At 37.0% G+C, this 288,358-nt stretch overlaps 1 protein-coding gene across 2 annotated transcripts; it reads left to right on the forward strand.

Moving 5' to 3' along the window:
- Window positions 1-79,628: 79,628 nt before the first annotated feature.
- On the forward strand, window positions 79,629-213,195 carry HNF4G (hepatocyte nuclear factor 4 gamma). Of its 2 annotated transcripts, XM_069600332.1 has the most exons (11): window positions 79,629-80,234; window positions 133,399-133,452; window positions 189,859-190,030; window positions 193,570-193,664; window positions 197,073-197,179; window positions 198,734-198,889; window positions 202,242-202,329; window positions 204,747-204,899; window positions 205,665-205,901; window positions 206,861-206,983; window positions 211,790-213,195. In XM_069600332.1, exons 3-11 carry the CDS (start codon window positions 189,885-189,887, stop codon window positions 211,909-211,911), a joined length of 1,227 nt encoding a protein of 408 aa, XP_069456433.1. In that variant the 5' UTR covers window positions 79,629-80,234; window positions 133,399-133,452; window positions 189,859-189,884; the 3' UTR covers window positions 211,912-213,195. The 2 variants fall into 2 exon arrangements, with proteins under 2 accessions (XP_069456433.1, XP_069456432.1); XM_069600331.1 differs by lacking the exons at window positions 79,629-80,234; window positions 133,399-133,452 and adding an exon at window positions 186,038-186,239.
- Window positions 213,196-288,358: the final 75,163 nt, after the last annotated feature.

The following is a 288,358-nucleotide window of genomic DNA, read 5'->3' on the forward strand; positions in this document are numbered from 1 at the left end:
AATCCTTATACACATCTTATCTCTCTCCTCAAGACTCTCAGATAAAGTCAGTTGCTTTAAAAAAAAAAATCCCATCAGTACTTTCTTTACCGTAATCTTTCACACCTTTATTCTATCACATTGACTCATTTTCCTCCTGTACCATTACTGTTGGGCTTCCCAGGTGGTGCAGTTGGTAAAGAATTTGCCTGCCAGTGCAGGAGATGCAGAAGACCCAGGTTTGATCCCTGGGTCAGGAGGATGCCCTGGAGGAGGAAATGGCAACCCAGTATTCTTGCCTGGAAGATTCCATGGACAGAGGAGTATGGCGGGCTCCAGTCCATGGGATTGCAGAGTCGAACATGACTGAGCACAGCACAGCACTGTAGCTATTACATACTCTTCCTGTAGTGCATTCTATGTCTTTTTCTTTCAATTAATCTTCTACATTGCACTCAGCAAAATGAAAAAGTACTGCTTTGCTTACTTTATGTACCTAATTCAACTAAATAAGATATAAATCCCAAACTTGACTTTCCAGACCATCTATGTTAAACTTTTAGTGTACTGTTTTAAATTCTAACCTCTACAAAATCTTCATGTACATTATACTCCAGAAAATTCAACTAATTGCTTTTCCACAAATACACCATGACATTTCCTAGCTCTGTGCATTTTTTAGGCTCTTCCTTCCACTAAGAATGCACTTTAACCTCCTTTCTTCTATTTATTATGGCTTCGCAGGTGACATAGTATTAAAGAATCTGCCTGCCAATGAAAGAAACTCAAGAGACTCAGGTTCAGTCCCTGAGTTGGGAAGATCCCCAAGAGGAATAAATGGCCACCCTCTCCAATATTCTTGCCTGGAAAATTCCATCAACAGAGGAGCCTGACAGGCTACAGTCCATGGGATTGCAAAGAGTCAGACACGACTAAGCACGCATTTCTATTTAAGTCTACTACCTGAAATTTTCTTCTCTTTCATGGCTTTCCTTGTGGCAATAGTTAATTATGGTTGTGCTCCAAACTTTGGCGGTTTAAAATAACTAACATTTATTATCTCATAATTTCTTTGCTTCAGGTGTCTGAGTATAATTTGGCTAGATGCCTCCATCTCACTCTTTCCATAAGTTTCAATCAAGTGTCAGTCAGGGCTGCAGTTATCTTAAGGCTTGACCAGGAAGAGAGTCTACTTCTAAACTCATCTCTGTGGCTTCTGGCAGGATCCAGCCCACTGTAGATTACTGGCTGAAGTGGTTCCTGGCTTTTGATTACAGGCTGCCCTCAATTCGTTGCCACTGCATAGTGCAGCTCCCAGTATGGGGATTTGCTTCACCTGAGTGAGGAAGAGAACACAGAGACCAAGACAGATGGAAACCAGTAGAGCTTTGTAATGTCACCTCAGAAGTGACATCTGGTCACCTTTGTAGTATTCTCTCCATGAATTTAGTCTCTCAAAGGATGACATAAGGATGTGAATGTATTGGGAGTCAGGGATCTTTGGGAGCCAACTTAGATACTGTCTACCAACCACACTCTTCAATTGCCATTCCTTCCTTGGTTTGCACAGGAAATATAAATCTCTGTTGAATCCTAGACTAGTTGATTGGCTTTGTTTTTTTTTTACCTCTAATCACTTTTCTCTTTTTCTTAGAATACTTCATACATACTAGCTATTGACTCTAATAAATTGAATTCTAAGTATATTTCTGTCTGTTCTTGTTGTTCAGTCTTTTAAGTTGTGTCTAACTCTTTTGCAACCCCTTGGACTGCAGCCAACCAGGCTCCTTTGTAGCCAACCTGGCTCCTCCAGGTAACCTAGCTGTCCACCATTAAATCGATGCTTTGACCATCGTAGTGCATTCCATAGGCTTCCCCAGTGGCTCAGTGGTAAAGAATCGCCTGCCAGCACTATTTACAATAGCTAGGAAATGGACACAACCTAGATGTCCATCGATGGATGATACAACTCAGTCATAAAAAGGAACACTGTTGAGTCAATTCTAATGAGGTAGATGTTACACAGAGTGAAGTAGGTCAGAAAGAGAAAAACAAATAGCATATATTAAAGCATATATCTGGAATCTAGAAAGATGGTACTGATGAACCTATTCGCATGCAGCAGTGGAGACACAGACATAGAGTACAGACTTGTGGACACAGTGTGGGGGGAAGGAGAGGGTGGGACAAATGGAGAGAGTAGCGTGGAGACTTATACACCACCACATGTAAAATAGCTTGCCAATGGAAGTTTGCTGTATGACTCAGGGGACTCAAACCAGGGCTCTGTGACAAGCTAGAGGAGTGGGATGGGGTGGGAGGGTTCAAGAGGGAGGGGACATATATGTATACATATGGCTGATTCATGTTGATGTTTGGCAGAAACCAACACAGTATTGTAAAGCAATTATTCTTCATTTAAAAATAAATAAATAAATAAAAAAGAAAAGAATCTCTTGCCAGTGCAGGAGACATGGGTTTGATCCTTGGGTTGAGAAGATCCCCTGGAGGAGGAAATGGTAACCCACTCCAGTATTCTTCCCTGGGAAACCCCATGGACAGAGGAGCCTGGTGGGCTAAAGTCCATGGAGTTGCAAAGAGTTGGACACGACTTAGAGACTAAACAACAGCAACATATTTCTATCTACCACATTATGCATGTAGTATTTTGTGACTAAATATTGCTGAATGGTTTCCATTTCTCTCACAATGTCTCCTAACTGGAGAATCAGTTTCTTGGTACCTTCCTATACAAACCCTTACCTCTAATTTCGTGAACACTCCAACCAGAAAGACCAACATAAACTTGCAAAATACCCAGTGGAATAAACTTGTAAAATGGTCCAACTTTTATTTTCCCTTTCTGGACTCAACAAGGCACAAGGCCATTGTGGTTTTTAACGGTGCAATATTTTTGAACAAATGTTTGCTATAACAAAATATTTTTCAGATCAAAAAACAATTCTAACTGCCACATTACTTTGAACATGGTGATATATAAATATGTGAATATATGAAAGACTAAGATAAAGTAGCCTGACTAGACGGACCTTAGTCGGCAAAGTAATGTCTCCGCTTTTCAATATGCTATCTAGGTTGGTCATAACTTTTCTTCCAAGGAGTAAGCGTCTTTTAATCTCATGGCTGTAGTCACCATCTGCAGTGATTTTGGAGCCCCCAAAAATAAAGTCTGACACTGTTTCCATTGTTTCCCCATCTATTTCCCATGAAGTGATGGGACCAGATGACATGATCTTCGTTTTCTGAATGTTGAGCTTTAAGCCAACTTTTTCACTCTCCACTTTCACTTTCATCAGGAGGCTTTTTAGTTCCTCTTCACTCTCTGCCATAAGGGTGGTGTCATCTGCATATCTGAGGTTATTGATATTTCTCCTGGGAATCTTGATTCCAGCTTGTGCTTCTTCCAGTCCAGCGTTTCTCATGATGTACTCTTCATATAAGTTAAACAAGCAGGGTGACAATATACAGATTTGATGTACACCTTTTCCTATCTGGAACCAGTCTGTTGTTCCATGTCCAGTTCTAACTGTTGCTTCCTGACCTGCATACAGATTTCTCAAGAGGCAGTTCAGGTGGTCTGGTATTCCCATCTCTCAGAATTTTCCACAGTTTGTTATGATCCACACAGTCAAAGGCTTTGGCATAGTCAATAAAGCAGAAATAGATGTTTTTCTGGAACTCTCTTGCTTTTTCCATGATCCAGCAGATGTTGGCAATTTGATCTCTGGTTCCTCTGCCTTTTCAAAAACCAGCTTGAACATCAGGGAGTTCACGGTTCACATATTGCTGAAGCCTGGCTTGGAGAATTTTGAGCATTACTTTACTAGTATGTGAGATGCGTGCAATTGTGCGGTAGTTTGAGCATTCTTTGGCATTGCCTTTCTTTGGGATTGGAATGAAAACTGACCTTTTCCAGTCCTGTGGCCACTGCTGAGTTTTCCAAATTTTCTGGCATATTGAGTGCAGCACTTTCACAGCATCATCTTTCAGGATTTGAAATAGCTCAACTGGAATTCCATCACCTCCACTAGCTTTGTTTGTAGTGATGCTTTCTAAGCTCCACTTGACTTCACATTTTGGAAGGAATGATGCTAAAGCTGAAACTCCAGTACTCTGGTCACCTCATGCAAAGAGTTGACTCATTGGAAAAGACTCTGATGCTGGGAGGGATTGGGGGCAGGAGGAGAAGGGGACGACAGAGGATGAGATGGCTGGATGGCATCACTGACTCGAAGGATGTGAGTCTGAGTGAACTCCGGGAGTTGGTGATAGACAGGGAGGCCTGGCATGCTGCAATTCATGGGGTTGCAAAGAGTCGGACACGATTGAGTGACTGAACTGAACTGAACTGAAGATAAAGTAAGAATCATTCAGAGATTATAAAACTGCAAATTTAATGCATGAAGCAAGGCACCCAAAGCTTCTGTTCTGGGACAACCAAGAGGGACAGGATAGGGAGGGATTTGGGAGGGTTGTTCAAGATGGTGGGGCACATGTATATACATGGCTGATTCATGTCAATGTATGGCAAAACCCACCACAATATTGTAAAGTGATTTGTCTCCAATTAAAATAAATTAATTTAAGAAAGAAATCTATTAAAAAAATCAACAGTCTTGATGGCATTTAATCTGTATTCATATCATTTTCTACAAAAAGCATTTAGAAATTGCTGATTAACCCATCACCTACACAGAATTTCTGTCTTCTGCCATATATTGTTCAAGATTTGTATGCTGAAAAATTAATCTGAAACTCAAACTAAAGAGGATTGATTTATAAGTTATATCCAATCCATCTTATTGAAATATAAATCTAGACAATAATCTCATAAAATATAGTGTAATAATTTCATAAAAAATAGCCAAATAATGAACTGATATTAGTATCCTCACCTCATAAAATATGGGGAAAGTGGGTAATCATTATTTTTCACACATTAGTCAACTAACACTATACATTATTTATTCCTATAAATTCTGCTGTAAATTTTAATGTCTTTTTTAAATATTTTCCAGATACATTTTCTACATAAGTCATATTCTCTTACCAGAAATGCTTGACTTGCTTTAAGAGAATTCAATACTGGCCAGTCAAAACTGAATGCCTATCATAAGCCTATTAAATGACAGTGATTATTATTTTCTTCTTACAACACTGTGCTTTATTCATTTCTTCTAAAAATAATGAAGTGCATTTAAATAGTTATGCATACTAGTTATTAATATATTATTTCTATAATTTTTACTACTAGCATCAAAGTGAAGCACCATTGTTGTTGATTTTAACCATTGATGACTTTCCCTCAAGGACATGGTCAATTGCAAGGCCAAAGGAATTGTTGGTGATGCTACAGAAATATTTCAAAAACAGTATTGCCCCACACAATACACAGAACTGTCATAAATTAAATGCACCATCTGCTGCTGTTTAAATAAAATAATGGTTTAAAAGCTCCACAAAGCATATAGAAGCTTCAGGAAACAAAGTTTTGCTGCAAATAAAGGTATAAAACTTGATTCCAGAAGAAAAGGGAGGAAACCACAAAGTCCTGAATTCCCTCTGAGGTTAAGTTAGAAGAATCCAGGTCTTCCTGAACTCAGTTCATTTTGCGTCAGATCTTTAGTTGATCTGGTTTCCCAAAAGATATAAGTTTAGCTTTCATAATTCATTCCCAGTTTGGCCTGGAATAAGATAGCTTACCTCCACATTCCTGGCAGGCAACAATTCTTTGCTGGAAGAAAAGTTCACCTCTTAACTGAATGTTTGGCTAGAGATCAGGAAAAAATAAGATCTGATTTCTTTTACACTTGACTTCCTTTTTCATATGACCCTCACACAGAATTGTCTTTATTCTTCACTCTGTCAGCTGGAATGAAATAAATTATGCCAGTTCCTGTTCATCTGGCACCCTTAGGAATTCTTAAACATACTCCACAAATAATGTATCTTTCAGCTCATTGAAATCTAGCAGCTTGAGAATACATCTCAAACAAAGGATGTGAAATGGTCTTTACATCCTAAGAGGCCTAATGTACCAACTGCCTTTAAACTGGTATTTGATTTTCCAGGCTTCTCACTAGTGTCAGCGTTCCTTCTTTACAGTGTTGCTGACTCCTCAGTTTTAGCCTTTTCTCTTTTTCCCTTCTGGTCATGCACATTTCCCTCCTACAGTTTTTAAACTGCTATTGCTTTGTTTACACAAGGTAACAATCCCCTACCAGCTCTCCTTTCTTTCTCCCCTCCTGTTTCTCTGAACAGCCTGATCAACAGGGAAAGGCATGGAAGAAGGAAGCAGAGAAACGTATGGGTTCTAAAGTCCATTTGCAGGAAGAGAATGGCTGTAAATCATCCAGTTTAATGTTTATTAAGTGTTTTCTGTGCCAGTTTATGAATGAGAGAGTTGAACTATCCTCATATAATGAGTAAAAAGATTATGTCAGTCTTACAATGAAATAAGATAAACATACCAACAAGAATGGTGTTTAATAAAATTTACCAATTGTTGAAATCATATAAATATTTTCTTGTTTGACAAAGTAGAATGCTATCGTCCAGTCGCTTAGTTGTGTCTGACTTTGCGACCCCATGGACTACAGCACGCCAGGCTTCCCTGTCCTTCACTATCTCTCAGGGTTTACTCAGAAAGTAGAATACAGGAGCTTGTATTACATGGAGGTCTTCTATTATTACTTAGCTCGATATTTCTCTGTCTATGTCTATACTGTATGTATGTATCTATAGCTATCTTTCTATTTATCTATCTGATCAATCTAGGTATTTATCTATCTGTGTGTGCATGCCCAGTCACTCTGCCATCCAACTCTTTGCAACCCCATGACCTGTAGCCCACCAGGTTCCTTTGTCTATGGAGTTTTCCAAGCAAGAATTCTGGAGCAAGTTGCCATTTCCTCCTCCAGGGGACCTTCCCAACTCAGGGATGGAACCCATATCTCCTGCATCTCCTGAATTGGCAGGTGGATTCTTTACCCCGGGAAGCCCCCATTTACCTATCCAGTTACATATCTATCTATCAAAAAAGAACACTATTGCTCCATCACTAACATTATATACTGTTCAGAGTTTCTAGTACAGGGTCTTGAACATTGCAAGCTCTCAGATCCTTGTTTAGTTTGTTTGAAGTGAGTTTTTGAGTATAAAATGTGTGTGTGTGTGTGTGTGTACATATACATATACACACAGAAGAATCTACTAAAGATTCAATAGGAACAAAAGTCTAAGAAGTATTTCCCGCTGAATGTTCACAGTGAGAAAGAAAATAAGGAAATATATTCATCAGGGTTCATTCAGGAAGACAGTGATTATGCCAGCTATTTTAATGAAGAGAGTTTAATACAGGAAATTAAACCAATACTGAAAGACTACAAAAGCAAAAAACAAACAAACTGTGGTGACACAGAAATAGTGATTTCAAGCGACAGCCTTCATCTTTAGGGCAAGTGAAACAGAAGGGAACAACTGGTCATTAGACGTTTGAAGTTTGGAAAGGCGTTTCATGAGGCTGAGACCCAAAACTCGTAAGGAAAGCTGCTATCAGTGATGCTGGGACCTCAGAAACTCTGAAGAGGAACTCTGAACCCACACCTCTGAGGAACTGGGCACCAGTTGGCTGGTGCTAATATCTCTGATATGGCTAGTTAGGATGTAAAAGAAACCAACAAAAAGAGAAGGTGGAAATTGTTACCAGTTACCCCTGACATGAATGTTCCACACCCAATGAATGATCTAGCCTGCTCTAATTTGTGGCTGACCTCTTGTTAGGCTTCCCTCTCTCTCGCTCACTCAGCATCAGTCACACTTGCCTCTATGTTCTTGCCTCAGGATTTGACACTGGCTTTTGCCCTCATTGGAAACCTCTTTCTCCAGATTCCCTTATGGCTCACCCCTCAGTTCCTTTAAACATTTGGTCAAATGGCATCTTCCCAGTGAGGTTTTCCTAACCATGGTTAAGAGGATTCTCTATTGCAAATTCATCTGTCCCTCACTCTGTATCTCTTTCCTTGCTTTATTTGTTGACCTAGTCCTTCAGTTCAGTTCAGTCCCTCAGTTGTGTCCGACTCTTTGCGACCCCATGAATCGCAGCACGCCAGGTCTCCCTGTCCATCATCGACTCCCGGAGTTCACTCAGACTCACATCCATCAAGTCAGTGATGCCATCCAGCCATCTCATCCTCTGTCATCCCCTTCTCCTCCCGCCCCCAATCCCTCCCAGCATCTGAGTCTTTTCCAATGAATCAGCTCTTCGCATGAGGTGGCCAAAGTACTGGAGTTTCAGCTTCAGCATCATTCCTTCCAAAGAACACTCAGAACTGATCTCCTTTAGAATGGACTGGTTGGATCTCCTTGCACTCTAATATACTATATAACTTATATTGTCTGCTCCACAAAGGCAGGTTTTTGGTCTGTTTTGTTTATGTCCATAGCACCTGGTTAGCCACATGCTAGATCTCAGAAAATATTGTTGAACGAATGAACTGGGACAAAATAAGAAACTGCAAAACACTGGGGTGCTGAAAAATGTTAGCTGCTAAAGAAAGGTAATGAAGCATGAAAGCAATAAAGAGGCTGGTGGATTTAGTGAGTTTGTGATCACTGATGGCTATCAAAAGGTAGTTTTAACAGGAAATAGAAATCATATTTTAAAAGCCTGAGGAGAGAGTGGGCGTTAAGGCAATGAATGTGGTCTTTTTCCTTTCAAAGATGTTATTCCTTGAATGTACAGAAAGACATGGAAAAAAGCTATTAATTTTTGAAGATGAGAATGTGGGACTATTTTTAGGTTGAGGAGTAACACAAAACAAGAATTTGATAGTTTTTAAAACACATTTTTGAAGGAAAATAAGGCAATTGATTGTGAGCCTAAATAGCACGGTTAGGCTTCAAAAATAAAAACCCATGGAGTGGGGGAGGCTCAAGAGGGAGGTGTATATATATATATATGTATAAAAGTATGGCTGATTTACGTTGTTACATGACAGAAAGCAATATAACATCGTAAAGCAATTATCCTCCAATTAAAAAAAAATCTCATTGTCCTCTGAAACTGGAAGAAAAGCAGGAAAGTGACGGTGAAAATTTTTGTTTTGAGGCTGAGGAGAGTATCAGAATGCCTCTGAATGACTTAGAAAGTTAGGTCATCTAGTTATACCACCTGATCAGAACGAGAAAGAACGAATGTTCTGTAGCAGCAGCAGGATCAGCATGAGGGCCCCGGCAAGTGAGAACCATGAGTGCCCAGTACTCCTGTCCTGTCCTCTGAGGTGGTGGGGGGGGAACATTCACATGGTTCTTCAACTTTTTCCTGCATCAGCATTTCCCAGGGTGAGTACAGGATTACAGGAAGGATATTTGCATTTGTCAACATTGCTTCAGATCTGAACAGACGGCAATGATCTGAGAGCAACTGGTAGACACAAGGCCAGTGTTGATTTGAGCTTCTCTCTAGGACTTGGCAAGTAGAAGTGAGAAGGAAGGAAAGAGAATACCTAACATTTGCTTAGGTTTTTGAGGAATGCAGGATGTGTGGTGGGGAAGATCTAGCTTTCATTTAACATAAGTGGTAGAAAGGACCTTTGCAACAACATTAATAATGTACGAGAGGTGCCTTCAGCTGAAGCCAACTCATACCACCAAAGCATACAGTGGAAAGAGATAGATGGCCAGCCAGCAGAGAGAATTGGAAATAGAAAGTGGCATTAAGGAAAATTAATGAGTGTAGTGTATTTGAAGTCGGCCTCCTGGGATGGTAAGTGAGGTATCACATAAAGAAAGCAAGTCTTTCATGAGTAGTCTTCAGAGAATTTAGGGAAAAATTGACCTCAAAGTGGTGCATTCAGATGATATGTTTGTTCAGTGTGGCGATTCTCATGTTTTACCTTAGTAGTCCCTACATTCCCTCCAGAGTTGAGCTTGTGAGACAACCAGGTGATTCTATAAAACTCAAGGAACACTGCCAAGACACCAGTCTATTACTGTCTCTCTTTTTTTGTGTGTGTAAGAAATGCATTAATTAAAGTACATGATTTATGTGATCATATATCTATTGATTGCTTTCAAACACAGATTTAAAATTCTTTACAAACATTATTGCAGTACTTGGGCTCCTGAGATTTGTGGTATATATAATATGTAAGGAGATTAAAGCAATGTTGGTATACCAAAAATGGAATAGAGAAATTAGTTTGTGTCTATAAAAATCCCCTGGTTCTTTATCAGACATCCTTTCTGTTTTTCTTTTTGCATTGAATTCTGAGTACTTCAGGGCGCTAAATTTCCTAGTATTTTAAACATGTTACTAATATAAACTAATAATATTGCAACACCGATGCAATGGGCATGAACCTGGACAAACTTCGTAGACCAAGAGTATACAACTTTTAAGATGAGTATAATTAAGAACTGTTGATAGGAAGCAGTTTTAAAAAAATTATTATAAAAACTGAATTTTTGAAGTCACTGTATGCTTATACTAGTTGTTCTCCGTAGTTTTGCATTACCCAGGTTTGGTTAACTCTCACATCTTTAATATTTTAGTCATGCTATTTATTTGACTGATAACATTGGATTATGCCTAGCATTATGGTATCTCTCTTTCTTTTGATCTAACTAAGTTCACAGAAAGTGAAAATTCTAGAAATACAGCCTTCAAATGGGTACTAAGTACAAAACACTTTTAACCAACCAATGATTGGGGTGTTGTGTCATCTTTGAATAGCTCATACCTTAAAAATTAGACATGCCCAGAAGGCTTTTAGTTTTGAATAGGTATAAATTATGCACACCATCCTTCCTTATCATGGTAATTAACTACAAATTTAATAATGCATAATTGAGAAACTGGGCTTCTCTGGTGACTCAGTGGGAAAGAATGCCCCTGCCAGTGCAGGAGATGTGGGTTAGATCCCTGGGTTGGGAAGTTCACCTGGACAAGAAAATGGCAACCCACTACTTTATTCTGGCTGGGAAAATTCCGTGAACAAAGGAGCATGGTGGGCTTCAGTCCTCAGAGTTGCAAATAGTTGAACATGACTTAGTAACTAAACAACAGCAACAATTGCAAATCTAATTAATTTTTATATTTTTAGTTTTTAAAATGATCTCCTTATTGTAATTCATTCAGATTTTGGAATTGAATGGGAAATGTCAAAAGGATTTTAAAATCTTCATAAGCATTAATAGAGTACAAAAGTCCCTACTCTTCATTTGACAGCAAAAATATTCATATTTGCTACATCTACTGGACTTAATGGGCTTCTCTCATAGCTCAGCTGGTAAAGAATTTGCCTCCAATGCTGAAGACCCTGGTTCGATTCCTGGGTTGGGAAGATCCTCTGGATATGGGATAGGCTACCCACTCCAGGATTCTTGGCCTTCCCTGGTGGCTCAGACAGTAAAGAATCTGCCTGCAGTGCAGGAGACCTGCTTTCAATCCCTACGTTGGGAAGATCCCCTAGAGGAGGGTATGGCAACCCACTTCAGTATTCTTGTCTGAAGAATCCCCATGGACAGAGGAGCATGGCAGGTGACCATCCATGGGGTCACAAAGAGTCAAACACAACTGAAGACTAAGCACAGCACAGCACTGGACATAAGTTGAAATATACATATAAAACACCTCTTGGTTCAGGCACATGTCCTCCTATAGACTGTTCTAGATTCAAACATTTCTAAAATAGCAAATTTATTCTATCAGTCCATCAACCACAGCTTTCTAATAATAGAATTTTATACATGAAAACACACCCTTTTCAAAAATATACTCAACTTGCAAACCAGCCCCACAATGCTTTTATTTTTAAAAATTAACTTATATTGGAGTATAGTTGCTTTACAAATGTGTTAGATTCTACTCTATAGCAAAGTGAATCAACTATATGTATATGTATTCCCTCTTTTTTGGATTTCCTTCCCATTTAGGACAAATCACTGAGTAGGGTTCCCTGAATTATACAGTGGGTTCTCATTCAGTCAGTTTAGTTGCTCAGTCGTGTCTGACTCTTTGCAACCCCATGGACTGCATCACACCAGGCCTCCCTGGTCAACACCAACTCCCAGAGTTAACTCAAACTCATGTCCATGGAGTAGGTGGTGCCATCCAACCATCTCATCCTCTGTCATCCCCTTCTCCTCCCGCCCTCGATCTTTCCCAGCATCAGAGTCTTTTCAAATGAGTCAGTTCTTTGCATTAGGTGGTCAAAGTATTGGAGTTTCAGCTTCAGCATTAGTCCTTCCAATGAATATTCAGGACTGATTTCCTTTAGGATGGACTGGTTGGATCTCCTTGCAGTCCAAGGGACTCTCAAGAGTCTTCTCCAACACCACAGTTCAAAAGCATCAATTCTTTGGCTTTCAGCTTTCTTTATAGACCAAATCTCACATCCATATCTGACTACTAGAAAAACCATAGCTTTGACTAGATGCACCTTTGTTGACAAAGTAAGGTCTCTGCTTTTTAGTAAGCTGTCTAGGCTGGTCATAACTTTTCTTCCAAGGAGCAAGCGTCTTTTAATTTCATGAATGCAGTCACCATCTGCAGTGATTTTGGAGCCCAAAAAGATAAAGTCTGTCACTGTTTTCATTGTTTCCCCATCTATTTGCCATGAAGTGATGGGACTGGATGCCATGATCTTAGTTTTCTGAATGTTGAGTTTTAAACCAACTTTTTCACTCTCCTCTTTCACTTTCACCAAGGTATTCTTTGCTTTCTGCCATAAGGGTGGTGTCATCTGCATATGTGAGGATATTGATATTTCTCCTGGCAATCTTGATTCCAGCTTGTGCTTCATCCAGTCCAGAATTTCTCATGATGTACTCTGCATATAAGTTAAATAAGCAGGGTGACAATATACAGCCTTGACATATTCCTTTCCTTAATTGGAACCAGTCTGTTGTCCCATGTCCAGTTCTAACTGTTGGTTCTTGACTTGCATATAGATTTCTCAAGAGACAGGTCAGGTGGTCTGGTATTCCCATCTTTTTAAGAATTGTCCAGAGTTTGTTGTGGTCCACACAGTCTAAGGCTTTGGTATAGTCAATAAAGCAGAAGTAGATGTTTTTTTGGAACTCTCTTGCTTTTTTGATGATCCAGCAGATGTTGGCAATTTGATCTTTGGTTCCTCTGCCTTTTCTAAATCCAAGTTGAACATCTGGAAGTTCACATATTGCTGAAGCCTGGCTTGGAGAATTTGAACATTATTTTACTAGTGTGTGAGATGAGTGCAATTGTGCAGTAGTTTGAGCATTCTTTGGCATTGTCTTTCTTTGGGATTGGAATGAAAACTGACCTTTTCCAGTCCTGCGGCCACTGCTGATTTTTCCATGCTGTTACTATATAGACATTTGTCAGCAATATGATGTCTCTGCTTTCTAATATACTGTCTAGGTTTGTCATAGCTTTCCTTCCAAGGAGCAAGTGTCTTTTAATTTCATGGCTGCAGTTACTGGCCACAGTGATTTTGGAGCCCAGGAAAAGAAAATCTGTCATTACTTCCACTTTTCCCCCTTCTCTTTGACATAAAGTGATGGGATCATATGCCATGATCTTAGTTTTTGAATGTTAAGTTTCAAGCCAGCTTTTTCACTTTCCTCGTCCACCCTCATCAGGAGGCTTTTTAGTTCCTCTTCACTGTCTGCTGTTAGAGTGGTCTCATCTGCATATCTGAGGTTATTGATATTTCTCCTGACAGTCTTGATTCCAACTTATGATTCATCCAGCCCAGCATTTGGCATGATTCACTCTTCATTTAAATTAAATAAGAAGGGTGACAATATAAAGCTTTGCCATACTTCTTTCCCAGTTTGGAACCAGTCAGTTGCTTCACGTAAGGTTCTAACTGTTGCTTCTTGAGCTTCATACAGGTTTTTTAGGAGGCAGGTAAGGTGGTCTGGTATTCCCAGCTCTTTACGAATTTTCCAGTTTGTTGTGATCCAAAGGCTTTAGTGTGGTCAATGAAGCAGAAGGAGATGTTTTTCTGGAATTCTCTTGCTTTCTCCATGAGCCAAAGAATGTTGACAATTTGATCTCTGGTTCCTCTGCCTCTTCAAAACTCAGCTTGTACATCTGAAAGTTCTTGATTCAAGTGCTGCTGAAGCCTAACTTGAAGGATTTTGAGCATAACTTTGTTAGAATGTGAATGAGTGCTAGGCTAGGCTGTGATAAAACTCCAACAGTTTAGTCTATGGTAAGATAGGTTCTCCAGAGTGTAAGTCTTTTTAAAATCCTCTTAGCCATTATGCTAAGTGATATAAGCCGGAACAGAAAGATACGTACTGCATGATGGCAGTATTATATGTAGAATCTGAAACGTAAGATTAGTTACAGAGAGTAGGAGGGTGACTACTAGAAGCTGACAATTGGGGAAATGCAGAGATGTTGGTCAGAGGGGACAGAATTTCAGTTATAGGATGAATAAATTCTGGAGACCTAATGTACAGTTTGTTGACTATAAGCAATACACAGCAGATTATATACTATACTTTGTTCAATATATAATATTCAACAATGTATGCCTAAGAATAGATCTCTTGTTCTCACCACACACACAAAATAAAATATATGTTATACTATATATAGTATACCTTATACAATAATAATAATGTTTTCCAGTAGTCATGTACAGTTGTCAGAGCTGAACAGTAAAAAAGGCTGAGGGCCAAAGAATTGATGCCTTCAAACTGTGGTGCTGGAGAAGACTCTTCAGAACCTCTTGGATAGTAAGGAGATCAAAGCAGTCAACCCTAAAGGAAATAAACCCAAAATATTCATTGGAAGGACTAATGCTGAAGCTGAAGCTCTAATACTTTGGCCACCTGGTGTGAATAGAAGGATGGAAAGCATCAGGAGAAGAGGATGAGAGAGGATGAGATGGTGGGATGACATCACTGACTCAATGGACATGAGGCTGAGCAAGCTCCAGGAGATAGTGAAGGACAGGGAAGCCTGGCATGCTGCAGTCCATGGGGTCGCAAAGAGCCTGACCCAACTGAGTGACTGAACAACAACAACATGCCTGAAATTTGCGAAGAGAGTAAATCTCAACTGTTCTGAACAAACAAACCAAAAAAAAAGGTCAATGGAGAATTTCTTGACAACCCAGTGGTTAGGATTCCAGCATTTTCAGTGCCAAGGGCCTGGATTCAACCCCGGGTTGTGGAGTTAAAATCCAGCAAGCCATATAGCACAACCAAAAAAAAAAAAAAAATGATGACCATATAAGGTGATGGATATATTAATTAGCCTGATTTTAGTAATCATTTTACAATGTACACATATATGAAAACATCATGTTATACATCCTAAATTGATACAATTTTTGTTTGCCATTTATACCTTAATAGAACTGAGGGGAAAAGGAATGAATGTGTATTCTCCCTGCTCAGTTGGGATACAGATATGATGGTGGGAGCTGGAGCATCCTCTTTGGTAGCAGACACGGAAGCCAAGGGTGATGGTGTCAACTCTGGGACACTGATTTTGGGGTTGTTTTGTGAACAACAGGAAATACATTTTTGTCATTTTTAAAAATCCGAAGTGCTATGGCATATTTCAGAGCAGTTCCTTTCCCCAGAAGCAGAAGGGGATTAGCCTCTAATATTTAACTTGGAGAATCTGGTTAAACTCCTGGAATCAAATCCACGTAAGTGTGGGAACCCCCTATGGCTCACCCCACCTCACACACACACGCACCCCTGGGGTTTTTAACTCTCAGGCTTGTCCACTTTGAGCCCCTAGCAGTTTGTCAGTTATGATACATGTTGTCCTACCCTGGCACCAGTACCTGTGGAAGTTCTTGCTCAGAGCGTTTGTGCTTTGGAAAGTTGTTATAACTATGTAATTTCCTGTGTGTCTTTCTAATTATGAGGGCAGCACTTTTCGAATAGATTTAAGAAGAGTTGTTTTTTCAGTTTATTTTCAGCTTTCTATTTGTTGTTAGGATGGAATGACAACTTGCAGTCTCCTTACACGTTGGACCAGAAATAGGAAATCACCCTGATCATGCTTTTAATTTCACTTGATCTGTCTATACTACTCCAGGATCACTAACCAAGTTGCAGTTTTTCTAGTGTTCTCTGCTCTCTTACATGGTTACATTAGAGATGAGAAAACTCTTCAAGAAAATTAGCATTTAAAAGGAAAAGAGTTATAGCTAGTGGAGAAATAGTGATGAGACAAGAGTCATGATTTTGTAAACTGACTGAAGAGCAAAGAGGGATGTTGATGTTCCTGGGTTTAAAAAGTAACTGATGCAACAAGGCTTAGGAATAAAAAATGAATTTGACAAACTCTCTTCTAAGGATGATGCAGGCTTAAATATCTCATTTCCCTTAGGCAGAGATTACTGTTTATGATTAGGAAAAAACAAACAAACAAACAAACAAAAAAAAAAGGGAAATCAGAGGCTCAGAGAGGTTAAGTGACTTACACAAAATTACAATGTCCAATTAGTGTAAGAAGTTTCTATGTATCAGATATACAAGTGACCATCAGAATTCCATTTTAAATAGCTTACCGTGCCACAGAAACATTATGCCTAAAAGCTCCATTCACTATGAGGTCTGTACCTTAGAACCACTGCTGTTTTTTTTCAGAAATGAAGTTAGTCTTACAGGGTTGTTTTTAACAAAATTGACTCTGTCAGAAATATTTTTAAGAAAGCCATTAGGCCATCACATGCCTAGTGCTATGGTTTCAGTTTGGGCCTTCATTCTACAAAACCATTTCTTCTGAACATAAAAGGACTTTTATACTAAGCTCCACTTCATCTTGATTATTTTAGACATAATATAAATATACATTTAACACACAGGAAAGTAAGGAATGGCATTTTATTTCAAAATTATCATGGTATAAAGTGAAATAGATATGAATCATGAGAAAACTACTCTGTAAAACTAAAGGAGTAGTTGAAACCGTAGTGCTTATTCAGTACAGTTGCTTTGTGTGTACTGTACAATGATGAGGTTGTGCAGACACACAATGCAATCAATTAAATAATATATCAACCAGGTACCAGTAAATCACCTTTAAATATCCTATTCTTGATGGCTAGAAGGAAGCTCAGAGGGTACACCACAGAAATCAAGTTGTTTTTGACTAGCTATATGGCTATATGGTCCTAAATAAATTGTGCCTTGCTAATGCATTTTCTTTTGCACAGAAATTTGTTCTAGACCAAAGAAAATTCTAATATAGGCATACCATATTTTGTGTGTGTGTGTTTTGCTTTATTGTGCTTTATAGATACTGCTTTTTTGTTTAACTGAAGGTTTGTGGCAACTCTGTGTGGAGCAAGTCTATTGGCATCATTTTTCCAATAGCATTTGCTCAGTTCATGTCTCTGTGTCACATTTTGGTAATTCTTACAATATTTCCAACTTTTAAATTATTTTTATGTTTGTTATGGTGATCTGTGATCAGTGTTCTATGATGTTACTTTTGCAAAAAGATTACTACTCACTGAAAGCTCGGATGATGGTTAGCATTTTTCACCAATCAGGTATTTAAAAATTAAGGCATATAGTTTTTTTAGACATCATTCTATGCTATTGCACACTTTAATATACTACAACATAGTGTAAACATAACTTTTATATGCACTGTGAAACCAAAAAATTTGTATGACTCACTTTATTGTGACATTGGTTTTATTGTGGTGGTCTAGAACCAAACTGGCACTGTCTCTAAGGTGTGCCTCTGTAAATCCCCCAAATAAAATAAGACTACCAAATTTTCTCTTATCATAATGAGAAGTGTAGCTGTTCTCCACATCAAAAATCTAGTCTTGGAAGTATTCTTAATAAATATGGCATTATTATACGGTAAAAAAGGCATTCAATTTTTTAAAAGAAGTGAATTATACAGCAGTCTTTATGTCTTATTGTATTAATATATACAACTTTAGGATTGTCATCTGGCTTTGCCAGGCCACTCAGTTTCCTGACTGGAAAAAGAGAATTACATATACTAACTCTCAGATTTCTGAGTCTAATATTAAGTACTATGAAAGAGCTTACCATGTGCTAAACAATTTTTATACCTTTTAATTTTTGTTCATAATCTGTAAAAGAGGTATTACTATCATTTTATAGGTTAAAAGCAGAAAATTCAGGGAGGTTAAGTACAGTAGTCCTTCTCTTACTGAGTTGGGAAGATCCCCTGGTGGAGGAAATGGCAACCCACTCCAGTAGTCTTGCCTGGAAAATTCCATGGACAGAGGAGCCTGGCGGGTTACCAGTTCAGTTCAGTTCAGTCGCTCAGTCATGTGTCCAACTCTTTGAGACCCCGTGGACTGCATGGCGGGCTATAGTCTAGAGTATTGCAAAGAGTTGGACACGACTGAGCATTCACACACTCTTATCAATAGTTATGCTGTTCAAGCTTTCAATTACTGGCTGTCAACTGCCAGTAATAAATATATTATATGGGAAATTCCAGATGTAATTCATAAGTTTTGAGTTGTGCGCCATTCTGAGTAACGTGGTGTGTCTCACAATGTCTGACTAGGTCCTGCCCGGGACCTGAACCATTCTTTTGTCCAGCATGTCCTGCCTGTTAGATGGCCTGTTAGTGGCCATCTCCTTATTAGATGGACCCTTGAGGTATTTCAGTGCTTGTGTTCAAGTCAGCCTATTTCACTTAATAAGGGCCCCAAAATGCAAGAGCAGTGATGCCGGCAATTTGGATATGCCAAAGAGAGCATAAAGCATTTTATTTAAATGAAACCATGAAAGTTCCTAACTTAATAAGAAAACTATCATATGCTGAGGTCGCTAAGATAGACAGTAAGAATGAATCTTCTATCTGTGAAACTGTGAAGAAGGAAAAAGAAATCTCTGATAGTTTTCCTCTCACAACTGAAACTGCAGAAGTTAGGGCCATAAGGTGAAATAAGTGCTTAGTTAAGATAGAAAGAACATTAAATTTGTACCAGAAGATATTTTGAGAGAGAGTGAAAGTGACCAAATTCACACAACTTTAATTACAATATGTAATTGTTCTATTTTATTATTATTATTGTTCATATCTTATTGTGCCTAATTTATAAATTAAACTTTATTATAGATATATGTGAATAAGAAAAAGCAGGGTATATATAGTGTTCAGTACTGTCTGCAACTTCAGGCATCTGCTAAGGGTCTTGGAATGAAACCCCTCCCCACCCAATGGACAAGGGAGAACTTGAAGCTTCCCTGGTGGCTCAGACAGCAAAGAATCTGCCTGCAATGCAGAAGACCCAGGTTCCATCCCTGAGTCAGGAAGACCCCCTAGAGAAAGAAATGGCTACCCACTCCAGTATTCTTGCCAGGATAATTCCAGGGACAGAGGAACCTGGCGGACTACAGTCCACAGAGCTGCAGAGTTAAGCGACTGAGTGACTAACACTTTCACTTTCAAAAACCTACTCAGTCAAGATGGCTAGTTAGTTGCAGAATTAGGATTTGAATCTGCCTCTCAGTCTCAAAGACTCATTTTATTCCCTTCTTTATGTTTATTACTTTTGACTAGTGCTGTCTCCTGTCCATCTTTGAGCTGACACTTTATTAATCCTTGTAAAAGGAATAAGAAACAAGTGCATTCATCCTTATTGTCTTCCCTGAGGAAAAAAACAAAACAAAATTCTGCAATAGACGATAGAAGAAAACCATTACTGAAGGTTGCCATTTGACCTAGCTGCAAACAAGTAGTCTCCCTCGGCCTCTAAAAGGGTGTACCAACGTTGCTGAAATTCAGAAAATTACTACCCCTGCCATTGGCACACTTAAATAAATCCACTCTGAGTGGCACGTGCCCGCAGTTGTTTTCAGATGGTATATTATGTTTGCAGATAATTGCTTACTCCTTGTAATAATGATGGAGGGAGAGGGGAACTGAATTTGCAGTAACAGTACTCTGTGCGGTCATCACAGAGGTGATGCAGAACTGTCCCATGAGGAAGGTGATGGTGAAAGGGAGTGGAGATGTCCCCACTCCTTGCCCTTCAGATGAACACTATTGCTGACAAGTCATAAATAGATAACTTTATATCTCTTTTGGAGTTTTGCATCTAATTTAAAATTAGAGAAAATTTTTATGAATAGAATCCTCATGTTGTTGTTCAGTTGCTCTGTCATGTCCAACTCTGCATCCCATGGACTGCAGCACACCAGGCTTCCCTGTCCTTCACTGTCTCCCAGAGTTTGCTCAAACTCATGTCCATTGAGTCAGTGATGCTGTCTAACCATCTCATCCTCTGCCGCCCTCTTCTCCTCCTTTCCTGTATCTTTCCAAGCACCAGGGAAATGAGCTGGTTTTTCACATCAGGTGGCCAAAGTATTGGAGTTTCAGCTTCAGCATCAGTCCTTCAATGAATATTCAGGATTGATTTCCTTTAGGACTGTCTGGTTTGATCTCCTTGCAGTCCAAGAGATCTCGAAAATCTTCTCCAGCACACAGAATCTTCATAGAGTAAACTTTAGTTGAGTAATTTCTTTGATTCATATGTACATTCTTAGAGACTTTCTGGGCCCAACTGGGTGGTGGACCCTTTCCTCTTCAAGGTCATCTGTTGTCCAGTCAGCCAGCCCCTGTCACCACGTCTAGACCAGAAGCAAACACTACACCACCACAGGTCACGAGATCTAGCTTACAAAAAGCATCCAGAGAAGCCAGATATCTCAGCCCAGAAGTGAGCGAAGGTGTTCACTCCTGTGGGTTGAATTTTGACCAATGGGAAAGGAGGAATTGGAGGCGACATAGTGAAAAATTACTTCTTTATCTGACCTCCCATGATGATTTACTCCAGTGTAGTGCATGTCTGTAAAGCCCATACAGAGAAGCCCTGCGTGCTGGAGCAGCACAGAGACTCCTCACAGCCGTCATCAACCAGCAGCCAGCACAAGGATGCGCCTCACCCGCCTTCTCATCTTTCCTCTCCTCATTTCCTTTTCACTCACTCTTGCTCTTCTGGTTTTATGCTTGCTCCCTCCAATGAAACATCACCACTTGCATCCTTGCCTCTGATTCTGTTCCCTAGGAAGCTTCACTTCTGACAGTAGGTCTGCTGAGCTATAAGAGATGATGGAGTAATTTGTGAGAACTGAGTTGTGGAATCTGGGGAGTTAAGAAAACCATAAAGAGTAACCTGCGTTCTCTTAGTGGGAAGTGAGAAGCTGAAGGAGAGATGGAAACTAGCCTTTATTCATGGTATGCTGGATACATTTCATTTAATCATATTATTCTCCTTATAAAGATTAAAAAAAAAAATTAGGTTCTGTGTCCTGCCTAAGCCACGAGTTTTATAGAAGAGTGCCAGGATTCAGAAATAGATTTATGTTTTGATTTGTTTTGCTTTACTCCAAACTGTAAATTGTCTCCAGCTAATAAATGGAGGAGGCTTCCCCGGTGGCTCACATGGTAGAGTCTGCCTGCAATGCTGGAGACCTGGGTTCAATCCCTGGGTTGGGAAGATCCCCTGGAGGAGGGCATGGCAACCCACTCCAATATTCTTGCTTGGAGAATCCCCATGGACAGAGGAGCCTGGTGGAATACAGTCCATGGGATTGCAAAGAGTCAGACATGACTGAATGACTCAACACACACACATACACACCCTAATTAAAATTTCAGTACAATTGTTCAGACATAAACAGCTAAATTAAAATTTCATCCTGAGGAATAAAAGGAGATATGAAATAAAATATTATAACCATCCTAACACTGAATTCCTACTGAGTTGCATCCAGTAAAGTAATTTCAATTTGGGAAAAGAGTGCAGAGTCTTAAAAACAATATAACCAATGTATGAAAAAAAAAATCACTTCAATAAAAGAGAAAGAAAAATCCAAAGGCCCATTGTACTTTTGGCATATTGTTGGCAGATATTTTTAAATCCAAACTCCAGAACAGAGTGTTCGAGCTGCTTAAGGGAAATGCCCAGGGGCAATTGACCTGGGCCTGGACCACCACTCGGGCCTCTACACTGGCACAGAGTAGTCAGCACTGAAATTGTCAGCACAGTTGAAGGTATTTACGGGAAAGCCAAGATTGAAGGTGAAGGGAAATGAGATGGAGGAAATGAAACGGCTGTATTATTCAAATGCACTACAGACAAATTGGAAAAATGCACTCTGTATTCCAGGTAAATGTATTAGGTTAACTGATTCCAGGTGTTCTTGAGGATAACTGATTCAGCAAACACTTTTTAAGTACCTACTATGTGAAAAAGCAACGCTATGAAAAAGAAAACATGAACAGCCTTTATTTATTTTTGGAATTCTTCCCAATTTACATCCTCAGTTTTTAAAATTTTTATTCATTTACAAAATCAGAATTTTCTCCATTGTAATTATTGGTTAAGAATCTAGGAGGTGGATATCCAATTTTCTGTCTGTTTACTATCTGACACTTTGTGCTGTGCTTAGTCACTCAGTCCTGTCCGACTCTTTTTGTGACCCCATGGACTGTAGCCTGCCAGGCTCCTGTGCCCATGGGATTCTCCAGGCAAGAATACTGGAGTGGGTTACCATGCCCTCCTCCATGGGATCTTCCCAACCAAGGGATTGAACCCAAGTCTCAGGCATTGCAGGTGGATTCTTTACCATCTGAGCCACCAGGGAAGCCCATTTACACTTTACCTCAGAGGTTTTCTCCCCTATTCTTCAGTAAATTTACTCTGATATTGTTTGTGGATAAGTTAATACGTTTAAAATGGTTTGAGCTTTACTTTTTTTCTACAGAGAATTTTCCAGATTTTACCTAGAGAAATTATAAGATAAATCATAATACAATTACTAAGAGCAAATTTCATTTCAATACATTGTTTGTGGAAGGAGACAAGCCCACAATCTGGAAAATAAGTAAACCCAAGAACATAGTATTATGCTTTATCCTCGGTGTCTTGTGACTACAGGGAAATAATTAACATAGCTAAAACAGAGTACTTTTGAAGCTGAAAGAACTAAAGATATTTTTTTATTATTGCTAACTTGTTGCTTAAATTTATTGTACTAAAAGAAATTCTTAGAACAGACGGCATTTAACTTTTAGAACTTGTTTCATTTCAGTGTGTTGGAAGTGAAACATAGTGTAGTAGCTGCATAATTGTAATATGTATGATATAGGTTCCTGACAAAGATATTTGTTTGACCAAACTTTTATCAAGCACCTGAACCATTTTCTGGGCACATTTGTGCAGGTACTTATAAGACCCAGTTTTAGCAAGAACCCTGCTAAGTCAGTGTAGTTAGAACCTCCATCCTTGCCCAGCTAGCTCATTTGGTAGAGCATGAGATTACCAGAGTCATGGGTTCTTGCCCCACACTGGGCGAAGTTTTGGGCTTCCCAGGTGGTGCTAGTAGTAAAGAGCTCACCTGCCAATGCAGGAGACATAAGAGACATGGATTTGATCCCTATGTTGGGAAAAACCCCTTGAACGAGGGCATGGTAACCCACTCCAGTATTCTTGCCTGGAGAGTCCCATGGACAGAGGAGCCTGGTGAGCTATGGTCGATAGGGTTGCAAAGAGTTGGAGACGACTGAAAAGACTTAGTACAGCACATAGCACCCTTGGTATCTCATCACCCTTGACCACCACCTTGGGTTTCTCATTCTCCATCATCCCCCTGGTGATGTCTGATCACTGTGGCCTGTCTTATGAGAAAAGGCAGAATCTTATATCCACTCATAGCAATTTCCCATTTTCTGACTCCTTGTTGAACTCCTTGGCTTTAAATTTCCAGTTGCCTGTGTGGTATTCAGAGTAGAACTCAATCTCTCTCCTCTACTGCAAAATTATTTTGTAGTGGTCCATATACCTCCTTTGTGGAACACCCATCCCCTTTAATTAAGTCTTCCTTACAGACATCATTGAATTTTCTTTGACTCTCCTCAACTTTATAAGCATATAAAGTAGATTGGGTAAAAACTTAGCTCACAGAAATATGCAGGAAGCTAATGAAATACATTTCATCTATTCTCTAAGAAATGGGGCTTAGTCTTATTTAGTCTCTAAGTGTCACAGGGCTTTCTTCCCCACACAAGCAGGGGGAAAAAAGGCTAATGTAATCCAAATCCTACTCTGATCTGATCATTAAAATAGTCCTGGGAAGAATTCACTCTCCTCCATGAAGTGATCAAATCAGCTTCTCAGCCTATTGACATGCTAAGACAGGATCTCTGTGTTCACAGTGTCCCTCATTTCTAGCTTCTTGTTGGGATTCCTACAAAAGGGCCATATTTCAGCCTTCTTCAGGTACACATCAATGGGCTGAGGAGCTGATCACCTCATGGAGGAGAGTGAATTCTCCTTTCTTGCCATTCTTTTTTTTTTTTTTCTACTTTACAATATTGTATTGGTTTTGCCATACATCAACATGAATCCACCACAGGTGTACATGTTTCCCATTCTGAACCCCCCTCCCACCTCCCTCCCCATACCATCCCTCTGGGTCACCCCGGTGCACCAGCCCCAAGCATCCTGTATCATGCATCAAACCTGGACTGGCGATTCATTTCTTATATGATATACATGTTTCAATGCCATTCTCCCAAATCATCCCACCCTCTACCTCTCCCACAGAGTCCAAAAGACTGTTCTATACATCTGTGTCTCTTTTGCTGCCTCACATACAGGGTTATCATTACCATCTTTCTAAATTCCATATATATGTGTTAGTATACTGTATTGGTGTTTTTCTTTCTGGCTTACTTCACTCTGTATAATAGGCTCCAGATTCATCCACCTCATTAGAACTGATTCAAATGTATTCTTTTTAATGGCTGAGTAATACTCCATTGTGTATATGTACCACAGCTTTCTTATCCATTCATCTGCTGATGGACATCTAGGTTGCTCCCATGTCCTGGCTATTATAAACAGTGCTGTGATGAACATTGGGCTACACGTGTCTCTTTCAATTCTGGTTTCCTTGGTGTGTATGCCCAGCACTGGGATTGCTGGGTCATAAGGCAGTTCTATTTCCAGTTGTTTAAGGAATCTCCACACTGTTCTCCGTAGTGGCTGTACTAGTTTGCATTCCCACCAACAGTGTAAGAGGGTTCCCTTTTCTCCACACCCTCTCCAGCATTTATTGCTTGTAGACTTGGATCTCAGCCATTCTGACTGGCATGAAATGGTACCTCATTATAGTTTTGCTTTACATTTCTCTGATAATGAGTGATGTTGAGCATCTTCTCATGTGTTTGTTAGCCATCTGTATGTCTTCTTTGGAGAAATGTCTGTTTAGTTCTTCAGCCCATTTTTTGATTGGGTCATTTATTTTTCTGGAATTGAGCTGCAGGAGTTGCGTGTATATTTTTGAGATTAGTTGTTTGTCACTTGCTTCATTTGATATTATTTTCTCCCATTCTGAAGTCTGTCTTTTCACCTTGCTTATAGTTTCCTTTGTTGTGCAGAAGCTTTTAATTTTGATTAGGTCCCATTTGTTTATTTTTGCTGTTATTTCCAGTATTCTGGCATGTGGGTCATAGAGGATCCTGCTGTGATTTATGTCGGAGAGAGTTTTACCTATGTTCTCTTCTAGGAGTTTTATAGTTTCTGGTCTTACGTTTAGATCTTTAATCCACTTTGAGTTTATTTTTGTGTATGGTGTTAGAAAGTGTTCTAGTTTCATTCTTTTACAAGTGGTTGACCAGTTTTCCCAGCACCACTTGTTAAAGAGATTGTCTTTACTCCATTGTATATTCTTGCCTCCTTTGTCAAAGATAAGGTGTCCGTAGGTGTGTGGATTTATCTCTGGGCTTTCTATTTTGTTCCATTGATCTATATGTCTGTCTTTGTGCCAGTACCATACTGTCTTGATGACTGTGGCTTTGTAGTAGAGCCTGAAGTCAGGCAAGTTGATTCCTCCAGTTCCATTCTTCTTTCTCAAGATTGCTTTGACTATTCAAGGTTTTTTTGTATTTCCATACAAATTGTGAAATTATTTGTTCTAGCTCTGTTGAAAAATACTGTTGGTAACTTGGTAGGGGAATTAGGAATGCAAGGGATTTTTGTGTGTTGATTTCATATCCTGCAACTTTACTATATTCATTGATTAGTTCTAGTAATTTTCTGGTGGAGTCTTCAGGGTTTTCTATATAGAGGATCATGTCATGAAACTGTAATCAGAAATCTTACAGCAAACAAAAGCCCAGGTCCAGATGGCTTCACAGCTGAATTCTACCAAAAATTTCGAGAAGAGCTAACACCTATCCTACTCAAACTTTTCCAGAAAATTGCAGAGGAAGGTAAACTTCCAAACTCATTCTATGAGGCCACCATCACCCTAATACCAAAACCTGACAAAGATGCCACAAAAAAATGAAAACTACAGGCCAATATCACTGATGAACATAGATGCAAAAATCCTTAACAAAATTCTAGCAGTCAGAATCCAACAACACATTAAAAAGATCATACACCATGACCAAGTGGGCTTTATCCCAGGGATGCAAGGATTCTTCAATATCCACAAATCAATCAATGTCATACACCACAGTAACAAATTGAAAAATAAAAGCCATATGCAGAGAAGGCCTTTGACAAAATTCAACATCCATTTATGATAAAAACTCTCCAGAAAGCAGGAATAGAAGGAACATACCTCAACATAATAAAAGCTATATATGACAAACCCACAGCAAACATTATCCTCAATGGTGAAAAATTGAAAGCATTTCCCCTAAAGTCAGGAACAAGACAAGGGTGCCCACTTTCACCACTACTATTCAACATAGTTTTGGAAGTTTTGGCCACAGCAATCAGAGCAGAGAAAGAAATAAAAGGAATCCAAATTGGAAAAGAAGAACTAAAACTCTTGCCATTCTTAAGACCAAACATGCAGGTGAGATTTTCTTTCTCTTCCTTTCTGTCAAGCCCTCTTGAGTCTTTTGGAACAAACCCAGCTACCATGGACAGAAGATCCATCTTCTTCACCCTGTGGGGCAGCTCTAAGTGGTGCTTCCTCTGGTTCCCTACCAATAAGCTAAATGAAGGAGGAGAGAAAAAAAGAAGCACGAGAAATTTTCTTTCTAGGCTGTATTCTTACTAGATATTTCTATTTTGCATATTAAAAGCTGAATATAACTTCATTCCTTCTGTTACAGACTATAGCTCTCCTCCGTCTCTTACCTCCAACTCACCTCTACAGGATAGTTTGACAAACGTCTCAACTTGCCAGGATAAAAGTGACCTCAAGGGAAAAAGAGAAATAGGCAGTAATGTTTTTTCAAAATATTACCTTATTACAATGGAATGCATGGAAATGCAACACATTGTATTAGTGTTCGAAAGTCTGCACGTGGTATCTTCAAACTATTTTACTCTTCACATATTTCTACCTTTAACACCACATCATTTATAGTACCAAATCATTTAAAAAATGTTTAACTTTTACTTTTTCCTGCTTTCATTGTCCATGCCTTCTTTTGTGTAATGTCACCATTTTAAGCAAAAATTTTCCATGGGTTCACTGAATGCTTCTTTGAAAGTATTAATTTCCCTTTACCATTTAGTTTTAGCTGTGTTTAACCACTTGGAGCTTAAGTATTTTGTTTCTCATTGTTACAGTCTGTTTGACTTGTGCAAAGTAAAACTAAAAAGGGCTGAAGGTAGGAGGGTGTACGATGGAAAACTAGATCCTCTGTGACTCATCCATTTGGACTTTCTTAACATGTTATCAAAAGCCCTTAACTCTCTGGGGGCACCTCACCCATTCTGCTGGCTGCTCCACTTGCAATAACAAAGGCTTCTGCTTTTTGCTGTACTTCACTGACTCGTGCCACTGTTTTTGTACTTCTAAAAGTACATTTACTATTCACAGTTTTTGAAAACACTTGGTTGCCCTCTCTGCCATTCTGAAACCAAGTCTTAAGACCAAGCCTAAATTCATATCTTCATAAAGTAGGGTTTATGAAAGCTGGTCTTGCCCTTCCCTTTGACTTACTTGAAGTGCTTTATACATGGGCTTCTCAGGTGGTGCTAGTAGTAAAGAAGCCACCTGCCAATGCAGGAGGCACAGGAAATGTGGGTTCAGTCCCTGTGTTGGGAAGATCCCCTGGAGAAGAGAATGACAACCCATTCCAGTATTCTTGTCTGGAGAATCCCTTGGACAGAGGAGCCTGGAGGGCTACAGTCTATAAGGTCTCAAAGAGTCTGACACCACTGAAGTGACTTAGCATGCACACACAAAGAATCTTATAAAATCACAATATAACAAGAATGAACCTGTATATGGTGTTACTTTGAGTCAGACATTAAAACTAGTTCTTAACATATACTAATTCATTTAATCTTTGTAACAATCCCAAAACATATAGATGGTAAATTTAATTTATCAAAAGTCATACAGCTAGCCCAAGATGACTTTTGTAGGATTCTATAATCAGAACATGCCTCAAATTTTCTATGACCCCCATGGCAGAAATCAAAGAAGAAATAAAGAGCCTCTTGATGAAAGTGAAAAAGGAGAGTGAAAAAGTTGGCTTAAAGCTCAACATTCAGAAAACTAAGACCATGGCATCCAGTCACATCACTTCATGGCAAATAGATGGGGAAACAGTGGAAACAGTGGCTGACTTTATTTTTTGAGTCTCTAAAATCACTGTAGATGGTGATTGCAGCCATGAAATTAAAAGACGCTTACTCCTTTGAAAGAGAGTTATGACCAACCTAGACAGCATATTAAAAAGCAGAGACATTACTTTGTCAACAAAGGTCTGTCTAGGCAAGGCTATGGTTTTTCCAGTAGTCATGTATGGATGTGAGAGTTGGACTATAAAGAAAGCTGAATACCAAAGAATTGATGCTTTTGAACTGTGGTGTTGGAGAAGATTCTTGAGAGTCCCTTGGACTGCAAGGAGATCCAACCAGTCTATCCTAAAGGAGATCAGTCCTGGGTGTTCGTTGGAAGGACTGATGTTGGAGCTGAAACTCCAGTACTTTGGCCACCTGATGCGAAGAGCTGACTCATTTGAAAGACCCTGATTTGGGGAAAGAGGAGAAGGGGACGACAGAGGATGAGATGGTTGGATGGTATCACCAACTCAATGGACATGAGTCTGAGTAAACTCTGGGAGTTGGTGATGGACAGGGAGGCCTGGCATGCTGCGGTTCATGGTGTTACAAAGAGTTGGACACGACTGAGTGACTGAACTGAACTGAGTTGATGACCCCCATAAAATTCCATGAAAAAACATTGGTTAAATATTCAAATATTTGTCTAGAGAGTTACTCTCTATTTTTATACCAGATTTTAAAAGTAGTCTGTGTTCCAAAAAAAAGTTACGAGCTATGCTAAGGAGAATGCGATCTTCTCTGTGTGCATGCTCAGTCACTTCAGTCGTGTCCGACTCTTTGCGACCTCATGGACTGTAGCCTGCCAGGTCCTCTGTCCATGGGATTCTGCTGGGAAGAATACTGGAGTGGGTTCCCATGCCTCCTCCATGGGATCTTCCTGACCCAGGGATTGAACCCATGTCTCCCGCATTGCAGGTGGATTCTTTACCATTGAGCCACCAGGGAAGCCTGATGTTGTTCTCTACTTAATCTAAAAGTTTACTTTTTCAGATTTCTTCATGGTGTTTATTAGAAGTCCAAGAAATATTTTTGATTTGACAAAACATTTGTCTTAAGTGAGGAGAAGCATTTGAGTCGGTGATAAGAGAGAGAGAGTAAATTAACCAAGTGGAAATAAATGAAATCATCATTCATTTATTAATTGTCCCCACTAACTTGTAATAATAAATAGAATATTGAAATGTATAGGTGTAAAGGAGTTATCTCAGTATGATATTAAAATTATACTTCTCAAAGGACTTACCAAAACAAAATATGTATTATTAGATCGAGGTGAATCCTTTTAGCCAAACATCATAACAATAGGTTTACTAAGATCACCCTTTACCTTGTTAAAATTGAAGATTTTTCTACAATTCCTATCAAATACATATGGTAATTGTACATATATATTTGTTTTGAATTAAAAATATATTTGGGTCTCTCATGTGGGGTTATTTTAGCTCCTTTTAATTTGGCCTTATGTTGGCATGTCAGCAAATATAATTTAGGCACTTGAGGTCTTAAAAGCTCTAATTATGCCACAGACAGAAGCATGCACACACACATACACACACACATTTCTTAATTTTTAAAAAGTAGATTTAATAATGTCTTCTTTAGAATGTGTTTATCTATATATGCATCAAAAAGGGAACTCAAAAGTGATGCTGTTAACAAGATCACTTAAATTCTTTTCAAGTTGCCTGAATGTTTCATAAATATTCAAATCTAGCATTATATGTTGATATAATTTGCTTCAATAGACTAGGCAAGAATAATATTCATTTATTTTAGAAATGGTTGGATCTGATAACTAGTCTGGTCAAGAAGATCTAGAAATATGAAGTGAGTAATTTAAAACAACTGGGGCCCAGGTGTGACATCTTTGGAGGACAAGATTACAGTCTTGAAATGGCAGTGAGGATGGTTTATGTTCACAATTCTTCATGATATTGCAGGCTTGTCATGAAAATAAATTGCCTATAGTCCTCTGCCATTTTCTATTCTTGTCTCATCATGATAATAAGGCCTCAGGTTTTTAACATTCAATATATTCTGAAAAGCAATTTCATATAAAGATGTGGAGGATACTAAAACACTTGCTACCTGTGTTTACTTGTAGATTTCACTTACACGCATATTTCTGAAGATACTGCCTGCTCTGTTTAGTAATATATGAAAATTAAACTATGGTTCTGAAACATGGATGACTCCTTTGAAATAAGATAGTAACCCCTAATCTCATTTTAATCCCTTAGAGGTGAAAATTTTTCTCTAAATTTGAAATGCCCCAAAGTGTATACTGTAACCACAGGCAATTCAAGCAGTAGAATGAGGAAAGGCATTATGTTGTCATACTATTTATTCAAAGGACATAAACTTTTAGGGCTTTTTTGACATTTATTTTTAATTGGAGGATAATTGCTTTACAATGTTGTGTTGGTTTCTGCCCATGATTACCAGGCCCAGTTCCTGATATATAAGATGATTTTCCAGTCAGCCTGAGCCAGACTATATCTCATATGTACTGAAATTATTACCCTGTTAAGAGCACCCAGTTGAAATACAGCATACTGCTATTTCTTAAACAACAAAAAGGAATTGTTATGTTCAAAATCTTAAGAAACATCATAAAAATATAAAAGATAGATTTACCTTTCAATATAAGATATGGTTACGTATTTTGGAACTAAAAAAGTGTCAAAATGAGTTTAAAATTGGAAAATCGTGAAGATTTTAAAAGATTTGAGGAGTAATAGATAGGTGATAAATGTTAGGAAAAATAATCTTATGAAGTTTGAGTAAGGACAAAATCCTGCGTAATTTCTCTATTATAATCCTTCTCAGAATCTAATCATTTAGTTAATCATCTTCTATACTATGTCATTAGCTTCATGAGAACAGAAAGCTCATGGCTACATATGAAGTCTTTGGATACTCCATGTGAATCAGCACATGGTGGATGCTCAATGAACACTTAACTAAATTAATGAATACTTGTCTTTAATAAAGAAGACTGAGTGGAGACTCCAGCAATATTGACAGGTTCTAAAAGAAATAATACCAACATTGTTGCAACAAATATTAAGGCAATGAAAGAAAAAAAATGGGTGTATTAACAGTATAAAAAAATATATAAAAAGTAAAAATTCTTAATGTGATATTTTGGATCCCTACTTACTTTGTTGTTATTTTTGTTCAGTCACTAAGGCATGTCCGACTGTTTGCAGTCCCATGGAGTGCAGCATGCCAGGCTATTATGTCTTCTGCTGTCTTCCAGAGTTTGCTCAAATTCATGTCCGTTGAGTTGATGATGCCATCCAAATATCTCATCCTCTGTAACCACCCCCCTCACCCCGCCTTCTCCTTTTGCCCTCAGTCTTTCTCAGCATCAGAATCTTTTCCATGAGTTGGCTCTTCCCATCAGATAGCCAAAGTATTGAAGCTTCAGCATCAGCCCTTCTAATGAATATTCAGGGCTGATTTCCTATAGGATTAACTGCTTTCATCTCCTTGCTGCCCCAGGGACTTTCAAGTCTTCTCCAGCACCAAAATTCTAAGACATCAATTCTTTGGCGCTCAGTCTTCTTTATGGTCCAACTTTCACATCCATACATGACTACTGGAAAAACCATAGCTTTGCCTAGACAGATCTTTGTCGGCAAAGTGATGTCTCTGCTTTTTGATATGCTGTCTAGGTTTGTCATAGCTTTTCTTTCAAGGAGGAAGCATCTTTTAATTTCATGGCTGCAGTCACCATCTGAATGATTTTGGAGCCCAAGGAAATAAAGTCTCTCACTGTTTCCATTTTTTCCCCCATCTATTTTCTGTGAAGTGGTGGGACCAGATGCCATGATCTTTGTTTTCTGAATGTTGAGTTTTAAGCCAGCTTTTTCACTCTCCTCTTTCACCTTCATCAAGAGACACTTTAGTTCCACTTTGTTTTCTGCCATAAGGGTGGCATCATCTGCATGTTTGAGGTTATTGATATTTCTCCTAGTAATCTTGATTCCAGCTTGAGCTTCACCCAGCTTAGCATTTCATTTAGTGGTGGGCATCTGGTCCCACCACTTCACAGAAAATAGATGGGGGAAAAAATGGAAACAGTGAGAGACTTTATTTCCTTGGGCTCCAAAATCATTCAGATGGTGACTGCAGCCATGAAATTAAAAGATGCTTCCTCCTTGAAAGAAAAGCTATGACAAACCTAGATGATGATGTACTCTGCATACAAGTTAAATAAGCAGGATGACAATATACAGCCTTGCCATACTCCTTCCCTGATTTTGAACCAGTCCGTTGTTCCATGTCTGATTCTAACTGTTGCTTCTTGACCTGCATACAACTTTCAGGAGGCAGGTGGTCTGGTATTCCCAGCTTTTGAACAATTTTCCACAGTTTATTGTGATCTGCACAGTCAAAGGCTTTAGCATAGTCGATGAAGTGGAAGTAGATGTTTTTCTGGAATTCTCTAGCTTTTTCTATGATCCAACAGATGTTGGCAATTTGATCTCTGATTCCTCTGCCTTTTGCAAATCCAACTTGTACATCTGGAATTTCTCAGTTCACATACTGTTACAATTCAAAAGCATAAATTCTTCAGAATTCAGTCTTCTTTATGATCCAACTCTCACTTCCATACATGACTACTAGAAAAACTATAGCTTTTACCATATGGAACTTTCTTGGCAAAGTGATGTCTTTTCTTTTTAATATGCTTTCTAGATTTATGCAGAAGATATACACATAAGCATACATAATCAAAGCAATTGTTGCCATTATTATTTTGAATAAACTCTTAGCTAGGTCAAATAAGAATAAGAAAAATAAAAGTTTTTGTTTTATCTTCAGTTATTCCCTCTCTGATGCTCTTCCTTTCTTAACATAGATTGGAGTTTCTGATCTTTACTATTGATTTTCTCTTTAAAGAACTTTTAACATTTCTTGCAAGATAAGTTACTTGCAACAATTTTTCTCAATTTTTGTTTGCCTGAAAAAGTCTTTAATCTCCTTCAGTTTTGAAGGATAATTACAGAGTTACAAGGCTTGGTTGGTGGGGTTTTTCTCTCAACACTTTAAATATTTCACTGTACTGTCTTCTTGCTTGAATGATTTCTGAGAAGCTGGATGTCATTCTTATCTACATTCCTCAATAGGTAAGAAAATTTTTTCATCTGACTCTTTTCAGGATTTTTTCCCCTATCTTTGATCTTCTGTAGCTTGAAAATGATCTGCCTGGGTTTATTTTCTTGGCATTAATCCTGCTTGGTTTTCTTTGAGCTTCCTGGATCTATGGTTTGGTGTCTGAGATTAATTTGGAGAAATTCTCACTTATTATTATTTCAAATATCTTGTCTATCTCTTTCTTTTTCTCCTCCTTCTGGTATTCCCATTAAGTGTGTGCTTCATCTTTTATGATTTTCCCACAGTTCTTGAATATTCTATTTTTTTTCCAGTTTTTCTTCTCTTTGAATTTCAGCTTTGGGGTTTCTGTTGAGATAGCCTCAATCTCAGAGATTTTTTTTCTCAGACATGTCCAGCCTACTAGTAAGCCTATCAAAGACATTCTTCATTTCTGTTACAATGTTTTTGATTGCTAACATTTATTTTTGATACTTTTTTAAAATTTCCATCAACTTACAATCCCTATCTATTCTTGAATGCTGTCTACTTTATCAGTTAGGGCCCTTAACATATAAATCATAATTGTTTTATATCCCTGTTATGATAATTCCAACATTCATCATATGTCTGGTTGTGTTGCTTGCTCTGCCTTTTCAATTGTGTTTTTTGCCTTTTAATATGCCTTGCAATTTTTTAATTGACTGACACACATAAGGAACTCTTGTAAGTAGATCTCTAGTAATGTGTATGGTGTCAGGGGAAGAAAGTGTTCTACAGGTTTAAGTCCAGAGGGACTGTGAACTTCACAAGTGCTTCTCAGGTTTTTTCTCCACTTAGAGTAGGATGGACAGAGTAGGCTGGAGTTGGATATTTCCCTTCATCCAGGTCAGTTAGGCTCTGATAATACCTGGACAGGTTAGACTCTGTTTCTGCTGAAGAAAGGCCTTGATGAAATCAAAATGCTTTGGCAGATATCAAAATGATTCCTTTTCCCTTCCTCTTACTTGCAGCATGAGGGGATTTTTCTCTGATAATTACTGTGAGAACCTCATCAGGCTCCTGGAACTAAAACTCACAAATGACTGAGTCCTCTGGAGTTTTTACCTGTCAACGTTGTCTGCATTGAGCCTCTAGCAATTTATCAATTATAGTTTGGATTTTCATACCTTTGTACTGGTAAAATCAGCAATTTCTGTCCATCTCTACTCTGGTACGCTGTGATTTCCTCTATTCACTTGTCTCCAATGTCAGGAGCAGTGATTTGTCCTATGTCCTCTGGTATCTTATATATCAAGAAGAGTTACAGATGTTTTTTTCAGTTTGCTGAGTTTTGATTTATTGTTAGGATGAAGTGGTGATTTCCAAGTTCCTTACATCTGAAACAAAACCCAGAAATCTTCCAGATACATTTCCTATCTTCTAGAGGTTGCTCTCTATAGCTAGAGACATCTTTTATGAGACAACTAATAGGAGATTAATGAGAATGGTTAAGAGCCAAGAAGAAGTACATTAAAACAACTAATCCATCAAATTGATGTGATATCATGTTGTTGTAAATATTGCAGAAGAAGAAATAACACATGTTTATAAGTAAATGTTTACACCAAAGAGAAAATTAAGTATTTGCAAAGAATTTTAAATCAGAAATCCCACGTTTCAGTGTGTTCTGGTTCTTTCATTGTTTAGTTACATAAATTTTTTCAATACTTAATTCTCAGAATTTACTTCTGTACATAAGACTAAATATAAAATTTTAAAAGGCTACCCAGACTGCAACAATTATAAGAAGGCCAAATAATCAAAATGAATAAAGAACCTGAGAAAACAAATAAGTATCTGCACCATTTTGCTGTACACCAGAAACTAACACAACATTTAAAACAACTATACTTCAATTAAAAAAATACTGAAAGGATTTTGCAAACTATATAGGGCATGGGGTTATTATATGACATTATTAAACAAAGTACTTTATGAAGAACTGCTTAAGCTCTTGAACTTAATCTGTAAACACTAACTGGGGATGGTTTATTTGAAGTGTTTGTTGTGACAAGAAGTACAGCTATAAATCACCCATCTTTTTGGCATTTAATTATCACAATAAAGTGATATAGTGTTTAAAGGAGGTTAAAAGATTAGAGCCTGCACTTTTAGAACTGATTTTTTCTTTTTGGTAATCCTGAAATTCCTTTTATCTGTTAACTTGTTACCGAGGGTTTTTTAAAACTGCCTAGTTTGAAATTCCTCCCCAAACAAATGTACCTTTAATATAGTTTCAGTTCCATACATTAAGTTATGGAGATGAACTCAGGTTTCCCAAAAAACTTCCTTAATGAAAGCATAAATACTCTGGCTTTCCAACTTTTATAAACTGGGTCAAAATTAAATTTCAAGAGTGAGATCTTTCCTTAATGTTTCCTTAAATGAACTGTTGACAACTCTTTGGAACATTTCAGTATTAAATTTGGCTTCCCTCACAATAAGGCTTCTTCTGTACAGATTGTTAAAATCTAGTCACCACACATCCATAGATCCAGAATTTTCATTTTTGTTCCAAAATGTCACTGGAAAGGATTTTGTCCTTGCAAACTGCATAAAATTTACAGTAGAATATTTGTAAAAGCAGAAAGCTGAAATAGATCTGCTTTGATTCCTTGGTAAAGAGAGAAGAAGGGCAAGAAGCTTCAGCTTCTATTTACCCTGGCATTAGCTCAAGATAAGCCTTAAAATTACTTTTTGGTGTACAAACAGTGTGGTTTCTCCATCAAAAGGTTATTTGTTATAAAAGGGCTTTATTCTGTAAAACATTGGGTACATTCACTTTTAATTAGAGCTGCCAAACTCAAGGCCAGGGTGAGGTCAAAATCATGTCTTTTTATGATGCTCTTTTTCCTGATTATAAAAGTAATAGCAATGCGACAGAACCAGTGCTCCCCCAGAGCATTCTCTCAAGTTAACTGCACCACGAAAAAAAAACAAACCCATAAATTAATGCCCTGCTTTGGCCCTGAGAGAAGTCTTGAAGACTTCTTTAAACACTACAGTGGTACAGACAGACTATCTTTGGGCTAAGAGTGGGATTGTGTTGTTATTGTTATTTCTGTTTGTAGTCCTTTTTCATATTCATCTGGTACTCGATGAATGAATGAATGTTCATGTGAATGAATAAGTGAATGAGCTTTTAAGTGAGACAGGCTTTTATTTTCTCCTGGCCTGCCAGATGGGTGGGCAACAAAAAAACAGTGGCAGTCAGATACAAAGTTTGTGCCACATCTGTGCTTTCTGCTGAGAATTATGGACCAACATCAGGAGCACAGTGACTAAGTATGAGAATTTTTACTAGTCTTAATGATGAAACAGTGGAAGTTAATTTGAGATGTTAAATCTGTGGGTTTTTTCCTTTAAGATTCTGATTTTCCATGTTTTTCTAGCTACTTCATTCTTTAATTCCTTGTTTCACAGAGGGAAGGTAAACAGAGCCTAAAACGAGGTAGTTATTCCTCAATTTTGAGTCTTAAACTTTTCTAATATACTTTCATAGAGAAATGAGGGTTTTGAACACTAGGTTTTATTGAAAGAAAGTTTTTTAAAATAAATACTTTGTCAGTTCCCAAACTTTCCCAATATAAAGGCAGAGCAAAGCTTGAGAGTCTGAGCTTAGGGGTTTTCCTATAAAAGCCATAGAAGAGAAGATGGAAGGATATACGAAAAGTCTCTGCAATTCAGATGGAAAGGATAATCCTTCAAAGTTGGATCAAGTTTGGAAAGATCTGAAGATGACATCATGATGCAGAAGCAACTTTTCCTTAACTCAACCCCGCAAATCAACCCTGAAAGAGGAGATTGGATGCACTGATGGGATAAAAAACAAGGAAGGTGATGGGGAAACTGAAAACAAAGATTCTTTTTGTGTCTGTCTGGCTTCCTGTTTGAAAGATAAGAGGAGATTATCTATACTTAGGGCACATTATAACATCATGGTTCAGCCAAACCATTGCGTAACCAGTTTCCCATTGTCTAAGTGACGCACAGTGGCAGTTCTTGAGGACCTTGAGAGGGGATGCCAAGAATATGAGATTTTTAGAATGACACCATTGCAGGACATACAGTGACGTGAAGGCTGCAAGGACATCGCCATGGAGACAGCATGAACTGAAAAAACAATAGCCAGCCAGATAATCTCCTCCCCAGCCACAAGGATAGGTATTCCTTATCCTCATCATATCACATCATCTAAGTAAGGAAAAGGGGAGGAGAAAGTCCTGCCAGATGGGAAAAAGATTGGAAATGACCATCTGAAAGACACTAATACCAGGAATAAATATTGGCATACCAAGATTTAAGGTTTGACTTTGTTTTGTTTTGTTTTGTTTTCTGTTTTCCTCTCCTTAATCAGGGAGAAAGGAAACTTAAATGCAAGATGAAATCCAATATACAAAATACATCACGCCACATTTTAACATGTCTAAGATATAATATGTAAATCCTGACCCCACGAAAGTGACATCACCCAGACATTCCTCAGCACTCCCCAAGCTCTGCTTTCACTTACTGTGGGACTGTAGCAAAGCAGTACTAAAATTCCAGGCTAATAGTCACATTTGTGGAGGAGCAAGATACTTCATTCCGAGTAAAATCTGGTAACGAACAAGCACAACATTTCTCTCCCTCCAAAAAGGAGAATAAAGGCCAATTTTGCTAAATCAGTTGTGTATCATTGGTTACAACTTTGTTGTTGGGTTGCTAAGTCGTGTCTGACTTTGCAACCCCATGGACTGCAGTGCGCCAGGCTTCCCTGTCCTTCACTATTTCCTGGAGCTTGCTCAAGCTCACGTCCATTGAGTCAGTGATGTCATGCAATCATCTAATCGTCCGTTGCCCAATTCTCCTCCTGCTTTATAAACCTGCAAAGATATATTCAAAACCATAAAGAAAGAAAACTAATAAAAATGATTTGAAGTAGTTCAGAAAAATTATATCAAAGTGAATTTTATTTTTAGAAAATAAAAATGTGCAAAATTAATGTGCATTGTGCAAAGCTTTCTAAAATTGGTTACATTACACACTAATACTTGAGAGAGTTGCAGTCCTCTTATTTACTTATTATTCTGATGCATGCATGGTAAGTCACTTCAGTCATGTCTGACTCTTTGTGACTCTATGGACTGTAGCCCGCCAGGCTCTTCTCTCCCTGGGACTCTCCAGGCAAGAATACTGGAGTGGGTTGCCAGGCCCTCCTCTACGGGGTCTTCCTGACCCAGGGATCGAACCTATGTCTCTTACATCTTGCATTGGCAGTCAGGTTCTTGACCACTAATGCCACCTAAAGCTAATTATTTTTAAGACAAATATATCCAGAACATATATACAGATAAGATGTAATCATAAAAAATGTTTTAGGCTTCCCTCTATTATACCTAGTTAGTTAGTTATTTCAGTCGCTCTGCCGACTCTTTGCAACCCCATGAATCGCAGCACGCCAGGCCTCCCTGTCCATCACCAGCTCCCGGAGTTCACTCAGACTCACATCCATTGAGTCAGTGATGCCATCCAGCCATCTCATCCTCTGTCGTCCCCTTCTCCTCCTGCCCCCAATCCCTCCCAGCATCAGAGTCTTTTCTAATGAGTCAACTCTCATGAGTCTATCTTCCCTATTTTCCCCTATAAATACACTGACAGAATGAAGGCAAAGTAAAAATTTCAGCATTAGATAAATACTATTTCTTAAATAATTAAAGAAATAAATCTATTTTTTCTTTGTAGTTTTACAGGTAGCTTTTTTAAAAATATAATTTTGTTTATTTACTTACGTATTTTTGGCTATGCTGGGTTCCACTGCTGCACGGACTTTTCTGTAGTTGAGAAGAGCAGGGGCTGCTCTCTAGCGGCAGTGCACCGGCTCTAGGGCATGAGAGCTTTAGGAGCTGTGGCATGTGGGCGCACTTGTTGTGATGCGCGGGCTTAGTTGCTCCGTGACATGCGGGATCTTCCTGGGCCAGGGATCAAACCGTTGTCTTCTGCATTGCAGGAGGATTCTTTACCACTGAGCCACCAGGGAAGCCCTCTAGGTAGTTCTGATGTCCTTTCCCCAATCCTGCATTTGAATTATCTGGTTAATGCATGTAGATTTTACTTTGCCAGTGAAAATAAAGCCTGAAAGATAAAGAGATGCAGATCTTTTACATATCAGAATCTTAATCTGTAAAATTAAAAGTTTGGACTAAAAGAGAGCTAAATATTTAAAGTTCCATGATCAAAGGCTTCTTTTAATTGATATCTATAGGACATTTCACCCCAAAACAACGAATTTCACCTTTTTTTCAAGTGCTCATGGAACCTTCTCCAGGATAGATCACATCCTGGGCCATAAATCTAAACTTGATAAATTCAAGAAAATCGAAATCATTCCAAGCATCTTTTCTGACCATAATGCATTAAGATTAGATCTCAATTACAGGAGAAAAACTATTAAAAATTCCAACATATGGAGGTTGAACAACACACTTCTGAATAACCAACAAATCACAGAAGAAATCAAAAAAGAAATCAAAATATGCATAGAAACTAATGAAAATGAAAACACAACAACCCAAAACCTGTGGGACACTATAAAAGCAGTGCTAAGAGGAAAGTTCATAGCAATACAGGCATACCTCAAGAAACAAGAAAAAAGTCAAATAAATAACCTAACTCTACAACTAAAGCAACTAGAAAAGGAAGAGTTGGAGAACCCCAGAGTTAGTAGAAGGAAAGAAATCTTAAAAATTAGGGCAGAAATAAATGCAAAAGAAACAAAAGAGACCATACCAAAAATCAACAAAGCCAAAAGCTGGTTCTTTGAAAGGATAAATAAAATTGACAAACCATTAGCCAGACTCATCAAGAAGCAAAGAGAGAAAAATCAAATCAATAAAATTAGAAATGAAAATGGAGAGATCACAACAGACAACACAGAAATACAAAGGATCATAAGAGACTACTATCAGCAGTTGTATGCCAATAAAATGGACAACGTGGAAGAAATGGACAAATTCTTAGAAAAGTACAATTTTCCAAAACTGAACCAGGAAGAAATAGAAAATCTTAACAGACCCATCACAAGCACGGAAATTGATACTGTAATCAGAAATCTTCCAGCAAACAAAAGCCCAGGTCCAGATGGCTTCACAGCTGAATTCTACCAAAAATTTCGAGAAGAGCTAACACCTATCCTCCTCAAACTCTTCCAGAAAATTGCAGAGGAAGGTAAACTTCCAAACTCATTCTATGAGGCCACCATCACCCTAATACCAAAACCTGACAAAGATGTCACAAAAAGAGAAAACTACAGGCCAATATCTCTGATGAACATAGATGCAAAAATCCTCAACAAAATTCTAGCAATCAGAATCCAACAACACATTAAAAAGATCATACACCATGACCAAGTGGGCTTTATCCCAGGGAAGCAAGGATTCTTCAATATCCGCAAATCAATCAATGTAATTCACCACATTAACAAATTGAAAAATAAAAACCATATGATTATCTCAATAGATGCAGAGAAGGCCTTTGACAAAATTCAACATCCATTTATGATAAAAACTCTCCAGAAAGCAGGAATAGAAGGAACATACCTCAACATAATAAAAGCTATCTATGACAAACCCACAGCAAACATTATCCTCAATGGTGAAAAATTGAAAGCATTTCCCCTAAAGTCAGGAACAAGACAAGGGTGTCCACTTCACCGCTACTATTCAACATAGTTCTGGAAGTTTTGGCCACAGCAATCAGAGCAGAAAAATAAATAAAAGGAATCCAAATTGGAAAAGAAGAAGTAAAACTCTCACTGTTTGCAGATGACATGATCCTCTACATGGAAAACCCTAAAGACTCCACCAGAAAATTACTAGAGCTCATCAATGAATATAGTAAAGTTGCAGGATATAAAATCAACACACAGAAATCCCTTGCATTCCTATACACTAATAATGAGAAAGTAGAAAAAGAAATTAAGGAAACAATTCCATTCACCATTGCAACGAAAAGAATAAAATACTTAGGAATATATCTTCCTAAAGAAACTAAAGACCTATATATAGAAAACTATAAAACACTGATGAAAGAAATCAAAGAGGACACTAATAGATGGAGAAATATACCATGTTCATGGATTGGAAGAATCAATATAGTGAAAATGAGTATACTACCCAAAGCAATTTACAAATTCAATGCAATCCCTATCAAGCTACCAGCCACATTTTTCACAGAACTAGAACAAATAATTTCAAGATTTGTATGGAAATACAAAAAACCTCGAATAGCCAAAGCAATCTTGAGAAAGAAGAATGGAACTGGAGGAATCAGCTTGCCTGACTTCAGGCTCTACTACAAAGCCACAGTCATCAAGACAGTATGGTACTGGCACAAAGACAGATATATAGATCAATGGAACAAAATAGAAAGCCCAGAGATAAATCCACACACATATGGACACCTTATCTTTGACAAAGGAGGCAAGAATATACAATGGAGTAAAGACAATCTCTTTAACAAGTGGTGCTGGGAAAACTGGTCAACCACTTGTAAAAGAATGAAACTAGATCACTTTCTAACACCGCACACAAAAATAAACTCAAAATGGATTAAAGATCTAAATGTAAGATCAGAAACTATAAAACTCCTAGAGGAGAACATAGGCAAAACACTCTCAGACATAAATCACAGCAGGATCCTCTATGATCCACCTCCCAGAATTCTGGAAATAAAAGCAAAAATAAACAAATGGGATCTAATTAAAATTAAAAGCTTCTGCACAATAAAGGAAAATATAAGCAAGGTGAAAAGACAGCCTTCTGAATGGGAGAAAATAATAGCAAATGAAGCAACGGACAAACAACTAATCTCAAAAATATACAAGCAACTTATGCAGCTCAACTCCAGAAAAATAAACGACCCAATCAAAAAATGGGCCAAAGAACTAAATAGACATTTCTCCAAAGAAGACATACGGATGGCTAACAAACACATGAAAAGATGCTCAACATCACTCATTATTAGAGAAATGCAAATCAAAACCACAATGAGGTACCACTTCACACCAGTCAGAATGGCTGCGATCCAAAAATCTGCAAGCAATAAATGCTGGAGAGGGTGTGGAGAAAAGGGAACCCTCCTACACTGTTGGTGGGAATGCAAACTAGTACAGCCACTATGGAGAACAGTGTGGAGATTCCTTAAAAAATTGCAAATAGAACTACCTTATGACCCAGCAATCCCACTTCTGGGCATACACACCGAGGAAACCAGAATGGAAAGAGACACATGTACCCCAATGTTCATCGCAGCACTGTTTATAATAGCCAGGACATGGAAACAACCTAGATGTCCATCAGCAGATGAATGGATAAGCAAGCTGTGGTACATATACACAATGGAGTATTACTCAGCCGTTAAAAAGAATTCATTTGAATCAGTTCTGTTGAGATGGATGAAACTGGAGCCGATTATACAGAGTGAAGTAAGCCAGAAAGAAAAACACCAATACAGTATACTAACACATATATATGGAATTTAGGAAGATGGCAATGACGACCCTGTATGCAAGACAGGGAAAGAGACACAGATGTGTATAACGGACTTTTGGACTCAGAGGGAGAGGGAGAGGGTGGGATGATTTGGGAGAATGCCATTCTAACATGTATACTATCATGTGAATTGAATCGCCAGTCTATGTCTGACGCAGGATGCAGCATGCTTGGGGCTGGTGCATGGGGATGACCCAGAAAGATGTTATGGGGAGGGAGGTGGGAGGGGGGTTCATGTTTGGGAATGCATGTAAGAATTAAAGATTTTAAAATTTAAAAAAATAAATAAATAAAATAAAATGTTAATACTCATAAAAAAAAATAAAATTCACCATATAAGTCTTCAATATTTAAATAAAATCAGAAAAAGTAATTACTCTCACACTCATGTCATTACATTCATATCTTTTATATCATCACACTTCAGTCATTTCAAAACTCCAAAAAAATTATGTAAAGAATTGCTTAAATCTTTAGTTTGGTAAGTAAAAAATGAAAACTGAACTTCAAGATCAAGAAAGAGCCCATATAGCCATCTGGTGGTTACTTAAGGAAATACATCTGAATCTTCCCATCACTGTTATTTGTTAATATTATATTAAAAAATAGAAATCATTCTTATAAAATAAGTCAATGTTTATATAATTCTAAAAAGCATCTAAAACATTTTAATTCCTTATGAGTTTATACTTTCTTTTATATTCTTCTTTAAAGCATAAATCTTTTCCCATTCTGATGCTAGTAAATGTATTGTTGCCTTCGGCTATTTATTGTAAATTATGTCATTGTCAATTTGCAAAGTAATAGTTGTTCTTAAATATTAGCCCTACATAGACTAAGCACTTAGAGCTGAATAATCATTAAGTATCTTATTATAAATATCCATATATTTACTCATATTTATATAGAAAATCTTTCAACCAATATTACATATATAATTAAATGCTGGGCTTCATAATAATATGAAAAGCATAGCCCAAGTTTTATAAATAACATGGAAAAGAACCCAAGTAATAATGCATAAGTGTATGCTCACATTGTTGAACTTCATTAAAGTATTAAGAAATCAGAGAAAGGTCATATGTAGCTCTAACAATAGATATTTGCAGAAAAAAAAATCTGCCTATGTATTGTATTACTTTTATATGCATACCCATTTCCCTGGTGGCTCAGATGGTAAAGAATCTGCCTGCAATGCAGGAGACCCAGGTTTGGATCCCTGGATTGGGACGATCCCCTGGAAAAGGAAATGGCAACCCACTCGTGTTCCTGCCTAGAGAATCCCATAGACAGAGGAGCCTGGTGGGCGATAGTCCATGGGGTCGAAAAGAGTCTGACACAGCTGAGCAACTAACCCTTTCACATTTTACTTTCACTATATGCATATCATTTACATAATTTTGTAAAAATTCTGAATATTTATTTTAGAAAAAGAGACTTTCTTTTCAATGTAGCTCTTCCTAAGCAGTGAAATAAAAGCAATCTTATAATTTAATATGGCCTTGATGAAATGGAAAAAATATTATATTCTTAGATTTTGTAGGCAGAGACAAAACAAATGTATACATTTACCAGATGAATTTTTATATGTCTGTATGAAAAAGAAAAAAGGAAAAACAAATTAAAAGTTATGAAAAATAGCGCATGTGGTGTATTTTCCCCAAAAGACAACCATATTCTCAATATATTAAAAGGTAACATTTGTTCAAAAAGCAAATATATTGAGTGTATTTGCATAACACAGTAATTGTATTGCAGTTATTTACATAATTTTGTAAATAGCACACTTAAAGCATTTTACTAGACTTTCATGGCTTCATAGTGTATGAGATTTAATGTAATGTTCACTTAAATACAGAGGCTCATCTGCACACATTGCCAAGGTGAAAATCCTGCTTAGAATTGATTTTCAAAGGTGTAATGTTTTTATCCTGAGTGCTTTCATTGCTAATTTTATGAATAAAGCCTTACCTAACTTTATTGTGCTTTACTTTATTTTTTTTTCCCTACAAATTGAAGGTTTGTGGCAACCCTGCATTAAGTAAGCCTTTTGATACCATTTTTTCCAACAGCATTTGCTCCCTTCATGTCTGTGTCACACCCAAAATAGTTCTTGCAGTATTTCAGACCTTTTTATTATTATTTTATTTGTGATGTAATCTGTGATTAGTAATCTTTGATGTTACTATTGTCATTGTTTTGGCATTTTTTAGCAATAAAATATTTTTAAATTAAGGTATATATGTTTTATTTTTTTAGACATAATGCTCTTTCACCTTTCAGTTCAGTTCAGTTCAGTTCAGTCGCTCAGTCATGTCCGACTCTTTGCGACCCCATGACTTGCAGCATGCCAGGCCTCCCTGTCCATCACCATCTCCCAAGTTCACTCAAATTTATGTCCTTCGAATTGGTGATGCCATCCAACCACCTCATCCTCTGTTGTCCCCTTCTCCTCCTGCCCCCAATCCCTCCCAGCATCAGAGTCTTTTCCAGTGAGTCAGCTCTTCACATGAGGTGGCCAAAGTACTGGAGTTTCAGCTTCAGCATCAGTCATTCCAGTGAACACGTAGGGCTGATCTCTAGAATGGACTGGTTGGATCTCCTCGCAGTCCAAGGGACTCTCAAGAGTCTTCTCCAACACCACAGTTCAAAAGCATCAATTCTTCAGCGCTCAGCTTTCTTGACAGTCCAACTCTTGCGTCTTTAGTAGACTACAATACAGTTTAAACATAACTTTTATATGCATTTGGAAACCAAAAATTTTGTGTGACTCACTTTTTTGTGATATTCATTTCATTGTGGTGGTGTGGAACCCAACCCACAATGTCTCCAAGGTAAGCCTGTAGTTAATTTTTCAGTAAATAAAGCTTTTAAGAAGAAATATACAATGTTTTAGTCAGGAGAAGAGTCAAGTTTAGGAGACAGTTGATCTGAAAACCAAGGAAAACTTTAAAACAAATCAACAGTTGCTTTTCAATGCCAACATTTTATTTAGTAATATTAATGCGAATAATAAGTCCTTATTAAAACTTGCAAGTTTTAAAGTCATTCAGGTGAAAGTAATGCATAGCTAAGATGATTAAGCCTAGTTTCCTCAATTCCTGACTTAAGTGCGATTTTGTTCTCCTCAAACCAAGAAAAAAAATATGAAAATAGAAATGTTTTAAAATACTTATTTTTTAAGTTTTTAAAACTTTTTAATTGGAGGATAATTGCTTTACAATGTTGTGTTGGTTTCTGTCATACAATGTGAATCAACCATGAGTTGGTGAGTGAGTGAGTCATTCAGTTGCGTCTGACTCTTTGTGATCCCATGTACTGTAACCCGCCAGGCTCCTCTGTCCATGGGGATTCTCCAGGCAAGAATCCTGAAGTAGGTTGCCATTTCCTTCTCCAATAAGTATACATATATCCCCTCACTCCTGAACCTCTCTCCCACCCACTCCCTATCCTACCCTTGTAGATTATCACAGAGCACTGGGAGTTTTAGGTTCACAGAAAAATTGAGAGGAAGGTACTGTGATTTCTCATATACACTCTGACTCCTCACCGGCATCGCCTCCATTATCAGCATCCTCCCCCAAAGTGGAACAACTGGTGAAGGGCCTGCCCTGACACATCATAATCATCCAGCGTCCTGTTTACATTAGGCTTCATTCTTGGTGTTGCAGTCTGTGGTTCCAAAAAATTTATAATGACATGTATCTATTGTTATAATATCATACTGAGTATTTCCACTGCCCTAAAAATTCTCTGGGCTGCACCTTTTCATCCCCCTACCCCTTTCCCTCAACCACCGATCTTTTGATTGTCTCCACAGTTTTGTCTTTCCTGAAATGTCATATAGTATGTAGCCTTTTCAGACTGGCTTCTTTCAGGTAGTAATATGCATTTAAATTTCCTCCGTGTCTTTCATGACTTGACTGTTCATTGTTTTTAAGAGCTCAATAGCTCCATTGTCTGGATGTAGCACATGCATGCTCAGTCATGTCTCACTCTTTGTAACCCCATGGACTGTAGCCCGCCAGGCTCCTCTGTCTATGGGATTTTCCAAGCAAGAATACTGGAGTGCATTGCCATTTCCTTCTCCAGGGAATTTTTCCCAACCCAGGGTTTGAACATGTGCATTGAACATGTCTCCTGCATTGGCAGGCATTCTTTACCACCTGGGAAGCCCATAAGTGGGTTGTACCACAGTTTATTAATTAATTCACCTACTGAAAGGCTGGACTTTCCTGGTGGCTCAAACAGTAAAGAATCCGCCTGCAATGTGGGAGACCTGGGTTTGATCCCTGGGTTGGGAAGATCCCCTGGAGGAGGGCATGGCAGCCCACTCCAGTATTCTTGCCTGGAGAATACCCATGGATAGAGGGGCCTGGCAGGCCAAAGTGCATGGACTCACAAAGAGTCAGACTCAACTGAGCGACTAAGCACACAGCACACACTGAAAGGCATGTTGGTTATTTTCGAGCTAAGTAATTATGAATAAAACTGCTGTAAACTTCTCTGTGCAGGTTTTTGTAGGAACATAACTTTTTACTTCCTTTGGGTTGATATTAACACTAAGGAGTTTGATTGATGCATCGTATGTAAGGGTTCGGTTGATTTTTGTGAAAAACTGCCAACTCTCTTCCAAAGTAGTTATACCATTTTTCATTCCCGTTATAATGAATGAGAGTTCCTGTTGCAAACACGTTTTGGCCGTTCTAACGAGTAGGTAGTGATATCACATTGTTGTTTTAATTTTCATTTCCCTGAAAACTATGATGTGGAATATCTTTTCATATGCTTATATACTATTTGTATGTCTTCCTTGGTAATGTCTGTTGAAGTCTTTGGTCCATTTTTTGATTGTTTGTTTTATTATTGTTAAACTTTAAGAATATTTTGTATATTTAGATATTATTAGTTCTTTATCAGACATGCCTTTTGCAAATATTTTCTTCCATATGGGACTTACCTTTTCATTCTCTTGTCAGTGTCTTTTAGATAGCCTTCAGAATACGAGAAAATGATAGCAAATGAAGCAACTGACAAAGAATTAATCTCAAAAAAATGCAAGCAGCTCATGCAGCTCAATATCAGAAAAATAAATGACCCAATCAAAAAATGGGCTGAAGAACTAAACAGACATTTCTCCAAAGAAGACACAGATGGCTAACAAACACATGAAAAGATGCTCTACATCACTTATTATCAGAGAAATGCAAATCAAAACCATCAGAATGGCTGCTATCAAAAAGTCTACAAATAATAAATGCTGGAGAGGGCACAGAGAAAAGGGAACTGTCTTCCACTGTTGGTGGGAATGCAAACTAGTACAGCCACTATGGAGAGTAGTGTGGAGATTCCTTAAAAAACTGGAAATAGAACTGCCATACAACCCAGCAATCCCACTGCTGGGCATATACACTGAGGAAGCCAGAATTGAAAGAGACACGTGTACCTCAGTGTTCATCGCAGAACTGTTTACAATAGCTAGGACATGGAAACAGCCTAGATGTCCATCAGCAGAAGAATGAGTGAGAAAGCTGTGGTACACATACACAATGGAATATTACTCGGCTATTAAAAAGAACACATTTGAATCAGTTCTAATGAGGTGGATGAAACTGGAGCCTATTATAGAGTGAAGTAAGTCAGAAAGAAAAGCACAAACATAGTATATTAATACATATATGGAATTTAGAAAGATGGTAACAATGACCCTATATGCAAGACAGCAAAAGAGACACAGATGTAAAGAATAGAGTTTTGGACTCTGTGGGAGAAGGCGAGGGTGAGATGCTTTGAAGGAATAGCATTGAAACATGTATATTGTCATATGTGAAACAGATCACCAGTCCAGGTTCAGTGCATGAGATAGGGTGCTCAGGGCCAGTGCACTGGGGTGACCTTGAGGGATGGGATGGGGAGGGAGGTGGGAGAGAGTTCAGAATGGGGGACATATGCACATCCATGGCTGATTCATGTCAATGTATGGCAAAAACTACCACAATATTGTAAAGTAATTAGCTTCAATTAAAATAAATAAATTAACTTTAAAAAAAGAGCAGAAGTTTTTTATTTCAATGAAGTGAAGATTATCATTTATTTCTTTCATCAATCATGCTTTTGATATTGTAAAAAGTCACTGTCATACTCAAGGTCATCTAGGTCTTCTCTTTTATTAAAAAACCATTTTCTAGGGGTTTTATGGTTTTACATTTTGCAACTAGGTCTATAATCCATTTTGAGTTAATTTTGTGAAGAGTGTTAGGTCTGTATCTGGATTCATAATTCTTTTTTCCTTTGCATGTGGAAATACAGTTGTTCTAATACCATTTGTTGGAAAGACTATCATTTCTCCATTAAATTGCCTTTGTTTCTTTGTTAAAGATCAGTTGCCTGTGTTTGTGTGGGTCAGTTTCTAGGATCTTTATTGTGTTCCATCAGTCTTTATGTCTGCTCTTTCACTAATACCACACTGTCTTGAGACTGTAGCTTTTTAATAAGTCTTGAAGTTGGGTAGTGTCTATCTTCCAACTTTAGTCTTCTTCAATATTCTGTTGATTTTTTTTTTTTTTGCCTCACCGTATAAACTTTAGACTCAAGTTTGTTGATATCCTCAAAATAATTGGCTAGGATTTTGACTGGAATTTCATTGAATCTATAGATTAAGGTAGGAAGAACTGACATCTTGACAGTATTGAATTTTTCTATCCATGAACATGGAATATCTCTCCATTTATTTAGTTCCTTGATTCCTTCTATCAGAGTTTTACACCTTTTCTCATATAATCTTGTATATATTTCTCATATAATCTTGTATATATTTCTCATATAATCTTATATATATTCTCATATAATCTTATATATATATTGTCAGATTTATTTCAAAGTATTTCATTCTTTAGGGGCTAATATAAATGATAGTGTGTTTTATTTCAAATTCCACTTGTTCTTTGCTGAAATAAATGAAAGTAACTGACTTCTGTTTATTAGTCTTATTATCCGCAGTGTTGCTATACTTGCTGATCAGTTGCAGGAGTTTTTTGGTTAATTCTTTTATCATTTTCTGCATTAATGATCATATCCTCTTAAATGAAAATTTTTATGTCTTTCTTCTCAATCTTTATACTTTTTATTTTCTTTCTTGTCATAGTGCATTAGCTAGAACTTACAGTACAGTGTTGAAAAGGAGTGGCTCAAGAGGACATCCTCGCCTTGTTCCTGGTTTTAATAGGAAAATTCCATTTTCTCATCACAAAGTATTATGTTATCTGTATAAATTTTGTAGATATTCTTTATCAAGTTGAGGGCTTTCCTTTCTACTTCCAGTTTTCTGAGATTATTTATTGTGAATGGATATTGGGTTGTCAGATGCTTTTTCTTCATCTATCAATTTGATCAAGGGATGTTTTTCTTCTTTATCTTTTTGATGTGATGGATTACATTAATTGATTTTTTAATGTTGAAACAACCTTCTTGCATGCCTGGGATACATCTTACTTGGTAGTGGTGTATAATTCAATTGATAATGTTTCTTTGAGGATTTTTGCATCTATGCTCCTGATAGGCATTAGTTTTTAATTTTCTTTTCTGATCTCTTTGTCTGATTTTAGTAATAGGATAATACTTGCCTCAAAGAATGAGTTAGGAAGTATTCCTTCTGCTACTATCTTCTAAAAGAGATTTTTAGGGCATTGGTAGAATGACTTCTTTAAATGTTTGAACACATCTGAGCTTGATGGTTTCTGTCTTGGAAGGTTATTAATTATTAATGATTGATTGAATTTCTTTGACAGATATAGTCCTGTTAGAACATCTATTGTGTTGTGTGGGTTTTGCTCATCTTCAACTTCACTGTAAGGCTGGACCAAATACCAAAGTAGTTATTCCAATATGTAGTAATTGGAGAATTCCCTTTGCTGCATACACATCCTTTCCAAAATATATTATAGTCAGAATGTTCAGTTTTGGGCTATATACAGGTAATATGGTAACATAACACTGTGGGTTAAAGTTTACATTTCCTTGCTCACAAACAGGATTCCTGTTGTTGTTCAGTCACTGTTATATCCAACTCTTTGCAACCCACTGGACTGCAGCACACCAGCTCCCTTGTCCTCCACTCTCTCCCAGAGTTTGCTCAGATTCATGTCCATTGAGCCAGTGATGCTATCTGTCTAACCATCTCATCCCTCTGGCTCCTTTGGTCTTCAGTCTTTCCCAGCATCAGAGTCTTTTCCAATGAGTCGGCTCTTTGCAGCGGGTGGTAAAAGTATTGGAGCTTCAGCTTCAGCATCAGTCCTTCCAATGAATGTTCAGGACTGATTTCCTTTAGGATTGACTGGTTTAGTTTTCTGGCAGTCAAAGGGACTCTCAGGAGTCTTATCCAACACCACAATTGAAAAACATCAATTCTTCAGCACTCAACCTTCTTTACGATCCAACTTTCACTTCCATACATTATTATGGGAAAAACCATAGCTTCGACTATACAGACCTTTGTCAGCAAAATGATGTCTCTGCTTTTTAATATGCTGTCTAGGTTTGTCTAGGTTTACTTTCCTTCCAAGCAGGAAGCATCATTTAATTTCATGGCTGCAGTCACTGTCCACAGTGATTTGAGAGGCTAAGAAAATAAAATCTGTCACTGCTTACACTCTTTCCCCTTCTTTTGCCTTGAAGTGATGGGACCAGATGCCATGGTCTTAGTTTTTTGAATGTTGAGTTTTAAGCCAGCTTCTTCCCTCTCCTCTTTCACGCTCATCAAGAGGCTCTTCAGTTCCTCTTTCTGCCATTAGAGTGGTATCATCTGTACATCCGAGGTTATTGATATTTCTCCTGGCAATCTTGATTCCAGCTTGTGATTCATCCAGCCCAGTATTTTGAATGAAATAAGCAGGGTGACAGTATACATCCTTGTCATACTCCTTTCCCAATTACTTGCTTGTCGACTATTTACATTTCTTCTTTTGCATATTGTCTTTTTAATTCTTATTGATTTATGCAGATTACATATATATTTTGGATACTATTTTCACTTTATTTTTTTCTTTTTTTTTTTCTTTTTTTTTCTTTTTTAAATTTTAAAATCTTTAATTCTTACATGCGTTCCCAAACATGAACCCCCCTCCCACCTCCCTCCCCACAACATCTCTCTGGGTCATCCCCATGCACCAGCCCCAAGCATGCTGCACCCTGCGTCAGACATAGACTGGCGATTCAATTCTTACATGATAGTATACATGTTAGAATGCCATTCTCCCAAATCATCCCACCCTCTCCCTCTCCCTCTGAGTCCAAAAGTCCGTTATACACACCTGTGTCTTTTTTCCTGTCTTGCATGCAGGGTCGTCATTGCCATCCTTTATTTTTTAATATTTGCTGAATATTATCAACTCAACACTGATAGTTCATTTCCTTTAAAAATTTTAAAGAAACCACATAATTGTCTTCTGGCTTGTAAAAAATATGCAGTATTTCTTTTCCCTTTCTCTGTGTTTTTAATATTTTAAAAATATTTTTACTTAGTCTTTAGTAACTTGACAATGATATAGTCTGGTGTGATTTTCTTTGTATTTATCTTGTTTAGATTCATTGAGATTCTTGGATCTGTATAAATAACATTTTCCATAAAAACAATAAAATAGCTGACAAATTTTAAATTGATTTTCATCTCATTTTTCTCTCTTTTCTCTGGAATTTCAATTAAACATATTGGCCACTTGATGAACTCTCACAGGTCACTGATGCTCTGCTCATTTATTCAGTTTTTCTCTTAGTTTCAATTTGGATAATTTGTACTATCCTATTTCAGTTTCTTTTGTCATTTAGTAGTGTTCAGTCTCTTATTAAACTATTGAATGAATTTTTATTTTATAATATATATATTCTAAGTGTGTGTGTTAGACTCCCAGTCATGTCCAACTCTTTGTGACCCCATGGACTTCACCCTACCAGGCTCCTCTGCGCATAGGATTCTCCAGGCAAGAATATTGGAGTGGGTTGCCATTTCCTTCTCCAAAGGATCTTCCCAACCCAGGGATCAAACCCAGGTGTCCCACATTGCAGGCAGATTCTTTACCATCTAAGCCACCAGGGAAGCCCTATATTTGAAGTATTTCCACTTTCAAATTTACATTTGTTGTTCTCTTACTATTTTCATTTCTTGGAATGCCTCATCTTTTCATTCACTATATTCATCTTTTCCTCTAAATTTCTTAACATATTTAAAGTAGTTGATTTAATTACGTGTGCTAAGTTGCTTCCGTCATGTTCAGCTCTTTGTGACCCCATGGACTCTAGCCTACTGACTCCTCTGTCCATGGTTTTTCCCAGGCAAGATATTGGAGTGGGTTGCCATTTCCCCCTCCAGGGGATCTTCCTGACCCAGGGATCAAACCTGCATCTCTTATGTCTCCTGCATTGGCATTGATAAATACCTCTTCTGCTATTTCTAATTATATCATCAAGAAATTCTATTGCACTGACTTTTTTTCCTTTTTTTATGAGTCACATTTTCCTGCTTATTTACTACCTAATTATTTTTAATTGTGTACTAGATACTCTGTATAAAAGAATGGTGAATATTTAGATATAATTTTCTTTGATTTACTTTTGTTTATTTCTAAAAAGTTCAAGCCTCTTTTTCTGCCTGGCATTTAGGGTGAAGGGCTAATTATTTAAATATCTTCTAAAGTTGATTTGAACTGGGATTGGGTTATAGCTTTAAATTCAACTGAATTTGCCTATGATCAGGAGAACTTCCAGCATTCCAAGTTGCTACCATTTTGATCATATCAATATTTGAAATGAAGATAGTTAAATTGAAGATATTTTTGATATTTCAGATATTTTTGAACCAAAGCTTGATATACATGTGACAACCCATGATTAAATATAGTTTTCTCTGATATCTTTCCATTTTTCTCCAAAGCCACTTTTTTTTTTTTTTTCTGGTAAGGGGTAAAAGTTTACCTTTCATCCAGAAAGAGTTGTCATGCGGAGCAATTGGTTTTGTATTTTGGGTTCTTTTAGATTCTATGTCATCTCTCCAGCATACCTTCTCTCCTATGCCTTTTCTGTTTCTACCGTGGGCATTTTTCTGTCTTCACCCCTATCTAGATTCACAGTGCCGGTAATGGAAGCTGACACCATGGTTCTCTGCTCACATATAAAAGACTTATTCTATCTGGAATTCAATTCATTTAGCCTTCCTTGTATTCACTATTTGCTAGTAGTGTAGAATGTTATGGTTTTTATTTTGTCTGAGTCTACCTTGCTGTTGCCATGGAAGCAAACATTTCCCATATAGCTCTATAATAAAAATTTAGAAAATTCCACTCATCAATAGTTTAATAATGCTTAACTCAATGGAGAATACCAAGTGTATGTGTCTGGTTTTCTATTGCTGGAGGAATACTTCACTATTTCAATTACTGAAGCTTTAGGGTAAGTATTAATAATTCTTAGAGCAATGTTCCCTTCTTTTTCTTCCTCAAGAGTGCCACAGTTTCTCTTGGCTTATTGGCTCTTTATCAAAGCACCCATTCCTTCAATTTGGTTGATATCAGTCATATCTTAAATTGAAATAACAGCATTAATTTATGCCATAGTGAAATGACTAATAGCCTTCTAAAGAAAGCCTTAATATTTTTTAGAAAACTTATTATTCCAAGTTAAATTCAGATCCATGAGTTTTCAGAATATTTGACAAAATTAACTAATACTTCTCAAAGAGCATGTGTAGAGTTGAAATCTGTATGTATATTTCAGATTGTCTTTCTTCTTGCACATCTTTGCTTAGGCACCTGCATAAGCAAAGAGAACCTTTTATTCCCCTCTCTGACAGTAAAATCATATCTCTCCTTCAAAATCTTGATCAAGATTTATTACTCCACAATTCTTTTTTTTTTATTATTCTGTGCCACATATAACCTTCATTTCCATGAACTTTATTGAATTTAATTGAATAATTTTATTATGTATGGTATCATATTCTATAACTCTTTCACACATCTTCAATCTTGTATTATGAAACTTTCAGATGCAAGTGATAGAAATCCAATTTAAAATAATTAAATAGAAAAAAAATGTATCTTGACCATCTTCATGTCTTCTTTGGAGAAATGTCTATTTAGATCTCTGCCCTTTTTTGATTGGGTTGTTTGCTTCTTTGATATTGAGTTTTGTGAGCTGTTTGTATATTTTGGAGATTAATCCCTTGTCAGTTGTTTCATTGGCATATGCTTTCTCTCATTTGGAGGCTTAGGGTTTGCAGGGCAGGAATGGAGATGCAGACATGGAGAACGGACAGGTGGACATGAAGTGGGGGAGAGAGGTGAACTGGAAGATGGGGACTGATGTATTCGCACTGCCATATGTAGAACGGATAGCTAGTGGGAAGCTGCTGTATAGCCCAGGGAGCTCAGCTCCGTGCTCTGTGATGACCTTAGAGGGGTGGGACGGCAGGTGGGAGCGAGGTCTAAGGACATAGACTTTAGAGGGGATATATGTATACGTGTAGCTGATTCACTTCATTGTACAGCAGAAATTACCACTATATTGTAAAACAACATACCCCATTTTATTTTTTAAAAAAGTAAATGTATCAGCTTGTATAATTAAACCATAAAAGGACAGAAGTGAGTGTGGGTACACTTCAGTAACACGCTGGAGTTTGGAATTCAAACAGCAACAGCACTCTCTATTTTTCTATCTTTCTCTCTTCACTCACCACAGCCGTCACTAGTCTAGACTTCTATTTTTGTGTGTCTGACTCAGGTACCTCTGTGTAGTGAGGAACTCATCTGTGTTTATGTCTTAACAGCTTATGATTTGAGAGAAAAAGCTATTTTTACACCAATATAGAAATTCAAGGAAGGACTCTGATTGTCCCGGTTTGGATCACATATCCATCTTTTGGATACTATGACCAAGAGGATGTAGAACTATCTTTAGCCCAGCCTGACATATCTTCTTCTCTGGCTACAGAATGAGATAGGCTCAAGCAGAGTATTTTGATATGTAACCTGTCATAACCTATCAGAACCCCAAGGATCTGGAAACAACCTCCTGGAAATCAGGAATTGTAATGTATCCTTTAGTGTCTTTTCCCCCCTATATTCTCCTCTGAATGGAAAAGGCGGTTTCAGAGGGCCTCTCATGATAGGAAATGTCTTTTGGCTTAAATTTAATGGTTAAGGCTATAGTTTTAAAGTATATTTTGTTTTGTTTTGTAGTTATGTTTGGGCTGAATTGAAATGATATTGTTTTCCTTTTTTAAAAAACAGTGGTGAAATAGATATGGTATTAAATAATCAGAGAAAGATAGGATGTTTGAAGTGTGATGTAAAGATATTAAATTGAACCGGTTAAAGATTTATATCAGTTGGTGACAAAGAATTAGAAAATATGCTAGTGATGAATTGAAATGACCCCTTTTATCTGTCTCCCCAAATCTTTTGCATAAATCCAGGCGTAACTTATGCTCTTTGCTTTCAGCCTTGGTAATCTGCGAAGTTTCAGTCTTCATCAACCTCTCCTTTCACTGACCCTACTCTGCCTACTTGTTTTTGTACTGCCACAAAGTGGAAATTTGATCATTCCTTTGAAATCACAGAATATTGGGATGTTTATTTCCTTACTCTTTTCTTATAAATATGTCTTGGCTGTCTCACATAAGTTCTAGATTTTTCTACAGAAAGTGACATGCCTTCTGATTCTCTTTAAATCTAAATAATACTGATCACAGTTCTGAACAGTTTTTCAGCTAAAGTTTGTGGACAGTAAAAAATCAGAATGGAATGTTAAGAACTTCCAGCAGGATATATCTTATTACTGCTTTGAAACCACTTTAAGAAAACAGTATAATGTCTACTAAATATGCATTCTTGTATTTATTGCCAAGTCTTTACAATCTTCGTTGAGATCGGAAAAAGAAGAGGATTAATGTTACGGCCCTGAGTCTTCAGTAGATGGTGAATTTTTGCCACAAGGGGGTGTATAATCAGGAGAGAGGAATGGATAGAAACTGCTAACTTCCATCAGTGTATCTTTAAGATAACAAAGGGACCAGATAAATCTCTTCTTCCCCATTCAGACTGGAACAACAATGTAAAATCTGTGGCGAAAATGACAGGATACAAATAATAGGAAATAAAAGGATTCTTTCAAAATACAGTGAAAATCTACTTTGCCAATATAGCTGAAATTGGAAAAAGAATCTGTATCAGTTCGGTTCAGTCACTCAGTGTGTCCGACTCTTTGCAACCCCATGAATTGCAGAATCTGTATATTTCCTTGAAAAAGCACTTTTGTTACAGTTTTTTCCTCAATTAAATTTAGGCTCAGGGTTCATGAAAGTTATGGGGTCAGGAGCTGCTGCCTTTTTTTCAGTTCAGTTCAGTTCAGTTCATTCGCTCAGTCTTGTCCGACTCTTTGCGACCCCATGAACTGCAGCACGCCAGGCCTCCCTGTTCATCACCAATTCCCAGAGTCCACCCAAACCCATGTCCATTGAGTCGGTGATGCCATCCAACCATCTTGTCCTCTGTCGTCCCCTTCTTCTCCTGCCCTCAATCTTTCCCAGCATCAGGGTCTTTTCCAGTGAGTCAGCTCTTCGCGTCAAATGGCCAAAGTATTGGAGTTTCAGCTTCAGTATCAAGTCCTTCTAATGAATATTCAGGACTGATTTCCTTTAGGATGGACTGGTTGGATATCCTTGCAGTCCAAGGGACTCTGAAGAGTCTTCTCCAAAACCACAGTTCAAAAGCATCAATTCTTCGGCACTCAGCTTTCCTTATAGTCCAGCTCTCACATCCATACATGACCACTGGAAAAACCATAGCCTTGACTAGAGGGACCTTTGTTGACGAAGTAATGTCTCTGCTTTTCAATATGCTATCTAGGTTGGTTATAACTTTTCTTCCAAGGAGTAAGTGTCTTTTAATTTCATGGCTGCAATCACCATTTGCAGTGATTTTAGAGCCCAGAAAAATAAAGTCTGTCACTGTTTCTACTGTTTCCCCATCTATTTCCCATGAAATGATAGGACCGGATGCCATGATCTTAGTTTTCTGAATGTTGAGCCTTAAGCCAACTTTTTGACTCTCCTCTTTCTCTTTCATCAAGAGTCTTTTTAGTTCCTCTTCACTTTCTGCCATAAGGGTGGTGTCATCTTCACATCTGCATATCTGCAGTTATTGATATTTCTCCCGGCAATCTTGATTCCAGCTTGTGCTTCCTCCAGTCTAGCGTTTCTCATGATGTACTCTGCATATAAGTTAAATAAGCAGGGTGACAATATACAGCCTTGACATACTCCTTTTCCTATTTAGAACCAGTCTGTTGTTCCATGTCCAGTTCTAACTGTTACTTCCTGACCTGCATATAGGTTTCTCAAGAGGCAGGTCAGGTGGTCTTGTGTTCCCATCTCTTTCAGAATTTTTTACAGTTTATTGTGATCCACACAGTCAAAGGCTTTGACATAGTCAATAAAGCAGAAATAGATGTTTTTCTGGAACTCTCTTGCTTTTTCAATGATCCATCGGATGTTGGCAATTTGATCTCTATTTCCTCTGCCTTTTCTGCTTCTGTTTAGTCTCTAGATTTGCAACCCCATGGACTGTAGTCTGCCAGGCTCCTCTGTCCATGGTATTTCAATGGCAAAAATATGGAGTGGGTTGCTATTTCCTTCTCCAGGGGATCTTTCTGACCCTCAGGAGAGCTGGTTCCAATCACTGGGGTGGCAGTGCCTGGTGAAGATGGAAGCCAAATATCAGCCCTGTGTAAAGAAGTTTTAGGTGGTCTGCCCTTATTAAGGTAACAATGGGGCATAAGTTTTTTTCACAAGGGCTCTACTCTACTTTTGTGGCTTTTGCTAATATGCTGGATAAATTTATAACATTGTGCAACCAAACTGAGGAAGTGAATTTCTCACTAACTATCATGCATCTCTTTCTTTGACATTTTATCATACTTTCAAATTCAGATCACATAACTTTTCTGTCTATAAAACACTTTTTTTTCCCCATAGTGAAAGGATTCTTTTTTTTTAATCCAAACATATACACACATATAACAATATATCAACATTAAAAAGGAGTGTTTTCAATACAATGAACAGAATTCTGAACAAAAGATACTTAATTCTCAATTAGAGAGGAACTTCATGGCAAACGACAAACATGAGTAATTCAAGTGTAAATCATGTTGAAATCGTAATATGCTCAAATGAATAAAATGCATATAAGAAAACTGCACTAAAATATATGTTTTTTAAAAACTTTATCCTCATTTACACCTACATTATATTTAGTCTTTTTTCTTTTCTTTTCTTTTTTTTTTTTTTGAAACAAATTGCCAGTCTAGGTTCGATACAGGATACAGGATGCTTGGGACTGGTGCACTGGGATGACCCAGAGAGATGATATGGGGAGGGAGGGGGAAGGGGGTTCAGGATTGGGAACTCATGTACACCCGTGGTGGATTCATGTCAATGTATGGCAAAACCAATACAGTATTGTAAAGTAAAATATAAAACACTTTTGAAAAAATCAAATAAACCAAGTAACAAAAATGCAACATCTCTGATTCCAAATATAGAGAACCAAGAATGCAGTGACAAGAGAGAAAAATTGGCTTTAACTGAAATTCCAACAGAGAACATGTTTACTAACAATAGACTCATGTAGATATTTAATGGCTCTTTTATTGTAATGCAGTATAGAGACGGGAAAACCAGACCAAATGATCTGCCTCTTGAGAAACCTATATGCAGGTCAGGAAGCAACAGTTAGAACTGGACATGGAACAACAGACTGGTTCCAAATAGGAAAAGGAGTACATCAAGGCTGTATATTGTCACCCTGCTTTTTTAACTTCTATGCAGAGTACATCATGAGAAACGCTGGGCTGGAGGAAGCACAAGCTGGAATCAAGATTGTTGAGAGAAATATCAATAACCACAGATATGCAGATATGAAGATGATATCACCCTTATGGCAGAAAGTGAAGAGGAACTAAAAAGAATCTTGATGAAAGAGAAAGAGGAGAGTGAAAAAGTTGGCTCACGGCTCAACATTCAGAAAACTAAGATCATGGCATCTGGTCTCATCACTTCATGGGAAATAGATGGGAAAACAGTGGAAACAGCATCAGACTTTATTTTGGGGGGCTCCAAAATCACTGCAGATGGTGATTACAGTCATGAAATTAAAAGACGCTTACTCTTTGGAAGGAAAGTTATGACCAACCTAGACAGCGTATTAAAAAGCAGAGACATTACTTTGCCAGTAAAGGTCCCTCTAGTCAAGGCTATGGTTTTTCCAGTGCTCATGTGTGGATGTGAGAGTTGGACTGTGAAGAAAGCTGAGCGCCAAAGAATTGATGGTTTTGAACTGTCATTTTGGAGAAGACTCTTGAGTCCCTTGGACTGCAAGAAGATCCAACCAGTATATCCCAAAGGAGATCAGTCCTGGGTATTCATTGGAAGGACTGATGCTGGAGCAGAAACTCCAATACTTTGGCCACCTCATGTGAAGAGTTGACTCATTGGAAAAGGCTTTGATGCTGGGAGGGATTGGGGGCAGGAGGAAAAGGGGATGACAGAGGATGAGATGGCTGGATAGCATCACTGACTCAATGGACATGAGTTTGGGTAAACTCTGGGATTTGATGATGGACAGGAAAGCCTAGCGTGCCGCGATTCATGGGGTTGCAGAGTTGGACATGACCGAGCGACTGAACTGAACTGAAAGTTTAGCCTGATGATGACTTAAAAGTATGGTTCTTTTTGAGTTTCAAGTGTGGCTCTGTCATTTCCCTTTGCACAACTTTGACCGCAAAGTATTGATTGGACATATCTGATTATTACTATAATTGTGTCAAAACTCCCACTCCCCATGGCCAGTAGGGAGCAGAGATGGAAGGAAAGATCTAGTGTGTCTACAATAAGGACCTGTGGCAACCTCACAGAGTGGCACAGGGTAACTGTCAGATAGACCCTGTGCCCAGAGAGAAATGTGGAAATAACTGAGGGAGTGAATTAGAGCAGACCTGGGGGCAGGATCAGGAAAAAGTGGAGCAAATCCTGGCTGGACAAGGACCAAGATTCTTCCAGCACCAAGTGCATGTTGGGAGAAGCCAACAGGGATGGTGGAGCACCTCAGACCTTTTATTGCTGAGTGTTTGGCATTAAGAAAGCCACTGAGAACTTTGATCAGTTGAGGAGAGAGGAATGAGGAGGCATCCTGAATTAACTAAGATTACTTGGAATTGATTAAGGTTAACTTTCTGTCGAGAGATCAGTGACTCAAAATTGACATTCATGGAATTCCTTGACAGTCAAGTGGTTGGGACTCTGCGCTCTCACTCCTGAGGGCCTAAGTTCAATTCCTGGTCATGGAACTAAAATCTCACAAGCTAAGAGTGCTAGCTAAAACAAACAGAACAAAAAATTAAAAACAAAATAGACATTCAGTTCACTATCAAATAAAAGGATCCATTTCAGGTACAACTGGTTTTATGGGCTGTTACCTTTGGTGTTAATATACATCAGAAAAGCACATTTATTTCAAGAGAACAAATAATCATGGACATTTATCCAAATATTGAATGTCTCTAAACTTGGGAAGTTTCTATTATTCTGGAAAATGACTTAAGAACGCAGAGAGTTGAGGAAAAGCAAGATGGCAGGGGTTCTAAGCACTCAAATGGTGAAAAACAGACATGCCCAGGCTTGTATGGACTCTTGTCAAGGGGGCACAGTTTTAGGGTTAGAAATGCTTTCTGGGAGGAAATAAGTACTGATGAAGAGGTGTGCCCAGCTCATTTTTGTAACAAAATTCCTAAGTTTGAAAGAGGACAAAAGGACAAAGGGACAAAGGACAAAAGCTCCTTAGATATTCATCCTAAAGAAAATAACCACACAACTTTATCAAAGGACAGGCCCAGGGAAATTTTGAGTATAAAGTCCACACAACTCATAGATGGGCGAAAGTGGCTGGGGACAGCTAATTCCTTCTTATCTTAGTGATGGTGGGGGTCTGTTTGATACCTGGTCTCCCTGATGACCAGTTGGTGTTCCAGCCAGTTGTTTTATAGGACTCTGGTCATTGGAGCCAGCGGGCAACAAGGGGATTTTTAGGTTATACCTATATGAAATGTGCAATAGAATATGTCATGAAATACACTTCTTTTAAGCATTTTTTGGCAAAAAAAAAAAGCAGGAATAAAGATTCTTTTTGTAAAAAGTTAATTCTAAAGTTCATTTCTTAAGAAAATTAATAATGAATATGTAACTGGTTTAACATGTGTGATGACCCTGCCATCTACTATGGGGCTATAATTATACCACTGACAAAATGAACAGACAAGCAAAAAACAGAAATAGATCTGATAGCGAAGCATCAACAACTGCTTCAAAAAAGAATCATCAGTTTTAAAACACTGTGCTTACAAACTAAGACTGAACAAGTGTGGCTACAGAAGGTACATTTACATATCACATTTGATGTTTAACTGTTCACATAGATCAAATAACTGCCCTTATGAATTAAATTTACTCCTTCAGTGTCATGATTTCTTGTAGCCTTAAGGTTGCTGTTAGTATATTGGCTTCATTAGCAAAAGAAGACATTGATAGACTTAAATGATGCCAATTTTATATCAGAACTAAAAGGAATAATCATATAAGCTAATTTTAATAATACATTAATTTCTTGAAACAATTTATGGAATCAATGCAGAGCCTTGAAAGTTTATTTTTTCTGAAGTGAAACATTTGATGTTATTTGAAATGCTACTATGAATTCAATTAAGAAGATCAGAGTTGAAGATCATTTTTCATATTGCCAATTCAAAATGCTATATTTTCAGGAGATTAATTTCATCATGATTTAACAACATAATTCCTAAATTAGAAACCTATGGACCAGAAATATATCTGGAATTAGTTGTAGTACAAATATAATTCAACAATGCATCTTTATTAATTTTCTATTCCCGCTGTAACAAATTACCATAAACACTGGCTTAAAATAACACAGGTTTATTTTCTTATGGGCTAAAATCAAGGTGCAGCAAGGCTGAATTCTCTTCTGCAGACTGTAGGGAAAAATCAGTTTTCTTGTCTTCTCCAGACCCTAGGGGCTGCCTGCATAGGCTTGTGTCCCTCTTCCCCCATCAGCAAGGTAGCATCTCTGACCCCTCTTCTGTTACCACATCTCTTTCTCTGACCATAGCTGGAAAAGTTTATCCACTTCTAGAACTGGTGAGATTTGACAGGAATACTTGGATAATTATCCAGGATTATCTTCCCATCCCATAGTCCTTGTCTTATTCAAATCTACAAAGTCCCTTTTGCCATGCAAAATAAAATAACGTATGATTAGATAGGCCTTTTGTATTGTTAACTCTTCATATTGTTAACTCTTTCAAAAAAAAAAATTTGAAGTGCAGTGAGAAGTCATTTAAAGGTATCAGCAGGAAAAGTGTCATAATCAAATTTCGTGTTCTGTAAGATGTCTCCAGGCTCACTGTGGAAAACGAATAGGTGAGGACAAAGGTGAATACAAGTTACTATAAAAGTATGTAAAAGACACTGTGCTAAGTTGCCAAGAGTCATGTTAGACTCTTTCCAATCCCATGGACTGTAGTCCACCAGACTCCTCTGTCCATGGAATTCTCCAGGCAAAGACTGTAACCCACCAGGATCCTCTGTCCATGGAATTTCCCAGGCAAGAATACTGGAGTGGGTTGCCATTTCCTTCTCTCCATGGGATCTTCCTGACCCAGGGCTGGAACCCGTGTCTCTTATGTCTCTTGCACTGGCAGGCAGTTCTTTACTGCTAGCACCACCTGGGAAGACACTATGTCATGATCTACTCAGAGATCTCAAGCTCACCTTGACAAATCTCAGGTCTTCTCACACAAATCTGGTATATTGCAATGTCCCCCACGTGAGTAAAGAACCATCTGGTCCCATAAGCTAAAACCTGAGAATCACTCATGATCTTCCCTCTTTTCACTTCCCAACATCCAAGGCACATCAGTTTTTCCTCTGAACTATTAAAAACTCTTGAATCTGTGCCCATCTTTCCGTCTTCACTGCCAGCACCCTAATAAAGACCGCCGGTATCTCTTGCCTAAAATCTTGCAATAGCATTTAAATTGACCCCATCACATAGATTCTTGTCCTGTTATCTATGCTGTGTAATCAGTGTAACCGTTCAAAAGTGCGAATTTTATTAAAATCTTCTACTACACCTTTCATTTCCCACTTATTCCTTCATATTCACATACATGCACACACATACATACATAACACACACAGTTAGAACCCATGGGAATGCTGGGCTCTCTCTCATAAGAGAGCTTTTCACATACCAGTTTCTTAGTTTCTTTGCCTAGAATGTTCTTTGTGCCTAGATCTCTTTCATGCCCAATTCTCTTCTGTCACAGATTAAATAAAAGCATTTTCTCAGGGAGGCATTTCTTAATACCTCAGCATTTTCATATGCTTTCAATGAAGACTGAAGTTGACAACCCAATCCAAATACAGGTGAATCTGATTCCCAAACTCGTGCTTTTAATTAGTAGGATACCCACCACCCTCAAACTTAAGTTTCCTTCTCCTATGCCTCATGCTTCAAGAAAGGCTACCCTATTGAATATATACTAATCTGTTGTCAATTTAATTTTCAGCAAGAACAGGAACCTTAAGATAAAAAAACCTGTCCAATGGTTAATGTAAAAATGAATTTTCTGTAAAAGCGATTTAACTTTTGATAGGCTTTTATACCCCAAGTACACATTTAACAAATGAGAATCAGTGATAAGGATTTCCAAAGTTGTGCTTTAAGAATGTATATACCGCATGTAGTTGTTCACCCGAGTCTTGTCTGAGTGGGGCAAATGAAACCGATGACTCTAGCAGAGCTCTCACAGCCATCATTCTTCATGGGAAAGATCATGAACGCTACAGGTAACTCCACAAGTAAAAGAATAAGTAAGAAACATTCTGTTCTTAGAGAAAAGAGGTGAGATGTACTAATGAGGCTACTTAGACAGGCTTGCATTTTCACTATTTGTGCCATGTGATAAATAAAAAGGGCTCCAGTCTCTAAGGCTGTCTGTCACTCCATCACCCTTCACAACACTAAACTCACTTAAGGGTTTTTTTTTTTCCACTTTAACAGCTAAGGATGTTATCACTTTTGCTGAGGTCACTGAGAGGGTAATACTACTCTTGGTGATGCTAATGAAAAGGTACAGTGATGACATGAGTTAATTGCCTAGTTACCACACAATTACCAATTTATGCTCTACTGATGTTAACAGAGAATGAAAGAGTGCTAACATTGTGTGTACTGAATGCTGGCTGATAGAAGAACAGTAATTGGTAGTATGTGACATTTTCATGAACAGGTTTACTCACATAAAGATTAAGAAATGTATGCTTTCCTTATCTATTGGTCTGCTGCAGCTTTAAAATGGACCTAATGACAATGACCTTTCATTAAATCCTTCCCCCTTAATCAGTCAGGTTTCAAATACCTGGTTGCTAGATTAAAAATAATAATAACGCTCAATGACAAAAATCACTGAACCCCAAAGAGTTCAGGGTGGTTACAGAGCCAACATTCTGAAGGTCATGCATCTTGCTCTCCCATGTGTACCAAGTATCGTGTGCACCGTGGTTCAGGATTGCACATTACCCCGACTAGTGTCCTGACTTCTGTGTAGCAGACCTGCCATGACTAAGCAGTCAGATATCTCTGCAGTCCTATAATTTTAGCAGGTCTTCAGGCCTCCCAAAACTGTATCTGCCCTTCCACTACAGGTGATAAGGGCCTTTTCATAAGCTAAGACAGAGGCTCTTTGGTACTAACTGCTGGTTATCAGCTCTCAGGGCCTCATCACTCTTCTGCAGGATATGGATACAGCTTAACAGAAGGAAGTAACCTCAGCTGTCCTTGCAAACATTGCCCCTCCCCTCCTTATTTTTACAAATACCTGTATCATTATCATATCTTCCATAACATTTCCTTCCACTGGGACCTTTCCCTAGTCACTGCTGGTGAAAGTGAAAGGAAAGTGAAGTCTCTCAGTCGTGTCCGACTCGTTGCAACCCCATGGACTGTAGCATACCAGGCTCCTCCATCCATGGGATTTTCTAGGCAAGAATACTGGAGTGGGTTGCCATTTCCTTCTTCAGGGGGTCTTCCCGACCCGGGGATCAAACCCGGATCTCCCGTGTTGCGGGCAGACGCTTTACCATCTGAGCCACCAGGGAATCCTCCAGTCACTACTGGTGAAATCGTGAGCAATTCTTCTCCTGCTTTGTGCCAAGCATTACCTAAACTGCATCTACCAGCTTCCCAGGTGGCACAGTGTTAAAGAATCCACCTGCCAAAGCAGGAGATACAAGAGACGCAAGTTTGATCCCTCGGTTGGGAAGATCCCCTGGAGTAGGAAATGGCAACCTACTCTTCTGTTCTTGCCTGGAAAATCCCATGGATAGAGGAGCCAGTGGGCTGCAGTCCATGGGGTCACAAAGAGTCAGACACGGCTGGGCACACATGTGCGTGCACACACACACATCTACCAGCCAGTCTGATGTCCTCACCTGACAGACGCCAGGTGAACTAGTTTTATTTTTCACTCATTGGAGTTAAGAAGTATCTGAATTTTCCGACACTACAAGTCCCCTAAATATTTTTCCTTTCACTTTTGCAATCAGCAAAATCATTTTTCTTATCTTTTTCTTGCAATAGCTTGTCAAACATAGCCAATGGCAACAAACATTGTTTCTAGCATCTACTTTCTGATTGTGCTTCTTGGCAATCAAATTAACTTCCTAGTTAATGGAATCAGCAGTTCACCACATGTATCATGGACGCAGTTCATGGATTTCAGTTTTTGGAACCTTACTGAGTATGAATGCCCTGCCCTCTAACTTTTCCACAGGCTTTACCTGTAAGGTAGCATCCCGGGCTTCCCAGGTGACTCAATGGTAAAGAATCTGCCTGCCAATGCAGGAGATGTGGGTTCAATCCCTGGGTTGGGAAGATGCCCTGGAGAAGGAAATGGCAACCCACTCTAGTATTCTTGCCTGGAAAATCCCATGGACAGGGGAGCCTGGAGGGCTGCAGTCCATGGGGTCGCATAGAGTCAGACAGGACTTGACAACTAAACAACAGCAACACAGTAGCATCTCACTTCCGTTACCAATTTGTCTCAGTTCAAATTGGCTAGATTAGACTATGTTAACAAAGTCACAGATTTCCACTTAAACACAAAGGTTTTATTTCCCTCATTTATATAAAAATCTCTGGTAGAGCAGCTAGAGACTATATTCCATACTTTTACAACCAAAGCTGATGGAGCATCCACTCTCTAGATCACACCTAATGAACTAAAGTAGAAAGAGAGCCCTTAAGGGTTTCATAGCATCAATTAAATGCTTCAGCCCACAAGTGACACCACTTCTGCTCACAGCTAGTCACATAGCCTTATCTACCTAAAGACATAGGAAGCACAGAAAACAGAGAATTAGAAATAGTCAGAGAATATCATCAATAACTAGCATAGCACAGAAAGAATGGCAGAGAAAAAAATTCTATAAAATTTGAATTTCTATAAAAATTTGAGGAAAATAGCAAGCTCTCCAAGTTGCATTGGTCAGAGTAGTAACCCACTCCAGTATTCTGACCTGGAGAATTACATGGACTGTATAGTCCATGGGGTCGCAAAGAGTTGGACCAGACTGAGCGACTTTCACTTCACTTCACTTCAACAGGTTCAGCCCACCCTAATTTATATAGGGCGAAAAGCTGTAGAAATAGGTTGGGGCCAAATGTGGACATTCGTGTATGTTTCTTCTTATGTATTATAATATTTGTCTTGAGTCATTAAAATTCTGGATGTCATTTAAAATACTGAGGCCACAAAGTGAAACAAAGTATATTTTTGTTTTAGGACAAAGGAGAAGGTGATGGCACCCCACTCCAGTACTCTTGCCTGGAAAATCCCATGGATAGAGGAGCCTGGTAGGCTGCAGGCCATGGGGTCTCGAAGAGTCGGACATGACTGAGCGACTTCACTTTCACTTTTCACTTTCATACACTGGAGAAGGAAATGGCAACCCACTCCAGTGTTCTTGCCTGGAGAATCCCAGGGACAGGGGAGCCTGGTGGGCTGCCGTCTATGGGGTCGCACAGAGTCGGACACGACTGAAGTGACTTAGCAGCAGCAAACTAGCCATATATTGGTTGGTTTGGGAAAGGAAGAAACAGAGCAAAGAATCCAGTCCATGCGTGCTGAGTGCTAAGTTGCTTCAGCCGTGTCCACCTCTTTGCAACCCTATTAACCATACCCTGCCAGGCTCCTCTTGCCATGGGTTTCTCCAGGCAAGAATAGAGTGGGTTGCCATGGCCTCCATTGATTTAATGGAAAGGATAAACCAGATGCAAGAGCTTTTGTATAGAAAAACACTGAAAGTTTGTGGTTTAGTGGCCATGAAAAGCCAGGAATAGGGAAATATTTAAGATTATTCTGAGGTTTCAGTGATAAAGAATCTGCTGCCAATGCAGGAGATGCTGGTTCAATCCCTGGGTCAGGAAGATCCCTTGGAGAAGGAAACGGCAACCCACTCCTGTATCCTTGCCTGGGAAATCCCATAGATAGAGGAGCTTGGTGGGCTACAGTCCATGGGGTTGAAAAAAGAGTCAGCCACAACTTGGGACTAAACAACAACAACAACCATCATGAGATTTCACGCAAGAATGATAAGGAGAACAATGGTAACTTTCTTAGAAGTAGGAATTTTGTGGAGAGACACTATTTCAGAGTTCCACTTAGGTGATGCTAGAGAGCAATCAGATGAAGATGTTCCCCAGTAGACAGCAATATAAAGTTGGAATTCAGGACAGTCACGTTGAGGACTTCCCTGGTGGTCCAATGGTTAAGAATCTGCCTTGCAAGGCAGAGAGTCAGTTCCTGGTCAGGGAATTAAGATACCACATGTTGTGGAGCAACTAAGCCTGAATGCCACAGCTCCTGATGCCTGCATGCTCTGGAGCCTTCAAGCCACAACTAGAGAACACAAATGCTGCAACTACGGAGCCCAAAGGCCACAACTGGAGTTTCCACGTGCCACAACTCTCTGTTAAGCCACAACAAAAGATCCTGCATGATGCAGCAAAGATCCTGCATGCCACAACTAAGACCCAACGCAGCCAAATAAAATAAATATAAAATAAATATTAACTTTTTTTTTTTTTACAAAGAAAGTCAGGCCAAAGAAATTTGGGACATGGTTCAAGGTGACTGAGGCACAAATGATAAATAAAAATGTTTGTATGAATGAATCACTGTGTCAGAGGTTGAGGTTGTACATTTCAATAGGTTGGTGGGGACCTGGAGTGACCAGAAAGGAAGAAGACAGAAATGCACACCTTCAGAGGCTCTGTTGAATCCTCCATTTATGGTGTGGAAGTGAAGCTTGCTTTTGTGAAAGAACCTTTAATTCTGAGGCCAGGAAGGAAATGTACAAGAGTAGAAGAGACTAAACTGGTATAAATGTCAGTACCAAAGGCCAAGAAGTAAGAAGATTAAGGTTCTGGTGAGAACGATCCTCAGAAGACTCACTGTGGAGTCAAATGTAGCAGAATAGCATGGCTAATAAATTGGGAGAGAAGCGAGCATCAGGAATCTAAAGCCACAGTGGAAGTGAAAAGACACTTCTATCAGCTTGAAGATTCTTCTGAACTACATAAAATGTTGGTCAAGCATGATGAGGGCCAGAGAGCATTGTCTCCACTGATGTAGCCAGGGGTTGGAGAGAAGCTGATCTGTTTTATCATGTCCTGCATGGTCAGATCCAATCTTTACAGGAACAAGTCACATTAACAACGCTGTTTACAAGAAACGAAGTGTGATTGCTGGGTTCAAACCTTGACTATATCCATGTGTGCCTGTTGCTTAATCCTTGATAGTTCTGCTTTTACATCTTTAATACAACCTCATAGTGCTCTTATGAGGATTAAATGAAATAATATATAAGGTGCTTAATCAGTGTCTGGAACATAAACATTTTTGATTGATAGTTATTAACATTGTGAAATTGTGGAGATGTAGTAGTAGCAGGAATACTATTTCTGGGGTACCACAAATGCATCTGTAAGAACTGACAGTTAGCCCTGTGAATATTCACTGGTCCCTTAAGTTTTTTTTTAAATCTACCATGTCAGCAGTGTATAAATAGGACTATTGATAACTTTGGCGAGAGAAGAAAGAGTGAGACACAAAGGTAGTCTCATCATTGCCCTCACTCTTGATGATACCTGTATTTCCACCGTTCAAGATTTATTTGCTCCATTTAACATCTTTTCCTAACCCTATTAAAATGCAGATATCCTTGGAAGAAATGAAGCATTAAAAGATTAGTAATTATAAGTGAATTCCTCCTATTCTATCAACAGTTTATCTATGAACTAAGGTAAACAAATAAATATGAGAGCACGAGGTACTTTCTGAAAGAAAGGCTTTAGCAGTCAAAAGGCGAACAACCTCTACTACATATCATAAAATTCTGTTGAAAAGAAATGTAAAAAAAACTTCAAGTATATCTTCTAATTATGGAAGAATAAAATATTCTGATAATGAAAGCCAAATTTATTAATTTGTAGTCACAAAATGTATTATCGAGGATTACATACATATCAACAATTAGTTTCAAGTGACATAGAAATAAGACAAGTATATATATATATATAAGAAGACTGAGGTAGCATAGAAGGAAAAACTGATAAACTCTGTTGGAAGGAGCTTAATAAAAGGACTACAGGGAAAGATTCATTGTTTACAGAAAGCAATATTTAAAAAATGAGTAAATGTTCACCAGAAAGATAAGAAAGGAGGAGATATTCCAGATGCCCTTCAAACTCAGTATTTCCAAAACACTCCTAAGATATATTCTTCCCAAACCTGCTTTTCTTTTTGCATTAATTAATGAAACCATTATTCCCCCAGTTGCCTAAGCCAGTGACATAAAGCCCATTAGTGATTCCACTTTTCCATTACCTTGAGTTAGTATTTCAGTTAATCTGCTCCGGTGAGTTAAAATAAGGGTTTTGCTTTCACATGTAATGAGAAGTCTGGAGGTGAGTAGTCTCCAGTTGGGAAGGCAGCCAGACAGCGTCTTCAGGGCTCCAGCTCTCTGTGTGTTCCCATCCCACCATCCTCAGGGTGGGACTCATCCTCCTGGTTGCAGTATGCTTCCTTCATGTTATCTGCATTCCAGAGTCTACTTCCTCATGAAAGCATGGTGCAGTCCCAGTGCTTACAGGAATGGGAGGAACTTATGTCCATTTTGTGTGTATGTATATTCAAAAAAAAAAAAGTGGGGGAGATAAGAAAGTTTTGGAAATACTGAGTTTGAAATGCATGTGAGAAATCTAATAGTTACTGTTTAGGTGGTGTTTGGAACACCCGAAGCTGCTATTGTCCTGTTACTTAGGAGAAAGATTTGAGTTTGAATATAATTTAAAGAACCAATAGCCAGTTTTGTGATAGGGAAGACTGTTAGAGTGCCTGGCATTGCCCAGGAGTGGTATACAGAGTAAGAAGATAAGAACGCTAAAGGGAAAGTCTTGGGAAATTAGTTACAGGGTGATAGGAGTAAAGTGGTAAGAAATACAGATAAAAGAATGTTCAAGAAGGTTAAGCATATACTCTGGTGAGCTTAATGTAAGGATTGAACATGTTTAATCCTTATTGGATTATCAGCCAGAAGTCATAAGGCCTTTCCAAAGAACAGTCTATAGAACGGAACCAGTGAAAGCCAGGTTATAGTGGGCAGAGGAGTAAGTGGAAGGTGTTGATAAAGAGATTGTCAATTGTCTTGGCTAGTGATTCTTGGCTGCAAAGGACAAAAAATAGGGCAACACCTGAAGGGAACACAATAGAGAACAAATTTGGCTTCTTTAATTTTTTTTTTTTTATGTTATTAGTAAGATTTGAACATGTGTATAGCCTGCAGGGAAGAAGCCATTGGTGAGAGAGAATTTAAAGATATAAGGAAAGAAATAATTGATAGAGCAAGGCCAGGCATAGGCAGGAAGGGATGGGATCAAGAACACAGGTGGAGGGATTAACCTTAAACAGGAGTTGAATCTCTTCTTCCTGTGATAGCATCAAGGGGAAGGTGCACTTAGATCTATGTGGATACACAAGAGAGAAACAAAGGGTCTGACTACTGTCCTCTCCAGCTTTTATTTGCTATCTGGTCTTGATTGGAGGTATGTAAGAGATCAGGAAGGCAGAACTGGTGACTTCACTTGTGAGTATGAAACCATGGCAGGAATCCTGAGCACCTGCTGTCAGATTTTGAAAGCATTCACTACTTTTTTTTAAAAAAAGAAATTAATTTGTTTTACTTTTGGTTGTGCTGGACCTTTGTTTTTCTCCAGTTGTGGTGAGTGAGGCCTACTCTCTATTTTCGGTGCTCAGGCTTCTCATTGCTGTGGCTTTTCTTGTTGGGGAGCGTGGGCTTCAATAGTTCAGGTTCCCAGGCTCCAGAGCAAAGGCTCAACAGTTGTGGCACACGGGCTTAGTTGCTCCGAGTTTTCTGGAATCTTCCTGGATCAGGGATCCAAACCGTGTCTCCTGCACTGGCAGGCAGATTCTTTACTCCTGAGCCACCAGGGAAGCCTGAAAACATTTACTGATCTTAAAGTCATACCTACATGATAGAACGCTTCTTAGTATTTCAAATGTCGTGGATTGAAAAAAACCAGCAGAAGGCCCGGTAGGTCAGACAGATCATTCACTTACAGTTTCTGAAATGATCAATATGCTTCCAGAAGAGAAAGCTTGATCTCATGATATAGAGTTGTTATGGAGAGAATCGGAATACATTTAATTGTGATGATTTAAGGTTCTTGACTCTTGAACTAGTTCATTTGTAAAATGGCTGTTCTGAAAAGAGGAGAATATATTGAAAATTATAGGAGAGGAAAATATACGTTTAGAAAGTACATACATTTTTGTTTAGGAAATGGAACTTGAAATTATAATGAGACAAGGAGTAAATATAATTGGACTGACAGAGCCAGTTAAATTCAGGGCTATATCTTTGGTAGTACGCTTGGAGGGCTTTGCGAGGACTGTTTGACTTCATTACTTAGAGTACAAGTAGCCATGGACTGTAGGACAAAGCTGCAATAACGGTTTGCAGGATATCTGTCACAAATTATGCGAAATTATACTAAACGGATGAGGTAAATGAACATGTTATTTACTTATAAGTATATATTATTCTTAGTACTTGAGTTTTATGAGTGGTAATTAAGTTTTTTTTTCTCATTTGGATGTCTGATATTTTGCATACCAAATTTAAATAGTCAAACAAATGTATATCTATTTTATATCAGATATATATATATACACACATATAAGGGCTTCCCTCATATATGTATGTTATATCTATTTTATCTCATAATGTGAATTGCAGTGGTCTCTTTTTGCTTCTTTTCTCTGTGAGAGTTAGGATGACAAGGAAAATGCCAGCCTTGACTTTGGAACCAGGTTAGCTCTGAATTTACCAGCTTCATAATTCTGTTCTTCATCTTCCTCACCTATAGTGATATTAATAATACAAATCTTTTAGAGTTTTTGTAAGTACTCAATGTGTAAACTGACTAAAAGCCCATAAAACAATGCATAGCATAGTGCAAACATTCTCCCAAAAGTCAGCTATCATGAAAACATGGTGATGATATTAATATTTAATGAACATTTCATACAGCAAACCTCCTACATAAGCTCAATATTTTATAATGTTAACCTCAAGGAAATGTAAGTTGCCATAAAGCAACTCGATTTTAACCTACTTATTTTTTGATATTGGATAAAGTTAAGTTTTGAAGGAGTATAATACGTATCACAGTGTCAAAAGCAAGTGTACAATTAACTCAATCTTTTTTCTCTCTCTTTTTTCTTCCCTCTTTTGTCCCTTTCTTTTCTCTCTCTCTTTCACTGTGTCTTACAAAATGGAGAATCCTTTTTGTGGATATTCTAAGAGTCCAGATAGAAATGGAATATTATTAAGTTCTTTTTGAATTTTAAAAAATTTGAATATCAACTAGGTGAAAAACTGATAATGAGTTTAATTGAAAAGACAAACAGCATAAAATCTATGTGCAGAGGATATGCAGAAGAAAAGTGAGTATAGTAATAAATTGATCATCTCAGCAAAGATTGATAACCCCACTGATTATTAAAAGCAGAAGGAAATGGAACGCAATTGAGTGGTTATTTTACATAACACAATTGTTTGCTTTATTTCCTTTAAGTTTTAAAGTTATATTTTCTTTTTCACTTCTTAGACTTGTTTTGGTTTATAAATAAGAAAACAGCTAAAGACCCGTAAAACTTTTAAAGATGTCTAGAATCAGCATTTTATCTTATGTCCACTAGATGGCAGGTAGAGGATTCAGAATGCCTTTCAGAAACTATGTGTAAGCTGTTCTCATTTGCAACACTAGAAGAGAAAACCGATTTGGTTCAAAGTAGGACATTTTGGAAATGAGTCTCTTTTTCTTTCACCTTCCTCAATCTCCCACACATAGCCTTAAAAAAAAAAAAAGGACTGGTAAAACTGGTAAAAGGGTGTAGAGTTTCTAATAAGGCTTTTATGTCTTTATCTACAGTTACAGGGTAGAACAACAGAACGCTTGCAAATTTATTTTCTTTATTGAAAACTGTATAACTAAAATCCAGCAACAAATCTGTATTTGACTAGCTATGTATTTTTGCAAAAACATTTACAATTTTTTTCTCTTTTGGGCACCTACAATCTAAAATGGTGTGTTTTCTCTGAATAATCTAAATCCTTTTATTTTTCTCAACAAGGAAGTTCCTGTGGATCTCTGTTATGGAAGGGGCAGTTGGAGATTACATTATAACTTGGCAATCAATTTTCTTTCTTTCTTTTTTTTCCTCCCTATCTTCTTTATGATAAGAGAGAGTAGGGAAGTAGAGAACTTTAAGATTCTTTTTCTTTTTTTTCCCCCAGTTTTTATTGGAATCTTTTTTTTTTTTCCTGGTTTGAAATGAGTTAGAAAGAATCAAAATTTCTGGTTTGAACACATGCCTTTCCATGCAGGGGCCAATGCCCTGGAAATGTAAAGGGCCAATCTTTGTTACAGAGGGGTTCATTTCAGAGAAGGGTGTGTTCTGCAAAGACAAATAGGTCCCACAGATAGTTGCCAAGGGCACGGAATATATCTTTGCATTACACCTTGAACTAGCGTGTTCATATCACCTCTTTTTTATTGCATGTACCATAAATGACTGTAAAAGTTTGCAAATCATGCAGAGACCTTGGCAGTCAATACTTCGCAGGAAATCTACAAAGAGAAGAGCTGGGGAAGAGATCCAGCCTAGCAGTTTTACTTTTTTTTTTGGCACAGGAACCCTAGGTTGACATTGAGAATTAATGAATGTTCGATTTTTGACAGTGTCTCAGCCAGAGGTGTCCGCAGAGTCACTTAATCTGAAATGTTGGTTTTTTCATTTAGATTAACAGGTAATGGAAACAGTCCTGTGGCCTTATTTACACGGGTTTACTCTAGGTGCTCATTAGTGATGAGGCCATAAAAGAAAGTCTAATTTTTATGTGGGCCAATGTGTGGGCAAGTAGGGTGCCTAGCTATGGAGGCCTTGCCTGCAGCTTTTCCGAAGTCTGTTTTTTAAGAGCCTAGCTCTCCAAAGAGCCAGGCAAGGGTCTGGAGGTTGCTTTTTAGGACCTACACTGTGTTGGTGATGCTGTGGCTGGGGGGAACACTAATCAGCCCCCCTCCTCCGTGTTTAATCTGCCCATTCTGCAGATTTAGGGAAGGGGAGAGTGTTTTTCCACTTTAAATTCAAGGCATTAAAGACGGGTGCCCGGTGAAAAGTCTGACAAAGCAAATACAGACGAGGATACCAAAGCCCGGGATTCGGAGACAAACTCTGCTACTGCTCCAGGCGGGAGGGGCAGACCTCACTGAAGCTACTAGGCAGGGTCGGCGGCGATGAAATGGCTTAGCATCCCCTTTCCCACAGTCGGGGGCCTCGCAGCTTTAAAGCTTCGGCAGTGCCTCGCTTAGGACTGCGCTAGGGACCAAAGGGCTGTGCTTTTCCGGAGAGAGACTGGGTTACTGGGCAGTGAGCGGCGGCGGGAGAAAAAGCCCCGGGCCCTACACTCCAAGATAGGATGGCTTTAGAATGTTCCTCTCATACACACACACCCCACCTCCACCTGCGGCGCCCTCCTCTCCCCAACCCCCGACCCCCACGCCAGTCCTACTGACTGGAATCCTTTACTTCTGATGCAAAAAACATTCAGTGGAGTCCAGGGAGTTTTTGAAATTCTGGCGGAAGCTGCTTTATCCGTTGATTCGCCCCCAGGGTCAAACGTAGCCCCGAAGGTTGAGTTGGGGGATGCGCTGAGCTCAGCTTCAGCCTTAGAATTGCCCCTGAAAACCCCGTGGCCACATCCCGCCTGCGGTTCTTTACATCTGAGTGGCTTAGAAGGGGTCTCTGAGCTTTGCCCAATCCAGAAAGGGCCGGCAGGTGGAGAACTGTGCGAGTTTTTTAGTTTTCCTTTTTAATTTTAACCCCGGGCAGGGAAGCGTGCGTGCGGGTGGGCGGTCATCGCCGCTAACTGCGCCCTCCCAGGCGGTGGCCGGCTCCAATATGGGTGCGACGGCTGTGACACCGGGTCAACAGAGGTGGAGCACCTGGGCAGGAAGTGGACACCTCCCGTCTGGGGAAGGTTTCTGTTTAGGCGGAGGGCGTGGAGCTGCCCTCGGAGACAGGGCCTCTAGGAGCTGAGATCTGCAAGACCTTTTCCCCGCAGGTTTCGCCCGCCCGCGCGCGCCCTCCCCACCGCTCTGCCAGAGGCCACAGCTTTCCATTCATAGTATCAGAAGCGCTCCTGGGAAAACCCGGAATTTTTATCCAGACGGTCTGGTGGCATTGGGAAGGGGGAAAAAATCGTGTAAAAAAGTTGATCAAAGCAAAAAGGAAAAGCCCAGGTTAAACGAGACATTTAACAGGAAAGCCAGGCAAAGAATTTTATGAGGCCACTTTGCGGTGTTTAATTTCAGATTAAAAGCAGATATGACATAAACACATATGTGTGTGATTTCTCCCTAAATACTAACTATTGAAACAGAACTTTGTATTTTCGGAAAACCTTGCCCTAAAAAATTATTCCGATCTCTTCCTTCTCTTGTTGTTCCGCCCACCCCTACCCCTGCCATGTGTCAGGTCAGGAGAGACTACTCTCCATAGAGCACATTTTTCATTCTCAGCATCATAAACCCATGCCATGGAGAATCGTAATAAATTAGTTTCAGGAACAATATAAGTGATGCTCTAAAGCTGGGTCAGTTGACATTGGTCGATTTAGTAAAAACTGCCAAAGCTGTAGCTGAGTCAACCTCTCATACTTTCCTTTAGTTCACAGAGTCGCTTATTTGTCTGTTTAATTACCTGAAACCACTCCCTACTTGCTGCGAGTGAGAGAGGACTGGCAGTGTTACACTCGTACAGATTTTTCTAAGTTGAACAGACGCAGTGCTTCCTCTGTGCGTGTTCAGTCGCCTCCGATTCTGTGACTCGACTGTAGCCTGCCAGGCTCCTCTGTCCACAGGATTCTCCAGGCAAGAATACTAGAGTGGGTTGTCATTTCCTCCTCCAGGAGATCTTCCCCACCCAGGGATGGAACCCTCCTCTCCTGCTTGGTAGGCGGATTCTTTACCGCTAAGCCATCTGGGAAGCCCCAATACTTCCCTTAGATAATAACTGTCTTAAGAGTTTATATACTTCCTTGAATGTACTGTTATTTCCCTTATTAGTCAAAATCCTTGTGACAATAAAATTCTCTGGCAGAGGTTTTACATATTGTGTAAAAATAATTGTTGATACAGAATATATGATGGTCATTTCCTGGTAGATTAGCGATTCTACCACACATGGATGAGAAATTGATCATCCCAAATCGAACCCACTGACATTAGGGATTGTTAAAAGCGAAATAAACGGAGACTCTGGTTTCTCTGCAGGGAAATACAGATGTCAAATGGCATCAAAGTTTCTGAGAACAGGCATGGACAGTTTCTAACTCAGACTTTTCAGCCTTTTATGGGAACTGAATATTTCTATTTTGGCAAGAGTAAGACAACCTACACTCATTATCCAAGTATGTGGAAATATTTTTTGAGAATGACCATTGGTGATCTTTAAACAACACATCCTTGAAAGATTTGCATAATAAATACAGCCGGTTAATAGTTATTCTTATGCTTGGGCTGTCTCCGGAGGGTTTCCTGGAGCGGATTTGGACAGAAGGAGGCCGCTTTGGAGACCTGGTTTGCAGACCACGTGGGCAATGAGACCAAAAGAATGTGTTTTGCGCAAGTAGGTAGACCTAAAGAAAATAGTATATGATCTCTCTTCTTTGTTCTGATTTGTGAAACACCAACTACTTGTTTTTAAAGGAGCTTTTCAGCAAGAGATTCAGAAGGAGGAAACCGAGAAAGTTTAGTAAACCTGATCTAAAAAGAAAAAGAAAAAAGACCTAGCCCTTTGATCTCCCTGGCATTGTTATTACAGGCTTAAAATAACCGCCACCCCCCGGTCGGAAAAGAAAAACCTTAGGGATTAAGTAACTATTTATCTCATGAAGATAATTACTTGTTTGACCCGAAGTCATTCATTCCTGAAACCACGAAGTTAAATTGCTGAGATGTTTTTAAGAGCCACTGCTTCTGGCTATATCGCTTGGTTAACAAAAACCTGATCCGGATGACCATCGCATCTCTGGGCATCACTACTCCAAGTCTCAAGTTTGTGACGGTTCCTAGTGTGTGGGAGGAAGACAGGAAGTTTTCTATCAGATACATCTGTAAAGAGGTACTAAGTGACCGAAGCCACAGGTGGCGAGGTTAACCGGGAATGGAAAACCGGGCTCCCTCTACTTCCCAGAACTCTGGCCGAGCAAGGTGGTCACAAGCCGCAGGGCTGAAGTTAACCCCAGTGGCCCAAGGTGCAGTTTAACGAGATCGATGCGGCTTCCCCTAGTGGTGCGGCCACAGTGCTCTCCCTAGGAACCTACTTAATTCCCTTTAATAATACTTCCGGCCCTTTTCTGGACCTCATTGGCTAGGGATGAGAGGAGCATTCTCGGGTCAGCAGGCTTCTCCGCGCTACCGCCGGTGCCGAGGCACTGGCCCAGGGCTGACACCGCCCTGGGCGAGGCGTGACCTGGGGCTGGGAGGGGGACTGTGCCGGCGGCCCCGCGGGCCGCGCTTGGCCTCAGGCCGGGGGGATCCTCAGGAGGCGGGAGGCGGAGAGAGGGAACCCGGCTCCGATGGTCCAGCCGCCGTGCGCCTTGCGCGATGGAGGCCTCCGGGAGGCCCGGGGAGAGCCGCTCGGGTCCACGCAGGCAGAGCTCCGGCACTCGCCAGCCCGCCCGCCGCTCGCCCCGGGGCCTTGGGAACCGGGAAACCAGCGCGCCGAGGCGGTGACGGCCTCGCCGCTTTCAGTTTTCATTGAGGCAGCTGGTTACTGTTTAACATCCCCACCCACGTTTCAGTTTGTTTAGTAAATCGATCGGACGGTGAGAGTCAGGCCGCTGTTCTGTCGCCATTGAGCCGAGCTAATACTCTCCCAGCATATGGTCTAAAGTCTCTGCTAGCGATCCGGAAAAACAAACAAACAAACAAAACAGCAACAAAACAACATCCTTACGCCTCGTCTCCCCGATCACTCCGCCCCACCCCCACCTTCCACCTCGGCGCCCGCAATCCTCCTTCCCAGGCTGGGAAAAGTGCGGCCCGGGACCCCCGCAGCCGGGGCGGGTGGGGGGGACCTGCCGTCGGGAGATGCGGCGGCGGCCGCGCGGCTACGGCGACGCGGGAGCTCCGGGAGCCGCTCCGCGCAGGTGAGTTTCCCCGCCGCGCCCCCGAGCCCAGCGGCTGAGCCCCAGCCTGCCGACCCCGGCCGGGGTCGGACCGGAGGACGCTCGGTTCCCCTCCCGCGGCTGCATCAGGGACGCCCGCCCGGGAGACGCTGAGCCTTAGGACCCCCTAGGCCAGTCGAGCTTGAAAGCAGATACCCCGAGGCCTCCCACAGCCCGAAGTGCGGGAAAGAAGAAAGGGCCGGAGGTGAGGCAGCGGGGGCATGCGCCAGCCGGTCACTCAGGAAAAGGAGAAAATAAAGTTGGATGTGTTTGGTAGAGGAATTTTCGGTGTCGGCGAGTCACGTGGTTGCCAGGTCTCTGGGGGCTTTGGTGGAGTTGGTGTGTTTTTTTTGTTTTTTTTTTTTTTTGTGGCCTGGGGCCAGGCCAGGGCTTTGGGATATTCTATGGACCTCGGAGGTTTGTAGGAAGGTGTTTGGCCCTAGAGCATCACCATAGGCCTTTGCTCCCGTCTCAGCCTCTGCCAGTTCTCTCTTAGACACATTTTGAGAGTGGGTATCTTCAGGTGATGCCTCTGGGGCGATTATATGAAGAATGTAGGTGTATGTCTTTATGTCTGTCTATACATGTATGTGCATATATATATATATATATATAAAATCGTTATATAGAATTATATAATACATAATTCAGTTTAAATCACCTTAGCTTCCTTAGGGAAGAAATGTTCTTTGGAAGCTTGTTTAAACAATGTACAGGTTAAGCAATAATCACTCCATGTCTAACGGGAATAGCCCAGCACGTGATAAGATCTTCGAATTGAATGTAATGGGCTTCATACCTGATGTGCTGCTCTTCTAAGACTTGCTCTAAACAATTACAGGACCCCTCTCCAACAAGCAATCTGCCTTCAGTCAGCTTTCCTGCGAGGGCAGCCCTAGAGAATGCAGACTGCAGCGCTGTCCACTTCATGGGATGTCCTGAAAAGGAAACACTTCATAAATAGGAACATTTTCTGCTTGTGTTTTGTTACTTTCTCCTGCTCTCCGTTCATTTCATATGTATATTCTCTTCATTGGTACAATATTCTTCCCTTCCAGCTAGCACCAGTTTTTTCATAATAACCTTGTTGTCCCCACCCTCTCAGCACACTTCCCTCTGGTTTCATCTGTTGTGCTCAGTACTATCAGTCAAGTCACCTGATCTATTTATTTATTGTGAGTTTGAAGTCAGTGGCCTAGAAGGGTTGGTCTCCTCTCTGGTACCATTTGGGTGAGAAGGTGGAGAAAGAAGGTGACCAGTGGTGGTAAACTACTTATTTTTCACTTTTCAAAAGTGTAGGTGGAGGGCTGTTCTCTTCTTCCCATTCCTCCTCAGCTCCATTTATAGGCCTACAAATAGGGAATGTTTCTCATCATGCTTTGTGAAGGTATGTGTATGTTAGTCACTTAGTCATGTCTGACTCTTTGTGACCCCATGCATTAATTGACCAGGCTCCTCTGTCCATGGAATTCTCCAGGCAAGAATACTGGAGTGGTTTGCCATTCCCTTCTCTAGAATCAAACCCTGGATTCCTGCATTACCAGCAGATTCTTTACTGTCTGAGCTACCTTTTTAACTAGAGTGTGTCTATTAAGATCTCATAAGCATTTTATTCAGTTGTCATTTTAAGCATATGTGACAGCAGAAATTAATTTGGGGGATGACTAAGTTTTTTTTTACACTTGCAAATAATAATGCAAATAATAACTTTTCATTCCCTGTATCTTTTGAAAATTCTTGTTATTTTCTTTGAATTCTAAAAGTACTACTTGCTCAAAAAGCAACAAGAAAACTATAGTAAAATGTAAAGTGAACCCCCTTTCCTATTCCATTCCGTATGTGTAACTGCTGTTGAATTGGACTTGTGTTCCTTTATGTGTATGATAGTGGTGGTCGCAAAGTTGTGTCCGACTCTTGCGACCCTGCGGACTGTAGCCTGCAGTCTCCTCTGTCCATGGGATTTCCCAGGCAAGACTACTGGAGTAGGTTGCCATTTCCTTCTCCCGAAGCTCTTCCTGACCCAGAAATCGAGCCCTGGTCTCCTGCATTGACAGGTGGATTTTTTACCGCTGAGCCATCAGGGATTCCCTCCCATGTATAACCACAGGAATCTTTCATTATTTCAAAAAATTGGATAATGGTTCACTTATCAGTGTTCTGAAATTTGCTTTCTTGTAATATTTCTCAAATATTTCTCTGTCAATATATGAAGATTTCTTTTTAAACGTATCTACCTAATGTAACCAGCCAACCAATATCCCCCAGAATATTCACTTGGATTTTTCAGTTTCTTATTATTACAAAGAGTGATGCAGTGGTTATCTGTGTACATTGTCTCTGCAAGAATACTACACAAGATTTATTCTGAGAAGAGATTTACCGGTTCCAGGGGGATGTTCACTTTAAATTTGATGGATATTGTAAAGACCCTTCCTAAGTACCCACAGTGTCATTACCTTACTCTTGCCCACACTGGATAGTAATGATTTGTTTAAAATGTTGCCAGTCTGATTGTTGAAAAGTGGATTTCTCATTGACAGAGTTGGATATTTGGAAATTATATAACCAGCCCTGTAACATCTAACTTGGAGAGCTTGAGAATTTTGCTTTGAGAATATAGTAATAAAGTGGAAAAGGAATTAAATACATTTTAAAATATCACTCTTATTTTGAGCTTGTAAAAGACTGTATTTGACTCTATTAATCACTGTCCATTTACTGAATGGCTAGAGATACTGGTGCATGCTAAGTGAGAATTTCGATGTTACAAACATGTGACTCTGGTGAGCCTAATAGTTGCTGTTGTGATTGTGTGGCTCTTGACTTAAGTGTTTGCTACCTTTGTAAGAGGATTCACATCCCTAGAAATGAAACCTAATTTTAAGTGAGATATTGTCGTTTGGAATCCTTAGGCAACTATACATGCAAACAGAACAGCTGAGTGTACAGTGATACGTCATTGTTGGTACATGCATACATCCTTGCCGAGTTGCTCTGTCTACTCTCCCCACAGAAAATTTCCCCTATTGGTATTAATCAGCTTATACATAGACTCATAATGTGCTTCAAATATGGCTTCCTCTTACATTTGGGAGAGCTATTTAGGAATCTTAATAATACATATGTGTTTTGCTGAAACTTATTGAATCCTTAATACATGTTACATATTGTTCTAAGCCATTCTTATGAATTTTTTCTCTTACATTCTTTAAACAAATCTATGCAGCTAATACTAATATTCTCCCCATTTTCAGATGGGAAAAATGAGGCAGAGAAATATAAAAACTTGACTAAGGTCACACACATCTATAGAGGATCAAACTGGGGATTCAAGTCCAGGCACTGTGAATCTCAGCCATGGGAATAACCTTGGCACCTTCAAGAAGTTCTTGATTGTTCACTGTACAGGACTGCCCAGCTGAAGCGGACATGAGGAATGATACCTTGATTAGACCCCACAGGCCTTGCCATATCTGCTTATTCTTGACTAAGTATTCCTGGGGGAAAGCACTTCTAGGTCACAAAAGTCTGTAAGGAACAGCAACAACCCTGCTCCATGTATGCATAGTTGCATGTTTATATAAGGAACTTTGAAACTCAGTACTATCTTACCCATTCATCATGGATAACCTTAAAGAAAAACTTTCTCTTTACAATATGGCCTTCTGTTGTTGTTGTTTAGTGGCTAAGTTGTGCTTGATTCTTTGAGACCCCATAGACTGCAGCGTGCCAGGCTTCCCTGTCCTTCACTATCTCCCAGTTTGCTCAAATTCATGTCCGCTGAGTCAGTGATGCCATCCAACCATCTTATCCTGTGCTATACTTGTACTTCCTACCTTGTATTTGATACATAAGGAGACAGAATGCTCTCTCTATGGGAGAATTAGCTCATAGCTTCTGATATTGTGTTGCTATGAAAACCTTTGGTTTGTATCAAGATGACCTTATGGAAAATGCATAGGGAATTAATTTTTGTCTTTTTTTGTGTGTGTGATTCTCTTAACATTTTGGGGGACCTGCAGGTCTTTGAGGATGACCACCTCATGGGATGTAAGCCCAGAGAGACTGCTTTGTTGTCACATAGGGATGCTTCTATTCCTGCCCAGCTGTTTACTAAAAGAGGGACAAAAGCTGGGGCACTCAGGCAAGTTAACCTCTTTGAAGCCTAGTTTCCTCATTTTTGAAGTATATGTGACTATACCATCTGTCTCATAGAATTCATATAATGATTATATATGTTAATAATACATGTAAACATTTAGACCAATGCCTGGCATATACTAGGTACCTGACATGTATTCTGTGTTGCTGTTATTGTTGTGATAGAATGCGATAATTCATCTATAATGCTACTTGATTGTTGTGAATAAGTTAACAAGTGTCATCCTCTTTTATTGACCCTCTCTCTAAAGGAATTATACATAGGGGCTTCCAAGGTAGCTCAGCAATAAAGAATCTACCTGTCAATGCAAGAGCCTCAGGAAATGTGGGTTCAATCCCTGGGCTGGGAAGAGCCCATGGAGGAGGAAATGGCAACGCACTCCAGTATTCCTGCTGGGAAAATTTCATGGACAGAGAAGCCTGTCAGGCTACGGTCCATGGAGTCGCAATGGGTCGGACACAACATCAGTGATGGAGCACACACACAAATTGCATAAGACTTCAAGAGTTTTATGGTGGCCCTTGCACCCCTGGCCACCCCCTCTAATAGGCCTCAGAGATCAGTGATGAGTAAGAGACACAGTCCCTGAATTCATGAAGTGCTTAGGTGAACAGTGTAGACAAGGAACATCCCGAGTATCTAGTTCAGTGGCTAGAACATGGGCTGAGGAATTATCAAAACTTTGATTCAAATCTCAGTTTTGCCCTCTGCCAGCTGTGTATCCCTGTGTGCCGCTTAACATTTCTGTGCCTCAGTTTAAATAGTTTTAAAGTAAAAATAACAGTCTTTATTCTTAAAGTATATGTGGATTAATTCTTGTATTACTTAAGTCAAGCATTTTATTTGTTGAACATTTGACCCTTTCTCTGCACTCTATTTCAGTATAGAAAAATCACATTTTAGATGATAGTGAAAAATTGTTATAGACATCTAGATAGTGAATTCCCATCTCATTTAAAAGTATCTACTGATACCACTATCTAGGTCTGGTAATTTAGTATTTTTTAAAATATGTTTAATCTTTTTCTATTGTCTCTCTTGGCTTGCCTAGTGTGTTGTACTTTGTGTGTGTGCTTGGTCAGATTATGGAGTCTGTCCCAGTATTTTTTTTTTTTTTCCCTTTTGCTTTTCTTGTTTCTGACATTATGGCTATAGTTTGCAAAGAAAGTTTGTATTTTAATTTAAGTGGAATGGAATTATATGCACTGTACTAGATACCTGGAATGTTGCTGCTAAGTTGCTTCAGTCGTGTCCGACTCTGTGTGACCCCATAGACGGCAGCCCACCAAGGTCCCCCGTCCCTGGGATTCTCCAGGCAAGAACACCTGGAATAGGGGCATAAGTAAATCAGTGTCTCCACTCTCAAACATAGATAATCTACTTGGAAGACAAACACATATAACCATCTATAACATAGAGTGATAACTCTTATATTAGTGCAGTAAATAGAAATACCATGGAAAAGGGAAACACAAACGATAACATTTAGCTTGAATGTCCTAGAGAGATTTCATGGAAGAATAAGTGGTTTTCCGATTAGCTCTTGCTGAATAGAGAATAATCAGAAGGGGTTTGGGGCAGAGGAGATTACATTTGAAATAAGTGGAACGGCAAGAAATGAACTGGGGAAGGAGCACTGAGCCATTCTGACAATCCTGAACGTGGATAACAAAAGTTTGAGCTACGTCCTGTAGGTAATGGGGAGCATCAAAAGTCTATAAGTAGGTTGAGTTAGGAAAGCTTTCTGTCTCCTTTTTCTTTTTTAAAATTGATTGGCAACATTTTGGAGGCTGGATCACAGAGGCACAGATAAGAGACAGGAGACTTGTAGGAAGCTTTCTCAATTGCCCAATGGAAAGGAGATATGAAGAGGATAACGTAGACTTGAGAGATCTTTTGAAGCTCCTTCAGTTGACTTTAAGAACTGTAGAATAAGGACGATGAGACAGTATGAAGGATTGAAGCAGACCTTAAATCTTTAGGGTTGTACAGGAAGCTTTGATTTGATCATGGTCATTATAGATCTGTAGTTTTTCAACTATTATAGTCCTAAAAATTGTCCATATTTTAAAACCTAGCTTGTATGGCAAAACTAAACCTCATTTGGCCATTTGAGCCAGATTGTCAAGTACTTAGGAAGAAGATTGTTTCCCTAGTTTGTTCTCTTGTCTAGAAGATTTGTTTCTCTAGCGAAGGCATTACTATTTTTAATGTGAATTTTTGCAGTAACCAACTGTTCTTCCTTCCTGGTTAGTCTTAACTCCAGTTATTTCTCATGATAGTGGTTAGAATGATATAGAGAAAACAGGTCTGACATTGTCTTTTTTCTTCTACTTAAAACCATTCATTCACTTCCTAATACCCTTATCATGAACTCCAAGTGTGTTTACATCAGTAGACCCTGTGTGACTTGGTCTGGATTTCCACTCCAAGCTTCATCTCTCTTTTCTTGACATCTCTGTAGTTTTTAGTGGAAATCTCTTCTGTTTCCTCAAAGGCACCATGCTCTGTACCTTCAAAAGTGCTGTATCTATTGTTTGGAAAACTCTCTGCTGTTGTCATCATCATTTCCCTCCCTGCCTTCTAGTCACCTTCCACCTTTCTTGTGGGTCTTTGCTTAAATACCACCTCTCCTGACCTCCTGCCCCAATATACCAATTTAGTTCTATCTTGTTCTTTCCCTGTCATATTTACCACCTTCATCACACACTGTGGTTGCATGTTTGATGATGATTCTCTTAGGCTCGAGTGTTAGACCTCTGAGAATAAGAAATATGTTATTCTTGCTCACTTCTTTATTTGGGCATTTAGTTGAGGTTCAATGAGCTTGTGTTCACTGAATGAATCAGTAGCTTTAATGGAGATTATTGTTCAGTTGCTAAGTCATGTCTGACTCTTTGTGACCCCATGAATGCAGCATGCCAGTCTTCCCTGTCCTTCAATATCTCCTGGAGTTTGCTTAAATTCATGGCCATTGAGTCAGTGATGCTATCTAACCATCTCATTCTCTACTGCCCCCTTCTCCTTTTGCCTTCAATCTTTCCCAGCATCAGGGTCTTTTCCAGTGAGTTGACTCTTCACATCAGGTGGCCAAAATATTAGTTCTTCATCTTCAGCATCAGTTCTTCCAATGAGTACTCAGGGTTGATTTCCTTCAGGATTGACTGGCTTATCTCCTTGTAGTCCAAGAGACTCTTAAGAGTCTTCTGTAGCACCACAATTCAGAAGCATCAGTTCTTCAGCCCTCAGCCTTCTTTATGGTCCAACTCTCACATCTGTACATGACCATGGGAAAAACCATAGCTTTGACTATACAGACCTTTGTTGGCAAAGTGATGTCTCTGCTTTTTAAATACATTGCCTTGGTTTGTCATAGCTTTTCTTCCACGGAGCAAGTGTCTTTTAATTTCACAGCTGCAGTCACTGTCGACAGTGATTTTGGAGCCCAAGAAAATAAAATTTGCACTGTTTTCATTTTTTTGTCATTTATTTGCTATTAACTGATGAGACTGGATGCCATGATCTTTGTTTTTTGAATGTTGAGTTTCAAACCAGCTTCTTCACCCTCCTCTTTCACCCTCATCAACAGGCTCTTTAGCTCCTCTTCACTTTCTCCCATTAAAGTTGTGTCATCTGCGTATATCAGGTTGTTGATATTTCTCCCAGCAGTCTTGATTCCAGTTTGTGATTCATCCAGTCTAGCATTTTGCATGATGTACTCTGCAAGTTAAATAAGCTGGGTGGCAATATACAGCCTTGAAGTACTCCTTTCCCAATTTTCAACCAGTCAGTTTTTCCATGTTCAGTCTAGCTGTTGCTTCTTGACCTGCATATAGGTTTCTCAGGAGGCAGGTAAGGTGGTCTGGTATTCCTCTTTAAGAAGGAATGTGAAATATCAATAGTAGAATTAAAACATTTGTTGAGAACCTAATTTTCAAGCTAGATTCTATTTTGGGTATTAAGCAATGACTGGAAATTCTCTGCTAACGTTTTCATGTCTGGTTAGGGATATGCCTTAAAGAATAACTGCCCATTATTATAAGGGTAAGTTTTGAGTGCTGGAGAAGTATTGTAGTAACGTAGCAGAAGGCCCACTAATTTTTCCTGGATTAGGTTATGCAGGATGTATGAATTCTTTATTTTTAAGTCAAGGGATATAATTTATTGATATTGAGGTATAATTACATTGAGATAAGTATACTACTGTAGGCAGGAATCCCTTAGAAGAAATAGAGTAGCCATCATGGTCAACAAAAGAGTCTGAAATGCAGTATTTAGATGCAATCTCAAAAACAACAGAATGATCTCTGTTCGTTTCCAAGGCAAACCATTCAATATCACAGTAATCCAAGTGTATGCCCCAACCAGTAATGCTGAAGAAGCTGAAGTTGAACGGTTCTGTGAATACCTACAAGACCTTTTAGAACTAACCCCCCAAAAAGATGTCCTTTTCATTATAGGGGACTGGAATGAAAAAGTAGAAAGTCAAGAAACACCTGGAGTAACAGGCAAATTTGGCCTTGGAATACGGAATGAAGCAGGGCAAAGACTAATAGAGTTTTGCCAAGAAAATGCACTGGTCATAGCAAACACTCTCTTCCAACAACACAAGAGAAGACTCTACACCTGGACATCACCAGATGGTCAACACCGAAACTGGAAATAGAACTGCCTTATGACACAGCAATCCCACTGCTGGACATACACACTGAGGAAACCAGAATTGAAGGAGACATGTGTACCCCAATGTTCATCGCAGCACTGTTTACAATAGCTAGGACATGGAAGCAACCTAGATGTCCATCAGCAGATGAATGGATAAGAAAGCTGTGGTACATATACACAATGGAGTATTACTCAGCCATTAAAAAGAATACATTTGAATCAGTTCTAATGAGGTGGATGAAACTGGAGCCTATTATACAGAGTGAAGTAAGCCAGAAAGAAAAAAATATATTTTTAACTGAATAGCATAATATTGTATGGCTATGCCGCAATTTGTTTATTCATTCACCTATTGATAAACATCTGAACTGTTTCTAGTTTTTGGTTCTTACAAATAGAGCTGCTCTGAACCTTCTTTTAAAAAGAGTCAGTGGGGATAAATGCTTTCATTTGTTTTATGTAATTACCTAGCAGTATAATGGCTAAATCTTATGGAAAAAACAGGTTTCCACAGTAGTTGTACCATTTTATGTTCCCGTCAGTAATGCTTGAGTTCCAGTGTCCTCACATCCTTAAGAACACCTGGTATGATCAGTCTTTTAATTTTAGGTATTCTGAACAGTATCTGATGAGATTTCACTGTGATTTCAATTTACATTTCCCTGATGGCTAATGATGCTGAGCATCTTTTCATGAGCTTAGGTACCATTAAGCTGCTTTCTTTGGTGGTTCAAACCTATGCATCTGTGCCCCCCCACCCACCCATCTTTTTGTCATTTTATTTATTTATTTTGACAGTGCTGCATGACTTGTGTGATATTAAGTCCCCTACCAGGAAACAACCCTGACTCTTGGGAGTAAAAGCATGGAGTCCCAACCACTGGACTGCCAGGGAATTTCTCCCCCATCCATCTTTTTAAAATTGAGCAGTTTGTCTTATTATTATTGAGTTGTAAGAGTTCTATGTATATTATAAGTTCTTTTTCAGATATGAGATTTTAAAATATTATCTCCCTAAATGAACTTACTTTTATACAAGGGGTAGGATTTGACTGAAAGAAGAATAAAGGATATTTTAGTCTTAAATAGGAATAGCATTGATTTTGTAGTTTCATGAGGCTACAGTGTAAAACAGAAAAAGATGATAGAAAGTGAGTTCACGAAAGTAAGAAGAAACCTGAAAATAGAGGCTTTTTGATGTCATACTATGGAATTTAGATTCTGTGTGTGTGTGTGTGTGTGTGTGTGTGAGATAGCACTAACATTAATAAATATCTGTACAATAACAATGTTGATGATACTTGAACTTCACAGTTTATAAAATTCGTTCATATGCAGAATTTGTAATGTTTCCCTCTACATTATTTGTCTTGTGACAAACATGAAAAGATACTGAGAATGGAAGATAAGTGTGCTGCTAAGTCACTTCAGTCGTGTCCGACTCTGTGCGACCCCATAGACGGCAGCCCACCAGACTCCCCTGTCCCTGGGATTCTCCAGGCAAGAACACTGAAGTGGGTTGCCATTTCCTTCTCCAATGCATGAAAGTGAAAAGTGAAAGTGAAGTTGCTCAGTCGTGTCTGACTCTTAGTGACCCCACGGACTGCAGCCTACCAGGCTCCTCCGTCCGTGGGATTTTCCAGGCAAGAGTACCGGAGTGGGGTGCCACTGCCTTCTCCAGGGAGATAAGTGTACACAATGTTAAATATGGGTTTTGGGGTTTTGAGCAAATGTTTTTTTGGCTTGTGTGTGTGTGTACATTTAATGTGTGAAAGTGATAGCTGGGTTGATCTGCAGGGACAGGCGAATGAACACTTAACAGTGTTCAGTGTTCAGATAGGGAGGGACAGGGTCCTCCTGAGCTCCCTTAGATGGTACAGTAGACCCTGATAGAGGTTGGGGATTGTATAATTGTAGTGTTAATACTTTGAAAATGACCTTTCACAGTTACCATAGAGTGATTTGACAAAATTGCCAAAATCTCAGATGATTTTCTAGATTCTGTAAACATTCTACTGAATAAGGAATTGCGGTTGTCTTACATGTGTATAAGTTAATCTGCCAAGGTAGAAAAAAAACAGTATAATCAAGTTGTTCATTTTTGAATTTTAATTTTTTAGTTCCTCATGAGAAGTTCAAAGATAATGGAAAGCTCTCAAACATAATCCCCTCATTCCGTATATTCTCTTCCCATTGTCCTGCTCCTGGCTTTGCCTGCTTCCCTCTGCCTCTCAGGTTTGGTTCTTCTGCCTTGTAGACGTCCATCTTCTCATTGTATCGTCACATGTTCTTCCCTTCCCGAGTGATGGTATCTCAATCTCTTCTCATAAGGACACCAATCATATTGGATTAATGGAGGATGCACCCATGGGGACTCATTTTATCTTAACTACTCTTTAAAGGGCCTTCCTTGGTGGCTCAGACAGTAAAGAATCTGCCTGTAATGAGGGAGGCCCAGGTTCCATGCCTGGGTCAGGAAGATCCCCTGGAGAGGGGAATGGGAACCCACTCTAGTATTCTTTCCTGAAGAATTCCATGGACAGAGGAACCTGGCAGGCAACAGTCCATGGGGTCACAAAGAGTTGAACAGGACTGAGTGACTGACACTTTCACTTTCACTCTTTAAAGCTCCATCCCCAAATACAGTTATATTCTGAGGTACTAGAAGTTGGGACTTATAAAGTTTGAGGGTTGGGGAGATACAATTCAGTTCAAAGCAGCAGGGTAACAAAGTATTTAGTTTTATTATAATCTTAGATATTCAGATCTTCCTTAAGGCTCACGTATATTTTTGTTTTAGTCTCTAAATTAAATCAACTGAGTCCAAAACCCAAATCATTTATGTTGATCTCTAAAAAGCCTTCCTCTCTCTACACTTCCTCTCATCTATGTTCTGGTCCCTTAATGTTTCCTCCCTTTTGAGCAGTCCCTCTGGCCAGGACAAATGGCACATATTATGGGAGTAACTTGAGGTGGTATCTCAGTTCAGTTCAGTTCAGTCGCTCAGTTGTGTCTGACTATTTGCGACCCCATGAATTGCAGCATGCCAGGCCTCCCTGTCCATCACCAACTCCCGGAGTTCACTCAGACTCACGTCCATCGAGTCCGTGATGCCATCCAGCCATCTCATCCTCGGTCGTCCCCTTCTTCTCCTGCCCCCAATCCCTCCCAGCATCAGAGTCTTTTCCAATGAGTCAATTCTTTGCATGAGGTGGCCAAAGTACTGGAGCTTCAGCTTTAGCATCATTCCTTCCAAAGAAATCCCAGGGTTGATCTCCTTCAGAATGGACTGGTTGGATCTCCTTGCAGTCCAAGGGATCCTCAAGAGTCTTCTCCAGCACCACAGTTCAAAAGCATCAATTCTTCAGTGCTCAGCCTCTTCACAGTCCAACTCTCACATCCATACATGACCACTGGAAAAACCATAGCCTTGACTAGATGAACCTTAGTCAGCAAAGTAATGTCTCTGCTTTTGAATATACTATCTAGGTTGGTCATAACTTTTCTTCCAAAGAGTAAGCGTCTTTTAATTTCTTGGCTGCAGTCACCATCTGCAGTGATTTTGGAGCGCAAAAAAATAAAGTCTGACACTGTTTCCACTGTTTCCCCATCTATTTCCCATGAAGTGATGGGATGAGATGCCATAATCTTCGTTTTCTGAATGTTGAGCTTTAAGGTCACTTTTTCACTCTCCTGTTTCACTTTCATCAAGAGGCTTTTTAGTTTCTCTTCACTTTCTGCCATAAGGGTGGTGTCATCTGCATATCTGAGGTTATTGATATTTCTCCCAGCAATCTTGATTCCAGCTGTGCTTCTTCCAGTCCAGCATTTCTCATGATGTACTCTGCATAGAAGTTAAATAAGCAGGGGGACAATATACAGCCTTGACGTAGTCCTTTTCCTATTTGGAACCAGTCTGTTGTTCCATGTCCAGTTCTAACTGTTGCTTCCTGACCTGCGTACAGATTTCTCAAGAGGCAGGTTAGGTGGTCTGGTATTCCCATCTCTTTCAGAATTGTCCACAGTTTATTGTGATCCACACAGTCAGTGAATAATATATAGAAAGAAAATCTTCTCTGAATAATCTAGAGATATGTTTGATATTAAAAAATATATATTCCTATATCTGTTTCATATGTTTATACTATTTCCACATCTTGGCCTTTGAATAATGGGTATGTTTGGGTTAAGTAGCCATAGAAGGAAGTCCTCCGGGTGTGCATGTCTGTGTCACTGAGACTATCAGAAGTCAAAGAACAAAGCCAAATTAAGCTGAATTCCAAAGAAGGGCAGAGAACATGTTTGCAGTTTTGGAAAAATATTTTAATGTGTCTTTCATTCAGACTTATTACTCCCTACTGGGTCTAGGACATTGTGTAGACATTTATGCCTCACTTTAATTTGGTTATATAAAAGCATGAAAATAATAGAGAAGTATATACAATAATTCAGAGACTGCTAAACTGTGTATCTCTTGAGTTAATGGAAAAGAGACATACAGCAAAGCACCATTCATGCTGATAGCAAAAGTGCCAAAATGTCAAACTAATTTTGAGGGATGCTCTCAATGGTCCAGTCTCCTCTCCCCTGGTTGAAAGAGATAAACACATTCAGCCTTTTAGGTTCAAAGGGGCAGTTTCTGCATTTGAAGTTATGCATTAAACAGATTGTTTCAGAATTTCTCAGATAGAGTCCGAACAACTCAGATTGCAGTAAAAGCCCTATGATTCACTCTTGCAAAACTTTAATTTCACTGACAGTATAACTGCAAATCATGGGCGTTTAGAACAGTGTATTCACTATGGTGAGTCTATTTTAAAATTGTGAAAGATTAGTTGTACTATGTCTTTAGCTGTCTTGCAATAAATATCTTAGGGATAGTCAGTTCATTGATTTACAGAAAATTATCTGTCCTGGCATGGTATGATGTGTATAAAGCACTTCGGTCAGAAGGAGTTAGATAGCAGACTGAGCTACTGAGTAACACTTGACAAGTTAAACTTTTTGTGCTTTATTTTGCCCATTTCTAATCTGGGATAATAGCTCAACTATCTTCAGGTTCCTGAGAATCTTAAATCAGACAACATATATAAGATATCACCCAGCACCATTTTCTGGTATTTGTGAGTGACTTAATAAATGGACATGTGTGGGTGCTAGGTTGCTTCAGTCATGTCTAACTCTTTGTGAGTGAACTACATAGGTAATCTTCTTAAAATGTAAATGATAACATATCATCTCCCTGCTTAAACCCATCCAGTTGGTTTTCCATTGTACCAGAAATAATGTGCACGCTCTTTTTTGTCCCTTTGAGGCTTTTGAAGTTCTGGGCTCCTCCTGTCTCTCTCATTCTTAACTCTTGCAGCTCTCTCTTACTCCTTGGGTTCTAGCCATATCCAGATTTTCTCAGTTTTCAAAAAATGTCAAGTTATTTTTCATCTCAGGGCCTTTGCCTTTTGCATTCAATACTCCTTCGAAACTCACATCCACTTCCCACACATTAACATCACATGACTGTCTTCATTCTTTACTTTTCAGTTTAAATTTTGCCTCCACAGTGAGGTTTCTTAGAGTTTCCTCTGATTTGTAAACGTGCCTTCTTTCATATTTATTGTTGATTGGGGATAATCAATCAGTTCAGCTGGATGGGAGGTCTGAGCAGCAGAAGCCTGAGTGGACGTTGAAATAAAGGGTAAAACAAAAGGCTAGGAGAGCAAGAGAAGAAAGGCAGTCTGGGTACTAAGTATTAAATGAGGTTAAAAAAGAAGTCTGACATTATTCTATATATAACTTGAAAACATATTTCATGACATAATTTTTTTATTTGTATTAAGATATAATTATTACTAACTACTAGAGTTTAGAACTCTAAACAACACTCTGTGTAGAAAGATAATGCAACCCCATGTGTACTATTAAAAGTTTCGCCTTCCACATTACAAGTAAATAGAAATAAGGGAGAGTAATTTTAATAACCTCTTTTATTAAACCCAATTTCCCAGGTTGCCCAGTGGGTAAAGAATCTGCCTGCAATAAAAGAGACACAGGCAACAAGGGATGCATCCCTGGGTTGGAAAGATCCCCTGGAGGAGGGCGTGGCAACCCACACCAGTATTCTTGCCTGGAGAATGCCATGGACAGAGGAGCCTGGTGGGCTACAGTCCATGGGTTCACAAAGAGTCGGACATGACTGAAACGACAGAGCACGCATACATGCAGCCAAAGCATAATAATTTCAATATATAATCAATATAAATGTAAAAGTTAGGTATAGTTTGCATCATTTTTCATAGTAAGGCATTGATTTCTGGTGTATTCTTTAAGCTTTTGGCACATCTCAGTTCCCACTAGTCACAGCTCAAGTGCTCAGTGGCCACATGCTCCGTGGATGCTCAGTGTGTATTTAAAGGTTATTCAAAAGAGATTACCATCCATACTCCTCTTTCATCATGTGGGAGGATTTTTTAATTTAATTTTGTGACAATCTAACTGAATTGTTGGTTTTTTTTTTGTTGTTGTTGTTGTTTTTGTTTTTAGATTAGGTACATCAGCTTTCTGTTTTCAAAGACTTCTTAATAAACTTATGAGAAAAATATTTTCTCACCTTTCTGGAAACACAAAACCTATCACTTCTCTCTTGATTGTATTTTAAGAGAAGTACAGTTGACGGGGGTTAGTTTGCTCTGGAGAGCTGATGATGCTGCCAGACGCTCTGCTACTTGTAAGATTTAATTGTGGAGGAGTTGGCATGAGAATGGCACATGCCAGGGGTTGTCCAAGTGGAGGAGGCGTTGTTTTCACTTAAGAGCCAGTGGTCAACAGAGTACTGGGCTGCGACGCAGAGACTGTGGCTCAGTAGGTCTGGGCTGGGGTGGAGAATCTCCATCTCTGCTGCAGCTGGTGGAGGCTGTTACTGGCAGACATCACCTTCCCCTCCCCCCATCCTCTCCCCCTACCCATCCCATCCCACCATTGTCCCGAGCAACACTTTTCATTTCTTCCTAGGCTGGTGATGCCAACCCTGAAAACTTTGTTTCTGTTTGTGTGGAGGTGGTGGGGAAGGTCCTGGGGTGATGGTGGATGGAGGAGGTCACCTATCCATTCATAATAATGCTGTATTCCACTTGAAGAAACAAGGGGCAAAAAGAGTCCTAGAGGGGAGGCAGAAGAGAACCAAAGACAGGTTTCAAAAAGGAAACGCTTTTTTAAAAAATATATAAATTTATTTATTTTAATTGGAGGTTAATTACTTTACAATATTGTATTGGTTTTGCCATACATCAACATGAATCTGCCACGGGTGTGCATGTGTTCCCCATCCTGAACCCCCCTCCCACCTTCCTCCCCATACCATGCCTCTGGGTCATCCCAGTGCACCAGCCGCAAGCATCCTGTATCCTGCATCGAACCTGGACTGGCGATTCGTTTCTTATATGATATTATACATGTTTCAGGAGAAGACAATGGCACCCCACTCCAGTACTCTTGCCTAGAAAATCCCATGGGCGGAGGAGCCTGGTAGGCTGCAGTCCATGGTATCCCTAAGAGTTGGACATGACTGAGTGACTTCACTTTCACTTTTCACTTTCCTGAATTGGAGAAGGAAATGGCAACCCACTCCAGTGTTCTTGCCTGGAGAATCCCAGGGACGGGGGAGCCTGGTGGGCTGCCATCTATGGGGTCGCGCAGAGTTGGACACGACTGAAGTGACTTAGCAGCAGCAGCAGCATACATGTTTCAGTGCCATTCTCCCAAATCATCCCACCCTCTCCCTCTCCCTCAGAGTCCAAAAGACTGTTCTATATATCTATGTCTCTTTTGCTGTCTCGCACACGGGGTTATCGTTACCATCTTTCTAAATTCCATATATATGCGTTAGTATACTGTATTGGTGTTTTTCTTTCTGGCTTACTTCACTCTGTATAATAGGCTCCAGTTTCATCCACCTCATTAGAACTAATTCAAATGTATTCTTTTTAATGGCTGAGTAATACTCCATTGTGTATATGTACCACAGCTTTCTTATCCATTCATCTGCTGATGGACATCTAGGTTGCTTCCATGTCCTGACTATTATAAACAGTGCTTCGATAAACATTGGGGTACACATGTCTCTTTCAATTCTGGTTTCCTCAGTGTGTATGCCCAGTAATGGGATTGCTGGGTCATAGGGCAGTTCTATTTCCAGTTTTTTAAGGAATCTCCACACTGAAAACTCTTAATGAAACAGCACTAAGATCAGTGAGCAGCACATTCTATCTGTGACTATTGTTTGTATTTACCTCTTTTGCTTTGAGAGGTAGGGAACAATATCTGTCTTCTATGTTGAGATGATAGACTTTTACTGAAGCAATAATAATTCTGTTAAATTAATACTTAACCCAAAGTCAAATATTTTCCCCGTTGTTTTTTTAGTCATTCTAAGTTCTAAATCCTAAATTAGCTTTGAGGCTCACATGGAAGTAGTACCACTGTTTATATGAAAAGAATAATGCTCATACTGTGTTATGTTGAATTTCTACAAAGCTGCAATTGTGTGAATCAGACTTCGGTGAATTCCAGATAAAATTAGTGTGAGATTTCTGCGTGATGAGAAAAATTATTATCAAACTAAATATAACCTTAATAAAGCTATTAATTTGAAAAAGAATTTAAAGGCTAAATCTATTTAAAAAATGAAGTGAAATTAATCTTGTCTCTTTATTCTCTGCAAAGTTAAATTTTTCTGTTGCATTATTTAATCCTTACTGAGCTCTTTCTATTGGCATGCATTGATCTAAATGCTTTGCCTTTATTAACTCAGTTATTGTAACGACCTAATGATTCCGTTATTATTGGTCTTATTATACAGATAGATGTTACACAGTCAGTTAGCAGGGACGATATTCTGAAATTCTTAACTGATGTATTACATCCTCTTCTCTTTTGAGATTCAGCTGCCTTACTTTGTTCTTTTGAGACATGGTCCTCTGTTGATCTTCCTCCATTCTGTTTATATTCAACTACACATCCAAATTGATATCCAACTACACATCCATTTGAATTTTTTTCCTGGCATTTTTTCTCTTTCACATCATTCAGTACGTTTACTTCCCTTTGTGTCTCCTCTGTGCCATTCAGCTTTTCTGAAAGTATAATTCCTCTTCTTTTCCTTTATATCTGTCCTTTAGTAACATTTTACCTTAATTAGTTCTGGAAACTCTTCAATATTTTTCTGCTGCTGCTGCTGCTAAGTCGCTTCAGTCGTGTCTGACTCTACTTGCTCTTAATTATCAAAACAGAATAATAACGACATTCAAGGAATTTTAAAAATGAAATTCAAATCACCCACCCACTATTCAATGCATGCACATTACTTTTTTGCATGTTAGTGTCCAGCCTCCTGTACGTATTTTTTTGTGGGGACACATACATTTTGTATTTACCCACCATGAGTGATTTGTGTTTGGATTTTTTCACTGATTAGTGGATTAAATTTTTTCTTCTTTTTAGAGCTGTCCTTAGAATTACCTTTGTAGTATCTCATAAAAATTCTGTTACTTGAAATAACACAATCTACCTAGCCATTTTCCTGCTGTTGAAAGGTTGACTTTAATCATTTCCTGTTTGAAATTTTGTAATGAATGTTTGTGCATGAACAGAGCTTTTTAAACAAATGATTTATTCTTGTACTATTAATTTATATAAGTTAATTTAAGTCAACGAGTCAGCCTTTTTCTAGTTTTTGATACATACTGTTAAATTGCTTTTGCTTTTAACTGGCAAGATTTTTTTATTGAGTTGTAGCAAATCTTAAGAAGAAGGCAATGGCAACCTACTCCAGTGCTCTTGCCAGGAAAATCCCATGGATGGAGGAGCCTGGAAGGCTGCAGTCCATGCGGTCACTGAGGGTTGGACACGACTGAGCGAGTTCACTTTCACTTTTCACTTTCATGCATTGGGAAAGGAAATGGCAACCCACTCCAGTATTCTTGCCTGGAGAATCCCAGGGACAGAGAAGGCTGGTGTGCTGCCATCTATGGGGTCGCACAGAGTCGGACACTACTGAAGTGACTTAGCAGCAGCAGCAAATCTTAAAGTGTGTGCTCAATTTTTTTTACATATGTCAACTGTAACCATTACCGTCTAAAATAGGATTTTTCCAGTTTTCAAAAACTGTCATTAGGCTTCTCCTCAGGCATAGAGTAATTGTGCCTATTTTACTGGGTACTGTGTATGTTGCTTCTTCTTTGCTTTTCTGTTGTATGCCTTTGGGTGAATATAGAACAGTTTACTAAGTCTGTTATTGATGGGCATTTGGGTTCTTTTCAAATGTTTCTGGGTTACTACAATAAAGCTGCCTTAAAACACACTTTATATGCCTTTTGTTGGACCTGAGCCTTCATTTCCGAAGGGTATATTCCCAAGAGTGAAATTACTGATCATCAAGGATATTACCTTCTTAAAGTTTAAAATTTATTTAAAATACTAGTAAACTATTTCTAGATTATAAATTGATCGGAATATTATAGTGTCATACAAAAGGAAAGAGAATTATTTAGGAAAGCAGTAACAGAACTGAGTCTAGATGGTTTGCCACCATCTTTCATTGGTGGCAAAACTTAGCGAGTTTCACTTACCTTTGCTGATTCCTTTTCTTCCTGTATTAATTTAATCATACATGAAACTGTATATCTGTTAGCTCATGAAACGAATTTCTAAACAGTTATTATTATTATTATTTTTTCCTGCTGTGCAGCATGTGAGATCTTAGTTCTCTGACCAGGGATAAAATCTATGTCCCCTGCCGTGGAAAGGTTGAGTCTTACTACTGGACTACCAGGGAAGTCCTTAAAATGTTAGACTTTTATTTTTGTTTCTATTTTTATTGAGATGTAATTGATGTATAACTATCATTACTATATTGGCTGTAAATACCCGTTTCTTCTGTTCTTCTTGGATTTTGCTCATGCCATTTTGTCTACCCAGAATCACACCATCAGTATTCTGTTTGTTTCTCCATTGTGCTCTGTGTATCACTTCACACTTAGTAAGTACTGACTGCACAGCAGCAGTTGACAGGTAAGTATTTGTCTATGTTAATGAACCCAGTGAAACCATACCCATGCTCCTTGTCTAATGTAGAGTTCACGAGAACTGTTCAGGCAGACACAGTGTACATGGAGACTGCCACACACAAATCCTGAGTTTTATTGGGTATTAGTGAGCACGATTTTGAAAACATACTTTTTATTTAAGTAGGGTTATGAGAACAATAAGTTTTAAAGAACTTAAGCTATTCTTACAAATTTTATGTTCTGCTCATCTTATAGTCAAATTTTCTCGAAATGATTCTGGTGATTCTTTTATATCGTCTCTTAAACCTCTGAATCAGGAAGTCAGCGCAAAAAAATTCCTTCAACACAGGCCTTATGCATTGTTATTAAGCAGCTTTTATTTGTTAGGGTGTGTCAGCCATGAATATCTTCTCTCTGTGACACCCAAATTATAGTGACGGTTTGAAACTTAATAATATCGTTGAGGTGCAGGCCACACAATGTTTCCATTATTGCAGTTCTTATTTATTGGAAGGTAAAAGAATGTAAAGAAAAAACAGTAGATGGGAAGTGATAAAGATTAAGTGCTGTGGAACACTCTGACACTGATCAAACTGTGTTAATGTTTATTTTAGTACTCGGGAGTATTACAGTCTCTTGTTCAAACTCTGTCATGTAAAGCTATTTCCAGGCTTGTGGGGAGGGGGAGGGTCATCTTTAGGGGAAGGGGAGCTGGTAGGAGAGAAATGCAATGATTTATTTGTAAAATAAGACAAAAATCAGATTTAAACATTTTAAAATCTGTTTTCTTTTCCAAATTGTTAAGTGATTTTGTTGTTGGAAAAAAAAAGCTTTAGAGTTAATGTTTTAAGATATTGCTATTACATGAGAAGTGAGGCAATAAAAAGTAATTATTTTAGGACAGTTTTATCAGCAATTTACAACATGCCACATACTGGCTGTTTGCAGGTATTTCTGTACTCATGCTTACACTCTGATTCTTAGTATCATAAAGAACCTTTCCTTCTGATCAGTGAGTGGGTTGTGGTGCTGAGCATCTAAAAAGCATTCAGATTCTCACTGTTGGAATAAGGATGTATGAAATTAAGAATATTTTATCATTTAGAATAGCACCTAACACCTAGTGGATGTCTCAATAAATATTTGATTAATGATGACTATATTTGGGATATAAGAAAATTTTTGGAAGGTTGACCATTTAGATAATAGCAGGGCTATGTTGGAAAGAATATAGAAAATAAGTAAAACTTATATAACACTCCAGTGGATGCATAGTATGGCATATAACTCACACTTTACCAATTTAGGTGAACTCTGAAGGTTTATGTAGCACTTTAAGCCAGCAGTTCTTTTCCTACCCATGTACTCCAGAGAAGCTCTTGCCCATGTAAATGAAGAGTCATGTACAGCAATGCTTAATAGCAGAAATCAACAGTGTCAATGTCCATCACTACTACAACAAATAAAGCACTGCCTTATACAGTGGAATGCTATATTTTAGTAAGAATGAATGAATGAGAGGTACACCATCAACATGGTTAAATCCCAGAAACATAACAAAGAAGCAAATCAGAGAAGGATGTATTGAGTATTGTTCCTTTCACATGATTTCAAAAGCTAGAAAATATAAACACTTTCTACATAACACATAAATGTTAATATTGTTAATTGTATTCTGTAAAGGGAAGAGTTAGAATAGTGATCAGAATTCCAGTTAATGCTTAGTAATTTAGTATATAGTAGGCAGGTGGGCGTATGTTTGGAAAGAAGCACAAATCAGGTTTTCAGACTGGCAGTGTTCTCTTTCTTCATTTGGGTATTGTTACTCAAAGTTTCATTTATTATTAATATTAATGAATGGATTATATATATAATTATTAATATCATTGATTTGTTGTTAATATTAATACATGAATTATATACATGCTTCCTTTTCTAATACATTTTACAATCGAAATAAAATAAACTATTTCTTAGAGACTGTAGTGTGTTAGGCAATATCCTTGTATTCTGGAGCCTCAGCTAGAGTAAAGGCAGACATTAATTCAATAATTACAGTTACTCTAGGCTTACTGAATGAGAAGTATGTGGTACTAAAAGACTGAAATAGGTGATGTGATCTAATCAAGGAAGTGCAGAAAGAGATTCATTGAGAAAGAGAGAATTGAGCTAATATCTAAATACTAAGTCAAAGTTAACTTGGAAAAGAAGGAAGGAAGGTAAAAGTATCCTTGTAGGGAAACTGATATAAGCAAAGGCTTTTGGGTTCAGGAAGCACTGTGAATATGAAGATAGAAAGCATAATCATTGTAAGTGTTGCAAAGGGAAAAATGAATATTGTGAAGAATATTACTCAAAAGGTATGTAGGTGTCAAAACCGGCATCTTGTAGATAATATTAAGGCTTTTGTTTTTCCTCAGAGTGAGGAAGTTGAGATGTTTTAAGTAGAAAGATGATGTGAACAATTTTACATTTTGAATATGTCACTGGCTACAGTTGAATGACTGTTGTTCCGTCTCTCAGTCATGTCTGACTCTTTGTGACCCTATGGACTGCAGCATGCCAGCCTTCCCTGTCCTTCACTATCTCCTGGAACTTGCTCAAATTAACGTCCATTGAGTAGGTGATGTCTGATTGGTTTGGAGCAAAGGTAGATATGAGTGTGTGTTAGTTGCTCAGTCATGCCTGACTCTTTGAGACCCCATGGACAGTAGAGCATCAAGCTCCCCTGCCCAGGGGATTTCCCAGACAAGAATACTGGAGTGGATTGCCATTCCCTTCTCCAGGGGATCTTTCTGACCTAGGAAATGAACCCTGGTCTTCTGCATTGCGGGCAGATTCTTTACCATCTGAGCCACTAGGGAAGCCCAGATGTGAGTAGATCAGTCCAGAGATGTGGTGGTCCCAGTAACACATAGCTTGGATGAAAGTGCTGGTAGGGAAGATGATAAGATACAAATTGATTTCAGAAAATTTTTGAGGACAAATGTAAGGGATTTGGTAATGGATTGGATATGGGGGTGGGTAGGAGATACTTCCGGAGAAGGCAATGGCAGCCCACTCCAGTACTCTTGCCTGGGAAATCCCATGGACAGAGGAGCCTGGAAGGCTGCAGTCCATGGGGTTGCTAAGAGTTGGATACGACTGAGCGACTTCACTTTCACTTTTCACTTTCATGCACTGGAGAAGGAAATGGCAGTGTTCTTGGCTGGAGAATCCCAGGGACTGGAGCCTGGTGGGCTGCCGTCTGTGGGGTCGCACAGAGTCGGACACAACTGGAGCGACTTAGCAGCAGCAGCAGGAGATACTTCGAAAATGATTTCTGAGTTTCTAGATTGCCTAAATGAATGGCTGGTGGCACCCTTAACTGAGAGAAGGAATATAGGAAGAAGCCATAGCTAGATTGTTTATTCAGATTTGTACATATTAAATGTGTGCATTTTAGACCTCTGAGAGATAGTGATCTAATTAGACTTTTGAAAATATGTTTCTATATTTGTATTATGTCTTGAACTGAATTTTCAGTATGGGGTAAGAACGTTTTTTTTTCTCTTATTTTTTAAACAACAGACAGAAATATATTAATATAAAGGAAGTCTTTATTATCTCCTTTCTTTCATTTTAATTTCCAACCATTACCCATAGGGATCTCAGACTTAGATTCAATATAGGAGAGGATTATTGGGGTTCTTTGCTGCTCACCATGATTAAAATAATACCCTCTCTCAATACTGAAGATAGTAGGTCTAGTGTTAGGCTTGTCCCAATATTGAGGAATACATTTCTCGGCATTTCATAGAAGTGTGATAATTTGAAGGGTAGCTCTATGTTTTTCCCTCTGAAGAGCAGAGGGTGATCAGGACCAAAAGTATGAGTTTAAGAAAGAAAGCTAGAATCATAAAATTTCATTGTTCTGATTTTCAACCAGAAATCTATTATTCTTTAATTTCTGACAATATGGTAGATTATATGTCTAGAGAAACCTTCTCATTGGTAAAAACTAAAAAATGCCAGACAGAATATATTTTTCTTTCTTTCTTTGATTTTTTAAATTATAAATATAGAGTCACCATTTAATTAACTGGCTATATGTTGTACACTGGATTATATGCTTTCTATATATAAATTTTTAATTTTTTAAAATTTATTTTTTTATTTTTTATTTTTTTTTGGGGGGGCTTACAAATAGATTTATTATGTACTTGCAAAGAAGACAGCCTGTTTCATTTAAAGAACAGAGGCCACTTGGGCACAGCAGAAGAGCCATGCACGGGTAGGTGGGCTGGCCTGTCTTGACTGTGGATCGCAATTTTTTTTTTTTTTAAATTTTAAGATCTTTAATTCTTACATGCGTTCCCAAACATGAACCCCCCTCCCATCTCCCTCCCCATAACCTCTCTCTGGGTCATCCCCATGCACCAGCCCCAAGCATGCTGTATCCTGCGTCAGACATAGACTGGCGATTCAATTCTTACATGATAGTATACATGTTAGAATGCCATCCTCCCAAATCATCCCACCCTCTTCCTCTCCCTCTGAGTCCAAAAGTCCGTTATACACATCTGTATCTTTTTTCCTGTCTTGCATACAGGGTCGTCATTGCCATCTTTCTAAATTCCATATATATGTGTTAGTATACTGTATTGGTGTTTTTCTTTCTGGCTTACTTCACTCTGTATAATCAGCTCCAGTTTCATCCAACTGACAAACAACTAATCTCAAAAATATACAAGCAACTTATGCAGCTCAACTCCAGAAAAATAAACGACCCAATCAAAAAATGGGCCAAAGAACTAAATAGACATTTCTCCAAAGAAGACATACGAATGGCTAACAAACACATGAAGAGATGCTCAACATCACTCATTATTAGAGAAATGCAAATCAAAACCACAATGAGGTACCACTTCACACCAGTCAGAATGTCTGCGATCCAAAAATCTGCAAGCAATAAATGCTGGAGAGGATGTGGAGAAAAGGGAACCCTCCTACACTGTTGGTGGGAATGCAAACTAGTATAGCCACTATGGAGAACAGTGTGGAGATTCCTTAAAAAATTGCAAATAGAACTACCTTATGACCTAGCAATCCCACTTCTGGGTATACACACCAAGGAAACCAGAATGGAAAGAGACACATGTACCCCAATGTTCATCGCAGCACTATTTATAATAGCCAGGACATGGAAACAACCTAGATGTCCATCAGCAGATGAATGGATAAGAAAGCTGTGGTACATATACACAATGGAGTATTACTCAGCCGTTAAAAAGAATTCATTTGAATCAGTTCTGATGAGATGGATAAAATTTATTTTATTGTTTTGTTTTCTCTTCAATTTTTATTGAGCTATAGCTTGCATACATCATGAAATGATGACCACAAAACATTTAGTGACCATGTATCATCTAGAAAAAGCTGTTTTTTCCCCTATGATGAGAGCTCTTGTAACAACTTTTATTATAACTTGCAGAAGTATCACTTATATTAATAATTTTGTACATTATATCCCTAGTTACCTGTTATCTTATAGCTAGAAGTTTGTAACTTTTGACCTTCAGATCTATATATAATATACATAGATATATAATTCAGAAAAAAATATATGTATATTTAAATTATTTAATTGCATAGCTGAGTTCATGGGAAAGTAAGGGGACTTCTCAGAGTCCGTGAACAGCATGAAATCACAAATCAGGAAAAGTAAGCAAGCACTGAAACAGACTTTTTTCTTGGGGATAAGGGAGCATTTTTTGATAAGTGAAAAAACAGCTTTGGCTGGCAAAAATTGGTAGGTTAGACTGGAAGTCCTCTGCATAAATAGGGTCTTTAGAAGGTAACTCTTAGTGTGAGTTACATGAAGCAAATAAGACAGAGAGAGTGAAAGAAAGAGAAGAGATAGGGAGTGCAAGCAAGCAAATGCTATTGAGAGAGTGAGAATAGTTAACTTTCTTAGTCTTGGTTCTGAGTAAAGTGGAAGAAGTTTCAACAGAATGAAATTCCTAACCTTACCCTTATGTAATTCAGGTTCACATGTAACATAAAAACATCTAAAGATAAAATTTCAGTTTTAAGGTTGGTCATAGCCCAATATACTTGGCAGAAGCAAGCAAAAATGTGAGGAGGAAAAGAAAACAATTTAAAACACAGCTTTAATTCCCACAGATAAAATTTCAAAGACCTTAAGATTGCCTTAAAATATAATCACTAAGTAATTAGAACAACAAATCCAGCAAGATGGTAGCTATTTGAACTTTTATTTATAGAATATAAATTAACTGTATTTAAAATTAATTATTTTTAAAATAGAAGATAGATCTGAAAATGTTACATAGAATATAGGACAGACCATGGGATTCTCCAGGCAAGAGTACTGGAGTGGGTTGCCATTTCCTTCTCCAGGAGACAAAGCTAGAAAATATGAAAGAGACTTTAAAAGATAAGGAGGTTAGAAAGAGAAAGTACAACACATCTAATTGGAGAATCATAAAGAGGGAATGGGAAAAATAGGGGTGAGACAATATTCAAAGGGATAATGGATGAAATGATTTTTGAATTAATGAAAGTCATCAGTTTTCATATGCACAAAGTAAAACATACATCAAGCCAATGATGCACTATAGTATTATAACCACAGAACACCTTGATATATTGTGATGAAATGACCAAACTTTGTGCAAGGTGAAGAAAGGAGAAAAAACGTTAAGAGGAAAACACAGAGCAGTAATAGATGGTAGAAATAGATCCAAATGTATCAGTGTCACAATAAATATAAATGGGTTAAAATTTCTAGTTAAGAGAAATTATCAGGCACAAAACAAAACCCATGGGAGGAAATCTCAGTTGTATTGTTTATGGAGATATTCCTAAACTAAAGAATACAGAAACTGTTAAAAATAACAGAGAAAGGAAATTCTAAAGCAGAAAGTATTGCTCTATATAGTAGATAGCATCTGAGGTGGCCCCCACTGATCCTTGTGAGGATATTCATGGTTTTGTTTAGTCTCATCCAAGAATGTATAGACATGCTCTGTTTAGCTAGTAAGATATTCTAGTAAATCGAAACGCAATATAACATTTCTGAGATTAGGTTATGAAAGACGGTGTCACCTCTCCACTTTGCTCTCTTAGAGCACTGCTCTGGGGAAATCAACTGCAATGGTTTGTGGACATTTACACAGCCCTGTGGAGAAGTAGGTGTTTAAATAATTGTGACCTTTTCCCAAAAGACAATACCAATTTACCAGCCACTCGCGTGAGCTATTTTCAAAGACAATCCTCTTCCCTAGTCAAGCCTTCAGTTGTTTGCATCCTTGACAACTTGAATGTAACCATGAGAGATTCTGAGACAGAACCTCCAAGCTAACCTGCTCCTAAATTCCTGACCAAGAAAAACTGTGAACTAATAATTTTCAGTGTTGTCTTAAGCTATTAAATCTGGAAGTAATTTATTATATAACAACAGTAACTTACACACTAATATAGAATTTCGACTAAACAAGTTAATATAACTTTAAGCCTTCATGATTCCCACTATATTTTCAGAATAAACTAGGTCATAATTTATACACATTTTAATATACATCATAGGGAAAGAGTTAACACAACTGTCTTAGTAATTCTTCTGTTGACCAGTCACTAAAACAGTTAGTATATGGAAAATCTTACAAATTTTAAAAGACTAATGTCATGCAGCCAAATAATGATTATAAAATATAACACATTGTTGCAATCTTGGGTTTATTACAGAAATGCAAAGTTGATTCAACATTAGAAATCTGTTAATGTATTCATCATATTAATCAATATCATCTTATAAGTACAGAAAAAGTCAGCTATAAAGTGAAGCTACTAAAAGTTTTTAATAAACATCTCATTCTGTGGTGAATCATTAAAATCCAGAGTGAAGTCAATAATGCCTGTTTTCACATCAGTTCAATATTGTACTGCATATTATAGCCAGGGCAAAAAGAAGACAGAAGGAATAAAATTTAGTAAACTTTAAGATGAAAAAACTAAAATTTAATTTGTTATATAGATGATATGATTTCCTATTTAGAAAAAAAATCTAAAAGTTATTAATCACTTTCAGCTATAAAATCAAAAAACAAAGTTAAGTACATTTCTATATATTAATAATTGGTTAATAGTTTAATTTGGAAAAATGTTCTATTATAATAGTAACATGAATTATAAGACAGTTCAGAATAATGAAAAAATGTAAGCTTTTTTCATTAAAATTATGAAATTGTATTGAAAAACCTTAAAAGACACTCAAATAAATGGAGAATCACATTATGGATATGAAAACACTATTTTTAAAATGATAATTTTCCGTAATTGGTTTATGAGTTAATGGAATTCTGTAAAGTCTCGACAAGACTTTTCATGAAGACTGACTAGCTCATCTTAACATATATGGTAGATCAAATGGACAAAAATGCTAATTCTTTTCTGAAAAAGTACAAGGAATAGCCTCTTGCTCTATCAAATATCAAGATCTACTTTAAACCCATTATAATTATTACAGTGTGTTAGTTCAAGAATAGATTTCCGGAACAGAATGCTTTGCTCATAAACAACCCACACATATATAGAAACTTTTTCTTTTAGTCAGCATTGTGGACCAGTGGTGAAAGTTTAGTCTTCTGGACAAGAGTTAGGGAAATTGGCAATTCATATGGGAAAGATAAAAGTGAATCCCACCTCATAGTTAACATAAAAATCAATTTCAGTTGGATTAATAAATTAACTTTTGAAAAGAGACATAAGAGAATATCTTTCTGATCTTCTTTTCCATGAAAAGATTACTTTTAGAAAGAATCACAACCATGAAGAGATAGGTTGATAAATTTCACTTCATTCAAATTATGAGCTTTGTCCATGGCAGGGCACTGTTTTTATAAAAACTGTTGTCTAAAAGCTGGAAGGAAATGGTTGCTCTGCTCATAATCAATTCAACTTAGAATCTAGAATATATACAAGTAATATCAGTTAATAAGTAAAAGATTACCATTAGAAAAGCAGGAATAAGGCATGGATAACATTTCATAAAAAAGAAATAAAAATAACCAAGGAATATTTGTATATACACTGACACCAATCTCTAATAATGGAAAGGCAAATTTAAACTGCATTGACTATTACACCTCCCCATATTTCCAGGAATAAATAACCACATCAGCATTAGTGAGCAACAGGAACCAGCATACATTGTGACAGGTGAAGTGTATCATTGTACAATGCTTTAGAAGACTGTTTGAAATTAATGATAAAATTAAGCAATAAGATGCAGCCAGCAGTTCAACTGCTGATTATACCTGAGGGGAGCTACTCAAGCTGATTAGGACAAAGAAACCATATTTTTAAAATTTCCCTTCTTCCTTCCCTCCCTTGCTTCTTTCCCTTCCTCTCCTTCCTTCCTTCTTCGTCCTTCAACATGGTTATGATATTCATTAGAAATACAGTTTAACTTCATTTGTTTCATCTTATTTTTCATTTTTTCCTGCTTTTCATTCTTATTTACTTTGATTTTTTTCCGTATGTGTATTATGCTTTCAAAAGTGAAAACTATGTACATATATATATATATATGGAGATTAGTTACAGAAGCCACACTGTCTTCTGTATCTCTTTATCTCTTTCTCACTATACCTGTCTTACAAGTAATCAACTTCATTGGGATTTTTTGCAAGGATTGGAAGAAATGTAAATCAATCACTCCTCTATCTATCAACATAGATAAATCTCATAAATACAATATTCAGAAAAAATGATCAAAGAATATGCTATAGTCATGTTTCCCGTGGATGGAGGAGCCTGGTGGGCTGCAGTCCATGGGGTCACTAAGAGTCGGACATGACTGAGCGACTTCACTTTCACTTTTCACTTTCATGCATTGGAGAAGGAAATGGCAACCCATTCCAGTGCTCCTGCCTGGAGAATCCCAGGGATGGAGGAGCCTGGTAGGCTACCATCTATGGGGTAGAACTGTTTATGTTCTACATCATAAACAGTACTGGACAAATGTATATTTATTTTATTATTATTATTAAAAGAAATAGATTTTAAATTTTATTTTGTATGTGTTGAGATTTGATATAAAATTACTAAAATTGTAAATATGCAAGATTTAAATTAGGACTTTTCTGAGAGACCTATAAACCATGTAAATAGGAAGATATTCCTGAATGGGCAGGCTCAGAATTATAAAGCTTTGAGTCCATGTGCATATGTACATTGACCCAATTCCAATCAGAAAAGTAATAAAATAAAATTCAAAAAGTAATACCCACAAATATCTAAAGGCATGTGAGAGACAAGAGGTCATTATTCTATACTGAGTTTCAGTGTGTGGATTTAATTGCAGCAACATGAAAACCTTGTTCTTAAGGTGTTTAGAGATTTAAAAAATATGTAATATAATGTCTACATTCAGTGAGTTAGCTAGACACTTGTAGAATGAATGCTGAGATCCATGTGACTGAAAATTGTGCTTGTACACAGGGATGCCAAATCTCCACTCTGCTACTTAGTAAGACTTCCTGATTTTAATCAGAACACTTAACTGCATTATCTGGTTTTCTGGTATCTAAAATTAAGAGAACAATAGTATTAAAAATTTCTCCGAATTATTGCAGAAAGTCTGAGAGAAAACATATGTTTAATATTATACATTAGTAGACAAAAAGTATTTGTCTTACCTTTATGATAATAAAAGATCCTATGAAATAAGGTTTTTTTGCAGGTTTTCTTTTGAATATGATATTCATAACATTGTAGTGTGATTTTTTTCTGTGTTGTGAACATTCTATGTCAGTCTTTCCTTGTAGCTATAATAAATTTAAATAATTAAAATTTATTTTATATATGTCACTTGATAAAATTTTACAAAGCATTCTTCTTTCCATCCCCTGCAAAAGTTAGAAAAATATGAGTGAGTAGATGACTTCCATGTTGGATATTAGTTGAATTTTACAATTATAATAGTTAAAGCTCTGTGATACTGATTGAGAAAAGAAGACTAGAGCAGTGGAACAATATAAGAGCTCTGAAACAGATCTTAATTTTTAAAAATTCATTCAGTTCAGTCTCTCAGTTGTATCCGACTCTTTGTGACCCCATGGACTGCAGCATGCCAGGCCATATATTTTATATGATATAAATCTTAATATGTAGATATAATATATAGATACTATGATATATCTATGGAAAACTATTCAGAAAGTATTTATGGATATATTTGAAATGAAAAAGTATTAGTGAAATATAAAAATAGTGAAAAAGGAGAGAAAAGAGCAAATATCTATCTGGTCTTTGGGTAAGGAAAACTTTATATACAAGCATGAAATATAAGAAACTAAAAGAAAGCAATGATAGATATTGTAGAAGATAAGTATTGTATAAATTATACAGAAACATCATAATATAAAAATCAAAGAACTTATGGATATTATTTCCCATAAATATTACAGGTTTGGGTTTAACTCCTTAACACACAAAGAACTCCATAAATTGAGAAGAAAACTTCTCAAACTTTAATAAAATTAATGTATTTAAATACCACAATTTTATAAAAACTCATCTTCCTTGGTATGAAAATTATGCTGGTAGAACTCAATGTCCCTTAGCAATTGCTCAGCTAAAATAAAAATCTGTTTGTTTTCCACTTAACAACCCCAAAGTCCCTGGTCTGAGCTGAATGATATTTGTGTTTCATATGGTCATTTGGGAGACTCTGGTGGTTTCTTTTTGCTTGGTTATCTCCTTGGGTAGTAGTTGGCATTTTTTTTCTGTGAAGGGCCAGATAACAAATATTGTAGGATTTCAGGCCCTATGATGTCTGTTGTAATTACTCAATTCTGCAATTGTAGGGTAAAAGTGGCCATAGAGACATAAACAAGTATAACTATGTTCCAGTAAAACTTCAGTTACTAAACCAGGTTGCTCTTTAGTTTTATGACCCTTGCCCTGGGGCCCTGTCTTGTCTTGCCCTGCCTGGTTGATGCTAAATCACAGGCACATTTGTATCCCAGATTGCAAGGAACAGAGCCTGGAGGATTTTATGCATAGTATCTTAAGGCCTAGACACATATGTAGCTAGCATTATTTTTTATCACAATCCATTGATGCAAACATAACTACACTACCCAGCTGCAAAGGTGGCCTGGAAACATAGTCTCTAATGCCAAAGTGCTCAGTTATAAACCTCTTGCTGGGGAAGGAGGGACATATCTTTGCCAGTTGTGTCTCCCAAACTAGTAGTCAAATAAATTCAAAATTGCTTCATAATTTTATAACAAATGATGTAAATAAATATTATCAAATAACACAAATTTTAATATGTAGTGTTGGCATTATACCATTACTAGTAATTTTTATAATAGCAGATAATTATTGGTATCTTAATAAGTACCCAACACCCTTTAGCCATAACACAACCTCACATCCTGTTATCCACAACAGTGCTCAGAAGATAGTTATATTTATCATCACCATTTTCCAAATGAATGTGTGAGTTTTTAAGAATTTAAAGACTAAAGTGGACAATTAGGAAGCATTGGAGCCCTAATTTCACTGCAGCCACCCCTGTCCCAAAGCCCGTTCTCTTCTCTAGTGTATAATGAAAATAAGAAATCAGACCTCTTTTGTGTTCAGTGCATTAACACTGTAGGCCAAAATCTATACAGAAATTTATACCATCTAACTCAATAATTCTGTTTCTAGGGTATTTTCCTCTTTTAAAACAACTAATGATGCAGTCAAAGTCATTACAGTTTTATTTTCCAGAAACTGAAAAATGTTTTTCATATTATAATGACATAGGACAATACTCAAGACATAATATAGTACAAACAGAAAAGAATTGGAAAAAACTCCAAATAGAGAATATTCTATTATAGCATATATTTATATAATGTATATACGTACACAAATATAAGTGTATGTCTAATATGAGAAAATATTGAGTTGTAATTTGAATGTTAAAATTATAGGTTATTTTTTCTTTATACTTTTCTATATTTTATAGAATTTTCAGTAACAGTCATACTTTTTGTTTACATTCAAATATCAGTGCTAATAGGTAAAAATGACTATCAAGTCTGTAATATTTAGTGTTAATATAATGCTTAATATTGTTAATCAAATAAGAATGAGCATTATTAGAAAACTGATTAAGTAAATTAAACTTAGATGAGATTCATTTTGTATATAGGCATGTTTTCAATTATATAAAGAGTATATATTCTTGGTATAAGTAAATCTTTTCATGTGTCTTTTCATGTCTTTTTATGTTTCCATTTTGCTAGCTTTTCATCTCATATGCCTATTGTTAGGCCATATTATTGATAATTTCTTTTTGGTGTTAATTTCTACCAGGAAAGGGCATATCTTTGAAGTTCTTTCTGTTGTATTGTTTAATACAGCACTAATAAGATTTCAGCTTCCTTAGCTGAGCTTTCAAATCTTAGTTGGTAATAGAGTGGATCAGTGTTCACAGTTCATTTCAGTCTCTCAGTCGTGTCTGACTTTTCATGACCCCATGAACTTCAGCACTCCAGGCTTCCCTGTCAATCACCAACTCCCGGAGCCTACTCAAACTCATGTCCATTGCATTGGTGATGCCATCCAACCATCTCATCTTTCTCCTGCCTTCAATCTTTCCCAGCATCAGGGTCTTTTCAAATGAGTTGGTTCTTCACATCAGGTGGCCAAAGTATTGGAGTTTCAGCTTCAACATCAGTCCTTCCAATGAATATTCAGGACTGATTTCCTTTAGGATGGACTGGTTGGATCTCCTTGCAGTCCAGGGGACTCTCATGAGTCTTATCCAACACCACGGTTCAAAAGCATCAATTCTTTGGTACTCAGCTGTCTTTATAGTCCAGCTCTCACATCCATACATTACTACTAGAGAAACCATAGCTTTGACTAGATGCAGCTTTGTAGGCAAAGTAATGTCTCTGCTTTTTAATATGTGGTCTAGGTTGGTCATAACTTTTCTTCCAAGGAGCAAGCATCTTTTAATTTCATGGCTGTAGTCACCACCTGCAAAGATTTTGGAGCGCAAGAAAATAAAGTCTGTCACTGTTTCCATTGTTTCCCCATCTATTTGCCATGAAGTGATGAGACTGGATGCCATGATCTTAGTTTTTTGAATGTTGAGTTTTAAGCCAACTTGTTCACTCTCCTCTTTCACTTTCATTAAGGAGCTCTTTAGTTCTTTGCTTTCTGCCATAAGGGTGGTGTCATCTGCACAATGGCTCACCAAATATTATTTTAAAAGATATGAAATTTAACTTTTTTTCCTTTTTGCAAAAACTGTCATTTTCTTGTGCAATCCTAGACAAGAGTCTGTCATTTTCTTGGTCAACATAATAAGTGTTGGTATGACCAGTCAAATTTAATTTTAATGTTAAAATGGAAGATTTGTTATTCAATTAATAAGAAGTAGTCACAACCCCCTTTTAGTAGCATTTCTATTAAAATATTTGATTTTACTGATTCTTTCTATTAGAATGGTAATATTCTGTCCTATTTTGAAGTAGATGGAGGTTGCAGGAAGTAATTTTTCTTGTTTCCATTTGGAGCATTAGTAAGTTTATGTTATAAGTCCAACTTGAAATTTAACATTTCATTTAACTTCCTAATTTATCTAGATTTTTTAACTTTCTGGCTCAAGATTATCCATTTCTTAGAGTTTTGCATGTTCTCTTTGTTTTGTAAGCACTGTAGGAGAGAAAATGAGATTTTAATTCCTCAAGAGGGGTGTCATACTTTAGAAAGACAAAGGTGTTTCAAGACAGAGTTACTGGGTTCAGTTTAGTTCACCCTCTGGTTTAATGACTTGTTCCTACAACTTGTCAAGAGTTTCATTATGTCAGCCCCAGCATATACCTGTTCCCAGGTCAGGCTCCTTGATTATTCTTGGGCTTTTTCAAACCTTTAAAAGCTATGTGGATATACAGTATATACAGTTGTTTTTAGTAGAAATGCATGTCAACAATTATTTAAGTTTGAGCTCAAGTTTATTCCTCTAAAATCATATTGTGAAAACCTGACTTTACTTTTTAAGCGTTAAATCAAAGTCATATATGCAGAATGTTTCCCTTTGGACATGTTTCATTTTTGAGTGGTGGCCAGTACTTATATTGGAGAAGGCAATGGCACCCCACTCCAGTATTCTTGCCTGGAAAATTCCATGGGCGGCGGAGCCTGGTAGACTGCAGTCTATGGGGTCGCTAAGAGTCGGACACGACTGAGCGACTTCCCTTTCACTTTTCACTTTCATACATTGGAGAAGGAAATGGCAACCCACTTCAGTGTTCTTGCCTGGAGAAACCCAGGTTCGAGGGAGCTTGGTGGGCTTCTGTCTATGGGGTCGCATGGAGTCGGACACGACTGAAGCGATTTAGCAGCTGCAGAAGCAGCAGTACTTATATAGTTAGGTGGAATTCCTTCCACTTGTTATTGTTACCAGCGAAGAAACTCATGACCTGTGAAGATTTCTAAGCATATTTTTTAGAAAAAATCATTTAGAATTATAGTTGTTATAGGCAGGAGAGAAGGAGGAACCCAGTATAGGCTTATGTCTGCCAAAAAAACTTTAAACTTTATGATGGGAATTTATATAATATTGCTTTCTCACAGGATGCATAGAACGTTGCTCAATCACAGATAGAATAAAATATTAAAGGTGAGGAAGGCTTAGTGTGATCACACAGCTTCATTTTGAGATTTTACAGAAAACTGACAGCCAGACAGCGTTGTTACTGGCTTGACATTTTCACTGCACTTTTTTTTATAACTGCTTATTGGACTTTTATCTTGAAGGATACATCCATAGATTTGCCTTCCACTTGAATGAAGATTCTTGAAGGCACATTTGATTATCATTCATTATAATTCTTGACCATATTACCTAATTTATATTAGCCCTTTAGTAGATACATTTAGAATGAGTTAGCAAGGAAATGAATGATTATATAGATTAAATTTTAGAGATGACATGATGGCTTGCTATCATGCAGCAGAATGACAAGAATGTCAGGCCCCCTCAATTTAAGCTTTCTCTTCTCTACTCTAGCTGTTCTAATACCTGCAGCCAAGTCCTTGTTCCAGGACTGTCGACTCTGACTGCATTTATTCTTTGTTGGAAGCAGAATAGCATAGGAACGAATAAGATTAATTTCAACTTCGTAGAATTGTTCCTTGTTCTGCCTCAATCATGGGCAAGTTATTTCATGTTTCTAATCTATGTGTTTCATGTTTTAGTTTGTAAAAGGTGGAACATAATGTATGCCACCTAGGATGGTACCGAGGTTCAGATAAATGTAAAATGATGGGTACATTTCCAAGGACATCCTAAGAACTCCAGCCAACGACCCTCTTGTTCTTCAGTCACTTTGGCCTACCTGAAGTTCCCACTGCTTCAGTGCAGCTGCTGCATACCATGGGAAGAGTTCTCCCCAGTAGCCCTTTGCTCCCCAGTTATTTGCTGAGATCTCTTGCCAATTGTAAAATTTGTAAAATTTTTCTCTAGTTACATTGAAAATAGCCTTCATCATGTTATCATGTCATCGTTTCATTTCTCTTTGTTGTATTTAGGTAGGTAGGTTTAGTTGCTTAGTTGTGTCTGACTCTTGCGACCCCATGGACTGTAGCCCACCAGGCTCCTCCATCCATGGGCTTTCCCAGAATGGGTTACCATTTCCTTCTCCAGGGCATCCTCCCGACCCAGGGACTGAACCAGGGTCTCCTGCATTTCAGGCAGACTCTTTACCGACTGAACAACCAGGGAAGCCATGTAGGGACTAATATTTTGATATGGATTTTATAGTACCCCTCTTGTTCACGGGGCTTCCCTTATGATAAAGAATCTGCCTGCAATGCAGGAGAAAGTGAAAGTCACTCAGTCATTTCCGACTCTTTGTAACCCCATGGACTATTCAGTCCACGGAATTCTCCAGGCCAGAATACTGGAGTGGGTAGCCTTTCCCTTCTCCAGGGGATCTTCCCAACCCAGGGATCAAACCCAGGCCTCCTTCACTGCAGGTGGATTCTTTACCAGCTGAGCCACCAGGGAAGCTCAAGAATACTAAAGTGGGTAGCCTATCCCTTCTCCAGCAGATCTTTGCCACCCAGGGATCAAACCAGGGTCTCCTGCATTATAGGCAGATTCTTTACCTACTGAGCTAACACAGAAGTCTCAGCATGCAATGCAGGAGACCTGAGTTCTATCCCGGGTCAGGAAGATCCCCTAGAGAAGGGAATGACACCTCACTCTAGCATTCTTGCCTGGAGAATTCCAGGGACGGAGAGTTCCAGGGACAGAGTATCCTGGTGGTTTAGAGTCCATGGAGTCTCAAAGAGTGAGACACAACTGAGAAACTAACATTTTCACTTTCTTGCTCACAAAAATGAGGTCCATGAGAGTAGGCGCTTTGTCCTCCTTATTCACTGCTCTGTCTTCAGCACTTTGAGGAGCACCTTGCCTATGGCATCTTGAAACACCTATTTTCTGCCCGAATGAAAGGAATCATGTAAGAACATACTGCTATCAAAAAGTGAATTACTTAGAAACACTCGTACATATGTATGTTACTATAAACATTAGGATTTTGGAAGGAACAACATAAGATTGTCAACCATGTATGAAAAATGAAATACTGGTATTGAGTCCCTCCTTCCCTATTTAACTCCCAAGTCTGTCTATTTTGCACACATAACATATGCCTCAAGTGCATTTTCTATTTCATCAAAAAACAAATAATTCATCTTCCAAATTAAGTATATCAACCGTCAGAGTAATGAAACACTGACAGTGAGAGACTTCCAAAAAAATTAATACCAGATAACTGTACTATTTGTGAGAACCCCAAATATAGTTTGTTTCTTTGTTTGTAAGCTTTTTATTTTGTATTGGCGCATAGCCAAATAACAGATGATGTTGTGATAGTTTCAGGTGAAGAGGGAAGGGACTCAGCCTTACATATACATGTATCCATTCTCCCCCAAATTCCCCACCCATCCAGGCTGCCACATAACATTATTGACCTGAGTTCCCTGTGCTCTACAGTAGGTCCTTGTTGGTTATTCATTTTGAATGTAGCGGTGTATACATGTCCATCGCAAGCTCACTATCCCTTCTCTCCAACCATCCCCCCAGCAAACATAAGGTCATTTTCAAAGTCTGTGCATCTGTTTCTGTTACAAAATGTAGTTTTTGAGAACAGAAAATTTATGAACTTTTTTTTTAACCTAGGTGTTATATCACATATAGCTCTTCCATATGTCTCTAATTAGAGATATAGTGTTTATTTGTATCTAGGTAATCACATTGTTCTAGACAGATAGGAAATGATTGATACTTAAAAAATGTTTCATGAAATATTAATATCGTTAGTCACACACATATTCAACAGTGCCAACAAAGAAGTGATTAATGTTCAGGTAATGTATGCTCCAGAGAACAATTAAATCAATTGCTACAACCTGGAGTTTCCTGCTATGTAGGAACATTGAACTATAATTTTCTGGATAGCAAAATGAAATGTACAAGTAATTTGAGAAAATGTTCTACTAACATTTATCTTGAAAAATTATTTCAGTTCTGTGTTTGATTTTTGCAGACATATCCACCATGTGATTCAGTTATCATTGAAATAACTGAAAAAGTGCACAGAGATGGTAATTGCCTCTATATTTTCTGGTTGGATGTTAAGATGATTTTTAAAAAGTGACCAGCATGCACTGTTAACACAATTTTTTCTGTAAGTTAACTTTAGCTGCTTTTAAAATACTAGCAGTTGCAATATTTGCATATTTTCTCTATGAAAACTGATCTAATCTCATCTCCCTAAAAAACTAAAATGATACCAAAGCAAAAGCAAAAACAAAAAGTCTTAATTGAATAGAGTAATAAGTCTATGGAATTAGGTATTCTAAATCAAAACTGGTTTGTAGAAAGTTGTACAAACTTTTCTGTTTTCTGAACATAATTGACTAAGTGGTTGTGGAAACTATAAAATATATTTTTTATTTGACATTTCTTTGTGCTGAAGAACACAATATTTTATAAACCTGCCCATAACCTCATATACCTAAAAGACTCATTTTCTATACGTTTGAGTTCTTATTCTCTCTATAAGACCTTAACTGAATTATTCAGAATAACATTCATATTATTACTAAGGGAGGAAACAAAAAGTAGAAGGTTAATTTTGAATGCATTGAGCGCCTCCCAAACTCCCAAGTTTGAGGGTGGTATGAGCACTGAGATGTAATCCAGTTCAAGGAGAGACTTACACGACTGTGATAGCATTTGATGATTTGTATGCTTGAGATTTTTTAAAACCTTTTTCTATTTTCCATAAAGCACAATCCTCGGAAAAATACAACACTTTCTGAGTTTTCTTGGATTGCTTAGCTTTCATTTCAAGTTTTTACTTGATGTTATATCTTATCTGGGCCATCTTTAGGCCTAATTCCTTTTTTAGAAAATGGAACATAAAGAATTGACTCCAGTATTTCCTTAGAAAGTACAGGAAATATAGTTCTTACTGGGATGATAACAAATCTATTCTTGCTATTCTAAAAATGATAAAATTAACACCCTTTATAAAAGGCACATAGGATAAAGAATCAGTTAATTTAAATATCTTAGATTTTAACTAGTTTAAATATTTACCAAGTCTCTGATATATCCAGAAGAGATCCACTGACTAATTAATTAATTTAGTCATTTACCAAGTATCTGAAGTAATCAGAGTGGATTTCAAGGCCCTATATTATAGTGATGAACTGTTCCGCTAGCCAGTTATAAAGAGAATACATGTTGCATTGGTTTTCATGATGAAGAACTGTATCTCTTACCTGACCCTTGATCTAAGAGAAGGTGAGAAGAAAAGGATGTGCATTAACCCCCTGTCACTCCACCCTTTTTTAGCACAATCAGGTCACCTTGACTTGAAGAGAACTAACATGAGAGCTGAACAGGTGAGCCTTTAGGTCATGGGCCCTCAGGAGTTGATGGAGAGATTGGCATCATCTCTAGGCTGGATTCAAAAGCCTCAGGATGGGATTGTTAATCTAGTGATAGAATTACCAAGTAGTGTTACTCATATTAGTAGCTGAGTCATGTTCAACTCTTTGTGACCCCATGGACTGTAGCCTGCCAGGCTTCTCTGTCCATGTGATTTCCCAGGCAAGGATACTGGACTGAGTTATTATTTCCTTCTCCAGAGGATCTTCTTGACCCAGGGATTGAACCTGGGTCTCCTGCATTGTAGGCAGATTCTTTACCATCTGAGCCACCAGGGAAGCCCATTAGACAGTGGAAATATTTAAGAAAATAAACACTTGCCATTACTGATATTACTGCAGCAGAAATTAGTTTCTCCTTCCTGAGGATTGATCAAAATGAGTTTGTGCCAGATGCAGTATATAAAATGAAAGAATGGTTATGTTTCTAAAAGCATATATGCATATAGATGTGTGTGTGTACATATACACGTGTATGATGCATGTGTATATATACATACGTATGTGTACATACATACATGTGTATATGTATGTATAAACGTGTGTGTGCCTGTGTGTTCGTGCGTGCATGCTCTGTTGCTCAGTCATGTCCAACTCTTTGCAACCCCATAGACTACAGCCCACCAGGCTCCCTAGTCCATGGGATTTCACAGGCAAGAATACTGGAGTGGGTTTCCATTTCTTCTTCTAGGGGTAGGGATCGAATCTACATCTCCTGCGTTAGCAGGTTGGTTCTCTGAATCACCACGGAAGCCCTGTATTATTAGGAAAACATGATTAAACTCAAATGCCCTAATTTTAAAATAATTAGAAAGGAAGGAAGGAAATAATCAGGATAAAGAAGGCCACTGTGTATGTTTAATAAACTACCTTTTATCTACTTTTGGAGAGATAGTCGTCAAAATAAGGGAAACACAGAAGAAAAGAGACAGACTGTTTTTCAAAGGCTTCATTTTTCCAAAGGAAGCAGGGATCAAATTTTGGTGATTTCTACCGAAACACAAGACAAAAACCTATTCTGACTTTGACAATTCAGATATATTAATATATGAATGTCTCCAGTATCCTGTAAGCTCCTTGAAGGCAGGAATTATGTCTCCGTCATTTGTTTGGTTGTTTGTTCATTATTTATTTGTTTCCTAAATGCCCATTATATGTGTTACATTTATTTGATTGAATTTACACCCTCATGGGAAGAGGCAATAACCTCCACTTACAGGTTGGCATTCGGGAGCAGAGTTCATGTTGCTTCAGCATAGTAAGAGGGTCAAAGTTAAGAACAGTTTTCATTTCACCTATGCTTTTAAGTCAAAAGCAAAAGTTACAGAGAATAATAATAACCTCTCTTACTTGATTTTATTTTCCTAATGACTTTCTGGTATTTCAAGCTATTGTGACTCAATAAAATATGAATGTAAAAATTCTGATTATATTAAAATGTATAACAGGGACAGTAATGATTTTTTATCTTAAAATTATGAAACAAACTATAGTAATTATATTCAAAATACAACAATATAAAATTTTACACATTTTAAATTTTTACCATTGTTTTTTTGTAGCCACTTACAATGACTACATTCATTTGATGTTCATTCAACAAATGTTTATCTATATATATGCCTACCTGTCATCTAGCTGTCTATCATTCACATACTTCTAGGCAGGGTGGCATTATAAATAGATACATAATTCCTATTCTTTTATGAGAAGGAGCTTCATAGTATTGGGTTGGCCAAAAAGTTAGTTTGTGTTTTTCTGAAAAACCAGAGTGAGCATTTTAGCCAGCCCAGTAGCTAGGTGAATAACATAAAATTGAATAGAATGTAGGCTAAATAATATCAAATGTGTCTTGTAGCAGTATGTATGTGACTGCATCCCTCACTAGCATGATATCCATGAGTGTCAAGAGTTCTTAGGAAGGAGAGATCACTGTGGCCTGTCAAGAATTTAAGACCTAATTCATGTGCAAAATTTTAAACTTGTATCTGAATGTTCCTCATTATGTAGAAAATTCTAATTTCTCTGCACTAAACAAATAAACAATATAAAATATGATCAGGAAATCAATAGGAGTGTGAAAAAATAGCTGCTTTGTTGGGATTCTGGATAATAAAATATTTATTCTAGTCTTTACTTCATAATGTTGCTTATGTAGTAGTGTTTATAAATGAACTGTGTACTTTGGCTTCATATTAGCAAAGAGAAATAAACTCTGCTGTGTCCTTGTTTACAAATCAAGTAACTAATTCATGTATATCTTCATTCAGGAAATGTTTGTTCATTTATATGTTTAATCATATACTGTTTATTCATAACCTCCTGTCTTAGCCTCCTGGCTGCTCTAACAAATTATTGTAGATGGGGTGACTGGACAATGAATGTTTATTTCTCACAGTTCTGGAGGCTGAAAGTCCAGCATATGGCCACTCTCTTCAGGGTTGCAGACAGCCGACTTCTTTCTGTCTCCTTACATGGCAGAAAGACAACTAGCCAGTTTTCTGGCCTCTTCTTATAAGGGCACTAATCCCATTCATAAGGATTACACCTTTATGACCTAATAACTTCCCAAAGATTTTGCCTGTCAATACCATTATATGGAGATTATGGTTTCAACATCTGAATTTCAGGAGCATGAACATTCAGTCTATGGCACTTCCTATCCATTGGAGTGATCCAGATATTGATGGTGGGATTGACTGGCACTTGTCTTCAGAGTGCTAGCAGTCTAGAGTAAGTTCCCCATCTCTAAATTAGTAAATGTGTGTGTGTGTGTGTGTGTGTGTGTTTGCATGTATATGGCCGCATAAGTGTATGAAACTCTGTAACTATTTATTGAGCACCTATTGGCTTCATACAGGATACAGGGATTTTTCTGTTTGTGATGTATGAAATTCATCCTCACATTCTAGATGAGAAACGCCCAAAGCAGAAATATTTTTAGAGTTGCAGCAAAATAACCATGGTAGATCTGAAAGATCTTTTGGTCAATATCAATAATGGTTCCCCAAAGAGTTGTTTTACAGATGACATAGGTGGGGTCTTGCAGCTAAAAAACCGTATGCCATGAGAACTTGGGGGAACTTTGTAATCATTTTTCCTCAATCATATTTTATACTTTTTAGAGTGATCATGATTTTCAGTGAAAATTCACCTCTTTGTGAGGTCTCCCGGATACTAATTAACTTGTGCCACGTTATGGTCCTGTACACAGAAAGGTTAAATCAATACATTGCATCTGAGGAAAAAAAATCTCTTTAAAAACACTGTGTTCCAATTCACAGGAACACTGTGAATTCCTGAAAATGACTGGTAACTAAGTGGTTTGAAAGAGTTAATATAGTTCCCTACGGGCCTAGTTCATCAAGACAGTACCTAGCCTTATATTGGAAAATGAATGTGGTTTTCAAATTTAGTCTATTTACGTGGGGAGATTGTGGTGATGGAAAATGCTTATTTCCTTTAATTCAGTTTACCACTTAATCTATAAATGCAAACCATGTTAAAGGATGCTTGAAAAAAAATAAGCTTGAAAACCAGCCTTAACCTCCCAAACCAGCTGAAGTTGCTCAAAAGACAATAAGGGCAAAATTTCATTATATAGCCTTCAAGTGGGTTTTTAAAAACCCCATAGCCTTTCCAAGTAAAGTGATGAATGTTGTTCTGATTCTAATTGACAAGTGTTATATATAAAAGAGTTCTTACCTTCATTCTTATCAAAACTGTGGGGATTTCCAATGATAGGACAATATTGTGTGGGTGGAAACTTCTCAGAAGAATAGAGAACTTATCAGTATTTACTTAGGTTCTATTACATTCAGAGCCATAAAAACAACTACACTCATAAATTTATAGCCAGTCAAGGATATTGCCTCTTCCCCAAAGAGGCTGGATATTAAAGGAGCAGACTGAATGAGCTCAAATCATGAAGTGGTTTCAATATTGGAGGAGTTTTCCCTCTTCATATTTCAACTTGTAGACAATATGTTATGAAGACTCACTGGCTAGCTAACTTTGGAGGTTTGGAAGCGAAAAACAATCAACTATTTTTTTCTTAAAAATGTACTTTTTTCTTCTGCAATTAGGACTTAATACTAATATTTTAATGTAATGAACTCTAACTGTAGACTAATGGTCACCAAACTTGCTTGAATACGTGTCTTTTATAAATTCACCTTTGCAGATAAAGAAGCCAGAGGTTTATAGAGGTTAGGAATCTTGCTCAAAACCACATAGCAGAGACAAGGCTTAAGCCCAGATCTTTTCTGATTCTGGACCAGATTCTATATTAGCTTCTTAATTCTATTGTAACAAGTTAACACAATCTGAGTGGCTTGAAATAGCACAGGTTTATTATTTTATAGCTCTGGAGGTCAGAAGTCCTATAAGGGACTAAACTAGATTCGAGGTGTCAGTAAGGCTGCATTCCTCTGGTGGCTCTAGGGGAGAACACATTCTCATGCCTTTTTCTGCTTTTACGGTCCTCCTCCATTCCTTGGCTCATGGCCCCTTCTTCCATTTTCAAAGTCAACAACCCCATAACTCTAACCTTTATTCCTGTCATTACATCTTCTTTTTGGACTCTCTTGTCTCCCTGTCCCTTGTTTTAATAACTCTTGGAATATTACTCTGGCATTAAAAAGATGAAATAATGCCATTTGAAGCAAAACGGATGCACATAGAGAATGTCATGCTGAATGAAGTCAGACAGAGAAGCAGAAACACCATATGATATCTCTTATATGTGGAATCTAAAAAGAAATGACACAAATACACTTTTTTATGAAATAGAAGCAGACTTATAGAGAACAAACTTATGGTTGCTGGGGGGAAGAATAGGGAGAAGGGATATTTAGGGAGTTTGGGATCGACATGTACACTCTGCTATATTTAGAATGGGTAACCAGCAAGGTCCTACCTATATAGAACAGGGAATTCTGCTCAGTGTTAGGTGGCAGCCTGGATGGGAGGGGAGTTTGGGGGAGAATGAATACATGTATGGCTGAGTCCCTTTGTTGTCCACCTGAAAAAACATTGTTAACTGGCTATATTCCAATATAAAATAAAGATTATTTTAAAAAGAACTCTTATAACTACGTTGGGCCCACCCAGATTATCTAGGATAATCTCCTTATTTAAAGATTCTTCATCATTTCTTCTTCACAAGGGCTTCCCTGGTGGTTCAGATGGTAAAGAATCTCCCTGCAATGCAGGAGACCTGGGTTCAGTTCCTGGGTTGAAAGATCTTCTGGAGAAGGGAATGGCAAAGCATTGCAGTATTCTTGCCTGGGAAATCCCATTGACAGAGGAGCCTGGCAGGCTACAGTCCATGGGGTCACAGAGAGTTGGGCACGACTGAGAAACTAACTGAGTTGACTCATTGGAAAAGACTCTGATGCTGGGAATGATTGGGGGCAGGAGGAGAAGGGGATGACAGAGGATGAGATGGCTGGATGGCATCACTGACTTGATGGACGTGAGTCTGAGTGAACTCCGGGAGTTGGTGATAGACAGGGAGGCCTGGCGTGCTGCGATGCATAGGGTCACAAAGAGTCAGACACGACTGAGCGACTGAACTGAACTGAACTGAGAAACTAACACACATCACATCTGCAGTCACTTTGCCATATAAGGTAATATAATCACAGCTTCCAGGGATTAGAGTGTCTTCAAAAGGTCATTATCTTACCTACCATGGAAGCTAAAGTAGATCTAGATAAACGTACTGCAGTATTTTAAAATTAATACTTGATATTATAGCTTAGTAGCCCCAAATAATAATCAGCAAGATTAATGATCACTAAAATGATGATAGTATATAATATATATATATTATGTACTAGGTACTATGAATATAGTGTATAATATGTATATAATGAAGTGGTTTATTTCAGAAAAATTCGTTCTCCATCATTGACTACCTGTACAACCTGAGACAAATCTCTTAGTACCGTTTCTTTGGAATTGTATGGTGGTAAATTATCCCCAAGTTTATCCTTATAACAACTGGTGTGGGGGTGTGTGTTAGTCGCTCAGTCATGTCTGACTCTTTGTGATCCCATGGGCTGTAGCCTGCCAGGCTCCTTTGTTCATGGATTTCTCCAGGCAAGAATACTGGAGTGGGTTGCCATTTCCTTCTCCAGGGGATCTTCCCTACCCTGGGATGGAACCCAGGTCTCCTGCATTGCAAGCAGACTCTTTATCATCTGAGCCACCAGAGAAGCCGTTATAACAACTGAAAGCCTATTTAAACAGTTAGCTGGTAGATGGTCTGAAAATAATTTGCTGCTGTTCAATATTCTCTCTCTCTCTCTCTCTCTCTTTCTTTCTCTTTTTTTTAGTATTGAAGCCTGCTTTGTTTTTTACTATAATGTTAAATTTGGGCATTTTGAATTAATTCATTAACCTGATGATAGCTTTATCTCATCCCATTTTAGGTACTTAGTTTTTTAAGATGAAGTTTTCTTATTGTTTGTTATTGTAAGTGTACAGCTAGTAGTTTCAGGGGAAATGTGTCAGTCTTTTAAAAATGTTTTATTAAGATAAATCACAATCTCATGTTTTAGGAGAGTTATAAGGCAAGTACTGTTTTTGCCTTATCGTTTCCTCACTCTAATCATGTTCTCAGAGGTTAATTCCTACCTGTGGATTTTAAGTTGTTTTCTTCTGGACTGCTACTCTGCAATTCTTGATCACATGACCATCAACTGTGAACTGATATTGTTGACTTCTGATGTGAAACTTGAGGATCTGTCTCACTTCGCTTCCCCCACCTTTCTTTGTCCCTCCTCTCAATATCGGACATTTATATTTTTAGTTTTGTTTTTCTTTCAATTAATTTATAACTCAAAATAATGTAGGTTAACGTTTATTTCTTTTTTTCCCGACAAATCTATACTGTTCGCTTTCTACCCAGCTCTCCACTTCTCCGTCCCCCTCAGGCTAATGTTTTTAGTCAGCTTGACTTTTGTATTGTCAAGGTGTTTACATTTGCATTCTTTCTATGACTGTCTTCTTTTTTAAAAAAACATATTGATTAAATGTTGGAAATGTGCAAATGTGTAAACAGTGTTGAAAGTGAAAGTTGATCAGTCCTGTCTTTCTGGGTTTCTCTGATAGCTCAATTGGTACACCCCGATTCCATTCCTGGGTGGGAAAGATCTGACTCTTTGCAACCCTGGAATACTTCAGGCCAGAATATTGGAGTGGCTAGCCTTTCCCTTCTCCAGGGGATCTTCCCAACCTAGGGATTGAACCCAGGCCTCGTGCGTTGCAGGTGGATTCTTTACCAACTGAGCTATCAGGGAAGCCCTTTAAACAGTGTTGGCACTCCACAAACATTGTGTAACACCAAGTCACAACTAGTGTGCTGTGTTCTTAGAGGCCAGTGCCAGGAAGCCTAGGACACACTTGGAAAAAAGTTCACCATGTCTATGTAGACTCTCCTTTTTGTCTATTTTTTAAGTCCATTGCTTGACATCATTCCAAATTTACATTTGCTTTATATCTGGGCCTTAACTTTTTCCTACAGGTTTATTTTTATCCTGAGTTGTGTTTTGTTTTGCTTCCTGCTATAAATTTGCTGTTACCTTATCCTTATTTCATTTTCCCCCTTAAAGTCGCAGAGGTTTTTTTTCCCCCTGAAAATTTCCCATGTGAAGCTCTACATGTTATTCTATCAGTCTCAGAATGCAGTAGCCCGAAATTTCAAAAGGATATGGATGTGGGCCTTTTTTTCACTCATGGCATTCGAATCCCCGTAGGCCTGTTGAATTTTGAAACTTATTGTCTTGTCTTAATCTGGGGATATTTTCTAGTTTTTTCTTTGATGATTTCTTTTTTCCCATTTCTTTGTTTTTATTTTCTCATTCTCGTCTCTATAAGTTGGATGTCCTAGATTAGTTTTCATCTCTTGTCTTTCATTTCATCTTTTTATTCCTTTTCCACTTTTAATCTCTGCATAAAAAATATCTTGTTGCTTACTCTTTAGTCTTTAGGTGCATTTTATGTTTTTGTTATTGTATGTTTAATCTTTAAGGTCTCTTTCTAGTTCTGTAATTATTTATACTTTTAAATTTATATTAATTTTTAAACTATAAAAATACCATTTATGCATAAAATCAAATGAGATATTGACTCCAAGACTGTCTTAGCTACTCTTATTCTTTTCAATACTGTATACTTAGAATGAACTTAAAAATACTTAGAATGACCTTTTTGACATTGGCAAAAATATCATGCTTGCATTTTCATTGTAAATGCTATAACTTTGTTGATTAATTTGCAAAGAGGTGAAAACCCTGATTTATTGAGTAATCTTACTCATGAACATGACATATCCCTTTATCTGCTGGTATTATCTTCAAACTTTTGGGGTTTTCTGCATGGGATTGTTTCACGTAATATATATCTCAACAGGTATATTATGATTTTACGTGTGTGTTAGTCACTTAGTCATGTCCAAACTACATTTTGGACTGTAGCCCACCAGCCTCCTCCTTCCATAAGATTTTCCAGGCAAGAATTCTAGAGTAGGTTGCCATTCCCTTCTCCAGGGGATCTTCCTGATCCAGGGATTGAATCTAGGTCTCCGACATTGGAAGCAGAGTCTTTACCAAAATATTAAGGGGAGAAAAAAAGAACCCTTTGTTTTCTTTACTTGGAGGTAAAGGAAAAGCTGTACTAATCAGCTGTTATTACAGTACAAAATCATAAAATGCTCAGTGACTTATTGATGTTTTATATATGTTTACACTCCCGGGGGTGTAAAGTGGCTGATCTAGGCGAGGCTCCCTTGGGTTAAGTCTACACTTCAGGCTTCTGGTTAGGTTTCAGGCCTGGGGTCCAGGCTGAAGGAACAGTAGAAGAGTGGCATGCTTTCTTTTTGTGGCAGATCATAGGTGCAGGAGAGAGCAAGCCAAGCCATGCCATCAATTAAAGTTTCTGTTACACCATGTCCTCTAACATTCTCTTAGTCAAAGCAATTGCATGGCCAAGTCCAACATGAGTGGGGTGAGGAAGTGTATCTCCCCCACAGTGGGAGGCACTGTAAAATTCAACAGCACAGGGTGTAAGATACTAGTGTAAGAAACTGAATAATTGGGACAATAATCCAATTTATATCAGGAGGAAAGTATATGAATAGAGATACAAGTATTCTTGATGCATATGCCTTTCTGTTTGTTTATTTTGCCCTTATTAGAAACTTCACAAGAATTTTTAAAGAGTTTCATTTACAAGATTAAAAGTGTTACTTGTTGTTTAGTCACTAAATAGCGTTCAGCTCTTTTGTAAACCCTGTGGACTGTAGCCCGCCAGTGTTCTCGGACCGTGTAATTTTCCAGGCAAGAATACTGAAATGGGTTGCCATTTCCTTATCCAGGGTATCTTTCCAACCCAGAGACTGAACCCATGTCTCCTGCCTTGGCAAGTGGATTCTTTACTGCTGAGCCACCAGGGAAGCCCTTAGTTAGTCACTTAACCTTCAGTTCAGTTCAGTCACTCAGTTGTGTCCCACTCTTTGCGACCCCATGAATCGCAGCACACCAGGCCTCCCTGTCCATCACCAACTCCCGGAGTCCACTCAGACTCACGTCCATCAAGTCCGTGATGCCATCCAGCCATCTCATCCTCTGTCGTCCCCTTCTCCTCCTGCCCCCAATCCCTCCCAGCATCAGAGTCTTTTTCAATGAGTCAGCTCTTCACATGAGGTGGCCAAAGTACCAGAGTTTCAGCTTTAGCATCATTCCTTCCAAAGAACACCCAGGACTGATCTCCTTCAGAATGGACTGCTTGGATCTCCTTGCAGTCCAAGGGACTCTCGAGAGTCTTCTCCAACACCACAGTTCAAAAGCATCAATTCTTCAGCGCTCAGCCTTCTTCACAGTCCAACTCTCACATCCATACATGACTACTGGAAAAACCACAGCCTTGACTAGACAGACCTTTGTTGGCAAAGTAATGTCTCCGCTTTTTAATATGCTATCTAAGGTGGTTATAACTTTCCTTCTAAGGAGTAAGTGTCTTTTAATTTCACGGCTGCAATCACCATCTGCAGTGATTTTGGAGCCCAAAAAATAAAGTCTGACACTGTTTACACTGTTTCCCCATCTATTTGCCATGAAGTGATGGGACCAGATGCCATGATATTAGTTTTCTGAATGTTGAGCTTTAAGGTAACTTTTTCACTCTCCTCTTTCACTTTCATCAAGAGGCTTTTGAGTTCCTCTTCACTTTCTGCCATAAGGGTGGTGTCATCTGCATATCTGAGGTTATTGATATTTCTCCCAGCAATCTTGAGTAGTGGTGAAAATCAGATGGGAAAGGTCTTCAGACTGTCTCATGAATATAAGATCTGTGTTTCAAATTGTCCAGCCAATATTCTTCAGAGAACTTATTCTCAGTATGCGCTGTTATCTCATCAGTTCTTCATTTATATTAATTATGTTGCTCTTTAATTTTCCATCACCAGATCTCTCTGGGATCTTCAAGTTTTGCTTCTTTAGCATCCCTGGTGAACAGATCCTGTTGGTTCCAACTCAGTGCACCTTTCAAATCCCCTCACTCCATTTTTACTCCATTCAGAGTTTTCATCTTTAATCAATGGTTTTTCCTCACAGATGTTTGGTGCCCAAAGCACCTTAAAAAGAATCTGAGAGTGTCCCACATTTGGAGGCCTCAACTGCTAGGACCGTGGCTCTGCATTGACTGACATCTGAAGGTTTCTAGGATAGCATCTGCATACATACAGCTCTTTAGAATTTGATCTCTTACCTGGGGAACATCCAACTTCCACCTCCTCTCTATCTGCCACTCAGACTATGTGGAATACTGACTTCCAAACCTTCCAAATCATTCTCTCATGTCCTTGACCATCATCTACTGTCTCCTCTACTTAGTAAACCCCAATTCACCTTCCAGAACCAGTTTAGATGTCACTTCTGCCCTCAGGCTTTACCTGACTCACAGTCACGGGTTTTCTGGGGTTTTCATAGCATTCTACCCAAATATCCATTAAAGAATTTCTTTCTTGGATTCTTTACTTTAGATTATAAATGTATTAAGAAAAAAGACTTTATAAAAATAAAGTGACATATATAATGTAAAGAAGAAAATAAAGTCTATAACAATCACCATTCTCTGCTTAAGAAAATACAGTTCACATTTTGGTACTATGTTTGTTTTTAAAGATTGGTTTACTTAACTATATGGCCTAGGCATTTTTTCAGTTATATTCTATTTTAAAAATTAATTTAGCTCTTTTTCTCTTACCCTGAATTGTTCATTCCTCCAAAGAGCACCTATTGTCAGTTTCCACCGTATTTCCCATGAACAATGCAATGTCTGGCAAGTAGGAAGTATTTAGTTAATAGGTTTCTGAATGTCAAATGAAATGGAAATATATTTCTAAGTACAAATAATTCAATGAAATAAAAAAGTGTAACTGTAGTCAGTGATAAATTACAAAGGCAGTAATGTCTTACTAATGTAAGAGCATCATGTTATATGTTAACTATGATTTTTGGAACACTGGAAACTCGGCAAGCCAGTAGGTATGCTATAATTTTGTGCTAATTGTACTTTCCTGTTTTGACCTTTGGAAGTTGTTTGCTGTAAGGAATCCAGTCACACAAGGCCTTAAATATTGATCAAATAATACTGCAGCTTTAGTACTGGTAGAAGAGACAAGGGGTTAAATCATTCTAGTCCTCTTTTTTTTTTTTCCTTTTAAAGACATGTAGCGTCTCTGTCTGATCTCCTTATGGTCCTTGTCACAACTGTATGGCTTTTAATCACTCATACATCCAGTGAGTTACTGCACTGCTGGAACCTTAATAATGTTCTAGTTTGTTTGGGCGATCTTCCTGATAAAGTCCTGACAGTCTCTCAGTATAATGGGAAGACAATCAAAATAAAAAATGCTCCAAGAGTTCAGGTAGTAGAGCATGCTATTATTTTTCACATGGTGCGAGGATATTAAAATACTGACTTTCATGCTTTGATTGAGTTTGTGATGAAATCCAAGAAAAATTGAAAATTTGAATTATTCTACTGCCAGTATGGACTGTATATCATAAGAGAAAGCAGGCATAGGTAACCAATTCTTGTATCATAATCTCGAGAATGTCAGATTGTCCCTCTTTTATATGAGTTTCTATTGTATGTCTAAGTAATTAATTCATTATATAGCTCTTATATATTTGCAATTACCACATGGAGTTTTACCAACATATAAAATGTCATCTTTAATGTACATTGTATGAATAGTTAATAAAGATGACACATTGATACAGTGATTCAGATTTTTCAAGGTACTTTCCATTAAATTATCTGATTCACTAGCCATCTTAAGTAAGCAGTGGAATTGCTATAATTCTCCACCTGTCCCATCCTTTCTGCTTCCTTCCCTCTTATTTTTCCCTATTTCTGTTTCTTTTAAAGGAGGCAATTTAGTGTATGGAAAGAGCGCAGAATATTAATTCAGCTATTTCATTCCATCTTTGCCCCCGTTGAATTCAGTTTTAAGCAGATCACTTTCATTCCTCTGAAGCATGAATTCTTAACTGGAAAAATTAGGATAATGCTGAAGTATATTCCTCAAAGTTGTGACGATCCAGTCAGGTGAAATCTAAAGAAAATTTTTAAAAAACTTAAGAAACAAATGTAATATCTGTGTTAGCTTTCTTTAAGGGAAACTTGAAATGATGGAAGAATAGATTTTGGCCTCACTGTTTCTATATTAGGTACTTGATCACGTTTTCTGACATTTCTGAACTTCATTTTCCTTGTGTGTAAAAGGGGCCTAATAAATCCCTACCTTGTGAAATTGTTGAATAGAAAAAAATAAGGTAGCATTTATGCCAATCCTAACATAGTTCCTGAAACATAATAGTTCACCCTCTATTAAAACTATATTCTCTTCTTTCCTCTCTTCCTCCTGCAGTCCCTCTTTTCTTCCTACCTTATTCTTCCTTGAACTATGGACAAGATGAACACATGATTGCAAAATCTTGGGGTTTAGCAAACTGACTTTTCTTTGAAAGCATCAAGACTCTTTTTAAAACAAAATTGTAAGCTCTACTTGAGGCAGGAGATGGGGATCCTCTCTTCTGAGCAAAGACCCTTTATTGTCACACTTTGGAATCTCCACTGAGTCCTGAAGATTTTATGCAGTAAAATTTGAAAACTGCTTATGTGACTCCACCCTCTCATTTTACAGATGAGAAAACTGCATTTGAGAGAAGTTGAGTGACTGGCCTGAACTTGCAGACTGGTAAGTGATGAGCTAAGGATTACACTCAGTTGTTTTTTGGCCCTTACTGTATTGTTCCCCTTACCTTGTGATGGTCCAGAAGGCAATACTCGTAATTAAGATTCTTCTCTTGAAGGATATCACTGTCTACTTGTGGAGATGGAATTTAGAAATAAAAGATGAGGAAATATAGAGGCGCATGATATAGCTGTGAAATGGTTAGAACAGGTAAATACTTTGGTATCCTTTGAGGGTGGACATGGCAAACTCCCTGAGGTGGGGTAGGGGGGACTTGTTTGCTCATTGTCCTTTTGTTCCCAGTGCGCAGAAATGCCTGACTTCCAACTGGGATTACTACTTGTCTTCTTGAATGGAATGAATGAATGGCTTAATGAAGTATTCAATTGAATCAAATCTAGGAAAAGGGCAAAGATTTAAACAGTGGGCTGCACTTCATTACTGGGTGATGAAATAAGTTTAATAGATCATGATTTACCTGTACAAAGTTACAGAGTATCATTATATCCTGAAAATTGTGTAGATTTATGTCATACTGATATAAAATACATGTGTATAATTTTGTGTATACTTGGTCACTACTTAAAATGTATGTCTCACTGTAGGTCATAGTTAAAGATGTTTAAAAGATACTGTCTTACACAGAGGGGATGGTAAAATTTGAGGAAGATATGTGAATGCTTTATAGAATTTTAATGGTTTTGCTAAACAGAAGTGTTAAGAATAGTTAATCATGATAAAGCCTATTTAGGGGAAGAAACATACATCTGGTTCTTTCAGTTCAGTTGCTCAGTTGTGTCTGACTCTTTGCAACCACATGGACTGCAGTACGCCAGGCTTCCCTGTCTGTCACCAATCACTGGAGCTTGCTCAAACTCATGTCCATCGAGTCAGTGATGTCATCCAATTATCTCATCCTCTGTCGTCCCCTTTTCCTTCTGCTTTCAATCTTCCCCAGGATCAGGGTTTTTTCCATGGAGTCAGTACTTTGTATCAGGTGGCCAAAGTATTAGAGTTTCAGCTTCAACATCAGTCCTACCAATGAATATTCAGGACTGAGGGCTGATCTCCTTTAGGGTTGACTGGTTTGAGCTCCTTGTAATCCAAGGGACTCTCAAGAATTTTCTCCAACATGATCAGTTCAAAATCATCAATTCCTGGATCTTTAGCTATTGAAAAATCATTAAGAATCTTCTGTCCTCCACTGTCTCAACATTAAAAAGATTTAACCAAACTACACATTAGAAAGATTAATCTGTCAGATAAGAATAAATCTAACTGGAATTGGGAAGACCAGATTGAGGATTGTGTAAAAATGTCAGCACAGGCTAAGGAAATTGTGGCCTTGACTGATGACAACTGTAAAGGAAGTTTCTTGGCATGACTAGGATGGAAAGAGGTTAAAAACGAGTGAGTGGGTGATGATTAAATGGAACCCAAATAGTAAACAATTTCTTAGAACCTCTGCCTGAGGGGGAAAAAAATATTAAGGACAAAAAGGTAGGATAATAGAGTTATAAAGTTTTTTGTTAAGGTAGAGAGGAGATGAAAATCTTTGTGGTTAACTAGGGTGAGTCAACGAAGAAGGCTTCTAGATATAGATTAGAAATGAATCCAAAGAAGAACCAAAATTCTAGTGAAAGAGATTGCCTGCGAAGGAAGATAATTCCTTTTTTTTTGAAATCTAATGATTAAGACCAGAAGGGATGGGAGAAGTTATTGCTTGTGCATAAGAGAAACTTGAAGAAAGACAGTCAATAAGCATTGCTTTTTATGAGTTGAAGATTAGCCAGGGAAAACAGTTTAAATCACGATGTGGCATTGGCCTACTAATTTTGTGTTACTAAAAAGAGATACCTTTTAAGTGTGTAAAGATATTTAATTTTCTTTGTAAGAAGCATGTCCTGATTCACCTTCAACTTGTCTTAAACTCTCCTGTTACTTGAGAAATTACAATTATATATACCATGCTGTGTGTCAGTTAGGAAGGTAGAAAGAAGACTGAGTATCATATGAAAATCTTGGATTTCATGTCCTGAAAACCTACTTAAAAGAACTTGATAGTGTTGAAACAAGTTCAGGTGCTAGAAATATAAGGCGTCAAAGTGTGTTCACCTAAGATGAACTTCTTTTTTTCATGTGGGTTTATCTGCCATTCAGAGTCAATTCAGAGGTCAAGAATTATACGTTATGATTTAAATAGCATACATTTAAAAATTATATCCATAAAATTAAACAAATAAAATCCATAAAATTAAGCTATTTATTTTTAAAAGAAAACTAAACAACAGCCCATTGTTGTTTATGAAAGAAAAGCTGTGATGTATTTCTAGATGTCCCATGAACACGTGTGTATGTGAGTTTACACAGTTAAGAGAGAGACCATAAGCATAAGCATGTTTGTGTGTGCATTTGTGTGTGTGTGTGTATAATGAAACTGTCTCTAGGCATGGTCAGGTACAAAGGTCCATCATTTAAGTCTCAGAACTAAATAAACATGTGAGATTATGATTATTTTATTGAGCTTTCTTATTTTATGACCCACTAATGGCTCATGGATCAGTTATATTGATGAGCACTGGAAACCTACAGCTTCAATGAGGTTTTTTATTTATTCATTTATTGTTTTTATTGTAAAGTGCCAAGAAGGTAATACCCAGTTCCCAGTCTTATTTTTCATTTACAATAAACTGTAGAAATACAATTTTATTGTAGAATAGGAACTAAAATATGTGTTCAGCATATATAGCTGGCACTTTGTGTGCGACTTTCTAATTTACCTTTAGTTCCTCATGCAAATTTTTCAGCATCTGAGTTTGAGTATATATCTTACTATCAACATCAATATTGGGCGTATGGATTTTTTACACTTGTTAGGCCGAACTCATTGGCAAAATTAACCTGGTTATGTGTTTTAGGATTTGTGAGAAGATAACATATTGAAGCATAATTTTTTAAATTTGTCTTTGCTGTTTTATATATACTGTAATTCCCTCATGTCATAGTTTATCAAGAATTCAGATAGTAGGAATTCCTTTCTGTGTGACCCTCTATGGAAACTTGTAGGCAGCTTGCTCCCCCCAAAAGAGGGCATGATTAGGGCTATACACCCCTGATTATTCTTCCCAAATTTGCCTACCAGTTAAGTCCCTTCACCTCTTTTGCTGGCCTGCGATAAGGAGACAAATTCAGTTGCACAGAAACATAATGGGTGAGGAGTAAGTGACCCCCACCAAAGTATTAATACCTAACACACGTGGCATGTCACAAGTAACAGGACTGAGCAACACTTTAACCTTTTTCACCAAAGTATTAATATTTCTAATATTCATGAGCAGATTTAGTTTGAAAACTAAACATAAAAGTTTTTTTAATGTAGTGCTTGATGATTTGACTTATCTATTTCAAAATGAAATTAAAAACTTTGTATTTAGCTATAAAGTTAATTAGCCCCCCTCAAACCTACTGGCTTTATCAACACCTTGTCAGTTTTGCTAACAACACCTTTACTAGGGTTTGTAAGGTAAAACAGAACTGTTTGCCAGGTTAAACTTCAAGAATCTTACAGATTTTGTCATTTTAGATTGTCCTGAAATTGAAAAGGAAGCCACCTGACTTATGTGCGTATGTTCCCTGAGGTCAAAGCCAGCCATTACATTTTGAAAGGATTTTTAGGTTAATTTTTTGAACCAGGGACTTTCAGTGCTAAAACGTTTGTTAGAATCTGTGGAGAAAAGAAGTACTATTACAATTGTATATTTCTTTATGTATGCACACGTGAATGTTCAGTTGCTCAGTCATGGGCAATTCTTTGTTATTCCATGGACTGTAGCCTGTCAGGCTCCTCTGTCCATGGGATTTCCCAGACAAGAATACCAGAGTGGGTTCCTCCTACAGAGGATCTTCCCGACCCAGTGATAGAACCCACATCTCTTGCATCTCCTGCATTGAGACGCGTTGGCAGGTGGGTTTTTTATCACTGTGCCACCAGGTGATGCCCTATTGCATTATATATTTAGAATCAAAGCTTTCAAGTCAAGTCTCTTTGTATATGTAAAAATTGAAGGACAGTTAATCCACTTGACTGAATTTGGAAACATAATGCAAATGGAGCAGAAAGGCAATAGATATCCAAGAAAGAAAAAGAATTTTCTGAAGTATATAAATGTTCAAAATAAGATCAATATCCAAGTTAAATGAAACCAAACTGAGGGTTCATTATTCCATTAGACCTTGCATTTTGATTTGTATCACCATTTACACTGCTATAAAAATTATTAAAAGATGTTCTGATGGTTCATGAGTTTACATAAATATATATTGAAATTCAAATGATTCTGAGGACAAAGGAGGAAAATCTTTTAAGGAATTCATGGATATTAAAGGTCCACTGAGACTTCCCCAGGCATTCTAAGGTTGTGAAACGTGTTGTGGTATGGATTCCAAAATCCAGGTCTTACACAGTAGAGTTTCTAACATATATGTTTCTTTCAATGAAGACAATGAAACTCATAGCTAAGCAAGAGCTGGATGCTGAGTCTGGGAATGCAGGAGCTATGAATTCACTCTAAAAATTAAAGAATGTGGCTTATTAGACTCCAGGATTTCCAAATGTGGTGTGGTGATGTGGGAATCCATTTTGGTACCAGATAAATTTAGGTTAGGATCCTAGTATTGTGAATAGTCTATGTCTTTCCTCAAGTTACTGTACCCTTTTGAGTCTGTTTTCTTATTTTTAAAACTGAGGACAATAACCCATCACTGTATAAAATCTGGTTAGGATTAAATGAGAGAAAGGCCTTGCAAAATGCACAGTGCAGAATTATCCCTCAGTGTCTGTTAAGCACAATATTCTCCTCTCAAATGCAACTCTCTAAATTGTCTCTTTCCAAGCTACAACCCCTATTAGGAGATAAGTCCACCTCTTAGATAATATCTCCCAGATTTTCTCATGAATGAAGGCAAATGATTGTTTTTACCTGAAAGAAATAGAAATGATTGTCCTTGAACAGTCAGCAGATTCATGCACCTAGAAAGCAGGCTACGTTGGATGAAGTTAAGCCTTTTTTTTTCTTGCATATTTCACTGATGATGCAGTTTTCAAATGCAAACTGTATAGAACCAGGGGCTCTGTCTTTAGAAGAGGATATGTTTTAATAGTCTCTTCTGTGGAGACTGTTCAGCAGTTTCTGATACTTTCTGTCTCTTTTATCCAGATATGTAATTCTGCTGTAACCTAAAGATTTTATTTCAAGAGGTGTCACAAATTCAGCAGATTTTCCCCCTCTAAGAAAGCAAGAAGGGAGAAAAACAACATTGTATGGTGGTTTAAGCTTTTCTTTAAGATTTTTTTTTAAATCTACATTCTTTACAGTTTTATAATTCATGTAGACTGTCTAGATGTTCTAAACATCCAGAAAGAAGAACCTTTGAAGGAAGAACATGTATGAATTTTTCATTGTTTATAGTTTCAGACTAATAGTAATAACTCACACTGTTTTAAAGATGTCAGCCTCCACACTAAGCAGTTCACATGTGTTAACATATTTACTGCTTAGTTATATTTGGATGTTGTTCCTTTCGTATACAGGGGGAGATAGAGGTGAAAAGAATTTGGGTATATTTCCCTGAGGTCATGCAAGTGGTGGAACCAGAATTTGAACTTAAGGAGATTGTTTAGAGCTGTACATTAATTGACCCCACAGTAAACAATAGAGATAAGGTCGGTCTAAAAAATAATACCAGCCTGTGTCATCAACAAGGCTCCATCACTTGTTTTTAATGACTTTAAGTATGTGTATGTTTTGTGTAAAGAAATAGTTGTACGTGTATGAGTACTTTTTTGTTGAATGAATATTTTGATTCAGAAACTGGATAGCAAAAGAAAATGTGACAAATAGTCTATATTTGTTTAACTATCATGAATGCAAATGTAAAAGAACATATTGTAATAAACTGAAAAACATTAAAAATACTCTTTTCAATTCCTAATATTTTTTTTAGGGGTGTGTGTGTGTGTGTGTGTGTGTGTGTGCTTAGATAAGAGTTTTATTTTTGCAAAAATACTGTGGAATTTGAAAACAGTGTAATTTCTAGCGAATGCATGCTTAATTGCTTTGTTGTTCAATCACTCAGTCCTGTCTGACTCTTTGCAACCCCGTGGACTGCAGCACAGCAGGCTTCTCTGTCCATCACCAACTCCCGGAGCTTGCTCAAACTCATGTCCATTAATTCGATGATGCCATCCAACCATCTCATCCTCTGTCTCCCTTCTCTTCCCTGTCCTTAATCTTTCCCAGCATCAGGGTCTTTTGTCATGAGTTGTCTCTTATCAGGTGGCCACAGTGTTGGAGCTTCAGCTTCGGCATCAATCCTTCCAATGAATATTCAGGGTTGTTTTCCTTGAGGATTGACTGGTTTGATCTCCTTGCTGTCCATTGATCTACGTAATATATAAGGGAATGTTTACTTTATTAATCTAAATAGTAAAAAGTGATTTCCACAATTAATGACAACACAATGCTTTCCTAGGTTAATTGATAAGTGTCAAATATGTATAGTGAAATTAAATTTAAGTTTGGGGAAAAGAATCTCCACTTCTTTGAGCACAGCGCTACATTTTGATTACTCAGCTGTGCAACCATGATGGAGCCTTCTAGAATGAATGTTGAAAGTTTCAAACAGCAAAACAGGCCAAATCCTGCAGCGTGACTGTGCTTTGAAAGCAAGTATAGGTCTAATATCTGATTTTCACTTTTATATTAAAAAATCATTTTCAGCAATCAAATCAAGAGTGGGTTATAAAGGTAGATTTAAAATAAAACAAAATTCAGGTGGATGTAAAAATTGTCCATCATTATTAATTTTTTCATATTAAAGTATGATATTTGAATAATATTTTACCTTATTTTTCCTGAACTCTGCCGGAAAACATAGTTGAGGTAATTCATCGAGTTATACACATCACTGCAAAGTAAGTTAAGGACTCTTGTTCTCAAAACCTCGTAATGAGCTTGAGTGAGTTACTTCATTTCTCTGGATCTCCTTTCTCATGGGGGAATGGAATTAGGCTGGTGATTTTCCATGTTCTGCCAAGTCCTACAGATCAGGAGTGCTTTAGTCTCCTAAAGTCTCCTAAAAACTGTATTTTACCTATGGTTACATGCTTGAAATTAGCTTGGAAAATACTTCCAGAAGGTAAAAATTTGAAAAGCCCCTGGACTAGACTACATCTGGAATTCCTCCCACCTGTAACATTTTTATGTTTCATTTGTTTCAATTCCTCTGCTAGAATCAAACACACAGATCGCCACTGCCTTGCATTCGAGGCTTTTGCAGAGGGAATGCCCATCTGCCCTCTTCCCACAGTCACAATTCCACTTTCTTCAAGGTCCAACTCTATGGATGTCTCTGTGATAGCCAGAAAAAGCTCTCCTTCCTTGGAATTTCAATAACAGTATGTTAGCTTTGTTATTGAGGTATATACCTGTTCTTCATTATATCATGATTTTTATATATTTGAAGAGTTGCCATCTCTAATTCCGATAGGGACTAGCTGGAGTAGGGGGGTGGGTAGAAGCTAATGACACAATCAGAGAGCACCTCTGGAGAGCACATGTGCCGTTATGGGAGCATAGCCTTATAGCTCAGCAGGTAAAGAATCCGTCTGCAGCGCTGGAGACACAGGGGATGTGGGTCGATCCCTGAGTTGGGAAGATGCCCTGGAGAGGGAAGTGGCAACCCGCTCCAGCATTCCTGCCTGAAAAATCCCATGGAGAGGAGCCTGCTGAGCTACAGTCCATGAAGTGGCAAAAGAGTCGGACATGACTGAGAGACTAAACACACACACACAACACACAGCCTGAATGGGATTTCCTGGACACTGTCCACAGGGAAATTTAAGCTCAGTATTATTTATGTTTTGATAAAAATTGTACATCTGAATTTTTAATGAAAATTTTAACATTTGGAAACATCCAAAAATAAAAACCAAAAAGTGCCAGAACAACAAAAAGTATGTGCTATCCACTTTCTATGCCTCTGAATCGCACACATACTCATGTTTTCATCGCCTAACATGAGCCCAGTAGTTTACTTGCACCTTTGTTCATGTAATTTTTGAGTAAAATCACTAAATCTTTGAGTAAAATTTAGTGAATCTTGTTGGACATGTTCAGATAGCCTTTTTATATAGACTTGACTAACAATATGATATTGATTAAAAACTAGAACAAAGAGAAAACTCTCAAAGAGCAATGTGACAATATTTTCAAGATGATCAAATTGTAAGTGGGTACCTTCAAAGGTAAAATCTTAACCTCAGAATTCCCTACTTGATGCTCTGCAGTGTGATATAAATGCCTTCCAGAACAAGAAGGAGATTACAGGACATTTCACAGTTGTGCTATAGTTATTAAAGAGCAGACAAATTAGCCACTTGCCTAGAAGAAATCAAAAGTCTCATCTGGAAATTTGGGAGGGTTTTAAACTGACCTTCTTGTGTTAATCTTGAAAGAGGTAATATATATTAGAGCTGTTTTCTTTTTTGCTGCTTTTCCCGAGCACCTTATGTGCTTGCTAAATACATGAGAATGCTGGTAAGTTTATATTCTTTTAGATATTGCTGTATTAGTGATTATTTTCTGTTTCCCATCAAAAACGTTTGAATTTTAAACTATACAGTTTGAAACACTCATATTTTAATTCTCTCTGTAAGAGCGACAGAGTTTCTAGTAGATTTAGATCATCGTTTTATTATTGTTTCCTGTTTAAAGTTATTCCCAATTGATTTTTCATATTCTAGTTATAATTTTAATCTGATTGCTTTTTCTGTTTTTGACTAAGTAGCAGAGTGTTCAGTAGTGACTGGGCATTCAGGAGGGATGACAGAACGCTTCTGACTCAATGACATGTGAACCAAACAGGCACAGGCTGTTATAACCCAAAATTTGAAATGATATGTTATGATAAAATGATAACATTTCAATTGTTTATCATGTTAACATTTTACTAAAGTAAGTATGAAATTGGCCGTGTTTCTAAACATAGTATGTTAATTGATTAAAATATTTATTCCTTTATTTCAATTAGAACAGATACAAATTTCCCTAATTCTGTCTTAAGTCAAGACAAGTTCATTTTCTCTTTCCGACACAAATGTAATTCTTGAAGTGGTTTTGATGGCTCAGAGCTCAGCACCTTTCCTTTGAACAGTCTTGTTAACAAAATAAGCAGAGGTGTTCTCTTGTTAAAATATCCACCTCTTTTGCCCAGGGAAATTCTGGCTGGTGCAAGGCCCCTCCCTGCTCAGACACTTTAGTTCAACCATTTCCTTCCTCAGCTTTTGTTACACTGCCCCCTGCATCTCACCAAGTGGCCTCACAGTCTAAATTGTTCAGGTCACTCATCTTTCATTCTCTCTAAAAAACACGTAGTCTGCAGCTTTTCACTAAAGTTCAATATCATTGATGCAAAGCTGGGTTTATCAACGATAGATCTACTTTCTTTAAAACTAAGGAAAGTGATTATATTTAAATAGAAAGTAGGTGATATTTTTAAAACTAAGTATAGAGCAGATATTTGCATTAAAATTTTATCTTAATGACATCTATTGCAGGATTAAACAGTCGAAGATCTTAAGTATTATTAGTCATAGTTGCTTAGAATGATTATTTCTGTGTTAATATGCTTGGCCAATAATAATTAACAACACTGATGAACAGAATAACTAACCTCTTAGTACACTTTTTTATACAGATGACACTTTCATATGAAATACCTCAATGGAGTATCATGCCCTATTATTAATATTATTGTTATACAGATATTATTAAAGACTCAAAACTAAAGTTAACAAAGAGTCAAGTTAAGGAAACCAAGTGAATGGCTGTTTTTCAAAATGTGAATGTTTACTCTTTTAAAGAAATTAAATTTTGGCAAAATTGACAACATTTTCCCTTGACCTGATATGTCATTGTTAGAAAATAATCTGAAGTAAATATGAGCTTTTGGCTTAACATTTCTTTAAAAAATACAAGGAACTTAAATCAGATGATTAATAGGAAAATAGTTAAGTTTATTATCTTCATGATGATCATTAAACAACTGTTACAAATCATGTTTTCTAATAACATAGAGAATGTTCACAGGTTAATAATGTGAATAAAAGCAAGATATACAAAGGCATAATATGTATGACTGTAATTATAGAAACATATCTCTGAATCCCAAACCTGAATTCTCCACTGCACAAAGCTTCTATCCACCTCAGGGCCCTCTCTGAATTGTCATGATTCATCTCTTTGCTTGACTACTGTTCCGTCAGGTTCTGGATTAAATGTTATTTTCTCAGGAAAGCATTTGCTGATGCTCAGGGTCACTTCAGACCAGATGTGTTCCCCCAGTTATATCTTCTCCTAACACTTTAATGCTTATTATGGTGACAATCACTTTGTAGAATCTTTTGAATGTCTTCCTTAATAGACTAGAAGCTTCATTTGAGCAGGAACTGCATCAGCCTTGTTTGTCAATGCCTAGTATAGTGACTGGGACATAGTATGAACTCAGCAGATATTTGTTGAAGAAATGAGTGAATGAATGAATGAATGAAAGCAAGGTACAGTGCTAAGGAATGTTTACCTAATCCCTTTAAGATTCTTCACAAAACTTATGAGGTGACGGCCATCTCTATCACATTTTATGAATAAGGAAACTAAATCTTAGAGAAAATTGTCCAGAGTTGTATAGCAAGTCAGTGAACAGCTCAAATTAAAAACTGATGTCTTGGAATATAGTCCCCACGCTCTTAGACACAGATAATGAAAATGTTGCCCTTAATATAACTAATAAGTCTACTGTATATTGTTGAACAGTATTCATACTTATAAGTCAAAGATAGTGAAATATCACCAACTTTATATTAATTAATAATAATGAATTTACAAGCATTTTAAATTTTGAAAAATATATAAAAATAAATATAGCATTAGAACTGCAGAAGTTTTTGTTTTCCAGTCTTACATTTTTCAGATTTTCTACACTGTTTTTATCATATTCTGTAAAAAGGAAAGCATTTCTTAAAATCCACTCACCCCTGAATGGTGGAGATAGTTCTCAAGTCAAGATCTTTTGACATCCAATCCCAAAGAGTTTTCATTGGATAAATAGACCGTGAAAGAGAAGGATCAGAGTTCTCTGCACTGCAGAATTATAACCATCTTGTGAATTGGCATATAATTAGCAATTGATTAACTTTTCCAGATAATTTAATCCAAAGTCAAATCTCTAAAATACTGTTTTAAAATTTTAATTGGAAACTCTTTGTAAAAATCTGTGACTGCAAAACAGGAAGCCACATTAGGTCTATACCATAGAACTATTCAGGTTTTGAGCTGGTTGGGGATATTTCTTTCTATATATGTCTTTCATTCTTTCTGTTGTTTTCTATCACAGATACTGCCAGCTATCAAATTTAGAGCATCCATTTTTAAAGATACATGTTTTGTTTCTTACCAACGTTAGTATTTAAGATAAACTTAGTTTTCAAAAGTGAATTATTTTTCCTGAAATTCACCAAGGTAACACTTATCTCTGTAGTTTTCATCGTACATTTTGAAAAAAATTCTCTTCTGATTGCTCCCTTGATTATCCCTGCCTTTGAAGTTGGTACAAATGAGCCAGGATTCTGAATAACACCAGGCTCAGACAACATAGTTTATTAGATACTTTTGATAGAACAGTGTCAAATACCTTGGGATGAAATTTTTTTAAAGAAAACTTTTTATTTTTTTTATTATAGTTGATTTATAATGTTGTGCTGATTTCTGCTGAAAAGCAAAGTGACTCAGTTATACACATATATACATTGTTTTTTGTTTGGTTTATCCCAGGAGCTTGGATAGGGTTCCCTGTGTTATACAGTAGGAACTTGTTAATTATCTATTCTAAATGTAATATTAATAGGTTGCATCTACTAATCCCAAACTCCCAGTCCATCCCTCTCCATCTCCCTCCCCCACCCCACCCCTCATCCCTTGATAATCACAAGTCAGTTCTCTAGGTCTGTGAGTCTATTTCTGTTTTTAGATACGTTCATTTGTGCCATCTTTTGGTTTCCACATGTAAGTGGTATCATATGGAATTTTTCTTTCTGACTTGCTTCACTTAGTATGATAATCTCTAGTTGCATCTATGTTTCTGCAAATGACATTATTTCTTTCTTTTTATGGCTTAGTAGCATTCCATTATATTTATGTACCACATCTTCTTTATTGGGATACAACATTTGATAGGCATAGAATTAAGTCATGCTGCCTACACATAGATTCTAAGGGTTGTCACAGCTACCTCCTCATAGATCTGCTCCAGCTGCCCATCATGCCTTAGATCAAAAGCATCAGATATGACACAAAGTGATTATACAGGACCTATTTTTTTCATGGCTTATTGCCAATCTTATGAATAAACGAATGAATGGACAGCCTCTATTTTAACTGGATTCCTAATCTCTAGCTGTTGTTTCTTCACATTGGACTTCTTGGCCTTGATGTTACAAATGAATCTGATGATCCTTTTTTTTTTTTTGGATATTCTCTCTAGGACAAGCCTTTGCTCCATTATTTCTCCTAAAATTATCTATATGTCATTAAGTGTAACTTCCATTGACAATTTTGCAAAGACTCCAACATGCTTTTTCCCTGAGCCTTGACAATACATATTATATTTTAATAACTAGATTTGAATAACCTACTTTGGCCATCTTTTTGTCCCTCATTGATCATATGTATATTGAACTTTTGTTAAGTATAGAGTAGAACTAAGCCTTGAGATGGAAGATAAAATACATGAAAATAGTCATCCTTGTATAATAGCATTTTTACTTTAGTTAAATTAGTGATAATTTACTGTGGTTCATTTGCAGAATGAACCATACAGCTTATCTATACCGCTGTGAATAGAACCTGACCCAAGTCAAGCAAACAACAAACAAAACTTTAAAAACCTTTTGTGGCTTAAAATTTTAAAGTTGATTTTGAAAATTCACTCTCTGAAAGTGAATTCAAAAGTGAGTAATTTCATAATCCCACTTAACATCTCAACAATTTAATAAATGAAAAAACCTGATATCCCATTTGTTTTGTTTACTCATTCTTTCCTCAGTAATAATTTTCACACTTTTTACATCTCACACTTTTACAAACTTTAATTTCCTTCATGGTAATACTTACCTTGAGACAGTCTCCTTTTGCCAACTCACAGATGGGTTGTCTTTTTACATATAATTCTATGTGTGGATCACCCATTTTTAAATATTTTGTTTTATTATTAAAATTGATAACATGTTCTTGCTTTCAGGACCTGCCACATTTAAGACTTCCAGGATTGATATATATTTTTATGTGTCATTTGATTCGTAGATGTATCACTTATCTACTTTTTAAAAAACCTTTCATGGCTTCCAATCATGCCTGGAAATAAATCTGAAAATTTCTGTCTCAGCATCTAAACCCTCTATAATATAGTCCCATTTTTCAAATGCAATCACATGGCCCACATGTCCTTTAAACCCCGAAGTCCTCTTTTGTCCACCAATCAGAATCTATTTACTCTGTAAAGACCAGCTTAGATCTACTATTAATATCATGATCACCCAAATCTTTAATTAGGAATTTTCCTCTGAATTTCAAAAGTGACTAGAATTAGAATAATTTCATTTCTCACTATTCATGCTACCTTACCAATTTTTCTCTCTACAAATATTGATAGATTGATTCCTTAAGAATAGAAGCCATGTATCAAATTGCCACTGTCATATAATACAAGTGGACATTTTGAAACAGTAAACTTAAAATCACACAGTCATAGTGTTTGAAACATTAAGGGTCTTTGGTATTAATATACAAAATTTTTAATTTTACAGATAAGAAAGCTGAGATTCAAATGAGAGCAGTATGAATCAGCCAGTTTTTCTTTTTTTCACTGCCTGGCGTGTGGATCTTAGATCCCAGATCAGGGATCAAAGTCATGCCCCCTGCATTGGAAGGGCAGAGTCTTAACCACTGGACCACTACTAGGGAAGTCCTAGATCAGACAAGCTTAATAGTTTTTACCTCAGTGTCTTTGATATCCTTTCTGATTCTGCTTCCTCAAACTTTAAAATGAATATAGGTGTTATGATGTTTTCTGTGTGTTAACAAAATATAAGACATTGTCATCTGTGCTTCGGTCAGAAAATCAGAAACCACTTTATAAATTTGAAGCAGGAAGGTATTTCATGCAAAGAACAAAGGGCTCACAAAACTACCTCCTATATGGTGATGCCTAAGCATTTATTCACCTGCTACTGCTATGGAAATAGTGAAGCTTTTGAGTCTCTTCCACCTTCTAAATGTGTATGACTGTTCCTAAGTGATAGAATCTAATCTGGAAAAGCTAAAAATAATAATAATAACAAAACTTATATTTGTGTGTACTTAGTCACTCATTCGTGTCCTATTCTTTGTGACCCCTTAGACTGTAGCCTGCCAGGCTTCTCTGTCCACGGGGACTCTCCAGACAAGAATACTGGAATGTGTTGCCATGCCCTCCTCCAGGGGATCTTCTCAACCCAGGGATCGAACCCAGGTCTCCTGCATTGCAGGCAGCTTCTTTACTGTCTAAGCCACCAGGGAAGCCCATTCTTATTTTTACATGTTAGTTTTTAATCCCAATAATTCAGTGCCTTTCAATTTAAGATCAAACATTTACACCTACCTCACAGAGATCAATGTACTGTAACCCTGAATAATAATTGATGTTAATAATAATGAATTATTAGAGCTGGAATGGACTAGAGGTAAACTGAACTCATGTTCTCATTTAAAAAGTCAAAGTCACTCAGTAGTGAGGTTGGGAGAGTCATCTTTTTTAAACCTACTTCATTGCTAGAGATGAAGTGTTTTCCTGCTACACTACTCTCTGAAGCTTTCCATTGCTTTATACTTACAGTCAATTTCATTTTATTGCCTTCCGACTTAATGAAATTAGTCCTTCTTATACCTAATTATTTAGTGCTAAGACCCTGTTTGAGCTTGATAAGACTCTTCAAAAATTTTTACTAGATCTTTATCACATAAGTGCAAACGGAAAGGGAACAGTTAAGACAGCTCATTGCAGTTTTAAGATCTAATCTGATGACTTACAAACTAGAAAGCTGACCAATAAATCTGTTTAATCAGACCTCTCAACATTGTGAATGATCCTCCTGGTAACCAGATATTTAAAGTCTATCATGGACACTTCTCATTTTTACTTCTTGTTCTCAATGGAACTTGCTGCGGCACTGGGGTTTTCTTAAGTATAAAACATTCCAAAATCACACTGTTATTATAGGTTGCTTTGTGCTCAGCATGTCTAGCATTCTTATGGGGCTATCGGTCTTTCAACGTCCAGTTCAGGAATTAAAGTAAATCATTTAATCCATGCAGCATGTCACTCAATAGTTATACTTTTGGAAATTGTTTCCATGGGAGCACCCGTGGATGCAGCCAGTCTGAGATATTGACACTATAGAAAAACTGACAGCGTACTCTTTGTATTGATTCCACTCTTTACAAATATAGACTCCATTCCCTACCACAGCCTTGTAAGTGGTGACTGCTGAGGTTTCTAAATTGCTTTGTAAATTATTTATTACTTGAACATTTTGTAAAGACCCCTTTTCTTCTTGCCTGACTTGCTTTTGATTCCTAAGGTCTCATATATATTGGAAAGTCTCAGTGTATATACTGACCACAACCTTCTCACCACACTCCTTTTCTTCCTGTCTTATACTACAAACCTGATTTTTTTCTACCCATATTACAATTACGCCTTTTGTCATTCTTGTTTCTTATACGGTGCCTGCAAAATATCTTAAAAGCTTATAAACCCATGTTCCATTCTGAGCACTAGACAGGATGGCAGTTTGGAGCCCAGCACTGAATGATTAATTAGCACTTTTTCAAACTAACAAGTTTATAAAGTATTTGAAGAATGTTTGTTTAATGATGGAGGAAACAGGTTCCTTTAATAAAAATTGCTTATCAGAGCACATGCACATATTTAATTCACTTGCACTAATGTAGTAGAGTGCATTTCAGTGTTCTGAAAACAATTGCAAATGCTTTCTTTTTCTTAACTCTTCTCTCTTAGATTTTCTTTTGTGAGTTTGTGAACTGCAAGAATGTTAATGTTTATAATTTAGATAATAAGAGACACTTCTGTGTCCAGCAAACAAAGGAATTTGAAGATTGTGACTGTCTACGGTCACAAGCTGATTGAAACTACGCACAGACACATGTGAAAATACTCAACAGAAAGAGGTCTGTACTTAATGAGTTCTCCCTTCCCTCCCCCGGCTTTCTACATTACTGGACCAGGACCAGTTTACACTTCGTAAATTAAGGATGGAGTTATAGCACCGTTTATAATTTGGAAATCCAAAATGCTACTCACTTCATCCATTCTTTAAAATTCATTTGTGTTTAAAGAGTATAAGCTTTTCAATCGTGTCTTCGCCATTGATGAGTTCTGTGACTGAGGAAAGTAACTTAGTCCTTGTGAATAACAATTTCTTCTACTGCAAAACAAATAATAAAAAATAATAACATCAAAGGGTTATTGAAACAATAAATGATAACGTAGAGTCTTAGCATGAGCAAATTTGAATGATTCTCTAATGGTTGTGACATTGCTGATATATAAGCTTTGCTAAAGAACTTAATTTTATGATGTTTAGATTTTTATATAATCCCAATAGATATGTGTTGAGAATATAGAAAATAGGCAGTTTACAACTGTACATAAAACCCATAACATCTTTTAGGGAGTTGCTCCTAATTTTAGAGATTTGAGGAGTGTGAAAAAGTACTTCTAAGATAACTGTAATTCTCAATGAAATGGAGATGTAAATCTGTTAGGAGACAAATGTTTAGATCCATTATGAGGATTTCCAAGCAGAGGAAGACAGCAGTAGGCAAGAGATGGCCCAGGAAGAGCAAAGTTGGAAACCAGTGAGCAGCTTTAGACAAATGAAATCATTATGGCCAGACATTTAAGCCTGTTGCAATGACATCCTCTCCAGGGAAGGTTTGCCCCGGGGCAGTGCTGCTTTTCTTGTCCACTGCTTTATTTGTGGTTATTGTTCCGTCGCTGCCTTGTGTTCCACTCTCTGTGACCCCATGGACTGTAGCACACCAGGCTTCCCTGTCTTTCTCCATCTCCTCTTCTCCTGCCTTCTATCTTTCCCAGCATCAGGGTCTTTTCCAGTGAGTCAGTTCTCATCAGGTGGCCAAAGTTTTGGAGCTTCAGCTTTAGCATCAGTCCTTTCAATGAATATTCAACACTGGTATAAAACCACCTGCGTTATACCAACATGTATTGTTATGAACTGGTTTCATTCTTTTCCTGACCACTGAAGGAATTTGCCTTTCAAAGGAGTTTTCTGTACTTATTTTCATACTCTACTTTTGGTTTGAAATGCTCACTTAATGTTATTTCTAATGTTTCAAGACCTGTCTGGAGTGTCACCTCCCCCTCAATCTGTCTCTGTTGTTCCCACCTACTTGTTTCTTCCCTTTCTAAATTCTTACAGCGTTGATAGTTTGAATCACTAACATCTGAGATTAGATGCTAATCTAATCTCTGTCCCAGCTAAAAACACACAGGGTCAAGAAGATTCTTTTATTGTCCCTTCATTATATATATATATATATATATATATATATATATCCCATTCTCACCTAATAATAACAGACCTTCCCTGGTGGCTCAGAGGGTAAAGCATCTGCTTGCAATGCAGGAGACCCAGGTTCGATCCCTGGGTCGGGAAGATCACCTGGAAAAGGAAGTGGCAACCCACTCCAGTATTCTTGCCTGGAGAATCCCATTGATGGAGGAGCCTGGTAGGCTACAGTCCACAGGGTTGCAAAGAATTGGGTCGCAAAGAGTTGGACACGACTGAGCAACTTCACTTTCACTTTGCCATGCTACTTCACAGAGTATATAAAACTTTCATATAATTACTTTTGCTAATTCTTCAAAACAATCTTTTGGGATGAGTCTCATTTTGTAGAGAAGAACCAAAGTCTGCAAGAGATTTTATGATTTGTCAGAGTCCCTCTGAAGTTTGTTGCTTTTCTGCCAACCCCAGCTGACTTTCAGAATGGTCTGACCTATCCTCACAGGAACCATATGAGGAAGGCCACAAAGACATTTCTAGCTTCAACTCATAAGCAATGAAGGTGGATTCTCTGGAAAAAAGAGAAGAGCCACAAAAGCAGTCTTTGCCTCTTGCATTTTGGAGGTGAGGAAGGGGATGGTTCTTGGAATAAGACTGGTTTGACACAAAAAAACAGGTGACTTAGTGCCTGCAAGAGATGCATGAGGGAACAGAGTTGAAACATGATTAAAATATATACATATATATATTTATGTATGTTCAAACACATATACACATATATGTTCATATATATATTATTAAAATGTGTGAAAATGTATATCGACCTCTGCTTATATTGTTAAAAGATAAACTAAGACATAATAAAAATTTTAAGTTTATTTGAGCAAAAATCAGTTATCTAATCAGACAGATCAGAAGTGGTTGGAAGCACTGCACTGGCAAGAGCTAGGGGAAGACGGAGATAATGAAGAGAGAAGATGCAAATAAAGGCAGTCACTTGCTTGGCTAAAGCTTTTAGCCAAGCTTTATAGCTATAGCTGTTTGTGATTGGTTGTCCTTAGGTTTCTTATTTCTTCATATTGCGGTATTTATAGGATTTGATAAGTCATCTAAGCAATAGATGACTGACAGCCTGACAGCCTCCTTGTTTAACTATTTAAACAATATGTATTTAGTGAAACTGGAGATTGAATGAAAAATCTCTTCATTGGAATAGGCCAGAAGACTTATGTTGAAAAATTTTAGAGGAGAAAGCAATGTAAATATCTGGAGGGAAAGGAGCTATTGGACTGAACTGGATGAGGGGAACTCTTTCATGTCCCATGAAGAAACAGGAAGGCCATGTCTTCTCCACCATGAAGAGTTTCTAGAAATGGCCTTCTTTCTCATAAAATGAGCAATTTGAGAGAAATGTTATAAAGGTAGCTTTGCAAAATGTTTGTTCAATGAGCATATCCAACAGAAGTATAAGAGATTGTCCATTCTACTACATCTTTATTAACACTGAGTATTGTAATTAAAAAAAAAAAAGGCTCATTTGAAATGTAAAAAACAATTGCTCTTTATAATTTTCAGTTTAGGGTGAAATTTTCTTCATCTTTGTTTAGTAATTGTGTTTCCTATTTTTCAAAATTGTATATATTCTTAACATTTTGTAATGTCTATTTTAATGATAGTGGTTTTAAAATCGATTTATATAAGCCTCATGGTGTTTTTCACCTGTTTAAACAACATTTAAGAAGCATATATACTTCCCACTGATGTTAATAAAAATTAGAAAAATTCCTTACTGTGCTTACTAATTTCATGAAGCCCAATTATGTTTTTATTGTGATTTGTTTCCAAAAGAAATAGTTGAAAATGTGTCCCAAGTAATTGGAGGTACATTTTCTTTCATTTTCTCTGTTGCTGTATTTTCCACTCTAAACAAATATGCAGAATAGTCATCAATGCTAAATAATACAATCTATGATTGCTATATGGATATTTTTTAAATGTGACTGAGATCTCTGAGCAGCACTGTATTGATATTTAAGTAGTAATATATTTTAGGACTGCTGACTAAACAGTTATAAACTTTTCAGTTCGTTTATGAAAATTTATCAAGTTCATACTTTGTTGGAAAAACTGGGAAAATGTGGGTTTTATAAAATATTTAACCTTTGTGCAAAAAACAGTGTAATGAGGTTATTCAATAAACTAACAGACAACATGAAATAAATAACATAATCAAGTCAGAAAAAGTGTTTTTGCAGGGAGTGGTTAAAAAGCATTCTCTCTCTCTTTCACCCTTCCAGTATACACACATGCACACACACACACACACACACACACACACACACATATTCATCCCCCCACAGGGCTGACAGTGTGGAGGGAGACTAAAGAAACATGATGTGGCAGATAACTGAAAATTTAAGTCATTTTTATTGCCTAAAATAATAAGACAAACATTAATAAGGCATTTTTATAGTTGCATAAATTGGTCTTTAATTTGTGACCAGTGAGAATACTGCCACTGACTAAAGATTAAATTTGGTTTTACTGAATAATGTAGTAAATAAAGATTACATATTAAAATATTATAAATCATATGTATTTAGAAACAATTTTCTCAAGTGCAGGTACTATGACTTATTAATCCTTGAAGTTATTGGCTAGATTAGTGCCTAGAACATAAAAACGGTCATTATTTTTTTTAATATATGAATAGTGGTAAAATGTAATGTTTGAAAGGACCAAATTTAGATAATGTCATTAACTCAAAATATGTATAAATAAACATGCACTCAAATACATGAAAAAATATATTTTAGTTTAGCAACAAACTACTTTAAAAAGATGACAATAGCAATTTTAACTTAAATTGATTGTAAATTATGGCCTCTCAGCTATGTGCTAGGCAGTTTTTGATATTAAAGAAACTGTATAGTTTCATGAAGTTGGGTCTCCATTAATGAGTAATTAAGATCCAGTAGTAAGCCTATGAAAGTGAAAGTATTGGTCCCTCAGTTGTGTCCAACTCTTTGCGACTCCGTGAACTTTAGCCTACCAGGCTCCTTTGTCCATGGAGTTCTCCAGGCAAGAATACGAGAGTGGGTTGCCATTCCCTTCTCCAGGGAATCTTCCCAACCCAGGGATCAAACACCAGTCTCCAGCATTGCAGTCAGATTCTTTACTGTCTGATCCACCAGGAGAGCCCAGTAAGCCTGTATATGTTACCAAATAAAGCTGTGATTTTGGAGTAAAATGAACTTTTGCTTATTTTATTTGTGCTTTGGCAATTGACTCACAGATTAGGTGTTTTAACATTTAAAGATGAAACAGTTCCCTCCTACCCCTCTAATCATGTCCTCTTCCTTAATATGAAATACTATCAAATAAATCTTCCCTTCTACCACATGATTTTTCCTTAGTCTCCTCCTCCTGCAGTGTTGGCCTGCAGTGTGTGCATATTTGTTTGTGTGAACATCTAAAGATAAAAGAAAATTTTTATAAATTGTCATATCTCAGAAATCTACAGTTGTAATACCCCTTGTGATGGCATTCACTATTATTTTACACTTCTATTAACGTTGTTAAGGACGTGAGGTTGTTCTTAAACAGGACTTCAACCAGTAATATTACAATAAGCCTCAGAATTCACTAGGCTGAGGAGCTGGCAGTTTTTTGATTTTTAAATGTCTCTACTTGAGCATTTGTCAACTTTGGAACCTGTATAAGGGAGATACCGTAACTTCCATAAAGACATAACATTTTACATTTTTAGAATGAACTATTTGACACAAAAACATGTAATATATGAAGTATAAAGAATAATACTAAAAAGGTATAGCCACCTCCCTGTGCCTGCGTGCTAAGTCGCTTCAGTTGTGTCCAACTCTTTGAGACCCCATGGACTGTGGCTGACCAGGCTCTGCTGTCCATGGGTTTCTCCAGGCAAGAGTACTGGAGTAGGTTGCTGTGCTCACCTCCAGGGGATCTTCCCCATCCAGGGATCAAACCCACGTCTCTTCCATCTCCTGCACTGGCAGGCAGGTTCTTTACCACTAGTGCACCTTGGAACCCATTCATGAGTGTGCACGGATATTCAGTCGTGTCTGACTCTTTGCAACCCACACACTACAGCCTACCAGGCTCCTCGGTCCATGGGATTTTCCAGGCAAGAATACTGGGGTGGGTCGCCATTTCCTTCTCCAGGGGATCTTCCTAACCCAGGGATCGAACCCACATCTCCTGCATCTCCTGCTTTGGCAGGAGAGCACTGAGCTACCTGGGAAGCCATAGCCACCTCCCTACCTAAGAAATATTATCCATAACTTAATATTTTCTCTTTGCCCTTTTAAAAAATTTACCAATAAAATATTCCCTGCCTCCTCGATAAAGCCTTTGTATTTATTTTTATAAGGATGCACTAATAGTAATCTATAATTGAAAGATGTATGAAATTCCATGAGAAGAACTTAATATCAAAACTAGAATGTAAAGTCTGTTACTTCTTCAAAATAATTTATCTTTAAATCTATTTTTAATATTGTAATTATATGAAGAAAATGTGGACAGTACAGAAAATTATTACAAAATAAAACTATAATAATATCTACTTTTTAAGGTAGCTAATTTTTTAAAAATATTAGTCTGGTCACTGTTAGTCTTTAATCTTTTTCTTTTTTGTCATGAACTCTACCTGACACCTATTTACAGGTTTTTGATAGCTTCCTGAATATATCTTAATATTCTACTGTATAGATGTTTCATTGCCTTCATAAGACTTGAGCTATTTTGATTTACATTTCATGCAGCCTTCAACTTTTAACTATTAATAGTCAAATAAAAGTTTGATATTACTATAGTTTTTCTTAAGATATTTTTCAGCCTCCTAATTATTTTAGGCAGCCTGCACTAGAATTCTCTACCTTATAACATTAAGAGGGACTTTACTGTCAAATGTTAGAATTTTTAAAGACCCCTGCACTTGTTCATACTGCTTAATTTATACAGAGACCCTCTCCTGCAACATTCAATAACATATAACTGTTTTTTCTGAAAGGTTCATACAAATATTGGCTTTTGTTCCATGACAATCAACAGGACTGTTACCACAGCTGAAAGAGGGGAAAAAAATACAGAAAACAAAAATGATGTTGTAGGTGAAAATTATATTACAGTGGAGCAACATCAAATCCATTATCACTAGACAAGTAAATAGCATTCAAATAAGTTTTAATAGGAAAGCTTGCTGTGTCTCAGATGACCAGCATAAAATTTTGTGATTATGAGATTTACAGTAGGAAAATTGAATGCAGCAGTGTTTACTAGATTTAGAAACATTACCTTATCAAGCAAGTACAAATTTTACTGTAGGAAGTGTGTGTTCTCAGTTCCATTGACCTGTGATACAGAATAGCTTGGTTAAGTAGTGTCCACAACCCTTTGTTTCCCACTAGATTTCACTGAGTATATAAATGCTATATAGATGAGAAGAGTTTAATGACTGGGAACCAAACAGAGCTGTGTGTTTGTATATGGGTCTACTTTACAGGCCCTTAGGTACACAGAACAGCAGTTTTAAAGCTAAGTCTATTCTCTCTACTGGCAGAAAGAAATGGGTGTGTTTGTGCATTGTTAAAGCAAATTTAACTTCATTAGGCAGAGGATATCACATCTGAGTCTTGCAGAAGGGATTTCTAACTACTGGACATAATAGAGAAATTAAAAGAGATAAAAATCCCGGTAAGTTACATATCAAATAAATAACTTACAGAGAAAAAAGATAACATTATTTCTTATAGCTACTGAAGAGCACATCATTATAAATTCAGGGCAGAAAATCTTTATTTCATCTTAAATCCTATTATCAAACCTACTTCCTTCCTGGTTGCTCCCTGATCTTTCCTAGTTGTATTTGTTTTCTTTAGAGTAATGAAAGAAACTCTAGGTATTCCTGTGTTCCTTGCTTTTGTTACTCTATGAATTTATTCATAGGGTTTCTTGGTTGTTGTTTTTTTTTTTTTTATTAAAGGAAGAGTCGTATGCTATGATATGTCAAATCAATTTAGAGGCTAAACTTAAACTGCATTTAATATTATCTTGGTATCTGAGTTTTCAGCTATAAAATTTTCAAAAATATGTCAGTTCAGTTCAGTAGTCGCTCAGTCGCAGTCGTGTCCAACTCTTTGTGACCCCATGAACTGCAGCATGTCAGGCCTCCCCATCCATCACCAGCTCCTGGAGTCCACCCAAACCCATGTCCATTGGGTCAGTGATGCCATCCAACCATCTCATTCTCTGTCATCACCATCTCCTCCTGCTCTCAATCTTTCCCAGCATCAGGGTCGTTTCCAATGAGTCAGTTCTTTGCACGAGGTGGCCAAAGTATTGGAGTTTCAGCTTCAGCATCAGTCCTTCCAATGAACACCCAGGACTGATCTCCTTTAGGATGCACTGGTTGGATCTCCTTGCAGCCCAAGGGACTCTCAAGAGTCTTCTCCAACACCACAGCTCAAAAACATCAACTCTTTAGTGCTCAGCTTTCTTTATAGTCCAACTCTCACATCCGTACATGACCACTGGAAAAATCATAGCCTTGACTAGAGGGACCTTAGTCGGCAAGTAATGTCTCTGCTTTTGAATATAGTATCTAGGTTGGTCATAACTTTCCTTCCAAGGAGTAAGCATCTTTTAATTTCATGGCTCCAATCACCATCTGCAGTGATTTTGGAGCCCCCCAAAATAAAGTCAGCCACTGTTTCCACTGTTTCCCCATCTATTTCCCATGAAGTGATGGGACCAGATGCCATGATCTTAGTTTTCTGAATTTGAGCTTTAAGCCAATTTTTTCACTCTCCACTTTCACTTTCATCAAGAGGCTCTTTAGTTCTTCACTTTCTGCCATAGGGTGGTGTCATCTGCATATGTGAGGTTATTGATATTTCTCCCGGCAATCTTGATTTCAGCTTGTGCTTCCTCCAGCCCAACGTTTCTCATGATGTGCTTTGCATATAATTTAAATAAGCAGGGTGACAATATACAGCCTTGACGTACTCCTTTTTCTATTTGGAACCAGTCTGTTGTTCCATGTCCAGTTCTAACTGTTGCTTCCCAACCTGCATACAGGTTCCTCAAGAGGCAGGTTAGGTGGTCTGGTATTCCTATCTCTTTCAGAATTTTCCACAGTTTATTGTGATCCACACAGTCAAAGGCTTTGGCACAGTCAATAAAGCAGAAGTAGATGTTTTTCTGGAACTCTCTTGCTTTTTTGATGATCCAGCAGATGTTGGCAATTTGATCTCTGGTTCCTCTGCCTTTTCTAAAACCAGCTTGAAAAAATGTTAGATGACCCATTCTTCCTGACTTGAAAACATACCACAACTTATCACAAAGCTACAGTAATTAAAATTGTATGGTGCTGGAATCAAACTGAGGTACATAGAACTGAGAGTCCAAATATAAACCCATACATTTTAGTCAATTGATTTTGATGAGAATACTAAGACTATTCAATGGGAAGAGAATGGTTTCTTCAATGAATTGTGTTGCAGCATCTGGAAATTAATTTTCAAGAAGATGAGGTTGGACCCCTACCTAACAAAATAATTAAAAATATGCTCGAAATGATCAGTAGCTTCAGAGCTTAAACTATACAATCCTTAGAATAAAACATAGTTTTACATCTTCATGAAGTTGGATTAAACAATGGATTTTTAGATACAATGCTAAAAGCATAAACAACAGAAGAAAAAAAGTTGACTTATCAAAATCAAAAATCTTTGTGTTTCAAAGAACAGTATCAAGAAAATGAAGAAGCATTGCACAGAGTCAGAAGTACTTTTCAAATAAATATACATATATATATATATGGTAAGCTCTCAGATGGGCATAGGCTTTTGATCCGGGGCATCTGATTTTATATATATATATATATATATATATATATATATATATATATATAAAACAACAAATTTTTATATATATATATAAAACAACAAATTTTTATTATACTTGATTTACAATTTTGATTTCTACTATACAGCAAAGTGATTCAGTTATGCATATATATATATTTTAATACTATTTTCCATTATGCTGCTGCTAAGTTGCTTCAGTGGTGTCCAACTTTGTGCGACCTCACAGACGGCAGCCCACCAGGCTCCCTCGTCCCTGAGATTCTCCAGGCAAGAACACTGGAGTGGGTTGCCATTTCCTTCTCCAATGCATGAAAGTGAAAAGTGAAAGTGAAGTTGCTCAATCTTGTCTGACTCTTAGCGACCCCATGGACTGCAGTCCACTAAGCTCCTCCATCCATGGGATTTTCCAGGCAAGAGTACTGGAGTGGGTTGCCATTGCCTTCTCCTATTTTCCATTATAGTTTATCGTATAATATTGAATATTGTTATCTGTGCTATACAGTAGAACCTTGTTGTTTATCTCAGATGAAATACATTTGTAAATGAAAAATAATAGTTACAAAATTTGTACAAAGGAGGAAGTGAGAAAGAAAGAATATATTTTTTTAAAATCTAGTAAGAATTCCTCTGTACAATAAACACAGTAAAGTATACAATGAAGCAAATAATGAAATTTGACTATATGAAATTTTTTAAAAATATGCATTCATAAATAGTATTTTTAACATATTTAAAATGAATATTAATTTTAATATATAAATAACTTTTATGAATCAAGATAATGGCAAACAGCTTTGCAGGCAAATAGATAGTTGAATGTAATTCAAAGAAAAAAATAAACTTTTAAACATATGGTAAAATGCCTGATCTCTACAAATAATTAAAGAAATGCAAGTATAAACAACAATGTAATATTTCTACTCTTCATTTTAGCCAAAATAGAAATTTCTGTTAATATTGTTATCAATGAGATTGTGGGAAAACAGACCTTTTATTGCCATATAGTGTTGGTGTGTGCATAAATGATTACAATGACTTTGAAGTAATATGACCTTTTCTCTCAAAAAGAAAAAAAAAAAATCCATACCTGTTGACTCAGGGATACTGTCTCTAGAACGACTCACACATTATTGGCAAAGATATTTGCAGACTCTTTATGATGATATTGTCTGTAGTAGCAAACACCTAGAGACAAGTTAACTGTCCACTGAGAGTGCCCAATATATGACGATATGGAAGCATTTCCTGGATAGATTCTTAAGAAAACAAATACCAAGAAACATAATGTAGATTTCAATTTGTTTATATTTTAAAAGCACACAAACACACACACACATAGTCTTTAAAATATGTAGATTTTCTCCACACAAATTCGTAATAATTGTAAAATAGTCATGGTGCCGCTAGAAAGCACAGTTTGGAATCTAGAGGGAGAAGGACATTACTTGCCATAGAGAAGACTGCGTATGCGAGTAATTCTCAACACTTGAAGAAATTTCATGTGGGAAAAATAAAAAGCACTGGTTACGAGAACAGACTGATGTTGTTCAGTCGCTAAGTTGTGTCCAACTCTTTTGTGACTCCATGGACTACTTTGACATCTGGTAGCCCTATATTTGTATTTGGTTTTATTACTATATTTTGGGCAATTACTTACACTAAGTACAGTTTTCCTCTCTGTAAAATAAAGGCTAAAATAGTTGTCACCTACAGAACTATTATAAGTGTTAAACAAGATAAAATATGTAAAGTAACATTTTTGTTGTTGCTGTTTAGTCACTCAGTCCTACTCTTTTCCACCCCGAGGACTGTAGCCTGCCAGGCTCCTCTGTCCATGAGATTTCCCAGGCAAGAATACTGGAGTGGGTTTCCATTTCCTACTCTGGGGATCTCTCCTCCTCCAGGGATGGAACCCACATCTCCTGCATTGCAGGTGGATTCTTTACTGCTGAGCCATCGGGGATGCCATAGGGCCTGATAAAGGGTTATCATCTAATAAATGCCATGCATTGTTTTATTAGAATAGTAACAGTAACACAACAAAATTCAGTGTGCAGTTTTTGGCTTCCAGTGACAGATATTGTCAAGATGTTCTTACAGTGGCTGTTGATCCAAGTCAGAACCTCCTGTACGTGGTGCCATGACAAGCTGATGTGTGACAGTCAATGTTGTGTTTGTTGTGAGTAATACTTTATCAAATTTTGAGGATTGCTTCTTTTATGTTAGAACTGAATCAGTGCTCTGCCTATGAAAAACTCTCATTCTCTTGAATTGTGAAATGATTTTTTGAGTACGAAAAGGGTGGTGTTGCTTTCAGTCATAATGAATTGTTGACAACTCAGGGTGCGCCCATGGGAGTATGCCACATATGAGAAAATGATGTCATCACAAGTTATAATCCTCTGCTATAGATGAGAACTAGTTTAAAGTCAGTAAACACAAAGTTCTAGGTGATCTAAGGACCTAGGAATCACTGTAGACTATTTTCAGAATACATATGCCTAAAGTTGCCCTCATAATCCTAAAAGTCAGTAAAATTCTGAGCATGATCAGGAAAGAAAACAGAGTTTTACTGTTTATATTAAACAGTAGTGTTTCTGCTTTTACAGTGCCTCTCTGTGTATTAAATCTCAAGAAAGACATCTTTGAACTGGCCAAAATTTAGAGCTAGGTCAAAATTTACAAGCATTTTAATAGCTCTTGATATATACATATTCGTATATGTATATATACACTTAGAGGAGGGCAATTTATATTGTTATCAGCATTATATGAATGATATCAGTATCTGCAGTATATAATGTTAACATTATATATGATATATATGTTATATATATTATGCTAATGCTAAGTCGCTTCAGTTGTGTCCGACTCTGTGTGACTCCATAGATGGCAGCCTACCAGGCTCCCCCATCCCTGGGATTCTCCAGGCGAGAACACTGGAGTGGGTTGCCATTTCCTTCTCCAATGCATGAAAATGAAAAGTGAAAGTGAAGCTGTGTCCGACTCTTCGCAACCCCATGTACTGTAGCCTACCAGGCTCCTCCGCCCATGGGATTTTCCAGGCAAGAGTGCTAGAGTGGGGTGCCATTGCCTTCTCCGATATATATTATATATAATGTTATGTATATAACATTATCATTTATGAAATGAACTTCCTAGGCATAAAATTATGTCTTAAAATGAATGAATGTCCTTTGAAAAGTAAAAGTGCAAGTGTTAGTCACTCAGTTATATCCTATTCTTTGCGACCCCATGGACTGTAGCCTGCCAGGCTCCTCCATCCATGGGATTTCCCAGGCAGGAATGGTGGAGTGGATTGCCATTTCCTTCTCCAAGGGATCTTCCCAACCCAGGAATTGAACCCAGGTCTCCTGCATTGCAGGCAGACTCTACCATCTGAGCCACCAGGGAAGCCCTTTGGTTATTACCAAATGTAGATATTTTCCTATATGTTGGTATTCTATTTATATTTCCCTTTGTCTAAATTGTATATTTATGTTCCACTTAAATGATTCATTAGGTTCATGATGTTTTTATTATAAATTAACATGATCTCTTGTTTGTATATAAGTACTCTGGGATCTTATTGAGTGAGTTATGAACAATGGAAACTAGTTTGAGCCTCTTATCTATCTGACTCTAGAATTTGAATTTGAATTATAACTGGTGAGTTTGAATTATAACTGGTATATTTGGTGATCCATGAGTGAAAAGGAGGGTAGATATCCCCTCACTCATGTAAGTAGTTATAGAAAAGTCTACCAGAATCTGGGATACATTCAACTCGACAATTTTTATGACTATCACTAGGAAAAGTTTTTTCTTCTCAGAGGATTTTATAAATAGTTTATTGGTGATTTAGAGAGAAATAGTCTGTGTTTTTCTATGCTGATATTCTCTGAAAATATGTTAGTTTTTAAGTGCGGGCATGGATTTTTACCCACTAAATGTTTGATTTAGTTACTGATTTGTAAATCTGATACTTCTGCTAACTTGGTGAACCTTTGAGAAGTCATTTAACCTCTTTGTTTCCTCAACTGCAAATGAAGAATTAGCCTCCATACTGGCTGTGCATGCTTATTCATTAATACTATTCATTTCTTGCCTTCAAATACCCCTTTGGAATTTCCAAGTGAATGTAAGATTGTTTGTGGTCTACACTGAGTTGGATTTTCTCCCTATCTTATTCTTTAATCCTTTTCAAGCACAAGATAAACAGAACAAAGTTCTCAAAAGTTTAAAACTCAAAACCCTAGTGTTTTGAAATTATATTTATTTACTAAATTATGGACAAAGATAAAGCAAACTATCAACATACAATTTAAAAACATTTGTCTGGCAATCTTTTTGAGTCCTTTTCACTGTCCTGTCTCTTATATGCAAATACAAGTGTGCCTTTACACTAGAGATAGCTATATTGTGTGAATATTTGCAATTTCCTTAATATGAGTTACAAAAAGCACATAACATGAGCTGCAAATATTAATATATATATTTGTGAGTTCTTGCAACTTTTTCATCTACTTTAAAAAAATCATCTGAGAAAGAATGTGATGAATCCATTTAACTCTCAGTTACATTTTAAATATTTTGTATATACAAGGACTCTGAATAATTAACTCAGCTTACTACTCAATGATTTAAGTGGAATGACCCTTGACAGTCTGCTTGTAATAACTAACACAGTCCACTCTAATTAATTTTTTTGATTCGGGAAAGACATCTTCAGAGTTTAAGATTCTCGGAGAAAAAATTGCCCTTTTAAAATTGGTTAGTTTAGTGACTTTATCTCTTAATGAAAAGAAACTGTTTTGTATGTTAAAAACCTGGATGTGCTTTTAAAAGTGATTATGTAAATTGAAGATCAGACATTTATCATAGAGAATTGTACCTGTTCTTTCTACCATTGCATACCAATCTTCTAGTATATTAGAAACTGTGGAGCCTAAAACTTAAGTAACAATAGGTTTCAAAGTAGAAGATTTAATAATTTTTTAAAAGAGTTTGAAAGTCAAACACTAAACTAATTTCACTAACATAAAAGTTCTGTTTATAAGACAGCAAAAATGAAATCTATCATAAAGTTTACAAGGAGCTTTAGTAATTATTAAATGCTAGGTTTAGCAAGCAGGTGACTCTTATCATCCTCTTTAAGTGGCTCTTTATCTTATACTTGAACTCTTCCCTCATTTTATCCTTTTGAACAATCCTGTACTGAAGTGAATCTCTGATTAATATTTAAATGCACATGAGGAGAAATAGGTTACCTAATCAGAGAAAATAATTAACAACCTCATTCTTGTATTCCTTAGTTCCTACAAGGCAGTGTGCCTTGATTAATAGAATATCATTCCCTTTGACCTTCTTTCTAATTCACAGCTTAGTAGATTTCATGATTGAACTGGTTCACTACCAGTTAATTACCATTCCTAAATATTTTCTGAATATGTTGTTTGAAAGTGAAAGTGTTAGTCACTCAGTCATGTCCGACTCTTTGTGGCCCCATGGACTGTATAGCCTGCCAGGCTGCTTTGTCCATGGAGTTCTCCAGGCAAGAATACTGGAGTGGGTTGCCATTTCCTTCTCTGGGGGATCTTCCTGACCCAAGGATTGACACTGAGTATCCTGCATTGCAGGCAGATTTTTCACCCTCTGAGCCACCAGGCAAGCCCCAGCTATGTTGTTTACGTACTGGCTGTTTCTAAATTCCATTTTTTTTTCCTCCTATATAAAACCAAAAGATAATCTGTAAGGTTTACTTCCCCATTCCAAATTCTTGTGATCTGGGTAGAAACCACTGAAATGTCTTTTGACCAAACAAACAAACAAGCATATATATATATATGTATATATTTCAGGCAGTGACTAAAATTGAGATAGATCTCCATATATAAAGGTAGAATAATATTCATGTCCTAATGGTTGACCACTACAGTTTTATTTGGGCTGAAAATTTCTATAGGCATTTGAAAGGTTATGTGTATAGAAAATTTTACATGTGTATGTATATTTTATGTATGAATGTTTGTGAAACAGATTTTGTATATATTTCTGTATATATCATATATAGAAATTATAGATAGGTAATAATGTATTTTTAATATAACTTATTTACTTACCTTCCTACTTGTTACAGTGTCTGTATCCCTATCAGTGGAGACTGACACTGAGAAGGGGAAGAACTGACTTATAAATTGTCATTTATTTACACTGTAAACTGCTTTTTTTTCAATCAAGCTTATATGAGCTTTATAATTAAATGGGAAGTGGTGATGGAAAGCATTATTATTCTCTTTAGAAAGAATATATTTTACAAAACTAATATTTATAATAAAGTTACAAAACAGATTCAAAATGTATTAACTAATTCCATCAAAATTATTATATATTTTTGAAAATACATGATGTTTGGAAATAATTGTAAGCAGAGGTGTGTCAATTTCAAGGTAATTATAAATTTAAGTGATTTAAAAGAAAACAAAAAGGAATAAGTGGAACTGCCAGGTTCCCGAGTAAGAAAATGAACCTAAGTAAATAATTCATAAGCTTTTGAATTAATTAATAGTTTGAGAAAAGTTTGTCAAAAGGATTCTAAAGTTAACTTTAATATGATAAACAGAGTAAAGCACTCATTTTGAAAAAGGATAAAAGTGAAATTGATGTGGCAAGAATTAATTATTGAGTAGATGAGAAGATGGGAGAGAGAGAAGGAGCAAAGGATTGAAGCTACATGAGAAAGAAGTAAAAAGCGCCAAAGTTTGGGAGTCACTCTGGGTACCATATGTGGGCAATGGTTAAGTAGAGGTATTTAGTCAGGTTTGGGTAGTCTAACAGGAATTCAGCAATTGAGGTTAAGGGTGAAAACCCTGAACATTCTATGGTCTAACATACAGTGATACCATAAGACACTGATATATTGCCATGTATTATCATGATTCATTTGGAAATGGTGGCAAGATAAAGTTGAAAGATAAGGCCCATTAGTGAGTATCTCTCTTTCTTTCTGTGTGAGTCTCTCTTTTCCTGTTTCTCATCTATCTGCATCTGTCATCTAAATGTGTGTATTTGTGTGTGTGTTTTATATAATTGAAGTCTATGTACTAAATATAATTTTGAAATTAATACTTCCTCACAGTATTCTTACATTTTCACATAATCATCATTTTATATTGCTGTTTAATGTTTCCTCCAGTTAGCACTTTGTCTTTTTGCTTTGCTTATGGTATCTTTTGATATTATAAAACAAACAAAAAGTTTTTTTTAAATTTAATATAATCAGATGTATCAATATTTTTTTATGGTTTGTGTTTTTTTAAATCTTTTATTATGATTCCATTTCCTATGCTGAGACAATAAACATATTTAATAATCAGTTCAGTTCAGTTCAGTCACTCAATCATGTCTGACTCTTTGGGACCCCATGACCGCAGCACACCAGGCCTCCCGTCCATCATCAACTCCCGGAGTTCACCCAAACCCATGTCCATTGAGTCGGTGATGCCATCCAACCATCTCATCCTCTGTCGCCCCTTCTCCTCCTGCCCTCAGTCTTTCCCAGCATCAGGATCTTTTCCAGTGAGCCAGCTCTTCGTATCAGGTGGCCTAAATATTGGAGTTTCATTCAACATCAGTCCTTCCAATGAACACCCAGGACTGATCTCCTTTAGGATGGACTGGGTGGATCTCCTTGCAGTCCATGGGACTCTCAGGAGTCGTCTCCAACATCACAGCTCAAAAGCATCAATTCTTCAGCACTCAGCTTTCTTTATAATCCAACTCCCACATCCGTACATGACCACTGGAAAAATCATAGCCTTGACTAGAGGGACCTTTGTTGGCAAAGTAATGACTCTGCTTTTTAATATGCTGTCTAAGTTGGTCATAACTTTCCTTTCAAGGAGTAAGTGTCTTTTAATTTCATGGTTGCAATCACCGTCTGCAGTGATTTTGGGGTCCGGAAAAATAGAGTCAGCCATTGTTTCCACTGTTTCCCCATATATTTCCCATGAAGTGATGGGACCCGATGCCATGATCTTCGTTCTCTGATTGTTGAGCTTTAAGCCAACTTTTTCACTCTCTTCTTTCACTTTCATCAAGAGGCTTTTTAGTCCCTCTTCACTTTCTGCCATAAGGGTGGTGTTATCTGCATATCTGAGGTTATTGATATTTCTCCTAGCTATTTGATTCCAGCTTGTGATTCTTCCAGCCCAGCATTTCTCATGATGTACTCTGCTATAAGTTAAATAAGCAGCATGATAATACACAGCCTTGACATACTCCTTTTCCTATTTGGAACCAGTCTGTTGTTCCATGTCCAGTTCTAACTGTTGCTTCCTGACCTGCATACAGATTTCTCAAGAAGCAGGTCAGGTGGTCTGGTATTCCCATCTCTCTCAGAATTTTCCACAGTTTATTGTGATCCACACAGTCAAAGGCTTTGACATAGTCAATAAAGCAGAAATAGATGTTTTTCTGGAACTCTCTTGCTTTTTGGATGATCCAACGGATGTTGGCAATTTGATCTCTGGTTCCTCTGCCTTTTCTAAAACCAGCTTGAACATCTGGAAGTTCATGGTTCACATACTGCTGAAGCCTGGCTTGGAGAATTTTAAGCATTACTTTACTAGCATGTGAGATGAGTGCAATTGTGCAGTAGTTTGAGCATTCTTTGGCATTGCCTTTCTTAGGGATTGGAATGAAAACTGACCTTTTCCTGTCCTGTGGCCACTGCTGAGTTTTCCAAATTTGCTGGTATATTGAGTGCAGCACTTTCACAGCATCATCTTTCAGGATTTGAAATAGCTCAACTGGAATTCCATCACCTCCACTAGCTTTGTTCGTAGTGATGCTTCCTAAGGCCCACTTGACTTCACATTTCAGGATGTGTGGCTCTATGTGAGTGATCACACCATCATGATTATCTGGGTCATGAAGATCTATTTTATACAGTTCTTCTGTGTATTCTTACCACCTCTTCTTAATATCTTCTGCTCCAGTTAGGTCCCTACCATTTCTGTCCTTTATTTGATATTACTGTTTCTTATTTTTCTAAAAGATTTGCTTTCATATTTAAGTCATTTATCTATTTTATATATATTTTGTGTTTGGGATTTGACTGTATGATTTCCATAGGTATAATTAGTTGTCTTAGGATCATTTATTAAATAATCCATCATTTACCCATTGGTCCAGAATGGCATTCAGATATCAACTTCTCATTCAGACATAGCTCTCATTTCAGGGTTTTATTCTCTTCTACTTGTATGTTGACTTCTGTAATAATATCATACACACCCTTTTTAATATGCAAGTATGCCTTTATGTTTAATTGGAGATGTCCCTTCTACTTCTTCTTCAAATATCTGGGCTTTCTTGGACCTTTTCCTCTTCTACATTTATTGCGTAATCATTTGTATAAATACAGTGAAAATCGCATTGGCTATGGGTGAAAGTTGTGTTGAAGTTTCTTAAAATTGTAGATTAACTTGAGCAGTGTTCATATCCATGAACATGGTATATGTCTCCATTTCTTTAATAAGTTTCTAAAGTTTTATAATATTCTCTCATCATTCTTAAGTTCATTAACATCTTTGTTGCTCTGGTACATGAGAATTTTTTCTTTCAGAATCCAATATTTTTTTTCTTTTATCAGTTTTTGCCAGTATAGTATATATTAATACAATTAATACTTGTATAAGCAAACTTTTTGAATGACTGTATTAAAAGTAATAATGTACTTATAAATTCTTTTGGGTTTTCTATTTGGACATAAGTTGATTGGACTTTTTTATGGTATTTTTTCTTATATTCCTCTCCTGGTTAGAGCCTCTAGTACAAGATCAAATAAAAGCAATGATCTTGATATAGCCACTATGGAGAACAGTATGGAGATTTCTTTAAAAACTGGTAATAAAACTGCCATGTGGGCTTCCCAGGTTGTACTAATGGTAAGGAACCAATATTCTTGCCAATATAAGAGATATCAGAGGTGCAGTTCTACCACTGGTCATATACCCTGAGAAGACCATAATTGAAAAAGACACATGTCCCCCATGTTCATAGCAGCTCAATTTGTAATAGTCAGGACATGGAAGCAACCGAGATATCCATTGATAAATGAAGGGATAAAGAAGTTTTGGTACATATCAGCCATTTAAAGTAATGAATGAGTCAGTTGTGAGGTGGATGAACCTAAAGCCTGATATACGGAGTAAAGTAAGTCAGAAAGATAAAAGTAAATATCATATTCCACCTCATGCAAAGAGTTGACTCATTGGAAAAGACTCTGATGCTGGGAGGGAATGGGGGCAGGAGGAGAAGGGGACGACTGAGGATGAGATGGCTGGATGGCATCATGGACTCGATGGTTGTGGGTCTGAGTGAACTCCAGGAGATGGTGATGGACAGGGAGGCCTAGTGTGCTGCGATTCATGGGGTCGCAAAGAGTCGGACACGACTGAGCGACTGAACTGAACTGAACTGAACACATATATATGGTGTCTAGATAAATGGTACTCATGAACCTATTTGCAGGGCAGGAGTAGAGATGCAGATATAGGGAATGGACTTCTGGACACAGCAGGGGAAGGAGAGGGTGGGACGGACTAAGAGAGTAGCACTGACATATGTGCACTACCATGTGTGAAACAGATGGCTAGTGAGATACTGCTGCACAACACCGGGAGCCCAGCTTGGTGCTCCTGATAGCCTAGAGGGGAGGGGTGGGGGGAGTAAAAAGGGAAAGGATATATGTATATTTATAGCTGATTGATAGCTCAGTTGGTAAAGAATCCACCTGCAATGCAGGAGACCCTGGTTGGATTCTCCGGTCGGGAAGACCTGCTGGAGAAGGGATAGGCTGGCTACCCACTCCAGTATTCTTGGGTTTCCCTTGTGGCTCAGCTGGTAAAGAATCCACCTGCAATGTAGGAGACCTGGGTTTGATTCTAGGGTTGGGTAGATCCCCTGGAGAAGGGAAAGGCTACCCATTCCAGTATTCTGGCCTGGAGAATTCTATAAACTGTATAGTCCATGGGGTCGCAAAGAGGAGGACATGACTAAGCAACTTTCACTTTCATCTTGTTGTACCGCAGAAACCAACACAATATTGTAAAGCAATTATCCTCTAATTTAAGAAAAAGCAATGATAGTTGCCATCTCATCTCTTTCATGAATTTAAAACCAATGGTCTTAATAACTGTTAAGAATAATATTTGATGTAAGCTTTTTATTTTAAAAGTTGACTAGTATTTGTAGTTTAAGACCTTTTATTGTTTATGACTATTGCATATTATTAAATGACTTCTACTTTACAATCTTTATCAATTTAATCTTCAAATTAAATTAGAATAACATCAATAGATTTTCAAATATTAACAGTAAGTCCACTACATATGAATGAGTTCCATTCTGAGACCACATTTGTAAATCCAGTTTGTTCATAAGTCCAAAAATTTAGTTCAATAGTCAACTAATACAATTGACTATATAGTACTGTACTGTAATAGGCTTATGATACTTTTCATACAAATAATAGATAAAAAAACAAAAAATGAAAAATTTTAATCTTACAGTATAATCTTTCACTTACACAGTATAATATGATCTTACACTACAGTAGAAAGCTGACATACAGGGACTGCAACTGGTGAACAGGCAAGAAGAGTTACTGACAGGGGAGAGAGAATATGTGGGAGATGACAGAGCTGAAGCATCATCAGGGGTAGGAGACAAGAGCAAGCTGTAATGTCACACATGTCTGGTGTTCATGGCACAGGTTCTGGTTCTTGCTGGAGCCAGATGCACATTTGCATCTTTGAAAATTCAAACTTGAAGGTTAGTATGTAGGAGACTTTCTTGTATATGCAATCTGGTCATATTTTACTGTATTTTTTTACATTGCCTGATTTAATTTGCTGTTTTATTTAAGAATTATATTTAGTAACCTGTTGTTGCCTGATTTCAGAATTAAGAATATATTAGTAGAAGTTCTTTATATATGTTCGAAAATAGTGTATTAAACATTGAGTTTTTGTGCTTTTTAAGTGTTTGACATAATTTCCTTGAAAAACTTCTGGTGTCTGAAGTTTTATTATTTGTGGATTTTAATAAATTGATATAATTTTAAAGATAGTAATGACTTTATTCAGCTTTACTATTTCCTCTGAACAAATTTACTAAGTTGAATTTGTTTAGGAAAATGCCTGTATGGTCTAGATTTTATGATCAATGCCATAAAATTGTTCACAGTGTTCACATATTATTTTAAAATATCTGATGTAATTACTTTATTCCTTTCTTTAGTTCCTAATATACTTTGTGTCTTTTTTTTTTTTTCTTTCTAAGACTTGGCAGATGTTCATTTCCAGCTTAGTATCTACTCAAAAAACAAATGACTGTTTTGAACCTATTTGTTTAATCTTTGTTTTATTTTAATAGCAATAGAAGCTTCTTTTCACTATTTAATGTTACTAATTTTTTTCCAGCTGCTTGTTTTCTGACTTTTTAAATGGGACACCAAAGCTCTAAATTGTCCCCTAACTATAGCTTAGTTTCATATGAAGTAGATATCCTCCCCTTATTTGCTTCATAATATTGAACTCAAATCCTGAGTTACTTAGAATATTTTTTAAATTTCTGAAATAAAGTGAGGTTTTCTTTATTATTTCTATGTTGCTGATATCTAATTTTATTGCATATTTCTCAGGAAATAGGATCTATTTAATATAACTTTAATTTTAACACTTTTTATATGGTAAATTTTATAAACATTCATGAATGAATGACAGGAATGCACATTTTTAATTGTTGGATGATGACTTCTATTTATGCACATCCATTAGTTTGTTAAACTTTTCCTGCTTCATCTATCAATTGCAAAATGATTCATATATAATATTTTATAATTATTTCTTGCTCCTTTTGCCTTATATATTCAAGACTATGCCATTAACTCTATATAGGCTTAGAAATTTTGCATCTTCTTGATGAATTATAGCATTTTACTATTACATAGTGTCCTCTTTCATCTTCATAATGCCTTTTTTTCCCTCTTAAATTGCCTCTTATTTAATATTAGCATAGCCCTCTTTTTTGTCTTATTGGCCTACTATATTTTTTCATTCTTTCACTTTCAAATTTTCTGTGATTAGAATTGCCTCTTTTAGACAGCTTAAAGCAAAATTTTGTTACTGTTTTGTTTTAGCAAATTTATCAGCTTGTGGATTTTCTATTAATGACTGACATTTGTAATGATTACATATACATGTTATTATATTTTGTGATTGTTTAGTCTTTTATTCCAAATTATTTCTGCTTTCTTTTTGATTAATTACTTTTTATTCCACTATTCCCCACTTTTTAACCTTAGCTTCCTATAAATATTATTATTATATTTATATTATTTTTCTTATTAAATTAAGGACAACTTATTTACTCGACTTAAGTTTGAAATTAATAAATGTGCCTATCATCTAAATTGTATAAGCCTTTAAAATTCTTTAAGGATTGCCTCCTTCTTAACTTAAATGTTACTGCTGGTTATTACTTTAGTTAATTTATCTTAGTTCATGCTTATGTGTTTATGTATAACTTTGCTTACTGGTCTTTTCAGTGTTCCAGTTCTAGTTAAACATACAGATTCTAGAGCCATACTGCCTGGATTCTATAACTCTAAGACTTCTTGCACCTTTCTTATTTCATTGCTTTTGTTTGTTTGAACTTTGATCTTTTTTCTGCAGTTTTTAGTTTCTCAATATCTAAATGGAGACTAAGGTTACTGATTTTAGATCTTTCTTCTTTTCTAATATAAGCACTTAATATCATAAACTTTCCTTGAAGTTCTACCTTAGCTTTATTCCACAGTTTTGATATGTTGTATTTTCATAGTTCAAAAATTTTTTTTTCATTACGCCTTCTTTTTTGACCTTGGGTTATTTAGGAATGTGTTGTTTAATTTCCAAACATCATAGAGTATTCCTTCCAGGTATCTTTCTATGATTGATTTCTAGTTTAACTCTGTTATATTTCTAAAGCATGCTCTGTATGATTTCTACTCTCTAGATGTGTTAAAGTTTATTTTGGGATCCAGAAAATTGTCCATCCTGGTGAATACTCCATGTGCACTTGAAGAGAATGTGTTTTCCACTGATGTTGGATGGGAGTATATTCGATAAATTCAATTAGATAGTTGGTTGATTATGTTGTTTAAGTCATCTGTGTTTTATTAAGCTGATGTCCCGTGTTCAATAAGTTACTGAGAGGAGTGTTGTTGTGGATTTAGCTATTTCTTTATTCAGATTTATGAATTTTGCCTTACGTATTTTGGAGATCTTTTAGAGGTTATATATTTAGAATTGTTATGCCTTCTTGAAAATTGACCCTTTTATTATTATATAAGTGTTGGATTCTTCCTTGGTGGCTCAGAAGATAAAGAATCTGCCTACAATACAGGAGACCTGGGTTTGATCAGACCTGTGTCTCCTGCATTGGCAGGCAGATTCTTTGCCACTAGGCCACCTGGGAAGCCCAGTTTTTTTTCTCCTTGGTATTAATTTTCACTAATTTCATTTTATCCTGAGTAAAAGATTCTGCCCCAGGAATTACAGTTGTTATACTAGTATATTAGTTCATTAATTAAACAAACTTTTTAAAATGTGCATATTATCAGTTGACTATGGAGATACTGGTGTTATGATGAAGTATAAAAGATTGTGTCTGCATACTTAGATTATACCAGAATATATTTGATGAACATTATTTTATAAAAACATTTCAATAAATAAAGTTTTAAGTAAGTAAAGATTAAGCAGTTCTTTATAATCTCCAAAAGGCTAAAGCATGTTATCACAATTGAGCCTTATAATTTTCAAAAAGAATGAACATTTTCACAATTGATTCTCATTAATTTTAAATGAGGACGCATGAACTAAGTCTACTATATGTAGGTCAAAGTTTCTCAGTCAGAGTGTTATTGATATTTGACATAGATAATCACTCTGTTTATAGCATTTCTGCCCAGTACCCACTATATATCAGCATTTCCACTGTTTCTTAGTTGTCACAACCAAAAAGATCTCCAGACATTTGTAAATTTCTATGCTGAGGGGAAATTACCCTTCACTGAGGACCATTGCTGTAAGCTTGGTTACTTTCTTAATATGCCACCAAAATTTTGCTGAAGCAGTATTTTATACAAGTTAGTGTAAATATAGAATTATGTCATGCCTATATAATATAAATACTTTCACTGGAATTTGATTATTTGTCTTAACAAAGTGAGTTGAAGCATACCACCAAACAGTGAGTAAGAGAAGAAGCAAAGTTTTTGGAACCAGAAAGGCTTGTTTTGAAATCTCTGCTCTCTCTAGATAATACAAGGGAATAATCCTTGAAACCACAGGATAATGAATTTCTTATCCTTCACGCTTTACCTAGATTCTAATTCAATTTCTATAATCAAGGCATTTGAACATTCTATCGTTATCACATAGACTATCTAAGAACTCTCTGTTGCTGCAATGACTTCATGTAGAAAAAATTTTAATCATTGAGTTCATTTTCTTCTTTCCTCATTCATACAGACACATTGACCTCCCTGCTAGATGTATAATATACTAATTTTCCAATATATTGGACCCTAATAATGAACAACAAATGAAAAAGTGGAAAGTATCTATGTAAATCTTAGTTTGGGTATGTTGAATGTACCAGCAAGCTGGTAGAAAGTAGTTTGTAAGAAGGTAGATGTAACTAATGAACTATTGCAAATATTTTAGACTAAAGAGATCCAATAACTTAAAAAAACACTTTCTAAAGTCCATAAGAAGAGAATATGAAATTTAGTTAAAAGATTACCAAGACATTTCTTTAAAACTTAGGCTGATTTAAGTGATCAGAAACCAGTAATTCTGGCTCTTTTTGGTTCCTGCTTCTGGCTTGGAGAATTCCATGGACTATATAGTCCTTAGGGTTGCAGAGTTGGACATGACTGAACAACTTTTACTTATTACATTATTGCATTGAGGTTTTACTGTATATGACAAAAATGAATTCCAGAAAGAAAAGGGTTAATCAGAAATTGGGGACATAAAATTACATTTTGCAATGGACAAATTGCTATAATAAAAATTTGGATTTGTGTTTCTAAATAGTGATAGTAATTTTAAATGCATGATATTCCAAAAGAAAATAGCAACAAGATAAAGAATGAGCATTTATGAGATGGATGAAGAAGGACAAAAAGGGGTTGCCATACAGGTAAAGATGGAATCAGGATAACAGAATTTTAAATAAAACCAGTATTTGGTAACTCAGAGGTAGATTTCAGGTGAAGCTAATGAAACTTAAATTTTAAGACTCATCAGTTGCCTGAGCCCCTTCTAAAGCCCTGGTTAGGACACTGTGTCTAGTAATTTGTTCTTCCTTGAAAGTGAAAGCCGCTCTTTCATGTCTGACTCTGCAACTCCATGGATTATACAGTCCAGGCCAGGATACTGAAATGGGTAGTCTTTTCCTTCTCCAGGGGATCTTCCCAACCCAGGAACTGAACCCTGGTCTCCTACATTGCAGGCAGATTCTTTACCAGCTGAGTCTCAGGGGAAGCCCAAGAATACTGGAGTGGGTAGCCTATCCCTTCTCCAGGGGATCTTCCTGACCCAGTTCTTTCTTAAGAGCCCTCAAAATTATGTAAGCTTTATTTCCACGAAACTACAGATTGATTACCACACAGTTTTACCATATATATATATATTTACTTGGTTTGACTTGGTGTTTATTTTTACTCATTTCATTTTAAAAATAGTAGTAATGCTATAAAAATTATTCTAAGTTCTTAACACTTAAGTAAGACATAATATTTTTCCCCCTAGCATTTTGATACAAATATGTATTGAATTTATTTAAATTCTACACATTCATGACTAACCTAAACTTTTCTAGAGGTCCATTTCCTGACTTAAGTTGTTTTTTCTTTTTTTTTCTTTTCTACTATGACTGAAGGGAGAACAGTTAGAAAAGTATTATGTTATCATAATGCATATTTTTAAAATTAAATTGCTGTGATTAATGTGAATATAACTTCCCTGGTGGCTCAGTGGTGAAGAATCCACCTGCCAGTATAGGAGATGTGGATTTGATCCTTGGGCTGGGAAAATCCCCTGGAGGAGGAAATGGCAAGATTCTCCAATATTCTTGCCTGGAGAATCCCATGGACAGAAGAGACTGGTGGGCTACAGTCCATGGGGTCACAAAGAGCTGGACATGACTTAGGGGCTCAACAGCAACAACAACAAAGTGAATGTAACACTGCCTGGCTGAACAAGCACTTCATTTACTATTATAACCCGAAATCACAATGCAGTTACTGGCTTACAGTTTTTTAGGGTTTTTTGTTTGTTTATTTTTTAATTAAAGATTTGGAAATGGGGTTTTTACTTTCAGGGCCCTAGAATTGGAAAGTTAATATATAATTTCCTGTAGCAACAACAACAACAAAATAACTCATAAACACTTGGAGGCTGGCTCAGCAAAAATGGACAAATGTGTGTTTACTGCACATTGAATCTCCTAAAGCTTTTAACACACATACCTGACTCCCACCCTGGACATTCTAATGTAACTGGTATCTGATACAATTTTAGCCTTGGGATCTTTAAAAATTCCCCAGATGATTCTAATATACAGCAGGATTTGTGAATCACTGGTCTAATATATTAAGCAGTTCCAAATTACTTGAGTGATGATAGCTTCTGATACTTCAATTTTGAAAATTAGCACATTGCCAAAAGCCATGACTTTACCTATGATGTTTGGTTCAAAATAAATTAATATTTGTTTGCTTTTAATATCATTTTGGTTGTCTGTATTTTTATTCCAAAAGATATACTTCATTTTGGTATTTTTTTAAAAATTCAATATTGCTTTTTTCAAAAGGAAATTTACATAAAACATGGTAAAATATTTAACATTTCAGTTGAGTTGACCAAATACCAAACTATATTAAATAGAGATGCAAAATCTTAATTAGTTTTATCTAAATCAAATATCACATTAATATGTTGTTGTTGTTCTGCCTTTGTATATAAACAAGCTTTAAGGAGAAATGTTGAGTGATTCTTGATGCTATGACTGTGTATATAATCTATTATGGGGCTTCCCATTGGCTTAGTGGTAAAGAATCCACCTGCAGTGAAAGAGACACAGGAGATGTGGGTTTGATCCTTGGGTGGGGAAGATCCCCTGGAGGAGGAAATGCCAACCCAACCCGTTTCAGTATTCTTGCCTGGGAAATTCCATGGACAGAGGAGCCTGGCGGACTACAGTCCATAGGGTGGCAAAGAGTCAGACCCAGCTGAGCCCACACACCCACATAATCTATTACTGCATTTTTTAAATGAAGAAACAGTAAAATTCTTATGTATGTGTATGTGTAAGTATGTATGCATTGGGCTCCCAGATAAGTTTACTGTCAATATAACACATTTATTCAAAATGTTCAAGTTTAACAGTGTACTCAGCATAGTAGAGCTGCTGCTATTTTTATTAAACATTATACCTCTTTAGAACATATGTGACATAGGTACTGGCCCAAACTGATAACTTTCTCCCAATCATTTTGCATAATGCAGCATCTTTGGTATCAGAGTGCCACCACTATCTTAAATATTCTGACTGACTTTGCTGAGTTTGCAGTGGCAACAATGATAATGCCGATTGTAAAAAGCAAGTGCAGAACAGTGGCTGTCAAATCCTAACATGTTCCTTATAGCCAGACTGATTTTTAAAATTTTCCTAACTAGCATAATCTATATTCCAGTTAATAATTTAGTAATAATCAGCTCCTTATCTTCTGAAAAGGAGAGTCTGTTTTGAATCACAAGGCAACTGACCTTGAAGGTAGGTTTAATATATGCAGATTTCTCATATAACCTCTAAGCTTTTACTCAGAGTATTTTCTTGGTTACATTTAGGTCTCAGCTATGCAGTCCTCCTTTTGTCTATCCTAACAGCAACTAATTTAAATATGATACCAGTTTTCACTCTCCTTTAGTTTGGGGTTTTACATTTATTGTGTAACTAGTTTTAAATAAAAATATGATGTTTTAATGAGCAAATAGGAAAATAATGAAGAGCTGACATAAGCTGTGAAGATTATAAAAAGGATAATATGTTTGTAACTTAATTCACCTATTAACAAGGCGCTGTGTATCTTTCTCTAATTTACTTATTTAACATTTTTTTAGTAGTGATGTGAGTTATTTGCATTGATCAGATTGAAGGTGGATCTAAAATAAGGGTTTAAAATTGTTTCCTTCAGGAATTGGAAAACTATGACTTGAGCAGTGAGCTAAGGAATCATTTAATTGTTTAAAGGGAATTAGAAAACTTTGTAAGCAAGATTTATGAAAGTTCAGTTTAATTTTAAATGTTGTCCAGCAATTCTAAGTTAGGAGTATATATCAATAATAATAATATATATTTTTAATGTTGGTAATGACTTTGGTTTAAAATATCTAATGAGGTATATGGTTTTTCTGGTCATTGCATGACCATTAGCTGGATCAAAGTAGGGGGGAAAAAAAAGACAAGGAAAATTTTTTTTGGTTATCTAAAAATTATATATAGTCTGGGCTTTAAGATAGGACTTATTAAGTTCTTTGAAACCTAAAATCCCATCCCATTTCAAACTTCTTTCTTTGCAGGTCAGTGATAGCAACTTACTTTGAAGATTAAAATACATATTTTGATTTGTTTTAATTTTTAGGTATGTTTGTTTTCCCTCATCCTCATCCAGAAATGATAGGAGACAAGATTTCTATTTCAGAAAAGGAATGATGGTCAGGTTAAGACAGTGGCAGCAAGGAAAATAATGATGTTTTAATTGATTTTTTTTGAGACACAAAAGGTGGCTTTGCTTTGAATTAACAAGACTTTTTATTGGGTAGCATTCTCCTCTTTGCTTCTTGTTTACATTGAAAAATAGACTGGGTTGATTTGGGTTGCTATTCTTCATGTAACTTTTAGTGATCTTGATACTTGGAAAAGTGGAACATGGAAACAAAAAAAAATGATTAATGTGCTTTTGGGATCAGTATAGTACTTTGGGTAATGAAAAATCATCTCAAAGGAATAGATTTACAGAACAAATTTTATTAAACAAAACTTTAAAATAAAAGGGCTTCCCTTGTGGCTCAGCTGGTTAAGAATCTGCCTGCAATGTGGGAGACCTAGGTTCAATTCCTGGGTTGGGAAGAGCCCCTGGAGAAGGGAAAGGCTACCCACTCCAGTATTCTGGCCTGGAGAATACCGTGGAATGTATAGTCCATGGGGTTGCAAAGAGTCAGACATGACTGAGCAACGTTCACTTTAAAATAAAATGTTTTAATATTAATATTCCAAGTTATTTTCATGAAAACTCTTTTATAAAAATAACTTTGATTTTTATTAGCCTATTTTCTATGTTAAATCATGGTCTGAAGGAATGATTCAATTAAATATAAAGTATAGAACAGTTTAACAGGCTTAATAGTCTTGCAGATAAGATAGAAATGTTTCAGCTATTATCTTGAATAGTTAGTCAATAGTGTATTGAGTTGTCTTCTTTAAATACTATGCTATTTTCATCTCTTGCTATGTTGCTCTAGAGAAGTTTAAATACCATATTTCACATGCCAGTTTAAGGAACAATTGCTTTAAACTTTTTCTAGAATGTTAGATGTGCTATTTAAAATCAACCCTTTATCTACAAATAATGTTCTTTCTTTCTGAGGTACTTGAGCTGACTAGGCCTAAGAAGGTACATTTTAGTCTGCAAACTATGAGATCACACTAAAAAACAATAACATTTTGTTCAGTGTACAAAATAGATATTGCAAAGTGACCTTTGTTTAAAGAATTTTCAGTAGATCATAGTTTACCATGTATATTTATATTTGTACATGTAGGTTAAGTTCATATATCTCTATTTTAGAAAATGTTTGTTATTACAAATTACTGTCAGAAATTAGCATGAATATTTGATAACTCTCCCAATTAAACCATAAGAAGTAAATTTAAAATTGCTCATAAATTTGTGTTGAATGTTTATAACATAAGTCCCATTTATTAAAGACAATTATTTCTTTATCATCTAAGGATAAAATTAATACTCTTTTTCTTACAGCTACTTAAATGTAGCCTTAATGAACTTATCCATAATAAGTGCCTGATGAAGCAATTATGAAAAGCGAGCTTTTCATCTGTCCCTTTCTTGAAAATGAATGAATTTTAATATGAAAATATATAAGCAAATGCCATAACTGTTTTATGCATCTACATTCTATACAATTAATCTGTAGAATTTTATTTTGTTCAATTGTGCCTAGTGACATGTTTCCCAAAATCAGTTACTAAATTATGAAAATGCCATAATCAGTATTGAATGGGAAAACACAAAATATCAAAAAGTGTGACACTTGCTTGATTATGCTGCATAATCAAAAATCCAAGCGTAACCATGACTAAAATTATTTCTGTGTGACCTTTTCTTTTTACATTATCTCTTTGTTTCCTTTCTTTCTCATTCTCCTCATTGTCCTTCCCTACTCCTCCTTAAGCAAATAAAAATATTTGAATGAAGCCTGATGAATTTTAAAAGTAGAGAGATTTTTCATATGGAAGAATAGAGATTAATTTTTAAATATAAATTATTTAATGTTAAAATCAATTCAAGAAAAAATATAACTAATATCTACTTAGCCAGCTCTCTGTATTGACTCAGGTTCTCAACTTCCTTTGTGGAAGATCTTAATTATTAATAGTTTCTAGGGTAAGTTACTTTCCTTAAGGAGAAGTTATCTTTTTTGTTTTAAAGACTATTAATTGTTTTATTTTACATTTCTCTGTTTACTAATGTGGTTTGTCATTTTCCCATGCTATAGTTCAGTTCTTCATCATAAATCTTTTGATCTTATTGTGCTAAGAACATCTATTATGAATGTGTACCTTTTAAACAAATTTTCAAGTTGTGTGATACATTATTACAGTGTTGTATGGCAGATTTCTTGTGTGATAATTTATTACAGTGTTGTATGGCAGATTTCTAGAGCTTATTGATCTTGCTTCAGTAACATTTTAAATCCATCAATTGGTAACTCCTTTCTCTGTCCTGTTGACTCCAGGTAACCACTACTCCTCTCTTTGAATCTACAGAGATGACTATTTTAGATATCTTCTATTAGTGGAATCATGCAGTATTTGTCTTTTTGTGATGGGCTTATTTTACTTATCGCAATATTTTTAAGGTTCATCCATTTTGTCATATGTGTCATCAGGTCATTCCTTATTTAAGGCTGAATAGTATTCCATTATATACCACACCTTTTTTTTTTTTTAACCCATTCATTCACTGATGGACATTTATACTGTTTCCACTGTGGTTATTATGAATAGTCCTGTAGTGTCCTCTGACCATCTCATCAACTCTGTATAGTTATCAAGTGTTACTTGTATTTGTTACTTAGCATGTTAGTGTCATTTATTCTTATTTTTTAATTCTATAATTTAGTTAAATATTGCATAATCTAACAAAATGAGTGGAAAAAGGAAAAAAATTTCCCTATGAACACTAATAGAAATACTTTGAAAGTGAATAAAAGCAAGTTGATCAAAATATATTAAATATTTCAAAACTATAAAATTCTAGAAGGCCTCCATATTCTGATTGCTTTATAAATAGCTTTGACTTCTTTCTCCACTTTAAAAAAAAATGAGAAATCAAAGGCAGTGTATGGGATTTATAAAAAAACAAATAATAAAGAATCCAAGTATAAGTTGGTATAGTCAGCAAAGAGAATGGTATGGAGGTCCCTTAAAAAACTAAAAATAGAAATATCATGATCCAACAATCTTACTCCTGGGCATATAGCCTGAGAAACTCTAAGTCAAAAAGATATATGCACCCTTGGGACTTCCTTGATGGTTCAGTGGTTAAGACTTTGCCTTCCAATGCGGGGGGTGCAGGTTTAATCCCTGAGTAGGGAGCTAGGATCCCACATGCCTCGGGGCCAAAAGAGACCAAAACATAAAATGGAAGCAATATCGTAGCAAATTCAATAAAGACTTAAAAAATGTTCCGCATCAAAAAGTCTTTTTAAAAAAAGAGAAAAGATGAATGCACTCTAATGGTGATAGCAGCACTGTTAACAACAGCCAAGACAGAAGAAAACTAAGTATCCATTGACGGGTGAATGGATAAAGTAGAGTGGTACATCCATAAAATGGAATATTACTCAGCCATGACGAAGAAGGAGCTAATACCATTTGCAGCAACATGGGTGGACCTAGAGATCATCATACGAAGAGATGTAAGCCAACCAGAGAAAGACAAATGCCATAGGATTTCATTTATATATGGACTCTTAAAAAATGACACAAGTGAACTTATTTGTAAAACAGAAACACACTCCCAGACATAGAAAACAAATTTGTGGTTACCAAAGGGGAAAGGGAGGTGGGAAGAGGTAAATTAGGAGCTTGGGATTAACAAGTACACAGTACTTTATATAAATTAGAAAAATAATAAGATCCTATTGTAGAGGAGAGGGAACTATATTCAATATCTTGTAATAACCCATAATGGAAAAAATCTGAAAAAGAAGATATATATATATATATATATATACATATATATGTAATATGTATAATATATAACTGAATAATATATGTATAAAACTGAATTACTTCGCTATGTACAGAAACAGAACACATAGTAAACCAGCTATACTTCAATTTTAAAAAAAGAACTCCACACAGTGGATTTTTACTCAAAGGTGTTAGTTATCTAAAAAAACAGTAGCAATTATACATATTAATTGTGGATATACCATTTTTATGATTCTCTGTTCAATTAATTTGTCTAACTAATTAATTTGCTCAGTAAATTACCAATTCTAGAACTTAAATAAAGAGGAATTCTACTCTACTTTGTAATTTCTTTGAAGAAATAAAGAAAAGAAAGAGAATCTTTCCTTCCCTAGAGTGAGGCTAACTGGATACTGTAGGAATTTCCACATCTGAGTATCATTAGGAGAAAGACTGCCCCCACTTGAGGAGATATGCTTCCTATTTAGATCCACTATATCTTCTGGAAATTCTCAAGTTTTTACTTGATAAAATAAGAAAGATAATTTACAATAATGTAGATGGGAAATGGGTTTCATCTTGAAAGCCAAGTTTGAGGATTTGTGCTGAGATGAATTTAAAGCTCCTTCCCCTTTTGAGTGCCATGCCCTGATCCATGATGATGCTACCCAGGAGCACAGGATGGAGCCGACTGGAAACAGAAACTGAATCAACTGTGACAACCTTGTTCTCACATTTCTCTTTTTATCACATTTTTCTGAAGTATTTTGCAGTCTTATAAATGAATGGTTCTCCACCTTTTCCTTTTCCTCTTTTCCTTCTATTGGTGCCCTTCCACTGGTGACATGCCTCAGTATTGGTCAGTCACTGCATGCATGGGAAAGAATGTGGGCAATGTGCCATACACGCTTTGGGTTTACACAGGTAACACAACAGGTGTGTGCTGCCTCAGCACAAATGAGAACTACTTCATGCAAATGAAAACCACAGGATTTGCATGCTGTTGCCTTCAAAAACTGAATTACTGCAGTTAAACTTCTGAACAAAATCAGCCCCTGAAATTTATCCCTCCCCCAAATATTATCCTCACAATTAAGAGTGCTACAGACTATGAAGGCAAGAGGGCTATTCCAGTGATCACTGTTTGATACAGTGACTCTGACTGCTAAAATGGCTCTGCTCTTTTCTTCACAGTTCTTCACATGGCTTTGAATTTCAGAAGCCGGTCTTCTCAAATGAAAAATATAATAATTTCTAAGATGTAATAGTCACAAGTTTTATGGTATTGAGAAATTGAATAAGAAATACTACTTTGCAGTAATCTTTTTAAAATGTGGAAAATAAAATTCTTTTATAATGTAAATGTGACTGAAATTCTTTCTTAGAAGATAAAATTAGTAAACATATTCTCAGAATATGTTTTTAATAAAAAATATATATTTATATATGTAAAATATAATCTTTTTGTAGCTCTCCAGTAACTTTAAAAAAAATCTTTTTATTGGAACATAGGTGCTTTACAATGTTGTGTTAGTTTCTAATGTACAGCAAAATGAGTCAGCCATACATGTACATATATCCCCTCTGCTTTGGAGTTCCTTCCCATTTAGGTCACCACAGTGCATTGAGTAAACTATGTTCTCATTAGTTATCTATTTTATATATAAATTCAGTAGTATATAGGTATCAATCTCAATCTCCCAACTCCTCCTACCCCATTTCCCCCTTTGGTATCCATATATTGATTCTACATCTGTGTCTCTATTTCTGCTTTGCACATAAGATCAGCTATACCATTTTTCTAGATTCCACATATATGCATTAATATATGATATTTGTTTTTCTCTTTCTGCCTTCCTTCACTCTGTGTGACACTATTTCAATATTGTCTTCTAAACGTTCCCACTCTCTAAATTCTCCTTGTCACATGTACACATAAACGATACAGGGCGCTGTATAGATGTTAGATGTGAGAAAGTTGATGATGGGAATGTGTACCTCCACACATGTTAGGGATAATCTTACTTAGATTGTAAGAATGTAATTGGCATTTAAAGTAAAAAGAAATGAAACCTTATTCATGCATGAATAACTGTTTATTTATGACTTTTTGTTGTTTGTATTTTTATTGAAGTTATAGAAGCACAGATTGAAGAATCAACTAATTCTATAATGTTTCTCCCAAGAATTCTACAAAAGAAAAAACAAACAAAAAAACCTAGTGGGCATCATTCTCACAGGCACTTCTTTTAGCCTCCTTCCTTTTTCTTTTTTTTTTTTTTTTTTTGCCCACTATTAGCCCGTGACTTTAAGTGACATACTGCTTCATGAGTTTTTAGTTTTAGTGTTATCCATGGACTCTCCACGATGGAGAAGGAGGAATGGTTTATTTCCTTCCCTGTCTTCATTGCATACTAGTATTCCGCCTCGAGCACATCTTTTCCAAGGGGTCTCCTGAAAGCAGTTTTTAAGGGCTCTCTTGTGGCCTGCTGATGCAGGAGATGTAAGAGATGTGAGTTCTGCCTCTGAGTTGGGAAGATCTCCTGAAAGAGGAAATGGCAGCCCACTCCAGTATTCTTGCCTGGAGAACCCCATGGACAGAGGAGCCTGGCGGGCTACAGTCCATGGGGTCACAGAGAGTCAGGCACGACTGAAGCAAATTAGCACACAAGCAGGTGGCACACCGAGGCAAGCTTCTGAACATCTCTTGGTTGTCTAACAATTATTTATTGAAAGCCTGCAAGATACTCGCAACTGTACTAATTATGCCCATTTACAAACCTTCAAGGAACACTGAATCATAAGTTGATAGTTAAAGAGAATGTGTTTCAGGCCATATTAGGGCTATGTCCAGGCTTCTGCTAGAATGCATCATAAATAAATCCCTTGTCATTTCAAATCACAAAGTTGTTTTTCTTCAACATAAAGTTAGCTTTACTGGATGGGTAAGAAAACTTGAAATTATCAAGTGCTTATGACAAGTGTTAACTTGTAGTCTTTGACATCAAATTTATGACAAGTCAGTCCCATTTTTTTTTCAGAACTTGTGGCATGCAGTTTCAGCCACTTAAATGGGATAAATCAAGCTCTAATGATGGTTCAAAACTGGAGATACTCTCTTTTCTATTTTTAATCCTCTTAGTGACATCATTTATTGTCTACTGGAAATCAATTTAGGAAATCATGTTAGTCCACTAAGCACTTCAGATAAGGTGATTCCATGAAGCATTCCAACATTATCACAAGGAATTGCTTGCCATAAAAGAAAAAGAAGTAAGCAGAATATGGCCTGCTGAAGGAGTTTACAGTTTTACAGCCCCTCCCACTGCAGCACATAAGTCACTCAGTTACAGTTAACTTTGGATTATCACTCACAGATTGAAAGCCCAACAGCCATCACGCAGTCTGGGCCTGTGGTGCCACTTGTATGTGTGTTTCTAAATCAATGATGAGGGTATCGGAACCGATACTGGACATGGAGATGGCAAATTACAGTGAAGTCTTGGACCCAACTTACACAACTTTGGAGTTTGACACTATGCAGATTCTGTATAATTCAAATGGTAAGTTCTCATCTGCTTGCCGATAAAGAGAAAAGTAAGTATAACGAGAGAAGGAAAACTGAGATTCCTAGGGGGCAGCTCTGCGTTTTATTGCTACAGAATTCAGGGCTTGCTTTTTCAGTCCGCAAATTTGAGGCTTTTGCCCTTCATCACAAAATTTAAATGAATAATGCTATGGCTATTTTATGTTTGAGGTAGAAAAAGCTTAGTTATGCGTCATAAAGTAACCTTGGGATTCTGTCATGGGCCAGTCAGGTAAAAAGAGTAGTTTCAGCAGTTATTTTATTTACTGTAAATCACAGTAGTGAGTTAGATTGGCAGATTGTCTGTAAAGTATATTTTCTATGCAACATTTTAAATGACATATAGAAAAGTTTCCTTAGAACCCTGGAGAGTTTTACTGGTTGCTTCCTCCTTTTATTATTCTAGTTCTCGATGACTGCTGATGAGAAACTGTTTAAAATTACTATCAAGTTTTTGCCTTGAACACAATTATGTAAAGAAAGAATGGTTTATATTATAACCGTACTTGACAAGCTAATGTTTAGCCTCACAAAGCTCTTGGTATTTATCTACTGTAACATTTTAACTTTAAATAAGACATGACTTGTTTAGAGCTCATGTCTTTATATAATAGAATACAATTTACCATTGACTTTGAATTTAGGTATATTTTTCAAGCAAAAATCTTGTCCAAGATCAGTTATAACTGTTAGAATTCCTAAACTGTGCTAATTATGTATGCTTTGGAAAAATGTGTGTATGTGTGTGTTTATGTGTATGCTTAGCTCAGGACTGAAATTGTGTCTTGTACTCAGGATACTTTGAGGTTATACTGCGGTGTACAATTTCAGTGACTGTGACAGCAGTGTTCTTAACAATAAACAACAATAATTTATTAGTAGGAAGATTTCTAAAAAATATTCAGAAGATGAATTATGAAATTTTACCACAAAGGAGTTAAAATCAATTTTCAGTACAACTGTTAGGAAGTCACTATTTTGAAACTTTATGTTTAGACTTGACTAGAAGTATTTAATAAAGTATTTACTTCAGTAGACTCATGAATTTTTTAAAGGCTATAGATCACTAAATAATAGGGAATGACTTACCATATTTACTAAAACAACTGACTTTTTTGGCTATTTCTAAAGTGTTGTCTAACTTGTTTTCTTGTATTAATGTGTAAGTTTCTTATTAGTAATATGTAAGTATGACAATAAACTGGAATCAAGAGTTGAATATTTTTTTGTAGTTCCGTATAATCTTCCAGAACACAATCAATTCTTGACACTTTTGCCGTATTTCTAATACCTATTCTATTTATGTTACGAAAAGAAAAATTCCTAGCATTTAAATTCTAAAGTGTCACATGATTGGCCTTAAATATATTCTCACTGAAGATATTTTTTAGTTTTATGAAGTTATATATGACACTATTTGTCAATTCAGGAGTATTAGTAAGTAGAATACATATATTCTCCCAGAATGTAGTTGGGACATGACAGTCTTTTATCTTTTTATAATGGGAATATAGTAATGAATTATTATATTTATATTATTATATAATGTTATGATCAATTAAAGTTTATAATATATTCTTATATATTCAATATCTTTTGAGTACATAGAGACGTGTTAAGATGTGTGCTCAGTTGTCAGTCCTGTCTGACTCTTGTGACCCCATGGACTATAGCTCGCCAGGTTTCTCTGTCCACAGGATTTTACAGGCCAGAATACTGGAGTGCATTGCCAGTCCCTCCACCAAGGGACCTTCCCAACCCAGGGATCAAACCTGCATCTCTTGTGTCACCTGCATCGGCAGGTGGATTCTTTACCACCAGCGCCACTTGGGAAGCCCATAAAGATGTGTTGTTATTTAATCTGTCGTGTCCAGCTCTTTGGGACCCCGTGGGCTGCAGCTTGCCAGGCTTCCCTGTCCTTCACCATCTCCCAGAGCTTACTCAAACTCATGTCCATTGAGTCAGTGATGCCATCCAACCATTTGTGTAGTAAACAACATTAACTAATTTAAGAAATAAGTAAAAATATCTATGTATGTTTTTAAAAGCCTCTTTCTTTAAACCAATTAGCTATCACTTTATGTCAGGCATAGTTCTAGAGCTGGAAGGCAGAGGGATGACTAAGACAGATACGTCCTCTGACATCATGAAGTTTTTATTCTGTGAGGAAAGATAGGTAATAAATGAACACACTAAAACATAATATAACTTTAGACAGTGAAGTGGTTAGTTTAAAGAATAGGCAGGGTTCTGGGTTCTACTTGAGGTCAGATGGTAGCTGATTCTATGTGTGTTTGCAGACTGTTTCTCAGTAAATGTAAAATTTGCGCAGAAACTGGATAGCCAGGTCATAGAAATTCTTGAGGAAGAGCTTTCCTTTCAGGCAGAGCAAACAGTAAGTGTAAAGGCTCTGAGATGGGAACAGACTTCAAGGCTTGGGCGGGGGAACAGGCAACATTACTGAGGACTAGTGAACAGGATGAAAAATAGTGTGAAATAATGGGATCAGAGAGGTGGAAGGGGGACCTTTACACTCAGGGCTCTACAGGCCAGGGGGAGATGTGTAGGCTTGTTCTGTACCTAAGGATTGGATGCAGAAGACTAAGATAATGTGAATTTCTTATGCCAAGAGCATATTAGAGGCTTTGGGGCAATAAACAGTGGGGGAACCAAGGTGGAAGTATTTGAGAAATTAGATAGGCAGCTGGTGCAATAATCCAGGGGAAAGGTTATATTTAATTGAATAAGGGTGGCCATAGTGAAAGGGTGAAAAGTTGTGAATGCAATACGTATTTTAAATATGATTTGTTGATTGGATATGAGCAGTGAAGAAAAGAGTTCAATGAAGAGGCCAAGATTATTGGCAGTAGGTACCAGATGGTACCATTAACTGATGAGGGAAGACGAATGGAAAATGAGTTCTAGAAGAAAAAAAAAATGAGCTCTGTTTTCGATACATTAATTTGCAGTTCTTATTAAACTCAAAAGTGAAGTTATTCAGTAGATATGTGGGTATTTCAGACTGATACCCATGGGAGAGAGCAGGACTAAGGATAAGATGTGGGGATTTGTCATCATACAATGATTTTTAATGACATGGGACTGGATGAACTTCCCTAGGGAAAGGGTATGGTTGAGGGGCTGGGACCTGTGGTATCCCAAAGTCTAACCCTCAGAAATAGGAGTGGGGAGATTGGAATGGAGACTTGGCAGAAGCAGCTCGTGGTTAAAAAGAGAGCGCTGGCGTGGAGCGTCCCAGGAGCTGAGGAACGGACTGTTTCATGCCCGTGAATAACTACTGCGCATGCACCTGCTTGGTCCCCTCAGTCGTGTCTGACTGTTGGTGACCCCGTGGATTGTAGCCTGCCAGGCTCCTCCATCCATGGGATTCTCCCAGCAAGAATACTGGAGTGCGTTGTCATGCCCTCCTCCAGGGGATCTTCCCCACGCAGGGATCGAACCCGAGTCTCCCGTGTCTCCTGCATCGCAGGCTGATTCTTTACCACCCAGCCATCAGGGAAGCCCTGAAGAATTAGCAGGACCATTCCTACAAGAAATACTCAGGGCTAACTTGCATTCTCCTCTTTCTTTAACAGATAGTTCTGTCCCAGAGACAACAAGTATGAATACCACAGACAACGGTGTCAACTGTCTGTGTGCCATATGTGGGGACAGAGCAACAGGGAAGCACTATGGCGCCTCCAGCTGTGATGGGTGCAAGGGTTTCTTCAGACGCAGCATCCGCAAGAGTCACGTTTATTCCTGCAGGTACTTGAAATGCTCCTTCCAGAAAGGTGATCTTTAGCAGTGTTTCAAAATGCCATGCAAGAAGTAAGGGAATAAAGAGCTTACGAATTTCTATAACTCTAAGAACAAAATGTATAAGCTCCATTAAAAGTGAGTATGTGCGGTACATATATACAGTGCAATATTAGCCGTTATAGAAGAACAGAATTGTACATTTGTGTCACATTCGCAGAGATGTGGATGGACCTAGAGATTGTCATAGAGGGTGAAGCAGATCATAAAGAAAAAACAAATATTGCATATTAACACACATACGTGAAATCCAGAAGAAAACAGTATACATGAATTTATTTACAAAGCAGAAATAGAGACTCAGATGCAGAGAGCAAACATACGGACACCTGGAGGGGGAGGAGGGATACATTGGGAAATTGGGATTGACAAACATATACTACTGTATATAAAATGGATAACTAATGACACCTAATGTATAGCACTAGTAATTAGTTACAACTAATGTATAGCACAAGGGGGAAAAAAAAGAATGGAAAAAAGTGAGTACATGTGGATATGTATACGATGCATTCACATGGGTGGTTTTTTTATGAAACATCTTAGACATATATATTAAAAAATCCACATACTTATCACCCAGTTTAAACCAATATAGTTGAAGCCTCCTGTGGACACCTCCCCTCTCCCTTTTTCTTCCTCACCTCTTTCCTAGAGGTAACTACTATCTGAAATTTGATGTCTTTTCCTTGTGTTTCTTTGCTGTATACCAATAGACATAGGTAAATCTATATTTAAATGGTTTCACAGATTGTGTGTTTTTCTGCACATTGCTTATCATTTTAGCATCATCACATCCTGATCTTTAAAACAAAATTATAAAAGTGCAGATGATTTTGGCAGCTTGTTGATGTTCATAAATAAAATGAAATTTTCAGCTCTAAAATTTTAAATATATTTCTCATGACAATTTTGCCATTGATTTTAATGTTTTGTCTAAAATTTATTTAATTATATTGTATGTGTCACATTTCTAGTAGGTTTTTTAAAAAAAAATAGTATCTAGGTAAACATCACATCACAATTTAGGGTTAGATATTTCACCTTTAATGTTCAGAATAACAGTTCTTGAATGCAGATATGGTCTATTAAGTATGGGCTATTCAAAGGTGACTGATTTTAACAGGAGAAATCTGTTTGCTCTGTCTTTGAAAGTCACGTGTAGGATTGTTGAAGTGTTTTTGGCACAAGTTGAATATTTAGGAAGAAGTTAACTCTCTCACATTATGATGACATTTGACTTCTAGGGATGTGGAAAAGTTAATATATAACTCACAAATACCTAACTAGTGTTCTCTAGTAATTTTTGTAAGAGAGTTTAAAGTAGGTTTAACAATGTAAATTAACGATTTTTAAAACCTTCTTGGTAAGCAAAAGAAAAATATTTCTTGCTTTTATATACAGCCAAACTTGAGAGGTGTAAAGAAATCAAGTGGATTTACTCCATCAAAAGCATTTTCTGTACGATTCCCTCAAATATTCAATGCTTCTAAAAGATTAATAGTAAAATAAATACAAAATAACTTGTAAATAATATTTTTACAATTTTAAATCATATGTGCTGTCAAAGATGAAACATATATGTATGTATGTATATATATGTATACATATGTATATGTATATATGTGTGTGTGTGTATATGTATATATATGTATATACAGGCTATCCAAGCAACTAAAAACAGTAACTTTTTTCCATTTAATTTTTTTCTTTTATTTTAGAGTGTAGTTGATTTACAATATTGTGTTAGTTTCAGGTGTACAACAAAGTGATTCAGTTATCCATATACAGATATCGATTCTTTTTCAGATTCTTTTCCCTGATAGATTATTACAGAATATGGAGTTGAGCACTCCAACAACAAATTCTGAGTCAGAGAATGACTCTTGAACACAAATAGGTTTCAAGATTTTTACCCTTCCTGTGTGGGAAAAGTGAGAAAGGAATGTTTCCATACAACTTTTGGAAATTTAAAAAATATGCCAACAACGTACAACCTTATCCTCCCAACACCCCATCATGAATACTGCTGCCAACTTAGCCTTCTTTACACATATTGATATTAAAGCAAATGCTATGATAGTTTCCATTTGGAAAATTTTATATTGATGTAAGTTTAGGGGAAAAAATGTTTTTTTAAAGTTTAGGCTTTGCTAATCTCAAAGTCTTTTAAGTATGTGCAGATAACAACCTGTGCTGGCAAGTCCTCCCTATTTTATAATTGCAGGTTGACTTGGGATGTTAAATGACCTTCCCAAGTTCTATGGACAGTGTATGGTGGAACTGGGAATCAAGTTCAGATCTAACTCCAGAGACTGTACTTTTTTTTTTTAAGTGCACAATTTAGTTTATTAGTATTTTCACAGAGTTGTGCAGTCATCACTGTAATTAATTTAGAATATGTCACCATCCTATAAGGAAACCTCCCAGTACTTGCCCCAGCTCCCTCCCCACCAATGTGAGGTAACTACTAATCTACTTTCTATTTCCATCTTTTGCACATTTGATATAAGTGAAATTATCCAATATGTGACATTTTGTGTCTGACTTCTTTCATTTAGGATAGTATTTTCAAGGGTCATCCTTATTATAGCATGTATCATCAGTTCATTCTTATTTATTGCCAAGTGTATAATATTCCATTATGTGAGTACACGATATTTTGTTTACATTGTATGTTTATCAACTGGTGGGCATTTGGGTTGTCTCCACTTTTTGGCTATTGTGAATAATGCTGCTGTGCACATTTATGTACAACAGTCTGTGTGAACATATGTTTTTCTTTCTCTTGGGTATAAACCTAGGAGAAGAATTGCTGAGTCATAGGATAACTCTTGAGTACCTTTTTGGAAACTGCCAAACTTTCTTCCTAAGCAGCCACATCATTTTGTATTATACCTAACAATGTGTGAGCCATCCAATTTTTCAATGTCCTAATCAACATTTGTTATTGTCTGGTTTTTTTCCTGATCATAGCCATGGTAGTGGGTGTGAAGTGGTACCTAATTGTACAGCGACTGTATTCTTAATGCTTTATTCAACTGCCTTTTGATATATAATTTGGAATTTAGAGTAAACTCCAATTAGATATGAGGTAAAACTAACAGAAGAATATTTACATAGAGAAATCATGGAAGGGCAGAGGAGTGAAGTTCCCCTTCACACTGAAACCGTTAGTAGTAAGCATTATAAACTGTATACTAAAGTTTTCCTTCTGAGTTTGGCTTTCATGGCACAAGTTAGAAATGACCATGGATACTTGCCAAAAGTGAGATACCATTCAGTTTTGTTTTATTAGAAATATTGCATGAGAGTTGAGGCTTGTATTTTCATGCTGATCATGAGATTCGAAAATTCGTAATTATCCTTATACATTTTTTTCTGTTGATCTAATTTTAACTGTACTTTTAAAAGTCTGTCTGTTTGCTTTTTTGATAAATGATAACTGTCTGCAAATATATCTCTCTCTTTTTTTTTTGGCACTGTAGGTTCAGTCGGCAATGTGTTGTTGACAAAGACAAAAGGAATCAATGTAGATACTGTCGATTAAGAAAATGCTTTAGAGCAGGAATGAAAAAAGAAGGTAATAATATGTAATATAACGATAATTAACATTATTGATGAAAAATGCTATACACCTATGTTCTCATTTAATCACAATAATCTTTACATGAGTTCTGATTTTCCTCAGTGAAGGATCTGAGATTCCTTGAGTTTAAGAATTTACTCAAGGACACTGATACTTACTGGTAAGTGATGGAGCCAATCTTTTTACCTAGTGACGGACTTGACACATTCTGTACCCTACTGCATTATCCCTGGCAACAAAATTATTGTCTAACAAACATTCCAGTGTCTTTTTCAAAAGATAAATGGCAAAATATACTAATAGGATGCATTTTAATATATTTTAAATGCATTTTTAATCTCAATAACAATTGAATATCTATTTCATAAACATCAACTGACTTTTCAAATATTAATTTATTTATCTAACAAATTTATCGTGCACTGCTGCTCTCCAAACACTGTTGTTGGTGCCAAGGTTTAGTGTACATAATAGTGTTCACTACTATGTAGTGAACATCATAGACAAAATGATCCCCCCTTTCAGGGAGCTTATATTCTCTTCAAGGACAGAGACCATAGACTAGATGCAGTAAAGTGCAGTAATTTCATTTTGAACATATGAAATCATCTAATTATACTATCCTATGTTCTACAGTTAATTAACTACAGTTAATTTAGCAACAAATGTGTTTAGCACTTCTAAATATTTGGCAGGGAATAGCTCCTATAAGCGGAGAAGGCAATGGCACTCCACTCCAGTACTCTTGACTGGAAAATGCCATGGACAGAGGAGCCTGGTAGGCTGCAGTCCATGGGGTCGCCAAGAGTCAGACACAACTGAGTGACTTCACTTTCGCTTTTCACTTTCATGCATTGGAGAAGGAAATGGCAACCCACTCCAGTGTTCTTGCCTGGAGAATCCCAGGGATAGGGGAAGCCTAGTGGGCTGCTGTCTATGGGGTTGCACAGAGTCGGACACAACTGAAGTGACTTAGCAGCAGCAGCAGCAGCAGCTCCTATAAGGGAGATTCCCCTGTGGCTCAGCAGTAAAGAATCTGCCTGCAATGCAGGAGACAGGGTAGGGTTTGATCCCTGGATTGGGAAAATGCCCTGGAGAAGGAAATGACAACCCACTCCAGTGTTGTTGCCTGGAGAATCCCATGGGCAGAGGAGCCTGGTGGGCCACAGTCCATGGGTTCACGAAAGTGTCGGACACAACTTAGTGACTAAACAACAAGCTGCTATAAGATTTTGTGCTTGTCTTTTTGCCACATGCTTGTCCCTTTCACTATCGTATATAAGGAGATATTTTTCAAAACTATTTCACATACTATTAGAAAATTAAATCAAATTACATCTGTATAGTACAAATATGTAAAAATATCAGACCTGTCTTTAACATAGTTTTTTTCCTTGTCACTCAATATTTTCAAGAGACAAAAATTCCATTAGTTTTACTAGTTGCTAGTCTCAAAAAAGAAGGCAAAATAAAGTTCACAAAATTAAAGTTATAACACTTTCATTTCAACATGACTTATTTCTAGTGACATATTTGGTTGTTTCTGGCATTCATTATGTACAATGAATTATCATTTATCAATTATCTTCATTCATTTTTACTTGAGTCTCTGCTTCGTTCCTACCATATGAAAAGCAAATAACACTTCTACATCGCCATTAAGAATATTACAATTTGTTAAATAAAATTAGTTTTAAAATAGTTAAAGCATATCTTATGCTGCTCATAGAATAATGCATTAATTTTTCCTGAATAGATTAAGAAGTAATTTTTTGCTTTCAAAGTAGATATACTTCTCTTGTTTACAGTAATAGCATAATTTTAAGGTTAGTTAAATGGAAACATACATAAATATGGTTTTATGTCAAAAATAGTAGCAGCAGGAAGATTACAAATGTCACCGTATCTTTTAGCATTTTCTAAAGATTGATCATGTAATGAAATCCATAAAGCATAGCTTGCATTTTAATGTTTTATCTCCACATACACATTTTCAAATGAGTCAGTTTAGGCTAAAAGTCAATGACAGTATTTGTTAAAAGAAAAATAAAGAGGAAGTAAGCTACCAGTAAATATGATTTTAAAATAAAATATTAATGATTCACTCCAACTAAAGATTCAGTTCAGTCGCTCAGTCATGTCTGACTCTTTGTGACCTCATGGACTGCAGCATGCTCTTAAAGGCAAAAAGTTTAGTTTTTTCTCTTTCAAATTAATGGATTTGATAGGTAATAGTTTGTTTAGTTAGAAATCGGTGAATTTCTTTTATAGTAATACACTCTGATAGGTTAACATCTTATCTTTCCAGCAAAATTGGGTTAAAGCATCAGGGTACATAATTTAGAGGGTATAGACTTTGTTTCCATTCTTTTTGGTTAAGAGAAGACAATTTTACCTTTTATGTTTTGAAATCCAGCTTTGACTTCATATTTATATTATTCTGTATGTAACAAATATACAAATCTGTACCACCCCACTTCTGCTTCCTTATATTTAAAATTTGGGTATAAGCATTATTCTTTATGTTTGTTTGCTTCTGAAACAAAGAGATCTAGCTCTTTCTTAGAAGACTTTCATATAATACTTAATATTTCTTCATTGTTCCTGATATTCAAATCTGTTTTCTGAAGAGAGACCCCTACCTGCTGCAACCCCTGCCTTGTTAATGTCTCTAAACTGTCCCGAAGATATTGCTTCATAAGAGATCATAGGATTGTGAGGTTAAAGCATCTGCCTCCAATGCGGGAGACCCGGGTTTGATCCCTGGGTCCGGAAGATCCCCTGGAGAAGGAAATGGTAACCCACTCCAGTATTCTTACCTAGAGAATTCCATGGACAGAGAAGCCTGGTAGGCTACAGTCTACGGGGTCGCAAAGAGTCTGATACGACTGAGCGACTTCACTTTCACTTTAACTAAAATAATGTACTTTCCATTTTTGCAGCTGTTTTAGAAGAAAAAGAAAAATGGGAGTTTCGGAGCATATGACTTATATTTTCTGACAATGAATACACTCTTATCTTTAACCTGGTCAATCTCACAGGTGGTACTCTTCCCCTAGATATCTTTTGGCTTTATTAACTTTGAGACAATGGAAAACCAACCTATTGAAAATACAACATGGCTGAACTGGCTGACCTACCACTTTGTAACATGTGCACCATCATGAAGTCCCAAAAGGCAGTATTTTATGTGCTCTAGTGACAAGCTTGGCTCTTCCTACTTTTAAAATGGTACTGAATGAAAAATATCTTTAGACAGACTTATCTCTGCACCCCCTACCAGGTCTTTCAGAAATATTCCTTCTCTCCTTTTATACTAATTTTTTTTTTTTACTTCAAAGAGTATATTCTGACTTATGTTGAAGAAAACCAACCAATAAATACTGTGATTTTCTCCCCTAGCTGTACAAAATGAACGTGATAGAATAAGCACCAGAAGAAGCACATTTGATGGCAGCAACATCCCCTCCATCAACACACTGGCACAAGCAGAAGTTCGGTCTCGCCAGGTATTGCTGCGCCAGCATCCTGCCCTATTTAATAGGATCAAATGCTTACTTAAGAATAATTCAAAACTGATTTAAGTTCATTCACATGTGCTATTACTATAATTAACTCCACTTAATGCAACTTCGTTTCACTTTGAAAATGTTAGTTGACTATTGACTTAATTTTTACTTTTCCTGGGCAATTCCCCATATTTTGAGTGGAAAAAAAAATGAGATACATTTCGATCTAAGATTGTTAAAAGTTTGTTTACAAGGTTGATTTAAAGTACTTAATGCTTAGCACAATGCCCTGGGGCAATATCTTGTTATATTGGTTGAATCTGGAAATCAATTACCACAGCTTTTAGGGTATTTAGTTGAAAACTATCATCAGAGTTTTTTTTCTTGAAAATGATGCCTAGATTCAAGAACTCACCTTAGCACCTGCTTTGGAAACAGGGACTTCAGGGAACAGCGAGAATTCAGAAAATACAAGAAAAAGTTTATTGTTTGAAATTTCTCGAATGAGAACATCAGTTCTAGAGTTAAAAATGTAAGTGACCATTTGTATAAATAAAAGTAAATCACTTAAGAATCAAAGAAACCTTTTGAAGAAAGTTTATTTTAGCAGTGTCCCTATTAGAAATGTTAATGATATTTTTCTCTTGTAAAGCAAATTATGAAATAGCTAACTATTAATCGGGTCTTATAATGAGTCAGTGCAACTACTTTCGTTTTTGATAACACAAGGGTAATATGATGAGGTTAACTTCACCATTATCATCCTCATTACTTGAAGATTACTTGATGGTCCTATAAAGCATTTTGAGAATGGCCTTAAAGGAACTGTGAGGAAATACATATACACAGCAGAAAGACACGTACACACACAGAGAGACATGTTCAACAATGACGCTTAGAATAACTTTTAGAAAGTGATTTATTTTCCAGCAGAAAGGCATTTGAACACTACTTATATCTTAGATAGTTCAAAATTGTATATCATTTAAAAATTAATCATTGTATGTTAAGTTTTTCAAGTTGCTGAGTCAAAGATTGGTGCTGTCTTAACTTTATTTGAATGGGCTTCCATTGAATGCAGCAACATAGTCTGGCTTCTCATCTAAATCTATTCTCCTCAGTTGCTAAACTTTACCAATGGAAACTTTCCTTCATAAATTATAACAAACTAAAAGTGGACTTTCTGACTGGAACTATCATCTTTAATTAAAAATAAAATCACACAGCCTTAGTTCAATGTGGATACTCCACAGCTCTTTGTATAATCATTTTGAATTATTAAAAGCTCCCCCAAAGTTGTGGTAACTTGTTTTACAGATTTGGCCAGTAAAAATAAGATACTGCTCCCAGACTGTGGCAGTGAATGTTCTCAGTCTAACTTGAACTGATAGGTATTTGATTTATCAGTTTTAAAATGTTTGGTATATTTCAAGATAGTGTGATAAAAAGAGCGCCCACTTCAATGGTGTTTACTTATTGCAGGGGCAGAAAAAAGAGATATATTGGTCTTGTGTTATTTTCAATGACAGATTAATACGATGTTCTTAATACTAGATCTCAGTCTCAAGCCCTGGTGCGAGCGCTGACATAAATGTTAAGAAAATTGCCAGTATTGGTGATGTCTGTGAATCCATGAAACAGCAGCTCCTAGTCTTGGTGGAATGGGCTAAATATATTCCTGCCTTTTGTGAGTTACCACTGGACGATCAGGTATATAAGAGATTACAAAACTTTAAAAAGTGTTTTGAACTTTGCTAAGTTTGTGTGTTCTTTTAGTTATATTTGTAATATATTTTCTATATGTGGCAAAGGTTAAATGGTCTTATGAAACAAAATTGGTTTTCTTGTTCATTTACCCTGTTTTATTAAGAGGCAGACTGTAACATTTCTATTTTAAGGGTCTTAGAAATTTATTGACTGGATAAGTTTAAAAAGCTTATAATAGGGACTTCCCAATGGTCCAGTGGTTAAGACTCTGCCTTCTGATGTATGGGTTGTGGGTTCAATACCTGGTTAAGGTCCCACATGCCATGGGGTGTGACCAAAATTTTAAAAAATAATATTAATAGAATAAAATATTTAAGGATGGGAGAAAAACAGATAGCAGGTAACTGCTATTGTAAGACAAAGTATGGGAATACTTTTGTCTCAGAGGCAGATGGTACCCATTATGTCTTGGTGTTTACTAAAAGTACATAGAAAATTCTTCAGAAATACCAGACCACTTCTAGAGAGAAAACACACAGGTTGTGTTGATGTCTCTGTAGGCACTTTCATGCAATTGACATATAAAGTTGTGCCTTTCATGTTGTCAATTTTATTCTGGTAATTACTATATAAAAATTATTTATTTAGTAAAAAAAAGTCTGTAGAATTGTGCTCTGAAATCTACAGAAAATAGATTTCAGATATAGTGATCTTTTTGTAATATATATTTCATATTTTGTCATATTTATGTTAAGATATTTTAGTTAGTAATTAAGTTTAATTTTCTAATGTCTATAAAGATTGGATTATTAGTTTCAGATTCAATTTTAACTCTTCTAAGTATTATATAATATTCTATAGATGTAAATAATTTGAAAATTTCCAATTCCCCCAGATAAAGCACAGTATGTAATAGCATGTAATATAACCAGTCTATTTTTATACCCTCTTACCAGAGCTTTTTATCATTGATACACAAAATGAAGAAACAATCAAAGGGAAATGTGTATGATTGTCTAAAAGCCAAAGAAGGGCAAAATATTTATACAACAGAAAATAAAAGTGATCACAGGAAGTTAGCAGTTATATTTCTAGAAGAGCATTTCACCTGGTTACCAAAAGAAAATACTGTGAAATCTGAAATCATTCTTAAAATGTTCTGTTACTCCCTTCCTGGTATGAGTCATGGTTATGGACATATCATAAAGATAGCTTGGCTCAGAAGGCTATTTCACAGTGAATAATGCTAAATTGCTAAAACTTACTTGTCTCTCCCCAAGCCATATAAGTAGGTTTATGTTATTTATCAGTTTTATATTTTTATTATCACTCTTTAAAGTTGCTGACATATATGCAGACAGTGATTTAAAAACTGGGAAATTGAAATCCAGTAACTTGTCAATAATAGTTTTTATTTACTAACTTTAATATTAACAGTATACCATTAATAGCCATGGATTGGCAGAGTCTGTTATGGATAAGGGATTTGGATATTAGTTTTCAATTACATTATATGTTACATTATTTAATTTAATAGTCTCAGGAGCTCTGTGGGCATGTTTTATAATATCCACTTAACAATTTCTAAAACTGAGACATAAATCAGTTAAGTTCACTCAATATATTCATCACACAAATAGTTATTAGGACTACTGCTCAGTTTTAAGAACTGTGACTACATGGCAGGAAAAATACAGATTGCATCACTATTCTCATAAAACTTGCATTCTTGTTGGGAGAGACAGACAATAAAAATGTCCACATTCTGAGTAAGATAATTCTAGGTGGGGATAAGTTCTGTAAAATGAAATAGGACAAGTTGTTGGGGAATAGTCACGGGTGGAGTGGTAACACATCCAGTTAATTGGGAATTAGAGATTTTTCTTGAGACCTGAGTAGCAAGGGGCTAAGTTTGTCAAGATCAGAGGAAAAGGCATTCTGGCTTCAGGAAGAGTGAATTCCAAGGCTTTGAGGCAGGGCAGGCAAAATGTCTAGAGAAAAGTGAGCAAAGGATGTTGCAAGAAGAAACCAGAGTGGGCGGTGGCGGTGGGGGATGGACAAAGCACTGAGCCATCACCTCAGGTGAGGCTATGGTTGAGGTGTTCAGATTTCACTCTAAAAACAGTAAGAAATAGTTAAAGAGATTTTAGCAGAGGAGTGATATTAATTGATGAATATTGTACAATATATCATCTTAGAAGGTTTGTCAAGAAGGACTTAAGATGGAGGAACCAGAAAGGAAGCAGGAATGCCTAGTAGATCTTTGGAAGGTATTTGGCAGGCCAGGTGAAGAATGACCAAGGTTTGGACAGGGGTGGTAGCAATGGGGAAGCTGTGCTAGGATGTGCTGTGCAATTAGAGAGGGATCCAAATGGACCCTTGGTTTTGATGTGTAAAAGCATTTTGGATGACTGTACCTTTAACTAAGGAGATGAAGATGTTGGAGAAGTATTCACTTTGATGAATTAAACTTGAAATGCTTTCTATTCTTTCTACTAGTGATGTTTAGCAGGCAATCCAACTGTTCTGAGAGCTTAGTGCAGAGTTAAAGGTTCAGTCTAGAAAGTGTCAGAACCCAGATCCCACATACTCATTTCACTGTATCACCCCTCTTTGCTTTACTTTTGTTTGTGGGTGCATGCTAAGTCACTTTAGTCATGTCTGACTCTGCAGCCCCATGGACTGTAACCTGCCAGGCTCCTCTGCCCATGGGATTCTCCAGGCAAGAATACTGGAGTGGGTTGCCATGCCCTACTCCAGGGGATCTTCCTGAACTGGGGATCGAACCCTCCTCTCCTATGTCTTCTGCATTGGCAGATGGGTTCTTTAACCACTAGCGCCACGTGGGAAACCCTTTGCTTTTGTTTGTTCAGTTTAATTCTGTATAACAGATCATGTTTGACATATATTTTTCTCCTTTTGTCCTCATGACTACACTTTGAGATTTTCATCACTATCTCCATTTGATAAATGAAAACAAATGAGTCCCAAACATACTGGTTAACTAACCCAAGCTTAAACAGGTAGTAAGTGGAGAAACCGGAATTTGAACTATAGTTTGTTAGACTCTATTCTCAAATATCATTCACTCCCAAACACTAAATTATTCTTTTTTTTTCCTTTTCTTGCTGCCATCCTACTGCCTTATTAGTTTTAGAAATTTTGAAAGTAAAACTCTATTCATGTGCTTAAAATAGAAGGCTTAATAATGGTAAGAATCTATGAATATTGTAGTTTGTTAAAACAAACAAAAAAATGTTCCAGACTTAAAGAACACTAAGTTAATCAGACTTATATTATAAATCTTTTCATCCTGTTTTATAATTAATTGTTAAACTTGGAATTTTTCATTAAGGTGGCACTGTTGAGAGCTCATGCAGGGGAACATTTACTACTTGGAGCTACAAAGAGATCCATGATGTATAAAGATATTTTGCTTTTGGGTAAGTTTTTTTTTTTTCATTTTAATTTGAAAAAGTTATGTTTGCGTGATACTTACAGGGGGTCTATTCTATATGTACCAGGCACTCATAGATACTGTCAAATGGTGCTATCACTTCACAATGGATTTAGGTGGTCAGAGGCTCTGTTTTTCCTTTCCTTTATTGCAAGGAAGTTCAGAAGAGATGTTCAGTATGCATTAAATAAAAGAGAAATGTTGCTCAATAAACAAAATATCAAGGTATGTTTATTTCAGGACAAAGAATTAGTGATTTGTGTCACTATCTTATGGAATTCCATACATTTTAAGTGTCTACCTAATAATTATACTATATATCATTTTCTAATCTTCTAAAGATTATGTTTATCTCCTAGGATCTCATTGCTTATGATATACTACAAAATCCCAATAAAAAATTTCATAACAATGTCTGAAAAATTCTCATAGTTAAATAGCAGTGCTGAAACAGGCAAAATTATGACAGCGAGTAGGATAAGGCACAAAGGAAAAGTTTGTGTCTTCATTAAGGAAGAACTCTGATCCCCACCCCTTTCAGTTCAGTTCAGTTCAGTTGCTCAGTCATGTCCAACTCTTTGCAACCCCAAGAACTGCAGCATGCCAGGCCTCCCAGAGTCTACCCAAATCCATGTCCATCAAATTGGTGATGCCATCCAACCATCTCATCCTCTATCATCCCCTTCTCCTCCTGCCCTCAATCTTTCCCAGCATCACAGTCTTTTCAAATGAGTCAGCTCTTCACATCAGGTGGACAAAGTATTGGAGTTTCAGCTTCAACATCAGTCCTTCCAATGAACAACCAGGACTGATCTCCTTTAGGATGGACTGATTGGATCTCCTTGCAGTCCAAGGGACTCTTAAGAGTCTTCTCCAACACCACAGTTCAAAACCATCAATTCTTCCCCTTTACTCACCTTAGAAAATTAGTTTTCCTGTTAAGAGAGCATCAATTCTGCCCTTTTACTTACCTTATAAAATTAGGTTTCCCGTTGAAGAGAGCTGAGATCTCTCTAATGCTTAGAAGCTGTCTCTCCCTCTGGCTGTGTAAAATGATAACTAAATTGTCTTATTCCATTTTTTAAATAGATATTTTGTCCCAAATAAAAATAAATTGAACATAATACCACAATAGCTAATAGTAACTGACGACTTACTATTTAAGATATATGCCTTTAAGTGCTTTAACATGTCTCTCTCTATATATACACTCTCTCATTTAATCCTCAGAATAACCCTGAGGGATATGTACTATTATTTTCAACCTATTTTGTAGGTGAAGAAACGAAGGCAGAGTAAGTTTGTCTGAGGTCACAAAGCAAGTAAGGGATTGAGCCAGGATTCTAAACCACATAATATGACTGCTTTTAAATTCTGCTAAATTTTCTTACAATTTCAGCACTCCTACAATACTGTTCCCCTTATAAATGTGAATATAATAAGCATAGAAAACAAAACAATCTTACCACATAGTTCTAAATAGTCTTATCCTAAATAATTAGATAACTCAACTTTTCATAAGAGGAGCAGGGCTACACTTTTTAAAATACTTTTGCCTGTGTTGTTATGCTGAAGATTGTCTTTGCCTGGTGAAAGAATTCAGGATACTCTGCTTTTTATAAAACCAGAAAATAAAAATTTAGCAGTTATTTTAAGCGCTCAGATAAGCTTACAATTTTCCAATATTTTAGAAGCTATAATACTGTCATATTATAGCCCAAGACTTTCTAAAGTAGAACATATTTAAAGATTAGGTGGTCCAGATTTCTATCCAATTTCTGGATTCCCTTGAATTCTGTTGCAGACATTAGCCTTGTGATTAGATGATCTTCCTATCTCTTCTTAAAGAAGCCCAGGATGAGAGAATTTAGTATTTAATGAAGCAACTCATAAGAGTATACCTGATAGTTTAAAAAAATTAGCCTTGTCTATTTAAGCTTATTAAAATTGTGTCTCAGTGGTTGTTATATGTATAAACACCTATACCACTGAAGGAATGCTAGTTTACTTCACTAGAAGCAAGAGGGATTCTTTAGGTTTTGTATCATGCTCATTAATGAGTAAGGCACTAACAGATAACTGACATAGTGGAAAGCTAATCATTATATCTTGTTTCTCCCTTGTCAATAATTAGCTTGTTATTAGTCTGTACTTTAGTATTATCACCAGTGACCGAGGCTGTTAAAATGCATGTGATCATATTATCAATGTTATTGATTCTGTAAGTGTTGTTAAGTTTTTCCTAACATAATTAACAACAGTACTGAGAGAGGAAGTACTATTCATGTTTCTTCAAGGGAAAATCATTTAAAATATTGGTTTATAAAAGTTTAAACAAAATCTGACAATGTTGCATGTGTGCGAGGGTTGATTGTTTAATTATTATTATTTTTTTTAATGTAGGGAACAACTATGTTATTCACCGCAACAGCTGTGAAGTCGAGATTAGCCGTGTGGCCAACCGGGTTCTAGATGAGCTGGTCCGACCATTTCAAGAAATTCAGATTGATGATAATGAATATGCTTGTTTGAAGGCAATTGTCTTTTTTGATCCAGGTTTGTTTCCAAAGTTTCAGTAAAAATGATTACAGCGAAAACCTGCCTTTTGTTTCATTTTTAAATAATCTTGTCTGCTCATTTATTTTTGGCTGCGCTGGATCTTCCTTGCTGTGCAGACTTTTCTCTAGTTGCAGTGAGTGGGGGCTACTTTCCAGTTGTGGTGCGCAGGCTTCTTTGGTGCACTTCTCATTGTGCTGTTTTCTCTTATTGAGGCACTGGCTCTAGGACACACAGGCTTTCGTAGTTGCAGCACGTAGTTGCAGTTGTGGCCCCAGGCTCTTGAGCATAGGTTCAGTAGCTGTGGTGCACACCCTTAGTTGTCTGGTGGCATGCAAGGATCTTCCCAGATCAGGGATCGAACCCATGTCTCCTGCCTTGGCAGGTGGATTCTTTACCACTAAACCACGAAGTGGGAGAAGGCAATGGCACCCCACTCCAGTACTCTTGCCTGGAAAATCCCATGGATGGAGGAGCCTGGTAGGCTGCAGTCCATAGGGTCGCTAAGAGTCGGACACGACTGAGCGACTTCACTTTCACTTTTCACTTTCATGCATTGGAGAAGGAAATGGCAACCCACTCCAGTGTTCTTGCCTAGAGAATCCCAGAGACAGGGGAGCCTGGTGGGCTGCTGTCTATGGGGTCGCACAGAGTTGGACACGACTGAAGTGACTTAGCAGCAGCAACTTTTAAAATATTAGAATATTTACTCTCACACTCTGGTAAGACAGAATATTTAGGTTGCTCTTTTTATTCCTGTACTAGACGCAAAAGGGCTAAGTGACCCAGTGAAGATTAAGAACATGCGGTTCCAAGTGCAGTTGAGTTTGGAGGACTACATCAACGACCGGCAGTATGACTCCCGGGGCAGATTTGGGGAGTTGCTTCTGCTCTTGCCCACGCTGCAGAGCATCACGTGGCAAATGATTGAGCAAATACAATTTGTTAAACTTTTTGGAATGGTTAAAATTGACAACTTACTTCAGGAGATGTTACTGGGTGGTGAGTTTATTTAAGAATTTCTATTTTATTTCTTAGCATCATATTACAGTGCTTTAGAGCAAGTTTGACCTGTTTACTTTTTGTCCATCATATAATGAACTCAATTTTTATTTTGCATTTAGAAAAATCTATAAAACCTATTGGCTGGGAACAAAAATACTTGAACATATTCAAACTTCCCCTCCATTCATACTCAACCTCCACCACCTTTACTCCACCCATCCCTCTTACCTCAATTTTCAGATCTTCCCAAATATGATAAATGGAAATATATTTCTTATTGTTGGTACTTCTTGGAGTATATTATATTTTTCTATGTCTCTCCTCCTCTAAAAGCTCACCGATGGCAAAATACAACAACAACAACAAAAATACATAAAGTAAATAGCTTAAAAATAAACATTCTGCTCCCGAAATAAATTAACTGACACAACACAATGAGAAGGGGAAAATGAGATTTCTTAGCTGCACTAGATGTCAGGAATAACTTAAGAAATCATTTATTTTGTGTTCTGATCTAGATTAAATTTCCTTGTAAAATCTATTTTATTTTAGTTTAGTTTTAGTTTTCTAGTGGTTAATGTGTTTCTAATGATATCTTTCTGAAATAAAAGTTGTTTATGCTATTAGAGTGATCCCAAATACTATAAACTTGAGGTAAGTGATTCTTGGAATTGCCTTAACAACAGGCAGCAAACATAATGATTCCAGGAAACTGCACGGAAGGTCCATTATTAATATACAACATAATATGATACAACATTAATCTAGCCAGTGTACAGTGAAAGCTGACATTGTCTTTAATGTAGCAGTGGCTCTATTAATTTATTTTTGAATTCCCAAAAACCACTTTGCAAAAATAGCAATATTTAAGCTGTCAATCAAAACACTTGTTTTAAGGTAAACTTGCTGTTCCTGATTAAATATCCCTTACGCAAGCATCTTTTTATCTTCTGTAGGTGCTTCCACTGAGGCTAACCATCTCCATCATCCAATGCACCCACATTTGTCTCAAGATCCATTAACTGGACAGACTATACTTTTGGGTTCAATGTCAACACTCGTGCATACAGACCAGATCTGTAAGTATCTGGACTACTTTTGAAACACAATATTTCTTAAAACTTAATTACTTGAGAAAATGTGAAATTTGGGGAAAGAATCTCTTAGTTCCCAGGAATTGTAAAAATTGGATATAATTTCTTCTCTAGGATTTGATTGTGGGAGATTGTGAAGCAAGCCACTTATTCTTCTCATGTATGAGTTTTCTCCCTAAAATGGAGATATGAGTGCCTAAATCTTTCTGCTTCATATGTTTGGTAGTACAAAAGAACATATAGGATGTTCAGCCTTGCCTGGTAGTGCAAGACCATAAAAATGACATACAAACTGGTACCATGCAAAGGAATCTTAATAAGAGAAAAATTAAGATTGCTTATGACCCTTAAACATGTTTGTCAAAACATGAAGAACTCTTTTAACTATAAGTTATAAATGTATAGGGAAGTTAAAAATAGTACTTTTAATGTTTAGTACACCATAATTTAAAATATTAAAAACACTGAAAATTAATGTTATAATTTTTTGTTAAAAAAAAAATATGAAGAGTAGTTTTGACAGTGCTTGCCATGTTCTTTTTCAAGGACTTACAAGAGGAAGTGAGCACGTATGATGAAATTTACTCTTTTGGAAGTCTGATTTACAGTATTTTATCCTTTGTATTTTCAACGTCATGAAATATCTCTCAGAAACCATTTGATAGCAAGTTTTTTTGTCAGTTTCACTTCCTCTGGGACCTCTCTATCCTTTCAAAGAATTGGGCTCCTCATTAACATTGACAAGTTTTCCTTCAGCTTAAGCTCTTGGCTGTATTTTTAGGGACTCAAACAATGACAATGTGAACATTTCCATGGTCTGTGCTTTCTTCTATTAACTACATTTACATTCGGTTTGAATTTTACTTCCAGCATTATCATTTTTTGTTTCTTTACTGCCCACTCTCCCCTTCCAGCCAATTCTCTTTCAGTTGTCCATGTTTGTAAAATGTCATGTGAATTTATCACTGGGAGGGAGACAGGAGGCAACACAACTATACACTTTGTTGTCAGTGTGTGAACTGAAGGAAATATGTTCATTGACCAATCACAGTCATGAACAGACTGAAGGATGTGGTGTGATTGGTTACTGATCAAAATGCACATCCATTATTTGGGAAATTATTTGTAGACTGAAAAAGTTAGCTGTGAAGTTTATGAAGTTTGCAATACAGTCAAGTTTGTGAGTTTATGCAACACTCACTGTTAATTTGAGTTAACATACTAACTGAAGTGTGAACCAGGTTTTTGAAAGACTAGTGCTATTTAACTAAGCAGTGATGAGTGGAATTCATGTGTATCATAATTGGGCAAAGTGTGAGTTGTTTAGGTTTCCTTTAGTTCTTTGGAGCAAAAATGATTATATATATATATTAGGGATGACTGATGCTGAGGCTGAAACTCCAATACTTTGGCCACCTCATGCAAAGAGTTGACTCATTGGAAAAGACCCTGATGCTGGGAGGGATTGTGGGCAGGAGGAGAAGGGGACAACAGAGGATGAGATGGCTGGATGGCATCACCGACTCGATGCACATGAATTTGGGTGAACTCCGGGAGTTGGTGATGGACAGGGCAGCCTGGCATGCTGAGATCCATGGGGTCGCAGAGACAGATACGACTGAGCGACAGAACTGAACTAAACTGAAGGGATTGATAGTAGATAATCTGATATTATTGCAGATTTAGCACATTACATTTTTACAAGTCAACTCAGAGATTTAAAAAATCTTGACTAGACAAACTATCAAGAATTAATTGCTCCTGAATTTATACTAATTTAAATTGAGTTTTGATCTACTGCCTCTAAACACTAAACCAGCTATGTCACAGATTCCTTAAGTTATTGTGATATCATTATGCATACCTGTATTGCTTACGGAATCTATGATAGCCCTTAGTAACTAGCTGCAGTGTTGTTTTACCCCAAAGTTCAATGCAATGTGACCATAATTTAGTGAGTACCATCTAACTGCTCCCTAGTGGTAGGGAGAGTAGAAACCACAAAAATGCCTGCTATCACTGCTGTCCTTCAGATGCAAAGATATATGTGTAAATAGTGTCTGTAACACAAAGTTCTTTGAGTGTATGACAGAAGCAGAAATGAAATTGTTAGAAAAAATACAAATGTACAATATAGTACATTTAATTTGTGGGCCCCCATGTAATTTAAAGACATTAATTTGGGACCATTCTTTCTTTCCTTGAAGTACAGCTGATTTACAGTAGTATTTTGATTTCAGGTACATAACATAATGATTCAGATTTAGAGGTTATATTTCATTTAAAGTTATTATAAAATATTGCTTATATTCCCTGTATTATAAATTACATCCTATATCTTATTTATTTTCTACCATATAGTTTGTGCCTCTCATTATCCTTCCCTTGGCTTTCTCTCCCTCTCCCCCTCTTCTCACTGGTAGCAACTGGTTTGTTCTCTGTTTCCATGAGTCTGTTTCTGCTTTGTTACATTTATTTCTTATTTGAATTTAACATATAAGTGAAAATATACAGTATTTGTCTCTCTGTTTAACTTATTTCACTAAGGGTAATATCCTGCAGGTCCAGCCATGTTATTTCAAGTGGCAAAATTTCATTCATGGCTGAGTGATATTCATGTGTGTGTGTGTGTGTGTGTGTGTGTGTATGTATGTGTGTGTATGTGTGTGTGTATGTGTGTGTATCACATCTTCTTTATCCTTTCATCTGTTGATGGACACTTGTGTGGCTTCCATATCTTGGCTATTGTATATAAAGCTGCTATGAACATTGAGGTGCATGCATCTTTCCAAATTAGTGTTTTTGTGTTCCTCAAATATATACTGAGAAGTGGAATTGCTGGATACTGTGGTAGTTCTAGTTTTCATTTGTTGAGGAACTTCCATACTGGGACTATCTTGCAAAGATACCATGTTCATTTGATTAACAGTCGAGAACAGAGAGAGGCAAACCCAATACCATACCAAAGAGTCTATGAAGTTGTTTCTCTTAGAGATCAGTTATTCATAAACTTGGAAAATAAAACTCATTAACAAAACATTGAACGTTGTAGGTAACAACTTGCAAGAAAGTTTAACAATTTTGCTTGTGGTTAAATCCTTTACTTTTTAAATGCTAGTTTTTCTAGTATTTTAAAAGCATACTTGCTGACCCTAATCTTTTTAGAATCACATCATCACACTTTTCATTTTTATTTTCCCTCTTCCAGCACACTATTTAAGAGATTCATTTGTAAAGGAAAACTTTGCTTTGCTTATGGTCATTTGAAGCAGTTTATATTTGATACAAAGGAAAGCATTAAACTCAAGCACACATAAAAATCAAAGTTTATGCATATTTTCTTGGTCTTTTACAGCAGGCTCCTGCAGTATTAGATCCATCCTAAATATCCAGAAATAATTTTTGAAGCAAATTTCATAATTCTTTTGTCACTTGAATTATATCTAAAAATATTGTTTTTAAGTCATTGCTAATTCTCATGTAATAATATAAAGTTAATATATTAAAGAAAACTAGGCAAAAGGGGGCTGTTCTTTTTTGTGTTTTTGAAAACTATTCCAGAAAAATAATCGATAAAGTCATTAAATTGATAATGTCTCAGTCTGATCATCAAACATTTTCTGTTTATTCTGTTAAATGCATAGGTTAATAATAAATGTGAATACTAAAATATTTCAAGTTTTAAAAATTGTAGAATGGCTCCTGGATTATTTTATAATATGGTTAAAATTTGCCAATAGAAATACTATCATAGACAATGAAATATTCAAACTATAACTGATTTTTTAAATTACTCAGTGTTCTTTGCATTGATGGGTAAGGAACAGCCAAGCGTCATTGTAACAATAATTTTGAAGTGACAAAGTCAGTATTTTTCAGATGCTTTTAACTACAACAAGAGCTTCCCTGGTGGTTCCGTAGTAAAGAACCTGCCTGGGTCAGGAAGATCCCCTGGAGAAGGAAATGGCAACCCACTCCAGTGTGCTTGCTTGGGAAATGCTTTGAAAAGAGGATCCTGGCGGCCTACAGTCCATGAAGGATCTCACAAGAGTCAAACGTGACTTAATGACTAAACAACAACAGCATAGATTTCAAAGCACTTGAAGAGTTACCTTACCTTATTATTATTTTTGTTAATGTCATCTAATATTTGAGTTGGCTTTCCTGGTGGTTCAAACAGTAAAGAATCTGCCTGCCAATGCAGGAGACATAGTTCAATCCCTGGGTTGGGAGGATCCCCTGGAAAAGGAAATGGCAACCCACTCCAGTATCCTTGCCTGGACAATCCCATCGACAGAGGAACTTGGTGAGCTATAGTCCATGGGGTCACAAAGAGTCAGACACACCTAAGCAACTAAACAACAATGTTTGAGTTAGTGAAATCTAAACCAAATATGTTTTATTTTATGTGCTTTTTTGATTGCAAATATTGTAAAATTTGTATTGTGAGACTTGGAAAAAAATTAGTTTTCTGTTAATTCTTTTCATTAAAATTTTGTTTTCTGCTGAGTTTATGAGAGAATCGAATGCCCATAAATGCTATTATATAAAAGCAGATGATATCTTAAAGTGATTATCAACATTTTAAAGTATGATTTAGTTTAATGCTAATAGGGGAGTGCATCTCCAGTAGTATGTCAATGACCTGATTATGTATTATAATCACTACTTTATATATGATCTTTTAAAAACATATACAAAATAAAGTAATGCATATTGGTGTCATGCAAAACTTAATGAGATGGGCCAGGGTGACTGCCAGCATCACATACAATTCTGTTTCTTTTTTAGCAACTCCTGAAACCCCACTTCCTTCCCCACCTCAAGGCTCTGGACAAGAACCATACAAAATAGCTGCAAATCAAGCTTCAGTCATTTCACACCAGTCTCTTTCCAAACAAAAGCAAATGTGAGAGTATGTTTACTTCTGAATGGCACTGCATAAATGTGAAAAGTTTGTTGGTCTTAAAATATCTCAGGATAGCACTTTTGGCAGACTCTTGGCCAAGGCTTCTTCATGGTGCTGTTATAAAGACGGTATCCTGTTTTCTTGTTTATATATTCATTTTGTTTGTTGTTGCTCTTGTTTAAAACCTTTAGGTGCAACCAATGTATCGCTGAGTTTCAATGCGTTTGTATAGTATAAACCAGTACTATGCCTGAACCAGTTGAATCTCGTGTTCTACTTTCATGTGTTGTCTTATTATTAATTTAAGTCTGTAAATAATTGCTTTATGGTGATATGATGAAGAACTAAGTGTTCTTCTTTGAGAACAGTAGATCAGAAATCCCAGATTAATATTAAATGTGCCAAGTTCTTTTTTAAAAATAAATTTTAAACTTGCAGATTCGAAAATTAAAGTGGTTGCTGTAGAATAGGGTATATTTCTTCGAAGAATCACTTACAAGCATCTTTTTGGCCCATAGTTAAATATGCCTATAAAAGATTAGAAAATTATAAATAGGCATTCCAAAGATGACTGGGTATTCCTTGAAATCTGCCTATATTTGAAGATGCATGTTAAAGTAAAATGGTAGCTTTATCAGTTGAGATACAGGCTAAATTGTATTAAAGAAACCCTTAAAAAGAGGCTCAAGCAAGACAGGCATTTATTTCTCTCTCAGAAAACAAATCTAGAAGTAGTCATTCTTTGACTAGAACTTAGCACATGCCCACATCTGGTTCTCAGGGACACTGGGAGTGTAGTCTTTAGGCAGAAAGCCTAGTGCCAACAAAGCTGTCCATCTCTGGGATTCTGATATCAGGAGACAAATTAGCCATCTGTCACACACTTGCTGCCTCATTTAGCCCTCCTGTAAAAAAGGTATTATTATCTTTTTCTTATAAATTAAGAAACCTTTAGCTTAGAGGATTTAAATAACGTAACCAAAGATCATTAAACCTAAAGAGGAGGAAAGCTGCACTCTAGCCCAGGTCTGATGGGCTTTAAGGAGAATAAATCTGTGGTATGAAAATGTGAGCTTCTTACTGTGGTTTTTAAATAAACGCAATTGAGTGATAATTGGATATTATCCATTGTGTTACCTGTTAACACATATTTACATATAAATGAGTGTAAATTTGTTGCAACGTGAATAAGAAACCACTTTTGTACCTTTAATGAATCTTCTAACTTTAATGAGTCTTCTTCCTAAAATGAAAAGATTGTAAAAACTTTCGAACAAAGAAAATAAAATGTATAGCAGATAGATCATGATGAAAGTACAGACAAATTAAAATCACTGACAGCATATTTTCAAAAATCCAGTGGACTGAGGAATATAGTTCTTTGGAGCCCCAAATTATTTGATATTATCTAAAGCCGGAGCTTATTTTAAAACAATTAACAGTCTGCCTCAAAAAAGTGATGTCTCTCTCTCTATCAAATAAATACACACACACTGTATTTGCTGAAGCAGACAAAAACTGGTTTAGTAATTATTAATGATAAAAAAGGGTTCCCCAAGCTGCAAGAGGCTGAATTAAATGATTTTCACAGAACTTTTCAAAATTTCTAAGATTATGATTTCATAGCCCCCACTTACCCTGCAAATAAAAAGCTTTTGGTAACTGTAACTTCTTAACTCTTAAAATGGAAAAATGATTACTTAGAAGCTAGCATTGATTTAATAGAATCAATAAAATCCCTTTAACAGCTGGTACCTGGAAACTGTAAAATATATCTTTGAGAGAGAGAACAGAAAAAAAATTAACTCATTTTTAAAAAGATTTATGCTAGTGTCTCTAGTTCACGAATAAGAATGCTTTTGATTTTTTAAGATGGAAATACATCTTGTAGTTTTCTGTTGTGCTCTTAGAAGATACTAAAAAAAAATATTTAAAATATAAAACATATAATTCATTTTTAGTGACCCTTCTAACTTATCTGCATCTATTTACTAAAACAGTCATGTTTTGGAAATTATTGCTAGCAAATTTGTTTTAATAACCATGGTCAGGGAATGTGTAATATAATATTTTTGTATACTTAACTGCCAAAAACTCTGGACAAAGAGTAACTGAAGTTTTCAGCATATCTTCAATATATTGATAAGGGAAGTTATTACTTTTATATAACACAAAGACACTTATGTAACACTTTTTTTCAGGTAATAAAAAAATAATTTATTGTGAAATAATGATTCATTTTATAAATGTAAAATTATTTTTATAAATTTCATTGTTTAAAATCAAAAATTGCTAGATTTTTTATTGATAAATTATAATGAGATTAAAATATTTCTAAGCTGTGATACCACGTTGTTTCACTGAACTTTCTAAATAAAAATTGAGAAAAAAAAAACCATAAAGTAGTGTGGTCCTTCATTATTGTTCAAAAATGATTTCATAATTTGAGAGATACTGATAGTGTCTTTTATATGGTCACTTAATTAAATTTACATAGAGTTTGCAAATACTGGTCTTTAGAGTCTAGAGCAAAATTGACTAGCACATCTTCAAATAATCATAGAGTTAGAGATACTGATTGAAGGGAGAGCTTCTCATTTGCACTTTCACTACATAGTTTTGCTTGAAACTTTAGTCACAATAATTAAAATAGATGCCCTAGATTGAATTAAACACTGTACACATACATTTATGTGATTAAAACAAGATTTGATACAACTGCACTACCTAAAGTTGGCTTCCCCGGTGGCTCAGTCTGCAAAGAATCCGCCTGCCAATGCAGAGACCCATGTTCCATCCCTGAGTCAGAGGGACGCCCTGGAGGAGGAAATGGCAGCCCACTCCAGTACTCTTGCCTAGAGAATCCCATGGACAGAGGAGCCTGGTGGGCTACAGTCCATGGGGTCACAAAGAGTTGGACATGACTGAGAGATTAACACTTTCACTTTTCATACATAAATTTGGCATGTAAAATTTTAACCTAAATGTTTTAATTGATGGTATCTGTCATTCACATTTAAGGCTTTTTTGGTAACATTTCTTATATTACCAAGAGCAGTGATTTTATTTTATTTTTTTCATTTGGCTTCTTTTTTTTGTTTTAATCCAGAAGAGTTGTACTGGGGCTCGTGCCCCATCCTGATGATATAGATCCTGAATGGATCATCAGGAATGGCACAGTGCAGGTGTCAAAATCAAAGTAAGGCCATGGAATTTTGAGAGGACCCTCCAATTACTGAGAACTTGTGTTGCCCTCAAATGGTCTCCCGGATTTTTCTGTGTATGAAAAGGGCTTCTTATTGATGTCCCCCTGGGTCCAGACTCAGTCCTGTTCCTCCAAAAAGGTCCGGTTGAATTGCTGCATAGTAGCAAGGGCTTGTCTTCATGTCCACCTAGAATTCCAGACCCCCATTACTTCAAGTGAGCTTGAAACTGTTTTAAGTGAACTATGGCTACAAAGTTTTCCACTGTTTTATATCTAAGGGAGCACACAATAGAGTGATTAAAGTCTGGACTCTTTATCCTTGTGATGAAGGGAAACAAGGAGCCCAGTTCTCAGGAATGGCATCAGTTCTTCTATGAACAAAATGCTGGGATGTGGACTTGTTGCAGGAAGGGAGACCACTTTCTGGGCCCGAAACTGGGCTCTTGGCTAACGCTTGGGAATGAATTGTCTGAGGAGACACAAGTGCTGACAAAGCAAGAGATTTTATTGGAAAGGGCACCCAGGTGGAGAGCAGTAGGGTAAGGTAACCCAGGAGAACAGCTCTGCCATGTGGCTTGCAGTCTCAGGTTTTATGGTGATGGGATTGTCTTTAGCCAATCATTCTGACTCAGAGTTCTTCCTGGTGGTGCACACCTCGCGCAGCCAAGATGGATGCCAGAGAGAAGGATTCTGGGAGGTGGTCGGACATGTGGTGTTTCCTTTTGACCTTTCCTGAACTCTTCTGGTTGGTGATGGCTTATTAGTTCCATGTTCCTTACCAGGACCTCCTGTCATAAAACAACTCATGCAAATGGTTACTATGGTGCCTGGCCAGGATGGGCAGTTTCAGTCAGTGTGCTTCCCTAACAGACTTTTGGCACATTGTAGAAATAGGAGAACTATGAATTCTGTAATGATTTTCATGCCACTGGGTCAGGGAGGCTGTCCCACTTTTAAACCTTAGTGCCACTGAACATGTTTACATCCCAAAAACCCAGTCCAGCTTTCTTTAAAGGAAAAAGAAACTATAAACCAATACCTGCACTGAAAGAGAACTAATATTCCTATGATGTCAAACTGTATGAATAACCTCCTAAAACAAAAATACCATTTTGATTTTCTACTTGACTCCAAGGGTGGGCTCTGACTGATCTGCTTAGAATTCTACTAGGTTTTATTTTTATTTTCACTCTTATCAGGGTATCATGTACACCATTTAAAACACAAATTATACTGAAGATGTGTTGAATAAAAAGGATACACCACTTTGAGAGTTGTGATTTAAGTTTTTTGGGGACTAAATAAGGACTGCAGCTCAGGACACAGCTCCTCAGTTAGTTCTGAGAGACTGCTCCAAGGAGGCAGGAGGAAAAGTCAGGCTATACAGAAGTTTAAAACATAGGGGGCAGGCAATCTGAACATTAAAGATCAGGTATCAAGTTAAGGGATTTAGCATTCAGTGTATGGGAAGATGCAAGCCTCTGAGCTCACTGATTTCATTCCTTTCATACGCACCTCAGCTATCTGGTGCCAAATACTGTTTTCTTTCCTTCATCTTAAAGAGTGGCATTGGCTGCTTCTTGCATTCCCCCAACTCCTCAGCAATCACCATGGGAGGTGGCAGCATCTGTTGGATCACAGTTTTGGGAGCCCTCATTCACATTTGGAGGCTAGAAACCGATGGTGGCTGTGACATTTCTTGTTTATTGATATGGCAGGAGATAGTTTCTTTTTGCAAGTATAACAAGAAAACCTGCAGTCCTGCATCCCATCACACCCCTGCTCTCCATGTTCTGCTCTTTAGTAACTATATTCAAATGTTGCAACTGTTTAGCTGATATTTTCCACCAAGGATTGAAAGCATGTTTTCTATCACATTTTGCAATTTTTTTTTTCATTTTTAGAGCTTATAGGTATACAACCACTCCGTCGCCACCACATTCTCTCAATTTCTTAATAAATCAATATTTTTACATAGTAGTTACTATTTAAATAATTTTTCAAACCACCATTTAAAATATGAAATAAGTAAATTTTATATTCTGAAGAATCGAAGAAATACATCCTAATCCTACAGAGAAAGTGAGAAGAGAATGAATAGTCCTCACTCCAAATCACAAAAGGAATGTGGCTTAGAATAAAGAAAACACATGAAGTATATTAATAATAATGTTTATCCTATCCCTATACTTGAGTATGATTTGGCCTCCTTTATAACTTGGTAATTTGAAATGGTGATTTTTACTTATGTTCCCCCCTTCCCTCCAATCCCTCTGAATTGCTCAGAGAAAGACTTCTTGAAAATGAAAAAAATCTATACAGGCACTGAAACTTTTTTTTTCTTTCCTGCAAAATGTGGAGCAGATGATATCAGAGTAAAGGAAATGCACACTAGTCTATGATTCAGCACAGGCTTAATGGTGTTTCTGGGAAAGAAAGAAAGAAACCAATACAAAATTCTGCAAATAGAGACTACAAAATCTTCAGTGATGTAACAGGACAGACTGAGACCAAGGAAGAGCAGGCAGCAGTCAATGGAGGTCGAGTCAAAGAACAGCAGGGGCCATGGTAAGTGACCCAGTGTAGAGGGCTCCTAGTGAGATTCATCTGATCTCCATGAGGCGGACTGGCTGATCAATGAAGGAGGGTCTGGGACACAGCAATTTCCAAATGAGAGGAGCTGCATTTGGTTACAGGAAGGATGAAGAGAGCCTAGCTTCAGAACATTACAACAATCAGGAAGACAGAGAAGCCTTAATTCATGCCCACAATTTCATCAGAAGTGGAGAAAGAATTCCCAGAGAGGTTAAATTCTCAAATGAGCCAAGACAGCTACACCAGGGTTAGAGTCCTGGCGGGGAAAAATGGGACCTGGAAATTGAGATAGGAACTTCTATAGAAAATCTCAAATTTTCTGGAATTCAGTATGTAGAAATGGCCTTTTTGTTTTGTTTTTATTCAGTTGCTAAGTCGGGTCATACTCTTTACTACCCCAAAGAAAATAAAGACAATTTTAAAATCCATCTTGATCGAAGTCGAGCTTGATTGACCCCTGTTTATAATGATCTTAGATAATTTTGCTTCATTATTCAGTGTATTATGTTTGCATTGGGAGTTCTGAAAATAAATTACTTGCAAAAAAAAAAAAAGTGGGGGTAAGACACTTTCTGATAATAAGGACTCACTTCTTGAGGACAAGCAAAGGCCTTTTCTCCAGACAAGACATGTGTCCCTCAGGACATGTCCCCTCCTGTGCTCCCGTTGGTTAAATCAATATCTAGAGTTAAGTGACAATACTGCCAGGTCATGGAATTGCTAGGCTTGCTAAGAGAATAAGGATCTAAATCTCCAACAAAATGACATAAGATGCCAGCAGTCAGGAGGTTAGTTCTGTTAGAACTAGACTCCAGGGAATAGGATCAAGGAAGGACATAACAAAAAGTTGGGTAAGGGAAATAATATTAAGGAAACAATCTACTAGTATACAGAATTTAGCCTCTTGGCAAGAACCTTAAAATCATGGAGGCTGAGTGGTGGCGCAGAAAAGTACAAACATTTAATGAGCATCAAGGTTATAGTAGCTAAAGAGGCTTGACCTGCAAAGAGCTATGGAGATGGTGACTAGACCCAATGAGGCCACTAGACTCATAAGATGCATAGCCAACAAAGGTATTTTTCAATCTATGCATCCAGAAAGAAAGGAGGGAATGGAGGAAGAAAGGGAGAAAGGGGAAAAAAAGAACAGAGGGAGAGAAAGAAAGGAAAAATGAGATAGAAGAAGGGAGAGAGGAAGGAAGGAAGGAAAAAAAATGAGCTGAGGGTTGCCAAACAGATTTTAAAAACTGCAGTATCTTGCCGCGTTCCCAGACTTGGGTCTATTTTCTAATCCAGATTCCATGGACTGAAAAAGAATCCCCAAGACAAAAAGGCCCTGTATCTCTATAGCAGGTGTGTATTTTAAGGATTCACTCAGTCCTTTTCCAAACAGACCTATGGCCTTTTACTCAAACATTCACTGGAGGAAGAGAAATAGATAAGCTTTTTTGAATTGTTGCAAGAGGCTCTTGCTTGACACTGATACCTGGAAACCTGAAACATCTTCATAGACCCTGGTTAGAATTTTGGTGGCATAGGGAAGCTAGATAATAAACAGAGCCATGAAAAATAAAATAAAATAAATAGATCCATGGCCCAAGATGAGCTTGCCATGAGTGGAGTGGATTGGTTTCAACATAACTCACTGGGATTCTGTTACAGATATTCCCTTCCCTGGATTTCTGGGTTAGTTTAGGCCACAAGAGAAAATTTGTTTGTATGAACTGGGAAAATATAAGTGAAGAAGCAGCCATGTCTGTCTATGCTCAAAAGATTAGTACAGGCGCCAGGTGCATCTGCAGCTTATACATCCGTCACTTAATTACTGGCTGACCTTGGTGTGGAGAAGTAGGCATTCTCACTTCCCTTAGTTCTGGCTGATTTTGCTGCCATTGTTTCTCTGACTCCCAGGCCTTGAGCAAGGTTAGTTCCTGGAGAAATGACACCAGATCCTCAGGCAGGTCATTCACTTGATTGACGTGGGACTCTTGAAGGTAATGAGTGATCAGTAAGAATTCTGATCTCCCTTGTGGATTCCAACTCATCTTCATGTACTTTAGTCTATCTATGCTTTTACCATATTTGTGTCCCTATTTCCTTTCCAACTAATATCCTGTTGACTTCAAGCCATAGAACTATTTACAGAAGCAACAGAGTACTAAACCAGCCCTAAAACCATGTAATAGCTAACCCTGAAGATAAATTCATGATTGAATATAAACTATGGTGTTTCTGTTTCTATGATTGAATCTTGACTGATACAGTGAGTCCAAAAGTCCATCTGATAATCATTTCTCTAGTCCCTCAGTAGATTGGACATACTTTGAGGTTGTTGGAATCCAACCATCTGCTCCTTGTCCTGATGGATAAAAACTATCTTAGGGGGCAAAGCCAGAAGTAAGCCTAGGAAAATGTTCCCACTCTGCAGAAAACATCAATAACTAAAAAAATATCTTATTTGAAGCAGGTATGGGAGATGGAGAGAAAGCAAGTATTATCCTTTAAAAATCTGTAAATGGCAAGAATAGTGGCCCTTGTTATACCTCTCTTTGATTCATCAATAATGGATCCTATAAAGACAGTGAAATCCTGGAGATTAAAGTGGACTACCACAAATTTCAGTGAAATAACAACCTCAATAACAGTGGATTAACATGGCTATAGGTATGAGGTATGTGGCTACTGATCTAATGAATGCATTCTTTTTCATTCTCATCCAAAAGAAGACTCAGGGGAGGGAGGAGGTGATGTGTGTGCTCAGTCACAGTTGATCTTTGTGACTTCATGGACTGTAGCCTGCCAGGCTCCTCTGTCCAAGGAATTTTTCAGGCAAGAATACTGGAGTGGGTTGCCATTTCCTATCCCAGGAGATCTTCTTGACCCAGGGATGGAACCCACATCTCTTGTGTCTCCTGCCTTGGCAGGTGGATTCTTACTGCTGCACCATCTGCGAAGCCTGGGAGGAGATGGCACTGTTATCCACTGGTCTGTGGGTCTGACCAGCTGCCTGGCTCTGCCTTGCCCCCCAGGTGGCTTGGCTCCATGGCTGCCAGAATTGGAAACAATTTCCTATCATCTGGAACAGACAAAGCTCTACATTGAAAGAGTTGATCCAAGCCTATGTTGACTTTCCTGCCTTTTGCCATAATATTTTCTGAAGATCTCTAGATCAGCATCACCACTTGTCAAGCATCATACTGATTTCTATTCAGTCAGAAGCAACTGTCTTTATAGACAGAAGAAATGACTTCTTGAAGGCCCGTAAGAGGAACTAGCTTGCAGACACTAAAATTTGAAGATAGATTTCTTCAGGACACATTATATATTCTAACTTCACCCCAAAAGTTAAAATAATTAGGTCTGGAAATCAAATGGTGGGAAAAATGGTCCTATTTACCATCATTTATAGCCCGTTTAGGTAGTTTGTGCTCTATGTCTCCACAACTCTAGGCCCTTGGTGATTAGAAGTATTGGTTCTAAAGAGGTAATTCTGAATAAGCCTTCAAATATTTTCCATTTTATATGGAAAGAGACCAGGATATATAAAAGAAGAATCACTATACTACTAATAGAGTTGAAAAGTGAAAGTGTTAGTCACTCAGTCATTTCTGACTCTTTGCAACCCCACGGACTTTAGCCCACCAAGCTCCTCTGTCCATGGGTTCTCCAGGCAAGAACACTGGAGTGGGTTACCATTCCTGTCTCCTGGGGTTCTTCCTGACTCAGGGATCAAACCCTGGTCTCCTGCACAGCAGACAGATTCTTTACCATCTGAGCCACTAGAGAAATCTAGGAGGGGTAGTTGCCCCCAATTATCAGGAGGAGGTAGAGCTGCTGCCACATAGTGGGACCAGAGAGCAGGTGATCTGTTGGCCATCTCTTAGTGCCCTATCGGGCAACTGTGAAGAAAAATGGACAAAAGCATCAGCTAACACCTAAGAAGAGCTTAGTAACTAAAGCCTCAGATCCCTAAGATGAAGATTTGGATCATGCCAACATGCAAGCTGCTGTTAACTTTTCCCACCTGATGAGGGTTTCAGTATCTGCAAAATAGCTTAAAATCATTATTACATATATCACTTGAGGGGGAACCAGGACCTTAGACCAAGGCTGAACTATAGGTCCTTTTTTTTAAAATTGTTCCTCCCTTGTTTCTTTCTTCTTTTTTTTTTTTTTTTTTTACTATTTCCCCTCCTTTCCCTAATTAGCAGCTATTTGAATGCACTCTTTGGGACTCAGGAACAAGGGGGCTGAATGAAGCCTGTTTCCTGTAATCAAAAAATAGGGGACCCAAAAGGCTTTAGAGCCAGGAACCCCACAGGGTTCTGCTCAGTATCATTATCAAGTCAATTCCACTTACCTTTCTTTAAAAAAATTTTAATATTTACATTTAATATCTATTTTTATTTATTTGGCTATGCTGGGTCCTGGCATGCAGGATCTTTAGTTGCAACACGTGAACTTCCGGTTGTGGCATGTGTGATCTAGTCCCTCTCCAGGGACCAAGCTTGGGCCCCTGCCTTGGGAGAGTGGAGTCTTAGCCACTGGATCACCAGGAAAATCCCTTTTCTTTCTTTCTTTATTTTCTCCCAGAAAAGGGGATCCCTAAAGCCTTTCCTAATAAACAGTCGACATGCTAATTTCAGTCTGATTTCTAGGGTTAGGTAGTTATAATAAGAAAAATGAAGTGAAGTGAAATCCCTCAGTTGTGTCCGACTCTTTGTGACCCAGTGGACTGTAGACTATCAGGCTCCTCCTTCCATGGGATTTTCCAGGCAAGAGTGCTGGAGTGGATTACCATTTCCTTCTTCAGGGGATCTTCCTGACCCAAGAATCAAACCTGGGTCTCCAGCATTGCAGGCAGACACTTTACCATCTGAGCCACCAGGGAAGCATAATAAGAAAAAGGAGTCCAAAATGGTGGTGGCTAAAAGACAAAGAAAGGAAGAAGCCCATGAAGATGGAACAAAAGAAAATCTGAGGATTGGAGTGAGAAATTCAGGTAAAGCAAACAGCCATCCTGGCTAGCCCAATTTACATAGGGCAGGCTCAGGGGGAGGAGACAAAATATATAAAAAGAGGAGCCAAGACTGAGCCTCTCCTTTGGGATCAGCCCACCCTTGTGCCTTGAGGGCGTACTATCCTTTGCTTGTTGAATAAAACTGAGCTGTAACTGAACTGCCACACTGGTCTGCCGTGTCAAATCTTTGCTGCGGCAAGACAGAACCAAGGAAATTACACACTCTCCCAACACTAGGGAATCTAACTTGAAAAATATTTGCACAGAAATATGAAATATTTCTGAGAGTTTATTTTCAGAAGCTGATGCAAAATTATGATCTAATGGAAATATTAGATATTTGTTTTAAGTATATTTTAACATTGACACATTCCTTCCTTCCAGAGCTTTCCAGGTGGCACTAGTGTTAAAGAGTCCACCTGCCAATGCAAGAGACGTAAGAGACCGGGGTTCCAACCCTGGGTTGGGAAGATTGCCTGGAAAATCCCATGGACAGAGGAGCCTGATGGGCTAGCATTCATATGTTTGCAAAGAGTCAGACATGACTGAAGCGACTCAGCACATCACAGCATATCCCTTCCCTTCATTTCTTAAAACATATTTTGGAGGAATTAAACTTTCAAATATCTTTTTGAAAAACATGAGATTCTTACCCAGGCTATTTATGATGAATCATCTTAATAATTCTATTGAGCTTAGGTGAATAATCCACTTTTCTAACAAGTTAAATAACACTTAGGTTATAGTCCTCCTTTAAAAAGTGATCCACATGATCTTGTATTAACCATAACTTGAATATGTACAGACATTTTAAAATGTATTGCATATTACTTCTTTTATTCAGGTAAAGCATTGCAGTAGAGAGTTACACAGACTACTCAAGGATCTACTGACCAACAGTTTATCAACATGACAACAAACATAATTACTGAACTATGAAAAAAATCCAACAAATACCTGTATATGTTGTATCAGAAAGCTTTTTGAACTTATAAACAATAAAGGGAATATACAATATCTACTTAGATACATATTTTTATCATGCTCAGTCATGTCTGACTCTTTGCAGCCTCATAGACAGTTGCCCATCAGACTCCTCTGTCCATGGAATTTTCCTGGCAAGAAAATACCACAACAGGTTGCCTAGTTTCCTCGTCCAGGTGATCTTCCCAACCCAGGGATCAAACCGTGTCTCTTGCATCTCCTGCATTGGCAGGTGGATTCTTTACCACTAGTGTTACCTGGGAAGCCATAATATATATTCTTATTATTAGATAAGAAATACCTGGTTGGAAAGGAAATGGTAACTTGCAAGGAAGTGGTTAATTCTTTGCCAGGAAGTGATGGTGCATCTGAACCAGATATCTAGAATGACCCCAAGGACATAACCCAGAAATTCAAGTTTTATATGGCAATACTTAAGATCTAGACAGCCCGAGTGATAGCCTGTGCTTCTGCTCCTCTATATGCCATAATTACACAGGTGCAATTGCAAGAGTGCTGTAAATGAGAATCACTTTAGTTCCTCTAGGTTGAGAATTTTCTGCAATTAGAAAAGGCTCAAAGTGCTAGTCACACATGGATTTTGTGATCTGGTCAAGTATTCATAGCAATTCATTCTGGGGCCAAAACTGTCTCCTAATTTCCAGATGGATTCAGATAAAATCAGATTAAAAAAAGTCTTCCCTAGAAAAATCTTTGAAAACATACAAAATAATTTCTTCAACCTGTACATTTTAAGAGCTAAAAAACAATAAAACTTTAATAGCAGTAAATATTTTAAAAGCTATTTACTTAAAGGTATATTTCAATGAATGAAATTACAATCAAGACATATGAAAATATTTTGGTTTGTTCAAAAATATCTTTTGAGGGAGATAGTAATTTTTTCCTCTAATAATTTAGCACAGAAAGGTGTCCTGGTAAATTGTAAAACTGAGCACAAATGATAGGTTAGAATGAGAAAGGTGTTATGTTGGAAGTTTGGATTTGTGTGCCATAATTAACAATAAATAATAATAATAAATAAATAAATAATCATAGCAGCATCCCTTTTAAACCTGTAATGGTTTCCCACTACTCTGAGTAAACATTCAATTCCATATCATGCTCCACCAAGCCCTAAATAATATATACACCCTATTTCTCCAATATAATCATTCCCCATTCAGTCCTCTTTACTCACTGTGCTGGACTTGCGTACCATCACCATCACCATCATCATCATTTACTTGAGTGTAAACTAGCACTTTTGACCACGTGGTTTTTCCTATTCAGAATACTCTTCACATGGTTATCACAATGTTAACAGATTATGCTTCAGCTAGTATATCACCTCTTCAGAGAAACTTGACTTTGTTTTTTGAGTTCTCTTTTTTCTCATTACCATAATGAGAGCCTTTAAACATATACCTCAACTAGCAATTATTTTATTATTTTTTTGTGTTCATTTGTCAACTTTTTCTTCCCCCACCAACCCGCTTAGAATTTAAGCTATTGGGATAAGAAACCATGTCAAGTCCATTATAATTGTAGCCCTAATAGAATAACATAGAATGTAGCTTACTTGAATTAATTAATTGAAAGACAGACTTTCAAAATCAGAGATAGCTCTGTAGACCTACTTTGCAAAATGTGTAAAAGAGAAGTTATTTAGAAAGAAGAAGAATGATGTAAGTCAGAAACTCATATTTATATAAAGAAGGATGAGCATCAGAGAAGTAATAAATGAAAATAAGTTGAAAACTTTCTTTCTATTCTTAGTTTAATTCAGTTGGTATAATAATTAACAGTTTGTTCAAGAAAATAATAACAATGCTATATTCCATTATTATAGCTAATTGATAACTTAAATGAACTGAGAGCAATGATATAACAGATGGAAGGGAGGAATTAGGGATTTTGGGGTTCCTACAAAGTACATGTACTACTTGTGCAATGGTATCAGTATTACTTCAGAGTTGACTTAGATTCATTTTAAATGCATACTGAAAACACTAAGATAATTTCTGAAAAATGTAAAAAAGTATGAACAGTAGGCTGAGACAAAATGGAATCATAAATTGCACATCAAGCCCACAAAATGCAAAAAAAAAAACAAGGCAAAAGTAGAAATAAAAATAAGGGCAAAACCTAGAAAACAATAATGAAGATGCTAGTTATTAATCCAATTATATCAATAGCCATTTTAAATATCAATGGTCTAAATAAGCCAATTAAAACAGAGAAATCATCAGTTCAGTTCAGGAGCTCAGCCATGTCCGACTGCGATCCCATGAATCGCAGCACGCCAGCCCCCCTGTCCATCACCATCTCCCGGAGTTCACGCAAAGTCACGTCCATCGAGTCGGTGACGCCATCCAGCCATCTCATCCTGTCATCCCCTTCTCCTCCTGCCCCCAATCCCTCCCAGCATCAAAGTCTTTTCCAATGAGTCAGTTCTTCGCATGAGATGGCCAAAGTACTGGAGTTTCAGCTTCGGCATCATTCCTTCCAAAGAACACCCAGGGCTGATCTCCTCTAGAATGGACTGGTTGGATCTCCTTGTAGTCCAAGGGACTCTCAAGAGTCTTCTCCAACACCACAGTTCAAAAGCGTCAATTCTTCCACGCTCAGCCTTCTTCACAATCCAGCTCTCACATCCATACATGACCACAGGAAAAACCATAGCCTTGACTAGACGGACTTTTGTTGGCAAAGTAATGTCTCTGCTTTTGAATATGCTGTCTAGGTTGCTCATAACTTTCCTTCCAAGGAGTAAGTGTCTTTTAATTTCATGGCTGCAGTCACCATCTGCAGTGATTTTGGAGCCCCCAAAAACAAAGTCTGATACTGTTTCCACTGTTTCCCCTTCTATGTCCCATGAAGTGATGGGACCAGATGCCATGATCTTTGTTTTCTGAATGTTGAGCTTTAAGCCAACTTTTTCACTCTCCTCTTTCACTTTTTCAGGAGGCTTTTTAGTTCCTCTTCACTTTTTGCCACAAGGGTGGTGTCATGTGCATATCTGAGGTTATTGATATTTCTCCCAGCAATCTTAATTCTAGCTTATAAAATAAAGCAGTTTCCCAGCCCTATTTTATTTTAAAAGTTCAGTCTGAGACTCTATAAACGTTTCAGCAAAATAAAAATTCAATAATCAATTATGGTTATGTAAATCATCAGACCAAATTTAGTGAGAACAGACCTAATTTGCAAACAAACTAGCCTTAATTTGGTTATATTTGATAAAAATGAGGGTAACTTTAGGGAGAAAAAGATATTTCAAAAAATGTTAAATCCCAGTTTGTTAATGGAGGTCTGCATCTAGTAAGACTCATCTCTTAGTTCTTTGCTGTTGTGTGATATTAATGTAAAATTTAATTGAATTCTTAAAGAACACCCTAAGTTTGTTTCTGAAGCTCATCTCAGTAATCTATCTTTGGATGAAGATCAGATGCCTCATGACCTACAACCAGGACTAGAAAAAGACGTAATTTAAGGGACTGTCTCCAACCTGCATGGAAGGACTTTTTTATCAGGAGAAACTATACTACACCAGGATGAGAAGACGACGACATTATTGGTAGTCACCTTCCCCAAATTGCTGGACCTGATTCATATGATCGTTTATGTTAGCTTGATTTCTTAGACCTTTGCATATAAATCAAATGCTTTTCTATCATAGGTCTGATCCTACGCTAGTTTTAAAAATCAATCCAATGATTGGGTTTGTGGCCAATTACCTGTGTCTAGTTCTGGGTTACCTTGGTAAATTTCTCTGCTACCAGACTCTAACTGGCTGGCCCTGAGAAAATTTACTTAAAAAAGATTATAGTCATATTCAGGTCACTGTGATATTACTAGATAGGATCCCCTCACTGGGCCAATTAATAATGCCTGCTCTGACTCTGCCCATAAATTTGAGCTTTTTTCTATTACCCAAGCTCAATCAGAACAAGAAAAGTTTCTGCAAAGGAGGGAAAAATCTCCCACAATTATGGGATGGATTTATATAGATAACACCAGGCTATAGTAATTCAGATTTAAAGTTTCCTCTGTGTTGGAAACAATTAACTCATACTGAGGATAATCAGTCTAGTAACACTAGAAAACTGGGCTATGTGCCTTATAGATGGTGGTGCCAATACATAATTTCCCTGGAAGATAAAGATTCTACAGAGCAGACTAAGTCAGATGACCTGAGATATACTGGGCTACATCTAATGGAAGCTCGGAGAAGGCATTGGCACCCCACTCCAGTAATCTTGCCTGGAAGATCCAATGGACGAAGGAGCCTTGTAGGCTGCAGTCCACGGGGTCGCTAAGAGTTGGGCACGAACAGCGACTTCACTTTCACTTTCACTTTCTGCCATAAGGGCGGTGTCATCTGCATATCTGAGGTTATTGATATTTCTCCTGGCAATCTTGATTCCAGCTTGTGTTTCCTCCACCCCAGCATTTCTCATGATATACTCTGCATATAAGTTAAATAAGCAGGGTGACAATATACAGCCTTGACGTACACCTTTTCCTATTTGGAACCAGTGTACTGTTCCATGTCCAGTTCTAACTGTTGCTTCCTGACCTACATATAGATTTCTCAAGAGGCAGGTCAGGTGGTCTGGTATTCCCATCTCTTTCAGAATTTTCCACAGTGTATTGTGATCCACACAGTCAAAGACTTTGGCATAGTCAATTAAGCAGAATAGATGTTTTTCTGGAACTCTCTTGCTTTGTCCATGATCCAGCAGATGCTGGCAATTTGATCTCTGGTTCCTCTGCATTTTCTAAAACCAGCTTGAACATCAGGAAGTTCACGGTTCATGTATTGCTGAAGCTTGGCTTGGAGAATTTTGAGCATTACTTTACTAGCACGTGAGATGAATGCAATTGTGTGGCAGTTTGAGCATTTTTTGGCATTGCCTTTCTTAGGGATTGGAATGAACACTGACCTTTTCCAGTCCTGTGGCCACTGCTGAGTTTTCCAACTTTGCTGGCATATTGAGTGCAGCACTTTCACAGCATCATCTTTCAGAATTTGAAACAGCTCCACTGGAATTCCATCACCTTCACTAGCTTTGTTCATAGTGATGCTTTCTAAGGCCCATTTGACTTCACATTCCAGGATGTCTGGCTCTAGGTGAGTGATCATACCATCGTGATTATTTTGGTCATGAAGATCTTTTTTGTACAGTTCTTCTGTGTATTCTTGCCACCTCTTCTTAATATCTTCTGCTTCTGTTCGGTTCCTACCATTTCTGTCCTTTATCAAGCCCATCTTTTCATGAAATGTTCCCTTGGTATCTCTAATTTTCTTGAAGAGATCTCTAGTCTTTCCCATTCTGTTGTTGTCCTCTATTTCTTTGCATTGATTGCTGAGGAAGGCTTTCTTATCTCTTCTTGCTATTCTTTGGAACTCTGCATTTAGATGCTTATATTTTTCCTTTTCTCCTTTCCTTTTTGCTTCTCTTCTTCTCACAGCTATCTGTAAGACCTCCCCAGACAGCCATTTTGCTTTCTTGCATTTCTTTTCCATGAGGATAGTCTTGATCCCTGTCTCTTGTACAATGTCATGAACCTCCGTCCATGGTTCATCAGGCACTCTATCTATCAGATCTAGGCCCTTAAATCCATTTCTCACTTCCACTGTATAATCAAGAGAGATTTGATTTAGGTCATACCTGAATGGTCTAGTGGTTTTCCTTACTTTCTTCAATTTAAGTCTGAATTTGGTAATAAGGAGTTCATGATCTGAGCCACAGTCAGCTCCTGGTCTTGTTTTTGCTGACTGTATAGAGCTTCTCCATCTTTGGCTACAAAGAATATAATCAATCTGATTTCGGTGTTGACCATCTGTTGATGTTCAAGTGTAGAGTCTTCTCTTGTGTTGTTAGAAGAGGATGTTTTCTATGATCAATGAATTGTCTTGGCAAAACTATTAGTCTTTGCCCTGCTTCATTCTGTATTCTAAGCCCAAATTTACCTGTTATTCCAGGTGTTTCTTGACTTCCTACTTTTGCATTCCAGTCCCCTATAATGAAAAGGACATCTTGTTTGGGTGTTACTTCTAAAAGGTCTTATAGGTCTTCATAGAACCATTCAACTTCAGCTTCTTCAGCATTGCTGGTTGGGGCATAGACTTGGATAACTGTGATATTGAATGGTTTGCCTTGGAAACAAACAGAGATCATTCTGTCATTTTTGAGATTGCATCCAAGTACTGAATTTCAGACCCTTTTGTTGACCATGATGCCTACTCCATTTCTTCTAAGGGATTGCTGCCCGCAATAGTAGATATAATGGTCATCTGAGTTAAATTCACCCATTCCAGTCCATTTTAGCTCTCTGATTCCTAGAATGTCGACGTTCACTCTTGCCATCTCTTGTTTGACCACTTCCAATTTGCCTTGATTCATGGACCTGACATTCCAGGTTCCTATGCAATATTGCTCTTTACAGCATCAGACCTTGCTTCTATCACCAGTCACATCCACAACTGGGTATTGTTTTTGCTTTGTCTCCATCCCTTCATTCTTTCTGGAGTTATTTCTCCACTGATCTCCAGTAGCATATTGGGTACCTACTGACCTGGGGAGTTCCTTTTTCAGTATCCTATCATTTTGCCTTTTCATACTGTTTATGGGGTTCTCAAGGCAAGAATATTGAAGTGGTTTGCCATTCCCTTCTCCAGTGGACCACATTCCATCAGACCTCTCCATCATGACCCGCCTGTCTTGGGTGAGAAATCATCAGAGTAGGTCAAAGAGCAAAACTCAAGTATATGTTGCCTTCAAGAAAACTATGTTAAATATAAAGTCTCACATAGATCAAAAGTAAAGGGATGGAGAAACATATACCATGCTGATGCTAATTGAAATAAAGCAGGAATAGCTATATTAATTTTGGATTATATATACTACAAAGCAAGGGAAATGATAGGGCATAAAAAGAGGCACTACATAAATGAAAATTGAGACAGTTTTCCATGAAAATAAAACAATCCTGAATGTGTATGTACCTAACAAGAGAGTATCCATGGAGGAAGGGCATGGCAATCCACTCCAGTATTCTTGCCTGGAGAATCCCATAGATGAAGGAACCTGGCTGGTTATAGTCCATGGGCTTGCAGAGCTGACATGACTGAAGCAACTTAGAATGCAGAGCATAGATCACACATGATAAAGACCTCTAGACCTGCAAGAGGAAATGAATGAATGTTCTGTTTCAGTTAGAAACTTTTGATATTCCTCCATCTGATATGGACAGATCCAGCAGGCAGAAAATCAGTAAGGATATAATTGAACTCAATAGCATCATCGATCAGCTGGATGATATCTATAGAGCACTTCACCAATAGCAGTAGAATACATATTCTTCTCAAGCTCACATAGAACATTCACCAGGATAGATACATTCTGAGCCAACACAATATTGAAGGAAAAAACCAAAATTGGAGGAATGACACTACCCTACAAGACTTGCTACAAAGCTACAGTAATCCAGAGAGGGAGTGTCATGTTGGTGAAAAAACTGACAGATCAGAAAAACAGGATACGGATCTTAGGAAAAAAATCCATATAAATATAGTCAACTGGTCTTTGACAAAGGCGCCAAAACCAATACAATGGAGAAAAGACAGTCTTTTCCACAAACGATGCTGGAAAAACAAGGCATCCACATACAAAAATATGAATTTAGACATAGATAGCACACCCTTCACAAAAATCAATTCAAAATGGATCATAGACCTATATGTTAAACTCAAAACTATACATTTTGAGATGTTAATGTAGGAGAAAGTGAAAGTGACAGTCGCTCAGCTGTGTCCGACTCTTTGCAAGCCCATGGACTGTATCATCCATGGAATTCTCCAGGCCAGAATACTGGAGTGGGTAGCCTTTTTCTTTTCCGGGGGATCTTCCCAACCCAGGGATCGAATGTAGGAGAACATCTAGATAAATTCGGATATGTTGATGACTTTTTAAATACAAAACAAATAGCATAATTCATGAAAGAAATAATTGATAAACTGGATTTAATTGAACTTCTAAACTTCTGTTATGTGAGAGACACTGCCAAGAGGCTAGAAAGAAAAATTACAAACTAGGAGGAAATATTTGTAAAACATGGTAACAAAAGACTCACCAAGATTATAGACAAAGATTCTTAAAATTCACCCCCCATCAAACCCAACTAAAAGTGAGCAAAAGTCCTGGAGAGACCAAAGAAAATGCAGATAAGCATATAATGTCTTTTCTTAATGATATATCATTTATATGTCATTAGGGAAAGGCATTTTAAAACAACAACTGGATATCACTATACACCTACTTCCTTAGATGGTAAAGCGTCTGCCTACAATGCGGGAGAATCGGGTTCAATCCCTGGGTCGGGAAGATCCCCTGGAGAAGGAAATGGCAACCCACCCCAGTATTCCTGCCTGGAAAATCCCATGGACTGAAGAGCCTGGTAGGCTGCAATCCATGGGGTTGCAAAGAGTTGGACACGACTGAGCGGGACTGTCTTTCTTTCTTTTACTATGCACCTACTAGGGTAGCCAAAATCTGGCTCACTGACAATACCAAATACTGACAAGAACATAATGTAAAGTGAATGCTCCTTCATTGTGGTAATATATTAATCTGGACAGCCAGTTTTAGAGTTTGGCAGTTTCTTACAAAACTAAACATATTCTTACCATATGATCCAGCAATCATGCTCCTGGTATTTATCCAAAGAAGCTGAAAATTTTTGTGCACACAGCAATTTGCACAAAGATGTTTACAGCAACTTTATTCATAATTTCCAAAAATTGGAAGCAACCAAGCTATCCTTCAAGTTGGTGAATGAATAAACTTTGGTGAGCATGTATGTGTGCATGCTAAGTCACTTCAGTTGTGTCTGACTCTGCAACGCTATAGGCTGTAGCCCATTAGGCTCCTCCATCCATGGGATTCTCCAGGAAAGAATACTGGAGTGGGTTGCCATGCCCTCTTCAAGGGGTTCTTCCCAACTTAGGGAATGAACTTGCCTCTCTTACATCTTCTGCATTGGCAGGCGGTTTCTTTACAACTAGCACCACCTGGGAAATCCCACACTTTGGTACATCCAAGCAATGGAATATTATTCAGCACTAAGAAGAAATGAGTTATCAAGCCATGAAAGGACATGGAGGAATTTTAAATGCATATTACCATGTGCAAGAAACCAATCTAAAAAGACTACATACTGTAGTGTTCCAACTATATGATATTCTGGAAAAGGCAATACATACTATGGAAATAGTAAAAAGATGAGTGATGCCAGGGGTTGGTAGGAGAAAGGGATGAATAAACAAAGCATGGAGGATTTTGGAGCGGGGAGGATTTTTAGGGCAATTAAACTATTCTGTATGGTACTATGAGTGTGGATATATTTCATTTCACATTTGTGAAAACCTATAGAATACACCAAGAGTGATCCCTAATGTAAAATATGGACTTTGGGTGATAAAAGTGTATCAACACAGGTTTACTAATTGTATCAAAGTATTGAACCATTGTAGTGGGAGATGTAGAAAGTGCAGGGAAACTGCTCATTATGGGGAGAAGATGAATGTAGGAATTCTAAACTTTCTGTTCCATCTTTCTGTGAATCTAAAATTGCACAAAAAATTAGGTTGACAATCCTGCTTTAAAATACAATAAAATAAAAACTTTTAAAAGATGTATAACAATGAAAGTGTCCATCATGGAACTATGCAGGTAAAAAGGCAAATAATAATTGATAATTTTCTGCCAGTGTGCTTCCAGTAACTCAGTTTAACACCATAGCAAGGCAATATCTTAATTCCCACTGTACTTGTATCTGTAGTTTGATTTGAGTTCTTCATATGTAACTGACAAGATAGTTTTGAAAAATATCAACTGAAATGGACACAGAAAATCTTGTCCAGTTTTGTGGTCTACATCACTTACAGTAATGCTTATGACAAAAATATTAATTATAAAAGTTTACTTATTGACATTGTCTTTTAAAATGTTATTTTGTAGGTTTTTACCAACGATTAGTCCTGGGTGGTCATTGGATGGACTGATGCTGAAGCTGAAACTCCAATACTTTGGCCACCTGATGCAAAGAGTTGACTCACTGGAAGAGACCCTGATGTTGGGAGAGATTGGGGGCAGGAGGAGAAGGGGATGACACAGGATGAGATTGCTGGGTGGCATCACCGACTCAATGAACATGAGTCTGGGTAAACTCCGGGAGTTGGTGATGACATGGAGGCCTGGCGTGCTGCGATTCATGGGGTCGCAGAGTCAGACACGACTGAGTGACTGAACTGAACTACTTTTTATTATTTTTTATTGGAGTATAGTTGCTTTATAATGTTGCCTTAGTTTCTACTGTACAATAAAGTGAATCAGCTATATGTATACATATATCCCCTCTTTTCTGGATTTCCTTCCCATTTAGGCCATTACATCACACAGCACTAGTTTCCTGAGGTCTACAGTAGGTTGTCATTATTTATTTATTTTACATATAGTATCAGTAGTGTATATGCCAATCTCATTCTCCCAATTCATCCTAACCTCCCCTTTTTCCCATTGGTGTCCACATATTTGTTCTCTACATCTTTTATTGCTTCTATTTCTACAAATACTACTTTTTGAAAAGTGAAAATGAAATCGCTCAGTCATGTCTGACTCTTTGTAACCCCATAGACTGTAGCCTACCAGGCTCCTCCCTCTATGTGATTATCCAGGCGAGAGTACTGGAGTGGGTTGCCATTTCCTTCTCCAGGGGATCTTCCCAACCCAGGGACCCAACCCGGTTCTCCCGCATTCCAGGCAGACACTTTAACCTCTGAGCCACCAGGGAATAAACATCAAAACTTGACATTGTCGATCTCTCCTTCTTTTTGATGCCTATTTTATGTAAATACTAAATCTATTATCATTCAATTGCAATTAGTTTAAAAAATATTCTTTTGATTGCTTTATTATGGCAAATATACACAAACAGGAAATCTTATTAGTTCAATGCGAAAATTTTGGAAACTTCTTAAATAAATCTGATGAAACAGATATTCAAAATCAGATTCATATTCTGTGATTCTTTGTTCTTTTATTAACTATAGGGAAAACTATTGTAAAGAATTTAGGAATACTAGTAAATTTAAGTCTAATATTCCGGGAAGTTCATTAATAGTTAATTTATTTCTTACTGTCATAAAGTTGTATTTCTCAAATGAACATATTACAAAGAAGCATAGTGCTCAGAATAATGTATCAGGTCAGCTTCTTTCCATCTTAAGAAAGTTTAATTCCACATAAGCAGTGTGCTCATAACACTATTTCAGTGTTGGCAGACACAGAAGTTGCAACAACAATCTTGGATACACATCCTCAAAACTGTGATGGTATCTAATAAATCACAGTAAAACCGGTGCTCAAGCCTAGAGGAGAGAGAGAAAAAAAAAAAAAAAAAACAACTATAGTCTCTGAAACTTGCAGTCTTTCAACTTAGAAATGTTTGATACTTTCAACATCGGTGTGAGTTTAACTGAAGGGCAGTGGATATAAATTGAAATTAGGAAACAATGAAATCATAAAGGCTTGAAGTAACTGCAAATGTTAAACTGTATCTAACTGAAAAAGCTAGGGATGTTACAATTAAGAAATAAAATTTATTCTTAATAGCATATTCTAATATATAATATCTGTATTGGTTTTGCCCTACATTGACATGAATCAGCCATGGGTGTACGTGAGTTCCCAATCCTGAACAACCCTCCCACCTCCCACCCCATATCATCTCTCTGGATCATCCCCGTGCACCAGCCTCAAGCATCCTGTATCCTGTATCGAACATAGACTGGCGATTCATTTCTTACATGATAGTATACATGTAACCAATACAGCATTGTAAAGCAAAATAAAGTAAAAATAAAAATTTAAAAAAAAGAAGTCAAAAAAATTAAAAAATATATCTAATATAATATCTGAAGATATTGACTAACAGTAGTTATTTTTTTAGCTAATTAAAGCATTACTTTACCAACAAATGTCCATCTAGTCAAGGCTATGGTTTTTCCAGTGGTCATGTATGGATGTGAGAGTTGGACTGTGAAGAAAGCTGAGTGTTGAAGAATTGATGTTTTTGAACTGTGGTGTTGGAGAAGACTCTTGATGGTCCCTTGGACTGCAAGGGGATCCAACTAGTCCATCCTAAAGGAGATCAGTCCTGGGTGTTCATTGGAAGGACTGATGCTAAAGCTGAAAATCCAATACTTTGGCCACCTCATGCGAAGAGTTGACTCATTGGAAAAGACTCTGATGCTGGGAGGGATTGTGGGCAGGAGGAGAAGGGGACAACAGAGGATGAGATGGCTGGATGGCATCACGAACTCAATGGACATTGGTTTGAGTGAACTCTGGGAGTTGGTGATGGACAGGGAGGCCTGGCATGCTGTGATTCATTGGCTCACAAAGAGTCAGATGCGACTGAGCGACTGAACTGAACTGAACTGAAGAGTTTGTTAAGTATTATCTTTTTATTTTTTCCAAGACCATTTTTTAAATCTATAATGTTCTCTCTTGTACTATTATCCAGCTTTCACTTTCAGATATATCCTGTATTTCCATCACTGAATGATGTACAGAGTCATACACTTGGATACACCTGACTGTTGAAGTACAGTATAGTATTGTAGCTCTAGTAAGATGTTTTCAGGCTCTTTATACTTCTACATAAATCTTTGCTTTTTTGAGCTTGAGACTAAACCTATCATACCAATAGTCTGATCAAGAGAGTTATCAATGTTTGTTCTTATAATACTGCATGGTGAAAGAATTTCCTTTAGGAACTAATGCCCAGTAGAGGATTTTCTAATTTGGAGGGTAAAATATAACGGAAAGTAAGAACAGGAAGGGAAATGGACTGAGATGGGTGAGAGGGGCTCTAGAGTAGGAGCTGGATATCTGATTACATAAACCAATTAGAAAACCTAGATAATCACTGCAGCAATTAAAACTTGTAACTGATTTCACTGAAAATATCTGCAATAATAAAAATATTTTCCTTTATTAATCAGATGCTTATCTTAGTTTAATGTATAGACATAATCCAGTTTAAGCAGTGCATTTACCATTTTAGAACAAAAATAGGATCACTGGTTTACTCACAGACTTCCAATGATATTACTTGGTATTCGGTTTGACTCATGTGTCAGGTTTGGACTTTGGACTTGGGAGTGCCCAATCGTGAAACCTTTGGGTTACATCGTGTTCAATTAAGTTAAAGTTTTATTTATGAGACTAAATATGTGAGATATCTATAAGTCATATGCATGATTATATAAATAACTATATATATTACTTTATTTATATAAGTTTATAGATATAAGTATGCATTATACATGCACTATGATTATTTATATAATATAATAGATTATATTCCAAGCACTGAGGTAATATGCATGCAGGAAGAACGAAATAAAAATGAGAATTGAAGTTAGATCCTGGATGGTGTGGAGTAAAGGGAAAAGTTTAAAAAGTAGAAATGATCTCCAATAGAGATCTGGATGTCTCAAATTCAACTTTCTGAACATTTTCTTCCATAACAAGTGTTAGGCATTTAGATCCCACTAATAAAATCCTGCAGCACAGTTAATCTTTAAGCTTCATCCCAGTGTTGTTCATAATTCTGTTACCTTGAATTATATTAGGAAGAATGACTGAATCAAATATGCAAAAATTTGCATATTAATCACCAGTTTCAAAACCTCTGTGTGATAAAATCTTTTTTACTTTGCCCACTGAAATATGCTATTACAACTTTTTGAGACTCCTCACCCCTATAATATACATGCCCTTTTATTAGCCTCCTAACAAGTACAAGATTTTAATTTATAACCTTCAAGCAAAATTGATAAAAATTAGCAAGTCCTGCTAGCTCAAAGCCACACAAATGAATCCCAACATAACACTAATCCAGTGGAAGATGAAGGCCTAAAATAGCCTAGTTTATATCCAGTTACCCTTCCTGCTGTAGTGAATAAACTTCAAGTTCTCAAGAGAACTCCTAGAGTATTTTCCTGGCCCCTTTTGCTTGTAGGGCCTTGAACTCAATGTTCAGCCCCACCATCTACGAATCTAACAAAAATTCTGCTTAGCTTCTCAGTTACCACCTCTGGAATTAGTAATTATCTGGAGGGAAAAAGCTGTCCCTCTTTGGCTTCCTTTCTCAGCTTGTATTCATACAATGCCTCACTACTTCATGGCCTTAAAATAAAACTTTTAAAGTGCATCTCTTTTCCCTCTCTTTTTCCTAGTGTTGTCAGTAGAAGATTTAGTTTGAAAATATCTATTGTTTGCAGTACTGCCAACAATAGACACTCTACATACATATTTTTAGCCTAATTTCAAATGAGGAAACTGATGCTAGGTGGAATAATTTGTTTCAGTTCAGTTCAGTTGCTCAGCTGTGTCCAACTCTTTATGACTAAGTCCAGGCTGAAGAGAAGAGAGAGGGAAGAGAGAGGGAAGAGAGAGTCCAGTCTTCCTTGTCCATCACCAACTCCCGGAGCTTGCTCTAACTCATGTCCATGAAGTCAGTGATGCCATCCAATCATCTCATTCTCTGTCATCCCCTTCTCCTGCTTTCAGTCTTTCCCAGCATCAGGGTCTTTTCCAATGAGTCAGTTCTTCTCATCAGGTGGCCAAAGTGTTGGAGCTTCAGCTTCAGCATCAGTCCTTGCAATGAATATCCAGGGTTGATTTCCTTTAGGATTGACTGGTTTGAAGTCCAAGGGACACTCAAGAGTGTTCAAAAACATCAATCCTTCAGTGCTCATCCTTCAGTGCTCATATTTCTTTATGGTTCCAGATCTGACATCTATACATGACTACTAGAAAAACCATAGCTTTGATGAAATGGACCTTTGTCAGCAAAGTAAAATCTCTGCTTTTCAATATGCTGTCTAGGTTGGTCATAGCTTTTCTTTCAAGGATCAAGCATCTTTTAATTTCATGGCTGCAGTCACCATATGCAGTGATTTTGGGGCCCAAGAAAATAAAATCTGTCATTGTTTCCATTGGTTCCCCATATATTTGCCATGAAGTGATGGGACCAGATGCCATGATCTTAGTTTTCTGAATGTTGAGTTTTAAGTCAGCTTTTTCACTCTCCTCTTTCACTTTCATCAAGAGGCTCTTTAGTTCCTCTTTGCTTTCTGCCATAAGGATGGTGTCCTTTGCATATCTGAGATTATTGATATTTCTCCCAACAGTCTTGATTCCAGCTTGTGCTTATCCAACCAGGGCATTTCACATGCTGTAGTCTGCATATAAGTTAAATAAGCAGGATGACAATGTACAGCTATTGTTCCATATCTGGTTCTAACTATTGCTTCTTGACTTGCATACAGATTTTTCAAGTCACTCATTACGTGGAGGAGCAGAATTTGAACCTAGAATTATCTGAAATAGAAATAGATTTATGTTTATTTCACCCCCAAAACTGTCTTACAGCAAGACTGAAAACAGAAGGACTTTCAGCTTCATCTCATACATAAAAGGAGATTGGAAGTCATCATTCCTCTCACAAGAAAAAACTAGGCAAACTGAGTTGTCAACAGCTTTTCCTGGACTCATCAGAGGAAGAATGTATACAATCACTGACACCATAAAATCAGTCCATAAGTTAACAACAGTTTCTCTGCCCAACATTCTAGGAATCTGTAGACTCCCACACACCTTTTGCTCTAAAGGTGAGTGGACCTCATCACACCGCGGAGGCAGAAGCTGGGTACCAGCGGAGATGGCACCTGTGACCCCAGCCCCTTGGCCGCAATGGCTGAGCCTGCAGCCCCAGAGAACATGGTTGAAGCAAGAGAGGTAATATACACAACTCTGGCCTCCGGGCTACAGCAGGGCCAGCAGTGACTGCTCTCCAGCCGTGGAGTCACCTGCAATGTTGCCACCACCACTTGCAATGGCAGCACCTGCAAATCCAGCAACCTCAGATGCGGCAGAAGCACCCCCCTATCCTGACGCCCCTGCCCTACATGGAAGCAGAGCCCGAAACTCAATGACACTGGACATGGCAGACGTGCCCAGCTTCCCAGTGCCCGGCGACAACGTCAACAACAGCAGTAACACCGGCAGCAGCAAGGAACCAGTGACGCATAAAAAGTGACGAAGGCACACTGAGCAATAATACCTCTGCAGAGGCTGTGGAGGATGCCAAGTGCTGATTCTCCAAGGCAGCCGGGTAAGAGAAGCCAAAACTTGTGCTATAGCACCACCTACTGAAAAACAAAAGAAAGTAATTACTAACCTGTTGACTTGCAATTTTATTCCTGAGCTCATTGAACTGTGTTTCTGAGTTTTCTTGTAGCTTGCTGTTTCATTGTGACAGCTATTTTAAATTCTCTGTGAGATCACAGTATTCTGCTACTTTAACCTTGGTTTCTGGATAACCGTCGTTTTCTTTTGTGATATTATGCTACCCTTTTTTGTGTGTGTGCTCCATATGTTGTTTCATTGTTGGCCCATCTAAGTATTGACACTTGTCTTCTGTAGGTAAAGCTTTTTAAACTTGATTCTAACAATTCAACAGGTCCATAATCCGCCTCCAGAAATTCATCAAATTTTATTTTGGATACGCCTACCAGTTTATGGCTCCAGCAGCTTCTGTTCCATGTAAATCAATCTCAGTTGCTATATTTCTCTAGATGAACTTGTCTGTCAAGATTTTATGAATGGAAGGAATACTTTACTAAAAAGATGGAAACTCTAAAAGTGAACCAAACAGCTCCAGCTCTTCTGGAGCTGAAGAACTCAATAAATAAGATGAAGAATGCATTAGAAAGCATTAGAAATAGAAGAGACAATATGGAAGACAGAATATGTGAGCTCGAAGATAAGAATCTAGAAGTAATACAGGTAGAAGAGAAGAGAGAGATAAGATCTTAAAAAAACGAAGAAATTCTGTGAGGACTATCTAACTGCCTTAGGCAAGGCAAATAAGGATAATGGTTATCCCAGAGGAGAAAAAAAAAAGAAGGAAACAGTTTATTTAAAGAAATAATAGCTGACAACTTCCCATATATGGGAAAGAAACTGGATATACAAGTCCATGAAGTTAAGAGAACACCTAATTACCTTCACGCAAAAAGACCTTCCTCAAGATATAGTATATTAAAACTGTCAAAAAATCAATGACAAAGAAAGAATTTTAAATGCTGTCTGGGAAGAAATGATGGTAACCTGCAAAGGACTCCCCCATCATTCTATCAGCAGATTTCTCTGCAGAAACTCTATAAGCCAGGAAAGAGTAGAATGACACATTCAGAAAAATTTGTTGACACATTCAAAATTTTGAAAAATGAAAACTGTCAAGCAAGAATCCAGCAGTTATCCTTCAGATATGTAGATGAAACAAAGGCTTTTCCCTATTAAACAAAAGCAGAGGGAATTCATCACCAGTAGACCTGACTTTTAATAATTGTTAAAAAGCACTCTTCTATCTAAAGAAAAAGAAAATGTACAGAATTTTGAGTAGGGTGACAAATAGAATCAGAAGATTGTACCTCTATACCAGAATAAGTTGTTGAATAATTAAAGCATGAAGGTTAAAGGGAAAATTTTAGATAATAACTATAATAGCTGTCAGTTCAGTTCAGTTGCTCAGTCGTGTCCGACTCTTTGTGACCCCATGAATCGCAGCACACCAGGCCGCCCTGTCCATCACCATCTCCCAGAGTTCACTCAGACTCACATCCATCGAGTCCATGATGCCATCCAGCCATCTCATCCTGGGTCGTCCCCTTCTCCTCCTGCCCCCAGTCTCTCCCAGCATCAGAGTCTTTTTCAATGAGTCAAATCTTCACATGAGATGTCCAAAGTACTGGAACTTCAGCTTTAGCATCATTCCTTCCAAAGAAATCCCAGGGTTGATCTCCTTCAGAATGGACTGGTTGGATATCCTTGCAGTCCAAGGGACTCTCAGGAGTCTTCTCCAGCACCACAGTTCAAACGCATCAATTCTTCGGTGCTCAGCCTTCTTCACAGTCCAACTCTCACATCCATACATGACCACAGGAAAAACCAAAGCCTTGACGAGACGGACCTTAGTCGGCAAAGTAATGTCTCTGCTTTTGAATATACCATCTAGGTTGGTCATAATTTTTCTTCCAAAGAGTAAGTGTCTTTTAATTTCTTGGCTGCAGTCACCATCTGCACTGATTTTGGAGCCCAACAAATAAAGTCTGACACTGTTTCCACTGTTTCCCCATCTATTTCCCATGAAGTGATGGGACCAGATGCCATGATCTTCGTTTTCTGAATGTTGAGCTTTAAGCCAACTTTTTCACTCTGCTCTTTCACTTTCATCAAGAGGCTTTTGAGTTCCTCTTCACTTTCTGCCATAAGGGTGGTGTCATCTGCATATCTGAGGTGATTGATATTTCTCCTGGCAATCTTGATTCCAGCTTGTGTTTCTTCCAGTCTAGCGTTTCTCATGATGTACTCTGCATAGAAGTTAAATAAGCAGGGTGACAATATACAGCCTTGACGTACTCCTTTTCCTATTTGGAACCAGTCTGTTGTTCCATGTCCAGTTCTAACTGTTGCTTCCTGACCTGGATACAGATTTCTCAAGAGGCAGGTTAGGTGGTCTGGTATTCCCATCTCTTTCAGAATTGTCCACAGTTTATTGTGATCCACACAGTCAAAGGCTTTGGCATACTCAATAATAGCTCTAGCTACTTCAATTTGGTTAATAAACTCACATCATAAAAAGAGATTTCTGCTTCTTGCTATGAGGAGTCAATGAGAACAGACTTACTCTTTCACTGTAAAACAAACAAACCAAAAACAGCAAACTGGGCAAAATACATTAAACTATTGTTTTTAGTAGTTTCATTGGCAGATCAAAAGTGCAGGACTGTGATCACTTTGAAAGGACACCGTGTCTTGCTACCAACCTGTCTGTTTGTATGGAGGAAGAGTAGAGAAATCCATAGAGCAGGCAGAGTGGTCTCATTGAGTTGGAAACCAGGAGACAGAGATCAGAGATCAGCATGGCCAAGGTATCTAAAATTTGCTGATTAGTCTGTCCTATTTTCCCATACATTTTTAGAAAAAAAAAAAACTTGACTTGTGTTTTCGATGACCTCATTCACAGTACATGTTCAATGCTGAGCACTCGAATTATTCTAGCTGATCCATAGGGAAGTTATATTTCATAAATATCATACTTTCTTCAAACAATAAATACAATAATTTAACATGGAAAATTTTCATTTACCTTGGACTAAAAAAGGAACGTGTTTTAAGGTATCTAAAACTGGCAAGTAAGTATATTAAGATTTTTCTCTTGAGGTTCCAAAGCACATGGACCAGACAAGCAATCTGCTGACTGCTATATTCCTCATGTACAGTGGGCCTTAGAATGCAATGGCTTTTCTCTTAATCTGAAGGGATCAGTATCACCTGGAACATATAAATTAGCTGAGCCTCTGAGAAGCCTTATAATGACCTTAGTCATTTTGTTCAGCAGTTCTTCAAGAACAAGCCAGGGACTCACTAGTGAGCATGCTTGCAATACTGATGTTTGTACTGTGGAAAATTTTCAGAAGGGAATTCTATTTCCCTGAGCAAGTTTCCAAGCACTAAACTCTCTTTCAAATAATAAAAGAGGTTAGAGACTAACTTAGGGAACAGATTCAATTTTTCAATGTGGCGTTAATAGGAACAAAGCAAAGAGACAGATTGCATTGACAAGGAAACACAAATGGATAATGGATTTAATGGCTTGAGTTCTAATGGAAAAACTAACATTCTCTATGAGATTGTCATATTTCTAAAAAATGTGGTTACCCATTAATAGTTCCTACATGGACCAAAAAAACAAACAAAAAAAAAATCATTAAAATTTTTCAGCAAAATTAAGGTGAAAAAATATTTCTGGTTCCTTTTTTATTGTTTTCATTATTTATGTTATTAGGGATTTCTTATATACTCAATATCATTGATAGTAAGATTTGCTGTATTGAATTTTCACTTGTGATTTTTAATTTTTTAAAATAAAAATACGGATAAGAAGGTAATTTCCATGTCAGAATAATAATTTGTGGAATAATTTTGGTAGATGTATATGATGAAAACTGGTAGAATGATCAGTGGATGATCAGATGGCTAATCAAGGGACATTTCAGTTCAAAATTTTGTTATTTGTCCCAGAACAAGTTTCCAAGCATTAAACTCTCTTTCAAATAATAACAGAGGTTAGAGACTAACACAGGGAACAGATTCAGTTTTTCATTGTGGCATTAATAGAAACAAAGCCAAGAGACAGATTGCAGACCACCTTCCCTGCCTCCTGAGAAACCTGTATGCAGGTCAAGAAGCAGCAGTTAGAACTGGACAGGGAACAACGGACTGGTTCCAAATTGGGAAAGGAGTGTGTCAAGGTTGTATATTGTCACCCTGTTTATTTAACTTATATGCAGAGTACATCTTGTGAAATGCCAGGCTGGATGAAGCTTAAACTGGGATCAAGATTGCAGGGAGAAATATCAATAACCTCAGATACCCAGATGACACCACCCTTAATGGCAGAAAGCAAAGAGGAACTAAAGATGAAAGTGAAAGAGGAGAGTGAAAAAATTGACTTAAATCTCAGCATTCAAGAAATGAAGATCAATACATCTCGTCCCATAACTTCATGGCAAATAGATGGGGAATCAATGGAAACAGTGACAGATTTTTTTGGAGGGCTCCAAAATCACTGCAGATGGTGACTGCAGCTATGAAATTAAAAGATGCTTGTTCCTTGGAAGAAAAGCTATGACCAATCTAGTCAGTATATTAAAAATCACAGACATTACTTTGCCGACAAAGGTCCGTCTAGTCAAAGCTTTGGTTTTTCAAGGCTGAGCACTGAAGGACTGATGCTTTTGAACTGTGGTGTTGGAGAAGACTCTTGAGAGTCCTTTGGATTGCAAGGAGATCAAACCAGTCAACCCTAAAGGAAATCAACCCTGAATATTCATTGGAAAGACTGATGCTGAAGCTGAAGCTCCAACACTTTGGCCACCTGATGTGAAGAACTGACTCACTGGAAAAGACCCTGATGTGGGAACGATTGAAGGCAGGAGGAGAAGGGGACAACAGAAGATGAGATGGTTGGATGGCATCACCAACTCAATGGACATGAGTTTGAGCAAGCTCTGGGAGATGGTGAAGGACAGAGAAGCCTGGCGTGCTGCAGTTCATGGGGTCACAAAGAGTCAGACATGACTGAGTGACCTAACAAGTCCCTGTTATATAAGATATTCATTGAAGACCATAAAATCTTTGAAAATCCTATGATTCATGAACTCATATTAATGTATATATAATGTATATATATAAGCCCAAATTTTGTCTATAATTTAGGTGATAAAAGGAAATTTGAAAATATTTGATAAAAACACTTGATTGATGCTATCATGTCATAAAGTAAATAGAGGGAATGAGAACAATGAAATGATAGGTAAAGTTAATATTTTATTTGATCAAAATGCAAACAGAACACATCTTAAGTGTGGCAGTTGATCTTAGCAGAGGAAAAAGCATGAAAACTCAAAAGGCTAGGATATAATATTAATTTGATATTTTGAAATAAGGGCTTCCCAGGTGGCTCAGTGGTAAAGCGTCAACCCGCAATGCAGGAGACCTGGGTTCGATCCCTGGGTCGGGAAGATCCCCTGGAGAAGGAAATGGCAACCCACTCCAGTACTCTTGCCTGGAAAATTCCATGGACAGAGGAACCTTGTAAACTACAGTCCATGGGGTCACAAAGAGTTGGGCATGACTGAGAGACGATGTCAGGTGGCTCAGTGGTAAAGAATCTGCTTGCCAATACAGGATAGGCAGTCTCGATCCGTGGGTCAGGGAGATCCTCTTGAGAATGAAATGGCAACCCACTCTAGTATTCTTGCCTGGGAAATCCCATGAACAAAAGATCCTGGGGGGTTACAGTCCATGGGGTTGCAAAAGAATCAGACATGACCTAGTGACTAAGCAACAACAGCAAATTTGTAAATAAATTCAGTTTTGTCAAGGTATAAGTGGAATTTTGATTATTGTATGAGAGAGAGAAAGAGTGTTTGCTAAAGGGAAGGGAAACAAAAAAGTAATATTAGAATGCCTAATAAGAGGAGACAGACAATGGAAAATTATCCTACTTTATTTCAATTCTATTTCAATATTTGTTCATGTGCCTGATGAGCTATATGTCAGCTCTGTAGAGTGGTCTATCAGCTGGTTTCAATGAGTTTGCCATAGTGTTATTGTCCTTCAAAAACAATTAGGCAAATTAATGAGTATATCAATGAAAATAATTAAATTTGGCAAGTCCAACATAAAGAAGGAGAGAAAAACATCTCGGGAGTTAACTCTGTCTCAGTCTTAATAGGTACGTGTTACTGTATCTAATTTGAATTTTCCGTTATAAGGGTTTATGTCAGTTTGTGATCCTTAGATATTAAACATCCCCTGAAAAGCTACATGATGCAAAGCACTAATCAAAGAAATGTTTTAAATATTTATTATCTTATTTTTAGAATATTATTTGACAAATAGTGGATCTTCCCCACCCAGGAATTGAACCAGGGTCTCCTGCATTGCAGGCAGATTCTTTACCAGCTGGGTTACCAGGGAAGCCAAAACAAAGAAAGAACATTCTAAATCAGTCATAGAAACCTCTTACATCCTCATGTAACATATACTTCAGAGACAGAGAGATTTTTTAGGGAATCTTAGAAATGCAGATGCTGTTTTTGATAATAGCTTACTAAGATAGGCAACTGTCTCCCTAAATATACCTCATGGATGTTTCCAAACTTGGCTGAAAAACATTTTTTTTGAATGAAGGGAAACAGTAGCTGCATTTCTATAGAGTAGTAAATGTGCTAAGACTATTAAATGACTTTTTGAGAGTATAACTAAAACTTGTGGCAAGAAGCAAAGAAAAAAAAACCAGTAAATAGTATATATACTATAGTGGAATACATGTATAAAAATACGTGATAAATAAATTTTTATATATACACATATATGTAATATATGTGCTTTTATATATCACAATCCTTAATCTATTTATGCATGAATGAAAACTTGAGTTATTTCCATATATGGTTATTATGATTTCCTATCTGGTTATTGTGAATTATGTTGCAATGAATATGGAAGTGCAAAAACATTTTTTAAATACTGATTTTGTTTTCTTTGGATATATATTTAGAAGAAGATTGCTGGATCATATGGTAGTTCTACTTTAACTTTTTGGGACATCTCAGTACTATTTTCCATAATGGCTGCTTCATTTTACATTACCACCAGCAATATACAAAGGTTTCTTTTATTCAACATTCTTGCCAGAACTTATTATCTGATGTCTTTTTGATAAAAGCAATCCTGATGGATGCTAGGTGATATCTCATAGTTTTAATAGTTTTGATTTGCATTTCCCTGGTGAGTAATGATGTTGAACACCTTTTGATATACCTATTGGTCTTTTACATGTCTTCTTCGGGAAAATGTCTATTCAGGTCTTTTGCCCATGACAAAAAGGGATTATTTTGATTTCTTTTGGCCTTATGTTGTGTGATTTCCATATGTATATTTCAGATATTAACCCCTTTCAGATATATTTTTGCAAATCTTTTCACCCATTCCATAGGTTGCATTTTCATTTTATTATCTCCTTTGTTTTGCAGAACCTTTTTAATTTGATGTAGTCCTACTAGTTTTTTCTTTTTCTTTTTTTGCTTCCTGTGCTTTTGCTGTCATATACAAAAAAAAATTGCCAAGGCCAGTATTGAGTAATGCTGTTGAATTCTGTTTGCTAGTATTTAGTTACAGATATTTGCATCTGTTAATATATTCATTAGGGATATTGGCTTGTAATTTTAGTTTCTTGTAGTGTCTTTTTCTGACTTTGATAACGCTGGCTTCATAAAAAGAATTTGTCATTATTTCCTTCTCTTCAAATGTTTGAAAACATTTAGAATGATTGGCCTTAATTCTTCTTTAAATGTTTGGTAGAATTTACTAGTAAAACATTCATATCCTAGAGATTTCTTTGTTGGAAAGTTTGTGATTGCTGATTCAGTCTCCCTATTCATTTTTGGTCTGTTCAGGCTTTCTATTTTTTCATGATTCAGTCTTGGTAGATTTTAAGTTTCAAGCAATTTATCCATTTCTTCCAAGTTTTCCAATCTGTTCATAGTATTTTCTTATCATCCTTTGTATTTTTGTTTTCAGTTATAATGTTTCCTCTTTAATGTCTTATTTTATTGTCTTATTTTTATGAATTAGTCTAGTAAATGAGATAAATCTAGTAAAAAATTTTTTCAGTTTAAAAAAAATATCTTCAGAAAGCCAGCTTTTTTTTTTTTTCTGTTTTGTTTTTCTGGCCTCTATTTCATTTATTTCTATTCTGATATTTGTTATGTCCTTCCTTCTGCAATCGTTGGTCTTAGTTTCTTCTTCTTTTCCCTTGCTGCGGCTGCTGCTGCTGCGTCGCTTCAGTCGTGTCCGACTCTGTGCGACCCCATAGACGGAAGCCCACCAGGCTCCCCCGTCCCTGGGATTCTTCAGGCAAGAACACTGGAGTGGGTTGCCATTTCCTTCTCCAATGCATGAAAGTGAAAAGTGAAAGTGAAGTCGCTCAGTTGTGTCCGACTCTTTGTGAACCCACGGACTGCAGCCTACCAGGCTCCTCCGTCCATGGGATTTTCCAGGCAAGAGTACTGGAGTGGGGTGCCATTGCCTTCTCCGTTTTTCCCCTGGTTCCTTCCTATATGTATAGTTAGGTTGTTTACTTGAGGGTTTTTTTTTTTTTTTTGTAATATGGATGTTTATTACTATAAACTTCCTTTAGAACTGTTTTGCTGTGTCTCATTTAGTAGGTTTTAGTTTGTTGTGTTTTCATTTTCATTTGCCTCAAGATGCTTTTAAATTTCTCTCTTCATTTTTTTCTTTGACCCATTGGTTGTTCAGGAGGGTGTTATTTAATTTTTACCTATTTGTGAATTTTCCAGTTTTCCTTCTGTTACTGATAAGTGGTTTTCCACATTGTGTACATTATATATAACTTTTTATGATATTAATCTTCCTAAATTTTCTAAGACTTGTTTTGTGATCTAACATAATCTTTCTCTAATGATGTTCTGAATGCACTTTAGAAGAACATGTATTCTGCTACTGTTGAATACAATGTTCTATGCAGTTTTGCTATGTCTGTCTGTACTAGAGTTCAAGTCCAGTATTTTCTTGCTGCTTTTCAGTCTCTATGATCTCTCCATTGTTATAAGTAGAATATTGTCATCCCCTGTTACTATCGTATTATTGTCCATTTCTCCTGACTTCTGTTAGTATTTAGTTGTTCCTGTGTTGAGTGCATACATATTTATAATTGTTATGACCTTTGAATGGACTAACTTTTTCATCATTATGTATTGACTTTGTCTTTTGTTACAGTTTTTGACCTAAAGCCTTTTTTTGTCATATAACTATAGCTACTCCTGCTCTTTTTGTTTTGATTTGCATTAAATATCTTCTACCATCCCTTCACTTTGAGCCTATGTTTGCTCAAAGTGATTCTCTTACAGACAATGTTACTTGAGCCTTGTTTTTTTTAAAATCCATTTCACTACTCTATGTCTTTTGATTGGAGAGTTTAACCTATTTATATTTAGAGTAATAAATTATTGATAGTGACTTACTAATGCCATCTTGATTATTTTCTGGCTATTTTATAGTTTCTTTCTTCCTGTTTTGCTGTTCTCCCTTGTAAACTGATGATTGTCTGTGTGCTGTGGTTTTGATCCCCTTTTCTTTCTCTTTTAATCTACTAAAGGTTTCTTCTTTGTGGTTTCCATGATTCTTACATAAAGCATCTTACAGTAATAATAGGGTATTTTAAGCTGGTAACTGAAATCACCTACAAAAATTCTACCCCTTTACTTCTTTACCTGTTATTATTTTTGCTTTTGACATTATAGCTTATATGTTTTTAGAATTGTTTACATTAGCAAATTATTTATAGCTATAGTTATGCTTTAATAAGCTATAGTTATGCTTTAATACATTTATCCTTTAAGATTTATATTAGAGTTAAACAATTAACATATCACTGTATTAAAATTAGAGAGTATTCTGAATGAGACTACATACTTAACCTTTATCAATATGTTTTATATTTTCATAATCCTTTATGGTACTAACTGGCTTCATTTCTTTTCAGCTTGGTGAATTACTTTCAGCATGTCTATTAATATGGATCTAGTGGGGCTGAACTCCTTCAGCTTTGTTTGTCTGGGAAAGTTGATATCTCTCCTTCATTTCTGAATGACAGCCTTGTTAATATATTCTTAGTTAACCCTTTTTTCCTTCAGCCTTTTGAATATGTCGTCCTATTTTCTCCTGCCCTGGAGGGTTAATAAATGATTACATGCTGGTGGCATGAGTGTATGACAAACCATACAGGACTGGGAATCAGGACAACTGTGGCTGTAATGCTACAGGCAGAAGGAAGAGCGAGCATAGGATAATCACCTTCTGTTGTGCAGTTTCCTCATATCTGTAAAGTGGGAAGAATATGCCATTCAGTCTCTAAAATGCATTTCAACATTTTAATCAAATGCTTAGCCACATACATGGAAGTGTGGCTTGTCCTTTTATTCATATCTAGATTATTCACAAACTATAAATTACTTGAATTTCTGGGGCTTCCCTGGTGGCTCAGACGGTAAAGCGTCTGCCTGCAATGCAGGAGAATAAGTGAAGTGTGAAGTGTTAGTCTCTCCGTTGTATCTGACTATTTGTGACCCCGTGGACTATATCCCACCAGGCTCCTCTGACCGCAGAATTCTCTAGGCAAGAATACTGGAGTGGGTTGCCATGCCCTTCTCCAGGGAATCTTCCTGACCCAGGGATAAGGCCATTAATAATTGGTAGTTCCTTAATGCTTCCATTTTGAACTGAATATAAGAAACTATAAATAATGCCATGGAAATGAAATATGTCAAGAGTGTGTAAAACAAAATTGCAACTGTCACTCACTTTTTTAAGAAAAAATTGTGTTCTAAAAGTTTCCTCTGTTTAGAAAAATGACATCCTAGGATGTAAAACAATTTTTAGCATACATATTTTCATTTGAAACAAAATATTTAAATTTAACGTAAAATTAAACCTCGTCTTCATTTATCTGTACTCAATTGAACCAAAATCTCTCCAGAAATTGATTAGTCTGAGCCAAGTCACAATTATATTCAAATATTATATTATATTCATATATATTCATGTGAGAGGTGAAAATTAGTGAACTGACATAATTCTGGTTGAGCCACATTTACATTCTACAAACAAGTTTTTCTTTCTAATGGAATAGCTTGACAATTCTTGAAAACATCCAGTACTTGAGTGAGAATTCAATAAGTGAGTTAAGAATACCAAATGGTAACCAGGCCTTGGGGAAGCTATAGAATTGAAACACAACTTTTTTGTTTTGTTTTGTTTTTTGACAGTTTGTAGTATAGCTCTGGTGGTCTGCTTCAAAATCTGTCAAGAAGATGATAACTGGACTTAAGAGTTCAGTTTGATTTTTAAACCAAATAATCGGACAGCCTGTCTGGTATTACTGCCTTTGGCCATTTAGAAAAACAACCTGAGTTTTGAAAGAGCACAGACATTAAAATCATCAAATTGTTGCTGTTTATTGGCATTTTCTAAGTTTCAGTGCATGAACATCTACTCAAGGCAACCAGATAATGAAGGCATCTTCACTGATGTCAATAGGACTCAACAGCAAACATATCCTCAAAGAACTGGTCTTTAACAATTATGTCATCTAAAGTGATGACAAGGATCGTCAGCCTCCATTTGTTTTGATGATGATTTTAGTTTCACTTACTCAGTCAATAAGACAGTCCCCCCCCCCCCACATTTATTATATTGGATACTCAAGTAAAAAAAAATTAAGAAAATTGCCACTAGAATTGCTTTTCGTTCTACCAGGTTGCTGTTTAAAAATCTATAAAATAAAAAAGGGACAGCTGAAAAGTACATTGATAATATGGTATTTTAGAATTATATATTACTGAACACATTGAAAAGTATAATTCATAGCTGTATGAATCAGTTTATTAGACCCCAGGGTATAAAGACACTTTAAATATAATATGTAGACTCTGCTACTTATGTATTCTGTAATGTCTGAACACAGACTATATAAAATTAAGCCAGTAAATCAGTAGGATCCTAATTATTTTGATGATTACTTGGATAAATAATATCAATAATAGCAGATAATATTATTACATGCCTCTATTTCCCACAGTCTGTACTAAGTACTTTGCATGTTTCTCACTTGACTCTCAAACTCATGTTTGAATTATATTAATAGATACTATTAATATCTATTTTATGATGAGGAGATTGAGACTTAAAGTGTCTTCATGACCTTCCCAGAGCAGTCAGTAAATGATGTTTGCAGGTGATTCTGAATCCTAATCTACCTGGATTTAAATAGAGATGTTTGAGCAGGTGTTTAGATTCATTACCTAAATAAATAATTACTTAGAGTATTTGTAAGTTTCCTACATGACCGTATTTAAGGGCTTTGAAATGGTCTACCCATTGGGAGGAAAAGAAAAAAAAAGAAAACCTCATTGTTGGCTCAGTTTAAATTTATGTTAATTAATTCAATAATACAAATTGCCAAGAAATCCATCTGTATCACATTGTGTCATCATTCATCATATGCATGGGTATTATTTAGAAGATGTGGCATCAAAACATAGGTTTCAGGGGAATAGATAAGGCTGTGACAAATTCTAGCTGAAAGAATTAACATGTGGAAATGAAGCCAGAAAAAGAAATTTTGATTTTGTGTAAGGAAAAAAAGGAAGATTGCTGAAAGAGAAATGAGGGAGGGAAGAAGGGAGAAATGGAAACCCTCTGATGAGTATAAGAAGCTTTATTTCCCCTTCTGTTTAGAATTGTCCTGCTTATATATCTCCTCAGTCTCTAATGAGACTTGCCCATTAATTTTTAGACAAAGTAAATACATTAAAAAAATGTATCAAGTCTATAATGCTTATGATACATAGAGGTAATAATTGTCTCAAAATTAGACAACTATGATAAAACTGAAAATATCAGAACTGTTTTAAGGAGAACTGCTCAATGCCCTAGCCTAGACAGTTGAACACCTGCAACATCTCCAGAAATGTAAAAGGATGAAGAAGGTTGTGTTTCTTAAAACTGTCTTCAGGGAAAGTTCTGTAAATAATTAGAAGATAGACTACTTCCCTGATCCTCCTTGTCATGTGAAACACTTGACTTAGGAGATAACTGTCTAGTCTTCTGCAAAGTGGAAAATACATGTATATTTTTAACTTGGAGTATGGATACGAATTCCTCAAGGCAGCATGATATGGCCATCTGCAATTCTTTGTTTTCCCTTCTCCCTCTTAATAGATCCCAGCATCTCCCTGATTTTAAAAAATGTCGAATTGTAGTTTGACAGTATTGTTTTGAAGGGATATCAAATTATGAGCCTTATTAGGGTGCTCATGTGTCTCAGACTAGCTAGCCCTCCTTACTGCAGACTCTGGACAGACTTTGAAAGAATATGCTATAATTTCAGATAATTACTTATAGTAAGACCAGGCAGACAATGAAGCTCCAAACCAAAACATACAAAATCAGCAAGAAAAATGTATACAATATTTTCCCTTTCTGATATATATCATTTTATCCATCTTTTAAGTACTGGATATTCCCTTATAGCCATAACTGACTGCAGGCTAAAACTATAAAAAAAGTTTGTTATCCTTTTCCTAAAACTATAAAAAAGTTTGTTATCCTTTGCAACCCCATGGCTCCAGGCTCCTCTGTTCATGAGGATTCTCCGGGCAGGAATATTTGAGTGGGTTGCCATCACTTCCTCCCGGGAATCTTCCCAGCCCAGGGATCTAACCCAGGTCTCCTGCATTGCAGGCAGATTCTTTACCATCTGAGCCACCAGGGAAGCCCTGTTCTCCTTTCAGAGAGAACTAAATATCTAAAAGACTAACTGCTGCTCAATTCATATGTGACTCTTCTGATTCTGGATAACGGTGGGAATACTTATATAGTATTCTGGGGAATACATTTAGTAATATTTTTGCTGAGCACTGCAAAGTAAATTAATTTGTACATTCACAATGTTAAAGAGTTCAAACACAAACCCATAAGTGACATCTGAACTCTTTCACAGAATCATTGTAGTCACTGGAAAGAATGCTGGTGATGCAATACAGACTGTAACTAATGGATTTCCAAGATTTGAAAAAAGGTTCTTCTACAAATATCATATATAAACACATATATGTTCAATCTAGAAAAATGGTATAGATGTCCTATTTGCAAAGCAGAAATGGGATACAGAGTTAGAGAACAAGTGTATGGATACCAAGGAAGAAAGGAGGTAGAAGGAAATGGAAGACTGAGTATGCACATAATACACTCTTTATATTATGTATAAAATAGATAACTAGTGAGAACCTACTGTGTAACACAGGGAACACTACTTAATGCACTGTGGTGATCTGAATGGGAAGGAAGTCCAAAAGGGAATGGATATATGTATGTATATGGTCGATTCATTTTGCTATACTGTAGAAGCTAACGCAAAATTGTAAAGCAACTATACTCCAATAAAAATTAATTTTAAAAAGGAAGAAAGAGTTTTTCCAAATGACACCAGCTGTAGTTGTTTAAAAGCCAGCAGGTTGCATGGGGAGATAAAACCCCAGTCACCTGCACTCAGTTCAGTTCAGTTCAGTTCATTTCAGTCACTCAGTTGTGTCTGACTCTTTGCGACCCCATGAATCGCAGCATGCCAGGCCTCCCTGTCCATCACCATCTCCCGCAGTTCACTCAGACTCATGTCCATCGAGTCCGTGATGCCATCCAACCATCTCATCCTCGGTCGTCCCCTTCTCCTACTGCCCCCAATCCCTCCCAGCATCAGAGTCTTTTCCAAGGAGTCAACTCTTTGCATGAGGTGGCCAAAGTACTGGAGTTTCAGCTTCAGCATCATTCCCTCCAAAGAAATCCCAGGGTTGATCTCCTTCAGGATGTACTGGTTGGATCTCCTTGGAGTCCAAGGGACTCTCAAGAGTCTTCTCCAATACCACAGTTCAAAAGTCACCTGCACTAGACATCCTGAAACTTTGAACCTCTCAGAGGTGTTCAGTAGTGAGCAGGAATAGAAATAGCTCAGTTTTAAAAAGAAAAATATTGTTTATAATAAATATTTTACTACAAAATTATCTTTAAACATTTATAAACTTAGAAAGTTATCCTCTGGAAATTTATTTTACTGCTCGTGTTACCAGTGAGGCATGCAGAATCACATAGTAGATGACCAGAAGTTGGAACAAAAAATGTGAGGACCCAGCCCAGAATCAGAACAGAGAAACCCACCAGAACTACAATTGACTGATAAACTTATTAATTTTTATGAAAAAGATTTAGCAGTTATCACCAGAGAACCAGGTCAATTCCATCAGTCCATAGTTCATACATATTTATCTATGTATTGTGTGCATATAAGTTGCTTTCTCTATGCTCAAATCGACATATATTGAGAGTGTTGTATGTTGTAGTCAATTTTCTCATTAAGGGCCCAAATTAAAAAAAAAAAAAAAAACCTTTACAAATAAGTAATGGAACATTCAGGTATATGAAACCATTGTTTAGATAATGGTTAAAATCCAAGAAATGCTTTGCAATATAATATAAAATGAAAAAAAATCAGTTTGCAAACCATATATGTAGTAAGACAGACATTGTTAAATATGTCTAAAATATGAGAAAATATCATGATACTGTTTATTTTGGAATAATATTATGATTAATTTCTTTCAATATTTTTTTCCAGTTTTTAGGTGAGTATACATGAGTGGCTCACTTGGTAAAGAATCTGCCTGCAATGCAGGAGACCTGGGTTCAACCCCTGGGTCAGGAAGGTCCCCTGGGAAGGAAATGGCTGGATATCCTGTTCAGTGTTCTTGCTTGGGAAATCCCATGGACAGAGGAGTCTGGAAGGCTATAGTCCATGGGGTCACAAGAGTCGAACTTGACTTAGCATCTAAAGCATCAATTAAACTTTAAAAAAAAGTTTTCATTTCTTTGAGAAACTAGATACTAAGTTAGTAAGAGTGAGTGGATCAAACAATTTCAATCAGTGTAATTGAAATGGGGTCAACAGCACCATGTGCAGAAAGGTGTCAAAATGGGATCTGCTGAATTTGAGGTGTATGTAGCCCTTGATTTAAAAACTACAACAATGACAAGAACAAGTTTTATTGCACTTAAATATAATGTATTTTGCTTCTTAGAAAACAATGGTGCTGATAGTGATTGCTTACTGATTTATGAGATTGCTCTTATCCTTTCCGTCTACATCTCACTGCATCAGCTCTTACTTTCAGTCCACAATGGCATGTGAAATTGTACTTGCTGAAGACAGAGACAATAGTTTATTCCAACCAGATACTGTTTTTATATATAAATAACTGTGAAGTGTTATTATGTTGGTTCAAGGGGGTACTGTACAAGTAAAAAGCACTGAATCTAAATAACTAGATGGATATAATTGGCTGAGTGTTGAAAATAAAAACTTCTTAAAATCAAATTACTTTCAAGAGTGCTTTCTATCATATACAAACATTACGTTGTCTTTAGCACTTTTTAGAAAAATATCTCCTTCTATTCCACACCAACCAAATTTCATTAAATAAATCCAAGCACTTTAAAAGGGGTAGGAGGTGGTGGGGGGGGGTTCAGGATTGGGAACTCATGTACACCCATGGCTGATTCATGTCAATGTATGGCAAAACCAATATAGTATTGTAAAGCAAAATAAGGTAAAAATAAAAATAAAAAAATTAAAAAATAAATTGAAAACAAAACAAAACAAAAGGAATAGCCAAAACAACTTTCAAAAAGAGAATTAAATTTGAAAGACTTTTATTATATCATTTCAGGACTTAATATAAAGATATATCAATGTATTTTGGTACAGAGAAAATTATAGGTGATTATTCAGTGGAACAGAATATAGATCTGAAATAGACTCACATGTATATTATCAATCTCTTTCTACAAAATGTCAAATAATTCAAATGGGGAAAATATTTTTTCAACAAATGGCATTAAAATTGCTGGATATATTAAAGTGATTTTTAAAAAAGGGGGAAAAAAGAAAATAATTCTATTTCTTTCTTTAGTTTTGGCTGTGCGGAGTCTCCATTGCTGCACCGGCTTTTTCTCTGGCTGCAGTGAGTGGAAGCTAGTCTCCAGTTGCCGCGTGTGGGCTTCTCTCTGCAGCGGTTTCTCCTGCTGTGGAGCGCGGGCTCTAGGCTGCACAGGCTTCAGTAGTTGCAGCAAACGGGCTCAGCAGTTGTGGTTTCCAGGCTCTAGAGACCAGTAGTTGTGGTGTACGGGCTTAGTTGCTCCATGGCACGTGGGATCTTCCTGGACCAGGGACTGAACCTACGTGTCCTGCATTGGCAAGTGAATTCTTCACCACAGAGCCCCAGGAGGCCCCAAGCAATTTTTAAAAGAAAAACGTACTTCTTACACTAACTCTCCAGTCTTTATCTTTCTTAACCTCACTTATTTCTCACTATTCAGAGTTGTGTGTACCTATGCACACATACACACACAAACATATACATGCTCATGGTCACATGCACACTCACCTACAACAAGATTCTTTTCATCTATTTATCTATATCTATACCTCATTGTGTATATATTTACACACACAAGAAAAGACTCTACACATAGACATCACCAGATGGTCAACACTGAAATCAGATTGATTATATTCTTTGCAGTCAAGATGGAGAAGCTCTATACAGTCAGCAAAAACAAGACTGGAAACTGACTGTGGCTCAGATCATGAACTCTTTATTGCCAAATTCAGGCTTAAATTGAAGAAAGTAGGGAAAATCACTAGACCATTCAGGTATGACCTAAATCAAATCCTTTATGATTATATAGTGGAAGTGAGAATTAGATTTAAGGGACTAGATCTGATAGATAGAGTGCCTGATGAACTATGGGTGGAGGTTTGTGACATTGTACAGGAGACAGGGATCAAGACCATCCCCATGGAAAAGAAATGCAAGAAAGCAAAATGGCTGTCTGGGGAGGCCTTACAAATAGCTGTGAAAAGAAGAGAAGTGAAAAGCAAAGGAGAAAAGGAGAGATATAAGCATCTGAATGCAGAGTTCCAAAGAATAACAGGAAGAGATAAGAAAGCCTTCCTCAGCGATCAATGCAAAGAAAAAGAGGAAAAAAAAAAAAAAACCAGAATGGGAAAGACTAGATATCTCTTTAAGGAAATTACAGATACCAAGGGAACATTTCATGCAAAGATGGGCTCGATAAAGGACAGAAATGGTATGAACCTAACAGAAGCAGAAGACATTAAGAAGAGGTGGCAAGAATACACAGAAGAACTATACAAAAAAGATCTTCATGACCAAGATAATCACGATGGTGTGATCACTCACCTAGAGCCAGACATCCTGGAATGTGAAGTTAAGTGGGCCTTAGAAAGCATCACTATGAACAGAGTTAGTGAAGGTGATGGAATTCCAGTTGAGCTATTTCAAATTCTGAAAGATGATGCTGTGAAAGTGCTGCACTCAAAATTTGGAAAATTCAGTAGTGGCCACAGGACTGGAAAAGTCAGTTTTCATTCCAATCCCAAAGAAAGGCAATGCAAAAGAATGCTTAAACTACTGCACAGTTGCACTCATCTCACATGCTAGTAAAGTAATGCTCAAAATTCTCCAAGCCAGGCTTCAGCAGTACGTGAACCGTGAACTTCCAGATATTCAAGCTGGTTTTTGAAAAGGCAGAGGAACCAGAGATCAAATTGCCAACATCTGCTGGATCATCGAAAATAAGAATTCCAGAGAAACATCTATTTCTGCTTTATTGACTATGTCAAAATCTTTGACTGTGTGGATCACAATAGAGTGTGGAAAGTTCTTCAAGAGATGGGAATACCAGACCACTTAACCTGTGTCCTGAGAAATCTGTATACAGGGCAGGAAGCAACAGTTAGAACAGGGCATGGAACAACAGACTGGTTTCAAATAGGAAAAGGAATGCGTTAAGGCTGTATATTGTCACCCTGCTTATTTAACTTATATGCAGGATATATCATGAGAAATGCTGGGCTGGAGGAAGCACAGGATGGAATCAAGATTGCCGGGAGAAATATCAATAACCTCGATATGCAGATGACGCCACCCTTATGGCAGAAAGTGAAGAGGAACTAACAAGCCTCTTGATGAAAGTGAAAGAGGAGAGTGAAAATGTTGGCTTAAAGCTCAACATTCAGAAAACGAAGATCACGGCATCTGGTCCCATCACTTCATGGGAAATTGATGGGGAAACAGTAGAAACAGTGTCAGACTATTTTTTTGGGGCTCCAAAATCAGTGCAGATGGTGATTGCAGACATGAAGTTAAGGGACCCTTACTCCTTTGAAGGAAAGTTATGACCAATCTAGATAGCATATTCAAAAGCAGAGACATTACTTTGTCAACAAAGGTCCATCTAGTCAAGGCTATGGTTTTTCCAGTGTTCATGTATGGATGTGAGAGTTGAACTGTGAAGAAGGCTGAGCGCTGAAGAATTGATGCTTTTGAACTGTGGTGTTGGAGAAGGCTCTTGAGAGTCTCTTGGACTGCAAGGAGATCCAACAAGTCCATCCTAAAGGAGATCAGTCCTCGGTGTTCATTGGAAGGACTGATGCTGAAGCTGAAACTCCAGTACTTTGGCCGCCTCATGGAAAGAGTTGACTCATTGGAAAAGACCCTGATGCTGGGAAGGCTTGGGGGCAGAAGGAGAAGGGGATGACAGAGGATGAGATGGTTGGATGGCATCACCAACTCAATGGACATGAGTTTGAGTAAACTCCGGGAGTTGGTGATGGACAGGGAGGCCTGGCATGCTGTGATTCATGGGGTTGCAAAGAGTTGGACCTGACTGAGCAACTGAACTGAACTGAACTGACTGATACCCCATTGGGTAACTGAGTCATCACTTTAAAATATCTGCTTCCTACTTCTCTCAGTGTTAATCAGCTTAATCCTGTCTTAAAAATCTACCTTTGACCAATTCCTTGCTTCCATTGCTCCTTCCACTCTATGTATTCTTTAACATATTGCTGTCAGTCTCTCCTGTCACCTCTGAAATAAAATATTAATAATTGTTCCTTCCATCTTTTTGCCCCTCAGTGCTAATTTGCAGTTCTTCTGATGCTAGGACTTCGCTTTAATATTGCAGTCTTTGCTTCTTCAGTTCCCCTGGATCCTCAGATTCAGGAAGAGAACACTCCTCACTCTCCATTTCAACTATTATGCCATTTTAGAATGCACTGCCTGATATGTGAAATCTTAGTTCCCTCATCTGGGATTGACCCTGTGGCTCTGAAGTGGAACTGTGGAGTCTTAAGCACTGGACTGCCAGGGAGGTCTCCCATTCCCACTTCCAGAACTTTGGCTGCACCAGACCTCAGCAACTCAACTCTGTTGACATTTATCCCATCCATTTAACGCACATCCACATAGCTGTTTAATTTAATCCCTAAGACATTCTCCTGCACAGTGACCAGTACCTAATAAACTCAATAATTGTTATTTAAATGAGTTTATTCAGAAATTTAGAGCCAGACCTATTTTATTTTCTTCACTCTATTCTCTCAATCTCTGTGATTTTAATATCTATGTTAATGCTTTATTATTAATACTTTTCCATTTTCCAAAATCTTTATATTCCAGTGAATTTTCTCAACTACTTCAATCATCTGTCAGCACATACATAACTGAGACCTTGTTATCGTGCAGAAAGTGTCATCTCCACCCTCTTTTCCTAAGTACCTTTCCCACACATTCATTTCTATATAAATATGTTTTCATTCTTCTTTTGATCATCGGTTTCTTGGCCCTTATAAAAAGTTTATGAATTTATAAGTAAATTCTCACACTTTCTCTTAATTTATCTTTCTTACAGTCTTTTTAAAAGTGATATATGTGGGTAGAGTAAAAGTTACTCATTTGGATTATTTTATGCCTTTAAGTTTTTTTTTGTTTTCAAAATAGTTACACTCCTCTTGCAAGTCAGTCTGTATTCTTCAGATTGTCTACTTTCTATTGGTTTGTTTCAAAGTTATTGACCTTTTACTCTATCATCTCCATTCTGCTATTAAGCCCATCTAGTGCGTTTTGAAACTTTCTATATTGTATCCAAAATTTTTTCCCTTTTATATTTCATCTTGCATTGGAATATAATTGCTTTACCGTGTTGTGTTAGTTTCTGCTGCACATCAAAGTGAATCAGCTACACGTATACGTGCATCCCCTTGCTCTTGGACCTCCCTCCCGCCTCTCAATCCTGCTTATCCAGATCTTCACAGAGCACTGAGCTGAGCTTCTTGTGGATAGCAGATTCCCACCAGCTGTCTATTTCACACATGGTAGTGTATGTACGTGAATTGTATTTTTAAATTGCAGTTAAAAAGTTTCCATTTGATTATTGCATTTGTTTCTCAGGGCTGCTATAACTAATTACCCCAAACTGGGTGACTTAATACAATAGAAATGTCTTCTCTCCAAGTTCTGGAGGCTGAAAGTCTGGAATTAAGGTGTCATCATGGCCATGCTCCATCTAGGGACTTTTGGAAAGTTTTTTCCTCACCTCTTCTGGCAATCCCTAGCATTCCTTTGCTTGTGGCAGCAAAACTCCAATCTCGACCTCTGCCTTTGCAAGGCATCCTGCCACCTGTTTCTTCTGTGTCTGAGTCTATTTTTATATAAAAATCTAATAACTGGATATAGAGCTCACTCTATTCCAGGAGGACCTCATTTTTAGTAGCTACATCAGCAAATGGACATGAGTTTGAACAAGCTCCAGGAGATAGTGAAGGACAGGGAAGCTGGGTGTGCTGCAGTCCATGGATTCGCAAAGAGTCAAACTCGGTTTGGCAACTGAACAACAACACATCAACAAAAGCCCCGTTTCCAAATGAGGAAGCACCAGTGATTAGGAGACACAAGCACCCGTGATTAGGACTTCAACATACTTGAGGGGAGGGGGGCATGATTCAATTCACTGTACAACTCTTTTTATAGTTTCTGTTACTGACTGAAAGTTTACTATCTTTTCTTTGATTACAAAAATATTTTCCTTCACTCTTTGAGCATAACTATAATAGCTTCTTTAAAATCCTTGTCTCATACCAACGTCTGTGTCCTCTCACAGCTGGTGATGTTGATGACCTTTGTTCAACAAGCAAGTTTGCACTGTATTCCTTGAATTTTGATTATTATGTTGTGGAGTCTCTGGATTCTGTTAGCTTCCTCCAACAGTTATGATGCTTTTTGATCTAGCATTGAATTCACATGGTGATGATGCAAACTACAAACTTTTTGCAGTGGGCAGTTCAGTTTGAGGGTTTTATTAGCTGGACTGTTTATAGATTGCTTCTTGCATTTGCTGGTGTTAGCTTGGTATCAGTGTCTATGATGTGCTAGACGTTACACAAGGGACTGGGCTCCCTTTTCTGTCTCTTTTTTGCTAGTGTTTCCCTCACATTCTGACTTCCCTGGTTGTCCTGTCTTGCTAGTTTTTAGGCCTGAAATATAGTGGGTTTTTCTAACGGAGCTTGTGTCCACCTATGCTATGTCGCAAACTGAGCCTGCCCTGAGGCTAAAGCCACAGGCTATCACCTCTTTAGAGTTTATATTTCCAATCATCTGGTCTCATTCAAAATAGGCCTCCTTTTGTTGACTCTTCAAGCCCATAAGGTAGCTGTTTGATGGTATTTTGGCCAGAGTTTAAAGCAATATATACCTGTAAGAAGGTCAGTCCATTGCAAACTTATTCCATTGTATCAAAAGTGAGACTCAACAACATCTATTAGATATATTTCCTTCTTGCCTTGAAATTTCAATCAGGTTCATATTTGTTTTTCTCTTTCTGAATTGCATTCAGGTAAATTCATTTAATCTATCTTCTAATTTATTAAATATCTATTCTGATTGCAAGTTTAAGGAATTCTTTTTTTTTTTTTACTTTCCATTTACATTAACTAGCAGCAAATAAACAAGAAATTGATGGAACAATAATAATAAGTAATTCTTTAAGAAGAATAGTAATGCAGTCACCTACCTTTTGTCTAATTTCATTCATTATGTTCCTTTTGGTAATATTCTCTCTCTTTTTATTCTGAAAGGATTTTTTTTTTAAAGTTTCCTGTACTCTCTTCTTGACTTCCTGTATCCAAATCTATGTCCAAAACAGTGCCAGATACCATACTTTATCTTTGTAAATTGCTTTCAAAAATCATTATCATCTTACTAATTTTATTGTCTGCAAAATTTGCATTGACTATAGTCACATTTGCCGCAGATATAACTCTATCTCCTGGATCCCTGACCAAACACCAGTTTCAGTCAACGTCGTCTGCATATGTCCATATAAATCACTTCATAAATTAGAGTCTGTGTTCCCCACAGAACATGGACTCATTTTGAAACCAGACAAAGTAAATCATAAAGGAGCATCATGAAGTTAGAATTACAGCCTAATTTTCATTAAGGGCCTTCAATTAATGTAGCTTAAAGCTTCAAGTTCACAATTAAAATATTAAGCAGCTATGTTTACCTTAATTGTTTTTTCTTCCTCTTATCCAAATACACAATTCAGTCAGACAGTATTTTTTTTTTTTTTCTTTTCAGGTCTTCATGCTTTTATCTGCTGGTTAACTTCACCTGTGACTTTCAAGGTCCTTTATATGATTCTGGAGAAAGTCAACAACTATTGCTTTTTAATATTTTGATGTTAAAGAGGATGGAGTCTGGATCTGGTGGCATAATATCAAACATTTCAACTGTCATCATATGTATTCATTCCTTTAATATTAATTAATCCATTAATCCATTTAACATTGATTGAATGCCTACCATGAGGGAAGCATTTGATAGTGACAAATGTTATGTTTTCTGCTTTTAATCTCATAGTCAAGTGATGGAGACTGATATATTTGAGATAAGTGCTACGAAGTATGGACATAGGAAAAACGTTTTCACCAGTTATTGCCAGCTAAATGTCTAGTGCAAACCTAAATTAGATGGAATGCTGTCAGGAATCATTGTTCATGTTATTGAAGTATCACTTTTCTAGCTGCTCAAATTCTTTGTTTCTTTATTGGCTAGGGATTATGTAAATTGTTTTGTCTACATGTTAAAAATGTAAGGATGATTGTTTTCTGTATAAATTTTTAAACTTGTCCAAGCATTGTAAGCAGTGTAAAAGGTGAAAAGTGGGAATGTCACATGTCACAGTGTATCAGGGTAATGAGATGTCTAACAAAGACTCATAGACACACAGCTTGCAAAGCACTTCTTCGTATTCATGTTCTTGGTAATTTCACATTTATAATATAACATAAGCAAAAAACCTATTTCTTTCAATAGAACCGTGGGTCAACTCAAGGTAAACCATTATTCTATAAAAACATTGTTCAGAAATAACCTAATTAGGTCTTATAACCACATTTCTAAGGGCTACTGTTCTGTTATTATGTGTAAAATATAGGAACACTTCCCAATAAAGTAAAAATAAGGAAAACTGATATGAAATCTACAGGAGTAAGCTAACAATTTTCCAGACAACAGAGTTATATATTTTGCATTATTGTTCTGAAGACCTATAGGCTTTGATTACTTGGCACTGCTCTTTTTTTCCCCCACTCTTCCTAGCAGAGCTGCAGATTTAATTTTATCGGTATGAGAAATATGAAGCTAGGGAATTTAATAATTGTTTCACTAGGTAAGGGATGAAGTAAATTCCATTGCCTTTCGTTTGATTACAATCTTCCCTGCTGGTTTAATTAAAAACATCCATGTGAGGAAGAAGAAACATGGTAGAGGATCTAATTGTTTTATTGTATTGGATGTAGAGTAGGAACAATGAAATAGAGAGGTTTATAGTTGTAAAACTTAAATGTTTCATGTAAATCTAAAATGCAGACCCAGGTCAACCTACAGACAAATGTCAGTAGACTAGATTCAAAATGCACTGCAGGCAGAAAAGATGACATTTATCAGTCATCCATACATCAGTAAGTAAAACAATTTTAGGGTTGTCTAGACAGGCATCTATTATTTCTTAAATTTAAATCTTTAGTAGAAGGAAAATAGCAGGCATAGGATCTATATTTAGTTTCACAAGAAAGGAGACAAAGGCCTGGGAAAAATTTCAAAAACATTTGCAGGGATGTATCTGTAGAAAAGAGTCTCATTTCTGTTTTATATGCTGGAAGCAGCTATATTAGTAAATTAGCTTTCTCAGTTACCATGATACAGACTTAAAATATTATACCAAATACTGATATACATAATTCAATTTCTGATCTTTGGATCAGAAACATGCCAGTCAAATTTTAAAGAGAGAATCTTTAAGAAAAATTTTTTTATAAGTTTTTGTTCTTTTACTTGTTACTAAATTAGAAAATTGTTTTTAATACCAGTTTTGAAAATGGTAGAGTTAGGTAGCAGGATATTAAATGTGCTAGCATTGTGAAAATGTTATCCAAAAGCTGTTCCATTACTTAGAAATACATGATATTTCAGATCTGAAAACTTAAAAGCAAAAGCAAAGGAGAAATATAAAGAAACAACAAGCAAAAAACAGCACAAATGAAATCAATCTTAGCATATCAGTTGAGGGACTATTTTGAAATTTTATTTTCCCTGCTGCTATTTTATTTTACTTTTTTACCTGCAACTATAATTTTTAGTGGTATAACTTTATTATTGAATAATGTTTTCTAGGATTAATAATATACTTTTTAGATATGTAGAATATCTAGTCCATAAATTACACGTCCTCATCCCTGTCTACCATGGAGAATATATAAGCTCTACTACTTTTTACTGTTTAACTCTAAACAATTATTTTTTCCATACATTCTTTTTTAAAAAAATAAATTTATGATTTTTAAAAGTCATCCCTAGTTTGGATCCAACAATTTCTTTAAAACTATCAATGATCTTGGTTTACTAGCAACGATGTATTTTAATATACTTTTTGAATGTTGAGAAATCATGGCATTTTACTGCTATCTATTCACTGGCTTTCCAGTAAGTGCATTTTCACCCTCCCCTCAAAACATACACCAGATATATGTCTTTGTGATGAACATTATTGTGCTAAACATATTACATGGTGAATATTATTTCAGTCCACTGCTTTTAGATCTTATAGCTGTAAATCACAGCTTTTAAATATTTATAACATTCCCTTGAACACTTAAGGGAGAGAGACAAAATAAAATTTTTCATTGGGTCCTACAGTAAAAATGTTTGTGTTGGTTAAAAAATACTACAGCTTTTTTTTTTTTTTTAAAGAAATGAAGTTGCACCAAATAACCTCTCTGTATAGCTTTAGTTTTGAATGAGTTTGTCTGAGCTTCCCCCTCATTAATGTCAAAATAATTGCTAATAGGCAGGTCCTTAATATAATGCAAAGACCCCTTTATAATTTTAATTTTTTCTTTATCTGGAATATCCTTTGGCTTCTAGTGATAATCATCAAGCTCATTGTTCTTCAGACAAAAATTTAAGAGGCAATATATACTGCCAAAACACAGCAAATCAAACAAATTAATCTTCAGTTCCACTTAAAGTACATATTTCTCTGTCTAAGACCAGCTTCAATGCATGGTTCAAATGCATAACATAAAGTTGACTTAATGCTGCTCAGTGAAGACACCTTGCCTATGAAAGAGAAGCAGGCACCTTTTTCTGAAATCCAGAGAGACAGAATAACGCTGTTCTGTACAAAACATTGAAAACAGGAGTACCCTAGTATTTCTGAAAGCCAGCAAAACGTCACAAATTAATTTGGGGTTCATTTTCGAGATTTTTATAACAAGCCTGATTTGCTGCTTTTTGTTACGTGGTGACAATTTTTTAGCTTTTACTTCTTACACCTGCTTTGCCAGTGGTATCCACTAGGTGGCGATATAATTATATTTTTTTCTTTAGGTTGAGGACAACTTGAGCATTTATGATGTTCTGTGAAAGGAATATTCATCGTCGCAATTAGAACATGCATCCTTTAATTGGTGTCTCATAAATACTGTGATGTCAATCTATATTTGCCTGAATAGTATTTGTGTATCAATCTACATTTCCTTTGTTGTTGTTGTTGTTTCTATGTTTTATTATAGATTCTAAAATATAAACTATTGATTGAATTGGTTTCATTTTTATAATGTCTTCTCTATATGGAAATACACAACTGAATGGGTATTCTCAATTTCAGAGTATAGTTCAGCGTAATCCCCCGCATTATGTAGAGATGCTTTGAGACTAAGCACAGGTTGTTGGCAGGGATTTAATTGGAGGGGTTAGAGAAAAAGAGGCAAGAAATTTTCCTTTTTTCTCTAAGCCTGGTGAGAATACTCCACTCAGCTCTATAGCTGCTAAGAAGCAAAGGGTATGAAAGCAAATGAAGTGGTTCTCAGATCCTGCAAGATCCCCTCTTCATAAAAATCTGTCTCTCTCTCTCTCTCTCTCCTTTCCCCCCTCCCCACTTCGTTCTTGCTCTTTCCTTCCATTCTCTTTCCTTTCTTTTGTTCTCTTTCTTCTCTTAATGTATATTTATATTTAAATCTTTATCTATCCATCTAGGTGGATATATATTTGTATCTATCCATATGGATATCCAAATCTATCTAGATGAGTATAAATACATGTACACATATATGTATATGCATTTATATGAGGTTTTTTATAATGCAGTTTATGCCACGTGTACATCACCTACAAAAAAGAGTTAAGGTTTCATTTTAAAAACCAAGAAATAAGAGGAATATCCTTTTTTAAGAGGACTCCATTTGTTTCTATATTTCATATTCTATTTGCTTGCTTTACGGAGAATGGTTTGCTAATTATATATTGCTAGAAATAAAGCACTGCATTTTCTCCTAGTTTCTTGTTTTGCAAGAGGACGCAGGGTTTCCTGTGAACCTTGTTGAAGTACCTTTCTGGTAACTGGGGAGTTTAAACTCTTCGGACAGAAGACTGAAGGATATTCTTCCCCACTTAAGAACAAACTAGACATAAAACAAAGGACCTATATTAACTGCCTTAAATCTACGGGGGGGGGGGGGTAGGGGGGTACAATTTCAAAAGCTAGCTTAAAGTGAAGTTCTGAGTTAGCAAGCACAGTAGCTAATGCTTAGAGAATAGCCTCCCTCACTCTCTTCCCAGGAAATACAATCCTCCTGTTTAAGGATCTTTCTGCCAATACCTCTTCACAACTATTGAGACATGTGCACACAAAGGTGCATTTGTAAATGACAGCATCTGTACCAAAGACATGTTGAAATACACACACACACAGACACACACACACAAACACACACACACAAAGGGAACTGGATTCATCAAGCCCATATATTTGATAGTATGTAAATGCACCCAGTGTCTTAGGTTTGATGAAACATTATTCTCTCATTTTCTGGGATTGTCTGTCCTTCTGATCCTTTAATTCTATATTACCTTGCTCAATGTAACTTTAGCTAGCAAGATTTCAAGCAACCTTATTTTTTTTAAAATAAAATAACATTTCATCTGTGGAAAGTAAATAAATCATGCTCTGAGCAATACCACCGTTTCCAATTTCAGTGTCCTATTCATGTTGTTAAAATCAGTGATATAATTGCCCTTAGATTCTAAAAGCTTTTTAAGTCCAAAGCATTTAAGGCAAATTATTGTCTCAAAATCTCCAGTTGCTTCCATTTGGTAATATTGTTGTAATGATAATGGTTTGGTGGTTTTAAACTTTTCGTTTAGTTTCTAATTGAAATAGAGACAAATATTACTGATGCTGAACTTGTTACATTTTATAATCAAACATAGTAAATCATCAAAACATAAATAGAGTCAATCTTCATACTTTTATAAAGAAATGAAAAATAATAACAATATAACTACTGTTGCTTCAAAGGGCAGACAAGTGTTAAGAATTCATATTTTTTTTTTACCACTGCTTCTCAATGTTTTGGCAATATTTTTAAGAAATGCAAGAAAAATCAAAGAAAATAATTGGATGGTGCATTTTTGTTTATAGTTTTGATGATCAGAAATATTTTTTTGTGTACTAATGCTAACCTGTTTTGATACTGATACTATTATAGGTGGTATTGATACTGGTTTTCAAATAGCAGTTAATATCAATGTTCATCTTCTACAGAAATGATAAATGCAAGACAGTGGCTAATTTACCTGAAACAAAAATCATCATGAACTTGTAAATGGTCTTTCCCACCTCCTTTTGCTGCATACAGACTTCTTGTCTCATATAGACTCTCCATTCTTTTCAAACTATATTTAAAAATGCAAGAATAATAAGTCTTAACACTAAATTTTATTTGTATGACTCTTTAGGATATCTGAGTGGGGAGTAATTTTTACTACTAAGCTACATTTTGTTGTTGTTGTTATTCAACACCTTTTCTGAGCCAGGTACAATCATAATCTTTGATGATGACTTGAATTGTGTGAATTGAAATGGTGACTAGGTTACCTAGTAATCTGACTTTGATCAAATTATTTAAAGTATTCCCCAATTAAGCTCAGGTATAAAATTAAAATGATAATTTTTTCATTTTGAAATTAATTGAATTAATGCACGTGAAGTCCTTAAAAACTGTCTGAAACTTAAATGTAAACTATTACCCACTATTAGAAATACAGGGAGTCTAAAAATGTTTAAGCACTTCTTGATATTAGTTGGCTTATTTTCAAATATTCCTGCAGGGCATTTGACACTCTTCTTTTATATTAGCATTTATTCCAGTCTCTAAAAAAAAAACACAAAGATTTTTTTTTGTATCCTAGGGTATTGAAAGCTCATGGCTAAAAGATATAACTAGACTTTCCCAGAGTTTTGAACCTTATAAAAAAAGAGAGTGTAGGTTATGGAGACAGTGTGCCATGCCATGCCTTATTCACCAAACATGCTACCTAATAAAACACTGTGTAAGAAAAATGAGCATTGTCTCCATTCATAATTAAGGCAGAAATACCAATACTCTTTTCATAACTACTATTTGCATGCAGTGACTCTGGAATTTGCAATTCGTTTCTCTTACTTTGTTTTATTTGCTCCCCACAATAACTGTGTAAAGCAGGCATCATTAGCCCCAAATGAAAAAAAAAGAGAGAAAGCAATGGAGGCACAGACTTAAATAACTTGCCAAGACTCACTTAGCACGACGCAGTGGAACTGTATCTGGGAGGCAGGTTTTCTATCTCCAGAGCTCCACTCCTAAATAGATCATTAGGACTTAAATGGACCTTCAAATTTTCTAGTCTAAATCGTTATTTATTCAATGAGAAGATGGAGGACAGAGAGATAACCGACCGGACAATGTGACGGAGGCAGAGTTAGGACAGGAGTCCTTCTTGTCATTTCTAATGTAATTTTAAAAATATCACAATATCTCATTATCTACATTTTTAAGCCGTTTTGTTTTTAACGACAAAATTTGAGAACATCTAAAATTAAAACAAATACTTATAAGAGTTAAACATTTGAGCCAATTTATTGCCTTAGTCTGTCTTATTGAGAAAGGCAGAGTTTCATTCCACAAAATCCCCAATTCTGTTATTTGTATAGTGAGTGGTGGCAAATGTGGTCAGCGATGCTTTAGGATAGCAATTCTCACAAATGTGTGTCTCTCACAGCTAATCAGAGGCCCTGTAGTTTGCTTTACACGAGGTCTAGGTTTTTTCCTCAAACTTCAGTAGAATCTAGACTCCAGAAGAAAATAACCGAGGCAAGCAGGGAAGGCAAAACTTCCGCAAACAATGATGAATAGAAGAGATTCTTCTTCATGAGCTATGCGTTTGTTCTCTATTAGTGACAGGAATTAATATCTAACCCTGTATACACAACTAGAATAGAAAAATATTTTCTTAATGCCATCTTCGTTTGGATGTCAGATATGTGGGGGTAATGCTAAACCTGAAGGGATTGCAATTTATCTCAATCTGGAAGGAATTCAAAGTACCGTAAGATTTTATTCATCTAACAGTGGCCTTGAAAATAAAAATTATCAGGCAGATAAAAAGAAAAAACTTCTGGAAGGATACGCACAGCCTCCTCAGACTGAATTGTGATTCTTTGCAAAACTTAGATTTCTTTCACTTGTTCATTTATTCATTGTCATTAATTTATTTAATAATATACTCATGCAACAAACATTTACTAATATACAGGTCTGTGCTAAGTGCGACTAAGGAAGAAACAAACAAGAAGGGATGGACTGCCTTATAAGACACTAAGCTAAGCTAAGTCGCTTCAGTCGTGTCCGACTCTGTGCAACCCCATAGATGGCAGCCCACCAGGCTCCTCTGCCCATGGGATTTTCCAGGCAAGAGTACTGGAGTGGGGTGCCATCGCCTTCTCCAACACTAGGGGGGAAGCTAAAAGTACTAAAGCAAATGGCTAAATTACCAAGTTGAGAGTAGTAAATGGCATGACAGTTAATTGTAAATGAGATTTAATGGCAGTATTAAGAAACAGGGGTGTGTCCTTGCCAGATGAAGAATTAGAGGATGGTTCATGAAGGAGAAGGATTTTGGTTCACTGAAAAGAAGACAAGTTTGTAAAAAGAGTGCCAAGGGCATTTAAAGAGAAGTGCACAAAATGGACACAAAAAGCAGTAGAAGGCAGGCAAGCAACTAGGTAGTAAGGATTATTGAGTTATTTTGACTAGAATATAGACTAATTCAGAGAGAAAAGGTTAAATGACTTTTTAAATCCTGTTTTTAAGTGAGCAATTTCATCCCTAGAAATGTATCTTTCACGTGTGTGTGTTGTACTCAGTTACTCTGTTATGTCCAACTCTTTGCGACCCCATGGACTGTTGCCCACCAGGCTCCTCTATCCATGGAATTCTCAAGGAAGAATACTGGAGTGGGTTGCTATTTCCTACTATAGGGAATCTTCTGGACTTGGGGATCAGGCCCTCATCTCTTGTGCTTCCTGCCTTATAGGCAAAGTCTTTAACCACTGCACCATCTGGGAAGCCCCCCTTAAACTTGCCAAATGAATTATGTAGATGGTATTCATGGCAATATTACTGAAATATCAAATTTTGAGACACCTATGTGCTAATTTACAAGTAATTAAATGATAATAGTCACATGCAATGACTGCTGAGCAGCTCTTAAAACAAACAAACAAATAAACAAAAAATAAACCTAGGTGTTTTCATATGTACAGATATTTTGCAGCCTCCAAGATATATTAACATCAGGTTGAAAAAAAAAAGCAACACATGGAACAAGATGCATTGCAATTAATCAGTTGTGTAAAAAACAAACAACATAAACATATGCTTAAACATGTTTAGGCCACCTTTGGAAGAACACAGACTGATGAAAATGATTGCCTCTGGGAAAGAGAGCTAGGTACTAGTGGAAGCTGGTCAAAAGAGTGATTTTTCACTATTTAATAGATTTAAACTTTTATAGATATTCAAGTATTTATAATATGTATTGTTTAAAGTTTATCTAGAGAGAGGTTGTGGAAAGTTAAGCTTAAAAAATGCAATGGGAGGAAAAATAAAATAAATACTAGTTGGAAGCTACAGTGTGGAATTTTTTTTTCTTTTAATAGCAAATGTCCTGGGTGTGCTTGAAGGCAGAAGTGAGGAGATGGATGGATGGAGAGGAAATGAAATAGAAGGTAAGTGAAAATTACAGGATTTAGGGCAGAAGTGGAAAGGCTGGTGTCTGAAAAGACAAATGTCCTTTCTATGAGGTGTCTAAACAGAGCCACTGAATCACAATTTTTGGACAATAGGTCATTCTTCTGTTTGCATTTGTATCAATAGCAGTGATTAGGGAAATGTATGAGCTCAGTGTTTTACCTGGTGAAGGTACAAGATGAAGGCACAGACGGATACTTGCTTTAAGGTAAACGTTGGATGGTTAAGATGTATGAATGCATAACCCCTTCTCTAGCTGCTGAAGTGAAAGTGAGTTAGTCACTCAGTAATGTCTGATTCTTTGTGACCCCCATGGACTGTAGCCCACCAGGCTCCTCTGTCCATGGGATTCTCTGGCAAGAATACTGGAGTGGGTAGCCCTGCCCTTCTCCAGGGGGTCTTCCAACGCAGGCATTGAACTTGGGTCTTCTGCAGTGCAGACAGATTCTTTACCATTTGAGGCACCCAGGAAGCCCTAGCTACTTCTTTGTTCATTATAGATCCACTTGTCCATGGCCAACCAGATGGCCAACCAGATGGGTGTGTAATCAAAGCAGGAGGGATTGGAATGGAGACAGAAATAAGTGTGTTTGTCATTCTTAAGGAGTTACATGTTTCTCTCATCTGTCTATGACCTAACTGATGAATCTGGTGTGATGCTATAACCTACTCAGTTGATTTGTTTGTTAGGAATATATGGACAATATTTTTTAAGTGTGAAATATTGTTCAAAGACAAGGTAATAACAAATACAGGTAGAGACAAATTTGTTGATTTTTTTTTAGTCTCTTTTTTTTCAATAAGTTGCACTGATGGCAAAGTTTGAAATTAGGCTTTAGCCTATTCAGTCAGTGTTAGATAAATATTTTAATATTTAGTATAAATGTGGGCACTTTATTGCATTCACTCTGAAGCTGGGCAAGTAAAAAATATAATTTAATTTTGATGTACATCAAGACTCATTTTGTCTTAATTTATGTTAATCTAAGCATAATGTTAGATCCATATTTAGTGAAAGAAAGACCACTGATATCCAGAGGCATTCTGGAAAGTTGCTATAACTTTCATCTTCTCCTGTCCCCAATTTTAGGGACCAATCTAAATGTAACTGATAAAGTTTCCAAAACTGTTAAATAATGCAGTTCTAGTATAGGGGCATGAAGATCAGTTTTAGTCATGCATTTTGAAATTTGGGGAGGAGCAAAGAACAAGAATTTTGGATTGAACAACCATAGAATAAATAAAAACTTCTTTGAGATAGTAATTAGCCTGGAATTTATTCTTTTTATTTCAAATTCACAGTAGTCTAGAGAAACTGACTCACTCTGGAAGAACGTAGAAGACTATATGTTGAGAGGGGAATATTAAAGAGAAGCCAGCGAAAGAGCATCATGGTTGAAAATATGACTACCTATACTTATAATTTTACGTCTATTATCTATCTATATATGTATCTATCTTCTGCTATGTATGTGTGTGCAAAAATGTGTGAAGTACTAAATAAAACAATTAGAGCAATATCACTTTTCTTAATAGGGTCAGTATTCAGCTTGGAACACTTGGTACAGTGGCAAGTCACAATGAATTTAAATCAGTGTATCAGATCTGCTAAAATAACTTTAACAGTCCAGTTGAGTGTAGCATATATTTTCCAAAAATATATAAAACTTTGAGACAAATAAAACAGGACCTGAATGATAACAAACAGTCTCCCAGCCATTTGTTTATTAAACACATCACCATTACTCTAGGGAAATATTTCTCAAATTTCATTTATTCAGTCAAACATCACCTTTATAATTCTTGGTAGGACAACTGGCCATGCCAGAAGTATTTTCTTTACAATATTTTTATTTCTATTGATTTTAATTTGAATTAGATTTTATGATAGTAGTTTCTTCTTATATGATGGATTTCTTTGAAACTTTGAGTTTGATATTATAGTTTTATTGCTTCTAATTCACATAAAATAAATTTATAACTAATAAGCAATGTTCACCTGTTTGTCTCATAGCACTGAATTGAGCTCTATAATTTTTACCACTTTTATTAACTCTGGCAAAGTGAGGAGGGTCAGTAATTACAAAAACCATTACTGTGGAGGTTGCTAACATAATTAGAAAAAGAAACTGTTAGCAATATATGTATAAAGTAAAAAGTAAAAACATAAAGAAGTGCCACCAAAGTACTCCTTAAAGGGGAAAAAACAACTTGCAGTGACTTTAGGGGAAATAGTGAAATTTTCAGGGTCTAAGCAACAAAGGGTATAAGGGTATAAGCAGATTCTGAGACAAATCTTCAAGGGCAAATAGTTTATTTGCAATGTGCATGTGTGTGTGTGTGTGTGTGTGTGTGTGTGTGTGTGTGTGAGACGCATGTGACCACTGTGAACTCATGGACTGCAGTCTGCCAGGCTCCTCTGTCCATGGGATTCTCCAGGCAAGAATACTGGAGTGGGTTGCCCTTTCCTTCTCCAGCAGATCTTCCTGACCCAGGGATCCAACTCTCCCAAATTGCAGGGAGGTTTGTTACTGTGAACCACCAGCAGGAAACATCGAAAACAAAGTAAGGATTTAACTTAATCCAGATCTGAAAAATGCACTCAGAATGATCCCACCCAACAGCGAGTGAGCTGGAAGGTTTATACCCAACTCTCAAGAGTTGTTTCTTAAAGAATGGGGAGTAGGGTTGGTATGGATTTCCCCATCCACCTTGCTTCATGTGGGCCAGCTGGCCAGATCGCTGCCCTCTCAGGCATACAACACTCACAGGGGGCAGGCTAGCAACTGGAAGTTGGCAGGAGCACACCAAACAAGTAAGTTTCAAGGATATAGCAAAGGAACTGATAGCATCTGCCACAGTAATTGAACAGGCAGGATTTTCCCTCTCAGTCTGCCGTCGGCCTGTAGCTGATTTTTTTTTAATTGACTACGCCAAAACCTTTGACTGTGTGGATCAAAACAAACCATGGAAAATTGTTAAAGAGATGGGACTACCAGATCACCTTACCTGCCTCCTGAGAAATCCATATGCAGCTCAAGAAGCAACAGTTAGAAACAGACACGGAACAACCGACTGGTTCCATACTGGGAAAGGAGTATGTCAAGGCTGTATATTGTCACCCTCCTTATTTAACTTATATGCAGAGTACATCATTCACAATCCGAGGCTCTATGTAGCACAAGCTGGAATCAAGATTGACAGGAGAAATATCAGTAACCTCAGATATGCAGTGGACATCATCCTTATGGCAAAAAGCAAAGAGGCACTAAAGAGCCTCTTGATGAAAGTGAAAGAGGAGAGTGAAAAAGCTGGCTTATAGCTCAACATTCAGAAAACTAAGATCATGGAATCCAGTCCCATCACTTCAAGACAAACGGATGGGGAACCAACAAAAACAGTGAAAGACTATTGGGCTCCCAAATCACTACAGGTGGTGATTGCAGCCATGAAATAAAAGATGCTTGCTTCTGGGAAGAAAAGCTATGACCAACCTAAACAGCATATTAAAAAGCAGAGAAATTACTTTGCCAACAAATGTCTGTCTAGTCAAAGCAAGTTTTTCCAGTAGTCATATATGGATGGAAGAGTTAGACCATAAAGAAATCTGAGCACCAAAGAATTGATGCTTTTGAACTGTGGTGCTGAGAGTCCCTTGGACTGCAAGGAGATCAAACCAGTCAGTCCTAAAGGAAATTAGTCATGAGTATTCATTGAAAGAACTGATGGTGAAGCTGAAGCTCCAATACTTTCACCAACTGATGCAAAGACCCTAATGCTGGGAAAGATTGAAGGCAGGAGGAGACGGTGATGACAGAGGATGAGATGGTTGGATGGCATCACTGGCTCAATGGATATGAGTTTGAGTAAGTTCTGGGAGTTGTTGATGGACAGGGAAGCCTGGTGTGCTGCAGTCCTTGAGGTACAAAGAGTCAGCCATGACTGAGTGACTGAACTGAACTGATACTCAATCTGCCATAAGGCTAAGAAGGAAAGAGATCAGAAAGCCCGCACACTTCTTTCCTAAGGCTTCCTACTATGCCATGATGTTGCAAAGTTGTTTTTTGTTTTGTGTTGCTTTAATTTTGATTGGAGTAGGAAATGGAAACCTGCTTCAATATTCTTGCCTGGAAAATTCCATGGACTGAGGAGCCTGGTTGGCTACCATCCATAGGTTGCAAATAGACTGAGGGACAGGGCACACACATGCACGTATTTGCTTTACAGTGTTGTGTTATAGTCTACTGTACAGCAAAGTAAATCAGCCATATATATACATATATCTCCTCTTTTTTGGATGGTACAGGTGAATCTGTTTGCAAAGTTTTTTTGATATCATTATAGCACATGTATGCACACCCACAGAGGTCCAGTAGTTTTCATTTTTAGATTTTCTTTAACAATGATCATAATGACGTCTTGCTGGAAACTAATTGTCTACCAACTGCACCAGCTGTTTTAAAATTTTATATGAGGTGACTTATTTAATCTTTATGTCACTTTAGCTGTGTAATGTTACTAATACTGTTTTGGGTGAGTAGACTAATTACTCCAGGATAGGTAGCAGCAAAACCTGGGCCATTGTCCTTTCCATGTTAACACACCTCTGCCTTTTAAAAGATTGTGATGCATATCCCTTTGCAAGTTAAGGACCAAGGACAATCTGTGATTCAAGGATATGATAGAAGTAAGATATGATAAAAAATGGAAAGTGACAAAGTGATTATCTCGGTCTGTTCAGGCTGCTGTGACAACATACCATAAGAGTTTAAACAAGAGACATTTTTTTTTCTCTCAGTTCTGGAGACTGGAAGTCCAAGATCAGGATGCTAGCATGGGCTGGGTTCTGATGAAGACCATCCTGGCAGGCCGTAGACCAACTTCTAATGTGTCCTCACATGGCGTTTCCTGGGTGCTTGTGCACATGGGAAGGGAACTCTGGGGCCCTTCCTGTTCTTGTAAGGGCACTGACTGCATCAAAGGGCTTCCTCTCTAAGGCTTCTTTACCTTAGTCACTCAATCATGTACATCTTTGCGACCTCATGGACTATAGCCCACCAGGCTCCTCTGTCCATGGAGCAGGCAAGAATACTGAAGTGGGTAGCCCTTCTCTTCTCCAGGGGATCTTCCTGACCCAGTGATTGAACCCAGGTCTCCCGCATTGCAGGCAGTTTCTTTAATGTCCAAGCCTTATTTTATTTCCTCCCAAAGTCTCACCTCCCAATACCACCACATTGGGGGTTAGGGTGTCAGCACATGAGTTTTGGAAGGACACAAACATTCAGTCCTTTATAACAATATATGGAGAAGGAAATGGCAACCCACTCCAGTATTCTTTCCTGGAAAATCCCATGGACAGAGGAGCCTGGTGGGCTACAGTTCATGGGGTCGCAAAGAGTCGGACATGACTGAGTGACTTCACCCATCTAACAATATAAGGAACAATTTCCAAAAGTGTGTTTTCAAGATAGGTGTTATATGGAAGAGGAGAGACTGTAGAAGTTGAATTTGGAACTGCGAGATTAAAACATGTTACTTTGGTTCATTTATACTTTGAAAAATTTAATTTGTTTTCCAGAAGGCTATTTTAGATTTTTCACGTGTTAAATCATATTGTGAACAGCGAAGAAGAAGATGGGGCTTCTCTGGTGGCTCAGACAGTAAAGAATCTGCCTTCAGTGCAAGAGACCTGAGTTCAATCCCTGGGTCAGGAAGATCCCTTCAAGAAGGGAATGGCCAAGAAGAAGATAGAGTATATATTTTCCCCAAGATTGTTTAAAGTAGACTCCTACTTTTCATGGAACACAGTCTGGGTAGAGAGAGCAGATTCTGAAACATATTTATACTTGCAATCTCCCCCACAGATAAATATCATTCAAGTGAATTTATTAATGAAGATGCCACTTTAAAGTTCTTAAGCAGTGATAGGTTAAGCATTAGAAGCATTTATGTTTTCTTTTTCAGAGATTAGGTCAGATGTACACATTGCAAAACATAATTGTAAATGTCAGATATGGGTTCATATGAGGTTCTACTTAGTGATTAAGGTCACACACTGCTCCCTATCATTTTAGCGCTTGCAATTATTCATAATTTCAGACTTGTCTCAGCCAGATGAACTAAATTTCCCTTGAAAAATGAAGAAGGAAGCCAGCCTCACTCAGTCACAGTCCAGAAGGAATTCCCTGATTTCAAGGACTCATATGACATGATTTCCTTTTAGTTCCGCACTTTATTTATCTCTTGGTAAATCACCTTCTCTGATTCTTTATTTTAAAATTCAAATGAATAAAGTTCCACAGTGAATTTTTTTCCAGTTTCCTCAAAATTTTCTTCAATGACAGAGACGTCTTCAAAATCACAATAAAATATATTTGAGACCTTTCTTCTCTCTCGTAAAGTGACAGTATGAAGTTTCACATAATTTCTAATCTGCATCTCATAAAATACTGGCAAAATTTATTCAATTCAAATTAAATAGATGTAGCATAGCGTAATCTTTCTCTATTAAATATGTCACTTTTTGCAATTGTTTCTTAATATCCCTCACAGCTTCAATCTAAGATTAGCACTTTCTTTGCTGCCAGAGTTTCACTAACCTACTGAATTATTCACTGAAGCATAACCTTCAGATATCAGGTTAGAAAGACCTTGATTATGGCAGGAAGTGAACTGTATAAACCATTTTTCTTTAAAAGAAAATTTCTCAGTATAGCCAAGTCTGAAATGAGATAAGTATTAAATGTGTGTAAAAATTAAGTTCATAATTGATAGGAATTTAGCCAACTGTGACATTCCTGCATTTTGTTTATTATAATGTATAATGCCATCCTCAGCCCTGCAAAACGGCATAAAAACATGTGCATTGCCATAGGGTTTATTTCACCTAAGAAGACACTAGCCTGGCTTCAGATTTCAGGAACACAATTGTTACATGTTAAACCACATAATGTTTTTACACAGTCTCTGAGTATTCAGATTAATTTTAAAAAAAATTGTGCTTTTTTCCTATGCTCCATTCACTGTTCTTTCCTGCACCATAGCTTTGTTTTCGTGTCCTATAGCACTAGAGTTCATGGTGAAGTCAGCAATTCACCATGAGCCTCCCTGCAGCAAATTCTATTAGTGGCATCCATTGCTTTATCTCAATTCAGTGCTGAAAGGTCATTAGAATACCGAGGAGGAGACAACAGTCTTGGAACACCTTTGCTGGTGTTGAAATCAGAAAACTCAGCACTCACAGATCAAACACTCATGACCAATCCACTGGGTGCCCAACAGCTAAAGTGCAAACGTGCTACACAGCAGTGAGATTCTACTAGATGAGAAGAAAATGCACAGAGACGATTACTGGTCTACATTTAGTTACATTTTTATCCCTCAGCCACTGGGAGAGATTTTTTTCCCCACAATATATTTGACCTAAGACAGCATTCAAATGACTTTCCAAAGACTCAGGTGGAGCATATATATTTTAAATATCAGTTCACTTATTAACGTTAGGCTTCTCTCACCATTACCAGTGTTGTAAAAGTCAACACAACTTAAGAATGTCAATAGTAAGAGATGATGCATTATTAAAGAGTGTGCTTTGATCAGATTTTCTACATAGATTTGCTGTTCAGATGGAGGCAATAAACTAAGACACATTTTTCACCATGAATCATTGTAAGTAGTATAGACAACATTAACCATTTTCTTTTAATGTTGCCCACCCTATGCCTGGCAAAAGTACCAATCTCATTCTCTTCTAAAATTTTAATCTGGTTGAATGATTATTTGAAAGGCTTTTTATAAGCACTTAGGAAAGTGCCAAATAAGCATGTGAAATCACAAGTTACTCAGCACAAGTAGTGCCTGGGGCGGGTGTGTGGGGGCGCGGCTCCGGGAGAGAAAGACCTAAGAAACGCACCAGTAAAGAGAAAATTGTGAAAACACCTTTTTCTTAAGAAACAAAGGAAAATATTATTAGAACAAATGTTACAACAATTTGCCATTTTGTGCAGGTGAAAAATTCAGTTATTATAGGTACATATTATTGATTTTACTGAAGGAAACAGAATTTGAGAGCTTTTCTGGGCTTCCCTGGTTACTCAGACAGTAAAGAATCTGCCTGCAATGCAGGAGACCCAGGTTGGATCCCTGAGTTGGGAAGATCCCCTGGAGAAAGGAATGGAAAGAAAGGAACACTCAGTGTTCTTGCCTCAAAGATTCCGTGGACCGAGGGGCCTGGCAGTCTACTCTCCATAGGGTTCCAAAGAGCCGGACATGACTGAGAGACAAACATTTTCATAAGGAGTTACACATGGGTTAATAGGGTACTAATGTATTTTTTACTTTTTTTTCTTCATTCTATGAAGTTTCATCCTGTAAGTACTTGAGTTGTTTAATAACAGTGAAAAGCAGGAAAAAAAAAGTCCCCTTTTTGTCATTTGCGTGTCGTACCTTGCTAATTTGATATAATTTTTTTTTTTTTTTTACATTTGGCACTTCCATCTTTTCTGGGTGGAGTATGAATTTAGAAAATAATAATATCAGCATATGAATGTGAAAGACATTATATGAATTAGAAAGGCAGAGTTTGATACCCCATAATAAAGAATAGAAATAGGTCATTTTCCAAGAAAATTCCTTATAAATCCTCTTCCAATTGATTAAAAAATGTGGTATAGGGTTAAATTACAAAAAATTTTTCTAGCTGATAATTTTCAGTAGAAAGAAGGAGGCGACATAAAATTCCTGTCTCATTTATAATGACTCAGCCCCTAAATAAATGTAGAAATTTCAGCCCTCAGGGAATTCAGTTTTGTGGAGGAGGTCTCAGTCTAGTCAAAGAGGCTGCCAGGTGCACACAGTCTAGCACAGAGAGCAAATGGAGCCATGCCTCCTCTTCTTATTTTCATGTTCCAGGTATTTTCATTAGTCCTTTTTCTTGCTGATCTCAGATGTGACGCCGGAATCTTTCTCAACACAGTGTACATCAACATTTGTGTTGAAACCACTTCACTATCTCTGATTTAGCTTATGGCCTTTATTCTACGATATTTCTACTGTGTCTGATGTTATGTATTCAGGATTTACATGGATGTGAAACACAGAATACATATGTTAGTACATCAGGAAAATACCTTAGTAAATTGTTTTGAAGACAAAGACAAAGACAATCAATGGTACTAATTATACGAAAGTCAGGAAATATCCCTGTGAATCAGAATTCAGGAGACAGTGTAAGGTCATTCCTCCTAGAGGTCTTCTACAGATTAAAATAAGACATGATTTGTATGATACTCCAGGTCGTAGCTGTCATGAGCTCCAAAATTGCTCTGTACAGAAGTCATCAAATTTCATTGTAATTTTTAATAGAATGCATGCTTCCATATGAGATCATCTGTTGTCTGAGGGCATAGAACACGTCTATCTTGGTCACTGCTTTGTATCTAGTATGTCATAAAGGGATCTCTAGTATACGTAAATGTTCAATAAATATTTAATAAATAAATTGATGACTATATGAAAGTGCTTGATATGTGAACATTCAGGAAAAATTAAACAAAAATATAAATGCAAGATAAAAAATATACCATACTCATCAGCCTAAACCCAGGTATTATTTTAGTTTTTCAGAAGTTCCACTGGTAACAGATGCAAACTATGGGGTACCCCAAAAACCCAATTCTTGAGTCAGGAGGAGGGATAAACTGGGATACTGGGGTTGACATATACACTCAACTATGTATAAAATAGATAACCAATAAGGACCTACCTTATAGCTCAGGGAACTGTACTCAGTACTTTGTAATGACCTATATGGGAAAACAATAAAAAAGACTGGATATATGTATGTGTAGAGCTTCCCAATTGGCACAGCGGTAAAGAATCTGCCTGCCAATGCAGGGGATGCAAGGGACGCAGCTTTGATCTCTGGGTCAGGAAGATCCTGTGGAGTAGGAAATGGTAACCTGCTTCAGTGTTCTTGCCTGGAGAATTCCATGGACAGAGGAAGCTGATGGGCTACAGTTCATGGGATCACAAAGAGTCAGACACAACTAAATCGGTGTGCTTGCACGCATGCACGCGTGTACACACACACATGCACCCATATATATGTATAACTGATTCACTTTGCTATACACCTGAAACTAACACAGCATTGTAAATCAACTATACTCTAAAAAAATAAAAATAAAAAAACATCCAGTGCTTAACCAGCTTAATTCATGCTGAAAAAAAAAAAAAGAAGTGAAATAGACTGCTGGGCAAAGAAATGTATAACTGGGAAATGAAGAAAGAACTTGGTAGATCTAATAGAAAGTTAATAACTAGGTAAATTAGGCATGTGTTTGGACCAAAGAAGCTTTTGAGAAGGGACAGTGAATACAAGGATCCTGTTATGCATCCAGCTGAGAGCTGTTAAATCCTAGAGCTGAGACTTCATGTAAGGAATCATCTCCCCCTTTATTCTCCTTCACTTTCCATCTTCTCTCTTTGTCTTTACTCCTCTTCAGATTTATAGTAGCAACTGCATTTTGCACAATGATCCAGTGTAAGCAATACTTATTCTGTGACCCTGAGATAGCTCATGAGTAATCAAACCAATGCATGTTGATTCTGTTCATCTACTTTCACTGTGTATACATATGAGATTTGGTAGTTACATCCAGGAATTTACCAAAACAATTTAGGTGACTAATTTTTCCTTCTAAAACAATTCTTTCTCACTAAGATAGATCATGAGGTTGCTGATTAGGACCATGATACAGGCCTTTTATTTACTATCTTCCTCTAGTTTGCCTGGACACCATGTTCACAGTACTAAATAGAAGTCTGCGGCTGGCATTTTGGAATTCAACAGAGCTTTTTCAAGAGCTAAATATCATTGTTTTGTGGAGACATCTTTTGCTCCCATCCCTAAAGCCTCTTTTGTTACTGTTAAAAACTATATCTGTGCTACCTGGTGAGCAATGGTGGTGGTTTGCCTGTGAAAATAGGCCATGAAGATGGTAAATGGAACTTCTGTTGCTGGTCATTTCAGAGCACTTGCTTCAAAACACACACAGGAAATTTGAGTGATGTCCCCAAGCCATAGAACAAACTAGGTCAGATCACTCTTGGAACAATTACTCATTTCTGTGGCCCCCTTATCACTTCCTTGACTAGCCAAGTGAATATTTCACTAGTGGGCTATTCATGGAAATCCAATCAAGATTTGTGGCAGGGTGATAATTTATTTCAAATTTATGATTGTATTCCCAGTATATATTAAAGGAAGTAGTTTGTGCTTACTTTCTCTAGTAGAGTCATATAATGAGGATTCTGTGAGTTAGCTATTTCATAATTAAATCAGGGTTTCAGATAGAATAAGCAACTACATAAGCTATGTGATTTATAGATATTTTGCAAAGTGCCCTCTTCCTGATATTATTTCTCCCGATGGCTTATCACTATACCCGAATATTTCACTAGAATCACTCCTTATGGAACCCCTCAAGGCAAAGCTCTTAGAAACTTTGAGTCATCCACTTTGAGGAGGAATAAGAGATGGAGGAATTAGGTCAGAACTACCAAACACTGGAATATTCCAGTATTTTATTCTCATCCTCTTCTCTGCCTAGCCTCTCTTCCAAAGTGATCTGAACCAATACAGTGCCTTCAATACTTGCTTAAAATATTTTCAAATTTTTTCTTAGCTTTTTTACACTGTACCCCAGTATTTTATATCTAATTTCCTTTAAACACTTCTGCTTGGATATGTAATTGGCGTCAAAAATCCCACCTGGAAGGAAATCCTCCTCCCAGCCTCCTCATCTTAGTAAAAATCATTGCTACATACCCCATTGCACAAGTCTAGATTCTAGGAGCTATTATTGGTTTCTTCATTTCTTTACTTTGCTAATCTAATTTATTAGTGAGTCTAGTCAGTTCTACATTAAAATATGTCTGTTTTCTTCACTATGCCTATAATTATCTTATGAAAATGTAAACACCATTAAAATACTTTCTTACTTAAATTTCCCCAATATTTTCTCATAACTTTAGAATAAAATTTTAAATCCTTCCTGTGGATTGAATATGCTTTATATCACTCTTGACCCATATAATATTACTCTTTCCAGGTTTACTGTGATGTTCTCTTGGATTTCTTTCTTTTCGTTATACATTAAGAATAGATAAACCCAAGTTCTTTTCTCTGAAATATTTGGCCTAGCTCCTTTATTTCATTCATGTCTTAATTCTAAGACAGAGAGGTCTTCCTGAACTACGCAATTAAATAGTCCCCCCGTCACCTGTCTATCACAGCATTAGTATCAACTTTAACAGTGATTACTAACCTCTGAATTACCTAATTTGTTCATTTACTTAATTTTGGTCTGACCGCTTTATCTGAGAACAGGGATCTTATCCGTCTTATTTACTATTCCCAAGGCATGTCTAAAATAATGATTATAATACTGTAGTAACTCCACACATTGTTTGAAGGAATGTAGAATGGATAAGAAGTAAGATTCTAGACTCCTAATATATGGTCTGTGCATTCTTTCTACTTAATTGGCATATCTGTAATGGATATCAATGCATAGATTAGTTTAAAATGTAGCTAAATTTATAAATTAGACTATGCTTTAGGAAAAATTAATCTCTGAGTTTCAGTAGGTTAATTGGTTAATAGGTTAAAGAGTCGTATCCAACTCTTTGAGCCCCCGTGGACTGTAGCCCACCAGGCTCCTCTGTCCATGGGGTTCTCTAGGCAAGAATACTGGAGTGGGTTGTGATTTCCTTCTCCAGGGGATCTTCCTGACCCAGGGATCGAACCCAGGTCTCCCACATTGCAGGCAGATGCTTTAACCTCTGAGCTACCAGGGAAGCCCTCAATAGGTTAATACACAGCTTTTAATAATTTTTCATAGGAAGTCTAATGCCAGTCACTGGCGATGCTCTTCTATCAGTTGACTCCAGGATCCAGGTTCCCTACAGGTTTTGATGTCAGTCACCCTTTCCCCAGGGAGGTACCATACTATCTTTCATATATTTGGCTTCTAAGTACAGCAAGTCACCTCTGATAAATCAGTACTGACTAGAACTATCTTCACGGTGGTGGTGTTTAGTTACTAAGTTGTGTCAGACTCTTTGCTAACCCCATGGACTGTAGCACTCCAGGAGCCCATCAGGCTCCTCTGTCCATGGGATTTCCCAGGCAAAAATACTGGAGTGGGTTGCCGTTTCCTTCTCCAGGGGATCTTCCTGACCCAGGGCTTGAACCTGCGCCTTCTGCATTGCAGGTAGTCTCATGCATTGTAGGCAGATTCTTTACTAACTGAACCACTGGAGAAGCCCTTGGCCTAATATAATTGCAAGGGAGGCTGAATTATTTAGGGGAGTACAGAGTTTATGGATGAGGAGTGCTGCCTCTAACGCTAGTTATAGTCACAGCTGGTTAGACAAGCTGAAGAAATAAGATCTGGGGGGTGTAGGAGAACAAGGTCAGGTGATTAAAAATTCAAAAAGAAGGGACTTCCATGGAGGTCCACTGGTTAAGACTTTCCCTTCCAATGCAGGGGGTGTGGGTTAGACCCCTCCTCAGGGAGTTAAGATCCCTCATGCCTCATGGCCAAAAAAACAAAACATGAAACCAAAGCAATGTTGTAACAAGTTCAATAAAGACTTCAAAAAATGATCCACATCAAAAAATTGTTGAAAAAAATTTTAAAAAAATAAAAATTTAAAAAGAAAATGGAGAATGAGAGAGAGAAGAAAACAACTGAAATACACCGATGTTACTTTCTGGGCCCTATGCACCTCTAATGGAAGGCCAGTAACAGTCTCCACACTGGTGAATGTACTTTCCCATTTGGTTTGCAGCTGTAGCTAATGTTATTTCCTGTGCCTAGTATTATTTGAGTTTTGCCTCTTAAACTCATGCTCTTCTTGATTCTTTTGCTCTAAAGTATCTTCCCACTGTCAGATGTCTCCACTCCAGGCTGGCCTTTGTATTCCACTTCACAGCTAATCATCTTAGATTAATACCAGGAGCACTTTTGCCTAATGGAGTTTCATCCAGAAAGAGAGAGAAAGGGAACCAGGAATAAAGCTCCTGCTAAGTGAATATGTCGACTCATTTTCCCTGTGTTTTACATGCTCTCTGGTATAAAAGAAATCACGGAAGTCAATGGATTAAATGTAAATGTGAAGTAAGGAAATATGTGATAAAAGGGAGGCGGATAAAAACATACTTGAGCCCAATGGGTGGACCATGTGGTGAGCTGATATAATACTTTAATTCTGGCATCCCTGTGGCTAGCCCAGGTTGACAACATTTCAAAGATGACAATTATTTGGAGTAAATCCAAGATTATACTTTAAATAAAAATGTTCATAAATCACAGCTCTTCTACTCCAAATAGGACAAGCACATAAGCAATTACTTATAGAAGCAGTATTATCTTGCAATTCAAGCTGTTTCTTAAGTTGATTTGACTAAAAGCTTATTTTTTTCCCCAAAGTGAAAAATGAAAACATTCAACTTGTTTGGCTTTGTCCTATGTATGAAGTTCAACTAGATGAATCATGTATTCTCTCAAAAAGTTCTATACATGAAAAATGGAATTTCAAAAAAAAAGAAAAAAAAAGCCAATATGTCTAGAGTGAAAAGAACTGGGGTAACTGCTACAAAATGAAATTGAGAGGAAGGGATAAAGTGCGGATCCAGGCTGTGGCAATGATAAGATTAATTGCTGCAAGTGACTCTGGACTTAAGAAAAAAAAAATTATGTCCGATGGGTTCCCAAAATGATAGAACCCACAAAACCTCCCAGCTTTTCTACCTGTTTTGTAGTGCTTCAGAGTGAGAAACTCTGACTTCCAGCCCAGGATCTGGACACAAACATACAAAGTTTGAAACTACAAGTCTCAGTTTCACCATTTGTGCAATGAGGGTTTAAACTTCACAGGGTGGATTTAAATTGAATAAGGCACCATACCAGGCACATATTACATGGAGCCTTGGATCTGGTAAGGGTACTATAAATAAGGAAATGCAGTATGTATAAATGTGATCTTATACACAGGAATGTATAATTAGCTAACAATTCTTTTATAACTCTTACTAACATAAGTGAATATTTTGTAAAGTACTCTTGCCTGGAAAATCCCATGGATGGAGGAGCCTGGTGGGCTGCAGTCCACGGGGTTACTAAGAGTCAGACACGACTGAGCAACTTCACTTTCACTTTTCACTTTCATGCATTGGAGAAGGAAATGGCAACCCACTCCAGTGTTCTTGCCTGGAGAATCCCAGGGACAGGGGAGCCTGGTGGGCTGCCGTCTATGGGGTCGCACAGAGTCGGGCACTACTGAAACAAGCTTAGCAGCAGCAGCAGTATATTTTAAATATAAGTAGGTCATAATTCATTTAAGGTTCTGGGAATTAATTTATGGGAAGTCACTAACATTTAATAAATAATAAACATACAGAAAACATGACTTTATTACATGTATTTGCAGTGAATGTTACATTTTCAGATAGATATAGATATCTCTAGCTATCTGTCTGTTATTGATCTAGGCTTGACATTTAGACAATTATTTATGAATGCTCATTTAGTTTATAAAAGATTATAATCTGATTACTGTTTTCCTGTCAAAGCTCATATAACATCAGGTAACATGTAAAAGCTTTACTCCTTCAGTTTCTCAGCATACAAAAGTGTTTCATTGTTATCTGTACTTTTCAGTGATATGGCAATTGTT

Source organism: Ovis canadensis, chromosome 9 (genome assembly GCF_042477335.2).
Source record: "Ovis canadensis isolate MfBH-ARS-UI-01 breed Bighorn chromosome 9, ARS-UI_OviCan_v2, whole genome shotgun sequence".
NCBI lineage: Eukaryota > Metazoa > Chordata > Mammalia > Artiodactyla > Bovidae > Ovis > Ovis canadensis.

Bases quoted from the DNA above. Each gene is read 5' to 3' on its own strand.
- HNF4G (XM_069600331.1), top strand. From the start codon at position 186,104: ATGTGTGTTTCTAAATCAATGATGAGGGTATCGGAACCGATACTGGAC. The intron at 190,031-193,569 runs GTACTTGAAATG...TTGGCACTGTAG, and splicing joins AGTCACGTTTATTCCTGCAG to GTTCAGTCGGCAATGTGTTG. The intron at 197,180-198,733 runs GTATTGCTGCGC...TCTTAATACTAG, and splicing joins CAGAAGTTCGGTCTCGCCAG to ATCTCAGTCTCAAGCCCTGG.